Source organism: Pteronotus mesoamericanus, unplaced genomic scaffold, assembly GCF_021234165.1.
Source record: "Pteronotus mesoamericanus isolate MK-2021 breed Mesoamerican mustached bat unplaced genomic scaffold, CSHL_Meso_final contig_163, whole genome shotgun sequence".
Classification (NCBI taxonomy): domain Eukaryota; kingdom Metazoa; phylum Chordata; class Mammalia; order Chiroptera; family Mormoopidae; genus Pteronotus; species Pteronotus mesoamericanus.
In genome coordinates this window covers 9069156-9319938 of record NW_026555064.1, presented here as the reverse complement: position 1 = coordinate 9319938, position 250783 = coordinate 9069156, and the positions used below count along the sequence as shown (strand labels likewise).

The window sequence follows — 250783 nt, the reverse complement described above, 5'->3', positions numbered from 1 at the left end:
GACCAAAGCTCTGGGCCGCCTTGGTGCCAGGCAGCACAGAGCCCTCGAGCCCACTGCGCGTTAACACTCCGTGTCGGGGCCACTGGCACCCACGGCGAAGCCCAGCTCCTCGCTGGAAGGACGCTCCGGACACTGCGAATGAATGGCGACAACGGGGTTCACTTGGAGCGAGCCCGCGTGGCACCAGTTTCCTCGGGCGCAGGTCCTCCGTGGGCTCTGCGCGCCGCGACTTACCGCTGCAGCTGGCTTTGGAGGAGCCTCCTGGGCACCGTGCGGCAAGCCCTCGGCCCCCACGCCCATCCCAGCTGGGAGGACGCTGCCCGCCTCTGAAGGGGGTGGTGTGCCGTGCGTGTTTATGGTGGACGCTCGGTAGGCTAGCGCCACCCCTCTTCCCAGGAAATAAGTGTTTCACGGTTCCAGACTTGGAGCTAGATACCCGGGTCGGAAGCGTACGCAGCCAATGGCTGTCGATGTTTTTGTTTCCTGCATCCCTAGGGCAAGTCATGTGCTAAACTTGTCACCGCCTGTAACCCCTCCCCCTCTCCATTCCTTTGTAATTAAAGTGGCCCAGCTAAGTGCATTACATCACTTCTTTGCTTGACCTGTAGTGCATGAGCAATAGCGAAGTTGGAAGCAGCCCAAAAGCTTAGACCAACTAATTCACACTACAGCTGTTCCTATATCAGACATTGGGAGCTTCGAGGACCAGGCATGGCAGAATTCGGGGGTTTATCCACATTTTAATAGATGGATTAAAAAAAAATTTTTTTAAACCATTGAAATCAGAGACACACAAACCAGGCCAGCTATCCCTAGACAGTTTTTTGCTTTCTCCCCGTACTTCGATTCTCTTGTGGTGATCACAGCTCATCTACCTAAGTATCTGATGACCTTTTCAGCTCTTTTTACACCCAGGAGACCTGCAGATGGCTCGGCACAAAGGGGCTCCTCTTCCGAGGTGATGGGAATGCACCAAGCTCAGCTTTGTCGTGGAAGTTGAGCAATCCTAGGAACTTCTCCCTTTCCCAGTGAATAGAGCACTCAAACGACGCTTTCTTGGATGGACTTCAAACTGTTTTACTTACATAGCTCTCACTTGGATTGCCGAATCCCTTCCAATGGCTGAGTGCGCATCCAGCCATTTCCGTGAGGCTGGCTCTGCAACTGTGGGGGTCCTGTACAGGGGGCTCTCAATGAATGAAAGTTTCCCGTTATCACATGGACAGATCTGCCGCCTCTTTAGCAAACATGTGAGACTTCGAAACATTTACGGAAATTCCACATACTTAACACAGACTCCAAAATGTTACGTGTTACCTTCATTCACAGTATAGAGCTTCGGTCACAAAATCAATTGCGAACAATAAACAATATGATTGCAAAAGTACATGTGTAAAAATTGTATTAATAATATATTATATACCTTAATATTTTTGAAGCGCTTCTATCGATGTTCTTTTATTTTATGTGATTCGTGTTTTTTAAGAAACTACAGAGTGCTTTCATACTATCTTTTGGAGTGTCCTTATAATATCAATGTTGTGGCTTGAGATTTCTACTCTAGCCCTAAAGGGTAAAATTAGATTAGCATTTTTATCCCTTAGTGCCAAAACGCTGCTTACTTACATAATTCGTTCATGAATGCATTCAACATGTAATTATTGAATGCCTGCTATACGCTGGGAATAACAAGTGAACAAAACATACAAAACCTCTCCCTGCATGAAGATTTAAATGTAAAATTAATAATAAAAGCCAAAACAAATGTACAAAAACTTGCTTTGAAAACAAGATTGGACACCAAGAGGAAAGATTGAAGAATTTTTTTTTTAATGCTTCGCTACTTCCTACTTCATTGAAAGAATGAGAGAGCATTCCCTGCAGAAAAGCAGGCCTTCCGCTATAGTGATGAATTGTAATAACCTGTAGTAGAAGGATGTTGCAAAGGGTCAGAGAAATTACAAGGAGGCTATGACTGCTTGCTAGTCCCATACTACTAACTGCTCATTCATTAAAATGTGGCTTTGTCAAAAAAAAAAAAAAAAAAAAAGGGAAGAAAGAAAGAAATCAAATATACCTGAACTAGAACTAAGACAGAGAGAAACTCATTAATCCAACCAGTTTCTCAATAAAATAAGTATTCATTACCTTTGCAATCATTCTTGCTGGTAATAAACCCAAGGATTGTCTCAAACCAGTTAAAGAGGATAAGCCCTCAACAGATGTCTGGGCAAGACAAGGGTAAATGCTCTCCCCAGCCTTTGTGTCTTGCTGAGATCTCCCACTTTCTCCTATCCCCAAATGGAAAGTGTCAGCTCCCACAGAATTCTAATGGATCCACCTTAAAGCAGCCCATGGGTTTACTACTTAATGGACAGATTTGCCTAAAATATTGTGAGGGTAGAAAATTTGTCGTTGGTACTTCTCACCACCATGCCTATCATATTCTTATCTTTTCTGCTTCATCCCCACCCTCCCTACCCTCAGCCTTCTCCTGGGATGTCCTCTACTTTACCCTCTAGGGACACGCCCACCCCTGGAAATGCCATGGATTTGGGGGAACTTTATTTCTGCTCACACCCCTCCCCTCCCACTACTGTGTTCAACTTCATGGCCAGGTCTCTCTGAAGTAAGGGCTAAAAGCTGCAAAACATTGATCTTCCCAAGCATTCTATTGTCCAGTACTCCCAGGAGTGGTCAGACCAGTAGAAAATTCAGTTCTAGTGTCCACAGTGAGAAGTCACCCAGCAGAATAATAAAACGCTAATGCTTCCTTGGGAGATGGCAAAATCTCCCCTAGCCGTCTAGCTGAAGGTAACATTTTAACATGGTCCATTTTTAAAAAATGCCCAGACCTTCCCTGTCTCGCCTGGAAGGGCAGTAGCTCCAGCAGGGTATTTGGAATGTCTAGTGTCCAGTGAGGCAGAAGGAGAAGGGTGGCCTAAGGGGGTAGGCAAGAGTGGTGTTGTTTCCAAGATCCAAGACTTTGCAGGAGCTTTGATATCTGATATAGAGACCTTCACAGTTGGTCTGAGCTACTTGCTAACCCAGCTGGAAAAACTAGATCAACCAGTCATTACAATGGCTACTCTGCAAGTAATAGAGCTAATTGATGATCCAGAATCTGTAGTTTGATTCTTTCAGCTTTAAGAGGCTGAATAGGCCTACAGGCAGGACCATCCTTCAGACAGTATGATTTGAGGGAAAGATCCTTCAACATAGCTGTGACCCGTACAGTATTGCCTTGCCTCCGTTCAGTGGATCACTCTACCTTTTGAATTCTGAGATGCTCTGGAAACTAAAAATGAATAAAAACATTATTTCTGTCCATGTTGGAGATACGGTGGCCAGATGACCTGTGTTGAATGCATCTGTGTTCCTGAAAGGAAGGAAAGAAGACAGCAACCTCTCCAGGAGGGAGAAAAATGAAGCAAAGTATTAGCGAAGATTCACTTTCTGATTAACTGTTGCAAAAGAGGCCAAGTGTTCTTGGGTTGCAAAGAATGATAAGGTAAAGAGCTTAAGCCACAAGGAAGGGTGGGGAGACACTTATCTATTTCAAAATCATCCATTGCAAATTCCCTGGGAGCCAGGACTGTGAGAAGAGCAGGTTAAAACCCCAGACTCAGCACAGGGCCTCTGAACATGCCCAACAAGGAGCAGCTTTTGTGAATATTTAGAAATTCTCCCAAACTTAAGAAAGGCTTAGAGTTGGAAGCTGGTCTTATATTGTTTAGGAGGCTGTTATGGCCCCAAGTCTTCACTGCAACTTTTCCTTCTTTCTCCACAGGTTATTGTTCACATTTTTTCCCCCAAGAAGTAGGAGTCCACAGTGACATAATGCTTCCATGGCCACTTTTATCACTGTGGTCTGGGTGCTGGGATCCACTGACTGGCTAGGCCTGAGTCCTGGGCCCATCCTGGAGAGGTGCTGACAGGGGGTCAGTGGGTGCGGGATAGTCCCCAAAGAAAAATCAAGGAACCATTATCAGAACAAAGTGCAGGCTTGTGGGCAAGCCTGCATAGTGGACTGGACAACCGTTTGTTTTTTAATGGCTGTAGTTCTCTTGGATGCAACTTTATGTTACACAAATATAACATATTTTTTTAAAGTTCATGCTAAAAAATCTAGTGGATTGACCCTATGGATTGTTAGGGTTAGAGGTTATTTAAGTTACCTAAAAAATAAACAAACAAACAAACACACAAAGGAGGTTATTACAAGGTTCCCATAGACTAAACTAGGGCAGGGGCCTTCAGGAAGCTCTGGGACCAGTCTGTCTGTCTCTTGCTCTCTCTCTCCAGATCTCTGCTTCTCCCTAAAAATTTCTTCTAGTGACTTTTCTCTACCAGGCAGCTTCCTTCTTTACGCATAGTTTCTGTTCCTCATAGCCTAAGCATGCACATGACTCATGGGAGCCCCTCTGGTTCCATCTTTCTACGGTGGTTTTCAAGCTATAGCTCCCACCATTAACAAAATACTTTATCTGTATATTACTAAGCTGTAATTCATGAGAGGGAAATTGCCATGACAGGGAATTGGTTGCCTTTTTTTATCTTTTTGTCCAAGAACCAGGGTGTTGCTGGGCCTATCACTGCATGCCATTTGGTCAGACCACCAACACATGACAGCTGTGTATGTTGGCATATTTTGTGCAACTGACACTTTGCCAATTCTCACTTACAACTCATTTTTATTACAAAATTAGTCATTTTGAAAGTTGGCCCATTACTTGGACTTCAAATACCCTACTAGTTGGGAAATATCTGATGTCTCTCTCTTTCTCTCTCTCTCTTTCTCTCCTTTTTAAATTATTTTTTACACAAGCTAATCAGACAGATCGATAAAGGCAAAAGCTCTTCCCTGAGGCACGTAGCTGCGGGCCCTGACAGTGGCGTAAGGACCTCCTCATGCCTCTTAGGGATGAACTTTTCTTCCACACTCATGTTGCTTTTTTGCCAGTGACTCATTTGTCCGTTTTCTCTCTCATTGAAATTACAAACAAACAAACAAAAGCCATCAGAAGAATTTCTTCAATAACCACAAGTACCAAACATGTAAATACAGCTAAAAAGCAGACTGGGACGTGGATATCACAGTCAGAGCGGTGTTTTCTCTGAAATGAGAGTATGTGCCTCTAAGCTAAATAAATAGCTTGTTTCTTTGAAATAGAAGAATACAGTCTCTTCCCTCTGAGGATAAGAACTAACATGTGTCTTGATTTTTTTAAAAAATACTTTTATTTGCATGTGTATGTTTTTTGTGAAAGAGGATTAATTTTACACAGATTCTCTAATTCTAGACTTTAAAGGGAAATTGCATAGTTTTCTTTTTTGGAATAAGAAAAGTTGGCTCTCTTTTTATTATACTGACAACACTTATTATTAGAAAAATACTATATTCTATCTTAAATCTCAGGTCTTTAAAACATTTGTATACTGTGTTTGACTAAATGGTTTAAAAGAAAGAGGAAGATGTAGACATTACCACTAACGCAAAATAACTTACCACCCAAGCACTCTACTTTATCAGCTATATTTAAATTCTTTACCCTTTAATGTACAGCTTCCCAGAGCTTCCAAACAAGATTACAGATCATAAAACAGAACATGATCTGAAGATCTCAAATCTTTGGAAAATCTTTAGACAGGGAACATTAAGTGAGAAAATAAACTTACTCATTTCACCAAAGGAGGGATATCACTTTGGGTCACTTAACTCCCCACGGATAGACAGGAGAGATGGCTGTTTGGGCTATCTTTATCATAAGGCAAAAAAAAAAAAAAAAAAAAGAAAGAAAGAAAAAAGCCTCAATCTTTACTTGTTCCCAATGCTTTAGCATTCTCTCTTTAAGTGTTTGTCACAGAGGTTTCTTTTATGGAATGTTTTACCCTTCAATGACATTTTTTATATCTCATAAAATACAGACCTCAATGGGCATTTTCATTATAAAATTGTATTAGTGAGAATGAGAATGTTTTATTTTTTTTTTTTTGCCACTTTGATCCTCTTATAGGCTGTGAAATACAATCTTCCATAAAAAGGAATGTGTTAAGTCACACTGATTTCTGTTCTAATGAAAATTACAGTTTGCTTTTGATGAGAATGACTCAGCCAATCAAATTGGAAGTTTAGACATGTTGTCTCTGAATGAAACTCTTTAAAACAGAGAGCCAGTCCTCATTTACCTAAAGAACACTGAGGTGGAAGGCACATATTGAAATAAAAAATAAACACCTCTTGAATGTACTTCTCTTTATAAACCTTGGATTTGAACATGAGATCTCAGTTAAGAAGCCTTTTGAAAGAAATGAGAATATTATCTCAGATATGCCCATCGAAGATGACTGAATTCTAGATAAATATAGCTGATTGATGGTTAAAAGAACAGTGCTGTGTTCAAGATTATAATTGATTAAATCAATTCCATGTAACTATTTTTATGACTGTATTGAGACCCCTTGAGGCTGATGCCAGATCATATATAAACTTTACCAGAACCTGGAGAAAGTAACCACCAAAACAAGATAAGGTGGGTGGGTGTGTAAAGGGGTCACATGAGCTATTTTACAAATTTAATCTCCAATTAACATTCCTCCTGACATTTAACTTTTAATCACATAAGGAAATCATGTTTATTGTAGAAAAATTAGATAAACAGAAAGGAATGAGTCTGAATCTACGAGTGTATAGTGTGTTTTCATTTTCAAAGAGAAATGAGTTCACACTACATATAGGTTTTTGTAACTTATTTTGTTGCATAATAATATTGTGAACACATCCCCAGAGTTTTTCAATGTACATTTATATCATTGTTTGTACTGAGTGCATATTATTTAATTACATAATGTATCTTAATTTATTTAACTCACCTGCCATCATTACTTGCATCTTAAAAATATTGTAAACATATCTTTGATGAACATGTTTCACTATATATTTTTGCACAGTTATCTAATTATTTTCTTCATATAGACTCTTAAAAGTAAGATTTCAGGTCCATGAAGAATGCCCGTTTTTAATGCTCTTGGTGTTCATCGACAAATTTCTCCTGAGAAAGGTCATGTCCAATACTTTTCTGAGATGCATGGAACAACACCTATTTTTCCACAACCTCATCTCATCTGTTTGTATGAAAGCATCTTCCACTGGTTTTTATTTTGGGTGGAACATAGTTATGTGGCTACATTTCACTGCAATGTTCACTACATTTTAGGGCTTTCAACAAACACATTAATACTTTTGAAAATTATTAGAGATTTTACAAGACAAGAGAAAATAACTCAATCGAGATAAGATAGAGTTATCAAAGCAAAGACATCAACATTTGGGGCAAGAGTCATTACATCTGGGAAACCTAGGACAAATTAGGGTGAGAGGCTAAGTACCTGTCTTCTCTGCTTCCTTACCTCTGGCCCCCCTCTCTCTCTCCCCCACCTCTTTAATTTACTTTTATATCCTAAAAACCTGCATAGTGCCTGGTACACAGTAGACATTTTTAAAGGTATTTTAAATTGAACAGTTCAAATTTAGTAAGTTGAAAGCGATCAGAACCTTCCCTTAGTCAAACTGGTGAGCGGGGAACTAGACTTGGGACTGGCAGTAAAATTCCTGCATATGCTGTTGTTACTCACAAGGAGTTTGGTGTACAAAGGTACCTGCCTGCCTACATTCCTGCCTGGTTGCTTGCTTTCTGGAGGTCAGACTAAAGAAATGCCTCTTTATAACGTGAGAAGTAGGAGAGCATTTGGAAAGCCAAGAACTCTTTACCCTGAAATCTGGGTAAATGCTGACTCATTCATTCATTTATTGCAGCCTTACTTCAAGGCAGTCCTGATACTATATGCAGGAAATAAGACACAGCTTCTGCCCTCCTGGAATTCACAATCTTGTTTGGTTGACAGATGTGTAAATAGACCTAGCTGATCCTTTCCCTCAAGCATTTTAAGATGTACTGTTTTGACCCAGAGGCACGTGATAAGCAGTGATTTGTCTTTCTGCTGAGGGCCCAGTGTTAGAGAAAATTAACTCTTCACAAGTGAGTGAGCTGAACCAACAACCCAACATGTAAGCCTATATTGGCTGTACTTTTCTTTATTATTCTCTTCTCAAAATTGAGATTGCAATAGTTTAATATGTTCCTGAGGTTAGCAAATTGAAATTTTCACTATACTGCTTTTCATAAGAAAAATGAGTTCTATCATAATTTTTGAGAATTTGAACATTTTCAGAGCAGGTTTGGACCATCTCCTGTAATTACTATGCACTGTGAAAAGTTCATATTTAATATCTTAAGGCTGTTTTCCTAGGGAAGAAGTAGATGAATAGTATAAAACAAAGATCCCATTTTCAGCATAAAAACCATGTCCTCTTTCATCTAAAAAGGCCAGACTCCTAACAAGACTCAGTAATGTAAATATTGATTCCTAAAGAGGAGACTTTTTTGCTCCCCAGTGTGTGACTTAGGACTGGCCCCCAAATCTAGGGCACAGCTTCTTTCAAGAAACACATTCTTGACTTTAGAGAATAAAATATGTATCCGAACCAGACTATTATAGCAGGCTGTGGTGCTGGAAAGCTTCTGGTGCAACTGGGGAGAAAAAAACAGGATAGTTGGCAGCGAGGGACAAGGGTAGTGAGATTACAGAGGAGAAACTTAGACCAAGTTTCTAGATCCTTGTTTTGCTTAAAATGGTTCCCCATGACAAGGAGTTACTGCCTTCAGTGGTATATCTTACTTTAAGCCAAGTATATATGAAAATATTGTACTTACATAAAGAACAGATAGAAGTATTGCTTGCCCCCTGCAAATAATGCCATTTGACCTACTATACCATGGGAGCATAATGTAAATACTTTAAGGCAATTGTGAATAGATAGCAAATTGAATATTGAGTTTGAGTTGCACATTTGGAAAATCTTACATAAATTGTGGCAGTTAGAGTTCCCTCCCTTGATAAGTGTGAGTGTGTACAGCAGGAAATTCTCAGCACATGTTACATTTTTAGTGCTTGAAGGACTTGCACACTTCCATACTTGGTTAAAGAATAAGAAAAAGCAGAACCAACTTTGGTAAATTCTGCTCTTTATAATTCAGAGTCATAGCTGCCTTCCCTCTAAAACATCCCATGAACTTGAACAGTACTGAGTTCAGTCTAATATCGTCTCCTGGTTTAAAACAAAAATTTATTTGTCAATGGTCACAGCATTCAATAAAATCTTAAGATTAGACTAATCAAATGAAATGTGATCTGGGTAATCAGATTCCATGAATAAATCAAATGGTAATTCTAGTTTTCTTTTTAAAAATTAATACTTCAAGGAGAAATCAAGATGGTGGAGGAGTGAATGGAAGTCACACTGACTGTCTCCCAGGACCAATCTGGAATTACAACTAAATTGTGGTGAAATCACCTGGAACAAACAACAGAATAATAGTGAGAGAGAAGCCTTATAACCTTGGACACACAGAAAAATCAGCTTTAGCACAACCTAACTTTTAAGGAATGTGGTAGAGACTCAAGAATGCAGGCGGGGCACCCCCAGGTGGCTGCACCAGAAGGATATTGAAATGGTCAGTGGGATACCCCTGAGAAGAACAGGGTCTAAACCATAAGTGGAGATCTCCAACCTACAGCACCAGAGCCGAAAAAGTACACAGATAACAACCAGCTGTGAAAAGCGGCAGGGTTGCTCTCTGCCAGCAATGGGCAACTGGAGACGCAAAGAGCCTTTTAAAGGGCCAATGCATAAATTTTCATTTGTAACCACTTACCCTGGTCTCTGGCAAAGGCAGGGGCAGAGTGGGCTAGGGATGCCTGAGGAGAGACTGGGGAAGGAAGCTTTGGGAAGAGAACTTAGAGAGTAGCTTGCGGGATCTTGGTGCTGACTCATCCCCCATGCGGCAGCAGCCATCTTGCTCAGACAGATCACTCCCCTGAGCGGCAACAGCATGAGAGGACACAATAGCCCAACCCCCAAGGAGGGACTCTGCCCTAGCCCAGTAGTGCTAAAGCCTGACTGTTGAGTACAGAGTGGCAGCCACAGATATTAGATCCCTGGCTAAAGGGGTGCAGAGTGGTCTAGAGATGCTTGGGGAGAGTCTGGAGATGGAGGCTATGGGGAGAGAACTGAGGGAGTAGCTGGCAGGATCCCAGTGCTGACTCATCCCCCATGTGGCAACAACCAACTTGCTCAGGCAGACCACTCCTCCTCTTGGCAGCAGCATGAAAGGATACAATAACCTCGCCCATAGACGGGACTCTGCCCTGCCCTGTGGTGCCAGAGCCTGACTGCTGGGTGTACAGTGACTAGATTAACAACTGAAGGAGGCAGCCACAGAGAGTAGATTCCTGGAAGTCTCGAACAGACTGTGTAGGTCAGACAGGGTCAACATCTGACATCATCAGAGGCAGAGGCAGAAAGAAAAAACAGCAGTCTCCTACCATAGAATTTCACACCACAAAGTCAGGAAATTAAGACAGATCAATTTAAGAAGCAGAAGTAAAAAAAGAAGAGTCTCACAAATAATGGGAAGACAAAGAAACATCCCCAAATTGAAGGGAAAGGAGGAATCACCAGAAAGAGAAAGAAAAGAAATAGAGGCAAGTAAACTATAAGATATTGAGTTTAAAACAATGGTTCTAAGGAATCTCAATGAGCTCAGTGAGCTCAGAAAGAATTACAAAAAACTGCAGGGAAACTACGAGGAACTTACTGCAAACTATATCAGCATGAAAAAGGACATAGAAACTATCAATAAGAGACAAGAGAAAATGAAGAATACAGTTTCTGAATCGAAGAACACAGTAGAAGGAAACAAAATCAGGCTAGATGAAGCCAAGGATCAAATCAGTGAACTGGAGGACAAGATAGAAAAAAGCTCCCAGAAAGAGCAAGAAAATGAAAAAAGGCTCAAAAAGAATGAAGAAGCATTTAGGGAAATGCAGTACAACCTGAGACATAATACTATCCATATAATAGGGATACCAGAAGGAGAAGAAGAGGAGCAAAGCATAGAGAACCTATTTGAAAAAGTCATGATGGAAAACTTCCCTAATTTGAGGAGAGAAAAATCACACAAGTCCAGGAAGCACAGAGGGTCCCATTCAAGAGGAATCCAATGAAGCCCACTCCAAGACACATCATAATTAATATCACAGATATCAAAGACAAAGAGAGAATCCTAAAAGCAGTAATGGAGAAACAGGTAGTAACATACAAGGGAGCCCCGATACAGCTAGCAGCTGACTTCTCAACAAAAACACTACAAGCCTCAAGAGAGTGGCAAGAAATATTCCAAGTCATGAAAAGCAAAGAGGCCTGCAACCAAGACTGCTCTACCCAGCAAGGCTCTCAATTAAAATGAAAGGTGAAATAAGGACTTTCCCAGAAAAAAGAAAGCTAAAAGAATACACCTCCACCAAACCAGCAATTGCAAAATATGAGGCTGCTTCAAGAAGATAAAGAAAAAGAGTCTATGAATACCCAGTTCCTCTCACAGTCACCAAAACTTGATATTACCAATATTTTTAATACTTATTAATCTGATTGTGACAATGATGTTATTTTAATTGTTCCTTTATTATTTGTTGAAACTAAACCTGTTTTTGCATATTTCTTGCTTATTTCTATTATTTTTAAAAAGCTTTAAATGACTTTTTGGTATCCTTTATCCATTTTTTTACTAAATGTTTGTAGAATTTTTTTCCTTAAAAAACCCAAAAAACTATTAACCCTTTTCTGATGTGTTGCAAATACTTTCCTATTCACTTACTTGTCCTTTAACTTCTATATATATATATATTTCTATATAGTCTTAAATGTTTAATATAGCCATATTGTCAATATTTTACTTTATAGCTTCTGGGTTTGAATATTTTACTTCAGGGTACAAAAAATATTATTTTCTATTTTCTCCTAAAACTCCTTAGATTTTACATATTGATTTTTAAGTCACCTGAATATTTTTTGTATAATGTGTGAAATAGAGCTTCATATTTGTTTTATTTCAAGTCATAGTGGTCCATGCACTTTCTTGAATAAGACTTATTTTCCCCATTGATTTGAAATATCAATTTAATCATATATGACATTGTTGGACAGATATATACATTTCTTTTAGAATGCTCATTTTATTTCATTAATCTACTCGATTATTTCTGGGCTGGTGTCATGTTGTTTTAATCTCTGAGAATTTATAATGGATTTAAAATTTTAAATATTTTATAATGGATTTTGACATTTAAAAAAATAAATAAAATCAATCTGCATTTAAAGAAAAAGTAAGAAAGAACCTTTTGCGACAACATGGATAGAACTAGAGAATATTATGCTAAGTTAAATAAGCCAGTCATTGAAAGACAAATACCATATGATCTTACCTATAAGAGGAACCTATTCAACAAAATAAACTAACAAACAAAATAAACCACAGGCATGGAAACATGGAGCAGACTGAAAGTGACCAGAAGGGATGGGGAAGAAGGACAATGGTGGAAAGAAGGGGAAGGGACTAGACAAAGAACAGGTATGAATGACCCATGGGCATGGACAACAGCGTGGGAATTGACTGTGGGAGCTGGGGGAGGAGGTGGGATGGGTGGAGGAGGGCAAAGGGGGAAAAACTTAGACAACTGTAATAGGATAAACATGATTTTAAATACATACATACATAAATACATAAATAAATATTAATACTTCAAAAAATAAAATTTTATTCCTAAAACTGGAGTGGTGTCAATTTCATTCCTTTTAATGAAGCTTAAAGTGTTTGTGTTATCAAACCCTATATATACCCTGAAAATATGCCAGCAGTTTAGGGAAGGGTATTTGCTGTGAGTGAGATTATCTTTTTTAAACAACTTTTGGGTTTTCATGTGAATCAGCTGTTTTAACTGATAAACATTTTTGTTAATCTAACAATAAACTGAGTGAAACAAATGACTGACTTGACTGATGTTTGTCATTATGTTGATTGCTTAACACATCTGGCCAAAAAGACTTCTTGTTTTGTTATTTAGTAGTGACAATGAAAGAAGTCCATTAATTAAACCAACGTTAACAAAAGGGATTATTAAATATTGGTTCGATATTAGTCCCTTTCTAGCCATGATGGTGTACTGCTCACCAACCAGGAAACTGGTCACCTTGACCAACAATTTCAGAGCATTTCAGTGGTTTATTCAGCTAGCATACCATGACTAATTTTCCTATTTCTCTCATTGGTACAGAGAGAACAAATAGCTCCTGAGTGAGATGACCTCATCTATCTCTAGCACTCTGCATTCTATTTCTGAAGAGATGTTAATCCATGTTAAAGTGAGTTAACAAGGTAAAAGGAACACTCACTATTCAAGTGAGCAGGTACATTGTAGAGTAGCACACAAAGTCCTGGAGGATCAATTATAATTAAGAACTCAAGAAATATTTACTGAGTATTGAGTACGATAGCCGGTGTAAGAGGTTAAGACACAGTCTGTAATTTCAGTTTCAGTTTAGTAAAGAGCGCTAAAATAAGCATACCAATGGGATGGAGACCAGGAGGGCCAAATGGCGAGGAAAGGACATTTGATTGAAAAGTACAACTTTGGGCATGTTAACTTCAACACTATGATTTTGTTCTCTTATACCTAAAATTGGCTAGTAATACCAAATTTATATCCTTATAAGATTCAAAGAAAAAGGATACAGGGAAGAAATTTGTATGTAGTTGAGACCTCCTAAAACTTGCTATCATATATGCTACATGCACATGTGTAGGCATCATACTATATATACATTACATGTATGCATATACATAATGTATGTAATTAAAGGGAAACAGAATAAGGTGGGATTCGAAGAGAGAAAGACTACCCGATTCATGGGAGGAGGGAGATGGCAAATTCTCAGAAGGAGGAAGGATATGAATTGGGACTCAGAAAATTAGGATTCTAAAGATGGAGGATAGTGGAAGGAAGATGCGTGCGGCAGGAGGAAAAACACCTGCAGGTAGAAAGTTTGTGCAATGGTCCCAGAAGGGCATTTGCTTGGTTTTTCCAGGCTCAGAAACACTGTGTGTTGGTGCAGAAATCAAGTGGCTAGAATTCTTATTTCATGTATCACCGTCTTCTTGGAAAATGGTCAAGTGGGAGTCACAGAAAGTACTAGAACATCAAAGAGTTAAAGAAAGTGTGATAAGCAGAATATTGAGTCCCCAAATAGAACTTTGTCCCTAATTCCCAGGATCTGAGTATATTACCTTGCACGATAAAAGGAACTTTATTATTTTAAAGTCATTAATTTAAAAATCTTGGGATGAGGAAACTGTCCTGGATTACATGGTCCTTACAAAAATCCAAGAAGGAGGCAGGAATGTCAGGGTCAGCGAGAGGTGAAGATGCTACCTGCTGGCTTTGACGATGGAAGAAAAGGTCATGAGGCAAGGAATGCAGGCAGCCTCCAGGAACTTCAAGAAACAGGGAAACAAATCCTCCGAGAGCTTCCTAAAGGAATATGGTCATTTTGATGGCTTGATTTTAGTCCAATAAGAGCCATGGAAATTAGACCTCCAGTATTAATTGGATGATTATTTTTTTGTTGTTGTTTTGAGCCAGTAAGTTTGTGGTAATTTGTTAAATAGTGATAGGAAACTAATAAAGAGAACGAGGGAAGTAGTATTGATTTGAGGTTTATGGAGATGAACAAAGCTGGAAATGAGAAAAGCTGATCTCTCATTAGAAAAATTCTCGTGAGAGATGACGTTTGAACATTTTTTTCTTTAATTTTTATATTCTCTCATTTTGTCTCTTTAACACACACACACACACATTTTTTAAATTCTAAAATTCCCTCACTATTAACTCCAGACCTAAACCTCTCAAGTTCCCTTTTCAAATGTAAATTTACTAAAATCAAAGAGGATCCAAAAAAAAAAAATGTCACTCCGTGCAAATACTTGAAAAAGTGGGGAGGCTTAAACTGCACAGTCATTAGACTCTGTGTCTCCTACTACACAGCCAAATCTGAATCCCAAGACGGGGACCTACCACAACCTGTTCCTCACCTACTGCCAGGGACAAAAAAGTGTTTCTAGATTCCTAGGTTGCCCTCATTCCCTCATTCCATTCCAGTTTGAAGACACATCTCACTTGACATTGTGGTAATGATTCTAGATCAATAAATATTCCTAGTGAAGACAGCAAGTGGGAGCCGACAGGAGAGGGTGGCCCTTACCTGAGGAACAAAGGAAGCTTCTTTTTCTTGGTAATGCTTATGTAGAACCAGTGGCTCAGAACCAACGTACACTTCCCTGCCTTCAGAAAAGTCTTCTTTGGGGAGGATTTAAGAATAACTATTTTTCCTCAAGGAAATATAACAGAGATACCCATTGATACAAGTTTAGAAGAGTCATTTATTTGAAGCTATTGAACACAGTCACGGCCCAGCACACAAGGTCTGCTTGTTGATTGCAGGGACTGCCAACTCACCTTCTTTACCCTTCCCCTCCTCCTCATTGAATTGATGGCCAAATTCTTTTAATATTATATCTGTAATGGGATAAAATTATGAATTAGGGAGTGTTTTTATATTCCTCCTCTTCTCTAGTTCCTTTGTAAGAATCCTATCATATACAACCCAGTTTCTCTGTCCCGGGAAGGACTTCTTTCTGTCCAAGAAAGGATTTCTTCAGGCTAATCCAGATCTGGATCCTATACATGATACATCATTGAGGAAGAAAGGAAGAGAGAAGGAGAAAAGGGAGAAGTTGATACTTTGAGGGTGGAGAGAGTGTTTTTCTTCTAGAGAGAGGCTTTCCGAGGGTTAAGCTGGAGCACCGATGGGTATGAAAGGAGTGACTGCGAGAAGGCTGGGGGTTTGAGCAAGTTTTGCTGTGGATCATGTGTTTGGATATCTTTTTGTAAAGAAAGCAATTTATTTTTCATTACTTCTGCCAATTGAACTGTGTTCTGTAAGCACAGCACGGAGACTGAGTCACATGGGTTCTGGACATATAATTCATTACTCAACAGTGTTTCACATGTGTTTCCCACTTGATAAGTTAGTATAGTGCCTGCGTATGTAAAGATGAATACGATGGCCTCACCTACAAGGAGGTCGAAGGGTCTGCAGGAGAGATGGATATAGTATATGCAGTGAGTGAAGCAAAGTGTTTTGGCACTAACATGTGCCAGATAAGAGGTTTGACTCTAGATCCGTGTTTTTAAAATACACCTGCAAGGGGTGTTCAGGGTTGCTGGGGATGGTGGACACCAGAAAGATCATTACAACTCCAGGGGTGTCCCCAGGTTCCCAGCTGACCCAGGGAGGTAGCAATGGAAAAGGGAAGAGAAACAGTCATGAAGAATGGAACCATGTGCTGATTTCCTCCTGGAAAGACTCAGCTGCTCAATTTTTTCCTGTGAGTATATTTCAGGTGTGATTTGCAGTTTAGGTAAACCCAAGAGGGCCAGAGTAAAATCATCCTCATGATTTTAAAGAGGATGGAGAAAATCAGAGGACAAAGACAGGTAACTGCCTCCCGTGATGTGTAAAATACAAGATTTCTGAACGAGAAAAAACCCAGAAGTGCACCATCATATTACTAAAGACAGGTCAGGTGACTGTCAGCTTCCCTCCAAACTGAAACTGGAATGTTCATGCTTACGACAGAGACTGTCCTTGCACAGTTCAATGCGCAGTGTGGTTGGCACGGAGCCGGGAGGGTGTGAGTAATCCAGGCATTCTCTCTGCCATGAGGCCCATGACACAGCATGACTACCTAGGCATGTGCTTCAAACTGCTGCTTTTCAGGCAGTGGAGCAAGATGACAGTAGGGAAGGAAGAGGGAGCCAAAGACGTGGTACGTTTTTAAAACATCCGGTCTTCTACTCATGTACTTTACTTCTCATCTTGTGTGTAAGTGTGAGAAAGGAAGGATGAGATGAAATTTGAATCAGGCTTCTCTTTTCAAAGTTGCTCATTACCTTATTAAATAAGAGTTTCTCTGATTTGGTTCAACCCTCGGCGAGGAGGAAGAGGGCAAGTTACCTAGCAACGAACACTCCCAGAGCTTTTATTCTGTACTGGGCAACATGTCAGGGGTTTCATGTTTTTTCTTAACCTCATAACTTCCTATACTAAGGTACTATTATTATTATTTGAAGACATCAAGGTAGAGAGAAGTTAAGGGAGAATGACATAAAGGTTAAAAGTATCTGGTTTTGGAGTAATACTGCTCGTGTTTATGCCCCAGCTAGACCATTCATTAACTGTGCCAGTTCAGGCAAATTATTTATCCTCTCCTGAGACATGGATGGCATACTTTGAACAGTGCCTGGCACACAGGAAAAGCTTAGCAAATGCTATAGCTATTGTTGATATTCAGTGAAATGTCAGGTAGTGCATTCATTGCCTGGTCTTGAGTAACCAAGAGAGGAGACGGATATGTTGTGTTTAGGACTCTGACGAGGCCAGTCCCTGTATGGCTCACTCAGGTATTTGTACGTGGGGACTGAGGGCTATGCACACGCTCTCTGGCCTGGCTCCACCCCTTCGGGTCTGTGTCTTTGTTTCAGTTCCCCTTTGAGGTTGAGGAAGGGGGATGGGAAAGGGAAGGGTGCCAAGCCCACGTAATGTCTCTGAAGAGCAAATCAAGGCTGCAGTGATGGGTGCTAGAGAGTGCTGTGACTTCCCCAAATCCAAGGCCACCAGCATCCTGACAAGGGTGGTATCGGTGACATGCGGCACACCCGACAGAAATAAACCTCATTCATTCCGAGTTCTTTTTGGGGGCTCTTGACTCGTGCTCTGGAACCTTATTTCATCATACTTAGAGGACTTTTTAACTCAAGATTTGTGAACACAGACAGCAAAGAGACTAGTTGAAAGAAGATGACTCTCTTGCAATAAAAAATTCATGATCTATTGATCCCAGTAGAGTGATGAATTGGATTTGTGCTTAGCTCATTTTCCAAACTAGATCCTAGATGTTAAAAATTACCTTTAACTATTAAACCACTGAAGACTCATAAGACAAGACAGTCACTCTTAGGGCAATGATCTATTTTTAAAAAATAGAACATAAAGAAATTCACTAGTGCTCCTCCTTCATGAATGTCTTGGGAAACGCCCTGTCTGGTTTCAGAAACTGTAACCCTGCAGACAGGCTGGAGGGCCCCAAGGCTGGAAATAATCAAGGAGGCCTTGGAGAAAAGAGGCTCCTGAGGAGACATAACTTGTACCTCCTGGCAGGGGCGTAGTTCCTGCTTCTGCTTTGCCAGGTGATGATCGGTAATCTATGACAGGTAAATTATCTCGAGCTGAGATACCAACCTAAGACAGATATCGATCGAGTATTGGCAGCAGACAAGAAATTAGGGGACACGGAGAAAGGACAAAAAGGCCTGCACCCCTCAGCTCGGCTTGGACATGGCCGGAGTCCGCCTTCTATTCGAAAGAAGTCTCATTGTCTCTTGGCGGTTCCCTCCCCCGGCCTGGCTCCGGCTCAAAACAGTACCAGAGACAGTCCTAAACCAGATCTGGCAGTTCCCAGAGAAGTCAGGCCTAAAAGTAAATTCTTTAAAGTGTGCTCTGTTCTTCCCTCAGAAGCTACAGCCAGCTCATGCTGGGAAGGAAATTTACATTATTCGCAGACCCTAACCCTGTACCCTTAGGTACTCTTACGTGTACTATGCTCTCATGTTAGTCACCTCTCTGGTTCACTAGGACTCCTGTAAACCTGTGTGTTCCTGCCATTTGTTTTCTTCAAAACATCACCCATTCTCTGTGAACATTAACATACTGATGTAATGAGATAACCTGTGCATTCCTGTTACCTAGCCCCACTGATAACCTTTTCAATGAAAGCCTTTGAACCAAAGGACTCTGGGCCTTCCCTACTAGGGGGATGTGCCACGTCCTCTCTCCTGGCAAGCAGAGAAGTGTTTGTGATGACTTGTGTTTATTCCCCCGACCCGTGACAGCCCCGGGACGGGCTCTGCGGGATTCAGAGCCCCGCTCCCATCTCGGCTGGCCCGGACGGTAACCCTCAGATCCCAGAGTACACGCGCCCTGTCTCTCCACACTGCAATTGCTACTCTTTCTAAGCCTCTGGTTTTGAAGGCGCTGCCAGCCATGGATGCCTGAGACCCCTCCCAGGACCAGCCCTGCTTGTCTGCTGCTTTGACCAGCTGAAGGTTGAGGGCTTGGCAGCCCCAGAAGCAAAGAAGCCACTCAAGCGCTATCGCCAGGGGTGAGCTTCCCTGTCCCTGCTTGCCTGCTGCCCGCTCCTGTCTTGTCGTCAGCCCACCCTCTTCTCCAGGTCTGACCTCTAGCCTGTGACGATAGAGGCTTGGCCTGGCGACCTCGAACAACCTCCGGGCAGAGGCCGAGGGAGCTTGGGAACGAAACGGCCCCATCACTTGAGTGGTTTATATACGTCATCTGTGGGGTTGTTTGATGGAATGTCTCTTAAGCAACCTGGACAGTTCAAAAGGCAGCATTTAGTGTTTCCCTTCTGCCTATAGTTAGGTCTTCTTTGGGATCACCATGGTAATCTACTTAGAAGTATAAAAGTGCCCATTCAAGTCCAGCTAGTATAGAGAAGACATATATATATTCCCAGGTGTGGAGGGTAGGCTGGCATCTGCTCCTTTCTAAAGACAACATAGTCTGTTTCCCATGTGAAAATAGATAAATAAAAACTTGAAGTGAGCTGAAACAAATAATGTATGCAGAAGTTAAAGAAGGACAATTATCTGATAAGTGAAACCATAAATAATAGTTAAGATTACCTTAAGAGTGTTTTTGGACATAAAAAGGTAGCTTTATAAATATAATAAAATAAAATTATGTAAAATAGGGTGAGATTGCACCCTAAAATTCAGGAAAAAAATGTAAATAAAAGATTGAACTAAATGGCTCCTGGATGCCGCTGGCGGTGGCCAGCTGGTCCTGGGAAGCTGGGGAGGGAGCGTGCGGGAGGCTCCAGGGCTGGCTCTTCTCTCGGCCTCGGCTGCCCACCCTGCCTCCGCACTTGCCCTCTGCCACAGAAGGGCGGAACCTGAGGAGCATTGGGTTGGCTCCAGTTGACACTGTGAGCATTTTAGTGAAGATGAAAACCAGAATCTATACTCAGAGCAAAACAACAAAAAATTCCATTCAGCACTAACTATTGTCACTCAAACGGTTTATTGGGCAATACTCTGCTTTGCCTTGTAATAGCCCTGTGAGTTTTCATCTTCCCACTGGGACGACTCGAAGGCAGACCAGGCACCTGGAAAGGCTTTCTTCCCAGCCTCGCGGCTCTATTGCGGGTCAGACGCCTCCTCCTCCAACACAGCAGTCCCAGGGGGATCGTCCCCAATCTCCCAGTTGCCTTGTCCTTCTTCCTGGCTTCTTCTACCCAGGAAGTTTGTTTTGAATGGGTGTGTTGCTCACACGTAGTCTTGGCTCAGGCCACACGGGCACCTTGGTGCACCCTGCTGGGTGTCATGCACCTTGGCCTGGGCAGAGCCTTTGCCTTCTTCCAGTTTATGGAGAGTGTTTGATATTCAGCCCATTCTCTTCGCTGTGAGAGGAAAGGGCAACAGAAGAACTCAGCTTTCCAGGAGAAACACTACAAAACCCTTGTCCAGGCGTGCAGCTCTGGCTGAGGGCCCTGGAACCATCCTATGTGTCTGACCTACACGTGCTCCCTTGTAGAATGAAGGATTGAAGTAACTTTCTACCTGACACTACCAGGGAGTCTCGGACCTGGGAGGTCTGCAAGGAAGAGTCACATGAGCACAGCTTAGTCAGTGCTGACTTCACACCACAGGGCCAGCCAGTCGTTGGAGGGGCCTCTGGCCAGTTCCTCGTATTCCCACTTCTCATGTTCCCTGTTGGATTAATACCTTCCTTCTGCTCCATATCTGTTTATGTCTTCCTCACAAAACCACTGAATAAAACTATAGGTCTAAGGAGATGAACTTGGCCTCCACACCTGCAGACCCCTCCCCTAGGCGCATACACACAAAGCAACTTGAGCAAACACTGGCGCGGTTTCTGCCAGCCCAAGGCCACAATCCCTAGGATGACTCCTAATGAGCCAGCGTGAGACAGCTCAGCTCTGCCAGGAGCATTTACTGTTTGTTGCAGCCAAAGCTGGGAAGAGGCAGGCTGCTGAACCCCGTCCGAGGGCAGGGACTTTGGAAAGCTCGCAGTTGTAAACCAGGCCTCTGCCCTTTGGGACATGAATCTTCTATGACCCAGAACTGTCTTTGCAAGGACCTGAGAACCGTTTCTTCGAAATGCAAACAGGCACGAAGAGAACGTCACTCCCCGCTCCACTGGATGCCTTGCTCTAACCTGTATCACTGCTTCCTGTCGTGAACATATGAGAAGTTGGTTTCTCCTCTGGGTAAACACCAATGAGCACACACAGATGGCCCAGTGCCCCGGACCAGCCTTGGTGTGTCGCCTCAGCACGCCCCAGCGCTCGCCTTCAGGTCCCTTGCCTTCGTTTCAGCCAAGATGCGCTCAGTCCACGCCGGACTTCTCCCCACTGCAGTGGTTGTTACTGGATCAAATCCACCCTCACTGCTGTTGCTGGGGCCCAGCTTTGTGTGCCCTTGGCCGTCAGTGTTGCTTTTGTTCGGCTTTTCCTGATCTCACACGCCCTTGACGTGTTTTCATTCCTCCCACGTCCTCGTCTGTCTCTTTCACTGAATATTGGAAGTGCCACGGCCATGCTTTCCTGATGGAGGACAAACGCAGTCACACACCGAAGCACAGGAGCAGGGGTGGTGGCCCCTGGGCCGGGAGGGTCATTGGCTTACTATTATTAGCACATTTTTTTCTGAATGACTGACTCCAATGTTTTGTAAGGCTTAATGAAAATTCACTTCCTCTGGGCTCTTCTTTCTCCTCTTCTCCACCTTTCCTATCCTTCCTGCCCATGCTTTTTGCATCAGGGCGTTCTCAAACTATGACCTTGGGGGTCTGAACTTATAATTGACATATGAAATGAAATGCATTTTCCCGACACAGCTCTGCTCGAATAGAGCCGAGCTGCTGGGCACTTGCCACCCCTTCCCACGCCCGTTCGGGAGGTGGGAGGGAGGGCCAGGTAGGGACGTCCAGGAACCCCGCTCCGCGTGGGCTCAGGCTGATGTTGGAGTGGAGGCCGGGGTGGCTGGCTTTCTTGCTGATGCTTTGTGAGACCCAGGCCGGGGGGGGCATGACTTCGCTGAGTGCCCTGCCAGCCCTGGTGTGGCCTTGAGGAAGGGAAACCCAGCGTTACTGCTGAGAAGCTGGAGGGTTTGTGGGAGTGTCCAGTGACCCATCTGCAATTCAAGTCAGTTACTGTGACTCTCCCTGATGTCCCCGTTCATACCAATGTGCCCAAGGGCGGCTGCAGTTGTCAAGGACAAGCTACCAGACAGGTATCTCCTCCACTCAGACCAGCAAAAGGGAGACAGGAGTGTAAGTAACACTCATGACAAAATCCTAGCTTCCAGGTGGGACAAACTTCTTCATCCAGAAAACATAGGTACCTCCAGCAAACACCACAGGCCATTTAAAAAGGTACATAGTAAACACCCAGGGAGTGTAACTATGTTACAGACAACATGTTAAGACTTTAAAAACATGATCTTTTTTAACCCCCTCAAGATCCTACGTGGGTAGGTTCTTTTACTGCCTGTCTGTATAAAGAAAGTGGAGCCCAGAGAAGGTAAGGTATTTGCCTAAGGGCAAATCCTAGCCAGTGGCAGAGGAAGGACTTGAATTCATGATTCGATTCCTCCCCACCTCTGATTTTATGTCTTTACCACGTGGTGTCTTGGTCACTCACCGAGCTTCTGGTTCTTGCTGCAAAAGCCAGGCACAGTCTCCATTATCCCTGAGCACGAGCCGGTCCTCTGCCTGGACCACCCCCCGCCATGTAGTGTGTGGGGTTCTCCCTCCTTCACCCCAGCCTCAGCCCACATGTCGCCTGCTCAGCGAGCTCTTCTTCAGGGATCCTGTCTGGACCGGCACTGCCCGCCCGTGTCAGTCTCTATCGCCAATGTCCCGCCTTATTTTTCCTTTCAGCTATTATTTTTCCAGCCTGGATTTCAGCCCCGAACTCCAGGCTGCAACAACCGATTGCCAGCTTGACAGCTCACCTGGCTGCCCCTCAGGTTCTTCAAAGTCTGTGGAGCTGCCGCCCAAAAGGAGCTCAGCTCCCTTTCCGGCCTCCCTCCCTGCAACCGGCTATTCCTTCCGCATTTCGGTGAATGGTAACTCTATTCTTCCCATCTTCCCAGCCGCCTTTCGTGTCTTTCCTTTTCTCAGACCTCATGCCCAATCTGTCAGCAGACCCCGCTCTTGACCTTCAACAACAGTCCTGGATCCAAGTGGACTCACCGCCTTTCCACGGCCTCCTGGCCCATCACCGCCGGGTCTCCCCCAAATCACTCTCCGAACGGCCTCCCTGCCTCTGCCCTAGGTCTCTTCAGTTCGTTCCTCACACAGAAGCCTGTGGCCCTGTTAGGGTGTTAGTCGGATCACACCACAGCTCCGCTCCCACCCCACCGAGAGGTTCCTGTGGCCCTCGGAGCGGGAGCCGGGCCCTCACGATGGGCTCCGGGCTCCATGGCCTTTCTCACCCCGTCTCCCGGATACTGGGCTTGACAACTGAGACACCGATGGGAAGCAGCGCTCGTTCCGCACCTGCTTGTTCACCTCGTTGTTGTCTGCCTTTCCCCACCGCGAACGCAGAGACTGGCGCCCGTGAGTGGTACCCGATCCGCACCGACAGAGGTGGGTGACTGTCCGGGGGGACCCAGACCATCTGACTCCGCACCCTGAAACAGGGCCCTCTGTTCCTGAGGTGCTTCAAGCCCCTGACCTTTCCCAATCACCATCGTTCACTTCTCTGCAGCGGTTGGATACTGTGTTCACCCGCTTTTCTCTCTTCGGAAAAACATGTTAACGTTTTATGTTTCTCTTCTTCGCTAATGGTGACCGAACCCAGTGTTTCAAGTTCCAGACCCGGATTTCACAGGGCTGCTGTGAGGAGGCCTGGTTGTGGAGAACACAGTGGAAAAGCTCCCGCCGCGGGCCGGCTCGGAAGGCGCAGCGAGTACAGGTCCGTCCCCTTTCCTCCCCGCGGGCCTCGGGAAAGGCACGCGCTGGGCGGGCGAGCTGGGAGCAGGGCTGCGAGGGCGGCGGGCGGGGGCTGGCGGCTCCTCGGCCCGCTCCCCGCCGCCGTCTCCTCTGCGTGTGCTGCGGGCCTGGCCTGCAGGCTTCCCTCCTTTGCATTGACCTTCGGAACATGGAAGTGAAAACCCGGTCCTGCCCGCCTCTGCCTCTCAGGCCCTTCTACTTCCTTCCTCTTCACTGTAGGAACGGGTGCTGTTCTCTCTGGAAAGATTCTCAGCTGGGAGGGCCACGCAGGCGTTTGGGGGGCATGTCCTCTTGAGTATTTCAGCGGAAGGAGACTTCCAGCCATGCTCCCCACCAGCCCGGTGGTGCCAGGCACACCTCCTCTGTCCTTTTGGTAAAGACGGGCTCCTCGTCAGGGGAATAGGAATATTATTTGCTCTGCCTAGTGCTGCAGGCCCAGGGCCTGTCCTGGGCCTGCTGACTCACGCGTCAAAGGCGCTTTTGATAACTAGATTGTGTCTGGGACAGGCACGCCCGAGCACCTCAGTGGGGCTGTTCAGAGACCACTGACGTGGGAGTTAGGGAGGAGGTCTAATTTCCAGGCCTGGGCAACCAAAGCACGTGACACGAAAAGAAGGGAGAGGTTTCACAGATAAAGGTGCCATCCTCCACGACTTTTGCCATCTGGGCCGTGCTTCCCCCAGAACTGGATCCAGTCACCCCTCTGGACACAGGCTGGACTTCAGCCCCGGGTTCTCCCGTCCAGGTGTCAGGCATCAGTTCTCAGTCATAGGGTCAGCCCTGGCGTCCCACCTGGAAACTGCGGGCCGAGGCAGCGTAGAAAGGCGGCTGCTTGGCAAAGACACTGGTGGGTCTCCTTAGAGTTGTGGTGCGTTTGCTACGTAGTCGAATATCCACCTATGTGCAGATATTAGAGCAGCTGAGTAGAAATGGGAGGTGGGGGCAGGGGTGGCTTCTGCTTGTTTAAGACCAAAGGTGAAGCTGAGAGCCGTCTGCACAGTGGCGAAGGCCACGGGCCGGACCTTGTCTGATGTATTGAAGGGAAGACTGGTAATAGAAAACAGAAGCCTCTGTTTCTCAAGCATAACTGGTGGCAGCTAAATTAAACTCAGTAGCAATAAATAATCACTGAGATAATCACTAATAGTAGGACAGAATTCCCTCCCCCAAACTTAAAGCTTCTCCCCGCCTCCTGAAACTTAGCTTAAAAATAGTAAGAAAGTCTATGGTTGACTAACTGAAGGCCTTAGGAAAAAATAGGGCAGAGAAACGGACCTTGTGGAAATACACGAATATTATCACATTTTCTAAACTCAAACAGTGGAGGGCACGCTAGCTAAATGGTCTCAGGTCTATCGATGACATCAAACATGGCTTCATTTCAAGGGCACTGGGCAATGCACCGCTATGGACCACCCCTTGCTTGCTAGACACTGCTCAGGATTTCTCTCCCATTTAATTGAGACGGCTACACAGTCATTTTGCATTATTGCCGATAACGTTTCTTTGCACTTTAAGACTTGTTTCCTTTTCCCTGGGTCGGGTTTCCTGTGCAAGTGTCCAGTCCTTTCTGATGTGGAGATGTTTTCTTCTGCTTCCTAGAATAACTCGGATGTTTGTGGAGGAACATTTGCATAAGTAGGGAGGTTGTTTCTCAACTCCTTTACATATGTGCAAGGTCACAGATACTTGATTAGAAGAAAGCTGAGCATTGCAACCTGGCGCCATGGGTTCCTCATCGAGATTTCAGTTCCCTTCTTCAGGCAAATAATGTTAATAATATAATCAACATTCACTGCACATTTCTACACACCAAGGGTTGGGCCCAAAGTGTTCTTTGCTCAAAAAATGGAGAGTTTTGGGAAGATGGAATTATGAAGTTGCCCGAAAGATGGTAGAAGGTAGTGGAACAAAATGTTGAATACGTTGTTCAATAAAGTTATTGGAGAAAATGGAAAATGTGTCTTTCAGTTTTACTTTAAAACCAAACAAACTTTTTGGCCAACCCAATATTTCTATGTCTACATGTATGTCTATGTTTATTGAGACATTTATTTTTAGGAATTGGCTCACGTGATTCTGGGGCCTTGGAAAGGTCAAAATCTACAGGTTGGAGACTCAGGGAAGAGCTGCCATCCAAATTCAAGGAGTCTACTAGCAGAATTCCTTCTGGCTTGGGGGAGGTCAGCCTGTGTTCTGTGAAGGCCTTCAGCTGACCCAGTGAGGCCCACGCCCATCATGGAGGCTCATCTGCTTTACTCGAAGTCCACAGATTTAAATTTTAATCTCCAAAGAAATACCCTCATAGAAACATCTAGAATGATGCTTGACCAACTCTCTGAGCATCATGGTCCAGCGAAGTTAACACATAAAATTAATCACCACTGTGGGGCAGAGAGGGGAGAGGTAGGACAGTTCCTTCCACATGCGGAGCTTCACCACCTGCTGGACTGACTGACACATGCAGGGGCGTCAGGGGGCGAGCCTCCTGGAAACACTTCCTAGTGAGATCAGAAAACAAATAAAGCGCGTTCTTTAAATGGGATAAAGTCCAAAGGGAGAGGCGCCACGCAGGTCCAGAATGCAGATCTTCACAGGAGGATGAACAGATGGGAAAGCCTCCTGGTGAGACATAAGGCACCTCTCCCAGAGACAGCTGTCAGGGGAGCCTGCGGGCCCTTGTGCTCCCCCAGACCCAGCTGGCGGAGCCTCTGCTGGCCTGCTGCTGTCCCCTCAGGTCCCCTGCAGGGCCTCTGGCCCCTGGGCATCCAGCCAGAGAAGCCAGCTGGGACAGAGAGCTCCTGGCACCCTGCAGAGCCTCAGCTGTCCCCACAGCTGAGGGACAGAGAGTCCTCCCAGCTTTCCTCCTCTACCCGGCAGATCCCTGTTTTTCTTTCTCATTCTGAGAGCACTTCTTTACGTCCTCAAGGCACGGCTCCGAAGGCTGATGCTAAATGGGACACAACACAACACAAAAACCAAACCAAGCCCACGTCCCAGCCACTGAAGAGCTCTCAGTTACCCTGGAAGCAGAAGGGGCCGGTGCTGAGCTCTCGGAGGGCCACAGGCAACGAGTCGGAGGAGAACGTGGAAACCATGTGGGGCCTGTGTGTGAGGCTTCTTCCTGGCGGGTGGATACCTCCTGGCTTGTTGACAGTGACAATTTCTTCTGCAAGGCCGCGGAGTCAGCGTTTCCCGGGCAGCAGATGGCTCCCACAGAATCCTCCTGGTGGAGATGAGCAGCTTGGGGACCTGATGATGGAGCACTTGGCATGCAGCCAGACAGTGAGGACAGCAGCTCCTGTTCCACACACTGCAGTGTCCTTCAGCTATCTGGGTACGACAGAATGGACGAAGGGCCAGCGAGATGCTTTTCCACAGGAGCGCTCCTCCTTAACGCTTTCTTTGTCTTTTGGTCGTAATGAAATACATGCTTTAAGTTGTCCTCATGAAAGAATTTGTTCACATCATTCAGAACATTATTCCAATGCCAGGGGTATTGGATAAGTCTGGGCATTTTGCTTTGCAGAACTTAGTATTTTGATTAGTGGAAAAGGTGGAAGTGGAATTTGCTCTGGCTAAGTGCAAGCCAAGGACGGTTTTCAGGACATCAGGAAACTGGCTCCCGGACATCGCTCACGTTTTCGCATTAGAAGAAAATCCTGCAAATGATGGAAATCTTACACCAAACTGGAATTGTTCCAGTCTTGCTAGAAGCTAGACTAGCACTTCCTCTCCCGCTCATCACTCCCTTGGGTCACCGAGCCTCTGCCAACAAGCTTCTACCTGAATGTCCCAGATGTAGGATATGAGTGACAGGCAAATGACGAAACAGTTACAACTATCACTTAGTGAAATCTTCACGGTGAATTCGGAACTTCACGAATGACCTAATGATGGAGTAACGGGGGAAACAAGACCTTAACAGAGCTGGTGAGAAGCTGTGAGCAAGCAACAGGCACAGACACAAGGGAATGAGAATCTGGGCTCCCTCTGAGAGTTTCCTCTCCTGCTAATCCCATGGACTCGTGCCTGAGTCTCGGGTGGAAGGAATGATGAGCAGCAACACAAAGGCGGGTTTGCACACACAGATCGCTGTAGGGCGTTGGGAAAGCAGGGCATGTCCCTGGGATCATGGTGACAGAGCGTGGCAGAGGAACGCATGTTCCCCACCGTGGTAGGGCTGTTTTAAAGCAGATCTGAGCAGGCTCAGTGTGACTTTGATGGCCAGCCCTGGTGGCAGAGGAGAGGCATCCTCATTGGACTTGGCCAGGAAAGTTGTGGAACAAAGCAGAGCAGTGGAAAGGACAGAACAGATGTCTGAGAGCTGCATCACGTGTTCATCTGGAGGTTTCTGCCCCCACCCCAGGGAGGCTCCAGGGAACAGAGCAGGAGGCCCCCCCCCACATGGATGGGATGAACCAGGCAGATGTGTCCCATCAAATCTCCAGAACAAGGTGTCCCAAATACCCATCAACTTATGCCAGATCTTAAGCCATGGCATCACTGAAGGGGCTGCTTGTTGTTCTTTTCCCAATTTGATTTGAAGGCTTGGAGATTTCATTTGCTACAATCCAGTTAGGCATCAATAACGCTGGCACATGCCGCTGTAAATTTGCTCTCCCCAGAGAAACCTGCAAAGATACATCATGTTTTTCTCCCAGATGTTCCTCCAAAGATAAAGCTGTTGAAAGATGAACTTCGTATTTTTAAGATTCTACTTTATAGATGGTTTTATTAAGAAGGATGTCTCTACACCTTGAGGTCAGCTACATGTATTTAATGTGTGTATTTGCTGTCACTGGATTTCTCAGGGATCATTGTCAGCAATTTCTAAGTATCCTTTCTTGCTATGACAGATAATTGTACACTTCTGTAATGTTTTTAAACTCACAGAGCACATTGACCTAACCCCTTAGTGTATTTTAATCTTACAGAAAGGTACAGACCACGTTTTAGGGATGAGGAAACTAAGACTTGAGTATCTTCTTCAAGGACTAGCTGCTCAAGGGGCAGGTGCTGCCGAAGCCCAGTCCTCACATTAAACCTGTATTTCCTCCTGTACGCAGGGGAATATTGAGCTACCAGTGTTATTCATGCATCATTTCCAAAATGTAACTTTATCCAGATGTTATCAACCAAAGTGTGGAGTTTGAAAAACGATGGGGTTTCTTCTCTTTGATATACATCAGAAAATAGACTGAAACGCAGCCAGTGGCATGATAAACCATTGTGAGAAATCTTAGGCTGTGATTTTGGTGGACGTTTCTCAGAAGTTGCCAATCCCCTCTATAATGTCAGCTGGGTGCAGTAGCTTTCTAATCACTTGTCTTATATTAATAACTGCTTTGCACTTGCTCTTGCTCTTTCTTAGTGCACTGGCGGCCCTGTGCCCAGAGCAAGGCCAGCCGTCCTGTCCATGAACTAGTTTCCTTCTCTGCGTCTGTCCTCCCCCCTGAAAGAGGGGCACGGTGCAAGGAAGTCCAGCTCCCCTGTTGCTAGAACAATAGGACATCTGAAGCTGTTAAATCTACTGTAAAACACTGTACAACACCACAAGGCCAAGTGGGCGTGGCCTGGCCCTCTCTCTGGGTCACCCCCCAACACTGCCTTTTCTGATTTCTTTCCACTTCGACGCCGTTTGTGGTAATCACTTTAACTAAATGGCTCTCCTTTGACAATGTCATTGGTAGCCCCATTATTTCATTTGCCCTCTTCAGGGACAAAACAACTACCTCTTCTTTTGTTGAATGACAGATTTTGCTTGTTCTTCCTAGAACTGTTTTCCAAAAACCACTTGACTTCCATATTGTCTTATGGTGAAAGCTCACACAATTGATGTGGGTGCAAGTCTGGAATCACGGCGCCTGCTCACGGGTGGCGCCGGGGCCTCGGCAGCGAACGCCGCCTCACTGCTGTGGGAGCGACGGCTGGCCCCCAGTTCAGCAATCCAGGGGACTCCCCAGCGGCGAGGCCCAGGCTGAGCAGGAGCATTTTCTACTGGTTGGATGGCTTCCAAGGACAATTCAAGACATTCGTTAAGCAAGGCCAAGGGCAATCTTCCTGGCCACATTGTTTCAGTATCAACTGTGCTGTTTCTGTTTCTAATGTATAAAAACAGGGACAATGTTTGAAAAATGCACTCTTGTTTGTGAGTTAGAACACCTTTCGTTTTTCTGACTGTGGGTGGCTCGGTTCCCTAATTGGGTTCCAGTTTGTGCACAACATGCCTCGCAGTGAGCTGGAGGCCTGGACCTTGCAGGGAGCCCCATGGCTTTGACCTCATGGAAAGGACCTGGGGGTGTTTCACACTGAAATGACTGCTCACTTACTTGAGAGGGGCTGGTCCTTCACGTAAAGTTGGAGCTATGGAGAGCCATCTTTAGATGTAGGAAACGGGGGTCCCGGGAGCTTTCTAATCACTGCTCTAACTAATAACATCTTTACGTTTGTACCTGAAATGTATGTTACAAAGCAGGTTCAGGTTTCTTATGAAGACTGTGAGAAAAGAAGGGTCTGTTCCAGGCTCTGCTCCATGCAAGGGGACCGCGTGGGGCGGTTGAGAAGTAGGCGGCAGTCCAGTGCAGTTGGAACAGAGAGCATGTTGACAAACGTCTCCTTCTCCGGGACTTTGTGGTTGCTCAGGAGGACAGCTACAGTTTTGTTTGTGCTGGATCTGGATCTACAGTTCATTAGTTCACTCTCTATAATTCTCTGTTTTCTGTTTAATATAGTTATTGGTCCTCACATATAATAAGTAGCTCTCATTATTAGTGGTTCTAGGTAGAAGAAGAGAATTAAAAAAGAGAAACAGAGAAAGTGTGTTTTGATCTAATTCCCTCTGAAGTCTAAGTTTGAATGTCATAGGGTCACCTTGAAATTTTGTTGTGTAAAATTAAGCTAATTAACACGATTGCCTTGACTGAGTATAGAGACAATATCTTTATTCTGAAATAAATCAACACTGTTGAATATTTTAATTTTGATCATTCCTCTCCAAATTTACATGATTTTGCTCTCTTTATAATTGCACAAGGATTCGTAGTTGGTAACTGCTCTCACTATATATTTATATATTTATTTGGAAAATGTCTTTATTTCATTCATAGACTGGGGACCAGGAGAAGATGCTTGCATGTGAGTTCTGGCTCCTGATTGGTTCTCCAGTGAACTGTAATGACCATCAAATCTCATGGTGGAGGAAGAGAAACCAGGAAAGGAGGTTGGGAAGGATTAGAAAGGACAGTATGACATCATGGAAAAGCATCAACAGCACTTTGTCCGGAAGAGCGGACTCTGAAAGCCAGCCTCCACCCCTGCTGCACGGGAGTTCTCTGCCGCCGACTGCGCTGTTTGCAGCTCTGGGACATCGCATGGGTTTGTCTGAGATGCTCTTCTTCCCTCTGCCCCTTCTGTGGTCCAATAGTCCAGTCAACTCAAACGCATCCTCCCAGAGGTCTAATGCCTAGGGTGCTGACAAAGTTAACAATCCTGCATTGTAAATGTTGAATTTGCTAAGAGAATTGATTTTGTGTTCTCACCACATACAAAAACAAGGTGACTGTGTGAGAGGAGAGCCATGTTAATGAGCTCGATTCCACAACGTACATAGGCAGGGTGGGACCAAAGTAGGTTTACAGTTGTTCATCTGGAAAATAACGCAATGATTAATGAATAACAATTCAAGAATAAACTCACAGCTGTAAGCCTGTTTTTGCCCATTTTGTATATCAAAACATCATATCGTATACCTTTAAGATACATAATTTTTATTTGTCGATTATACTACAATAAAACTGGAAAAAAGGAATCAATGTGTATGTCTTAGATCCTTTGGAAGCGTTCATCATCCCCACCTCTGAGTTAGGGGCCTCTATGATGGCATCCAATACATTGTACTGCGAGCTCCAGTCATTTATTTACCTACTTATTGTGTATTTAATATACTTATGCTATTTTGCATGCTCTGAGGGAAGTCACCATGGCTTATACAGGTGTCTTTTGTGCTCAACCCAGGCACATATTTGACACTTAAAATTTTTGCTGAATTACTGGATCAATTACTATCTAATATTCAGTCAAATAATATCATCCTTAGATAAGTTTGTTATAAAGCTCAAATGAGAACGTTGTGTTGGGAGCACCCAACACATTGTAAAGAGGTGTGTAAATTTGAGTTCTATAAAACTCTCAGCCCCCTATTTCTTACTCCTGTGAGCCCCATTCCCCAAAAACTTTGTATTTATCACTCATATGCCTCTTACCTTACTGTACTTTGTTCTGAGAGCAGAGCATATGTATTAGTCATCTAGTGCCCCATAACAACTTATCCCTAGTGGCTGCGAGCAACAAACATTTATTCTCTCAGTTTCCAAGCATCAAGGATTCAGCTTAGACACAGCTTACCTGGGTCCTCTGTCTCAGGGTCCCCAGAGGCTGCGATCAGGTCTTGAGAGCTGTGACCTTCTTAAGACTCAACTATGGGAGGGACCGCTGCTTCCAAGCTCACTCAGCTGGCTGGTGGCAGCGCAGGTCTTTGCAGACAACTGACCGGAGACACAGGTTCTTTGCCATATAGATCTCTCCGTAGGGCCACGCATAGAAGCGAACTTGCTTCCCCTAGATTGAGGGGGGAGAGGAGTGGAGGTGGGGGGGAAGTGAGAGAGAGAGAGACTGACTCAAGGGCAGAGGCTCAGACAGAGCCTGACTATCAGATAGCAGGAGGTGGGGGTCAGTGGGGCGTCCTAAGGCTGTCTCCCGCCACACACAATGACTGCGATGCCTCTCAGGACGTGGCCCTGGCGAACAGAAAGCAGGTGCTGTATAATAAGGTTAATACACTGATTTAAATAGAACAGACCTGCTGATACCCCTGACCCAGGACAGGCACTACCACCTGGAGAAGTTTTCCCAAATGCTTCCCTGTCTCCCATTGCCAGAAACTTGCACTTTTATGCTGTGCACCCCCCAACCTCCTGGTGAGCAAAGCAGGTAGATGGGGACAACTGAGGAAGTCTGCACAGCCTCCTGGGGGCTTTGCTCCGGTGGCTTTCTGGCATTGTCTGTCCTGAATGACGCATTATTTATAGACAGCAGGCGATCATTTAGTCATTCACTCAGCAATGACTGATGGGACACTTTGCATGTGCCTGGCCCCAGGGACCCAGTGGTGAAGAAAAAGATGTCCCTGCTCTTGTGGAGCTTGCATTGCAGGAATTATTTTCCTCTTAAGATTGAAATGGCTTCTCTATTCATCTTGGGAAAAGAAGCCAGACTCTATGACGCCTTCCTTGCTATATCGTGAAGGTCTCAGGGACATACCTGAAGAGATATTCGCTCACAGTAGGAGGGCCACTACTTTCCTAACTCAGCTTCTTCAAGTGCTGGCTTACCTGTTCAACAAGGCTGACCCTGAGCACCCTGCTGAACCATGCAACGCTTCCTCAGCACCCCCTGCACTTCCCCGTACCTTCTCCTACGCTTTTCATTCCCCGTATCACTTATTACCTCCCAACATCCCTGTAACTCACCTTTAGTCTCTAGGGTCGACCTGCCCTCTGCTTGAATATGAGTTCTGCAAGGGTGCGGACCTTCACCTATTTTTCCTCTTTGGTCTACCCACAGCCTAGAACAGCGCTTGGCACACAGTTGGTGTTCCATAAGTTGTGTCGAATGAATGACTGGAGTCCACCCAGGCCAGGCTTCCTCTTCAGGCTGCACGTTGCTGTCTGGGGACATTGTCATGAAGGATTAGAGATGCAGGGAAAACCAGTGATGCTCTTAGCTGTGGCTATCGGCTCCTAAAAAGGGAATTAGATTTAATTTGTCCATCGGGTCAAGAATGAGATGCGATTAGTAAATGCCAGATTGGTCAGCGATGGATGTTTGGGCTCCATTTTCTCCTGCTCACTGGGTCTGCCATGAGGTCATGCCCACAGGCATCTGGTTTTCACCCCATCTCCCTGTCTCTGCGCTCCCGCATGGAGGCTGGGGGAGGGGGGCTGGGGGGAGCTGGGGACTGGGGGGCGGGGAGGGGCGTGGCGAGCCCGGAGCTGCCTGTGGCCGCAGAAGGGCTTGTGTCCTGTTGGAACCGAACCTGCAGCCCTTGCCTTTTATTGCTCAAGGAATGAGGAAATGCTGGGAAGCCACAGTTGCGTCCCCCTCGCAGTTCAGAAAGTTTATTGCCACCGATTTGCTAGGCCCCACAGAGATGAGAAGTGAATAGGGGAAGTGAGCTTAACTCTGGCTGACCTGCCCTTTTTGGTTTAGCTTTGTTCTCACTTGTGCGTGACTCTGCATGCTCTTCATGCTTGAGGGTTTTGAATGATGCGGAATCCTTTAGCTAAGCCCCTAATGTTTTGATGGGTGGGGGGTCGTTACAAAGTTTTACAAAGTTCACACATCCAGAGGATGATTTAAAACAGAAGTAAGCTTTGCTCCTGTGGCCTCTTCAATCCACACAGACGTCACTTCCGAGAGAAAGGTCTCCACTTCTGTTTCCTGATCTTCTCCCTTCTTTCTCTGCCCCTGAAGTCTCACTTCTGCTTCTTCTCTGGCCTAGGTTGTCCATCACGTGTTTTAATTTACCTGGTCTTCCCTTGGAAGTGGCCCCAAGTCACATGCAGATAATAAAGGAACTGAGGAAACAGGACCTGTCAGGTCCTTTGTTACCAGGATTAATCACATCTGAGGAAAACCATAGATGTTGTCTCTCTCGGATGTACAAATCTGAATGGAAATAAAATTGCCAACTCAGCCGACACCGGCTCTGTGTAAGTAGACAGCCCGCTCAGAGAAGACCCCATGTAATGACTGGGGACCACACCCTCGATCTAAGAGTCTGTGAAACCCTAGTGCACTGGAGGCCCCTTCTTATTATTTTTGGTTTCCATTTTTTTTCATTTGGTTTTCATTTCAAAAATGAAAAATTGATAATCATTTTTATACTTTAAAGTGAAATATGTTCCTTAATATACATGGAAGGAAAACAGAGAAGTAGAGAGAGAACATAAAAATTACACATATGGGGATCACTCCAAGATAACACATGTTAACATGTTATTATACTCCCTTCCTCTCCCTTTAAAACGTTGCATGCCCCTTGTTTGAGGCAGGAGATGTGTCAGATAACTTTGGAACGTTTGTTAGACTTGATAGCGAGGAAGCTCTCAAAGACGAGTAGTACCCTGAGTAATATCAGGAAAGACGGACCTAGGAGCCAACTCAAAGAGACTCTCAGTGGCCAAAGGCGGGACACGATTTGAGCTCACAGCAAAGCCTAAGTGAAGAGCATTCTAACTGGCCTAACCTGGCACAATATAATCCTGTGTTGAACACGGCTTCCCCTGGCATCCGTTATAGAGGCCTTCCTCTCTAGGGCCTCGCTCTGCTAAGCAGAGGCTGAGCTGAGTTTCCCAGGTCCCCTGGTTGAATACCAGGCCCCAGCCTCACCCAAATGCATATGCAAAGCTGCTAACCCGCCCCTACCAACACAGGCATCCTGCAGATGCTCCTCTAGAACGTAGGCCCTTCTGGTGACCAGTGCCAAATATGGCAACATTTTTGTTTTATGTTGTCTTATCTTTAATGTTTCCTCTATATTTTGCAGCTACCAGTTAAGTGCTTTGCTTACATTATTTTCCCCAACTCTCCCAAACAGTCTGGTATTTCAAACACAAATATTACTAGTTCTAATTTCTGGGTGAGAAAATATTTTCCTTCTTAGATGAAAGAAGTAACCCAGGTAAGTGAGAGCCTGACAGTTGGCAGGTGCCCAGTTTCTCTTCAACCATTTATTCTACAAATACATACGGAGAACTTGCTCTACTCTGGGCCCTGTGCTGGGCACTGGGACATATGGAGAAAAAAAACAGGAGTCCTAACCACAAGGAGCGTGTGATCTAGAGAGGAGACTTGACAGCAATCTGACAGTGGCATACATGAATTATTAATGCTAAACGTTGTTTAGTGCTGTGTTTAGCACATGGAGTGGACCGATCGGTAGAGCTGGGAAGGCAAAGCGCAAGGTGCACTGTAAGCATTTAAGGGGCTACCTAACTGGGGGGGTGAAGGCGTCTCTGAGGGAAAGCTGTTGAGCTGAGATCTGCAGGATGAATGGGCAGCAGCCAGAAGAGTGGGTGGGGCCGATACTCAGGGACTGAATTGGGGTGTGGTATGAGATCATTCTGCAGATGGTGTCGGTGGCCAGACCATTTGGGAATGAGGTCATGTTCAGCCTTCTGTACTGTACCTGGGCTTAATAGAAACGGGAGGGCATTGAAAGATTTTAATGGAGTCCGTGTGTGTGTGTATGTAGGCTGCTCATTCTGCTACATTTAGGTGAAGAATCAAATGCATGGGCTACTGTGTGAAATGCTATGTGGAACAAAACATTTGGGGTCAATCAATGAGTAGATAATACTCTAAGAATATGCCTCCCATTTTTTTTCCAGGAACACGAATCTAGCATAGGATCGGGCATTTCTAGGCTTGCCATTTCTAACCTGCTTTTCACTGAGTGATAGATACAAGGCTTCATAGTACATGGGCCTGAAGGCTGTCATCTGACACAGTCCAATATGCTTTCTTGTCTATGAAACACATCCTTCTCTAGTCATGTTGGTTGGTATTGTCTAACTCCTCCTTTTTTACCGTGCAAGTATTAGTGGAAAAGGTTTCTGAATAGTTTTTCCTCCTCAAAGTTACCCTGTCAACTTCAATGAAGGTAGAACCCACACTTCTGCAAGAGCATCTTTCTCATTTGATGGTCAACGGAGCCCCCTACTGGGAGCCATGGCTCAGCTACAATAAATATAAACACAAAGGGCAAGTGCTCTAATGTTCGGTGTATTGGTGTTAAATGTAATTGCTGTGCACCAGCTGAGAAACTTCCTTATTACTTTTGCAATAACTCTGACTCAATTACACATGATTAGCTTCTCATTTGGTACATTTTCCAATTACTCTGGGTTAGAGAGTCATTGCAATAATTAATTCAAGCCGCAAATGTATAGACCTGCTGAGGGTAAAGGGGTTTAAATATATGGTGATGGAAAGAGACTAGACTTTAGAAGGTGAGTGAACAATAGAGTATATAGTTGTATTATAAAGTTGCACACATGTTATTTATATGATATTATTAACCAACACTATCCCAATATATTTACTTAAAAAATAAAATCACTAAAAATAATTGGAATTGATGTTGAGAAACAATTCAGCCCAAATCTCCTACTTTAAGAAGAAAATATAACTTCTGCAAGATACTGAGTTCTCTGCCCTATTCCTATGAATCCACAGATTCATCAAAAGCCAATTTCTATGTTTCTAGTAATCCAGTGGGTTCTTCTATTTGATGAATATACCTCTTTTGAAATAAACTTATTTTAGAGTAGCTGTAGTTTTACAGAAAAGTTGAAAAGATGACATACAGGGCTGTGGTGTGCCCCTACCTGGTTTTCCCTGGTAACATCTGACATCCCCCTGGCACATTTGTCACAGCTAAGGAACCAACACTGGTACATTACTGTTGACCAAACTTCGGACTTTATTTGCATTGCTGTAGTTTCTCCCAATATTCTTTCTCTGGTCCGTCATCTCATCCCAGACGCCATGTTACATTTCATCATCATATCTTCCTCTGGCTACTCTGGTCTCGGACAGTTTCTGTGACTTTGTTTTTGATGATCTTGACAGTTTGAGGCTGCCGATCGTTTGGTAGAATTCCCCTGCCCATGTGGATTTATCTGATGTTTTTGGGAGGAAGAACACATTCACCCATCATGTTTAGAAGCATATTATTGACATGCTTCAAGGACTTAAGGGTTAGCTTGAATCCCCTGGCTGAGGTGGTGTTTGTTAGATTTCTCCACTGCAAGTTTACTTTGTTGTTGTTCTTCCTTCTTTTAATATAAACCTCTTTCCTCTCACATTATAGAGATGGAGAAACTTGGCAGCCTATTTTCAGAAGAGGAAGGCGGTACGATATGGTGATGAAGGGTAGCTTTTAGGAGACAAGAAGACTTGGCTTTGTGAGAAGTTTTGCTACTTACTAGCTGTGCGATCTTGGGCAAGTTACTTCCTAACCATTGCTATCCGAATTATAAAATGGGGATCATAACAGTCCTTTTCTCAGCTGGAATGGTGAGGATCAAAAGACATGATGCACAGAAGCACTTACCACATGCCTGGTGCACTAGCATGCTTAAACTAACGCCAACACTCAACTGTTTGCCGTCATTACTAACATCAATATGATAGCAGTGCTCATGAGCCCTATGTACTTAAAGTCACTGTTGAGTTTCTTCAGGGCCAACAGCAGCAATTCCTCGATATGTAATTCTTTCCATTAATATGCCAGCCTGGGCTTGGGGTCTTTGTGCTAAAAGGCTGCGCTCCAAGGGAGTGGCGCCCCCCTGGAGTTTTTCAATGGGGTACTCCTGCCTTGGGCCTTTCCCTAGGGAGGGGTTATTACAGATCAGCCATTGGTCAGTCTTCACTGAGCTCCTCCTGGGTCCTGGGGAGACAGTGGTAAACCCGCAGGTACAGGGTGAGGGCAACCTTGACCGTCAGGGGAGAACGTTCAGACAGAGGGCAAAGGGAGAGGAGGGCAGGTGAGATGATATGGGCTCCCGCAGGGTGACCTAGACTATTTCTTCCCTATATGACAGGTGAATCGTCCTGAGCAATACAACATTTTCTGGATGAAATTCTCCCCCAAGTCCACCGTCATAAGAGCAAGCCAAGGAGATGACGTCACCTGAACCCCAGTCCCACTTTGCTCTTGGGGCCCTTCTGTTGGCTTTGCACAGGATTCGGGTGGTGATTTGTAAACGTTACAGTCCATCAGAGCCACTGGGAGGGCTCCTTTTACCATGAATTTTCTATCTTGTACCTGATGTTTCCTATGTTGTCAAACTTTCTGAGTTTCACCCCAGACTTTGTTCTTCTCAGTGGCTCATTCCTTCTCTGTGTTATGCTGAGATTTTTCATTGTGAGGGTTTTTTGTGTTTGTTTGTTTTTAGATTTTCTTTCTTTCTTTTTTAGAGAGAAGGGCAGGGATGGAGAAAGAGAGGGAGAGGAACGCACCTATGCGAAGCATTGATCGGTTGCCTCTCACACACTCCCAACGAGGAACCTGGCTCACAACCCAGGCATGTGCACTGACCAGGAATCAAACCAGCAGCCTTTTGATTTGTGGGACAATGCTCAGCCCACGGAGCCACATGAGCCAGGGCTGGCTCCAAGTTTCATATTCCTGAAACTTGGTCTGTGAGGATTTCTTTGAGGCCTGGGTCTAATGAGCATACCTTCAGTGAGAGAGAGGTTTGAGTCCACCAAACACTTAGAGGAACTATCAATCCGGCCCTTCCTTAAATTAAGCCTGCACCTACCTTATCTGCCTCTGTGGGTGCTGATTTCATGCCAAGGTCTCTGACTCTGATCCTGGACTGTCTTCCTGTCTGCCAAAAACCCTTCCTGTGGCCTGTTTTTGTATGGCCTTTGAGCTAAGGACAGTTTGTATATTTTAAAAGGATTGTTAAAAACAACAACAATGCAAGACAGATATAGAAATCTTACATGATCCACAAGGCCTAAAATATTTATGATCTGGCTCTTTACAGAAAAAAAACAAACCACACTTTGGATCCTGGACCTTTGGGGATCAGCTCACACACCAAAGGTTAACTCCCTTCCTTGTGGTCCTCTTCTCTGCTGGGTGGTCCTTTCTTAGAGTTTCTGCCTCCCAAGAATTTCTCTTACTTTCCCACCAGCCAAGCTACTTCTCTGGGGAGAATGGTGGTATTCAAGCCCCGTGTTTTCTGTAGTTGGGGGTCTCTCTGACATCCAAGCCCTCCCTAACGGAGGACAAAGGCGTTCTCCCTCTGTACTTCCTGCCAAGCCAGCCTCTGAGCCAGAGCCGGGGCCAGAAGAAGGATGGGCTGCGGCCCAGGAGTCAGGTTTGGATAGCGCAAAATAATAGCTCATTTTTTTTTTTGAAGGAGGGAGTCTAGCAAGTAATAACTCCCACTGGGATCTTAGTGCCATGAACTCTCTTGCACAGTTACAACGAGACCGCTTTTCCTGGGGACTCACCGTGTGGGTAGTGGTGGTGGTTGTATGTGGGGGTGTGTGCTTGTGGTTGTATGTGTGGTTGTGGTAGGGATGGCATGTGTGAGAGGGAACGAGTGTGGGTGTATGCAGATGTGTATGTTTGTACCTTCTTAACATGCAGTGCTTGCCTCCATCCTAATCTGCAGGTTAGAATGGTTTGTGTTCAGGGAATATTTCCTGACTGTACAATAACCTTCCCATCACTACAATAAAGTCTAACTTTCAGTTTTTCTTGCTTTCTATTCCTGAAGGTTTGGAGCAGGCTGGCGCTGCCTCCACGTGTGCAAGGATTACGGCGCAGCCCAAAGGCCTCTGGCAGTGGGTCCGGAAACCCAAGTTCCAGCCCTAAGCCTGGCCCTAATCAACACTCTCCCTTTCCTCTTCCTCTGCATTTCAAACAAAGGAATAAAATAGAGGGAAAAGGAAAGTGATAAGAGGCAAACAGACCACTTTATAATTTTCTATCCTGTAAACGAAAGTCTGTGCGTTATTAGATTTACTGAGAATTTTGCTGGTTTAACCTCAGACCTGGAGCCATAGCGATGGGATCTTATTCTCAGGCCTAACTCCATTGTATTCTTACATTCTCCGATTGACTTCTCTGCTCTCACATTTATTTATAGATGCTGATGCCATTTCCAAAGCTCTGAATTATGTTGTTTTTTTTTTTTTCCCTTAGAGATCTGAGAGCCTTGGCTCCCATTAGATCTATAATATCAGCGGCAGCTGTGTTGTGTATACAGCTCGCATGGCAACCAAAGGCAGTTGCTGGTGGTGAGAGCTGGTTCTGCTTTCTGCCCTGCTGAGTAAAGTACCAGGAGAAAAAAGGAGGCAGGAATGTTAGATAAGGGGGGCATGGAGGGGGTGCCGAGGCTGGGGGTGTCGCCACCATGGCCAGGCCTTCTGGGTGTTCCCATGGGGTCAGGGCGGGAATGTCTTCCCAAACAGAAGGGTCAGAGGGACTTGGACGTTGAGTTTCTACCTCCGAGTGCGCCGGCCAGGACAGGTTCCGCTGGCTGGGACCTGGCGCCCTCCTGCCCTGCCCAGGGTGCTATGACAGCGGCCCAGCGAGGGGAGGCGCACTCACGGGGAGCAGAGGGCTCCCCTGGCCTTGGAAGGAAAGGTCGCTGTCCCTTACTCTTCTCACAGCTAAGAACAATCACAGTGAGACTTGAGGGAGACTCGGTACCAACGGGCGTGATGAAATAAGAGGTAAACTAATTTTCTGTGCTTGGATCACTAAGGGTGATGGAACAATTGCTCTAGACAATCTCATAAATTGTCACCTGAATTTTTCCTGAGTTGGTACTCTCACTCTTCTATGTATGGTCATCATCATGGAGTGAAAATAACCCACATCCCCCCTCACCGGCACCATTCCCCAATCTGGGCAAGGAGAGGGGTCAGGATGCTAACACAGGCTTAGAAGGAATTGTGAGATTTGGAAAAGACCAAACACATTTTTGCGCATTCTGAATAGTGGCTTAGCTCCTAGTACGCCAAAGAGAGGTGTAAACAGACTAAGAACTGGCTGCAAAGCTGGCCTAGTGGCTTGTTACAAAGCTGTGTGGAGTTTCCCATTTTCGCCCTTAAAAGGATAAACGGCGCTGCATGACTTTTCAAGACAAAAGCCCAGAGTGGACTGTCCAGGAGGCCAGGGCCTCTCCTTCCTGGAGAAAGTGTGACAGTAAGCCACGTGGCCGCCTGGTGCTCTCTGGCACACGTGTGTCTCTGAGCAGTGCCCCGGGGCTTGTTGCCTGGGGCACCTCCATGCCAGGAGCAGCGGGCATCGGGCTGACCCCTCCCTGACAGCGGTGGCACAGGGACCAGAGAGGGACAAGCCGGCCTGGGGGGTATGTGAGATGGGGAGGGGGGACGCCAGGTGTAGCAGCTTCTTTCTATTTGGACCACCAACACGTTGCACGCACGTGGTCCTGCCCAATGCAGTGCTGAAAAATATGACCCTTAAAAAATGACCTTCCATCATCAACCCGCTTCAGAAAAGCTGAGTAATGCAAAGTTGTATCCGTGACTTCACAAAAGCCTTTTCAAAAGTTTTTAATAGCTGCTGTTTATTGTCTGGAGCCTTATTCCAGCCGAGTTGACCTTGGGACTCTGTGCTGTATCTAGGGGCCCCGCCTCAGATGTCAGCTGCATTGCAGACAACAGGCGTCTGGGCAGAGAGAAATCACGGTGTTGGAAACAGACGAGTTCAAAGTGCCTTCTAATGTGGCACAACCATTCTCATTACAAACAATCCCTGCAGAGTAGCTTCCTACCTGCACACTAAGCGCAGACTGGGCCTGAGAGCAAAGCCTCTGGGCACTCCTGTTTCCTTCCTGTCGTCACAGCAGTTCCCCGTTTGGGTAGCAAAGGGCTCAGGGGGCCACTGCACTCAATACAGTTTGAGTGCCTGCAGCAGGTTGCGTGGCCCGCGCCGCCCTGCCAGGGCGCCTGGCCAGGTGGAAGGCAGGCTTCAGGCTTCATCGGGCTGAGCTGCACTTGGAGTGTCCAGCCCCCGCTCCTAAGGGGCTTGTGTTGCAACCTTGGAAGGGCCACAGCGTGGGGCCTGGCAGTTTCAAGGGCGTGATAATAAATAGGAGGCCTCTCCTTTCCTTCCTTCCCACATGGGCAGCTCCTACCTTTCCCATTTCCTTTCCTTGTTGACTTAAAAGAACTGCTGTTTAAAACCTTCAGAGACGCACAAGTGAATATTAAAAAGGACCGGGCCACCCCCGCCCTTTTGGGGGCCCCACGGTGGAAGCCTGCCTACGGCCACCTGCCCTAGGCGGCTCAGACAATGGTGCCCAGTCCCCGCTGGACGGCACCTCAAGCTAACTCAGCTCCCATTCCTCTTCTGCATTGTTCAGAAGCTTTCAATCATCACTGAGAGGAACAGAACTACAAGGAAGACAGGCGCTCAGTACTTGACTTACCTGAGAGAAATAATGAAGTTGTTCAAATCTCTCTCTCTCTCTCTTTTTTTTTTAACCATAATCAGGATGTCATGTTAAATATCAAGGTTTTAAAATCCATGGGGCCCTCTCTGGAAGTGACGAGGAGGCAACACAGTGAGAAAATATGGACAACTCAAACACAAGCGTCTGGTTCCATTTTATTAAAAAACAAAACCCAACAAAATTTTGCAGTGAAATATCCTGGAATTCACAATCCTTTTCAAATCATTAGAGTTGCATTTTTTTTTTTTAAACCAGTACGTAAGAACACGATGGCACTTATTTACATGATAGTCTTCTATATAACAAAAATAGCCATGTGGTATATGTTTGAATGTTGCCGACTCTCATCCTTAACATTTCGTCACTCCCAGTATGAGACAAACTGTTCAGACTCTCCAAGCACACAGAGAATAGGATCAAGCGAAAGAAAGTCCATGTCTCCTAACAGAAGACAAATCCCTTTAAAGATCGCTTCTTAAAAACTTCTTTGTATTTCAAGATATAAAGTGCTTTGGAAGGAATAAGGTAGGTACTTGAGGTGGGGAAGAAGAAAAGAGATTTATACAGAAAAACAAAAACTACACTGCCTTCGCGAATCATTTAACTGTACCTGTGACTTTGTACAGAAGATGATCATTGGGTAAAATGGCTACAACATCCATTACTAAGTTTTTCAGCAATTAAGAGCTAAACCAAAGTCCAAATTAAAATTTACCCATGCAAATGCCACCAGGAATAACTTTGTTGATTTTGAGTCATGTGGCAAATACATTAGGGACGCACAGCCTCACGATGTGAATGTGCAGTGGGTGGGGAAGGCTGTCCCCGTGGGCCACACGGTCACGATCTGCAGCCAGGCCAGAGGACCTCACCGGGAAGCCATGTCAAATTTCACCTGTGACAGCGTTCGTTTTACAACAAAAGCACACAAGTCATGTTGAGAAAGGGACAATAAATCCATTGGATTTTTTTTCCTTGCTAGTAGGGCGCTACTAGAGACTGATTTATGATGTCACGTCCGACTATTTCATAATGGTTCATAATGCTCAATTCTTTCTTGGTCGCAGATGTCTTTTTCAGTGGAAGTCATGTGTTATGTACAGAGGGATTAAAATACATCGGGTCCTTCCTCTTCACATTATTGAACTGGCAATTGCTGGTCATGGTCTGCAGTCGACAGAACGGGCTGTCACACACACAGGGTCCAGCACAAATAACGCCCCTTTTTTATTATGAAATCTTTTATTACAAAATCATAAGCATGTACTTCTGTAACATAACAACATCACGCTCAAGCACACCATATGACATTTTAGGTGACATGTTCAAATTAAAACTATAAATTATTACACCCATATTATTACCCTACCAACCACACTCAAGCAGGCGTTACTTCCACCGGAACCAGTGTTCTGGGAAGGCTGCCCTGGGAAGGAGAATGAGCATTCTCCCAGCTCATTATGACTTTAAAGAACAAGACCCATTACTTTTTCAGGAAATGACTGGAATGTAACTTTTCACAAATACAAAGTTACTTCAAGTTTTCTAGATTATACTGACCACCCCGCTATAAAAATAACAGCCTGCCCGCCCCTCCCCCACCCCATACCTCTCTTTCTAATTACAAAATGGTACAACCATTCCAGATTACTAATATGAAAGCAAGAAGTAAATATATTATTACAGACATGTACAAAACACGTCAGTATTTCACACCATCTACATTCATAGGAAAGAAGTCTGTTTATTGATTTCCTTTGTTTGACAAGAATCAAGTTGAGAGAAGTGATAAAACAGTCAGGTCTTTGCCTTATGACTCTGCACAAACATTCCAGCCAAAGGCATCTTTTTACAAAGACAACAATACGGGTCAGCGTTTGCAGAAGAAAGGGCTGCTGGCAGTGACATGGGGTTCTCTTTCAACTTCTCAGGCTTTGTGCCATTCTTTCCTCTTTTGATAAACCAAATTCTCAGCTACTGAGGGAACCAGGTAGTGACAGGCAAATACCTAGCTGATGAAATTGTGACTCTAGTCAAATTAACTGGCGGAAAGAATAATGATTCTGCAGCAGAGGGCGCCCTGCCGCCTTGCAATAATACCCTACGGACCAGTCAGTCTCCTGGATGCCGACACTCGCAGGCTCCAAAGTTCCTATGTTAGTTAGTAGTCCTTCTTCAGCCACTCTACCTATTATTAGCACAGGCAAAGGTTTGGTATTTTCTTCAAAAGAGTGGGATATTCATTAACTAGCTCTGATACATGAAAACTCTTTGGCTATTGAAAACCATCTCATTCTCCAAGAGAATAATATTCTGAGTTGAATAAAGCGCTAGATTTGCCTAAAATTTTTGAAGGAGAAGGAGAGTAACCACTTGACTTTAAAGATGCTGAGGTACTAAGGCCACGAGACTTTTTTGTTTGTTTGTTTGTTTGTTTTTTAAATTTCTGGGTTTAGTAAGGTCAAACACCAGCCTGTAAGAGAAACCCCCTGAAAATGTCAGTTCCCTTCGACTGGGCAAGCACCTTCACTTTTATTTACAAGAGCATCAGGAGAAAATTTAGCTGGTCCATGGAAGAAACATGTCCATTGGATGGCGATCTGTCTTTGGTTTCTAGAGCATACATGGTCCCCACGTTTTCCCTGCTTCTCCAAGCCCTCTGCTTCAGTAAGGATGGTAAGACCACAGACTTACCGCCCAGCAAGGACTATGGGTAATTCAGGTTAAGCTGATTTCTCCACAGATTTTTCTCCTGTGCTCCATTCAGACCTGCAGGCCTTTTAAGATTATATGTTCTTGCCTTATCATCTCATCAACAAATATTAATGGGGGGGGGTGCACAGAGCTAATGGCCCCATAGTACGTGCTAACATCAACAGTAACAAAGATGAGATGGTCTTGCATTACTGAGATTCCTGACAAAAGTCACCTGATGAAGCACTTGAGGCAGGCGTAGTTCTGAGAGATATGAACGACCTTGGCAGGTTGCAGAACAAGCAGGTTTTGGAATTAAAGGGTTTGATAATTAAGGGTCCACATCTAGGATCTGGAATCTCTTCTTTAGTTTTGGGATGCTAACCTAGTGCTGTCAAAGACTCAGCATGGAAGAGTGTGGCTACCAACCCCAGGATCTTTACAAACAATTTTCCCTATTACAAAAGGCCTGGAGTTGTGCAATGGGGAAGAAAGTGGGAAGAGAGAAGAGGTAAGTGATGAGAACTCTTTGCTGCTTCTCAAAATGAATGTAGTTTCTAGGCAATCCAAACCTTCTCTGCAATCATGAGTGTTTAACTCCTTCACACACACACACGCACGCACAACCAGGTCAGCTGTAAACCCGGGGCATGAGCATTTACTCGGGAAGAACATCCATGTTCCCATCCTGCCATCTTCTCTTCTGGACCCCTGCAGGGCAATATTCATACCGCCCTTCAATGGCCTTCACCGCATGCACTCCTCAGTCCTGGCCTTGCAACACCTTGGATGAAGGACTTCTGGGACACAGAGCAGTGACCGAGGAACCAGCTGTCCCTCACCTTAGAAGGGTGGTTTCTTTGTATCTCTTTTTCAGTCTTAAGGAAGAAGTGGCCTCTCAGATCACTTATCGAAGAGCCAGCCCTCGTGCTACAATGTTAAGAAGCATGAGTGGCCGTCGCATATGGTACAGCCCACACATTTTTCTAAGAACTCCTGCCTTTGGGGCCTGTAGTGAGCTAGGAAGGTCACAGATGCAGGAGGAGGAAGATAATAAATCTAGACAGCATTCTGGAGTTGTTTCCTTGCTATGATTTCCCTAGGAGACTTTTCTGGCAAGGACGCCTTGGGAGCGGGGGTGGGGAGGGGCGGGGAAGAAATAGCTATAGATGATCTGCAATACAATCAGATACGAGAAGTGAAAACGGGGCTAGTTCCTTTACAGAGGAGCCTGCCATTAGCGTAAACTGGGTATTATCATCTGAAGTGCAAATACAGAGGTTGCCATGAAATAAGAAGACACCAACACTAACAACAGCGGTCACATGGATAACTCTATAGATCCACCAAGGCTTTGCCCTGAAAGATGGGAGAAGAATGTGTGTGGGTGCGTGCACAAAGGAAGAGATGGGTGACTGGAGAAAGCCAGACTTGGAGACAGAAAAGGGAAGAAATCTAAGTGAGAACATACAAAAATGCTACTGGAAATCGCCCTGGCTCCTCGCTCCACAAAGGGTGTGTGACTCTATAGGCCAGATTTGTTGAAAGAATTCTGATTTAATGGGATTTCTTTGTGTTCGGTCAAGGTGAGGCCACTTACTTTGTATGCTCTGCAAGAATTTTCATCCGATCAAAACTCATACATAAGAAAGAATCCTATGTTAGTTTATCTGTCAGCATTTTTGACTCTAAAAGCATGGTGGTCATGGGGAGGTCAGGACACTAACCGAAATAGCCACCGAGCACCACGGTTTTTCATATGCCTGAACCCAGAACCATGAATGTCCTGAGACATTTCCACTGGAATGAGGGAAATGCCGGAAACAAGACAAAACAAACCTCTTTGGACAGAGACTTGCCTCTGAGGTTACCATGCTTACTCGGGGACATCAGGACAGGTTGGTGCCTTTGCCACTCTTAACTTTCTACCTTCTCAAACTGTCCACTCTTCCTGCCTAGATGGTGCAGTGGACATCGCAGGGGTGACAAACTCTGGACACTCCATCAAGATTCAGGGGCTGTATTCATGATCAGGGCTCAGTTCCTCCCAAAGGGACCAGCCACACAGGAGGTAGCGATTCCTAGAGGCGACTCTACATTATTTTGAGGGAATGAAAATGCTCCTTTTCTAGCCCAGGCCTCAGGGTGGGAGAAGGAATTCTGATTTCAATTAAGAGTTGGGCTGTTGCCAGGCAGTTATAATTCACCAAGGGATGGCTGGAGGGTCACAAGCCCCAAAGGCTTTTTCTCAGCCAGGCCATACAAAGTCTGGTATTTGGCGTCATAATGAAACTTCCTACTTTTCCCTTCCAAGGCCCCAGGGGGCACCAGGCCTGGGAAAAGACCTCCTGCCAAGCAGGAAGGAGGACAGCTGCGGGTTGAGGTCAAGTTGGATGACTACCGTCTGGAATTCTCTTTGGCTCTTGAGTGCCATGGATCAGCCTAAGGATTTGCCATAGAAGTGAGGGATAGACTCTGGTTTGAGCACCACATCAACACGGTTTGCATGACCTTCTAAAAAACAACTGATCAGAGAAATAACAGTAAATGTTATTGGCCCTCAGTGGTGTGGTTAGGGAGTTTAAGCAGAAATTTCAGCAGGGGTGGCCTGAACATTTATCCAATACAACACAAATGGACCTCTGAGCCTCTAATTAGGCAACTTGGGTGGAGCCTAGTTCTCTGGGGGAGGTAATTAGGTTTTAACCTTTTTTCTTTATAAGGGTCAGGGAACCTTGCGAGGGTATTGGAGAAGCTAGAGACCTGTACTGTCCAATTGTTAGTGCCCAAATCGAGATGTTCTGTGAGTGTAAAATACGCAATGGCTTTAGAGAGCTAAGTACCAAAAAGAATGCAAAGTATTTCATTCACACTCTTCACATGACTCACATGTTGAAATGATAATATTGGATCAAATAAAGATATTATTACATTATTTTCACGTGTTGACTTGTTGACTTTTTTTACGGTGGCCGGTAGGAAACTTAAAGCTACACATGTGACTGGCATTACATTTCTATTGGGCAGTGCTGGTCTACATGCATGACAGAGAAATGCACATCAGTAAATATACGTCAAGTTTGCATACTCTTCTAGAGGGTTCCCCAATCTTCAGACACCCTCCCTGAATCAGGGGGTCCCCAGGGCTTTGGTGAGAGGTGGAGAGGAACGCTGTGGGGGGAGGAGGGGCTGTTTCAATTTCTTTTGCACTCTTTCATGCCGGTTAAAATTTTTTTTTCTACCAAAGTCCCAGGAGAGTCTTCCAGAAACAGACCTTTGGTGAGTAGAGAACCTCACAGACTCAGGGGTTCAGGTCCACGGCCTCGACTGAGCTTCCTGGGTCCCTCAACATCTCCGCAGCATCGTCTAGAGACTGCAGCGGCCACATGCAATCCACTCCTGCTGCCCCAGCCACCGGCTCGGAGGGAGAATGCTCATCAGGCAGAGGACTCTGCACTCCCGCAGGCCTGTTCTCTCTGGGCATGGAATACAATGCCAATTGCTTTTGCTGTTGAATTATCCTTCTAATTCCATTTGACTTAATACCAAAATCTGTTTTGGGCTGAGCTGACTGAAGGAGGGGTAGGTGTTGCAGGTCTAAGCTGACTGAGAAAAGAAACAGCTTGAGCTTTAGAACTGCCCACTAGACACCAGGAGTGGAGGGTGTCCAGAGATGGCAAACTTAGTCACTAACAGCGGATTGAAAACAAGGTAAAGCCAAACAACTCCTACTCCTACTTGGGCTTAAAACTTCAGTCCCTGAGATACTCATTCTCAGCAACACAGGAGCGCCCGATCTCAACAGCTGCTACTGCGTGTTACACGTCCAGCAATTCTGCCTCCCCAAGGTGGAAAGTCGGCTACGTGCCGTCCTGCAAAACGCAGATCTCCCTGCAAAGGGCTCCCTGGTGGTGCTGGGCCAGAAGGGGCCGTGGGTACTGTCTTGATAAATGCCTCCGCTTTACAGACGGACAAGCAGAGGCCCAGCAAGCACGTGCCTCCTCTGGGCATCCTGACTCTTGGGCCAGCGCTGTTCTTCATTGCTCCCTGGCGGGGACATTTTTGAAGGTGGCGATCATTTTCCTTGCCTTGCTGCCTACTTAGAAAGCATCAGAGGGGAAATGGTCAAAGGTGGTGACAAGGGCACACCGAGCAGTGTCCCTTGGCAGGTACTCCGCGCTTCGGCCGGCAGCGAGGTTTTATGGCGGAACCAAACTCTGTTTTGGGGTGAGTATTAGTGTAAGGAGGTGGGGGGCAAAGCCTCATGAAACGGGCAGAGAACTCAGGGAGGGAAGCATCCTCTCCTATCAACCCCCAGGGCAGCCTCCTCCAGGGGGCGAAGTGATCCTTGGTTGTCCAGAGAAACGGTTCACTTCCTTAGTCATCTCTGTCTGGGAGAGTCTAAATACACGTATTACAAAATTGCCCACTGAAAAAATAGCACATCTCTGTCATGGTTACAAAAAAAGAATACAAACATAAACAGTTTCAAAACAGTGGTGGCGCGTAGTATTCATTGGATACCTCTTCCTTTCTCTGTTTCTCTCTCAGTCAGGAGAAACTGGCCTTAGCCACTTCCCCTCCTGCACCGTTTAGACCAAATCCTTCATCAAGTCACGCCGCCCTTCTCACCTGGTATCCGGACCCACTCAGGGAGCCTTGGGAAGCAACCTGCAAAGGATTCACCTAAGTCCTTCCTCGAGGTCTGGTGAGGGGAGACAGGAGTGTGTTGGAATTAAGGTAGAGCCTGCATTGGGGTGGGGGCGGCGGAGACCCAAAGCTGACTTTTCTGAGGCCTCCGTCTCCTGCAGAAGCTGTGTGAGGTAACAAATCCTGTTCCAGTCTTGGGGAAGCTAAGTACAACCGATGTTTTGCTTTCAGGAACAATCCATCATATCTGGTCTTAAAGCTAAGCTTGTAATTCCAGCTACAAGCCCTACAGCCACAGAGAATGACCTTTATGCCCTGGAGGGGACCTCTGAGTTCAGAATTTCAGCCAAAGACGGTAAGACCCAGACAAACTAAAGTGCCTCCGAGAGCTTCCTTCTCACGTCACGCGGGCCCTCCACAGCGCCAGGCAAGAGGCCACCGCGGTGATGCTGCGGACACTAAGGAGCAGTGGCCTCAGCGGATTCACAGCTTAGTGTTGGGGTCTCTGGCAGCTGGGATTCTAAAGATCCATTGAAAAGAATTGAGATTCTTAGTGAAAGCGGGCCTTCGGCTGTGTTGGGGTGCGAGGCACTTCCCAAAGCCATGCACACTTCATGCTGAGAGGTCCAGGTCTCAGAGACGGAACGCACACAGCGGTCACAGCAGGAACGCGCGCTTCTAAACACAGCTCTCGGAAAAAGCTGGAGTGAATCAAAGGAAAAACAGAGGAGTGAACCTAAAGGAAACTAGACATGGTCTTTAAAAAGAAACCGCCAAAGACATCAAACAATAATTCCAAAACAAGGAAACAAGACCGGGAAAAAACTTGAAATGAAAACTAAGAAGCCCTAAACGTGTCCTTCCAGTCTGTTTTAGGAGCTTCTCAAGTGTGTGTCTACAAGGACATGGGAGGGAAAATCAGCTTTTGACTTTCAACCTGCCAAGGCCGTGGACTGTTGTAGAGAGACGGAGAACTGCATCCTGATCAGCTTGACTTTGGATATTGCTTTTCATGACCGTTTGTGAGTGGAGCGCCCTGCAGACGCCGAGGTGTTCTGGAGGCCTGGGTGCCTGGTCCAAGCCACGGGGCGCTCCTCCCTTCCTTCCCCTTGGGTCCAACCATCTCTATTTTCTATGGTCGCCATTTCACGACTTCACCTCTTCGCAGTCTTGGTCAGTGGAAAGTTCTACATCAGAGAGTCCAACCTCCATCGCCATAATGAGCGAGATGTCCGAATCACTGCTTACAGCTGGCTCCGGTTCACCTGTGAGGGAGAGCAGAGTTCAGGGGTCAAGGAAACTGCCAAACCTCCTGTAAGTGATGCCGCTTTCCCTGGCTGTCCAATAAAGGGGATGGGGAACCGAGGCCAGAGCTCCACGCACCCCTCCCACCTGCCCGGGGTGCACCCCTCTCCTTCCCACCTGTCGGTCTGGGGAAGGCAGACTGTCCTGGGAAACAGCCCTTCTCTTTCCTACACACTTGGCCCCAAAGCCTCCCCAGCCCCGACCCTTTGTAAATATGTAAAAAGAACAAAACTGCAATCCTGGCTGGAACCCACTCCAGCTGTGACTTCTGATCGTGATAATGTGCAGAGAAAGTTGCTGGTGTTCTAAAGCTGTGTGGCTGTGCAATTTTTGTACATTTGGAATTAGAAATATTAAAGATTTATTTAGCTACTTAAAAAAAAAACAAAAGTTTATGGAGAACACTGAACTGTGTCTTTGGATGCTGGTTATTTCAGTACAATTGTCTTAAATAGCATTTCTTTGAAGGTCAAAAGAAGATATAAGAAAAATTGACTATTTTGAAAAAAAAAGTATAGTTAGAGCCTCTTCTCATACTATTGCCCTAAATAAATTCTAAATGGGTCAAAAGTTAAATGTGAACAGAAGAAACTAATAAAGCTAGAAGAAAATACATCTAAGTGTGTGTGTGTGTGTGTATACATATAATAAGTAATTCTATATGAAAAAGCAATTGAGCAATTCACAGAAGATTGATAAATGTGAATAAAATTTTGAAAACTTGAAAACACACACACGAAAAAATAAGATCAAAGGCCTATCTTACACTGGGAATATTTGTAAAAATTTCACAAAGGATTCTATTTTTAACAGATTGAGAGCTTTTAAGTCAATAAGAAAAATAACAGACCAATAGAAAAATGGGTAGGTTACTATTGTGCAAATCACAGAGGAGTATAACAAAAATGACTAATTAATATGAGGTCAAAATGAGCTGCTCATTTTGTTCATGAAATCTTTGCTCTTTAAAAAACGGAGCCTTATTGTGAAGAGTACACTGAGGTAGATACTTTATATTACAGATTACATGTAGAACTGTTAAATTTTCACCCCATAATTTCATTTTAAAAAATGTATTATAAAGAAATAATCAGAGATGCAAAATACTCATTTAGTCATTATTTATAGCAGCAAAACATTCCGTGTAACAAAGTCCAACAATAAAGAATATCTGCTTAAACTATGTTACTTTTAAAGGACATCTTCTTGTTAGAACCATTAAAATGACATTTCCAGAGAATTTGTAGTTAAGTAAGACAATGTTCACAATATACTGTGAAGAGAAGACAGAAGTAGTCAAAGTTTTTTATGTGGTGAGGTTGACAGAGAAAGTTAGCTAGAAGCAAGGAAACCAAAAGATGCTAATAAGTGTTGTCTCCACAATTTTATGATTTATATTCATTTTCTTTCAAATTTGTTTTCAGCTGTACTTCCAAACACTCTGCAGTGCACAAACATTATTTGTTCACTCAAAGCATAATGAGCTCCCGCTCTGTGTGAAGGATGCTACCAGATGATAGGGATGCAGTGAGAGTGGGCGGTTCCTGTCCAGTAGGCAGACCGACAGTTACAAGGCAATGGGATAAGCACTAGGCTGGAAGAGGTAGATGGTGCTATAAGAGCAGAGAGGAGGGCTACGTATGTAACCATTGGCTGAGTCAAAGGCTTCCCGTAGGGTGAGATGTCTAAGCAGAGTCCTGCAAGATGACTCTTATTTTAGCCAGAGGAATGAGAAGGAAGAATCTTTTAAGCATATCAATAGCACATACAGATGTCTAGAGGTGATAATCAGCCTTTAGATGGATATCACATCATATTGAAATATGCCTGGAATGCACAGTCAAGCTAGGGGGTAAGAAGAGGGGAGCAGGAGAGCTCAGCTACATAAAAGGCAGCTTTAAAATCAAAAGATCTCGTATGTTCAATTGCCCTGCAAGAGAAACACGCAATTAAAAGACGAGACACAATGTCTAAGTACTGAGGAAGGCTGCTGGTTATAAAACTTTTGCTCTGATCATCACTGATATAACTTGCTTCATGGTGAGGTACAGTTAAGAGTTCATCATAGTAATATTGTGACTTTCATATAGATCTAGTAAAAAAAAAAAAAGAAGGTGGCACAGATAAAGCGCTGACTTAAGAGTTGTATGGAGCTTGCTCACTGTACCTGCTCAGGTGGCTTTTCCGTCACTCCTAGCTCTTCAGCCACCAGCCTCAGCAGATTTCATGGGTTCATTCTCACTGCAGTGTTTTTTAAATTGGAATGTGTGAATTAAAAGCAAAAGGGGCCACGGGGCTGCTAAAATGAGAGATTGCACAGGTTATGATGCTGTTTTGGAAACCAACTGTCCTGCAGCGCTCAAGGCAAGAGTGAATTCAAATCAATAAAAATAGAGATTTGCAAATAAATAAATAAATAAATAAAGTTTCAGTTTTGGGGATGTGACATTTGCATCAATCACATTATCTAATCATTTACCATTTCAAAACTTTAAAAAAATGATCTGAAGACATTTGAAATTGTTCCTTACAGTGCCCTATGTTTTTAATTGAACTTGGACTATTCTACAATTTTTAAAAGTAGGGTTTTATCTTTTAATCAAGGCAGATGTTTTACCTTGAGGTATGATTACTATATAAAGAAAAATGTTGTCACTAAGACATTCAGAATGTTCTCCATGTGTGAGTGTAAAGTAGCTATTAATATGAATTTTACCTTCTTTCCTGCGATGGATAATATAAAACAAGTGCAAAAATAAAAGTGGCCTTTATTGAATTCTTACAACAACTCTTTGATGTGGTGTTATTATTACAGCTTTAAAGATTTAAAAAACCCCTCTTAGTCCATTTGACACAGAGGTATAATACCTTCCTTCTCTTGGGTTTCATGCATTGTAAAGACACTGAGAGAATTTAAACGGAGTGATGTGATCCACTTAATATTTTAAAAGATCACTCTGGCTGTTAAGTGAAGAATAGACTAGTAGGACAAAGGGAGGAGGTGGTCCAGAGGAAACTATTGTGGAAAACAGATGAAACATGATGGTTTGCTGTGGCAGTAGGAATGGAGATAAGGGGACAAGTGGGAGGACTATTTTAGAAGAAGGAAATACAGAAAAGCGATGGGCTGGACAAGGGCAGCAAGAGATGAGAAAGTGGAGTAACTCCCGCAGTTCTTGAGCCACGCAGGTACTTTTTAGTGGGGAAACCGGAGGCCGAATGGGTGCAGATAGATCAGGAGTTGAGTTTTGAAACAACTATGGTAAATGTACACGATGGAATAGTGCTTGGCCATAAAAGAGGAGAAAATGTACCCTTTGCAACAGCATTGATGGACCTAGACAGCATTATGCTGAGTGAAATAAGCCCGCCAGAGAAAGACAAATATCATGTGATTTTACTCATATGTAGAATCTAGTGAACGAACTCAACTAACAAGCAAAATAGAGACAGACTCACAGACAGGAGGCTCACAGCTCTGGGGGGAGGTGCGGGGGTGGAAAGGCGAAGCGGGTGGAGGGGTCGACCAAAAAGGAAAAAGGACTCATGGGCATGGACAACGGTGTGGTGATCGCGGAGGGAGGAGGCTATAAAGGGGATAAATGGTAATGGAAAAAATACAATAACAAAAATAAAAGAGTTTGCATATGTGATGTTTGAGGTGCTTGTAAGAAATCCAATGTAGCTGTGGAGTTGGCAGCTAGATATCGTGTCTGGAGTTTAGCGGTGACCGTCAGCAAAGCTGGGAGGCTTCAGTGCAGAGAAGGTATTTTAAACCGTGGGAGCAGATGAGGTTTTCTAGGAAGAGACCGGAGACTGGAAAGATAACTCAGGGGAAGAGCGCCCAGGGTCACCAAAACCTACAGCCAAACACTCAGACCAGTGCCTTGACAAGATCTCGTTGGCCTGCGCAATGGTTTTTTAAAAAAATGTGAATCAGTTACCATTATTTTATAAAGTCAGGTTCTTTCACATATAAATTTATATTCGAAATTTATCTTGGAAAAACATCTGTCGCAACATGTGCCCAGTGCCCAGACGGAAAGCACTGGGGTGAGGCTCGAGGGCGCCACCGCCGGCGGAGCCTGCTGCACAGAGTCGGGTGAGCTGCTCGGCTGGCGGAGACATTTGAGTTTCAGATCTCACACTGCGGGGCAGGGAAGAGCACAGCCTGAAGACGGCCCAAGAACATTGTGTCACGGATTCGTTTCCTTTTCCCCCTTTTTTAAATTTATTTTGTTTCTAAAAATTATTTTATTTTTTATATCCTCACCTGAGGATATGTTTACTGCTTTGATAGAGGAAAGCGGGGGTGGGGGGAGAGAACACATCCATGCGAGGGGAAAACATCATTCAATTGCCTTCCGTACGCACGAGCTCCAACCTGGGATCGAACCCACAACCTTTTGGTGTATGGGACGACATTCCAACCAAGTAACCCAACCAGTGTTCCATTTTTTCCCTTTTAAATATATTACATTTCTTTACCTCCTTTATAGGCACTGACTCACAATTAACAGTCCATACCCAAGGGAATGGGATACTGTGGGTATCACTGAGTGGCTTAGGGTGGATTTAAAGACTGATCCCAAGTCATCTAATTCTCAGCCTCGATCCTCCTTCTCACAGCATTAAAGAGAATCTGATTAGCTGGTCAGCAGAAAATATTGTTTTAAATGGAGCCTTGTAACCTCCTTTGTTAACCTATCACTACTGCTTTCATATATTATTTCCACATGTAATTCTAAGTAAATTCTATCGGTAGCTTAACTGTGGTTAACCAAAAATTCTGAGTGGCGGAATGTGTCTTAGTAATTTCATAAATTATTATTATTTATAGCTTTTTCATTGAACTTATTGGTGTGACAATGGGTAATAAACTTATATAGATTTCAGGTGTACAATTCTAGAACAGATCATCTGTATATTGTATTGTGTGTTCACCACCCCAAATCAAGTCCCCTTCTGTCACCATTTATCCCCCCTTTACCCTCTCCTACCTCTTCCCACCCCCCTTTTAATTTTACAAATCACTGATGACGTCTTTGGTTTATCTCTCTCCTTAATACATCTAATGTTACCTGAGGAGTCCGAGGTTTCCCTTCATGAAACGGGCCTGCCGCTGTAGTTCTGCTGTGGGTTTGATTTAACTGCCTCTACGCGCGGGCCCGGTTGAAGTTTCCTCCAGCCTGAGAATGTAGGGCCGTGAGGCCCGCCCTGCCTGGTCTCGGGCACACCGGGCCCGTCTGTACGGTGCCCCGGCTCGGGCCCACGTCACTGTCAACATTCCCAACACCGGGAAACGTCTGTCGCGGTGGAATTGAATCGAAGTTCCTCTCTGGCTTTGCGGGGCTCAATTTTTGTATTTTATTAGCTAATAAACAATATTAATGCCTACTGAGTACTCAGTACGTGCCAGGGAGTATGCTAAGTTCTTTAAATAGATTGTCTATTTTAATATTCACTATTAGCCTATGACATGGCAAGAGTTATCATTTCCATTTTGAGGTGATAAAATTAAGACTCAGAAAGGTTAAAAATTTCCTGAGCTCACAGGGCAGTAGCCTACATCTGCCTAATTCCAGAGTCCATGAACTTGACAGTTCAGAGCTGAGATTCTTCACCAAAGGATTAGTGGGCTTTCAGGAGAGTCCAGGTACCTGGAATTACAATCACACTTCTGTGGTTACGTGCATACATGCATTTTTCTGGTGAGTAGGTTGCTTTCACCAGATTCTCACAGAAACCAGAAAAGGCTAAGAGGCATTCACTTAAGAGCTTTGCATCCTGGGTGAGCCGGAGAACACATTTTTGTATGCAACAGGAGTGGCTTGGCTTTTTTATTAAAGCATATTTTGGTTTCCATTTCACTGACTATGTGTCCTATTAGCTTGACATGACACTTTTCACATGAAGTCAGTGCCTTCCTACTTAATTGTTTCTTTATGATGGTTATTCAAAGCTAAAGCAGAAAATTATCCTTCCCAGAATGAGGTTTGACATTTACTCTGCTGCCTGTCTCATGAAAGAAGGCATAGAGCGGGCGCAGGCTGGAATAAGCCTTGCTCTGTTAGGAATGAACAAACATCGCCCTCAGAATAAAGTGTTCTCTGTGTGGAGAGAAAATAACGTGGGGATGAATGTAATCCCCCAGGTGCCCTGATTCTCCAGCAGGTTCGGCGCTCACCCGCTGGGCCCTGCTCTGCATCACAGGAAAGCTTATTTTTTTCCCCCCGATGTACTTGAAAAATACAGTTGCAAAGAAAAGCAGCATCTTTCTGCCCACTGCTACGGATGCTTATCTCCTTGAAAACAGAACATCATTGCCAGTCGCCCCTGTGTTGTACGGGAACGCCGCGGGGGAGACGCGCAGGCAGACCGGCCGACGTGCAAGGCTGCTGTCCTCTCCTCTCTTCTCAGAGCTGAGGTGTCTCAGGGCAGGGGCGCTGCCTCTGTGTCCCCTGTCATAAACCTAGGGAGAGAGTGCGCTAGACTTCAAATGCAGAGGGTTTTCAGTAAGGAAGTGTATTCCTTTGAAATCTCTTGTTAACAAGAATTTCTGAGGAGATAAACTTCCGATCTGGGCTGAATTCTTCCTCTTGTGAGTGGCTTCTGCTGTGAGAATGGCAGGCCGCTGGGTCACTGTGTGACTATAACGATAACAGCTGGAATGCACTGACTCCATCCAACCTGTCAGGCATGGTGCTAAGCAATTACGCAGATCACGTATGTCACCCTACGATGACACTCTGAAGTAGGAGTGCGATTACTCCAATGACTGCTTCACATTTTACAGGGGAAGTCAACTTGTCCAAGGTCAAGTACATAGAAGGGGTAGAAATGGAATCCTACCTACCCAGGAGAGTGCTGTTGATGGCTGTGCTATTCCGGGAGGGCAGGCTGCTAAGTGGTTCTCACAGACAACGCTTGGTCACTTGTGGGAACCGGGCATCCTAGACTTCCAATATAAATACATCTGTTCGCCGAGGGACTCCTAAAATCATTTGGGTGTAAGTGGGGTTTTTTTTGCCTTTTTAAATTCTTGCCTTATAATTATAAACATAAACATCATGAGCTCAAATGATGAAAATTCTCATCTTTTACACAGGGAGGTCTAAAACATTGTTTTTATTCTGACTCGGTAGAGAAGAATTACCTGGAAGTCTATACATTAAATTAGGTCACATAGTTTTGAATTCACTTCGCTTTTCTCTCGTCATTGTTGATTTTCTTTCCCTGTGACACTTCATCCAGCGAGAGAAATATTTCCTTCAATGGCTCAGACTTCTTTCCGATTCCTTAACAGCTCATTCACTGAGTAAGCCCTTACTGAGTGCGAAGAGAAGGGACACTGTGCTATTTGCCTGAGCTTTACAGTCATTTTTGGAGCAAAGGAGGCAAAATCTAGTGAACATTTATGCAGTCAATAGGTACTTTCCAACTCCCAATTAGAATAACCTACAGAAAACCTTCAGCATTAAGCCTAGTGTTTAGTATATGGAAGGTTCTTATAAATGTGAATATGACTGAAATGAAAATAAGAGAAAAGAAACCTGCCAGATAGATGTAGAGAGAAAGGCAGAGATTATGCAGGCTCATCCATTTTTGCAATTGTATGAAATTATCCCTAGACTTCATTTATTTATTCATCAATGTATTCATTCACTCACTTATGCAACGGGTATTTACTGAACACACATGAGGTACATAGCATGCTGACGACGAGCTTTGGAGGAGGTACGATGAACTAAACACCGGCTCTGTCTCTAAGTTGAATATGATCAAGTAAAAGTGATCAGATTTGTATCTACACATTTAATACAAGGTGACGTGTGCTAAAAAATAGGAATAAATAAAATGGTAAGAAAATAAAGGGGTGGGGACCTCTAACTGGATAACCAAAAGGGTTCATAAAGTAGGTGACATGTAAACCAGTGGAGTGTAAAGATTTAAGTATAAAGAGCAAGAGAAATGGCATTCCTTTCAGGAGAACCAGTATGACTAGGTATCAACAGAGCAAATGTCAGGCATGTGGATGGCTTGGTTTGGCCGTAGCTGAGGTTATAGAGAACAACAGGCTCTGTGCCAGATGCAGCTGGTACATACTCCGCCCTCTTCCTGTTTCACAGGGAGCTAGAAGGCTGGGAACTACATTTCCCAGAATCCCTCACCAGCTAGCTTTCTCTGAGGTCCTGCCAAAGCCATTGGGAGGCAGCAGGAGGAGGGGAGCTATTGTGCTGCTGGTTCAGGCAGGTCAGTGTGGGCTCCAGAAGTGCTGGCCTTGCTTTCAACAGCAGGAGCATGGCGGCCCCAGCAACAGAATAGTGGGTGTGTGCTCAGCTGCTCCGGGTCACCCCCTCTTGCTTTTCCAGTTTTCCAAACTGTTTCTTTCCCTCCCTCCCTCCCTCCCTCCCTCCCTTTCTTTCTTGTAAAGTTGATTGAAGCATATGCCGTACCTATAATACATCACATCTGTTTGAAGTGTTTGGTTTGATGAGCTTCGATGGATGTATATTAAGTTCCCTTATTTTCAAATACCTAGAGTGGTTTCCATTTTTCCTGACTTGTCTCACTGAATACAGGCAATGGGTTTGGAAAGATAGGCTGTACTAAAACCGAAGAGGGATTTAAATGCAGGGCTAAAGTGTCATTACTTTATTCAACACACATGGATTATGTATAAGGAGTATATAAGAAGTACTTGCTCAGATAAATTATAAGAAGCACTTGCTTAGATAAACTGCTGAAAAATAAACAATGTCAGTTTCCTTGTCAGGAAAATAGTGATAATAAGAATACATAGCTTCGCTTCACAGCGTGTCTGGCATAGGCTATATACCAGATAATACACAACTATCATTGTAGTTAATATATTTACCAAGGACTTGCTTTATTTATTCCTTTCCCTTTAAACTTCTTGGCTTCCTTCTTTGTTCATTCATGTGCTGGGGATCAGGGATGTCCTTTCTTTCCCTGGCCTCCACCCCACTGTTTCTGTAATGTTCTATTTCTTCAGTGTTATTGGAGGTAGGCTGGTGCAATCAACATTTCATAAGAAGCTCATTTGCCATGTGACAGCCTCATCCCTACTGCTAGTACGAGTGTCACCGTTACAAGATAGTTCTATGCGAGAGCCAGAAGAAACCAGAGAACAGGGCTCTGATGGAAACTGAGCCCAGTGAAAAGGTCAAGCAGCAGGACACAGCACCGTGGGAGTCCGTCCCCTCTCCCTGGCGGGGGCTGGTGCGGGAGGACAGAGGCAGGAACGTGCTTTCTCACATACACAGTGTCAAAGGGAAAGAAGCACTTAAAATATAAACCTGCTAGCGCACCAGTCCTTAAGAAGAGCAGCAGCTAATTATAAGGTGGTCAATAGCTCAGTACCACCCTGCAGGGGCAGAACGCTGCCACGGGCACCGCTGGGTCTCCGCTGGCAGGCTCCGTGTTACATTACCCTGTGCTGTGACCGCAGCTGATTGAAGGTCTTTCATAGAGTTGTCATGTATGACCGTTCTGACCATCGGCTTCCCCAGGAAGCGGGCGAGGAGCCTGTGTATAAAGCTTTAAGGCAGCAAGTCATTTATTTAGAAGATCTGTGGTTGCCTGCACCTTTTTCAATAAAGGCGGCATCATTCACATTTGCCAGGTTTGAGAACCTGTCAATACTTGGTATTTTGGAGGATGGTCAAAGAAGGGAGGGCTCGAAGCGGGGGCATGAATAAGCCCTCAAAAGGGGATCGACTCACTGTTAGCTACAGAAAAGAGACCTGCTGCTGGGACCCAGCGTATGGGTTCATATCCCACCATATATTTCTGTAGTTCCCCTGATGGATGTGTTTACAATGCCTTCCTGAAAAAAACTTAATGGGTTCTTTCTAAAGCATATAATAGCAAGAGCACTGGTTTAGGCACACGTGTTATAAAATCATAAGCACTCCCATTCATCTGGATCCCGGAATACAATTTCCAGCTCTTAGTGTTTAGAACTAAAACAAACAAACAACAACAACAAAACAACAGAATTTGTAATGAATATTTGAGCATGCAATAGGAATTCTCTGCTGTGAGTTTAGGGTGAGAATAAAGGAGTTACCAAGGAGGTAAGCTGTTCTCCAAGGTAAGGGGTTGTGAAAGGGCAAAGGGAATACGGGTGACATTAAGCTCGGCCACACATTTGTCTCCCATGCTGCCCCTTGAAGACGGAAACCCTTGCCCTTCTAGTCTCTCGTATCTTCTTTCGCTTTGTTTCATAAGCCAGCGGATAAAGCTAGAGGAGCCTTCAAGTTTACTTACTCCATCCCTCACTCGGTCAGTCAAGTAAGGCAACGGTGTAAAGCACTGAGCCCAGTTTCCGGTTCAGAGAAACACCTACTAAAGCAGAGCCTGTAGTGGTGACCACGACAGAGCTGCTGTTTCTCCTGGCGTCCACAGCTGGATGAACCCAGTCCCCCGACTTTACAGGTGAGGAGGCAGATACAATAGTGTGTCTGCAAAATCATCCCATAAAGTAATGGCTTAACTTTATAACTGACAATGCCAAAATATAAGTCATTAGGGAAAAAATACTGACTCTGAAGTTCAATGAAATCTTCCGGGCAGGTAGGAACCTGGGAAAGAGGTCAGTGGTTCTCGAGGGCAAGGTTGGAGGGGGAGGGGTGGGAGTGGGGTGGATATGCACTCCAGACCTGCATGGAAGGATAGATTTTTATGTGCATCACGAGAGTATGGAGTTTTAAAAAAAGTTTGAGAAAGCACTCTTGAAGGGGTAATAAAGAGTTGGAAAGAGCTGTTTTAAGGCTTACAAGACCTCATCTCAACACTGACATGATGGCCTTGCTCAATGTCTCCAGCAGGTGACGTGGGTTCCCTGTCTGCTGGGAGGGGGGATTTATTTTGCATGGACTGTACCAAAGCTCCTTCCCCAACGCTATATGAGTAAAACAAAGGTAGCAGTGATCACTCAAATGAATACATGTATGGGAAGGTCTGCAGAATCACGTTGGTATTTTAAAGGCTAAACACGCTGGGGAGAGGGGTCCCTTTTCTGATTACATTACACTAAGCAGCAGACAAGCCCACAGAACAGGCGAAGGAAAACCAGGTCTAGACCACACACAAGGAAACTGTTCCATTTCTTTACAGGGGTCCACAACCTTCTTCCGGCCTCCCAATCCCTTGTACCTTAGCGGGTTCTTCTAAGACCAGTTATGGTTTCTGGTTGCCCTCTTGCGGTTTCAGGGTTGGGCTCAGCGCCTCCCTGCGTGACCTCTCCCTGAGGCTGGTGTAGGTGGGGTGTGGCTGAGCGGACTGGTCAGCCAGCAGCTTGTTAAACTTAAAAATGGAGTGGTGAGAATTGAAAAGGTACCATTTATAGTTGGACCATCATGAATGGGTGAGCAAATCTAAGATAAACACAGAATTGGGAAAAGGACTTGAACCCAGCAATTTTCCAGTAGTAAGGACGGAAGTCTAAGACAGAGGCATTTCATCCTAATAGCCTTGAATCTGTGTTCCAAAGGCCAAATTCCTTGAACAAACCCCAGTGGGAGTTTCTGGAATTTAATGTTTGGGGGGTGGGCAGGTTGAGGTCTTACTATTTCCTGCATCAGCCCCAGGGCGATATTCTGTCTCTCATAAAATAATAAAAACTCTACAAATCCCTCATGTAGACAGACCCTTTAGCAGATACCGTGAATGAGGCCTACTTTTAAAAAACAGCACTTGGCAAAATGACTCCGGCTTCGTACACATCTGTTCTACATCTGTTAGAATCTAACTTTCTTCAAAGACAGTTTCATCCTAGCTCAAAATAGGCATTCATAAACATTAGACCATCTCCCTGACGTTTTTGGTAAAATGGCTTTGTTTCATTAATGAAACAGACTTCTAGATTAACTTCTGGTGAGGTCTTACAGATCTTTTCAGAGCAGTTTACAATGTCTTTTCCCCCTACGCTTACTATCTTTTTGAGCTCTGCACAACACAGAGTCATTTCAGCACGTGGCCCATGGAGAGTCTGGATTTTGATTTATGTTTTTTAAAGATGATGCTCCTGCTCTCTGAAATGACGACTGATGTTTACCATGAGCCCCTCCCGCCTTAACTCCATGGCTGGCCTAAATATTTGCCCAAGACAGAGCCTCTGTCTCACCTCCTTTTATGGCGGTGGGCTGTATTGTCACTTTGCCAGTATTTCTCGGTAGCACACCACCGACAAACAACTGGAACTCGTATTTTTGAAGCCTCTGCAGCCACGAGCACAGCCCGTGCCCCAAGCAAGAGGTGCTCCGTCACTGGACCGGTCTTACCATGTAGTCGTCAACGTTGGTTTCTTCCCTGCTTGCAAATAGTTATCATTATTTTGTCACAGGACAAGAGCTGCTCATACTATTTCTAAAGCCTCTTGTAATGTGGGATGCTTTGTCAATGATGAGAAATATGGTGCTGAGTGGTTTAAAATCCACAAATCCCCACATTAATATAACCTGCTGCTCATCTGGTGCTGAGCTGAGTCTCCATGGATACCAAGGGAGTGCCTTCTATTCCCGAGAACCCCTGGGCGAGCAGACATCCTCACCCTGGGGACCTGCAAGCCCGGCAAAACACAGCAAGGGTCCTAAGGAAATGGAGGCTCAGAGAGTTTGAGCAATCTGCCCAGGGTTGCACAGGTAGCAGGCGGCAGGGCTGGCTGTGATGTGACTCTGCTGCTGAGAACTGAAATGATTTTGGGGGGTATAAAGCAGGACAGGGATTTTAAGATCTCTCTCTGCTGTCCAATAACGCCCCACCCTTCACTTCCCAGCACCCTTGCCACTTGGTCATGTCTCACTCTGACGCCTCACCAGCCAATGACAATCCTCATGGTGTGTGGACACGGACACATACAAGTGTGATCTGGCTGTAGAGGGTCCCATTCTACTGCAGGGCACCGGTGCTGGGAATACATATACCTAAAATTAAGGACTGCCTTACTTGGAGGGGCACATTTCCTCTTTCCAGATATGAGAGAGCCTTGAAATCCATTAATGAAATAATCTACAAATCTCTTTTGGGAGCTGTTCCCTCTCTGATGTGCTAAGTGATGAGCACAGTTTCATTTGCAGGAGTAATCAGTGGAGAGTCATGACCAGCAACTCCAAGTATCCCTGGTGAAACATGTAAACTCCTGTGACACAGAGTGGATGATATTGAGTCACATGCCTGTGTGCAGGCATGTGTGTAGACCTTGTGTACAAACGTGCAGATGTGTGTGTGAAAGTACTGCCGGAGGCACCTACACATGCTTCACCTGATATGCAGACAGGAATGTGCATATGTGCATGGGGGTAGGTGTACATGTGTTCTTGGTGCACACATGCACACACTTGTATGCTTCTATATAGGCATGTGTGCGTGTCGGTGGGTGCCCATGTACACAAGTGTTTATTTATTCCATTGCATGAATTTCTCTCAACTTCATAACAGGGAAGACAGGCTTTTTAATCCATTGTGCTCCTGCTCAAACTTCGATTTCCAACTTTCTAATCACATTTAAACAACAGTTGCAGTATTATTATAATATTTTTTTCCTTAAAAAAATTTCATCCTACTCTTCTTGTGGCTCAGCGGGAGTTTAAGTGCAGTCAACCCTTTCTTGAACTGACAGCTCTGATTGAGGCATAAGTCTTTATATAAATGAATGATTTGTTTGACAAAAAATTTCGATGGAGCTTTAGTCTACAAATCTACTAATCGTTCCTCCCTGCTGTGAACCTTCGTTGCTGGCGAGCTTATTAGCTCTATGTGCCGCTGCTTGATAGGCACACATACAGTTGCACTGCATGATTTTACTAATAGGTATCATTTTAAAGAGACCTAATAGGACAATTCACAACAGCGATTGTTCCTTAGACATCAGTGCATATGAGAGAATTACTGCTGCCCTGAAACAGTCCCTACCTTTGGGGCCGAAAGCTGTGGAGAACTGCAGAGGACATGCCTGGCTCCATGGGGCTGCTTGACTCGGGAGCAGCCAGTGGTCACCGTAAGAGAACGAGGCCCATGACTGCTGCTGCTTCGAGCTGGTGGTGTATGCACAGACATGTGGATGTGCGCATGCGTGTGCACGCATGTGGGGAGGTACTTGGCTCGGTCCTCATGCTGGTGTCTGGCTATGTGCTCCACAGGAAGCCTCCGGAGGGAGGAGGCGGGACAGTCTCCCCCCCCCGTCCTGGGGCTCTCCGACTTGCCCAGACCGAGTGTGCCCTCACCGATCACCGCCCCAGCTGTGTCCTGTCTGGAGCTGGGGAGGAGAGTTCGGCTAAATCACTTAACCACAATGTATTTTCTTTTCTCCAGAAATTTCCCTGCAAATTTTTTCCCTAAAGGGAGGAAGGAAGTGCAGTGAAGACCACCCTATATGAAGCTGGTGAGTTAGATACTTCATATTTTAAAACATTTCCCAGTGGATTTTCCAGGTGGGGGTATGGGACTCCATTGCTGCAAACTTGGAGGTTTCTATCAATGGGTATTTCCAAAACTGTTGCTCCAAACTGTCCCCTAAGGTTTAAAAAAGAACACCCACACTTAGCAAATCTGAAATCATTAGTTTCTCAACAGATCATTTGTTTGGAAGCCTATAGGCTCAAAACACTAAGGTTATTGGTGGGGCGGCTGTCTCTGGAAAATAACCAACAGAGAGCCACATGGAGGGAGACATAACCATGGCCTTCTAGGCACGGACACTAATGGGCTGTGGGCTGACGGCTGGGCTGCCTTGTGCTGATGCTCATAACCTGGGAGGTTCCTCTGTAAATGGTGAGGACGGGCATTATTTTCTATGAGATCATGGCAGTAAAGGCTACAGTTTACAACTCAGTAGTACTCAAATGATCAATGAATGAAAAGATAAATAATGACAAGTGGGCCTGTAGTTTTGGCCCAGGAAGTAAAGTCACTGTGGTAATCGAAGAGGTGCAAGGGAATGTCAGTTTTCATCCCCACAGGCAAATGATTTAGGATCCAACCTGGAGCTCCCAGGCTCTGGAACCTATTTGTCTCAAGTAGGTAGATATTTTTACAGCAAGACTTTTCAGTTGCACCAGTAGGTACCTGGGATGTGTCTAGCCAGCGTGTGTTCCCGTGGGGGGGATGCGCACAGTGGGAACATAGGTAACATGGGACTTCCGGGTGCCAGACACTGAGCCAGCAGCTGCATCGGCACTGACACATCTCACCTGCGAGGTGGATTGTATTTGGAGAATCTAGAGATGAGGAAATTGAGGCCCACACAGGTTGCCTTGGCGACAGATTCAGTGGCCAGCCAGGATCTGAGCCATCCAATGTCTAAGTCTTCCGGTTTCCCCAAGCCCATACAATCTCTCAGTAGGGTCATCTCAATTCATCATGGGCTAATGCTAAGAATAGCACCCAGGGTATAAAACAAAAATGAAGAGCTTCATTTAAGCTGCACTGGTCTCTGGGCACTTGGTTTTATGCTAATTCAGGGCATTTGCAGAAATGGATGCACAGTCAGGCGGGAGAGCCTCTCTCCTTCACATCTCGCTTGGCTGTTGTTCCCGCCACTTTGTCCTTCTCCGCTGCTTCTAATCCCCTGTTTCTGCTGTGTAGTCCAATATCAGGGGTGATAAATAATAAATCATCGGTCCATTTCTACAAGGCACCAGTCCCCTGCCTTCCTCATGACAGGAACAGTTTAGCATCTGTGTTCCTGTCACATGGGGGAAGAAGGGTCATGGTGTCATCCCATAGGCTCTCAGGAGGCTTGTCCTCTGGGGCCTCGAAAGAATGATTTGTGATACAGTGTTTTCCACTTCTAACTGTTGCTGTTGTTGGTTTCCTTTAAAATTCAGCACACTCATCCATTCAGCTAATGTTTGTTGAGTCTGATTGGATGCCATACACTCTGTTGAGTTTTGGAGCATAGAGGTGAAAAGCTGGAGTCCAAGTTCTATCAGGACCTGTATGTTTAGTGGGGTGACAGATGCTTTCTCCAGGAATTGTAACAGCAATGACTGTTTGAAAGGAGACAATGTGGGAGGAGCACCGGGTCCTGCCTGGAGCAGCAGGGAAGACAGCTCAGAGGACCGGCGACGGGCATGTGCAGCTTGGCGGGGGAGGGAGAAGGGGCAGGGACAGTGTACCTGGAGCCACTCATGGCTTAGAGATGCTTCTGTGTGAAGTGCCCGGTGGGCGTGAAGGAAAGTCAGAGAGAGATGCAGAGGCCAATGCTTCCTGATTTGTTCAGATTAGCCAGTTTGAGACAGGTGATGGTGATAATGTTTTGAGCAAAACAGTGAACTCAGATACGATTTCTACAGGCGATAATTGAGGAAGCAGGATCAGGACAGACTGGGAATGGCAAGACTAGAAATGAGGGGCGTGAAATGTCAGCCATGGCAAAAATCCAGGTAGAGGTGATAAGGTTTGAAGCATGACAGTGGCAAAAGGAAATGGCACAGGAAGAGAGATTTAAAGGAAGAACGATCATGGCTTGGAGATTGTTTTACTATGGAGAGCAACAGAGTGGAAACAACATAGAGTGACCACATGTTATTGGCTTAAACACTGGGAAGTAATTTCACCATAAAAACTGAAGTCACTAACTTATAACTCTATACATCAGTGTATTGCAAATATAACACATGGAGCAAGCAATAAGGAATACTCTTAAAAGTCTGGTACCATACAGAGTTTCTGAAGCCAAGTATGCCTGTACAAGGCCATAGACTTCACTGTAAGAAAAAGTGCATTTTGAGGGTGGTGTGAGAGATGCTAACACAAAATGTATGTTGAATTAGTGGCTTAATTCTTCAATGGCAAGTCAACGGACTCTTTCTGTTTTTTCTTATTTTTAAATTTAATTTTTCAATCAAATTAATTTAAAACATTTTTATTTCACACTAAGAATATAGTTTAACAAGACAAATAGTATTTTATCTTTGACTTTACCTTTTAATCATTCTATGGGAATTTTCTCTCTGCTATATTCTTTAATCTCCAAGAATCCTTCCCCATTCCCTGAAAATTCCTATCATCTATTTCTTTCCCATGGATGCAATATTAATCTCATGTCTCTAAGAATACAAATGATGGCTTATAGAATTCTGTGCTCTGAATTATCTTGGTTTCCTTGCAGTTTCTTTTTATTGCTTGTGTCCTCTCTTAGGTGCAGTGGTTTCTTGCAGCCGGCTGCCCATCCTTGCTTTCCATTCGTATTTACAAATGAGGTGCCGTGATTAAGTGGGCACGGATGGGGTTTGCTCACTGAAGAAGGGATGCCCTCCCAGGGGCGTGGCGCGCCATATCCAAAGCTCAGGGGGCAAAACGCTTGTTTCTTAGTGGCTTCCCTCTCAGGAGGCCATTAGGTTTCAGCTTTCTCTTCTTCACTAGGAGAATCTCCCCTCACTGGTCGTCCAAAATGTGTTGACATATTGTCTCTTGTAATCTTTTCTTTGTCCTTAGTGTCCTTGCAGGTTTACACCTTTTAGAAAGTTGGTGGGACTTGGTTAGGTAGCAGAGATAAACCTGTGGGTTCAATTTGCCATGTGTAGTCAGAAATCTTTAGTGATTCTAGATGGTTCCCTTACCAAGACCACTAATCCTGATGCCCTTGAGTCTTCAATCACTGCAAAGGGGCATGCTGTAATTCCATTTTTAACTCTTAGCTTGGAGTAATTGAGCTTCTCAGGCCTTTTTTTTTTTGTAGGGACCCCATTTAAGGATGTGGTCCAGTACTGGAGAGACAACTGAGCCAGGGCAGACACTCGATGTACAAGGTCTGTCCAGAAGGTATCCAGCTTCTGGATACCTCTATGGTACCCAGAAGCTGCACTATGAAAAATAGAGACATTTATTGAAAAAGATACAAGATATGAGAAACATTGTACATGGGACAATGATGCCTCAGACCCCTTCAAAGTAGGCACCTTGGTACCTCACACAAATGTCCCGATCACCATCAGCTGTCCTGTCATATTTTCCTGAATCTCATAGACGGTCTGAAATCTCTTCCTTTTCAAAGGTGATTTTAGTTTGGGGAAGCCAGAAGTCTCAGGGCACCAAATCTGGGCTGCAGGGGAGCTGAGTCACCTGGGTGATTTGATGTTTCACCAAAAACTCTGCACAAGATGGGATGCATGAGCAGGCACGTTGTAGTGAGGAAGTTGACAGTCACCAGTCATCCACAGCTGCAGCCTTCTGAGTCATCCAAATAGTTCCATGGAGGAGTGTTCAAGCTGAATGCAAAATCTGATGCAGAGTGATTGCTCTACTTGCTCAGTCATTTTGAATGCAATGGCCACACAGTGTACATGCTTATTCAATGGCATCTACTTCCCCCACTGACTAGTACAGTCAAGTCATCCTTGTTCACTCATGTGCTTTCCAGTCCGCTCTCCTTGGCTGCCAGGTTACATGGATGTCACACAAACCATTCTCCTTATATTAACAATGGTTGGACTCTTTATGGACAGGCCTCATACATCCTCTGCTTCAGTTTTTCCTTTTGGAATAAATAGTACTGTTTGTTTATATTGTATAAGAAAGCTATGCAGACAGAAAGTGGTACTGTGGGTGAATTATGCTTTGAGATTTTAGGAAGAACAATCAGTCAGTGAATTCAAGGTTCTTTCTTTCTGCTGGTATAAGTGCCTTATTTGACAACTGAAGAAACGAATGTGAAGAGTGGGTAAGTGACTTGCTCAAGGGAGCACAGCTAATTGGAGGCCGAATCAGGACAAAGGGCCAAATTTCCTGTCTCTGGCTTGTGGTGTTTCCATTACATCATCTTACCTCAGAGGCCCCAGGAATGTTCTGGTAGTTATGCATTTTTCCCCCCCTGGACACTGAATGTGATTTCTGAAATACTTTGACTTACAGAACCCTGTGTGACTCTGAATTTTAAGAGCTAATTCTTATGCCCTCCAAAAGGCATTTCCAGCTCTTTCTGTTTTCTTGATCCCTGAATGATGGAACTCCTCATGGTTTGCTTTAGAATTGAAATGCAAAGAGGAACTTTATCTCATTTACACTTCACGCTGCTCATTCACTGAAAAAAGTGCTGACCTGCCAACTGTGATTCCTACCCTTAGTGGCCACCTCCCTGCTGAGATCTGTGCTCAGTGTGACAGTATCTGGTAAAATGCAGGTCTGCTCAACAGCCCTTTCCCCAGCTCACTCTTGGAACAGCTGCGCCGCCAGGACACCGAAAGCAAGACAGCTTTGGGAGGAAGTCATCCAACTGGAGGTGGTGCTATCAATGAGTAACTCAGGACTTGAGATAATCTCCCAGAAATGGATGAATTGAGTCTGCTGGCTGAGTCACTGCATTTCAGGAAGACAAGTTTCTTCCAGGAGGTTCGTGTGTGTCCTGTCCAAGCTGTGTGTTGCAAGTGGCAATATATCTTCAGTCTACATTGATTAACTCTCTCTCGGGCTGTTCGTGAGTCTGTAGATCCTCAACACTCCCTGTCAGAGGCACCAGACACATGAGACAGGAAAAGCCTGGGAGTCTGGCCCCATGTGGGCTTTCTTGGACGGACAAGTGTTTTCTATCCAGGAGGAATGTTATCATGGAAAACCCGGTGGCTTGTCGATTGGATAGTTGCCATCTGGGTCACTTGATGATCAAGGCATGTGCTTATTGCAGAGATCTTTGCTCTTCAGAACAGCTCTCCTTCTGTTGAAGCTGTCATTTGAGCTGGTAAGCTGCAGGACTCAGAAACAAGGAGGTGACATTGCTTCAGGGACCTGGCATGTTATGAGACATGGAGCTGACTGGCGGGAGCAGTGTCACAATCTGCGAATGCATGGTTTTGCATAGGAAGTCGTCCACCGTGGCTTAGCTCTTTCCTGAAGGAGGGATGTCAGTGGGGTCTACAGTCCTAAAGGGTTGGCTGATTCTGCGTCTGACACAGTGGAATATGCTCACAAATCAAAGCCATCATCTCGCCAGGGCCAATGCGAGTGTTAAGGGCACCAAGGGAGACCATTCTCATTGCTGGGTCCAGCCAGCATATCATTCGCAGTCAGGAGGAGCTACTTTGATGCAAGTCAAAAAAGCAGACAGGGCTACTCACTCTTGTCCTCCCTCGTAAACAGTGGAATGCTTTTTCTGGATGCGTTTATCTCTGGATGCACCGATGTATTTTACAGTCGCATAAAACCTGGAAGTTGCTGCTTTGTAAATGTAGCAAAGTGTAGATTGCGCATTTGAAACAGAAATGTGATGTTCATGCCAACCTTTCCCTTTTCTCTCAGTTGCCTCGACTCAGAGGTTCAAAATCGAGTTTCCTGGAAAAGTCGTGATGACACAGTGTTCTGTTTGCACGTTCAGGCCGTGGTCAGAGCAAGACTAAAGCATTTCTGAATACAGATGTTCTGAATGCTTCACGAATTGCTCCCTAAATCATAAACACAAGAACTTAAAACATGTAAGAGCGAATGTCGCTTCTGGCCTAATTTTAAGAGGCTGTGTCTTTAGCCATGAAAAATCCCCAGAGAGCTTTATACTGAGTTCCCCCCGCAGGGGAAGGTGGCTCATTCCAGAGATTCCGCACAGCCTCTGAATGAACCCTGGCAGTCTCTTCCAGAACCCGTGTGGAGTCCGTCCCTGGAGTGCGCCTGGTGACTGCAGTGACGGCTGTTAATGACTTTTTTTTTTTCTCTGAGAATGATTTTTTTCTGGGCTGCAGTTTCAGCTGTGCTGAGACGATTATTTTTGTCTCATGAGTGCATTTTGAAGAGGATGAGCAATTTTTTTTTTTTTCCAAAAGGCTGACCTATCTCTGGGTTCTCTGCCAAGGGACCCATAGTTCAGTAGCCGTATCAGCGGAGAATGTGTCCTCTGGTGAAGATCTTTAGGACATCCGGGAACTCATTCTTTTGCACACTCACAGGATGTTTCCTGCCTCTGAGTCTACTGAGGAGGTGTGGACAGTGAAGGAGAAGGGGGCAGCCTCTCCGACCTCTCCTTTTTTGCTCCCTGCCCCCTGCCCAACGGACAGTGGATGGGAAGGGGTACCAGTTCTGTGATTCTTGACCCCATTACCCATTTGGTGACCATAAAAAGGAGAGAGAGGGAGAGGAAACTGGGGAAATTGGCCAAGAGATTATTTGTGGATGGGGGAAAAATGGGGACAACTGTAACTGAAAAACAATATAAAAAATTTTTAAAAAGGAGATTATCTGTGGAGAAAGTACTGTCATGCTGAATCCACCCCCCGTATCCAAAGGGGTGGGGAAGGACGCCCCAGGCCCACAGCCAGTGTGGGAACCACCCCCCCGCTGGGTGAACTATGTTCCCTATAGGTGGGACTCAGGGAGAGATGACTCCGGCCTTAGAAAAGCTAAAGCAGACAGACTGCAGACTCAGGAGTCCTTCCAGCCTGGTGTCTGGAGGGAGGAGGTGATGGCCTCGGAAGGGCGGGGCGAAGGTCAGGGGCCAGAGAATGGCTGCCTAATTGGAGAGGACTGTTGGGGCAGGTGACGGGTGAGTGCCTGGAGCTGGCCACGTGGGGCAGCGAGCAGGACTGCGCTCCACTCGGGCCCTCTCCAAAGGCCCTCCTGGGGGGCGAGGCACTTCATTGGGCAGAGGCTGCAGACAGACTGCAGGGCGCCTCGGGGCTGCAAGGAGCTTTCTGAGTAAGGATAGAGACCCGACTGTCCCCAGTCACGGGAACTGCCGCAAGGGACAGGGTTCTGCGGGAAATAAATTCTATAGTCTGTGTTTGGAACCTAAAGGGACTCTTGGAACTGTCAGCTACCTCAGAGTGAGCAGAAAATTCTTCCTGGAATTTTCATTCAGAGTATGGGGGATATTACAGCCGTTCAACACGGGCATGGCAGTGCAGCAAGCATGGAGAGGCGTTTGAATACGTAGCAAAGGGTATTTGCTCAACATGCGAGATGTGCCCTGTGCCCCCAAGGATTAGCATTGATAGGCAGTTAGCAAAGGGAGTTTCTCAGAGGAATCCCATACCACATTTCATTTCAACTGGCCAAGTTTTAGCAATAATTCATGTGCACCGCTTCCTTCTATAAAACCTGAAGACCAGGCCTTCTTCTGGCCAAACCCTTTATGCCATGTGCTCCTCACAGTGCACAGTGTATTTGGACATATTTGAGGCATCTTGATTCTGTCCCATCTTCAGGTCTCCTTCCAGCTCCTAGCTCCCTCTGCCCTCCACTTCTTCCCTTTGTGTTTCCTTAGCATCTTTCTCTAGCTCCTTTCTGGAGTCTCCAAATACCCAGGGCAGTTTGGTTAGCTGTGTGTTCCTTTGATCGTAAGGACCTTTTTCCGCTGCTGAAGCAAATCCAACACCCGCAGCCCGGGGTAGGGAATCAGAAAGCAAAGTGGGCATTTGGTGCAATTAGCCAGGTAGATAAGGACAGGTGAGTGACACCTGGACATTCGTACAAACGACTTCTTGCACTGTGTAATTTGGGACTGCCATGTGAGGTTATAGAAGGTGAAATGTCAGAAACATTACAGATAGGCATATAGAATGTCTTTTTCTCAAATGTCAGACTTCACAACATGTTTGGAGTTCCTTTGCTATGTAAATGCCTTTCCTTTTTGCTTTTCCTGGGAGCTGAAGATGATGCTAATTTAATGCCAGATTTTCCCATCTTCACTCTAAAGACAATCTGTTCCACACTCTCTGCCTACCCCCTCGAGTGCTGAGATGACTTTTACATGCATTTGACCGATGCACGCCCATAGTCTTTGCCAGGAAAGAAAGAACAGAAGTAGGGATGAAGGAGAATTCAAGTAGGGACTACACACAGATTTCATCGTTCAGAGGTTTAGAGAAATGGAGGGAAAGAAGACACAAATGAAATGAGAGGGGAGGGAGCCACTGCCCATTTTCTCCCCAAGTTCCCCTTTGGGCACAGAGCACTTACGCATGGGGCTCTGGGGCCAACGACTCCTCGGAATCCAGCTCTACCTGCCACTAGCTGATGACTTTGGACCAGAATAGAGCTCTCTGTGCCTTTGTTCCTGCATCAGTTAAGGCGAGGATAAAAATAATATTTACCAAAGAGTTGTTGTGAGCTAACATAGTAAGAGGGTTTAAAGGGTGCCTGGTGCATAGTTCATATTATATATTCTTTAGCTACTCTTATTTCCTCATTTTATAGTAATTTTGGGGGTCTGTAGAAATGTGAGGTGGGAAAAGATAATGTGAAAAGAAAAGTCAGGTCCAGCCTCCAATGGGTTATTTATTTGTGATTTGTAGAAATATGTTATCCCAACTACACTTATTTCTCCATGCACATTTTTTTAAGGTAGCATTAGAGAGTTGGTTACAATAATGTTGATGAGAACTTGAATTTCTCCATCCATTTATTGATGTGCCTGTGATTGTTCACTTATTGATTATTTATTGGAGTTAGGGCACAAGGCAATTTACAAACCTGTAGAGAGCAGAGAATTTTTCCCTTAAAGGATCTACAGTCATTTGGTTAATGGTATGAACCACTGACACCCAATCAGAATGATTATGTTGGGACTATTCTGTTAAATCCCCAGAAATAAAACCAATCACAGATATATGGTCTAGAAAAAAAATACGTCGTGAAAAATTCAGTTGCTATACTATAAGACTGATCTCTCTGGCCAAATGCGTATGTGCCATCAGTCTTCAGACTGCAGATGCGATCACATTCCTCTTGTCTCTTGGTCTCTACCAGTACCTTCCTTTGGAATTACCTGGCATTTTCCCTTTTGTTGTGAACAGGACTCCTTGCTTCAAGTTTATGACACTGACGTGCTGCCTACTGGGCTATGGAGGCGCCTATTACTTCCAGTTTAGATCGAACTCTCACCTCGGGTCATGCCATCAACATCCGCTGGACGCCTGCTATGAACGAAACGCTTGGAGACCATCTCAGGTAAAATCAATTTACGGATTATGACTTATATGGATACTGACCATACTTTTCCATTTTGTCTTTGGGTGTCTTTTAATCCACATGTTGTGCCTTTTCATTTGTTGTCTTGGCTTTACGGAGATGTCTGAAGTATGTAGTCACTTTTCAAAATAAGGAATCTAACAGAAGATATATTTTCTTGTGAATATTAAAAAATCAGTTTATCTCAAGGAAAATAATGCATTTTTTGACTTGGTTCTTCTCATGGGCTCAGAAAAGGCTCGTGCCTTCAAGGGTTTGGAGCTGCTAGGAAATTTTATCAGGCCTTCCAATGGCCTTTGCACAGGCCACTAATGGTGATATATCTGGTGGCAGTGGAAGATGTCCAATAGCTGGAAACACGGGACAGTCTTGTGCTTTGAAAAGAGAAGTTATTCTTTGACCTGACTCAGCCACTTACTCTTCTGGGCCATAGTTTCCTGTGGTAAAATCGAGATGTTTATCATGGTAAAAACTAAACAGCCTTCACAGTTCTTCCATCCATATATGACTAGGATTCTAAACATGTGTCCTCTGATGTGGAGCTATGAGCCATGTGTGGCTCCCGGCACTCAAAACGTGGCTAGAGCAACTGAGATGTGCTGTGAGTGTGAGACATTCACCACAGTTTGAGGTAGTGCAAAAAAAAATGTAGACTATTTTGGATATATTAGGTTAAAATATTATTAGAATGAACTTCACCCATTTTTTAATGTGGCCATAGAAAACTCAGAGCTGCTTTTATGGCTTGCATTATTAATATTGGACAGCCCTGCTCCAACCCTTCAAGACAAAGGGATCAACACCTACCTTTAAGGGCTTTTAATGCCACATAGTTAGCGTTTCAATATTGTGGTCCTTGTGCCTCTAAAAGTCAAGTTAAAATACATAGCTACCTCAAACTAATAAACCTTGCAGGGGCAGATATTTGTCACCAAGTTTTTCTTGAAGTGGCTTTCTGTCTAGGTCCTGTTAAAGTTCTGTGGTTACAATAACTCAACGGTCAGCCACTATGGTATTCATATCGTAACTGATGATCAGGAAATACACCAAAATGTTAAGAGTGATTATTACTGGGAAATGGGGTACTGAGTGCTTTTTGAATTTTTAAAATTCTTTCCTTCAGCTCTCACTCTTTGAACAATGAGAACCGTATGTTTCTTCATTAGAAAAATGTATCTGTTTACATTTCAGCTTGAATGATTTTCTAAATTATCTAAACATCACAAATATGTTTTTTAAAAGGTCAACTTAGAAGGAAATATCCCAAAATGCTTTAATCTGCTTTTCTGTATTTCTAAATTTCTCTAGTGAACCAGTTATTTCTATCACGGGACAAAATACTCCTTATTTAAAAATTGCAACACCCACCCACACTTTTAACCTTCAACCTACGTTAATTTGCAGGCTGATTTTCTTAGAACTCCTGAAGCCCTTTTCTCTACTGCATTAGACTTAGGCATAAATGCTTCAGATTTTTGCTTCAATCTTGATGCTGATAACGGCTACTTTACTATTTTTATAACTAACGTCAAACAGGACAGTACTGAATTAGAGCCGATACAGGAGATGGGGAGAAGCCGCAAAGGTATTTTGCTATGACATGTATGCAGGGGTTGAGGTTGTCCTGGGAAAATGCCCATCGAAAGGGGTGCCATTTCCATTGGAGTCCTGCGGCCATGGCTGGGGGAGCCCCCTCCGGCAGGCACTCCGGACTAGCACGCTCAGGAATGCACACGCACGTGCACACACCCACAGGGGTGGGGGGGCTGCGCCCGGCCCCAGTCCCAGGGAGCATCCCCTGCGGCTGCTTTTCTCACCTGCCCTCCGTTCTCGAGGTCGCCCGCCGCCCTCCCTGCTTCAGGTAGCACGGGGTGTGTGCAGAGCTGTGCCTGCCCTTGGGCAAGCAAGGCAGGGCCAGGCGTGCCTTCCGCCCCGCGGGCTCTGGAAACAGCTGGGCCTCTAAAGACCTAACAGGTGTAACCGTTTAACCTGGCAATTTTTTTTTGTCCTCTTGAGGTAAAGGAGCTTTTTCCAACTCCCATAGGGCCACAGCCCTTTTGAAGGCCACACGATTGAGCACCGAACTTACTGTTGGTAGAAAAGATGACTTCTCCCTCCTGCGGGGCGGGATCTGAATCCTGGACCACCTGCAAGGCTCCCACAGTCCGGACAGCAGGGTCCAAAGTGACTGAACTTTCGTTCACGGTTGTGTCGCTTGCGCCTGTGATCTGGTTGGTGGGGGGGCCTCCCAGAGATCCCTCGAAGTCGGTGGGCAAGTCGTCCATGCAGTCGGCATTGGGCTGACAGGGGCAGAAAAAGGTCTATTCTTAGTGTGTGTCATCAAGTTAGAGGCGAAATGTCTACAGCCTACAGACTTTGTCTTGCTGGAAAACTAAGTTCTTTACAGCTTTCTTCCTGAACCATTTTATTTAAAAAAAAAAATCCCACATAAACTTCTGTAATGAATGTAAAAACATCTTCCAAGATTTCCTTTCCAAAGGTTCCATTTAGATATAGATCGAAGTTTTAATTCTAGGAGTAGCTATATCCATACATTCATATAATTACTAGGAGTGGTAACATGATACTTATTTATAGTTGCAGCCCTTCCTCACACAGAGGGTTTATTTCTCATCGAGGAACTAGCTGACAGTGTGATAATGACCCCCAGTGACCCACGAATTATTTCAAATACACTGATGACATGAGAGAGGGACAGAACCTGACTCACGGTGAATTGTTTACCAGGTACACACACAAACACATGAAGCACAGGGCGAGGTGATTGTTTTGTTGTTGTTGTGGTTAAATGTAAGCCAAAAACTAGCTATAGAAACAAACCCCTATTTTCTTAACATGCACATGATGAGACATTTGTCAAGTCCTCTACATGAAGGTCTTAGAATCATAACGCTGGGGTGAGACCATCGCGTGTAACTGCCCACTTGCTGCAGGACCCTTCCCCCAAGCGTCCACGTGAATATAGAAATGGGAGATCCCTGCTCTGCAAGGCAGCCTGTGCCACTCAGTTTCTTTAGATAATTCCATTATTGGGCAACGTGGCGAGTTTTATTCTTTGGTCTTAGTTCTGCTGTTTGAAGTGATGTTGACCATACCTATATCTCTTGTATAAGCAGCTTTTAAAATGGCTTTCAGTTATATCTCTACCCAAACTCATAAAAGAGGTGCTGTGGGAGAGAGATGGGCTTGGGAAATACTACAAGTAGCTATTACGTATTATTATTACTATTATCATTATGTTTGTTCTGGTCTGAACATCAGCATTGCCTCGAGGGACGATAACGAAGTGGCTTTGCCCTCCCAACGGACAAAGACCAGGGTGGGCAGGACTGGGTTGGCACTGACTGTGTTGCATTAAAAGTGCATGGAAAGGGAAGGTCTACAGCTCACGGACTCACTGGGAGCACAAAGCAAGACATTCACGCTGCTGGACTCTTGTCCTTGTTTTCTGTTCTTAAACCAGCCTCCCGAGCCCCGCACCTGCGTTTCCCACTGTCAGCTGGAAAACACCATCACCCCCCGAAAAGCTCAAACTCAGCTCATTCCCCCTTTTTTCTGTATTCTCCTTTCTTTTTGCTTCTTCGTCCCTCTTGGAAGTGAGTCAATTCATTTAAACTCAGGTTGTTGAAAGTCAATCCAGGGAATGACCGACCCACCAAGTTCACTGATTGCGGCGTTAGGCGAGAGCAGTTGTTAGGAGCGTTGCTCCCCGCTCACTGGTCTCCTAATCCGCCTATCATTTCCTCCCCAGTATATCCCATTCTCCACTCTCTCACTAGAGCACTCTTTTTCAAAAACACAGTGATGCTCATCTCTTCTTTTCTCCTGAAGAGTGAATTACAATCTTAGAATGGCAACAAGGCGCTCTGCAGCCTCGCCCCAGCCTCTGTTTCTGGCCTCACCTTCAGCCTTTGGGAACACACCTGACACCATCTATTCCCTATTTTAGAACTTTAGCTCCTGCTGTTCCTCTACTAAGGGTGGCATTTGCCCCAATCACCCTGCTCCCCTTCCCCATCGCAAGGTCTCCCACGAACCCTCCTGGTGAGCTCCTAATCACCCCTCAAGTGTCACCTTTTCTAAGTAGCGTTGTCTGCCAGGGAGTCACCTTCAGTACTCTAACACCCTATTTATACTTCTCCCATGCTGTTATGGTCATTGGTCACTGTGTTTGTCTCACTCTACTAGTCTCCATTTAAAAAAAAATTTCCAGTTCTATTAAGGTGTGATTAACATGTAATATTATATTAGCTTAAGATGCACAACATGATGATTTGATATATGCATATATTGCCAAATGATTACCATAATCTGGTTAGTTAACACCCATCACCTCACATAGTTACATTTTTTTCTTGTGATGAGAACTTTTTCATATATACAAAGCAGTATTATTAACTAGAGTCACTATGCTGCACACTGTATTCCCAGAAACTTATTTATCTTATAATTGGATGTTTGTACCTTTCGACCACCTTCATACATTTTGTCCCCGCCCCCCACCGCCTCTAGCAACCATCTACATTTCCTCTGTTTCTATGAGTGCATTTTTCTAAGATTCCACATGCATGTGAGACACAAGCTTTTTAAAGTGACTCAACTATACAATACATTACATTGCCCTTGAATTCCAAGACTCCACATACTGCCTGACAATTATTAACTGGTCAGTAAACACTGATTTGAACATTTTATTGGAGTCTCAGTTTACTGCTCTGAAGACTAAGGAACATTAGAATCTGCTCTAGATTAGGGGAGGATTTGGAGAAAATACTTTAAAAACTGAAAAATTCTGTGCAAAGGTAAGGCATGCTATTGAAGGGTAGCAGGAGAAGCCACCACACAATCTGCTACATTGGCATAAGGATTATTTTGAGCTGTACCAACTGAGAAGCAGACAAAGAAATGCTCTCTGTTCTCCCCCCATGTGCCTAAAAGCAGGACATAAATGTGCAAAAGTACATCCCTCTTTGTACCAGGAAGAGAAGAACATTATCATCATCATTAGTGACTGGGAATCCACTCTGAAATGGATCTGTACAAACAAACCTTACTAACACAACCTGACCTGACGTTAGTTTCTCCCATCTATTTACCTCCTCAGGATGTGCTGTTCTAGAAACGCAAAGTCTTTTTCTTTTGTCTTATTACTTCTCTAAAACTTTATTGTTCATTTTTGAAGATGCTATATAAGCTCAAGCTCTAACTACTCCTTTGAGTTACTCATCACTAAGTGTTCCCATGTGTATGTACAATGCATGTGATAATAAACTTTGGTTTGATTTTCTCTTGTTAATCTTTTATGAGTCTAATTTATAGGGCCGTGGCTGGAGAACCTAGGAGGATAGGAGGAAAAGTAATTCCCTCCCCCTTTACACTATGTAAGGATGCTTCTAAGCCAAACCCATCGTGTGGGCTTGCAGCAAGGGACAGGGTTCTCAGTGAGGATTGTGTGTGGTTGTTCTTTCAGGCACACACATCTGAATGCCATTGTGTATGTCGTAACAACTGATGCACATTTCAACTGTTGTTTGCTTGTTGATATTGTTCTTTTATTTAAAAACATTGTTATTAATTCTGATGCAGGATGTTTGCCTTTACTTTGTGGCCTAGCAGGCACGGTATTATATTTTTAACAGCAGGAAAAGGAATTAGCTCAATGAGACTGAGTGTTAGCAGACATAAATAATTCGGGTTAAATATATGGTAATATTTAATACACCAACCTTACTGCACCTCACGGTTTATATCTCCTCTAAATAGTTCATCAAATAGCATATTTTGAAAAGAAACCCAATTTATAGCCCTCTAAGGGAAATTACAGTTATAATGTCTTTTGGTAAAAGATGTTAAATACTATTTGTATATGAACAAGGTATAGCTATTCAAATTCAGGGTAGCATGTGGAAATTCCTCACGTAAACCAACTGCCAAGTAGTTAGGGGTTTGTGAATACACCAGCTACACAGGCTTTTCTATTCAGTCACACTATTTGTACTGGATAACAGTGATGGGAGGTGTTTGCTGCGATATAAAAACCCAGTTTATTTGGTACCTCATAGGCGTATTCACCAAAACCTGTGTTCTGTCACCTTACAAAGACACACCTAGACCTGACTGGAAAGAAAGGAGGAGAAGCAATATAATGTAGGCAGAGACGAAAACACTTCTGATGATAAAGGACCCCTCTCCCCCTTCCCTTTCGATTCAGTATCTTATTTCTTCTGGCAAAATAGCATGAAAATATACGAAAGAAGTTACCTCTTGTAATGGGAGTTTCCTGAGCCCTGGGTTGTGCTCTCATTCTCTCGTTCATTTTAGAGACACCCCCTTACACAATGAAAATGTTTCCAGCTCTTAGCTTTCAACTTAAATTTATTTGCCTTATAGCACAGGCTGCCACAGGGTCATTCAGTTTAACACAACGAAAACAAAACAAACAAAAAATCCTTGCCGTCTGTGTTTGCACTATTCGGCAGATCAGAATTACAACCAAGTCGCTGGTGAGTGGACCTTGTTCAGAGGAAGACCAGGGTGGATTTCATAAATCCGGTTCTGTGACCAGCAGCTTCTGACAGCGACGGGCTGCAATGTCACGCACGTTCACAGAGCACCGAGCACATGCAAGGCAACTGAGAGGAAGGACCAGCAGGCACCACTTATCAGAGAAAGAGACAGGCTCTTTTCAATGTTCCTTGATGAAGAACTGGCGCGCAGGGGTTTACGAAGGTGGTAAAAGAATTCTCTAAGCTTCATAAAAAAGGCTTCGGTTAGCTCTAGGAAGTGCTTTCTAGTTGAGAGGGCTGTGAGCCTGTGACATGGACACATGACACGGTCTCATGCCAGTGGCATGGAAAGTTCTCAGCATGGAGTGAAAAAAACATCACCTCTTTGGTATAATTTGAGCCTGGTGCTACCCAAAGACGGAGGATGGAGTGGAAACAACATCCAAAATTCCTCCCAGATGCAGCCTTCAGTATCATCCTCCCAGACAAAACCAGAGAAACCTTGGGCAGGTGCGGAAGGCCACGGGACTGGGTGCTCCTGACCACTGGCTGTGCCCACATGCCGCCTCAGGAGGGTGCTCTGTCCTCTGGGGTGAGCTCAGAGGCATGTCATGCTCCTGATTGGCTGGCCTTTGAGACTACTTGGCAAAATCCAAAAGACACTACTGATGTTTATTTTTCTGGAACTCAAATGTGCTAAGTACACTTCTACCCAGACTTGATGGGTTTAAACCCTGGCTAGAAGGCACAGCTGCTAGAAGTTACAATGTTATAGTTTTGGACATAAGCCAAATGGCCATCCATTAATTCAAAATAATTGATAGCTGTATTTTCAACTCATTTACAGGGTAGCTTCTGGAGAAGTTATTTCTTCCCATGAAAAGACTGGAGTTATATGCTATTTAGTACAAAATCTGGTTTCACTGTCCTGACCAAGGAGCCTTGGAATCGATACTGAGGAGCTTTGAAAATATCCTGAGCAATAGGAACTAGGTCAAGTGATGTGCCCATTTACCTCTAATTGTGAGTGTGTATTCTAAAGACTTTGGACACCAAAGATACACATACACACACAAACACGTGCAAGCACACACAATTTCCTCCTTCCTTGTAAGAACCAGAGACAGCCAGTGAAAAGTGCAAACATCGAGTCCATTTTCTAAGTCACTAGCATCTGGTAGAAATGTTGGGTTTTTACTAATGCAGTATGTTCACAGTAATTGATTTTCACCTTGAATGCGTGATGCATTTACAACTCTGGTCTGAAATGTAACGCATTGCCTTTCAAAATCTAGCGCAAAGCTAAAGTCTCACAAGTGGATCTGAGTCTGGTGTATCAACCTTGAAAATCGGTATACAGTTGGCACACAGGCAGCTGGTCCAGGGGAGAAAACTGAGCCGGTGCACGACCTCATAATGCTTCAGGTGCGCCCTCTGCGACAGAGTCACTCCGACAGTCCTCGAATGATTCGCCCTTTGGCGTGAGAGAAAACCTTTGATATCTGATCTGATCCTTCCTGCTTCAGTGACATCTTGGGACTATTCTCATTCCCTTTATTCTCTGCCATTAGTGCAGTGAGGAGTGGCCCGGGGGACGGGGCAGCACACTGGAGGGGGCGGGGCGAGGCCGCTTTCTGCATCCTGTTTGGCCGGGTTCTCTTAGCCAGTGCCTGGGCTGTGCTGACATCTCTCTGTGCGGCCCTGGGATTGGGTGGCCTGGCTGGCTTCCCGCCCTCCCACAGCAGGCGGTGTCTTGCCAGCCAAGTGGGCTTCTCTTGCTGGGGACCTGGGGCTTCTCTTGCTGGGACCACTAGCCAGCTGGTGGGATTCTCTTTGCCCTGGTGGACGGATTCAGTTTGATAAAACATACAAGGGAGGCACCAGCTGGATGGTCACACTAGAATTAAGTGGCTCTGGCTCTGGTTTCCAGCTCACTCAAGGGTCTCTGCAGAGACCTGAGGTCAGCAGAGGCTCTGAGCCAGGTCCCCAGCAGCTGTCCTCCCCTCCCAGGGTTGGGAAGAGCGTGTTTCCAGGGGACACCAGGGGACCGGGGCACAATCAGACAGCGTGGCCTGCAGAACTCGGTGATGACAGCGCAGGGGCAATGACACAAGAGGACACCAATGCACGGCCGGTCCTCGAGCCTCTGCTGGTGTCCCGCCTGCCCCCGCACACTGCGTCCTGGATGGGAAGCCCGTGGGCTGCACAGGCAGTGCTGGGGCTCACAGACAAACACAGTGGGCCTGGGGAGGAGGGCATGATGTTCTCCGACTGGGAAAATGGGAGAGGGGAACTGTTTTCAGACCTGGGAGTTCTCTACACCTCATCGGGTGACACCACTGCTATGGGATCAAGGGGACAGAGAAAAGCCAGGTGTGAGGTTTTCTCCCGTCTTTGGGGGTAACGTAGAAAGACAGACATTACGATGCTGTAGGCTGTGCTGTGCTTACCGGGATCCCTAGGGCTTTAAGAATGTTCATCTTGCACATGGGGCAGGTGCGGTGGTCTAGGAGCCAGGGGTCAACACAGGACTTGTGGAAAAGATGCCTGCAATGAGAACCATACATCTTAGAGCGGCGGCAACTGCAAGACTCCCTAGTCCACTACCGCCCAGACACTTGTCCAAGGTCACGGTGCTGCTCGCTTGGCGGCAGAGACGAGAATCGAACCTCCGTCTCCTGACACCTGCGCCAATGTGCTTCCTGTTATCCCTTGTGGCAATGCAGCCGAAACTTGTCTGGATCCCAGGAGGGTCCTTACATGAGTCCAAGTTTCAGAAAATGTAGAGCATGTAGAAGGAGAGAGATTTTCCTCTTTCTCACTAGGAAGAATGTTTACTGGAAAGAATACAAGGAGAGAAACTTGCACAGGCCTTTCAGGATAACTTGATAGATGTTACATTTACATAATGCCAGCATTTCTTTTCTCACAGTTGGAAAACAGCTGCAAAAGAAAGGCTCATTTCCATTAATATTCGGGGTCTAACAGAAAGGGCAGAAGAGCTCCCGGAAGCATCGAACAATGCAAGTGACCTTTTAAGTTGTTACGGCTGCTGGTTGTCAAACCAGAAGCCAGAGTGAAAGGTGCTGTAACCTTTACTGTTTGTACAGCTGACGTGCTGAATGCGCTGCCATCTCCCCACCCCCCCAGGCCAGTCCTTGAGCCTTCATCTGAGTGGCTGGATAAGGGGGGCGTCTGGTAGACGTGGGAGGGCTCCTGAGGGAACTTCTCTCAACTTGGCTCTCGGGAGCGCACCCAGACATATCAGAGACCGCTGGAGTCAGAAGCTTGTCTCCTCGCCCACAAGACTCCAGTGCAGGGGCAGGAGCAGTCGGAAGTTCCTGCCTGGGGCAAGAAGAGAGGCAACCGCCTGTCTTAAGTGCTCCGGCTTCCTTGGGAGAGTCCGTCCACTCCTGATCCTCTCCTTGGGGGTGCCCAGCCCTCGGAGTGCTCCTGCTTTCTCCTCACACCCTCCTCTTCTCCTTCCTAGCAGTTCTCACAATGTTCTTTGTGTCAGAGGGCTTTAGGCCAAATGCTTAAAAAGGACTTCCCCAATTAGAGAAGCGTGCCGGAAGGGACCACCTTTTACATTGAACTGGGAAGTCCCCATGTGCCAAGGATGGGATTAGCTATATACGGGATATGATCAGACTGGCAATTAGAAAAAAGGAGAGTTGGCAACCTGGATGTGTCATTGTGTTTGCAAATTATTGTTTAGGATGCGCTGCAGATGTGCTGCTTGGAAGGTACGTATTGCCTCCATTTATTCCCTCATCCATACGTTCATCCAAGAGGGAGTGTCTGCCAAGAGCTGTGCTCATCGCTGGGAGTCGGCAGGATAGAGATCTGGCTCCTTTCTTTAGCAAGTATGATAGCAGAGGCAGACATTAATAAAATAATAATATATATATAAACTGCTTAATGACAACGGTGCTAAGTACCACATTAGAAGAGCAGGGAGTTGGGAGGATTATAAGGAGGAGAGTTTGCCTGATGAAATGCCAAAGCTAAGCCCTGAGGGCTGCCCAGACTTGTCCACATGAAGGGCGAGGGAGAGGAAGGAGGGCATCCGAGGTGGAACCCCCGGCTGAACAGAAGTCCAGAGCTGGGGCCAGGCGGCGTCCCAGCGCAGTGAGGGCGGGGCTGAGACTGCATATGGATGGAGTCACGGCCTCCTGCACCGTCGTCCCGGGCAATTCCTCCCTCCCTATGTTCAGGCTCTACATTCGGGAAACAAGTTCCTAATCTGAAGTTGCTCACCACCTGGTGTTCATCCTGGAAACAAAGTCAGCCGTTTGGGTCCCTTTGACTGTCCCTGGAAGGCAGGCTCTACTGTGTCTGCTGAGCACATGCTGAGTCAGAATGAAGGCAGGGCCCACCACTAGCCATTTGGGCTTAAATAAGTCATTTCATATCTCCAAGGATCATTTGCCTCTCCTGTAAGCTGCACAGCATCTACCCGCATGGAGAAGACTTCCCCGAGTCCTCACAGTAGTCAGTCCTCATTCCCTAACATTCCCTCAGTGATTTCCCTCCACGCACAGGTCTTTCTTACAGCCTCTGTGAAGGGTAGGGTTAGCTTTGTGTGTCAACTGGGCCAGGAGATTCAATTAAGTGCTAATCTAGGGCATTCTGTCAATGTGATTAATACCTACCATCAGTTCACTTAAAATCAAGGAGATTATACCAAATAATCTAGGTGGGTCTATTTTAACCTGTTAAAAGTTTTTAAGAGCAAAAGCTTTATAAGAGGAGACACTCTGCCTCAAGGAGGCAGCATCAGCTCCTGCTTGGAGCTCCCGGCTTGTAGACCTGCCCTGCAGACTTCAGACTTGCCAGCCCCTACAATGATGTAAGGCACTTCCTTGAAAATACGCAGTGTTACGTTCTAGTTCTCTGGAGAACCCTGACTGATACATCCTCCGACAAGAATATAAGCTCCATGAGAGCACACCCCTTATTTGCCTCATTCACTGTTGTAGTCCAGCCTCCAGCATAGTTCTTGGCACACAGAGGGTGCTCAGGAAATACCTGCTCCATAGACAGATATTCATCCGAGGCCCTGGCACCCCTCGCTGCCTGCACGTGGCCCTCGAGGCCCAGAGACTCGCTCTTCCTCCCTTGCTTTCGCATTCATCGCTTTCCCTTCCCCAGGGCTGCTCCCTCATTCATAATCTTACTGCCTTTTTTTGGTATTATTCCAATGACAGCCACACTGGTCTCCATGCCAGCAGTCTTTCCCTGTTCTTGTCATCCCACTCTTCCTTGCCAGATTTATCTTCTTAAAATAAAGGATGAGTTACGTCACCCCCTTGTTCCATTCTGTTCTGTGCTAGGAGCTGGGGACAGAGATGAATAAGACGCGCTCCCTCCTCTCCAGGCAGTGCCACAGCCCTTCAGTGGCTACCTGGGAACTAAAAGGGAAAGGCCACCGAAAGGCCACACTCCTGGATCCATTTTCTAGAGTTGATAGCAAGTCACTGGAAAGTTTAAAAAATCAAAGGGAGAACTAAGGACAAAAAAAAAAAAAAAAAAAAAAAAAAAGGCCAAAATGACACACAGGGTGATCATGATGATTATTAACTCACATTTCTAGCACCACATTTTTTGTAACCATCAAATACAGAGACTATATCCTTACAATTGGATTGTAAACCAATTTCCCCCTCCCAAATAGAAAGAAAAATAAAAGTCACTGGACTAAATAAACAAAGGAATAAGGGAAGAATCTGGACTTTAGTGAAATGCACCCACAGCTTAGTAAACATCTCTAAGGCAAAGTCCGCCTCAACTCATCCAATCTGTAGGATTCTCAGTAGAGCACTATCTTGTCCCCTGTTTTAACAAAAGCTGGGCGGGGAAGTATGTCCAGAGGAGCAAAAGGAGAAGATATTCTATCTCTTAACAATCCTGACAAGCTGTAGGGGTTGACCAAACTCTTCTCATTCCTTATTCACCAAAGGGAAACAAACATTTAGAAAGCAAACATTATTCTTCAAAACCTGACGAAACATGTCAACAGCTGCATAATAATGCGAAGATTATGAAGGGTAAAATAAGCTCTCGTGTTTTTAGCAGGACTGAAAACTGAGCTCCACCCATTTCCCATCTACTTATTCTTGACTTCTGTTGTCCTTTCCCCTGTGTGTGTGAACCCCACCCTGCTTAAATGATATTGTTTTGTGCCCACCTGCAGGAGGAAGGGCTATTTTGGCCTGTGCATCTCTTCCCTTTTGCAGGTTATCAGGCCCTGCCACCTGCCTTTGAGATTTGGGTCCCCCAGCTTTCCTTTTGGCACCAGTGCAAGCTGTTTCATACCACTCCGTGACATGGCCACTCAAGAATGTGAGTTACGGGGACTTAAGCACCCCATTATCCCAGACAACACGAGCAATTTAAATAGCCATATCCAGTGCGTCTGTGGGGTGTTCCTTCAGAGCCTCAGACTATTATTTGCAAAGCTGCCGATGAAATAAGAGTGAGTTTTTAATTAATAAAACTAATTTAATTTAACGAATAAACAATACCTACTGGTTACCAAATGCCTACTATCTTCCAGGCATGTAACATATGTTATTAATTCACAATGACCCTCTAAGGTAAAAATTACCCTTCCCATTTTATGGAGCAGGAAGCTGAAGCCCGTTAAAATGAATTAAATTATCCCAAGCACTTGTAAGCTCCAGAGCTAGGACTCAAACCTAGCCACAGCCCGGCACAGCAGCCCGGGTTTTTGGCCACTCTACACTCCACTGCCCACTCCCCCCTCCCAAATAAACTGGTGGGGGCGGCTGTGGGGGAGTTGGAGAAACTCAAAGTTTTATCCTTTGCAAATGTGTTTTTGTGTTTCAGCTTCAAGGAGGCAGTATCTTACAGAGGCTGGGGATCCGGCAGAACCAAAGGGGAAGCGACAGGCCTCATCAGGCCTGTCCTTAGGTCACAGCCTGCCTGGCTGATGGGGAGCAGGGCAACACCGGCCTGTGAGGCTCCGTCCTCCCCACTGTCCGTGCCCTATGACCCTGGGAAACAACGAGGTGGCAGCTCCAGCACCTTTCCACCGAGTTTTCACACGTGGATCGTGAGGTGCCCCAGAAAACAATACCACTGTTTTGCCTGTGCTCTTCCTGACCTCGCCTGGCTCCTCTCTCTTGCCTTCGCTCTCCAAAGTACAGTCGGAGAGCACCCCCCAGGCGCACCGCGCTTCAGCTGCGCCCACTGCCTAGCGCACAAAGTCCAAAGGCCTGAGCACAGCCCTCAGAGACGCTCCCCCAGCCCGACCATGCACCCCTGCCGGCCCCCCGTCACCCTGCACTGGCATCAGAATGCTGGGATGCCCTCCTCACTTTTTGTTTGTTGTTTTTTAGGGTGGCAAACCTCGCTCATAGGTCCAGTCACAGCTCAGGTGTCCCTTCTCTCCCCTGATGACCCCGCCTCTTTTCTCCGAACTCTACCAAGGGGAATCCATTTCTTCTCCTTTCCTCCCTATCGTTCCCCAACATTTGTCACAGCAGCTGCAAATGGGCTCTGGTTTTCAGGGACTGAAGACCAGGCCTTAGCTTTGTGACCTTGGATGTTCTAGGACAATGTTCTTTACTTGTCACAACACCTCTTTGAAGTATTATTATTGTCAGGGATAACCTTTCAGAGGATTGTTATGACAATTAAAGGACAAAGAACATAGACATTTTGAATACTACCTGGCACTTAAGAAGTCAGAGTATCATGCTGTTTTGTGTTTTTTGTTTGTTCGAATCACTTCTTTATATATGGGTGAAATTAAAAATATTTAAACTACTGGTGCAGCTTGGGCACTGACCAATCAGAATGGATGCTGGCTGTGGTCACCCTGGCTTACCATTCTATGTCCTGAGCGAGCTGTGACACCCGTGACAGCAGAGAGGAAGTGTTTCTATTTTTTAAACCTAGTAGTGTCCCTGGAATAGGGTGCGCTCTCCATATTGTGTGCTGAAAAAAATAATTTCTTAAGTTCCAATTCCCCAAATCGTTATTCAATGACTGTAACGCAGTTCCTTGCGGGTGAGCTTTCTGCGGCAGAGCTTAGTCTGGGAGCGGTCCCCCTCCTTTTCACGGACTCCAACACATGAAAGACTTCTGCCTTCCTCTGGGAGCCAGTGGCTCCTCATGTGGACGTGAAGGGTGCTGAGGGGCCCGCGTCCTGCCTCGACTGCCTGGCAGATATCTCACAGGGCCACCCCTTCCAGGCAAGTCTCATTCTGGGAACATCGGCGAATGGCTCCGGGCACAGGCATCCCTGGGTTAGAATGGCTGGCGATGCACCTACCCAGGGCTGACGGCGCCCAGGGCGTGTTCACGGATGCTGCGGAGCAGAAACAGACCCCGTTCGTATCCAGAGGACAAAAGAAACCTAACTTGCTCTCACCGACTTTCTGATTTGTCTAACTGCTCCTAAAATCAAGTGAATTCAATGAGGACCTCACCAGCACTTTGACTGCCATGACTTTGGAAACCACGTGGAAAACACTGGCTTTTCCTGTGCATCCCCCCTGCCTGACCCACGTGCCCTGCCTGTGGTCCAGTCACTGGCAACCCAGGCGCTCAATGACCGTGGAACCGCTCCGTGTTTTCTGCTGTGCCATGTTGTGCAGACCAGCCGGTTCCGCCCCTGTAAGGCAGGCGGCCACACCGGCACGCATTCTGACCGGTCAGTGCCCAGGGGACGCAGACACGCATCCTGCTGATGAGGCGTTTTTTTAACGCAGAATTGATAGGTTCGAAGGAAGATGCACAGTCCACTTAACTGTTTTAAGTGATGTGAGGTACAACATGTAAAGAAGGTGACAGGTCACAAATAGATACGAGTAGAAGTGCCACAGAATTCAAGGAAGGGGGCAGTTCCTTGGCGAGGAGATGAGGAAACGGAAGGCGGGAAGGGCTGTGCCGCGCGGAGACGCGGGGGAGGAAATCCGGGGGGAAGCCGCTGCCGGGGCGAAAGGCACAGCTGCGTACTGGGATGTGGAGGAGAAACTCCGCTGGGTGGAAAGCTGGACGAGTTTAGAATATGAAATGTAGTGGGAAAGAATGGTCCAAACTGGCAATCTGGACCAATGTAGACGGAGGGAGTGGAGAAGAGAGAGGCATGAACAGCGAGGAGAATGATCCCAGACCTGAGCCAGGTTTTCCCACACTTCCCTTGTGATGATGGACTGCTTGTCATTAAGCTGTTTCCTTCCATACTGTTGCATGCTTCTACGTCTCCTGCACAGCAAGTCCTTAGAGTGGTTGCCAGGCGGTGTTTGGGGGCTCGGTGTGGATCAGGACAGTTGAGCAGACACAGCCCCTCCTGCCATAAGCTCCGTCCAACTGGACCAGAGCCTCGCTGCGGGGGAGACTCTGCCACTGGGCTTGGTCTGGAAGGTTTGGACCAGTCATGAGAAACTGCATTTATCTGATGCCTTCTATTTAGGTCATGTAAACATTGTTTAAAATTAAAAGGAAAAGAAGAAAAGGAAGGGGTAAAAAAGCTGTCCCACAGAACCAGAAGTGACCATATCCTGGCTGTTGCTGGAAACATAATGACCTTGTTCAGGCAAGCTAAGGCGCCGTGCTAGCAGGTTTACCTGACGGCGACTAAAAGGGACGTGATGATAAATCGCTACTCACCTCCCGGCGCAGGCACTGACCTCAGTGCAGATGGAGGGTCTGTTTTCAGGCCCATGACAACAAGCTTGAGAACATGGCAGACACAGTAAAATCCTTATAGCTGGGCCAGGTTTGATCTGGCGTGCTTGGGGTTCTCAGGCATTTGGCTTAGAGGGAGATGGGGATTGCTGAGGAAGACTGTTAGCCAAAACCATATTCTCAGGGAGCTGTGAGCACAGCAGAGCCCTCTCACGGGGCAGGGAGACGGTGGGGCCAAGGGGTCAAATCCACAGCCTGTGATACAATGGGAAGACTGGCTCAGAAGTCACAAAACCTGGCTTTGCTTGGGGCCCTGTGACCAGCCTCTCCGAGGTAAAGGTTTGTTTTTGTTTTTCATTGTTATTACAATAAGGAGGCATTAATGGTACCTGCTCTATATTAGAGGCCATTGTGATGCCAATTAGCTAGTACATGTAAAAGAGCTTTGCAAACAGTAGAGCGCTTTTCAAAATTAAAGTATTGTAATAAACAGCCACTTATTTCACCCAGTTGTCCATGGCGTTGGATTTAAACAGCAGTAAAGAAAAACCAACAAAACTTGAAAACTAAGACACTGCATCAGATCATCTTGCTCCTAAACTCAACTTCTTTTTTTAGCTGCAGTGGAAGAAATTGATCCTTGGGGAAAGCACGTTACGAGGGGATTGCCAAACCCTCCTTCGCAGTCAGTCTCACTCCCTCCTTTGGCTTCTGGGGGAGGGAGGCTTTGCGCCGCAAACTTGACCCTGGTCTAATTATATCGTTTGGCTGGGGCGGCAAAGCTGGTTGGCATTCGTCCCGTCTGTCTAGTTGATTAATATAACTGGGGATCAGGACATTTGAAGTCAGAATGCCATATTTAACAAGGTTATTACAGTTGCAGACTTCTTTCCCAAGGTGGCATTTGCTCTGTAGAAAATACGACAGAAAGTGACGCATCAGACATTATTTTCCAGAACTGCCACTTCCTTTCATGTTTCCTTCCTTTAATCCCTTGGATTAAGTGATGCACTTAATTTTTGGCTGGGTACACAGGCAAATCCAAAGTAATCAAAGAAAAATTATTAGAAAACACCATCTGCACACTTTGAACTTAAATTTTATGTAATTTTGACTCAGGCACAAAGTGAATTATTATTTTTTTTTAAAGTCCACAGCATAGCTTCTTTGGTACTTACAATTTTTTCCCATTATTTTAAATGTAGGTATAAAAATTGCTTAGGTCTTCAGAAAGCTCAGTGATTGAAGTATGTATACAGTTACGCACACAGTACACAGATGAAGACAGACAGCTTCCACTGCCCCGGAGAGAGCTCCCCGGCCCCTCCCCCGCCACCACTCACTCCCTGCCATGAACCTGCCAGAGTGACTTCTGGCAGCAGAGATGAGCTTTGCTTGTGATTGAATTTAATATAAATGGAATCATAACGTATGTATTCTTGTTTTGCTTGGGTTTCTTTTGCTCAACATAATGTCCTCAGGTTCATGTGTGTGTTGATGTATACTTATTAGTATATTGTTCTTTAATGCTGAGTAATATTTCATTGCATGTATGTCCTCCAATCTGTCTATAAATTTTTCTGCAGTTAAGACATTTGGGTTGTTTTCATTTTGTGGCTATTATGCATAAATGTGCTATGACCTCCCCTGCCCAGGTCTTTCTGGGAACATCTGCATTCAGCTTTCCTGGCTATATATTCAAGAACAAAATTGCTAGCTTAGAGGGTAGTATGTGTTTGATTTGAGTAGCAACTGTCAAATTTCCCAAGCAGCTGTGTCATTTTAAACTCCCACATGCTCTATAACTTTTAATTTGGCAGTATATATGAAGTTATGTTCTTGAAAGTATGAGTTTTTTAAATAATGGTTATCATAAACAATAACTATTGAGTGGAATGCTCTACCACATAAGTTTCAAATAGAGTTTTTAAACTGTAGTTAATTGCTGTTATTTTATTTCTTGGTAGGGAAGTATAAAGGGGAAGAGATAAAACTGAATGAAGTAAAAAATCATAAATTTTATAACCTTTTTAACTGTTAATCAAAAAGCATTATCAAAACGAAGTAAAATATTTAAATGAGAAAAAGCATTATTTACTAAAAATGAAAAAAAAATTTAAAAATAGCTAATGTCACATTTTATCAATTCTAGGCCATACCACCCCCGGTCCCAACATTTTAACATCTTTAAAAATGAATAAGCATCTTACAGCCAATGACAACTTAGATTAGATATGATATAGTAAGGGCTTGTGTTAGTCAACAGTTGTATCCCAGAGAAATCAAAGACATGGGAATTAAAACTAGTGCTACCTTTAGCGTTGCCCTTGGGTGAGGACGGTGTCTAACATGGTACTACTTCATGGTTCTAAGGTGATGCTAACACAAGCATCCCCTCTTCCTGCTAGTGGGGTGTAAGTAATTACCACCTTTTCAGAAAGCAATTGGACAAAGCTTATCAAGGTCCTTTAAAATCTTTTTGACCCAGTAAGTTCACTTTTAGGAATGTATCCTAAGGAATATATATAGAAAAAAACATATAAACAAAGTAACGATTCTATAATGATGAAAACTGGAAGCGATTTAAAAGCTGAACAATAGGAGGGCCGTTAACTAAACTCCAATAATGGGCTACTCTGAAACCACTTAGATATTTTAAAATAATTTCTAGTTGTGAAAAAATGCTTACTTTTTAATATTCAATAAGGAAGTAGTATAAAAACTGTATTAATGGCTGGACTCTACATTGTTTAACATATACATGGTATATATTGAGCAACATACAGTGTATAACAATATATATGGTGTCTCTATACACACATTATAAAAATTAAATATACCAATATTAATAATGATTACTTCCAGTGTTAAGATTATTTTTGTTTACTTCTTTATACTTTTCTCTATTTTCAAAATGTAGTAATTAGCAAGGAAATCTTGACAGTTGTTTTCAAAATCACATTTATATACAAATAGCATGCCCAATAATCTAACTTGCATAACATGAGCTTGAAAGAGTAAGTCAAACCTTATGAAAACCAACCATCATTTATCAGTCTTTTCAAAAAAGGGAACTTGGAAAGAAATCTGTTCCTCATCAAGCCTATGTCACAGGCATGCAGGGTAAAGTCAGGACAGGCCATTTCTGCCCAGCTAGAAAGCACCCCTTTGTTTTCGACTTCACGAGTTACAGGGCTCCTAGTCAGGGTCCTGATCACATTTCAGCATTTTGTAATTTTTTTGTGCTCATAAATAGGTTGGAATTTTCTGTCCACACAGACATTCAGTTCATTTGACTCATCTAAAAATCAGACTGGTCCCTGGAGAAAACATCTTAAGGGGCCAGTGTTTCATTTTAGTGCTTTCAGTAAAAGTCGATTGTGATGCTTTGAATTTTTAAATATTAAAATCATGTCCACATTTATATCAGATCATAAGTCTCCTTTATGTCATGTTGTTTGTAATGATCATGTCATGTCTGGCAAGGAGAGTGAATGAGAGTCCTCCCCACCCACTCAAAGGGAAGTTCCCAAATGACTATCAGCATCCAACGGCGATGTCACTTTGGGTCATCATTAAAGGGTCCAAGGCATGGATCCCACGGCAGAGCTTCAGGAGAGGCAGGGGAGGCCGTGGGCTTCCCGGGTGGGCTTGGTTGGAAGCACCCAATGAAAACAAGGAAACCCCCTGGGACACAATGAGCAAACAGCCTTCCAGGGAGGCCCACGGGACGCCAGCCACTCGCTGGGCAGGCCACTGTGCTCTCATCTACATTAGCTCAGTGAATCTCATGAATTCGATTGTGACGAGACGGGGCCTTGGCGGGTAAATTGCTCTGGAAGTCTCATGATACGTGTTTGTTCAGAAAGTTCTACAAATGGATCCCTTTAACTGTTTGCTAAGTACTTCACGCTCGATGTTGCCCAGAGCTCCTACTCTGGTAGAAGAAAATGTCACCTGTCTTTGGGTCACATCAACTGAGAAAGAAAAATAGCTGGCTGCCTGACTGGTTAGATGGGTGAGGATGATTTATGAGTGTGTTTGTCAAATGTAGACACATGGTACACAACAGACCTTCAAAGAATCTATCAAAACCAGTAGACCAAAATTGGGCTTTGCTTCAACAGCCCTCAAAAAGTCTTTTTCCAAATCTTCAGGCCAATTGCTTTTAGGTTCCATCTGACTCAGACATTGAAATGCCATTAGAAATTCCTTTGTCACTTAGGGTATCCGTGACCCCCATCTGTGACCTACAAGCTTCATCTGTCCTTTCATTATTAATGTGTACTGCACTTTAATGATAGCCACTCATTCTATTTTTGGCATATTCCTGTATTTAAATCTCTGTTTCATCTCTTTCAACAGGAATACTATTAGTCAGGTTTGATCTTTGTAAAAATGTAGGTTTAAGTTTCAAACAAACAAACAAAACCCCAGCATTACATATTGTATGTCCTGAATTACTAAAGAGAGCTCCTAAAGCGATTACAAGTGAAATGTAGCCTCATTCCTAAAACAGAGAAGAGAAAGATGAAGGGCAGCACAGCATTTACACAAAGAATCAAATGATTATCTATCCAGAATAGAATTGTGCCTTAATGACCCAGTTATGGGAGTGTTCTGGGGCTGGGTAAGTAAGAAGAAAGTCTCCAAAAGGTAAGACAAACTTGGTCTTCCAAGTGCTTTCCGAGTGTTAAAAGAAAATCAGTGCTTGAAATCTGTTTCTTATGTTACGGTTTTCGAGCACTAGTGTGCTAGCTGCAGGACTTTTTCCACTGTTTAGAATCCGAATGAAAAGATATGAGCATGTTTTAATTATGAACAAATACAGATGTATCTACCAGTCACTGACTGATGCAGGCAGCCGTTCCCAACTCTCCCCAGTGCTGACTCATGCTGGGTTTTCCTCCCGACCTTCTCCCGACTGGGCCCTTCTCTCCCCCTCTCCGGGGCGAACACTCCCACTCAGGCCTCCAGCACTTCCTACCTGGGCTTTGCAAGTCTGGAGGAGAGCGTGAAGATAGGGGGTATATAAATTGGAGTCACTCTAACTGAGCTGCTGAAAGCATTAACATTATGGAAGTTGTTGCACGAACAGAGACTCTATTCTTGTTCTCGCTAGCCTGGGAACTTAAACTTTTTTGAACTTTCCAGTCCTGCGTTAATGCCTAGATATACATCCGGGCCTGCAGATAACTTAACACTCTTAATTACCCCCGGCAGGAGCCCCATATCCAGGCCATCCAATTACACCCTGGAGAACTCACAAATATGTCCACCTGACATCCATTACCCAGACCCCCGGACGTGACCAGACCTCCTGGTATCCACCTTCTGGGCCATTTGGGATCCATCATCCAGACCATCCGACATGTGACCGAGAACCATCCTGGACGAATCCTATAAGGCTAAGAATGCAGGGCTGATAATTCTTAATAATGCACTCCTTACTAGAAGAGCTTCTAACTTTTCTTTCTTCTTTGGAACACTATTTGGGTTTCTGCTTGAATCAGTGTTTCCAGAATAACTATTCTTTTTGATCTCAAATAAATGCTTGTTGCCTTTCACTTTGGCCTTTTATTTTTAGGTTAACAGTCTCTTAACTGGCCTCCCCAACTCCAGTCAGATCCCTGCAAGCCACGTTCCGCACGGTGCCAGCGTGCCGTGCACAGCACACACGCTGAGCCCCTCAGAGGGTCCCCAGCACCTGGCCACCAGCCGGGCTCCTCAGCTGGGCATCCGGGTCCTAAACGGCCCATGCCAGCCTACTCTGCCCCACCCTGACATGTACGTGACAAGCTAACAATTCCTGCTGACCGCTAGTTGTCTTTGCTTGGAACATTCTCAGCTCTGACTGACTGGAAAACTCCTTCAGTATGACTTGATGAAAAACAATTAGGTAACTTGAATATCTAATTTTAGAAAAAAGGGAATCCTCCAAAATATGAAGTAAGGTCTACACACAAAGCTATTTATCACAGCCTTACAAATAACAGCAAAAAAAGGGGTATGTGTGTGTATAGGGGGGCAACTTAAGGGTCCAAAAATAATAAAGTAAACTATGGTACATGGGATATTATATAACAATTAAACATGGTGTTGACCAAGTTTTAAAGACACGGAAATGTTTATTCTGGAAAGGACTTAGAAGATGTATGCAGATATCTAAAAAGATGCCATAGGAGCAAATGAAGAAAGGAAAATAGGGATAAAGACATAAACCAGGGTCAGAGATGGGGCTATAGAAACACCTTTCGGCCGTGTGTGGGCCGCCACTCCGGCCCTTAGCTCGTCGTCAGCAAGCAGAGAAAAAACCCGCCGGCATCACCATCCGGTCTCCACAGTATAAAAACATCCCCCTGTGGGGAGAAATGCAGTTATTCCATCGGCGAATCGCTGTGGGGAGCCCCCTGGAGGAGAGTACGAAATACTAAGATACAGGGCAGGTTTCCTAAGGGTGATACATACTGACATACTGGATTAAAGCAGTGGCCATTGCACCAGCCAACTCAATCCCCCCGTAAGGGGCCAAGAGGCATAATGCACGTTTTTAGTTTTCTGTGAGTCTACCTTGTTGCAGAAATAGAATTCAGAGAAATAGAAGGACTGAAGTACGTTTCAATTAATCGTCCTCTAAATAACTTTTTCGTCATACTTCTGATACATTTAAGGAATTTAAAGTTGTATTCATTGAAACATACCTGGAGTTAAGCTAGTCTAGTGTAATTAAAAATAGACTCATTCAGAATGAATAATTAAGGGGCAGGAGTGGAAGCAGAGAGCTTAGTGAGAAAGCTCCTGCAGAAAAACAGGAAAGAACTGAAGGTTGTAATGTCATAGTGATAGTACTAGGAACAGTAGTAGTTCTAATAATAGGAGTAATGTCACATTATAGTGTAATAATAGCAATAATAACAACAGTATAAATATGTATAATTATCATTACTTGTTGGGTTTTGAATTGAGTATGTAAAAATCAATTTCTAGTTCGATAAATTAGATTGTTTAATCAAAATCTAAGATCCTTCATTGGCATTTTCTTTTGTTAATAAATGTGAAGCCTATATTAGAAACACAATGCACGCAAAGCTGGCACCCTCTCCTAGATCCTAAAAGTTTTGGTGGCACTGTCCTACTCTGTTCCTGTTACCATGGAGATCCAGGGAAATGGAATCTGCCTTTGACTTCCTACTCACTCCTGATCATATTCTGGCTACCAATCCCTTCACGGTCATTTTAAAATATTTTAAAGAGTTTATTAATTTAGTTAAACTAGAACTTGTAAAAGCAAGAATAGATTCTGAATATCATAGGTCTGTTGTTAAAGAAAACTTGTACTCGGAGCCGGTAGGGATGCATGTGCACGACTTCACTCTAATTATCACCATGACTACAGATAGGAGGGGAAATCATTGATTAGTTCCTTTTGTGCAAGGTCCTCTGAAAGAAACAAAAAAGAGAATGACTTTGCAAATATGGTGGTACCAGAGCATCCATCCCTCAGTGATATGGAAAGACACCCTACATGTCAACAACAGAGCAGAGATGTACCCAGTGTGTCAGGAGTAAGGAGGACACAGGAAAGAGTGTCAGAGAAGGAAGACAATACACTGGAACATTTTTTGAAACAGTTTTGACTCCAAGGAGATGCAAAGAATTCTGTGGGTGAGTCAGCCTAGAAATAATGGGAAACAGAGTCTATGAATTTCATAGGAGCAAAGGCTTCCTAATACCCCAGAGCAAATTATCTGGCAAAAAAGCCAATGCCAGTGCATTTGTTTGGTAACATCCATTAGTGCAAACTGGAAGATAGGAGCAACAGGCATAAAAAAAAATCTTGATTTTAAAGTCAGCATGGAAAAAAAAGTATGTGCTCTTCAAAGAGTGAATATGTGTGGCGAGTCTAAGATTAAACAGTCATTAAGCATAACCTGTGTTTGGGAATGTGCAATGCATTTTGCTATTTAAAGTAATGCCCACAATAAGAAAATAAAAGCATATGGACAGGAAGGAGCTTGAAGCAAAAAGAATCAAGGAATGAGTGGAGAACCAAATAATGATGTAAAAAGGAAAAGCTTGAGGCCAAACTGAACCGGCTGTAAAGTTTTGTGTGTGTGTGTGTGTGTGTGTGTGTGTGTAAGCACATGCAATAAATATTAAAATGCTATTTTTTCTTGCATAATATTTCTAAAATATTTTACTGTAAAAGGAGATCTGGACTGATCCATCATGACAACCAAAATACTGCTAAAGCCATGTAATTTGTCATAATTAAGAATTACAATCAGCCAGATGTTACACAACAGGCCACAGCGAACGGAACTGAGATACGTCTGTGGCTGGGATGCTATGCAGCCTCCAGCAACTGGGGGCAGTGGCATGGAGCTCTGAAGGAACTAGCTCTTTCATCCTGCATGGATTCCAGGGCTAAGGGAATGCTGTGTCTAGTTTTTAAAACATTTTCTTAATTACATTTGTGTAAGTTCATACATATATTTAAAGTAGGAGCAGCCTCACAGGGCTCTGAACAATCTCCAAGAAATAGCATGAAGGATAGCACTTTTCCCGCTTCTAACTACCAGGTTTGGGAACCCCGAGTAAAATCTGCAGAGATGAAGGAGGCTATGCTGAGAGGCTGTCTGTGGCTCACTTACTGCCATTCGCTGCTGGTATTTCTGGAAGTCACCAAGTAAACACTAAGTATAATGTCGATAATGTATTGTACCCTCTTTTGGCAGAAACTACAAGTCTTTTTGTGGCCAGTCTACGATTTTGTCTGAGGGATAGCCAACCATCTATAAATGAAGGGAAGGAATCCCACTCGGAGGCCTTGGCTAGGCAGCCCGCCTGCACTTTCTTCTCACCGGGTTTCCTAATGATCAATTTGCCTAAAAGCATTTCAAGTGTGATCCATTCCCCTTGAGAGTTTCTGCATTTATTTGAGTATCCTGGGTTTTGTTTTTTGTTTTGTCACTTCTTGGTCGTTGTGAGATTATTAAACCGATTCCTCTAATGACATACTTTCTTTCTTTCATATTTCTAATAAATAGTTCTTAATGATGCACTGTTTTATGAATAAATGGATTGTTTTACACCTTTGTGTGTTTTTCTACTTTATTTACTTAAGTACTCTAAGACTTTTTAAAGCCAATCTGTTTTTGAGTGAGGACCATTTCGTCAAGGCGGAATTTAATTTTTGATTTTAAAACACTTGCACAAATGCAGAAACACTAAAAAGGGGTTTTTAATTATAGGGGGACGACTTTTAAGGCAGCTTGGAAATAATGTAATTACAATTTAAATTTATTTAATTTTAACTGTAGAAAAAGAATTCAGACACTGTAAATTTCCACAGGGAGAGGGGACGGGAATTATATGAGAATTATCGGGGTAGTTTTGCCACCTCTGTGTGCCGGTGCTCTTTCCCATCGACTCTAGACATGTGGGTGGGGGTGGGGGGGTGGGAGGGACTATCACATTCTGTTCCTGTTAGTAAAAACAAACAGACAAAAAAACTAGGGAAATGGAATCTGCCTCTGGATTTCCTATACATTCTTGACTATATTCTGGCTGCTGATCCTTTCATGATCATTCATAAAACATTTTAAAGGTTTTCCTCATTTAATTAAAATAGCACTGCAAAATCGAGAATTGATTCTGAATATCACAGATCTGCTGTAAGAACAACTTGTACTGGGAACCCCATTATCAAACTGTATCATGAGGTCCTGGTTCACAGCAGTATACTTCCTTTGGTGCAAAGAGGATCAGAAAAATATTCCAAGGAGAAAGGTTACACAAAAAGAACAAGTTTTCGGTTGTTTGATCCTGAACCACAGAAGCGGCAGTGTTTGGGCAGCTGAACCTGACAGGTCTGAGCCAGAGGGCGGCGGGCACTCACCGCACCGGCCCAGTCAAAGTAGGCAGCCCCCGGGACTCACCGGCAGGGCAAGATCCGCACCACATCGCTGGGCTTGTAGCCTTCAATACACACGGCACAGTTGTCAAAGTCGGGCTCTGTTTCCTGCAACAGAGAAAGTGTGCATGAGCCTACTTTTGTACCTGTGACTTGTGAAAATGCCCAGCAACATGCCAAAGGATGGCATCCCTTTCAAGAACCAGGCAAGCTTCAGCAGCCCTGGGGCTGGGAGGGTTTCTTATCAATCACTGGCTGAACATTGGCTGAATGTCCATTCCTTCTGTCCTCTACTTTTTTGTTTCTGGGTTCCCCTGCTGGCACTTTTGTGAGGCCACAGTGCTTTATGGTGACATATCAAAAACTCGAAGATGAGAAGCACTGTTTATGGAAAAATATCTGAATGATATTTTATCTATCCATTCCTCAGGAATCTAATGTATAATCTCTAAAATAGGGCTTCTACGTTTTCTTCCCAAGTATATACGTCCCTTTCAGTACTCCATTAAATATTACTTATATAATAGTCCTTATTCTTTTATTGTTTTATGTCTCAGGGGAAAAAGTTGTGAAAAAATACTTTATACTCAGTAGTGATTTTACATGAATGTCCTTATATTAATAAGTTCAATTGCATTTTTACATAGGTGAAAAACAGCAGCACGTAACTAGGGAGACAAATCAATCTTTTAGACTAGAGACAACACGAGGGACACACGTGCGTCATGAATCCCTAACAAGCCCTCAGGAGCCCCCAATCCACGTCTGCAATCCACTGCTCCAAACTTTCTGGGGTGAAGAGAGGCCTTCAGAGGCTGCAGGCAGGGACAGTGCCACTTTGCTGTCCTCAAGATGTGCTTCCGCTTTTGGCTTTAGGCCATCATTCTACAGTGAGGGAGCCTGCCGCGACGCCTGTGGGGTTCTAGACACTACACTTCTCGGGCACTAAACACGCTCCCGGCATGTACTGTAGATGTAAGTAGAGGGCATCACTCAGCACATAACATGGTCTTCCCTGCAAAGATTGATGGGAAAATTTTTTCAAGTCCTAATACAGGGACAGTCATTAAAACAAAACAAAACAAAACACCACGTGGGGCACAGGAATAAGGTAATTAGGTACCACTTGAAAATTGAATATTATTTCCTTCTTTGCATTGGCTATTAGAAAGCCCCAACCTACATTCAGTTATATATTTTAGGTAGTGCATTTGTATACTAATTTCATCCCAACTTTATATTTTTCCAAACTACTGTGTTGTCCTACTGTGTGCACTTTATAAAGTGCTTTAAATTATATTTAATAAAGGCAGGTATAATGCCAGATACTTAGGGGAGAGCTATCAGCATCCTTCTCTCTCTTCTTTCCCATCCTTCTCTCTCTTCTACCCTGGTGGCAAGCGAAGCCTGGAGCTTGTTTGAATAGCTCCTCACCCGAAAGAAAAGAGGCTATTACCTTGTCACCCTTCTTGATGGTCCTGACCTGGAGTTTGCTGATCGCCTTCTTTGCAGCATCTCCTAGTCGGCGCTGAAACATCAAAAGCTGCTTGTTAGTAATAAAGGCCTGGAATTCTTGACTTAGTTTCTGATAACACTTAATAAACCAGGGCAGCTGTCTCTGGAATCGTGCTCAAGTGGCATGCCTGCTCCTGAAGAGGTCGGGAAGAGGTGCGCTGGTGACGTGGGTGCAAAGCGGCCCCAGGACCCGAGGGTCTGTGAGGGAGGAGCTCCTCACGGCCACTGTTAGGCAAGGGGCACATGGCGTGGAAAGACCCTGCCCCACAGTGACTTTGGTGCAGGTTCCATCTGTGCAGACTGGCAAAAAATAAGTACAAAGTTTAGTAATTTGCCACTCTAGCCACTTCATTTGTGACACAGAGGGAGTTAATCTGGAGTAGTTAGAATAAACTTCATCTCCTCTTTTTTCACAATCAGGGTTTATTGTTGGTATACTCCTTTCAATTGGAAATTTTAAGAGATTTCTTTTGCTTATGTAGACCCAAACTCGGTTTATATTTTGTCTGCACTATCTGATTACATCACATTCTTATATGCCAATTTTGCCTTCTTTGTGTATGTTTAAGTTTGAATATGGTATAGGGAAATATGTATACATGTTTAGCTTAACAAATAATTATAAACTGAATCTCTACTTAACCACTGTAACTCACATCAAGAAATCCTATATTATGCACTATTTTTTAAAAATAAACTTACTTTCTAATGAGCGCTGTGATAATGCAATGAGAGACAAATGTGAGAGACAAAGAGTGTGGGAAAAGAATTAAGTATTAATCTGTCAAGGAAAAATATGATTCGCTTCTGTGCTTGTGAGTTTTTAACGTTATATTACCTTCCTGGGTACATGTGCTATTTGTTAGAGACATGTATTTGCAGCACTAAAACATATTTGAAGGACTGAGATAAATGGGACAAACATTTCAACAGAATATGCATTTGCTTTCACTCATTTTGTTCTTCTTCAAAATAACACCAAGCTTCTTTCTTGTCTTTAAAACAGTGAACATATACTAGTAAATAGTTAATTTATCCTAGGTACCATGCTAAAGCTGTATGTGCAGTATCCTTTATCTTTACCCTAACCCCATGAGAAAAATATTATTTCATAGACTGAATTGAGACTTAGAGTTTATGTAAATTGTTTTTAATATTATAGTGTTAGTAAAAGGTGAGTTGGAATCTGAATAAAATTAGGTCTGACTTCAAAGCCAAAGCTAAGCTACCATTCGTATTATTCACCATCCACCCAATTGACCAACCATCCAGTCAGCCAACCAATCAACTTCTGCCCACACAGCCAAATAACCAATCAGCCAGCCAGTCAATCAACTCACATTTGGCCAACCAGCCAGCCAACCAACCAACATTTGGCCAGCCAGCTAACCAGTTAACCAACCATTCAGCCAACCAGCTAACCAACCTGCTGGCCAGCCAATCAAAACCTCTTATATACCTATCATGAGATACTTCTTTTGACACACAGTAGTTACAGTAAATAAGTAGAAAAGGGGATGTTCTCCTTGTTAATTTACTTTTTTCTTTGATATTAAATTTTTAGCTTTTAAAATAGTCACTGGCATTTTTAACAGGAGAGTAAGTTTTGTCTGTTTCCTAAAAGGAGACCTATATACACTTGTGCGGAAGTCCACGAGTAGCTAGCAAACTAAGGTGGCAGGAAAAATAGGAAGAATCTATAATAATAAATACCAATGGGGGACACAGAGTGAGAGGGAGAAAAAAGAATTGAGGTAAAACTAAATAGGCTGCAATCCTCTTTCCTCTCCTCTTCCTCTAGTTATTGACTAATCATCCTTTTGACTCAACCCAAGCCATTTTGCGGGGAGCACTTCCTACATGTCTTTCAGGAGAGCAGATTCCTCTGGTTTAAACCTTCACAGCACTTTGTCCCTCTTCTCTATGGCACTGTGACAATATCTGCTATTTTTAAGATCAATCCCAGTTGCTTTTCTTTAATGTAAGCTCCCTGAGGACAGGCCTGTGTACATGTTTACTTCCCACTGATATGAATAAAGCTGCCTTCGGTAATTGACACTGGATTATTCAACACATATTTCAGATCACTTACTTTGTCCCAGGCACAGCTCTGGGTTTTGAAAAAAAAAGTGGTTGTGAAAATTCCTGCTCTCTGTAGTTTACTATCTAGTGGAAACTTCATTAATGGTTGATGAGTGAATACAATCTTCAACCAAGAGATTTTTCTTTTCAGCATGGAAAACAACCTGAGAAATTTTTAAGAAGAAAATACATGAACAAACCACAAGTAATACATGTGGTTAGGCAAGCAAAGCTATAGTCCTGACTTTGGCAAAACCAGCCTGTCTCAACTAAGAGCTGGTTTTTATTGAAGAAGCTGGGAGCAAGAATTGAAAGGCACAGGAAAGGGGCGACTAGTTATGGGGAATAAATCCAGCAAACCTGCAGAATACTATATTTATAATAAGAGATCTGGACCTAAAGAAAACAAGTATTGATTGTTTTAATTTTAAGTTATGAACTCAGATATTTCTGTAATGTAATCGTGTTTACTTGGTATTGTATAATATCTGGCCCCTATTCAATCACTTAAATTGCTTTTTGTTTTCAAAAGCTAAGCAACACAATTAGGCAGCAAAAATTATTTTCAGACAATGGTCATATATTATACTCAAAGAAAGACCAACTTTTTAAAAGGAGGTGAACTAGAAATAATGTTTTCAAAATTTAATTTATTTAAAATAATTATTTTAGCAAATGAAATATGCCCTTCTTCAAAGACAACGGGGTAGGGGAGAGGACTGAATGTGGGAGGTTGGGGGTGGGTAGGGCAGGGGAGAGCAATGGGGGAAAAATAGGGACAACTGTAATCGAACAACAATAAAAAAAAGGAAAAACATGAAATATGCCCTTCTTAAATGTGAACATGTAAGGTCAATTCAAAGACTACTTTCTACCTGGTCCATGTATTTAACTTTACTTTTGGCTATATATGAATAAAAATGGGGTATTTAAAGTATTTTTTAAAATTTTTATTTATTTGAGAGAGAGAGGAGAAAGGGGGAAGAGAGGAGAAAAAGACAGAGAGAGAGAGAGCACGCACAAGCCTGACTGGGGGTCAAACCTGCAACCTTGGCACCTTGGAAAGATGTTCTAACCACTGTGCTACCTGGCCAGGACTAAGAATGGGGTATTTAAAATGTATATGTGTCCCTTTCCCTCCTCAGGGGGGAAAAAAAAAGCCTTTTCCACACCGTTTTAAAGGAAAATGCAAGCTGCCTTAAAAAAAAAAAAGAAAGAAAAGAAAATGGTGTGTCTCTTCAGGAAACGTTAGGGGATTATGGCCCGCAGCAGAGTTCCTGGCTAGGGGATTGACGGTTAGCAACCCCACGGCAGGCATTCCGGGGACTGAGGGCTGGGAGGGTAAAGGAGTTCAGCGGAGGATAAACCCGTTAGGGAGGTGGGCTTCTCAAATGAGCAGAACTAACAGAAGGAGAACTTAGGCTAAAAAAGAAAATTGATCAAGTCCTCTCCACCTCAAGTCTATAAAGTCTTCCTCCCTGGAAGTCCTGAGAAATCAGATGATTCACCAAGGGAGGGAGTCATGTTTTCTTTGATCATTCTGAAAAAATGACATAATGCTATCCCTTTCTCTTGAAAGGCTTTGAGTCCAACCTCATTTCAGATGGTAACGCACAGACACCTCTTTGCAGGAGGAGCAGGGTAATGTTTTGTGAGTGGCTGATGATGGATAAGATAGTCTGACCTGCTAGGGGTACAACAGATGTTCTAGATAGCCCAGAGAAACAGAAAAATCTGCTTCCGAGATACATATGATAGTGATAAACCTGTGGCACGCTAGATTTTTCAGTAGGAGTCTAGATTAACAAAATAAGGGGGAAAGCACCATAAAGTTTTTTAAAAATGCTATTTGCATGAAGTCACATTTTGTCAGTAAATGCACATCTCTATTTCTTTTTGACATGAAAATGACACACAGAAATACTGACTCATGAATAAAAAAGCAGACTTACTTTCTAACTAGTATTATTGGATTTCCAAAATGCAAACTAAAGAGATAATGCGTATAAATGTAAATGGTCTCAATGAAATGGGCCAAGTAAAGCAGTTGTGGCTTTTGTAGTTGGTGTCTCCTGCCTCTGGGTTTTTAACTGCACCAAGTGTAAAGGAGAGGAAGACCGAGGCCTGCTCAAATGGCCCTGTATGGAGCCTGAATAGAGGACCAGAAATCTATCACAAAACACATCCTTGCCTTTGTGGTCCTCAGAAATGCAGACAAACAAGATACCCATGCAAGGCGAAGGGACCCCGTCAGGTAGATTTAGGGATCGCATTGGGTTCTAGAGGCCTCTTGTTTCAGGGGGCTTTCCCTTGTCCAGGAGGCCTCTACAGATTTTCTCCAACCCAACCAGATTCAAATCATGCTTTTCACTAAAGATTATCAGGAGTTGGGCCATTTTAGTAATTAGATTTATCCATCAATTTAATCTAAATGAGTATAGGAAAGTATTTACCAAGGTTGTTGGTTCCTTGGCAACAATGAAGATAAATGGCTTTATGGAAAATAAAAGCAGAACCATTTATTAAAAGAGTAAAGTCCTATATACATGCCAGCAAGGAGGGTACACAATGACATACTCCAGTCCAACCCAAGACGCAGAAACTAGTGACCTTCTAAATATTTACGAAATGGAGAAAAATAAGACACTTTCCTCTGCTCCCCTTCTGTATTATAAACAAACATGCAGTGAAGATGATACAAAAAAAAAAAAAAAAAAGCAACCAACTAGGAACAGAAGGAATCCAAAACAGCATCAAAGTCGAGTTTATGTTCTATCTCATTTGACTGAATAATTCTGTAATTCCTGATAGTGGTATTATATAATCATGGTTATCATCACCACCATCAAGGAGAAAGAGAACAAAGTGTTCTCATATTCTAGGTGACGAGAGGACACTGGAGACACACACAGGGCTGGTCCCAGTCACCTGGAGCCTCATGTGGCCTCCCCCCGATACATAGTAAGGACCCTCCTGGGCTTGGCTGATGCGGCAGAAATCATGGCACAGCCTGTCCAGCCCATCCAGTCCATTTCTGTGCTGTAGATCACCGCTCCGTAAAGTTAGGAAAATGGGTAAGAGGCTTAGGCTGACTGTTCCGACAGCCGCGGTGACCCTGTCCGTGCACCCATGGCACGAGGTAAAAACATCAGGGTTACTTTTCGTGGGAGGTGTTGTAGAGTAGGCAATGGCTCGGAAGTTAGAAGATCCAGTTTTTAATCCTATTTCTGCTCCTAACTGTGAGACTTTGGCCAAGTCCCTGAAACATTCTGGACCCCAGATCCCCTTACGAGTAAAATTAGGTTAGTGGAGTCACGTCATTTCCAGTTTCGTCAGCTCGGGATTCCCTTCCACACAGAACAGAGTTGGGAGGCAAAGATCTTTTCAGACCTGAATTATCTAAACACGGCACATGGACGGCTGACTGCCTCACTGCACTCTTCACGGATACAACACACACCTGGCCTCTCGGTCTCCCGAGGGCTCTGCGTTGTCCGCAGGGAACATCAGAGGCCATTTTGGTTCTGGCTCTTTAGGAGACGGAAGCCTCTCTCTCTGCCTGTAGATCTGACCCTGGGACACTTTGCATACTCCTTTCCCTGCTCTGCCTCTCTTCCTGTGATGTTCAAGTTTGTCTTACAGATCAGACAAACTAGCTCCAACATAACTCAGGCCCCATATGTGCAAATGAAATCAAAGGGCCATGGGCCATGAACATGCAAATACTAGGAAAAGATATTCTCAGAGAGAGGCAACTCTTTCAAGAAAACTTGGCTGAATGTCATTACCAGGCCTCACATAAAACAACACAAAACAGGCGGGTTTCCTGGGATTAGCCTCAAAGGCAATACTGTTTACCAAAAACAAACAAAGAGCCTTACACAGTTCATCTGATCTGCCCACCTTTGAAAGAGCCGCCATCTATTGAGAGTCCTGCAGTTTTCAGGACACACACCCAGCCCTTGTGCCTGAGATGGGATGTCCCAGGAGACCGTGAGACGGTGTCCCAGAGCATCACCAGAAGGCAGGCTCACCTGCCACAGCCATGGCAGGAATGCTGCGTGCTGGCTTTGCTCCGCCACCTGCAGGGTTTCTACAAACAGGAGATGGATTAGCAAACAGCAGCCAAAGTGGCACATCTGGGGAATGAGGGGAACCTGGCTTCTTAACCTCCTGGTGGGCAGGGGAAGGCTGCCCACAGAGTCCATCAGTGCTCAGGCCAGGCGTCTGTCCCGTACCCGGCTCTCCATCACGGAGTTCCAGAGGGTGTCACTGGAAGGAGGTGGTCAGTTGGGCAGAATGAAGAATCCTGAGCCTTGTCCATGGAGCCCCCAGAGACGGGGAACCTTAGGCCAGAGACCAGAAAGGCCTAAACAACCAATCCTTACTTCTAAAGCCAAGAAGGGCCAAATTCAAATAGAAGAAGGTTTTCAGTGTTACTTGTACATTTTTTTTGTAGGAGAAAACATTCGTTAATGGCAGCTAGTTCAATAAATGTAATGTATGCAGAAATTGAACTGTTATACAGTCATTAGAAATGAGAAGGCCCTTTGGCCTGAGTGTTGATATATATTAATCTCCAAGATACAGTGAAAATTAAGGGTACAGAGTTGAGTGTTTGCTACTATGTGTTCATACACACACACACACACACACACACACACACCTCAGCACCCACATGTGTTGACAAGCACATAAAATATCTCCAGAAGAGAAGAAATTCCAGGCAGAGAACCAGGTAACAAGAGGCACACATGAGAAGGAGATTACCTTTCATGTATATCATTTTATACATTTTGCAATGTATACCATGTATATGTGTCATCTATTCCAAAATTAATTGCTTTTTAACATAGCTTTTATTTCTTTATCTCCTTTTCTTCCCTCAAAAGAAGGAAATTCTGGCTCTTCCCAAATTATGCTGCTGCTATTAGCACAATCTCAGCTCACACTCCCTCTCTCCCTTCATCATGTGCCTGAATAAATAATTGCCCGAAAAATGAGCAATAGGAAAGTGGGACGGAGCACCTGCATCTCACAGGACGGTACCAGTAAAACAGCCACGTATGTATTTAGAAAAGATCTGAAAAACTACACAGCAAATAGTAAGTGCTTATCTTGAGTCCGGGTATAATAGATGATTCTGATTTTGTCTTGGTATTTTCTGTGATTTCCAAAGTTTGCACAATAACCTGTCTTTCTTTTGTAATAATTTCAAAGTTTAAAAAAAACCCCACTTTTTGCTCCTCACCTGGTTCCTGTCCCTGGCATTTGCGTACCGAAACCTCTGGATGTAGTAAAAGACCAGCCATGCGAGGGAAATGATCATCAGGACGATGAAGGAGATGGAGACAAACACCACCGAAGTGCGGCTCACGTATTTCTGCAAGTTGCGCGTTCCGATCGTGATGTACATCGTCACGGTGATGTTTCTTTCCAGCAGGCTGACGATCTCCTTCCCTTTTATCTCAGGGATCATTATTGCCACGATGTCTTCTACGCCTGTTGTAAGAGGGGCAAGGAGGGGGCCATCGGGGGAGGGGGTGAGACGGGGGGGGGGGAAATAGCAGTGAAATGTCTGGATCAAGTAACATGCAGCCAAATAATGACATTATTTTTGACGGTTCTTTGCCAGATTGAATATCCAGGTCTAATTCTAAGATTTAACAGCCAGAAACGGAGTCAAATTCTCTCTTTCCTCAGCGACCTTGGGATGCTGCTCTCGTACGCGAGAAAAGAACCTAAAATGAACTCATAATTTGGGTATCAGTGAAGTCATCATCAAGCTGCCCTTGCAGTGCCCAAGGTGCTGTTGACCCTGGTGAAGGTGGACCCTTCCCAACTAGCCCAAGTTTGCAGTACCATGTTGCTGACAATGACCCCCCCACCCAGCACTCTGTATCCTGTATCACAAGGATAAAATGCAGTTTTATGCCATCTGTCGGCACGCTTTCTCTCCCTCTGCCACTCAATACACTATGAATACTTGAGCACAGATTTTTATTTATCATTTTCAAGGCAACTTTCTCCTACAGTAAGTACCCACGCCATCTCAAATAAGGTTTCTTAATGAGCTCTAATATGATGTGTCAGCATAAAACAACGGTCTCAGCACTACGTTCTGCTCATTTTACCTAATTCAATGGAAACAGCTTGGGTATCCCCATACCAAGCAAGGGAAGATGGAGGCTGAACAGATAACCCTAGGGCGGTTTTGTCTCCACTCCTTGGTGCTCCCATCACAATACCCCTGTTATTGGACAGCTGGCCACCAGAGTGGCAACTTTCTTGGGGCTGAGTTACCTGGGTCATTGTCCCTATTCTTCATGACACTATGTGAGGCATAGCCCCTCGAGGAGGAGTTCTGGGCCTCGACATGGGTCTTTAGTAAGGATGTGATTCCAACTCCAAATGGACCAACTTGACATGTTGCTGTGACTGGGCCATGGACTAGTTTATCAGTTTCACTGGGATAGGTTCTCAGGGATCACTCGATTCCAATTTATGTCCACACATAGAATGAATTACGGCTGAATAAATACTTTAGAAGCTAACTACATACAAAGGTGTCTGTGTATGATATATCAACTACGTATTTTTTAAAGTTCCAAAAAGCTTTCTACTGGCCCAACTGTAAAATCACAAAGCCACATAATGTTTAGACTTAGCTGTTAACTTCTGGGAATCACTAGAACTGATGGTTTGAATTTCAACTCTGCAGAATTTACTGACAATTCCAATGCTTCTCTTTTCATGTTTACTTTGGCTAATGGCTGCCTGTGGTTTGAGGTTTTGCAAGGCATTAAAGCTGCTGGCAGGTTTTGTCTCTACAGAAATAACTTCGTCGTATACTGGACTAATCTGGCCTGGTGGGGCTCACCCTGGTGCTATAGCCAGTTTAGAGATGTTTAAGTAATGGTAGAATCATAACTTTTCACTTCATTTATACCCTTATTTATATATTTTTAAGTATGTCTATTCAAGGCTCTAGAATAAGATATTTTTTCTGACAAGGGGATTTTGGGGTTATTTATGAGATTTGTATGCTCAGACTTGGTACAAGTTTTATAGTTTTTAGTAGCCAAGTATTATTATTATATTCATTTATGGCTTCTAGTTTCGACACTCTGCTTAGAAAGCTTCTCCACCAAAGATGACAGAAATACTCATTTAAAATTGCCTTTCAAAATCTTTTCATTTTACTTTTCACATTTAAATCTTGATCAACCTCTATGTGATTTAATAACAACACAACAGGTATTGAGCTCTTATAATGTGAAGGGCAGAGAGACAGATAGAATGCAATTTCTTTTACCCCTAAATTCTTAGACATACTGTGATCTACTGTTGGATTTTATTTTACTGTTGGGTTGACCTATCTTTTGCTGAACCTACACCAGGCTATTTGTGTTGTCTACTTTTAACATACTTACTATCTGGTAGCCTAACTCTTCCTTCACTGATTTTCTCCTTACATTTTTCCTATTATCTCCTAATATTAAGAGCCCATAGGGTCTAACTGTAAAGAGTTGGGCTCTGAAACTAAACAGCTTGTTTCAAACCCCAGCTCAGCATTTTAAAAATAGGCAACTGAAGTTTGGATATCCACAAAGTTCTAAATTACTCATCATCCATTTCCAGGAACCGGAGAAAACATTTTCTCTTCCTGTAGGGTAAAGTATAATTAACTATTTTAAACACACTATCTGTGTTGCTTATAACCACTATTGTGTCTTCATGATATATGACATCCGCTTGGAAAGACCGAAAATGACAATGAGGACATTCCATCCACCTGGACTTTAACCTTATTCATTGCCAGTATTCATCATGAATTTCTAGGGCTGATGATAGTAAAAAAATAGATGGGATTCTAGGACTTTTCTCCATGTGTTTTAGGCTACGTATTGTGCATTTATCCCAGTAGAAATAGTCACTAAGAACTTAGGTGCATAGGGTATCCCTTAACAGTACAAAGTAAAGTGGATTTGGATGAATTATCTGACCAGTCTGATCAATGTACAAAGTCCAGGGCAAAACGCTACTGTAGGATTGAATCTGTTTCAATGAGACATGTGCACCAATGTGAGTTATCAGACAATTCCCTGATCTTTGCTTCATTTTGGAATGTACAGCTAGCGTTAGAAGCCAGCAGGTTGGCCCTGGGTTCACTGTGGTGTCCTTGCCTCTGTGGGCATTGCACACGGGGGTGGGGGCGCGGGGGAGGAGAGCAGGGCTGAGGAGGGCAGAGAGTGCTGAGAGCCCAGATGAGCCATCTCCTTCTGGGGAGTTAGTGCTGCCCGAAGTACCAAGGAGGCTCTGAGACACATGGAAGAGCAGTAAACAAGAAGCCTATTTTGTACGTGTAAGTGCTACAAACAGGTCTTGCTCCTCAGGCAATTCTGTGTTTACTGTGATGCCTGGTCTACTATCAATTGTCTCTTTTTGCAAAATTATGTCAGCGACCATCTATTTTCCTCCCAGAGGCAATTTACACTTCTGAGTGATCACTGTTATGCAATCACTGTGTCATCTGGAAAAGCTCGGGAGCCCTGCGAGGGAGTGTGCGACCAGGACGCCTATGAACGGGCTGCCAGACGAGCAGCAGGAGCACCCTGTGTATTTAGTGCCTCCTTTTCCCAGGAGAGCGCTCGATTGCCGTTACCTAATTTGATCTATGCAGATAAGTAAGGAATTAGAACAAAAGTTCAGAAAGAAATGTTTACTAACCAGGAAATCCTTTACTGATAAATTCAAAACGAGGTTCTTTAAACACTGCATTGATAGGCTATCTCGAGCAGCAGCATGGTGCTAGACATTTAAAGGGCCAGCAGCCCCAGTCCATCCTGTGCATCCTGCAGGGTGGTAACTCCCTCCTATAGGTTCATGGGAGCAAAACCCCTTTTTCAGCTCTCTGCATCCTCTCTCTCCCCTAATCTTTACTCAATCACTGGTGGTCCTTTAGAATCTAGGCAATATAAGAGAAGGTAGTTTCCATTTATAGATGTTTTCTATTTATACTTTTTTAAAAAAATAGTTAGCTCCTAATAACTTTTTAAAAAATAGTCAGCTCCTAATAATCATCTATTCTTAAGATGATAATGTTATATGAAATAATTTCAAAAACTGCCAAGTACCATATAAATGTAAAGTATTACCATTTTCTGCGTTCGTTTATAAATATTTTTAATAAACATAAATGCCAAAACCCTACATAAAGCATTCATAAATAGACTCCAACAATATAGTACAAAAAAAAAAACCCCACTTCATGACCAAGGTGAGACTTAGAAAGGGGAGGGTGATTTAACATTAGAAAATATACTAATGCTTTCTAGTGCATTAACAAATTAAAGGGATAAAGCATAAGATGATCTTGTGTAGCTAGCTTTCCTCCAATATTTGGTCTCTTACGTCTACAGTATTTGTGTTTTATCTGGGCACACACTGTCCAGCCAAGTGATAATCATCAGCCTCCCTTGCAGCTAGCTGTGGCTCTGTGATTGATACTTGGCTCTGAGATATGAGTGGAGATGACGTTAACTACCCCAGGGTCTTATCCATAAAGGGCTGACTATGTGCACTCTATGCCCTTGATATTGATCACTAATCATCTATATTTTAGGGGGATATATGTTCCACTGGTAGTCAGAAACACTGTCCACAAAAACGTCCTTTGTTGGTGAAGTGCATTTCAATTATGCCAGGATCGCTTAAGTGGAGATGTGTCCATACAGTCAGAGGCAGACACTCAATAACAACTAACTTTTATGAGATAAGAAAAATTGTTAAAGGAGATGCTAACCATAGCCAGTTTTACTTTCCTTGAATGGCTCTAGTAACTTAACTCTCCAAGTGTTGGTTCCTTAGCCACATTTGAGATGATTAAGGATTTACACTTAAAAAAAATCATATTTTTCCTGATTTATACATGTGCAGAATTTTCTGTAAATTTGTGATAACTGTAGGAGAGGTAATAAATATAAAAGAGATATTTTATTTATAGCTCTCACTGGTGGCATTTTCTTAGAACACAGTAAATCAGACTAAAAAGAAAACCTTATTTTTGTAGTTTTTGTGAGACAGTTAAGTGATTAAAAATGATATCATAGAGTTTAAGCTGAAATAAAGCAAATCATTGAATGCTATATTGCTTTTTTAAGACAATTCAGTTTTCATTAAGGCAAACAATCATGTTTAAAAAACTTCCATTTACATATAAAATTCCAATTTTATTTTGGACAAAAACCAATACACAGGTAAGTCTCATGAAGAAGTGAACTAGTGGAATCACAGGATAGGATACTATGAGACACCAAAATTCCTCATCATTTGTCTCTTCCTAATAATCTGATAAATGAAATTAAATAGCAGAATCATTTACCATAACTTCTAGCTGGGTGACCTTGGAAAATTTCCTAAACCTGTAAAATTCAGATTCCTTTAAAATTCTTTAAAAACTCTAATAGTAAATGTACCTGTTCCAAAGGGTTGAGTGAGGATTAAATGAGATAATGCATATAAAGAACCCAGAACATAGTAAGTGCTCAATAAATATTATGTTATTTTTATCAACATCATCTATCAAACAATGATTTAAAATATTCCAGGCAGTAGAAAACTTGCATCTTGACCAAAAAAGCTAGTGTAAGGGCGAGAAGGAGCATATCAACCTTGGTTGCCCCAACGACCCAGAACCAAAGATGATGCTTCTGGACAACCGAGAGCCCCTGAATGCTACACAGATTACTCCGACAACTGATGACTGTGAGGCCCAGGCTGAGCAACTTGCTATTTCTGCCACATGAAAGGGTTAACTGTCCACTGTTTGTTGGTCGATGAAAGGAAACTCTGAGGCAGATAAATAGAAAATTCATCTTCAGGGGAAAAAATGAACCTAACTAGGTTAACAATTAATGGTTCAACTCATATTTTTCTCTTACGGAGACAAAGAATAAAAATAGTTTAATTTTTCATTTGAAATAGTCATATAATCTAAGCAAACCTAGATTTGTGTTTTGTTTTGCTTTGAACTACTGGGAAATATTACATCAATTATTCCCCACTAGACTGTTTTAATAATGCATGACAAAAACTTAAAATTACACTTAAAACACAATCACAATATCTTAGATCTAATGAACTCACAGACATTTATGACACACCGTTATGTACCACTGCACAGAATAAGGAAGTATACATGAAGCACCTCTTCTCATAGTTTTTGCACATTTGTGTGGCAGAAGTGACCTGGTGTTCCCAATTCGCTGTGTCAAAATTTATGACAGAGACCTTAAACTAAACAGGAATCAGGAGTGCTTGTCGGGGCAGCTCTCAGACACTGTCACTGCCAGGGCACTACAGGAAGAACTATGTTTACAATACAGCTCTATGGTTGCAGTTGCCCTGCCCCTTGACTTCCTCTTTCCCTCTACAAGGTACTTCCTCTCGTTCCAGGCGGAATTTGCACGTGGCTCACCAGGTCTGCACTTTCCAGATTGCAATCCTCTCTTCTTCCCAAATAAATCTTTTTTTGGTGATGGAGTATGTAGTTGACCTTTGTTTTATGGTCAACAACTGCCTGATTATTAGATGCCATGTTGCTTGATTCATCTCTACGTTTCTTTTTAGTATTCTCTGAAGCTGTCTTCGGTAGTCTTTGAAAACTAGAAGTGAGATCTCCCTCTATTTAAGATCCACATTGGACCCTTTCTTAAATGCAATTAAACTTTGCTATTTTGGTTTCTAGAAGCTGGAAAACCCCACATAGCTTTCCCTATGGTGAGATGATATGGACTATGGATTCAACAAGTAATATTTAGGTCAGTTAAAAGACCAACTATCAATATATAAGAAAACAGCAAAAGTGGGACCGAACTTGATGTAACTTGGTGGCTGTATATGGGTTTCTCAAGAATCAGAGTTCAAACTCCAAAGAAGTGGAAACCACAGCATATCCTTTGGCCAGACTCATAAGTTCCAGCAACTAGTTGTGATGATCATCGGTACAAAATGCTGTTAGACTAATGTGTAAGGGAATGAAATCTATAAAGCTCCTTGGTTTTTTTTTATCTCCATCAGTAGACCACAGGGCTGGAGGAAATGGGTCCATTTTATCAGGATCTCAGGTCTAGGAAGGGGAGGAGTTGGGCAACTGAATATGTGTTTTGAAAAAGTTCTACAGATCTGAAATCCCCATATACCTTCCTGTCCTTTGTTCCATACAGTCCACACTGTAAGTCAGAGTGCCCATAGCAGACACTGTCCATCACGAACCATACCCAATAGTCCACGCCATTTTGGTGAACCTTGCCCTGACTTTCAAGGGCCAGCATTTCTTTGCCTAAATGGCTTTGAATGGCCGTATGACTCTGTTGGTGTGCGGGCCAGGAGAAAGGAGGGATGGCCACTGCCTGGGAGTGGCCCTGAACTGATGAGGAAGTTGGTGTATAAATAGCTCAGCTTCCCCCCGCCCCGTGCCAGTGGAACTCTGTGGCATATTTCCACATCACTTCCCAGAGCTCCCCAGTGGGATCAAGCGTCAGTGACTCACGGGGGTAACTTGCTTAATTACACACCCTTTGTTGGCTCCTTTGCTCTCTTGTTGCATATTTCCACTCCCAAACTGGTGTTTCCTGGAATCACCTCTAAGACGTCTTATACTTGAACCCTTGTCTTAGCTCTGCTTTGGGGGAAACCCCAACTAAGTCTGTGCCAGAAATTATTTCTCTTCTTCTTTTCTTTCTTTATAGTTCCAATGCCCTAAATAATAGCTATATTGGCTTGTGTACTGCTTCATAAATATCATCAAAAGCAAAAGCATGAACTCCCCCCCAGCTATTTTTTAACTTAAAAGAAGAAGCAGAATCGTTCAGCAGAAGGAGCTTTTTCAGACCTTCTATGCCCGCTTGCCATGAAGGCAGCTGCAGTCACACATGGCTATGAAAACTGGCGCTCACGCCATGCCCCCGAAGGGAGAGTCAAGCATCCTTTAGGGGAGAAGGACAGTCTTTGGCTACTGGGCATTCAGTGAAATGATCGAACACCAGTCATTCCATAAGGCTTTTTGTGTAATAAGGGAGCCACTCGCCATGTGCGGCTATTGTGTACTTGAAACTAGAATAATCGAGGCATTGAATTTTTAATTTTAGTCAATTTGAATTTTAATTTAAAATCGTTACTCAGTTCAATTATTGGAAAACTTTTAAATATGTTTGAAACAACTTGGATATGAGACTACTTTTTTCTAGTGTAAGTTTTATAAAAGCTAAATACAGATCAAGTGTGTCTGATGAAAATTTAGCATCTAGATGGAGATGTGCTGAAATATAAAATACATACTGGAAATTGAATAACTAGTATAAAAATGCCATTAGTTGTTATTAATATTTGGTATTAATAATGAGATACCCTTATACTCACTAGATGTTGAAATGATAATATTTTGGATATATTGGGTTGTATAAAATATATTACATGTAATTTTTCCCATTTCTCCTTCCTTTTTACAAAATATGTGGCTGCTGGAAAATTAAATTACATATGTGGCTCACATTACATTTTTTATTGGACAGCACTGTTTGATCACCCTATCCATAACTTTATTTGCTAGCCTCGTAGGTAAAATCACTGCTGCATAAAAAGATTAAGACAAAGACATAACACTCCCTGTTCTTAAGGAGTTGACATTTTAAAATGAATGTCACAGGTTCAGTAATATTATTGAAGCCAACCTTAGAAGCAAAATAAAAAGTAAAGGCATGTCAAACTTTTTTATGAAAAGTAGCTCTTCTCTTACATGAATCGATTATGCTATTAAAGTAAATTATAGGAAGTGATTTAAGGAATGAGGTTATCTTCTTTAAGAGTCTACAAGGCTTGCTGTGGCTGAACAATGAAGCGAATGCTCTGCCATGTCAGCTTTTTAGGCTTGAATGGAATAAGAGAACCTGGCAATTGGATCATAGAAGAGGTCTCATCACCTACTCTAATGGCATTTTCGACTTCATTTCACAAATGAGGATAATATGATCTAGCCAGGTTAGGTGACTTGTTTAAGGGTAGGAATTATTTTGTTCTTTCTAAAAAAATACAAAAAATTAATTCTCAAATATGATTTATGCTCCCACTTAAAACTACCTCTATTATTGCAAAGTGTCCATATTCAAACAAGTGATTCTCAAGAGGTACTGATGCTTCTTGATATTTCCCTTCATAATTCCTTCCATATTTCTAAATAATATGACTATACTAATATTTGTTGGATTATCAACTTCGGACATTTTCTATTGACATCTTGCCATGGTAGATGAGGGCTTAACTCATGCTCACTCCACCTGTGCTTCCACCTCATTCCTCACTGGATGAATCAACAATATTCAATGCAAATACTGTTCATTGTACAGCCAGGTAGTACATTACAATGATATTCATTTTCTTTGTTTTTCTTGAAGTGAATAAATAATTTCATCATTCTTTCGTTTGCCTGGTTTTACATATTCCCACTGTTATTTTTCCCACAAATACTACTACCTCTGCCCTACACTTACCAACAACATTTTCGATGTTCCTCAAACACACTAGTTTCATTTGTCTGTTTCACCGGGACACTTCCCTCCTGGACCCCACTGTTTTGCTCCAACATGGGCTGGTTGCCTGGAAGCCTGAGAGGCAGCTGTCACCAGGCGGCTTGGCCTGCCCAGCAATCTACTGGTGGAAAAACCTGACTTCCCAAGTCAACTTTAAAACTCTCTTATTTGTATTCTGCAGACATACCGTGTACTAAGTAACAGCCAAGCTGTACGACCAGCGCCACAAACAACCAGCACTCAGCACACGTAAAATATTAATTGGTAGTTTTTATGAATATTTACAATAGATAAAGAGTGTCCTTATTTGAAGCATTTTGACTGCCCCCTCAGCAAATGCTACTGCAAGCCACAGGGGTTTAAGTACTCCAAGGTCTGGAGTACACAGGTGCTGGTGTCAGCGATTTTCCCAGATTACTTAACTGTTGGATTGTTTAACCCTCAACTTCCGAGCTCATCGCTGTTGGAAAATGGGATCGAGAGGGCTGATGCTCAGTGCTGGTGGTCGCGGCGTTCTGGATCCTGCTTATCTGACCCGTTCGTCCACAGGAAGCGGCAGTTTTCAGCTGACCACTGAAAGAGGTTCCAGATATGGACAGGACTATGGAAGCTGTTGCAGAACCAGCGTTCTACTACTGGGAGCCACCCAGAAACCATCTGTCAAGTCCAACCTCCATATCTTGCAAAAGGGAAAACTGAGACCTAGAGACTTAGCCAAGACAAAAAGGGGCAGCTTGTAAGCAGGCGTTTAAACACATTCAGAAAGAGGAAACTGATTTGCTAACAGATCAATTATGATTTTACAGATGGGTGTTGTTATTTTGCATCAGCTAAGCTTCCTGGAAGAAGTAAAATCATTTAAATATTCATATTAACAAGAAGAAAATTCTGAAATGTCCTAAATTAAATTACAGCAGACTAAGGGGTGGAAGGAAGACAAAAGAGGTTAATCAGTTAGCTGCAGGCTGAAACCAACAAAAGACCGATAACATTCCTGAATGCACCTCCAAGCTTTGAATCCACCTCCTTCCAGGTGGGTATTTCTGCAATTGCCTAGACAGGATAGACAAAGAGCTGAACACCACGTGTCCCCGCACCTTGCTTGTGCATTATATTTCTCTCTGTTTGCCCAAACCAATCCAAAAAGAGGAAAAGTGGCTTCCTTATGGACTCTGCCCCACCCCAGAACAGGTGCCTTCCCCTTCTCCCACCCCCTTCCTCTAGAGCCAGTGTAAATGCTTTCGAAACAGCTTACATCTTTCTTCCCCAGCCTGTTTGTATAAGAAAGAGACCCGTCAATCCCAGAATGTTGGACATGTCTTCTCCAGCCAGGTCTGCGGCTGGGGCTCAGACTGTGCACCCCAGACCCTGGTCGTTTTTCTGGCAAGTACATCACTCAATAAACTCTTTCAGAAAAGTTTTCAGCTGTGGAAGCTTTCATTTAATAATACAGATAACTCTAACTCTCGGGCATTGATCCTGTAATACTATAACAATATATTATATATAATGTATAAATTGAAGCATCAAATCATCATCTTGCTACCTTGTTTTTTATCTTTGTTTTTGTTTTTTTACTGCACGAAACACAAATCTTGAGGGCTTGAGATGGTAAATTAATTATTTACCATCTGGCTTTGGAGATGATGTTCCCTGAAGCAAATTATAGGTAAATACTGACAGTTAAGCTGGTTCTAGAAAGACCCAGCTGGTTACAAGTTGCTGCTGAACAGAGAATTTATGACCATTTTTACTTCTTGTTCAGGGAGAGAGTCCTTAGACATGGGATGATATCACTGACTTATTCCTATAAAGAGACCGTGGCCACTAACCCTCCCCCCGCCACAAAAAATCAAGAACTAATGAAAAAACAAAAATGAATTATCGTTGCCTTCTTTTGGACTTGGTTTTCAGCATTTGTTTGAATTCCCAAATTATAGGTAGGTTATTGTACGAAAGCCTGCTAATGCGCAGTCATTTTATAATCTCTATCCATTGCGTAACACACACGCACAGTCTGCATCCTAATCACCAAGGAGCTAAGGCCTTTCCTGACACCCGCCGTGGGTTTTCCATATGCTGCCCTCACAGCCATGCAGAGTGTTCATTATCTGGTGCTAATTGTTTCCTTTTGCTTACTCTAGAAATTACTACTTGTTCTCTCTTTTGTAAACAACTCTGAAGTAAAACAAAGTGAGAGCTTTCTTCATCAGATTAACAACTTTTATTTGGAAAATCATCTGCAAATATTAGTTCTGGAGCCTCAAAACCATTCCAACAGATTACAACCATAAAACTTCATTTCCTCACTAGAAACATTCCACTCTGAATGTCAAGGCTCCAGCCTTAAATAAGATTCTAATGAAGGCAAAAGACAGTCACATAGTTGTGTTGCTGAGCAACCGATAAAACAGCTTTCCAAATCTGAAGCAAATAAATGCATTCTAACTGAAACTTAAGAAAAATAATTTATATGAGAATAATATTAAGTAAAGGATTAATTTAGAGAGTGAAGAATAGCATGGTTGATTGTTTTCAGCATAGTGATGGAATAAATATTTCCAAGTGTAGAAAGACTGGAATCATGTTAGTGCTCTTATCTTCAGAGAGTGCAAATCCTAATGGGGTCATTCAAGAACTAAAATTCTTAAAATAATGCAAACTGTCACCTGAAAATACATACAATAGAGTAAGTAAACCTGTCTCATTTCTAGGATGAAGGGATTTTATGGATAACATGAAAAACTCTCCAAGTTCTCAAAGATTCCTTGTCACAGAAGAATGTGCAGTAATAATCCCAACTTCCGTTCCACTTATTTAAAATTTTAATACCCTTGGTTATATTTTTATGGGCCTTATTCTTAGCCTTCAGCATTTTCATCTGAGTACATAGGCATTTTCAGACGAATTCACCAGGGGTAGGAGACAAAGAGTTAACCAGGGCCTGGGAAGGAAAAAGGAAGATAAAGCAGAGGGTTCACAGTTAAGCTGAGCAGGCCAGAGAGACATTAAAGGGGTTGCAGCACCATCAGATAAAGGTTGGCCTTGGCCTTGCCCCCCTGTCTGGTAGCAGGAGAGAGCTTGGACCGTTCCAAAGCCGCTGAGAGAAGAGCCGCCGTGTGCTCCGCCTTTAGTACGGCAAGGGATGCTTTTCTTGGCGTGACAAGGCTCTCCAATCCTGGCCCTTCCTGGTGGGGAAGAGGCACGCAGAGCTGTTTCACAGGGTGATCTAGGCGCAGGAATGAGAAACCCTCCTCCCAGTCCCCCCCTTCATGGACAACTATGGAAGCTGGTGTCAGTCCTGCATGGTGAGGGGGTCTTCTTGTTGGGGGAAAGAGCTGGGATTTGGAGGAGAGTCACCTCTGGCACAGGAATTGAAGGATGCCCCTCGATTCAGGGGGTCAGGTGGAGAGGAGTAGAGAGGATGCTCCCACTAGTGACACATCTTCCCTCGGGGTGTCAGAATCAGTCTTGGTGGGTGTATGAGTTTCCACTGCTGTGACAAATTACCACAAACTTAGTGGCTTACCACCATATCAATTTATTATAATATTTTATAGTTTTAGGGATCAGAAGTCTGAAATGGGTGTCCCTGGTGAACATCAAGGTGTCAGCAGGGCTGCGCTCCTTCTGGGGGTGCCAGGGCAGAAACTCTCTCCTTGGCTCTTCCACCTTCTAGAGGCGGCTCACATTCCTTGGCTTGCGGCCACATCACTCCAATCTCTGTTTCCTTTGCCACATGTCTACCTCCCTCTCTCTCACCCTCATGCCTTCCTTCTATCAGGATCCTTATAATTACACTGGGTAATCCAGGATAATTTCCTTGTCTCAAGATCCTTAACTTAATCATACCTGCAAAGTCTTTTATGCCATATAGGGCAGCATAATCACAGGTTCTGGAGAGGGAGTGCAGGGGCATCATCCTGACTACCAGAATGAAGCTGGAAATGAGACATGTTTCTGGAGTAGGCCCCCAAGGGACATGCAACGGGAGCCGTATGATTAGAGTGAAGGCCCTTGTTTTCCCCAAGTGTTGACATGGCTGGAGAAGTAGGATTATTTATGATTTCCCCAAAGCCTTCATTCTGCTCGAACAGAATGACTTCAGCTAGGGGCCTATTTCAATATATGTTAAAGCCGTTATTTCTCAAAGTTGAGAAGGACAGTTAACCCCTGTCTCCCCTCTCCTCCTTCACCCAACTAGTTGCTATTCCACATTCCACACCCTAAACCCAAATCCTAGTGCAGTGGCAGGCGTTCAGCCATGAGCAAGACCCTGGGGAGAGAATTCTAAGGAAGGCAGTGATACTCACTATAAAACCCTGGCCAGGAAGGTAGACAGGCCTGGTCTATTCTGGCATGAAAAAAGTTGCCTGCGTCGGGGGTGTGTGGGTGTTTGGTGGCATAACAGTGATTATTTGCCTCCTGGGCCCTAAGAATATTTGCCACCAGCATCTGAGAATGTAAGAGCTTTCCAAATAATTATTTGCTCCATCTCAGCTCCCTCTAGACCTTTGCAAGCTGGACGGAGGTACACACGTATGTTTTTAGTCTCTCCAAGAGAACTGCTCGTGGAAAGGATAAAAATAAAAGCCAGCAGATAAACCATAGTTGACATGGAAATCCAAGGTTATGCCCACTCCAAAACAGCCCAGCCAAATCCTGAAAGATCTGAAAGAGGGTCAAGTATTGCAAGCTGAAGCCAGATTGACATCTCCCCACTCTGGGAGTTACCAGGTCATCCGAAAGGCACAGGCCCAAAGCAAGCCTAGGACCCAGCTGACCTGCGTGCGTATCAGACCAAGGGTGCAAGCTGAGGGCAAGAATAAAACTCATCAGAAGGCTGATTTGTGATAAATGTCTGTATTGGTGGTGGAGCTGCTGCTCCAACACACACACACACACACACACACATAGTCACACAGACACACTCACACATACACACACATTCACACAGACACTCACCCACACACTCCACCCCCTCTTTAGTCAGCCCTAAAGAACTGAAGCTGGAGGCTGATATTGGACAGTGCGAGACCTTATTGTGGTGGCCGGCCACACGACAAAAACCACAGTTAGAAGGAATTATGACCAAAAAAGGTAAAGCCTGAGAGTGAGGAAATCAAGGCTACAAAAAAATGAAAAAGGTTTTAAGTATTTACTGAAGACCGTGGCCCTGAAGGGCAAAATGACTCACTGCCAGGCTCCCCAGAGTAGAGAGCAGGGCAGAGTTTTCACCTGAGGTGTCACCCACCTGGCTTTCACCTGGATGAGTGGGAGGGCAGTGCTGGTTAATCTGTCCACAGCTCTTCACCGAATGCTCAGCACTACCAGCTGTTCAGAGAGCATGAGACAGTGGCAAGGTAACTTGCTCTGGAACAGTTAGAACTGAAGTCCTGCCTTTACCATTTCAGAGCTTGGGACCTGGGCATTTAATTTCATTATGTCTCAGTTCTTTTATCTCTAAGATGAAATAATAATAGTATTGTAAATTAATTAGGCATTGATTACATATTACAATTCTATATTACTGATAATAATTTACATAAACGAGAATTTATTATTATCACCATTGTTATTGTTATGCTCTGGCTACTTCAAAAGGCCGATGCAAGAATAAACTATGAATGTAAAAGTTCTTTCTTATCCTATTAAATGTTATAAAAATATACATTGCTATTATAGAAGGAAGGTCAACTTTGGTTTCTACTTAGGAGATTTAGTTAGGGAAATACTATATGCACAAGATATATTTAAAGAGAAAAACTGTATTTGGCCAAGTGTTGGAGGGTCTTGAGGTCAATTAGATTTCCTGACGCCACGCACCGAAGGTCCATTGTGCGGTCCAGACCAAGAATAACTGTGAGAAGAGTGCAGTCAGGAAAAACTTCATGGGAGAGGAGAGTGTGAGCTGGGTACAATGAGGCAGAACACAAGTTGAACATTCCAGAATGCGAGAGTTTCATGAGCCAATACACAGAGATAGTGAAAAGCAAAGCTGCATAATTTCCTTATTTCTAGGAAACTGTCACATTTCAGGCCCACTCAATACCCTCTTCTACAAACTGTGACGGGAACAACATGGTCCTATCGATCAAAATGTGAACTGTACAGGCCTCTGACCCGGCACTTCCACTTTCAGAAATCGATCCTACGGGTGCGGATGTGTGTACATATGGGAGTAATATTTATAAAGGTATTCTGCAGCCCACTTTGTATATTCGATAGAAATAGAATTTAAAATCTAGAAATACAACCTCAGAGGCCATCAATAGGAAACTGGTTAGAAAGCTGTGGTATATCCACAATGAAATATTTCATAGATTTTATAAAATGTAAAGTATACAGTAGGCTCCAGGTACACTGATTTTAACTAATTGTCAAGATTTATCAAGTAAAATAAGTAAAGTATCAAACTGTGCATACAATGCTATTATTTGTGTAAAAACAGAAAGAAAGACCATGGCAGCGTGCTCGTCAACACGCAGACCACCTGCGTCAAAGTGAAGAAGTCACTAGCAACAGACTGGGATAGAGGAGTGAGAGGGAGCTGTGCTTTTTACCACCTGCCCTTTGGGTCCTGTGTCCTACTCAGGTATTACCTATTCAAAATTACTTTAAAAGTACCATCTGGCGGCCCAGGGCTTTGAAAGGCTCCAAGTAATTTCGCACAGTCTGACTTCAATTTGAAGCCGTGATAAACAATGTTCCCTGAAGAGACTCTAATTGAAATTGCTTTCCATGCAAAATAAAGTTGTCCAACATAGAGTCTAGTCCAGCTCCCTGGGGACTTTATTTAATGGTTAGGTACTATTAGGGACAGAATTGTGTCCCTCCCTTTCCCCCTGCAAAATCATACGCTGAAGCCTTTATCCCAATGAGACTGTATGTTAAAATAGAGTCTTTAAGGAGGTAATTAAGGTTAAATGAGGTCATAAGGGTGAGGCCCTGATCTGATAGGACTGATGTCCTTATAAGAAGAGAAAGAGACACCAGAGCACGTTCTCATTCTCTCTCTCCTCCCCCTTCCCCCATCCCCGCTTCTGCCCTCCCTCCCTACCTCCCTCCACCATGGGAGACCTGGTGAAAAGGTAGCGATCTACAAGCCAGGGAGAGAGCCCTCACCAGAAGCCAACTCTATTGGCAACTTGATCTTGGATTCTCAGCCTCCAGAACTATGGGAAAAAAATCCCGTTGTTCCAGACACCCAGTCTGTGGTATTCTGTTGTGGCAGCCCCAGCAAAGTCAGACAGGCACCATCATGGACTCTGGCCAGCGTAAGCTGAGCTCAGGTGGTAGCTGCAATGCCCAGCCCACGGGGGAAAATGCTGAAACACAATAACACACCCCTGGGTAAAACTGAAAGAATGCGTGTGAGTAGCCCTGGGTCCTAGTTCCTGGGCTGCCCCCCGAGACTGCGACCTTGAACTATCAACCTCTGTCGGATTTGTCTGAAGAATCTCGAAGTTCCTTCCAGCTCGTGGGCACCAGGATACTATGACACACAAACAGAAAAATATGCCACTGCCAAGAGTCAAGTTCACATCCAAAAATAGTGCAGGTTCGTATTTGTGGAAGATAAATAGCAGACTGTAACCCAGGAGTTCGCAATCCGTGTGAGCGGATCTACTTAGATCTTAAAGCCTCACAAGGGCGCCCGCGGCCTCTGCTGCTGCAGACACAGAGGCTTCCTCGTCCCGAGTTCGGGTAGCCTTCCCCAGATAGGGCAGGCAGGACACGCTCACGCTGAGAATTTACTGCTCCGAAAATCCACCCCTCACAAGCCCTGACACTCCCACACAGGGCGGGAAAGAGGCACTCCATCTCACAAACAGACGAACAATGACCATTCCCGTTGCTATCAAAGCAAGAGAGGTGGTGTTAGGCCAATAACAAAACACACATTGCACAGGGGTCATTGATACCAAAGAGGAAAGTGTCTGCTGACGGGCTGATCTGACACTTGACAGAGAAAGACCTAGGAACACTCTTAGGGTGAAAAATATGGAAAAGCCTGCCTGAAGCCCTGGTGCTTTTTTGCAGCCTAAGATTTGAATTCTTATCAAGGGTATAGTTGACAAAGCCACGCCTAGGAATGGATATCCTTATGGTCTGGCCATGGAATAATTCCTTTGATGACACTGAGGCCAAAAGAGTTGCAATGTTGTTTGTTATCGAGATTTGGGGGACATGGTTTCAGGAGAAAATATGACCCAGGAATGTGGGTGACAATTTCATGTTGCTGAACTCATCCTGAAATTTGGACAGAACATACTTCCATCATTTTCATTCCTAGCAAAGCTGAAGAAAGAGCTTTAAAAGAGTAGGAGTTGAAATGAACTCGAAAACCAGTTTTTGAAGAAAAGCAAGCCTCTTCAAGGAATCAGCTTAGATAAATTCTGCCACCAAATCTCTCCTAGTAGATAGTGCTGAACATACGGCAAAATTTTATCTATTTAAGTAGTTCAAAAACGAGGAAGAGAAAATATTTAAGCCCACATTTGAGAAATATATTCTAGATTCATTGGGTCAATATAGGTAAGGAAGATTCCTGGTTACAGCTTTAATCCTGAGAAGTCTCCAGAACTCTGGATGCAAGAGCGGTTTACCCTTTGAATCCTTATTAATTCTGTAAGTCCACAAGACATATTGGTTTGCTAACAAATATATTCAATTTTGAGCAACACCAAATTGCCATGCAGGTGGCAGACTAATTTAATTATTTCAGAATATTAAAATAAATGCGATAAAATTTTCATGCACATATCAGAGATTCTTGAAAAGTACATCAATTTCAAGATAAACATAATTGACTACATTGATTTAAAACTTTTGACTTTGTTTTTGCCACACACTTAGGTCAAGGCAGAGGTAACGGAATTTTTAAAAAATTTGCCTCCTGACACCTTGAATGAGGAAACATTTTTACAAATATCTAAAAGAATGAACCAAGCATCCAAATAAGTTGTTGCTTAAAATGTTATATTTCAAGATGGATTTTGTTTGGAAGGTTTCATAAATATTAATTCCTGGCGATAGGCATCCTTATTCAGAAGATATTTCAGCTTGCTGCAATTACAAATGGCACCAAATATGAATAAGTGTAACAATATAAAACCTTTTCAGCTGTTCTATAAGTCATGCTATAACAACTACCAGAATGACTCATTCAGCACTAATTTCTCTGTGACCTTTTGAAAATTGGTATGCAGAAAAGGAATTAAATAAATTAGCTTGATTTAACTTATAATTGAATAATTGTTGGAAAAATGTTTGAGGTGCACAGACTTAACCCATTAAGACACACGCCAGGTATTTCCCATAGCTACATTTGATCAGCTTTATGAAAAACTTTCAAGAGCTCGTATTCTCTTTATGTCTAAGTTGTAAATGCAACGCATCTTTAAAAACCTAACTGGAAATCCCTCAGGATGTACTGAATTCTGTGTTACTCCATCAAAGCCTATCTCTCTTGGTAGCTCTCTCTCTTTTCTTTAGATAGTGTTTTATATATACGTCTCCCTATGACCATTTTCTATCTTCTTTTCCCCAGTTCTTGCTCATCCTTGTCATCCGCCCTCCTCATTTATCTCCTCTACTCCTTTCTCTCTTGTCTTTTCAGTTTCAGTAATTATGCAATAGAGATTTGTTTCCCATTCTTAATAGTAAAATGTGATGAAGGGAGCAGGTTATATAATCTCCTAGGAGAATTAAAAATACAACCAAATTTAATGAAACTTTCATAGTAATAGCATTTGAGAAATAAATTAGATGTGAATGGTATATGTGGGTTTATATCTACATGTGCATATGCTTCTATCTATAATATTCATCCAGACATCACCTAAAATCATTTTGTGATATGTGTTCTCACTTTAGTTTGAGAAAATACAATATCTCAATTCCACTTAGAGAAAGCGAATACTTTTATTGCAGATTATGATACAGTGAAAACAGCCTTAATTGAGAAGGTACAATGTCGAGTGTTAGAAATGCTTTTTACCAGGGTGTTCCTTGAATTTGTTTACTGTCAAAGCCACTTGCACAACACAGTCTTCACTGTATTTGATTAAGCTCACACCAGGACAGGTTATCTGACTGCAATCACAGTTCTATCAACAGCCTCTCATTCTAAGAACAGACCTATGATGTCAGCCCCTAATCCAGCTCCCTCCCCCACCTCCTTCCTCTCCTCACTATCTTAAACTATGCCACACTGAATGATTAAGAGCTTGGGTCAAAATGAAGTGGTTACATAAGCACCCACTATTTCTGTCTCATGGAAGTGCTTCCCTTGTGAGTTACTCAATGCGTCTCAGCTCAGAGAATGCGTCTCTCTCCGGGCTTGCATTGAAAATAATACCGTTTGGCCTAATCCCACCAACAAATTGCTAAACTTTTAAAGCAGGGCTGCTGCATGCACCCAGTGGCATAGCTGGGAACAGGGCTGGCAGCTTACAAGCAAGTCAGATGTAGTGCAGAGGGGAAGAGCCACCAAGAGGGCGTGGGGCCCGCCCCTCCCTGAGCCGCCATGTCTCAGTCAGGAACTCCATCAGCGGCGATGGTCTCCCGGGGCTCTTCCGATGATGTTCTTTAAGCTCTTCAAGGAGCGCTCTTGACATTCCAGAAGGAGAGGACATCACCTGTAGTAACCACCACTGTGTACCCCGTGCCTACAGCACTGCCTGGCGCAGAGTAAGAGGTGCCGAAGAGAGTTGTTGAAAGAATGAACCAAGTGGCAGCCTTCCCACTACCACCCTACATGACTCTCATTCATGCCGGAGACTCCGACTCTCTCTGCCCTGACAGAGATCTATTTTTTGAGTACACAAATAATTACCTATTACTTACTGGGCCAAGTATGAGAGGTAAAAAGAAAAAATTACGAACGAACTGAATTTTGAGAAGCAAAGAGAGAAAGGACCATGGGAATAATTTTAGGGTGTTAATACAACATATGAAGCCAGGCTACAATGGGTGCCAGCTTTCAGGATGAATTCACATCACAGAAAAGAACATGCACCATATGACATAACTCTCTCAGGAGAGTTTGGAGAGGGACCGAGCAGGGTCCGCCACTCCCAACACACATACTGATACTGGATTGAACTACAATCTTTGCAAACCACAAGGATGACCTGTTCACTAAAGTCCACTGAGGAGACTGATGGCCCCGGAGAGAAAGATGGTAAACAGCTTGTCCTCTCTCGTTCTCTCACCTTTCCCACTGCCTTTTCCTACTTCAGTAACACCGGCCACATTCCAAAGCCCAACAGCTCTGCACGCCCGGTCTGTTCTCGCTACAACACCCAAACCCCCAGTGTGGCGGGAGGGAAGCCCATGGCGCCTCTGCCAACCGAACGTGGGACAAAGAAAGATGCTGCAAGCTTGACTCATCTTTCATTCAACAGACAAGGGAGGCCTGGCTGGGACTGCGGGTGATGGAAGGAAAGGGTTGGTTCGACCACGAGACCCTTTGGGAAGAAGGGGTGCCATCCAGAAGGTTCTCTGTGAAATGATGCAGGCTCTGCTGCTAAGGATTTTAACCCTACTCTTGGCCAGTCTTCTATTTCCATTCTGTTGCCCTTCTGGGTCTTCCCTCACTCTCAACTCTCTGCTTCCCCAGCCCGAGCTCTGGTGAGCCTTGACTCGGGCCATCAGAATTCCACCGGCTGCTTAGCTCTCGGAAGGGCCTGCAGGGAGGGGAGCCCCACCAAGGTTAGGGCAGACGGGTGGCTCTTCAAGCGAGTGGAAGGAGAGGGGCGGTACACCAGGCACCAAATAGGGTTCTGAATTCAGTCTCCCAAAGACAATTTAGAAACTGCCATGGTGCTGCTGTACTGTGTTCTGTTCATTCACTCAGCAGCACGCGACAGACACCTACCGAGCATGTACACAGTGCCACGCAGGGCCCTGGGGCTGCAAAGACCGTGAGCACAAGAAAAGCACGTTCCCTGCTTTCCTGGGGCTTCGAGTTTAGTGGAAGAGACTTGTATTAATTAAAAAATTTCCACCAACAAAATACACTTACAGACTGAGATAACTATCAAGGAAAAAAACTTGAGATTCTCTGGGGATGTTCTACAAAGGAGTCCGGTGTAGGGCTAGGAGTCAGGAGAGGCTTCCTGAGGACTGACACTAACGCTGAACTCTGGAGAATGACCGTGCGATGTCTGAGCAGGGGGGTGGGGGGGCGCAGAGGAAAAATAAGGGGGCAGGAAATTCTAACCCCTTGAACTTAAAGGAATGTCTACGCTTTTCTACATTATATTATTCAGATGTGGCTAATAGAATTATGTTGGAAAACTTGCTAAAACGTAGTTACTACTGAGAATAATCTAATAAGGTAACACATTACAGACCAGGTGAGTATGGAGACAGGATTCTGAGACCTTGTGCTATTGATTTTATAAAACTTATAAGAGAATCTTTTTTAAAATTATATTTTATTAATTATGCTATACACTCACACCTGGCTAATTCCTAACACCATATTCTTACCAATATACCATTTTGCCTCTAAGAGACACAGTTAAATACTGGTAATTCCTTGAATTATTAAAGGGGGAGAAAAAGCATTCCATTACCCATGTGTCCTCATTTTGTAACACAAAGCCTTACTTGCAAAAGTAGGTGCTCAATGAATAATTTGGGAAGACTTGCGGGGGAGGTGAAATATTTCCATTGCCAAAATCTTAAGCTAGGTCATGTAAATTGCGGACTGTATACTGCATCAATTACAACTCTTCTTTTAACTCACAGAGGTCTTTGTACATGTGGACCAAAATGGCTACATCTTCATTTTGGTATTTAGGATGTTTGATGTCCTGATTTTTGGTATTTCAGCAGCAGAGCCTTCAGGATTTTTATAGAGGGTGTGTGTTTGTGTGTGTGTATGTGTGTGTATGTATGCACATGTGTGTATATATGCATCTGGCTGACCTCAGCCAGATCTATAATCACCTTCTCTATTCCTACATCCAAACAGGAGACGTCCCTGCAAGAAAGAGCCTTCAAATTTTTGTGAACATACAAAAAATACTCATTTGCCCAAGGAAAGTGAGTGAGGGCTCTAAGTGGAAACCCAGAGCAGTGAAGCCAGCGAGCGAGAACTGGGAGACGATGCCGCTCCAGTCCTCCAACACAAATCCCAGCGCGTTCAGCAATCATGGCTGAGTTCAGGGTGTCCTGGAGGACCCGCGTGCACTAGGTAGGCGCTCCTGTGACAAGGGCATATACTCTCCCTATAGCCATCTGACTTGGGATTTCAGATCCTTGGATTAGTACATAATTAAAGAAGGGAGTTCCTTTTTTATTTTATTTTTATTTTTTTATTAAAGAAGTGAATTTCAGTATATATATTTGAAAATTCTATTAGTATCATTTGAAATGTTTTTTGATAACTTGTTATCCTCTTTCATACATGCTAATTTTTAATTGTCTTGGTTATCTTTTCCTTATTGATTGGTAGGAGTTCTTTATTCTAAATATGTCTTTTTCATTGGATACATGTATTGCAAATATCTTCTACTCTCTTAAAATTAATGGAGTCTTTTAATGGACACACATTATTAATATAATATAATGAAGTCCAGTTTAATTTCCTACTTAGGAAATTTTTGCTTATCCCAAAGTCATAAAGATATTTCCCACCAGAAACTCTCTTCCCCAGCAACAGAACCGAGTGACTGGCTGGTCCACCCTACTCCAGATTCTGCTCTTCCCTTAGAAACATGGGTGCTAGACCACCCGACTTATTTCCTTACTCATTCTGAGGAAAACGAACTCTATATTATATTCCCTGTTTATACAACATGTCTCCATAACTCAGATATAAGCTTTGAGTCACATAGATTTGACTTCCATTTTAGTTCTGTCATCTGGTGATTGTGTGGCATGGGTTTGGTTAATGCCACAAAGTCCCTAAGTTGTAAGGGTTAAATAGAGTCATTTCTATAAAAGGGCTTGGCATAGTGCCGAGACACCCAATAAACGTGCATTATCTTCTCCTTTCCTCTACATCTCTCTTCACTGCATTCAACTCACAATCTTCAATCACCACAAAAGTAACTCAATAATGATAAATTAGAATATAAGTGACTTTCATTCATTCAGTTATTATAAATTCTGTATCAGGACGTGAAAAATCAAATTGCAGATTCATATGCACAAAAATCTTCTGAGAGCAAAAGGAATTTTTGTAAGCTTATCAAGGGAGGTACTGGTGGTTCTGAAGAACAAAGAACATTCTTGGTGTTCAACAGAGCTCCGTGGCTTTCTAATCGACAGTTACAACTGCATCCTGGTTAACCTCATTCTTTTCTGAGCACATCTACTCTTTTTAGACGTTATTTTTCCACTAATCACTGACAATCACACTGAAGTTATTGTGAAAGAAAGGATCTTTTCTTTCAAAAGCCACAATTCAAGTCATAACAACGAGCCCCAACAAAGAGCTATAAAAGCCCCCGAAGGGACTGCTTCTCCTGGAGAAATGCTGGGAAGCCATCTGCAAACACGCCCAGAGGCCGGCTGGCCCTGGGCGGCCCGAGGGGCTGCCGAACGGCCCTGGCTGTGACGCAGCGGGAATCCAATTTCCCTGTCCCTGCCACGCAACAGCTGGGTATTGAGGAGCAAATAAATTGGCTTTCCCCCTTCTCTCCTCTTGCATTATAATATTACAATAGTTGGAGTTTGTGTGTGTGTGTGTGATGTCAGCAAATGCAAAGATTCATAGGAAAAATGGGGAATATGTGTACATTTATTCAAAAAAGTGTTCTAGCGTTTTCTTTTTATACATAAAAGATGCACTAACCTCTTTACTCAAGAATACAACTCAAAGCTGCTTGCCACAGACACATCAACGTTCCATTCAAACGGAACTGTGTAGAGACAGGTAAACTTCTGTTGTTTTTGTCTGCAAACAATTCACAGCAACATCTCATTGAGACACTACTTCCTGCTAAGCCCTGGGGTAGAACCGCCCGGGGGAAAATAGTGATTAAAAAGAAGGAGAAGTTCTTGCTATAAGGAGCATACTACAGTTAGGTTTAAAACAGTTCTAAGAACATGTGAAGTACCTCACAGTGCAGTCAGAGCTCCTGGGTTTCTTTTCATTCAAAGTGAGTCCTGGGCGGTCTGGGCTACTGCCGAGCCGCGACAGTCACTGGGCTGTGAATCCCCTGAGCTGTCCTTTACACGGGTGCACGCATCACACAGAAGCAAGGAAGCAGGACAGTCATGAACCCAGGTGGGCCTCCTAATTAGGAGAAACGTTTATTGTTTCTCAATAAATTTAAGGATGTTAAGAAGTGAGAGGCTCTGATAGTGTAAGTGCTTTGGTAGGTAAACCCCAAAAATGCATATTTAAAAAAGATATAATTTCAGAAGGAGAATATTTGAATCTTCAAAGACAAACCTAGTGAAAATGATTATTAGAAGCAAGAATGATGTGGTAGAGAGAAGAGGAAGCAACCACCATTGCTCAGTCTCTGCTTTTCTTCCTCCTAAGGACGCCCTTTGTAAACGCCCCCTGTCCTACCCCTTATTGCTCTGTTGGACCAGTTCTTCCCCTACCTAATGAGACCGCCTGCTCACTCCAGGGACACTGTCGGGTCTGTCCTCCTCAGAGTGTCCCTTTAAATGCCGTTGGCCGCACCCATGGGTCCCAGGGCTGCCCTTCCACTCCCTGTACATTTTCTGAGTCAGGGTTAGTCAAAACGACAGCCCTGCCTGACCTCTCTTCCCGAGTCTTCACTTCCTCCTCTAAGCTTCCTGCTATGCAGGGCCCTCCTATCACCTTCACCGAGGGTTCCAGAGACAGGGAACACAGAGAGGGGATGCTCAGAAAGGGTCCTCAGCTGTCCACTGCCTGCCAGTGCAACCACAAATGGATTTGGAGGAAGAAAAGGTGCCACAAGCCACCCTTGAAGCATTGTACACTTGTACTCACACACACACACACACATTTTTTATTTTTTAAAGAAGGGAACATGAAATTGCCCCTGAAACTATTAACCTCTCACTTTCTGACTCAAAGAAATAAAGTGGGGTGGGTAACCCATTCACTGAAGAGCTTTTTTCTTAGGCGCGGTCCCAGTTATACAACATTGCTGGGGTTGCCTTCTATATACAGGGTGGGGCAAAAGTAGGTTTATAGTTGTTTAAGTGGAAAATACTACAATAATCAATAAATCATAATGCAAGGAAAAAACACTCTGTGTTTCACATACACACAACTATAAAGCTACTTTTGCCCTACTCTGTATGGGTTGAATTACAAAAACATCCTTAGAAGGCAACCTTGCAAAAAAGAAAAACAAAAAAAAAAAAAGGAACTTTACCCAGAGTTAGAAGAAATACACTGCAGGGAAAAAAATGAATTTAGGATTTTCTGAAATATAATTTCTGGTTTTGTGTAGATCACATTAACATTTTAATCTAGTTTACAAAAAGATACAAACTGATAGATCTCAAAATGTAAGTAAAATCAATGGTCTAGAATGAAGAGATGCATGTCAAGTGTGAAATACGTCAAAGTCATCAAGAAAATAATCTTAGGTATTGGTGTCTAATTCTATGTAATTGATTTAAAACAATTTCTCTCAAGGAGAAAAACAAGATTATTTGAAGTATCACTGTCATGCTTTGTAAGAGTCTGAACGAAAGGCTCTGTTTAGTTCTTAATAGATGAAGAAAATCAACAATTAATCACTTTCATTTTAGGGGACAGTTTTCTGTAAGAAAATCTGAGAAAAAGATATATATATATATATAGTGTTTTAAAGTGGCTTCTCAAGTGAGCTGTGCTCAGGATTAGAAGTATGTGCTACCTTTTCATAATCATTACCATTTCCTCTTCAGCCCCTCTGCCAAACCCCCAGCATGTGTTTCAGAACGAAACTGAGATTCAGATATCTGCCATCTGGAAATGCATATGAAAACCTTTCCACATTTCCAAGTCTGGGAAGAGCAAATGTCTCTTTCATGTGTCTTTAATGCTAACCAAGTCAAACCGTTTTCTGAACAAAAGATAAGCCTAGCAAGCTCCTTGCATCACCCATAAGATGCAATACAAGCGGCTGGTTGGTGTAGCCCGGACCTCCTGCTTGGCAACTTGATCACCCCCTTGAACTCCTGGACACTCAGCCCTCTAACGACTCTTCATACTTTGGTTTATTCATTCACAAAGCACACTCTTCTCACTGGAGAATTTTAGGGGGGGCACGGGCTGGTTGGTTTGTTCTTATTTTATTTTGTTTTATTAGTCAATAGTAAGAAAAATCTTTCACATCTTCCATACATACAGTCTGTAGGTTTCTCTGAGTTCGGCTTGACCACTTTATTGCCCACGGCATAGCTTCACTGACTCTCTGGTCTGTGGGAATATTTAAAGAGCTTTTTTTCTTCTTCCCCCTTCTCTTCTCCCCCATAAGGAAGAGTTTCACTTGGATAATTGACATGCACATGTGACACAACTCTGCATTCTAAGGTAAGGCCGAGGTTGAGGGCTTCTTCACTCTAAGCCTTTTAAACAGGACAAAATGGCAAATGCTGTGAGCCGCGGCCAACCACACATTCATTCCTACTTACTCAGCTCAGCCGGCCAATCACACTCAGGCTAAAGCTAGAACACAGCATTTCAAGATTCTGTTTTTTTTCTGAAGCTCTTTAGGATCTAAGATGTTACATTTAATTAGATTATTGAGTAAGAACCATGGAGTACTGAGGGTGAGATCCCAGCCAGGCTAGACCCTTTGTGCTCCCCATGAAAATAAACACACACTGTGGTTAAGGTGCATTAAACAGGTAAAGCACTTATTCATCCTCTCTTTTGGCCACTTCTCTCCAGCAAAGCATAGCTACCTTACACACAGACCGTGCTGAGTGGCATCAGAAATCTAGGGGTCAAGAGGTAATGGAAGAAAAGAGGCATAATCACTGAAGCTGGCTGTCCACTGGGCTTGTGGAAGCCTTTGTTCCTCTGGCCAAGAACGGAGGCAGTAAATGGATAATTTCTTGCTTGCGAACTGGATCACTAAACATACGGATGGAATCAGGACAACATCTGATAAAAGTTACAGATCATTCCACTTCAAAGATAGCTGTGCTTTCCATTCCCAAATGCTTTAATCATGTGGTCCGCATGCCTGTCTCCCCGACAGAGGCCCTGGGGGAACAGATGTGTCCACTGTTACAGGTAAAAGCCCCCCGGGCAGGAATCGTGTTGTCAGTAACACTGCAGGACGAAGCCCGTCTGCCCCAGGGGGGGACCAATATCCCACATGGGGAGACACTGTCCATGGAATGAACTTTTGCGGCACTGGGACTCAAAGGGAAGACAGGCGACCTACGCTGGGCCACACAGCTTGCTGACCCCCTCTGCAGCCAGGGAGCAGAGGAGAATTTGCGTTGCCACTCATGCCCCGTTCCTCGCCTGAGCAGGGTCCTGGATGGCAGTTGTGGTGACTACAACCAGAGGCACAGCCCGTGCACTAAGGCTTGGGTTCCAGCTGAAGAGGCTACGGGGCCCTGAGAAAGGAAGGCCTCCTTACACAGGTGCCGTGGGTCCCCGGAGACAGCCCGCTGAAACGCAACTCGGAACCAAGGCTTACGCCCCTTTTGCACTGGGGTTCGATCTGCAGGCTGGCGTTATGCGAGCTCTCTGGAAGCCTCGGCTCTTTCAGCTCATGATCCTCTTTCATAATTTTACTTCCCCTCCCCCACCACTTAGAAAAAAACACAGGGACTTTGTAAGAAGGTCTATTGCGAAATGTATAGAGTGACGAAGACAAAACACCCTTAAAATGTCACATCACAGGCTTAATGACTATTTACAGATGGGAGTGTGATGCTGCCTTTGCAAACTTTTTGTTTGCTTGGCTGACTTTACAGCCCCAGCTCATTTCTCAGCTGAAAGGCAGAACACCATTCAGTGCCCACGCAAGTTTACTCATCCCAGGATGGAGCGTACACTTTGAGTGTCCAGTGTTTCCCACATTCCAGCACCCTCTTTTCATTCTCTATATCCAACAGATAAATGAATGAAAACTGATTTAGGGAAGCCGACGGGAGAAAATGTTAAAGAAAAAAAAAATCAGCATCAAATTCAGAAATTTAATTTTATTTTTGAGATCTCTTTCTTAAGTGCTTTTCATTCATTATATATTGTGTCAAAACTTCTTTACATCACCCAAACAAAGTGGGGCAAAAACATGAACAACTATTACTAAAGATAGGTGTGTTGCCCTACTCAAGTGATTGTCAAAAGCATTTATCTAAACTCATTTCACCAAACCACACTCTGACTAAATTTGCTACACTGCAGCGAACTAAACTCTATTCTCTCATCTCCCGCTCCCTTAGGTGTGAGAATTAGGTCTATAGTAGATCCAAGATGGGAATTATGTTCAGGTATTGTGAGCCTCATCATATATCACATTTAGGAATAATGAGAGACAATCTGAGTGTACTAAGTGCCTTCCTTTATTCAACCAGTACTTACTGTGTGCCTACAATGTACTCTAATGCTGGCCAATAGAAATAGGAAAGGCATAAATTTAAAATTTTCTAGTAGCCACATTAAAAAATGGTGAAATTAATTTAAGTGTTCTATTTTACCCAATATATCAAAATGTCATTTCAATATATTATCAACATAAAAATTGAGATTTTTGCATCCTTTTTATACTAAGTCTTCAAAATCTAGTTTGTATTTTATACCTTCAGCATGTCTTAATTCACCATCTACATTTCAAGTGCTCAACAGCCAGAGGGAACTAGTGGTTAGCAAGTTGGACGGCATCTGTCTAGACAAACTGAGTGATAACAAACCACCTCTGTACTTTCCCACCCCTCTTTCCTGTTTGCTGTTCTCTCTTACAGATTGTTCTTATAGTTCATCCACAGAGCCACTTTCTTACTTAACATGTATTAGAAGTTTATGGAGATATGGCAGAATAATCATCCTGTAAACCCCTCTCTCGTAAAAGCCTAAGAAATGCTTGCTAAACCATAAATATTCTCTGAAATGCATAGCTACAATTGTAGGAACATAAGGAAATTTCCAGAACCAAAACCAGACAGGGGCGGAGGTGGTGGGACTTGAGCTGACAGCAGGCTGATCCTAGGCACCTGAGAAGTTTGGCTTCCACATAACAAAAAAGACGAGGCTTGGCAGGTTCTCAAGACAGGAGTTGAAATCCATCTCTAGCAATGGGACCACGGAATGCTTTTCCCACAGTAAAACACTGGATCAGGGAAAACAACCTCCCTCAATCATAGGGGAAGACAATAAGGATAAATGGGGGGAAATGTCTCTTAAAATTCATACTTACGGATCTCTCCCCAATTAGGCTTGGGGCTCAAATTTAAACTAACACATATGCTGCAGTAACTTCCAGAAATACTACCAGATGCTTGGCAGAAGCAAACACAAAACATCTCATGGGGGACAGGCCCTCATTCCAGGGCACATAAGATTGTAACTGGTTAAACTCCACCAAACATGAGCTTACTACTCCAAATTAGAAACCGAATGAGAAAACTGTGCATCCTGGGCAAGAGTGAGCGGACAGAAACAAGGGCGGGAGTAGGCCTCTTCAAGACATTCTGATCATAGAAACATCCAGGAGAGCTTATAAAATAAATACATCCCACATGTTAAAGTCCTTAGAGGGGTCAGCTAAAACATTAAAACAAATACATGTCATAAAAAAAGACCAAACGGAAGAAAACAAATAACCAAACTGTACTTGAAATCAATGAATATAGTCATTTAATATAAGACTTCTTAAATAGTTACCTAAATGCAGTTTGAAGAGAGGGTTGGTGAACTGAAAGAGGATGATTTATAATTCCATAACTAGATAAAGTATCATTTAAGAATTATATTGAAATAAGGGCATTTTTAGGCAAAGATTTAGAGTTCACCACTAAAAGACCCTTGCTAAAAATAAGTTCTAAATTATATCGGTAGCAATGGGTTTACATATAAACAGGTGCCAATTGTTTAAAACTGGTATAATTATAACAGAATTCAGGGAAGAACTAATAAGAAATCCTGGAGTGGTGCTGTCCAGTAAAAATAAAATATGAGGCCCAGGTCAAGTGCTCAATAGTTCCTTGTGGCTCGTGGTGATCACATTGGACTACACACACTAGAGCAACAGCATCCGACTTGATGTTCTGTGTGTCAGTGTGCCCAAGAACACTGAGGTAGGGTGTGTTTTCTGCGATCAATTGAGTTTGGCAAAGTCCAGGATGAACAAAATTAAACAAGCGTCCAAGCTGCATACCTTCTCGGAACGTTCAGTGCATGTGTAGCCCCGAGAGGGAACGTGGTCTGCGGCATAATGTTTCACAAATGCATTAGTACTTTTTGTACTAATGTAAGTACATTTTGTCTACAGCACACCTGATAATGCTTCCCAGAAAAAAAATCTGCTGTGGAATATCAGTGTGAGGAACTCTGGTTTCAGTCACAGAGAAAACTTAACAACTACAACGAAAAAAGGCGGGTGGAGAGGGGACGTTGGAAAGTTGGAAATAGGCAAATGTCAGACTGAAATCTTATCTGATAGTCTAAGAAGTGGGGATCTTGCAGTGAGGAGCAAGATGAAGCTCTGAAGACCTTTGAGAAGCGGGAGTGCGGAGCTTCTGGGTCTCAAATGTGGCCGGTGAGCACCACCTGCTATGGCTGTCTCTCCCTGCCCAGGTCTGGGAGGGGGTCCTCTCAGTGACTGCTCTAGAGGTGTGGGAGGATGCTTTCCCCAGTAAAACGCAGGCGAGGCGACCTTCTTGTCAGGCAATCACACAGTCGTTCCTTTTCAGTTGGAATGAGAGGGGGGGAAAAATCCTCAAACTGTAGTGAACCAGGTCACGGAGAGGTTCACCTGGACTCTGGAGCCAGCTTGGTTCAAAAGGAATTAGAGCATGCTCGTAAGCCACGGTAAATACCAAAATTCTCTGCAGGTTGTGATTTATAATTAGGAGAGGAGCTCTAAGTGTTATCTTGATCATGCCTTTTTTTTTTCTGAAAAATGTATTTTATTTTTTAATAGGTCATAATATACATTGTTTAAATCCCTCTCTCTCTCTCTCTCTCTCTCTCTCACACACACACACACACACACACACACACACACTCATATAAAGAAATGCCTTAATTCTGCTCTTCTGTTGCCTAGCTCCCATCACTCTGTAGCAAGGTTGGGTAGCTGGTGTTTAAACCTGCTTCTTCTTTTTCTTGGCACACAGACTGCAATCCCCAGCCTCCCTTGCGATGAGATGTGGCGCCCTGAGCACGTCTTGGTCAGGGGAAGATGTGTCGCTTACCTGCTGGGCCCACAGCAGCCTTCCACATTCATCCTCCCTCTCCTTCCCCAACTGCTCGCTCAGTGTCTACACAGACAGCAACCCAGGAGGCTGACGATGAGGAAGAGGAGCCTCCATCAGCCTGGGTCCCTGAATGACTGGATGGAGCAGAGCGCTCCTCCCCGCCCCCATTGTAGAGACTGTATGGCTATATTCCAATTGCTCTAATCAGTCTCTCATGGACATTTGGATTGGAAATTGATTTTTAATCTCCCCTCTGCCAGCATTTTCAAAGAACCTTAGTTAATGAGCTCAGAATTTTTTTTTTTTTGTCCAAGCCTGTTTCATCAAGATTTATATATTCACTGCAGAGTAATTCTGACAGGAATTTAAAGCTAGACTATAACAGAAGATGGATTGCAAAAGACTGAGAATACTCTGCTACTGATGGATACACTGTTGAAATCGCACTTCGCATACTGAGCACACAGCGGTTGGGACAAGCTGGAACCCCCAACCCCTCTTCAGAATTAATCATATCGCTCTGTAGAGCACCAGACAACTGCTCCATTCGAACGTTCCTGATGTCATATGAAAAAAGACTGATGGGTTCACATCTGGCATTCATTAAGAGGCAGTGGCTGGAATTAGTCCGAATCCTTGATGATTAATCTTTGATATGCATGACCACAAATGGAGTTTAGTCACTTAGCCAGATGTTTGTTATGGATCCTTCTGAAGGACTGGGGCCTGTCTCAGAAACCATTTGCTTAGTCATTTAACTAGAGTGCTTGCTTTTGCCAACAGCTTGACAGTTTAAAAAAAAAAAAGTCTGTTTCCCTATTGGAAAATTTTGGAATTTTGCCATAATCATTATATACAGCGCTCTTAGGAAATTCCAGCTTTATGGATCTTTAGACAAATGGAGTATGAATTTTACTGTCAGTAGAGAACACTAAAAACAAAGCAATAAAAGAAATCAACAACACAGCACATGCTCCTTAATATCGTCCTTTAAAAGTAAATATTGATTATGATTTTGCAATTTATTTTCAAGCAAGAACTCTTGAGTATTTGAGGCTCTGGACTTTAGTGTTACTGTTGGGATTACAATGAAAGTGAAGTGCTTTTTATATTTAAAACACTATAAAATTTCCAAAGATAATCTTGACACACTTTATTTCCAAAATGTTTTCCGAAAGTAAAAATAGCATTTCAAAATAAAAATAAACCTTGTCAGTAAAGCTTATATCCTAAAAAATAATCAATTATTTATTGGGCTTTGTCTCATACAATGACATTAATTTAAGAAGGACTCAGAAATTAGCAAACAAAAATAACATTAATATTCACCCAAACCCACATCACTTAAAATATGCCATAATCACGAACGACTACTTGTTTTCTCTGTGAGTGCTTAGGACGCATTTGATTCTGAGAATGGGTGGCCTAGATATTGCCACAGCTATTCTTGCAGTCACCCAATAGCTGGCTGCATTTTAATGGAGAAGTTGACTATATATAACTTGTGAACACACTGATATTCCCTGAGATGAAAATAAAAGGTTCTGCAGAAACCACAGATTGTACACATTTCTTAAAAAAAAAAAAAAAAAAAAAAAAAAAGGCAAACATTTTCCCTGGATTCTATCCTAGTTACTTAGTATATCATTTCCTCGATGATTTCTAGAAACAGGCTGTGTATCCCCATGCAACTTCAAATAACTTCCAGATCGTTCCTACTGGTGCAGCTCATGTTTTCTCAAGCTCACGAACGTAGCTACGCAATACGAACCAGACATCCTCCTTCAACACAGTGCGAACCAGACACCCTCCTTCACAAACTCGGGATCAGACACAGCCTGCCTGTACCTCCCATGCCAACCCTGGTTCAGTTTAGGGAGAACTTAAATCAGAGGACCCTCAATCTTTTACACACTAGCACAGTTATAGCAAGGACAATGCTCAGTTTCTATCAAAGCTTTAGTGCACAGAAAACTTTTAAAATACTGCCCTTCCTAGTGTTATTAGTTTTATGGAAGTTGGGTAACAACACAGAACTGGACCTCGTGGTCAGACGTACTTATTTGGGCAGGAGAGGTTATTGGTTATATGTCAGCAGATCAGCCAAAGATAATTTCTGTTCAGATTATGGAATCAAATATTAAAGTCCGTTCCATCAATCAAGAGAGCGAAAAGGCAAACTACAGAATGGGAGTAGATACTTGCAAATCATGTCTGATAAAGAAAGAATATCCAGAATATATAAAGAACTACATGCCAATAACAAAAAACCAAAAAACAAAAAACAAATAACCCAATTAAAGATGGGCCTAGAACTTGAATTGACATTTGCTCAAAGATGACATAGAAATGGTCAACAAGCATAATGAAAAGATGCTTAACATCACTAATGATTAGAGAAGTGCAAATCAAAACCACAAGATAACACCTCACATCCGCTAAGATGGCTATTATTAAAATAAAACAAAACAAAACAGAAAATAAGTGTTGGCAAGTATGTGGAGAAATTAGGACACTTGAGTACTGTTGTAGGAATGTAAAATAGTGCAGCCTCTATGGAAAACAGTATGGCAGATTCTCAAAAAGTTAAAAAACAGAATTACCATCTGATCCAACGATCCCACTTCGGGCATATACCTCCCAGAATGAAGACAGGATCTCCAAGAGATATTCGCACACTTGTGTTCACCGTAGCATTATTCATAGTAGCCAAGAGGTGGAAGCAACCCACGAATCCATCCACAGAGGAGCAGATGAATATAATGTGGCACAGACACACAATGGAATCTTGTCGCAGACTACGGCATGGATGGACCTTGGGCACATTGTACGAAGTGAAATAAGTCTGCCTCAAAACACAAGTACTATATAATTCCGCTCCTGTGATGTATTTAAAGTAGTCAAGATTTTAGAAACAGAAACTAGAATGAGGGTGGCTAAGGGCTGGTGAAAGGGGAGAATGGGAGTTATTGTTTAATGGGTGTTGTGCAAGACAAAAACTTTTAGAGATCTGTTGCACAACAATGTAAATATACTTAATACTACTCAACTGTACACTTAAAAATGGTAAACTTTAAGCTGTTTACCATCATTAAACCTTTAAAAAGTTACAAAATGAAACAAAACAAAACAATCCTCAAAGAAACTAGGGCCGACCTTCTGGCTCCCAAGGGCAGCGATGGTTACTTTTCAACTGATCAAAGCAGCCTGTAAGGCAATGACAGCATCTTTCATTTTAACCAACTCCCCACAGTTCAGGTCAGAGAGCCACACTCCTGCACCGTTAAACAGCTCCTCCTCCCGGAGCTGACTGAACAATGAAGGGACAGAACTGAAATTTGCTGAGAGAGTAGAACTTTTGGTTTTTTTCTCATGGGAAAAAAAAAAAGAACATAAATATACTCGTCTGTGGCGACAGATGTGGAACTCCTTTCACAATGTGTGTATATGCATCTCAGGTCATGATGTACATTTTAAATACCTTACGATTTTTTATGTCAGTTACACCCGAATAAAGCTGAAATTAAAAAAGGAATAATTGACAATATTTACTTAAAATTAGACTTTCACTCGGGCCCTGGGGAACACAGGAAGTGGCACATGCTCCTATGTTATGAGTCTCCTTAGTGGGAGCCAGAATCTGAGCCTCCTCCGCTGCTGTTCACGAGGTGACCTTCCCAGCCTTCAATGTCATGAACAGGGGAGACCGCCTGCCAGTGTAAGAAGAATGCCACAGACCGCTTAGTGGATAAATGAAGAAGAGGACATGGGAGAAGTTAATTATACATTTAATAATAATGGGGGGAGGTGCATGTTTTCCTAAGCCCCAAGTGGTACAATCAATCTAAATCCCATAAAATGGCACTAATGCTTCGGAAGACAATACTGGTTAGAGCCCGGCATTGCAAGATAGTGACCCTCATTCGTTACCCTACTCAAGGCTATGTCCCTGCACGGATCCAGCTCCTTCCTGAGAGGGTAAGTCTAAGCACACACGATAATCATAATAAAGCATCTATGGCATTTGGCGGCATGCAACCGAACCTTTGGATCCAAAAACAGAAAGATGATAGTATAAATAAATAAATGTTAACTGTAAAAGTAAGTTCATATGTTAATATATTTAGTTACAAATTAAATATAAACATACATATTCAAGCAATTAAAACAATACATTTGGTATGCATTACGAAAAGAATTTGATATTTTAATTAGATCTTTTAATGTATCATTTCATTTGACAAATCTTCTGTGTCTGTTATACACAAACCACTGTACTAACCTCTGGGCCACGCTTGAGGGACCAGAAAAGCTAAATAACACAGTCCGATATGGCAGCTGAAGGAAGAGCTTTATCTTTGGGTCATTTTTAATGGTTTCTTAAAAGACAAAAGAGCTGTCAAAAAGAATTGAGGCTAATGGAAAGCTGGGAGGACGACCAGGACTAAGACGGTATGATAAACGAAGCCATAAAGGTGCACAAATGTGAAGTGTAGATGTAGAATATTAGAGAACTGTGGCAAAAGCATAAGGAACAAGAATATGGCAGCCCTTTCCACTCGAGCATGATTTTATTTTAAACTTTGCATGTGGGTCTGTGCCTTCTCCGCTGCTGAGCTTTGTAGGTTTCTGACACATGCTGGGTGCTTGAAAAGATCTGTTGACTGAATGAATAGGAGATGATGCAAGAAAGACAGTTGAGATGTCAGATTATGACTGTCCTTAATATTTAAATTTTTTTATTGTGGTAAAAAACACATAACATATAATTTACTATCTTCATCATGTTACGTATAGAGTTCAGTGCTAAGCATATTCATGTTGTTAACATCTCTAGAACTTTTTCATTTTGCAAAACTAAAACTCCGTACCCGCTGAAGACCTCATTTAGTATTTTGTTCTGTGGACAATGATATGCCAAAGTTTTTGAGAAAGACTCCTGTCTTCTGGGAAGTGCCGTGCAAGTAATGCTGAGGGTGTGTTAGAGCGTCAGGGGGTCAGTCCAGGGGAACGCCACTCGCTGGCTACTGGGCCTCCACAGCGAGAGGGCCACATCTTCTATTCTTGGTTTGTTAAGAAAAACCCCAACTGAAACATATTTGTGAGAATTGTTGATATGTAAATTCATCTGAAAAATGGTGACAATGCTTGCTCGGAAGTCACATTTCATTTTCTAAAAAAGAAATTATTCAAGTAATACCCTGTCATCAAACCGCACAGCATAGCTTAAGATAAGCATATTCTTTTTTTCTCCCATCCGCAATCCCATTTTTTTTTCTACAAAGCCCCCACCTTTTCTTTCTCTAGGCTGTGAATTCCTTAAGAGAGGGAAGGCACTCCTCTGATACAAAACATCCTCGGGTTAATGAGGATTCGGCTGGAGTATCTCAAGATAATCCTATCCTTAATTTTAATCCATTTATTTTACCTAAAAGGTAAGTTGTTTTGGTTTTGGTTTTAGTAAGTAAGGTCACTTTTGCTCATCATCTGTCTACCCCTTGGCTTTTTAGAAAGAATAAAATGTATCACCTATGAGGTTATTGCATATGACTCAAACAGCCAGTGTAAATTAAACCACCCTGCTTTAAGTCAAAATATTATCATTTATTAAGACTTTAAGAAGCCAATGAACAATGTTTAAGGGAACACTTTAATGTGAGAATAAGATGATGACAAGAGAAATCAATTTCATTATGAGAATTTGGGAGACGACATAAAACATAATTTGAGGAGAACATTAGATCTGCATTTTCTTCTGAAGGAAATGAAGTAGTTCAACAAGATTTGGAATTTCCAAATTCCTTTGAAGGCATTTTAATCCCAGTTTCCCAATAAAATAATGTAATTTATTTTCTTTTTTCATCATGTAAACAGAAGTCAGAACCCTACTTTTGCAATAAACTGTTAGATCAAAAAAGCATTTTTTCCCCAGAGAGAAAGTTTGGGAGCCCAATGCCAAATGATTTCCAGCTGTAAAAGTTGATTTCATTTTTCCTGGGAAAGTGGGTAGTAGCTGAATTTGATGTCATTTGTATAATATTTAAGAAAAGACATTCAATGGAAGATTAACCATGCATGTCAGTTAGTGGGCACTATGTACACACACTACTTTAACCATAGTTACAAAAAAATTTTAAGTTCCCATCTAGATATATCCCCACTAGAGAAATTTATATTTTAAAGTAACCAACAGGGAAACAATCATATATACTAACATGTTGAAATAGAATTAATTTACTAAGTTCAAGTATTTATAGTTTACAGAATTTAAATCAAGGGTAAAATAATCTAACACATGCAGAGAAAGGAGACTTTATTTAGTACCCCCATCCTGAGAAATTTGGGACATTGGGTTAGTCACAGCTGATTCTATTGACATGTGTACCCATGGTGCTCCAAGTGTAGAGGATGCTTGACGCATTTTCAGGTTCCAGAAAACAGAACTCCTGACCAAAGAAGGAAGACAAAGACCCCCTCAGTGTCTGGGAAACAGGTGGAGACAGCTGGTGTGCAGGCTGCACCTTGAGACAACACCTTAGAACATGACCTTCGCTGGTGCCATTTAAACATCTTTCGCCTGTCCAGAGGACTCAGTCCGAGAAATCAAGGAAGAAAGCCGAAGAGTTGATGGAGCTGGCGACCTTTTTTGGCGCTATGGTCTGAATGTTCGTGTCCCTCCCCAAATCCACACATTGGAAGTTGGAATCTTAACACCCAGTAGGATGGTGTTGGAAGGGGGGGCCTTTGGGAGGTGATCAGGTCGCGAGGGTGGAGCCCTCATGAATGGAATTAGTTCTTTATCGAAGAGATCCCACAGAACTCTCTAGCTCCTTCCACCAAGTGAGGATACAAAAAGTCTGCCGACCTGGAGGAGGGCCCACACCCAGACACGCTGGCACCCTGACCTCAGACTTCCGGGCTCCAGAATGGCGGGAGTTAAACCTCTGTTGTTTTTAAGTTACTCAGTCTATAGTATGTTGCTATAGCAGCCTGAACACACTGACATTTGGCAACCAAATAATAGCTTTTAAAAATAATTTCTTTCCCATTTGGATGGCAAGAGCGGAGAAATGTCTTGGAATAGCAGGAGACAGAGACACCTGGAGGAGCAGTGACATTGGTCATAGAGAAGAAAGAGTTCATTGGAGTGGAGATCACTTTCACCCACTACAGGCTGAGGGATTCAAGGGAGCCACCCCCCAACCCAACCCCAAACAACAGAGGACAAAGAACATGACCAGAAGCAAGATGGAAGCAACAGCCTCATTGGGGACAGCCAGGTCCTTGGAGAAGAGAGGCGACTCCAGGGAGTGGCTTGAAGTTCCAATGTGGGTGACAGATTCAGAGTTCAGGAGCTTGAGGCCCTCGTCAGTGGTACTGAAACACACCCAAGACACTGTCTGCCCTTAGAAAGGACGCAAATACCCGAGTCATTGTCTATGTGTGTATTATAAAGTGAAAGTATTTTGTGCATATTTTGTAATACTTACTAAAATTTGCAGACATACACACCCCAACACACACATGTGAGCTGCGTAGAGCAAAATTAGGCAACTACTGAGATTTGTTGACTATCAGGCCACTCCAAAAAATGAGAAAGGGTTAACTAAAGGTGACCTCAGAATAGTTATTTTCTAACTTAGTGTAATAATGCAGCACACACAGATGCACACACACATTTGATCAAGGCTAACATTTAATGCCTAGAGATGATAAGCAAAATATACGCCCCTTTGAGCTTACCCAGGAAGAAAATGGAACTGAAACTAATAATTTTAGTGGGGAAAATGCTCTTAGAGATGGAAATAAACTTTTAACTTTCTCTTTTGGGCCCATTTTTTCTGGGTCAAGATAAAACAAGTGCAATACAAATATCTGCCCACAGGTAGAATGGCTACATAATTTAATGTCCAAATCAAGACACTTCTGAGAGTAAAAGGGGAAGCTACTAAGAAAGACGCCAGAGCAGCAGGCACAAACTGGGACAGTCCTAGGCAAACTGGGGAGTCTGTCCTTCCCGGACGGACGTTAAGTAACTCATACCAATGGCTTTCTGCCTCGGAACAGTGAATGCTGGGGTGGGGGTGGGGAGGCACAAAGGTACTAGAAGAAGGTCACAAATCTAAATGCCCAACAAGGACTGTCAGTAGATGGGCTCACAATATCCACATTTCTATATGGAGCATTGATTTCAAATGTCTACACTGTATTTTTAAAAAATTATATATTCTTGATTATGCTATTACAGTTGTCCCAGTTTTTCCCCATTTGTTCCCCTCTACTCAGCACGCCCACTCCCTCAAGCAGTCCCCACGCCTTCGTCCATGTCCGCTGATCTCTGGCGGCTCCATTTCCTATACTGGACTTTACATCCCCATGGCTCTTCTGTAACTGCCTATTTGTGCTTCTTAACCCCCTCGCCTCTTCACCCATCCCCTAAATCCACCTCCCATCTGGCAACCATCAAAATGCTCTCCGTATCCATGATTCTGTCTCTGTTTTTCTCATTTGCTTAGTTTGTTTTTTAGATTCAATTGTTGATATGTATTTATTGCCATACGCAGTTTGTATTATGGTCTACAAAATTTAAGTACACTTCAATATTACAAAATGTACGGTAGATTTTGATCATTACGTATTTTCTGAACCAGCGGCTCCTAAAAACACCATCAGCCTCATGTCCCTGGCTGCGAACTCTTGACTTTTGAAAGTGTTGGCACTCATTTTTTGGGTCACTATTATCCAAAGTACTTACCCAACTGTTTAGTAAATATTGCCTATTACTGTAACTCATTATTTAAAAAAACAACTAATTGAGCACCATCTAAATAGAATAAGCCTAGCAGCTGAATGTGGTTTCTGTCTTTGAGAAGCTCAGAGCCGGGTTAGGGAGATAGAGAAATAACTACCTACAGCCTCTAGAGGTAAGTGCTGAAGTGGAAATACAAGCCAGTCCTATGAGTGACTGATCTAAAGAGCTAAATCACAGCATCCCATGGCAAGAGCCGTCACGGGCACAAGCAAAGTGCTCTGAGGTCAGGGAGAGTGAAGCGATCAACGAGGGAGTGGGAAGGAAAGGCACGAGGGTGGAGAGGAGGGGGTCCGGCGAGGGAGAAGGAAAGTGCATCAGGAAAATAAAGACGGTGGGAGAGCACAAAGGAACAGTATGCAGAAACGATATCCTCACTTAAACCCAAATTATAAAATTATACTTCTTACACAATACAGAACTGCACCTGGCCAAAAGTTCCCTTGTGCCAAGACTGTAAAATACAATGTGAAAACCTTTGACCAGGAGCAGAATTTTTCGAATGTATTTCTTCTGTGGGTTGTCTTGGCTAAAAAAAACAGTTTCATGGATTACTTCTGCTTGCTCCTTGGAAGGAAATTAATAAAGAAAAAGGAAACCACTCTAGAATGAATGGATAGTATAGTGCTACTTTGGATGAGATGCCAGTAACATGATACTTGTTTTGCGCTGAACATAATATATGACCATACAGAAGAAGTGAATAAAGTTTCCACATGTACCTTATATTACATAAATGAGTACTGTAAGTAATATAAGAGATTAAGCTTTGAACCATCTGCAGAGCCTCAATGAACTATATATAAAGAACCATTTACTGGGTGAATGCATCTTATTCTTAGGAAACGACACACCTAGGGAAAATGTAAGAGCTAACTTATTTTTCATGAGGCTGTATCTTGATAAGTAAAGAATCATAGGATTGTAGGTCCCAAGTGGCCAGCACTAGAAAGGTAGCTACCTTCTCTAGGGAAAGTTAGTGATTCAAGAATACGGAATACCAGTAAAAATTAAACATGTATTTATTGGACACGTTCTAACAGTTGACATTTGCAGCTCACCTGCCTAGAATAAAGTGAGAAAAAATCAATACAACCCAATAACTTCTAGTGAATCAGAGAATCAATTTACTTAACAGTGTTGAAGGAAATATTTTGCATCTGGAGATCGTCAGTCTTCCTGCATAAAATGCAAGCCTCATTTTATCTGAAGAGTCGGCTTGCTCAAGACAAATTTTAAAATAAAAAAGATTAAGTAAAGGGCAAGTCAACACCTCAGCTCTCTCTACTTGGCTATCAAATACCTCTGACAGTATTATGGAGGAATAAACTACTGCAAAGTTCCAAGGCATGTCAAACACAAGGTACTTTTTAAATTTTCCATTAGATTAATTCAAGTTGGGTTTCCTTCCTTGAGGCTCTTTCTATGTAAGGTGAGACGGATCTGAAAACGTGCAATTTGGCTCCATTACTGTATGTATAATTTTTCACTATGTACTAAAGGTAACGAGTCCTAAAAATACCTAGTAAAACAAAAGACACTAGCAATTGCCATCAGTACCAAACAGAAAAATAAATACCAGAATATACAATCGGACACCAAGAATGAGTGGTGACTAGCAATTTCCACTGAAGGTAGTGATTCTTATCTCCAGCATAAGGGATCACCTTTGTCTTCTGAGGTCCACATGTTCATTCTCATTCCCGCCCTCCCTCCCTCTGTGTGTGCTGAAGATGGTGGGGGTGATGTAAAGCACCCTCAAGTGAACCTTCTCAAGTCCTTCACCTTGTTCTCAGCATACTTTTCCAGGTGACCTGGAGGAAGGATTAAATACATCAGGGAGAACTTGGTAGAGTCATGGGACAGCCTTTTTCCTCAGATTCAAAATGAGTTTCAGTGATCAAGTCATTTGGGGGAAATGCTTTGATTTTTTTATTGGAAAATATAATCTGAGTATCACTATGTAGAAAAACATCAAACATAATTTCTCTGTGGGTCATAAGGCTGCAAAGAACACAGGCCTATTTGGAAAGGAAAACTGGAAATCTTTCCAAGAGATAGGTTCTTAGCGAAGGGGAGAGTGCAGGTTTTACAACTTAAGCACGATATGTTTGCAAAGGAAGGGGCAGACCCTGCAGAGAGTGACTTGTGAGTCTTGGCTGCAGGGCAACGTGCCAGTCTACACATGGATGACAGCAAAGGAAAGTTTCTGGAAGGAGTTTACCTATGAATATGGCAATGGGCCCCTGTTTCATTATGCAAGAATTCATAAAACATCACTCCTACACAATGGCTGAGCAAAAACATTTGTTTCAAAATGCTCAGTAATATTAGAAGGAAGAGGCCCAGTTATAAGCATAGCCTGTCAAGCTCACATGATACATGAGTTTTAACTTCTTGTTTAAAGAAGTCCTATGCAGGGAGACTAAAAACAGAGAAATGCTTTCTTTTTATTGATATGTTCTTGGAGCCAGAGTCCAGGTTTGGGTTTCTAGTCTCTGGCGTTATTGGCCAGACTAGCCATGGCTGTACCTGCAGAATGAAGTCATTTTGGGAAGGAGGAAAACTGGAGCTGGGTATAAGGGGAAGAGGAGCTACTTTGCCAGAGAAGGCTGAGCAGGTCAGTGGTTGGGTGACTTAATTACCAGCCAGTTTCTGAATTCAGGGAACACAATGGCTTGATTGGTAATCCCTCCTTTCTGTCTTAGGCAGAGAGTAAAAGAGGTCATCCTACAAGTGAAAGGATATGCAGATGTAAAAATAATACTCAGGATTCATGGACCACAACCTCGATTTCAGACCCCGTAACAGATATTCTCCCCACTCCCAATACACATGAAACGGTGGTAAGTTTATCTGGAAGGATCTTAGAGAATCCAAAGCAAGTAATGCTTATGAAGTATTGTACTTAGGTTCTTTATATTACCCTTTTTAACCCTCCTAGCATCCTCATAGAGTATGTAGTAGGGTTGAAGTGAATTTATCCTATTGGTATCTATTAAGATTCTTGCTCTTCACTATGTAAATTAAATCATATGTGCAAAGTAAGTCTACATGCATATTTAAGGTGATATATCAACACATTAGATAGAATGCCTTTTGGAAGGGGAAAGGAATATACATAAACAGTGTTACCAAAATGTCTGATTAATTTTAAATTGAAATATTTTAATAAAATAATATCCTTCAAGCAACATGTATAACGCATATCTCGACCACTTAATAGCCCATCAGCAGATCAGTTTAGTGATACCTCATAGCAGCAAATTCTATACATGAGCACTAACCAAAGGTTCAAAATATTGATCTCCTTAAAGGAACCTTGGGTTTACATACAAATCCTGGCAATGGAAAAGAAATGACCAAGTTCATATAATTTCACCAGGAGTATATGAAAAGTGGATACATAAAATTTCAACGGCCATTCTCATTCTCTTAATCTCCTTTGCTAACTATTTATATAATATGATCATTCATATTGGAAAAAAAAGAAAAAATCCTGTTTTGGACTGAAAAACATTTTTTTGCATCTAGATATAATCAAAGAACATTAAAACCATTTAGACACAGCTAAGAAGCCTCCTTCAACTAGTTCAAATTTAGCATATCCAAAAACTAGCATTTAAAGCTAATCCCTCACATGTTCTGGGGTGATTTTTTCTTCTTCTTCTTCATCTTCTTCTTTTTCCTTCTTCTTCTTCTTCTCCTTCTCCTTCTTCTCATTCTTCTTCTTTTACAGAGGCAAGTTTTAAAATGTTGAAGCAAGAAAACACACACACATACACACACACACACACACACACAGTGTGTTCACATGAGCCTGGGAAGGTCTAGACTGGATTTCAAGTTTCTGAAAACCATCAGTTAATGTCAACTTAGTTTTGGTTTGAGAACATGAGTAATGTATTTATGGTTATTGTTTAGAAAGCATTTACTATGTGCCAGGACACCAAGCTAAGTATTTTACAAGTATTACCTCTTTTAATTCTCACAATGACTCCTAATGAATATATCTCAATAGAATTCCCATTGTATAGATAAGAAAACTGGCAGCTTTGAGAGGTTAAGGAATTTGTGCAAAAGCATTTGGCTAAAAAGTGTCGGTTCCAGGAATGCAAGCCATGTTCTGGATCATTAAACTCCACCCACTTCTCAACATTGTTGAACTGGTTAGAATGCAACAATTTTAAACCAAAATAAGAATTCACAGAGACCTCTTTCTAAATAGAGGGACACACCAGCCCTTTCAATCTGTAATGTGTACAGGTGCATGTCAAAGAAGTTTGATGAGCTTTGCTAAAATCATATTTTTAAATTCAACAAACCTGAAATTAAACTCAGTAAACACTTAGTAGGGTTCTACTCCATTTAAAGCACTCTTCTTCGGATTCTGGGTTATAAGCAGTTATAAGTCAGGCCCCTCGTTTCAAGTATGTTGCCATGGTAACCTAAAGGATATTGGCCCTTTTTTTATTTATGAAAATACCCTTACCCATTATTATAATCACTTGCAGATAAATCATCCCTCCAAAGAGTTACTCTCATCTTTAAATAGAAATATTTTTGTAATATATTTCATATGAAATTGAAATTCAGATGTAGTCAAGGTCTGCACATGAAAGATCAAATTGAAATAAATTATAAATGTAAAGGAAAAATTACTTAATAGGAAAGCCAAAGAGAAGGGTCTAATTATATAGGGGAAATATAAGGAGATGGATAGAAATGGGAAATTTTTAAAGTTATGAAAATATTGGAATTAATTATGATCCTAAGATGGGATTTAGTACAACAGGTAAAAGGCTGTCAAATATCAGCTTGGTTTGAGTGATTGCTGATAAAGTTTTGTCTCTTGTTCTTAAAACCTTAGATAGGGCCTGGAAGAACTATGTTTCTATAAAGCTTTCAAATTTTTGTCTCCTACCTAAATAGATACGAACACTCCTCTTTAAATAGAATGCATTCTCTCCTGTTAGTCACATTCATGACTGGATTGGAGTACACTCTTTGGTTGCCAAAGCTTGGGACATATATAAACTTGTTATTGGAGCATTCTAGGAAATACACAACCACAAGTACGGGAGGAAGTTACAGAGCAGACTCTGCTTTCACACAACTAGTACTTACTGACACCCACCGGGGCCAGAGCTGAAGATTACACTTCAGTGAGTCATTGGTTCCATGTCTTTGGAAGCATGGCGTATGAAGAGCTCTTTTCAAACTGCTGACTCCTTCTTCAGCTTCTGAACATCTGTGTTGCTCTCTTCCCATGATCATTATTATTATTATTATTATTTTGTCAGCTGAAGATCAGTTCAGATCAAAAGGCAACTCCTCATGCTCACTTTTCTCCACATTTACGCCGTTGGTGAAGGAATTACTGCCAGGTAGGCCTCATGATTACTGGGCCCAGGTACGAAGCAGTATGTTTGTCATTCTTTAGAAACACGTGTGACAATAAAAGAAGGCTATCTTTCTTGTTTCATCTCGTTTGCAATACATTTTTGGATCATTTTCTTTGCCTTTTAAGTCTTAATATTTGCCCAAGACAACAACAAAATAACCTGATCCCCTCCCCCGCCAAAGGTACTCAAACTCAGCTTTAAAGCCCAGCCCTGACCTTCGCAGGCTCATGGGAGCAGTGTGTGTGTGTGTGTGTGTGTGTGTGTGTGTGTGTCTAAGTGTGTGTATTTCCCAGCTTTAATATTTCACTGCTTGTCTACATCTCAAGAAGTTCAAAAGACACATGTGAGAGATTGGCTTCTTAAGGCTGCTCGTTTCTACCAATGCGAAAGCGCTGCATGACAGTGCTCCTCTGCCTATATCAAATGTCTTCAGTCTCCACCGTCAACAGGATTTCCACGTGCAGCGGCGAACGGCAGAGGCTGGGCCAGATCAAGGGCTGTGGCCAGTGTGACTTCACACATTCTCAGAACTGATCAAAGATAGATGCACACACAGGCACACAGGCAGTGACTCACAGGGTAAACTTTTCATCAAAAATAGATAGACTCAAGCAATATATCAGTAGATATTGGTTAGAAGTCATTTAACCTTGAAAAACAGAAAACAGGGGCCAAAGATTTTTTTTGTAATGCCCAAATGCCCCCCTCCCCAAACACACAAGAAATTCTGTCAAATTAAGTGAAAACGGACACCACTTCCTATAGGGTCTTTTAAGACCAAGATCTATCTACTCGGCACCCTATCTTCACTTTCATGGGCATTTTCTTCCATGTCATATAAAGCCCCAGTTTAGATTCCCTGAAAAACCAAGTGGTGAATGGAGCCCATGGAATGCTGCTCGCTGCAACACACGACCACGTGGCCGAGGATGTGTGGGGAAGGGGCGCCACGGTAGTGCACGGCGCCTGTGCCACAGTAAGCCGGAAGAAGCCGCTCCAAGTGCAATGAACTGCAAGGTCTCCATTTAGCTATGTTCTAAGGGAATGTTACAAATACAAAGTTACCCTGCAGGGGACATCTGGGCAGCAAAGCCCACAAGAAGACCCACGTCGGCCTGCAGCCCTCAGGGTGCAGCAGAACCGCATGTGTGTGAGGAACAGTGGGCGGCTGTGAGTATGTGATGACGAAGGGCCCATCTTTCCGAGTAGCTTCTCTGCTACATGGAGCTTTGCAGAAGCTACCTCAATAAACCACGCTGCCTGTAATCAACGTGATGCTTCTGGCATTCTCACCCGCTCTCCTGCGAAAATCTAAGAACAGTTGCAGACTTTCAAAGCAAGAGCAGCCGTCGTGCCTGCTATTTAGCCCTGGCGTTCAGGGATTCCACGGTTGTTTTAAATTTATCAACATTCAGAATCATGCTGCAATTAAAGAGATAAGCCTAATAAATAACTAAGAAAAACATTTATAAAAATACTAAATGAAAAGTAGAAAGATACATACACAAGTATACACATATGCCTACATATATTGCAATTAGGAAAGAGCTACATATTACATGTTTGACACAAAAATCAAAAGGGAGCACAAAGGAATGAAACAGGTTGTGGAATACAGGATTTTTATTACGGGTAAATATTTTTTGGATTATAATTTAATTTTTTTCTTTTTTATTATATAACTAGATGTAAAAGAAAGAGGTCTTTAAAACTGGAGAAAAGTATTTTCCAGCCAATGTAGTCTAAATAATAAGAACCGCCTCCCCCCCCGAAAAATTATGAGTTTATAGACCTCTACCTTTCAGAAAGGATGAGTTTACAACTTGTTTCAAGGTCACTGATACTTGGTTCGCATATAATCCCTCTCCATGAGAACATAATTCAAGAACAGCCTCCATGTTTATAATTTTCCTTTTCCTTCAGAAATATGGGACTCTACCATTGATGGGTACAGAACTTAACGGTGGCAGGTAAGTAAGTAATGTCAGTGCAGAGAAATGGTTCTTGACTGGCAGTGACCAAAATTATGTGCGTGCAACACATGATCACATAGCTACACATACTACGCACACACATATCCTATACATATACACAGGTCCAGAGAGTGACAGTCATTCAGTTAAATACGCCTTGTTGGATGCGAGAGCTTTCCTGAAAGCCACAGAGCTCTGAGCGCATTCCTGTCCCTGCCCAGCCACGCTGGCCTGGGCTTGATTCCCTGAACGAGGAGCAGGCCCAGCTGCGGGGGCTTTGCCCCTGCTGTTCTCTCCACCTGGAACACCATGTCCCCCGCATATTCATGTAGCTCAGCCAGAGGCTACGTGCAAAATATTCAACAACGGGATGGCTTTTAGGAAACAACAAGTCCAAACATCTGGGCAACTGGAAGGATGGCAGATAAAAATCCCTAAGGCTGCCCAGGAGCCTCCTCGCTGAATGCTAGCCTCGGTGCCCAAGCTTCCTTCAGAGCTGGGCTCAAACATGCCCCGCCGAGGAGGTACTCCCTGCCGGCCCCATCTGAAACAACACCCCCGTCACCACCTGAAGACCCTACCTTCTTTTTTGCACTCTGTAGCATTGATCGTTACCTGACCGTATGTTGCCTATTTATCTGTCAAACTTTCCATTGCCCACATTCCTCACTCGCATGTAAGGTGCGAGGGGGCAGGGGCCTTCCTGCCCCTCTCCTCCAGGTTGCCTGCGGAAGCGGGGTTCTTACATCCTGTCTTTGATTTATCGTTAGCAGATGATTACTCTTTCTTCTTTGAATGCTTTCCCTGCTAAGGTCTAGGACATGAAAGGAGAGCCCAATGTGCCTTCGGTTTTTCTGGCTGCCCCCCTCAGTCGCCCTCTCACCTCCCTGACCTCTCAGGAGAGGTCGGAACACTCCTGGGCTCATTGCTTTAAGTAACGCCCATGTGCCGAGGCCTCCCAAATTCCTACCTTCCACCTAACCTCTCTCCTGAACTCCAGACACTTTTACCCAACTGCCTGCTTCCCGCCTCCCTTGGATCCCTGACACGCATATCAAGGGTAAGTTGTCTCCAACAGAACTCCTTGCTCACGCCCCAAACAAGCTCCTCCGATATCCTCCCTAGCTCAGTTAATATTAATTTTTTCAGGTGCTCAGACCAAAAACCTTGATTCATCGCTGATGGTCCTCTTTCCCTCATGCCTCACTTCTGGTTTGTCAACCAAATGTGTTGCTTCATCCTTCCAAAGATACCCAGAATCTTCCCGCTTCTCACCATCTCCATTTCTCTTTAACCACTGTCTCTTGTACAGATTCTTGCAAAAGGCTCTTCACTGATCTCCTTGCTTCTTTCCTCGCTCTTTTCAATTTGTAACAGCACCAGAACCAGGATGATCTCGTGAAAACATGTTACACCATGTCGCTCCCTTACCTAGAACCCTCCAACAGCTTCTGTATCACCTAGATGTCCTTATTGTGACCTAAGGGCTCCTGACTCCCGGCCCGTGTTATCTCTCCGACCTCATCTGTCACCACTGTCTCCTTCAGGCCACGCGCACACTGGGCTCTCCTCCACGCCTCACTCACTCACTGACCGCTGCCGCCTGGGGGCCCTTGCGCCTGAAGTTTCTTCTGCTGGGAATGCTGTTTTCCCGCTCTGCGCCTTGATGGCGCCTTTATACCACTCAAAGTCGTTTCTTTGGTGGAAGTCTTACCTTAGATGGAAGATTACCATCTAAAATTAAATCCTGTCTAGAGTATTTCACCTGTGTAATAATTACTTGATCGCATTTCCAGTGCCCCTAGTTTAAAACGGCATCTCCGTGGGAGGCGATGAGGCCTGAGGAGGAAGCACAGACCAGCCCAGGAGAGCCCTGGTGAGCCACGCAGGGCTTGTGACCGGTCCCCGGTGGGGAGGAGCCATAGGAAGGCTCGTGTTTTCAAATGATTACTTTGGTTGTGCTGATCTTTTAAAAACAAAGTATAGGGAATATCAAACTATGGCATGATAAGGAAACCAACAGAATTTTCTTGGAGATTTCAAGCAAGCCTTAAAATTTCCTTGGTCATATGGCTCCCCATTTCTAGTTTTTCACTGTGACACAACCTTATACTTTGGTGGTTACGTTCACTGAGTCCATTTCACAGCAACCGTCACATGAACTTCAAATGCTGGAACTCTTGGGATTCCAAACTGATTTTCCCCATACTGCTCAAAATTACTAGTATAAATTTAAATACTCAGAACCCCCCTGCACAAAAACCAAGATTTCACATTAACAGGAAAATCTTTAAATATTAAACAACAAAATTATAAAGGACCTGAGCCCAGCTGGGAGGGAGACTATTTCCCCTTTAAAGGAGCAGATTCTACTCAACGCTAGCAAATGGTTGCCAGACTTTCCTATTTTTCAAGAAAAGCCAAAACTCAGATGTTTATATGAAATCTCTCAAATTTTGAAAAATTGAAATGAAAGCAAATCTTTCCACAATCACATTCAGCTCCAGTTACAGCCGCTTTTGCCAGCAGATGGGTGGTTTGGGAGCCTGGGATACTCTCTCAGCCATTTCCTTACCTATTTGCTTAGCCTCTCATTGCCTCAGCTTCCTTAACTGTAAAAAATCAGATAATAACAACCCCTCCCTAAAAAGGCTGCAGTTAGGAATAAGTGAAATAATCAATGGAAGGTATTTAACTTAGCGCCTGTCATCTAGTAAGTGCTCAACAAAAGCAACTATTCTCATGCTTCGTTTTCCACTGAAAATAAGCATTTGGAGTCTGTCCACTTAAAAGTACTGACGCTTCTGAGCCCGTTGACAGTGTTTCCTGGTACATGTTTAATGCAGGTCACTGTTCTGAGGCTGCACAAATCGGCAAGGAAAAGAAAGCAGTTGCCTGTTCTTGTCAACAGAACTGGAAGGAGGGATCAGGGTGAATGTGCCTTAAGTCGGCTTGAGGACACACAGGAAAATTCATAAAATGAACAAATGGTCATTAGCAAAGCCATGAGAAAAAGTGGGAACCTCAAGACAAGGGAGCAATGAGTTGGTGGATTGTAAGGCAGGGCGGGGTATGAGATGTGGCCACACCCAGTGAGTGGTTTCCTCCAGAAAATGAGTATTTAGGCAGGTTCCAAAACAGGACAAGAGGTGATATTTCAATTGGTGAGTATAATGGGAAAGAAAATGAATTTGGAAGTTAAAGAAACCACCACCATCTACAGAGTGTGCGCATTAATTAGAAAGGGTTCCCTAAATAGAGCGAGGCTCTGGAAAAGAAATAGGGCTTGGGGCATTTGGCCGTGAGGGGTTGTGATGAGAAAAGATTAAAACTGTCAAGAATGATAAAAATGAAAAATAAAATGAGATAAATGTTCTAACCTTGCTTCCTCTGTTAAAGCTGCCTCTTTAAAATGTCCTCTCCCCGCAAAGGGTGATCTGTTTAAAATGTTTACCCTGACCAGCATGGCTCAGTTGGGTGACGTCCCACAAAGCAAAAGGTCGCTCACTCCTCGGTCAGGGTAAATGACTGGGTTGCAGGTTCAGTCCCTGGTCGGAATGTGTACAAGAAGCAACCGATCCATGTTTCTCTCCCTCTCTTCCATCCTCCCTTCCCTTCTCTTTAAAAATATAAATAAAAATCTTTTAAAATTGTCCCTTTAACATCACATTGAAGGCATCTTCTCACCATGGAGTATAAAAACTCTGCAAGCGCTTGGTCTGGGAGACAATGGAGATGTTCTATATTTATCTACTTTTTTCCTCCACTCCTCTAAAAACTGCACATTTGCTGTAAAAACAACATAATGACATTTGAAGGAAATATTTCCAATAAATAAAAATACTTTTAATCCCCCAAACTAACACAATTTTTTTCATTTTTGTACTTTCCTGTCTAATTCATGTCTATATGTGTGCAGATTTGTCAAGTTACAATCACTGTGCATATTCAATACCATTATTTTTTTGCAGAAACCCTACGTCTCTGTGGTCATCATTATGACTTAAATGTCTACAGCAGTTTGCCAAGTGGATGCCCCCTCATTGAATAAATAGCAGGCATTTAAATAATGCCTGTTCGGTTCTATTTATGAACTGGTACAGAAAATGCTATGACGTGCGTTGTTTTGCACAAAGTTATTTTTTTAAAATGCTGTTGTACGGTTTCCTCAAGATAAATTCAAAAGCGTGAGATGACTGCACCAAAAGCTGTGAACATGTGCATTTCTCTCTAATCTACATATATTAAGATGAGCATGAATGACTTATAATGCTGTGTGAAGAGGACTGGAGACTTCAGATGCGTAACCAAAGACACTGAGCCTGGAACGAGATATAGATCAATGCACACTTCAGTTCTAAAAATGCCCCATGACCTCATAAGGGTCTGAACACATGAAAAATTGCCCACTTGATAGAGTACAACTGAATGTCAAGACATCTCTTTTCTCCCCACTAATTTCCCCTCCAAAGTTAATGTGCTGATAGTAAAGACATAAGAAGCAACTTTTTGTCTTTGGGTAAATTGCCCAGCAGAGATGTGATAGTAAATCTGCAGGCCTCAAAAACTAATACACTAGGATTATCCAATACTGAGAAATATGAGTAAGTCATATCTCTGAACTCTATTAAGCACTAATACAATAAAAGGACAAGGTAAGTGCACATATCCAATTGAAACTATAAATCAGAGAGTACCAGAAAAATTCTTAAAGCAAATGTGATAGAGAATAAAATCAAGATTTAAAAATCTGTGACATTTTATAAAACACCGTTAGTTAAGAATACATGGGAAAAAGGAATGTCAGTGTTATTACTGAAGAGCACAATTAAAGTGAAACAACTTTGGCCACAGTTCTTAGTTGAATATCTGGTGATAAAGAATGGTTTGAAGGAGCATAGGTAAGCTTCGGTAAAGATGGAGGGCATGGGGAAAGGTATACAATCTACCATCATGTAGGCAACGTGAAATGAGATGGGTTAGGTTTTTGGTTAATCTATCGGGATGAAAGAACCAATTCTGGGAGCTCTGTAATTGCTTTTGACCCTCTGGGGTAATAAAATACTATTTATTGCCAGGTGCCCAGCTCCGTTGGTTCTGGACACACTGAGATCATGCCTCTATAGTGAGAAAGAGCAGACTACAGATCAAGAGCAAGGTCTGCTCTGCTCCCCTTGGCCATCCCTCTTTAGCTGGTTCGATGGTCACCTCTTTAGCTATGCAGCTCACCCCAAGGATATGCAGTGCAATGTAATGGTTGCGTGTGTTTGTTGGTTGATAGGCCGGGCTGCAGACTGTATCTCCATATGGTTCTTGGGTGACATGTCAGCTGTGGTTCAGGACACTGGTTTCCTGGCTTTAACTCAAACAACTTTCAAGGGAAGTTGTATGTCAAAGGTACATAATGCTATGTAACCCACTCTCAGGAGAGCGGTTGTTTAGATGCTCTTATGGGTCTTCTCAAATATAAAACAACAGTAGTAAAAAGTTTCATTGCATCTCTGAGCGCACAGGTTGTAAGGGAAATTTCAAAAATAAAACAAAAGTTACCCAGGGGGTTGAAAAAGTGCTGTTTTCTTAAGAGCAGATGCTATTGTCAGTGCTCCAATGGGAGACAGGGATGTGAGGCGGTGCCAGGCGGGTGGGGGTGAGCCACAGTCCTCAGTGAAGCCCGAGGTGCTCTCAGGGCCTAAAGTGGCCCTAAGTCAGCAGGTCCTGATGACAAACATGAAGAATTTCTGGAGAAAAGTATCATCAATTTAGATGTTCTAATTGTTCATTGTTTAAAATCAACTAAATCTGAACTTCATCAGCTGTGAGAGCCAGCAGAAAAAACAACAGAGTTAGACAACAGGACTTATTTTATGAAATAAAAAATAGTTATGAAATGCTTAAATTTTTAAAAACAATATAAATCACAAAAATAAGCAAGCGACAGGAAATACAAATGATTAGGAGATTATATATTATATATATAATTAATAACAGTTGAAATAGAGATACTCTATTGATGGTTTAATTCAGAGTTTACCAGGAAAAGTACTCTTCACCTATTACCTTCTCTGGATCCAATGCATCCTTTCATGGGTTATATTTTTAAGTCATCTTAGTAAATAATCTATAGAAAAATAAAGTGATAAAAGGATTCAGTACACCCATATGATAGTTTCAAGAAGGAATGAGTTTTATCCTATTAAAAATTAGTAAATTTCCTCTTTGTTTTTTCAAAAGACCTTTAAAAAATAATGTCATGAGGCATCAATTCTTAAAAATAATTAAAACTGTTCATAAAAGAAACCAAATGTTAAAATTGGGTACTATGGGCCCTGAGGATTAATTACCATTTAAACGCAGCTGAAGACAGAATCGGTAAGCAGAAAGATGGATCAGGAGAAACTACCCAGAATACAGTACAGGGACCCAGAGATAGAAAATACACAAAAGAGGCTAAGAGATATGATGGAGGACCGAGAATGAGAAGGTCTAATATATACCCCCTGTGAGTCTCAAAAGAAGAAACTAGATAGAAGAGAGGCAATATTTAAAGATATGATGTCTGAAAAGTTTCCGTAACTGATTAAAATAATATCCACAGGTACAGGAAGCACACTTTTTTCAATGACTCAAGGATTTACACTTCAAAAAATGTTTTACTCATATACCCTATGCATAGATGAACATTTTGAAGAAAAAACAGAGGCATCTTATGTCAGTATTTGCTATATGCCTATGCGTCAGGAACTGGTCTAGGCAATAATTTGCCAGAGCATTTCCTTATAACAAAGGTGCTCTTCCCTCTATGTGATGTGGTTATGGACCTAAAACTTTGTGTAAGTTTAAAGGTAGTATGGTATATTGCTTTTTTTTTTAAAAAATCCTTATTATAGAGCCTTATGTAAAGAGAGGGATCTTTCTAAGAAAAAAAGCAAATATTAAGAAATTGTGATTTTTCACACACTACATTTTGTAGAAACAAGGTGTAACTATTTTTACAGTTGTTGTTAACATAAAGTTCAAAATTATACCTACACACCTGTCCAGGCCCTTAAAATAGGGGAGTGTGGGCTGGTGAGCAGATATGGCAGAATAGTCAGCATCGACAATCTCTGCTAGATCTCCCGGGGTCTTCTGGTATTTTAGAGAGTCTTGGGTTGCTCATCCTCTCTTTCCTCCTCTGCTTGAGATCTTTGTAGAACATTTTAAAAATATGCAACAGAAGGAGGAACAAATTATCTGTGCATTTCTTTTCTCCCCTACACCTAATATTCAACTCCATCCTCAGTAGCCAAGATAGGAGGGAGGGGAAAAAGCCTCTTGCTCTCCTGAGCTCCCCCGCTTCCCATCAGAGTGCCAGGTGTCAGGACAAGAGTGGGCAACCAGGGCGAATTAAGGCTTCTTGGCCTTCCTTTCTTTCCCTTAATCTTCATGTGCCTTTGCATTATTTTGAGGGTCACAGTACACAGGACCCAAGGTTTGGAAAAAGAGGAAAATGCATCACTGCGTCTTTAAAAATTATGTATGATTCACAATAGTGTAATTGAGCTTAATCTTGACTGTCAAATACTAGCTGTGTGCTCTTGGGCAAGTTATTTAATCTTTGCTTCATTACCCTCATCTAGAAAATGAGAATAAAATAGTACCTATCTCATAGGGAGTTTGTGAAGGGTAAATTTGTACACTATTAGGGCCCAATTTTAGCTTTCAAGATTTATTTTGGAACAGCAAGTACTTCAAACAGTGCCTGGCACATGTCAGGCATTCAATAAATGTTAGTTATTATTATTTTCTAAAAAAATACCTTTATAGAATTATAAATTAGATCAAAATTATACTGTATATAATTAGAATATATATAATTATATATTATACATAAATATACAGCTGACCCTAGAACAACACAGATTTGAACAGTGTAGGCCTACTTATATGGGGTTTTTTTCCCCCAATAAATATACTCTGTACAATTGCCCCTTTATATCCTCTGGTTTTGTATCCACAGATTCAACCAATTTTGTATTGAAACAGTATTTTCTGTAAAATGTTCTGTGTCATTTTATATAGGGCACTTCGGAATCAGCAGATTTCAGCTTCCAAGAGGGGTGGTCCGGGAACCAACTCCCTGTGGCTTGGCAGACATGACTGTATTATCAGTATACTTATAAAAAGAATAAATACATTAAAAACCATGAGTAATTAAAACAACTAGTATTTTAGTCTGGTTTCCCCAAATATAAAGGTGTTTAAAAATATATCTTGTTATGCAACTGCTACCTTAGCTTTTGTAAAAACACTCAGTGTTCTTAAATTGTCTTTTTAAAATTACTTTTTGGAAAAACATTATTTTTACAAAAAGACAACATATTTTCTTTGGCCAACATGTGTTTGCTCATAACAACACAAGCTTTACCAAAATCCTAACGGCCCTAGAGAAGATGTAATTGGACTATATTCCTTAAGTTTCCATACGTTTGATGCTGTTGCTGTTATGCTCTTTAACAGAAAACCATCAACCAAAAAGTATTTTGTTTCCTAATGTGAAAATTTGTAGTTAAATTCTTACATGAAATAAACCAGCATATCACAACCACTGATGTAGTTGTCAAAATTAAGCAGGGATGAAGGGAATATACACGTCATACAATTGGAGGCTCTGAGAGCCAAATCACATTATTTAATTTGAAATTAATATGGGATTAGCTACCTCAACCATTCAGATTCCCCAGTTGTGTGTTTTTAGCCACTCAGACATGACGATGGTGGCACAAGCAACTAATTTTAGTTACTAATCAAGAATAACAAGGGGACAGATAGAAAACAGATCACTGAAAAATCATTCTATTTGGTCTTACAATGAAACTGTGATCCATTTGGCAAATCCATTTCATAATCCTGGGAGTAAGAGGTTCAGTAACATGCAGAGAAATCAAAAGAAGTTGGTCGTTATTCCATTTCTTTTTTTTTAAATCCCCAAAGTAAATAATTCACATTAAGGTAATTAAGAGCATGATGCTTTATTTGCTTTCTATGAATGGGCTTTACTGTGAAAGAAAAAAAAGAACCTGGAGAAACAGTCTGCTTGGTGAACATGTCTCTAGTCCTTTAAGACATAGCAAGTGTTCACAAAGGCCCTGCTGGATAGTCACTGAGGGCCGCCTCGGCCAGCCCTCCACCTCCACTCTTCCCCACTGACCTGCTGCACGGCCTGGACTTTCCCGGGTCCTGACAACCTCTCTCCTCCATGACACGCATCGGCGGTCCCTTTGACAGAGCCTCCGTTCTAGTATCTGCCCTTTCAGCCTCACACACGGCAAACCTGGGCAAGACCCCAACACCCCAACATTCTGCCCCACTAACAGGACCAAAACCCTCTGCTCAGAAAGTGGTGGGCAAGAACACTAAACTTCACTATGCAGGACATAGCTCCAAGGGATCTGCTTCTAATTAAACACGACCTCACTTACCCTTTAATAAAATCAAAATGATTAACTTTAAGCAACAACAGGAAGCCACTGGGGCTGTGATCCCATGAGCTGCCTGATGAAACAAATCTGGGCGCCAAATAAAAAGTACGTGTTATCAGTTAAACGTGTACATACAATTTATATTCTGATCTTGATATACTGAACAGATGCATTCCTATTAAAATGACTGGACATCTATGTTATTTTGTGCATATAGAGGAGGTGTGTTCTTACTGGAAACCTTTAAAACAGGTTTCTTGTAAAATTACTACATTCATTGTAAATGTTGGGAAAATAGACAGGGGAAGAAGGAAGGGAGAAAAGGGAGAAGCAGAGTGAAGAGGAGGAGGAAGAGGAGGAAAATCCTCTTCCTTAATCTCACCATCCAGAGGCAATACCGTGAATATTCTGGTGGCTTTTTGAAACTGAGTTTGCGACATACCCTCTGCCTTTTAGTCTGCCTTTTCCCACAAAATGCAATGCGAACATATTTTGGTCACTATGTAATCATTAGCCTCGTGTTTAACAGCTGCACAGGATACTGTCCTGCCAGGTCCATGGCGTGGTGAGAAGGGTCCGAGTCGGGAGCCAGAACTTCCTCTGTCACAATCCAGCATCCAGTGGTTCCTAGCAATGTCACTGAACTGCCCTGTGCCTAAATTTCCTCATCTTTGAAGTGGGGGAAGAACCAATAACTACTTCAAAGGCTTGTTGTGAAGATTCAATAAAGTGCTGTAGATACAGTATTTTAACACAGTGGCTGGCGTCCAGTTACACACTTAATAAACATTAACCATTAGGATAACCCGTCTGCCATCTGCCCCACTGATAGACTGTTTGAAGGCAGCAACTGCGTCCTTATGGGCTTTGAGATCCCAGTGCTTGTGACAGAGTTGACACATGATAAAAGTATGCTGGATGACTGAATGCATTGCTGGCTGGCGGGCTGGCTGGCTGGCTGGCTGTGTTACTTGGCAGGAGCCCAGGTAAGTTTTAGAAAAGAGAAGAATGGCATGAAACATTTGGAGAGAACTGTAATCTCATCCCCTTCAGAACGTGGTGAGTTCAGTTGCGTTAGATTTCTTTGCAAAGCTCTGAGAGCAATAGGGAGCAACACTTTGCTCCTATGCTCGATTACCTGGTTTGTTCTTCCACTTTAAACCTGTGGCCTTCCTTTGGCTCCAAAGTCTTCCCCACAGTCCGCAGCCCTTCTTAGCCGTCCCCTTTCTCCCTGGGACTTTCTTGGCCATCAACAATTCAATCGGGGGAAATGTGTCTTAGCCAAATCACTTATTCCTTTGACTCCTCACCTTTATTCTATGATCCTTCGATCATTTCTAGATACAAATGTCAACAACTTGGGTTTTGCACCATTTTCAAAAAGTCTAAATATACTAGGGTTAAAAAAATATTGTTGACTGTTTGATTAACTATCAAACAGAAAGTTCTCTCGCTGATTTGTTTTCAACCATAGAGTTCTATATATTTTTTTTATCTAACAAAATGCTTTCATCAGAAGTTTAACTGTTCTCCCCCAGGGCTCAATTTTCTGCATTTCTCTGCTTTCATCCCAGTTGCAGTTCCACATTTTTAGCAATAACTTTTCCCCAACATTGTAAAAGTTTCTGTTGAATACCGTCAATTATTCATTAAGAATTCTGCTTGCAATTTTAGCGTTAGCTGTATAGGCAAAGTAAGGTAGAGAGCTGAGATAATTTACCTAAAAATCTAAGGTATAAAAGACTCTGGCTATTTTGGAGAACTTCCCAAGATAGTTAAAAAAAATCTTTTTTATTATATTTACACTCTAGAATAAAATAGACAGCTTTAACAGTCTTTAGTGTTCATATTTGTGGCTCCTAATAGTTTCAGCTAATTCCTTTAGTTTTTAGAAAAAGAAAGTATTTGGTTAAAATTCATAACAAAACAAATTTTATTTAATAGTATAAAACTCTGGATATGTATTTTGCTATATGAAGAGACAGCTTTATCTCCAAATGAGTTATTTGACCTAAGATAAAGAAATGATGTGGACTTCAAAAAATTGTTTTTGAAGCTTTTATAGCCATTCTATATTATTTCTAAATAGCTTAAATTTCAGTTCAAATAATTTCATGTTTTATTGCAAACACATTCATCTTCAAGACTGAGAATGCTGGCATAAAACACTATTAAATGAAATCTATTTTAGCTTAGGAGAGTCTATGCAATTGTCAAATATGTGATAAATAGCAACCAAATCTAAAATTAAACATAGGTGTTGAGAGTAAACTATAACTAGGAAGGATGTAGGGTTTTTTGGCCTTGCAAGTGTTAATGTAAATTATGTCAAGAAATGAGAAATATAAAGAAAAGAAAAAGGTGCTCACATCACATCTTGTGTGCTGTGTGGAGGCACATCCACGTAAGATCCATGAATACTGAAGTAAACTTCCACTTTTTACGACCGCATGGAGGTTTAATTATTCTTTCCATACTAATTCAGAAGATAGATTTTGGGCTATGGACCTATCTGCACACACCCTGGGGATAAATAAAATACACTCTTAAAGAAAAGGATTCTTGGAAAAAAGAACTCAATAACTAACAGTAAATATTACCAAATATTTATATGGCAACAAGAGAAAGGACTATTGAAAATAGTCAGATTAGTGGTATGCACTATTTGAACCCAGTATGGCCACAATAAAAAGAATACAATACGGCATTCCTAAAAGATGAAAGAAATGAACACAATACACATTAGTAAAAAAAAAAAAAAAAAAAAAAAAAAAGCCACTGGCCTCACTGTAAAGGAAATCTGATTTGTCTTAGAGAAAATAAGTTACAGCATAGCAAAGAACAATGTGAATAAATTTCTTATCACTGCTTCAAAGGAACCCCAGCAAATTTAAGATCACTCTTCTTACAGAGTACAGTGACAACTATATGTGAAAAAATTTAAGAAATAATATAGCCATAAACATACAGCAAAGTATTTTATGTTACTTTAAGAGTCATTAGCAAATTTATTATAGCATGATCTATCTATTCACAAAATAATCTGAATTAAATAGGCTCTACCTCAATTAATATAAATAAACCAAAGTTCAAAAATAGAGAAAATACCTCCCCCAAAGTATATAGGTTTAAAAATCTACTGAAGCATTTAAGATAAGGGACTCAATCCTACAATTATGAGTACAGAATTTTGATAAGTGCAAAATACTTTTCTCATATAACTTGTAACATATAATTAGCTGAATTATCCACTAATTTTTTAAGATTTCAAGATTAAGGAGACTTATTTGTATTAAAATAGGAAAAAAAACCTTTTTAAAATTGGAAAAAGGAAATGAAATATATTGTGCTCAAAGTGAAGTAAACAATGAAAGTTAAGTAAAAAAAAATATAGTAAAATCTATTTCGTAAGTACATGAAATGATGAGTTTTCCTTTTGGGTCTTTAAAGTTGTTATTGTTTTAAGTTTCTTCACATTATAAAAGAAATAGACATAAACACACACACATGAAATAAGAACTTTGGAAGGTACACATACATATAAAGCACCTGGAGCAAAAAATCTCTCATAATATTACTGAGCAGCACCTTTGAACAATGTGGTATCCTGCCAGCTGCCTTTGTTCCTATGCATTCTTTAGATAGCAGAGATTCCACTGTGTAGGCAAGTTTGTATTCTGGGTTTTATTCCAGATAACATTGTAATTGTTGTTTAAAAAGTCTTTGTAAAGATAATTTTAATGACTTATAAATATTTTTGTTTATATATGAATATTTCATTAAATGAGTCATCAGCAATTTACGTATAGCATATTCCACTTAGTCACAAAAGGACCCAAATTACATAAATACTACTGCCTCAATTGATATAAACCAAGTTTCAAAACTGAAGAAATTGCCTCCCAAAAGAATAGGATTTTGAATTCCACTGAAGCAAACAAGGGTTACTTAATCATCTTCCTTCTTCATCTGTCTTTACAGCTACCTAAGCTGTGTTAAAGTTTTCATCTTTTACTAAGGAAATGCAGACAAATATCTTTGGGACTAAAGCTATTTCCTTATGATAGAGTCTCAAAAGTTAAATTAGTAGGGCAAATAATATGAATCATTGTTAACACTGTTAATAAAAATAGCCAAGTGTTTTTCTGAAGGTCCGTGCCGCCTTACATTCGCGAGTTTGGGGCTGGTGCTGCTTTCAGTTCTTCAGGAAGGGCCTGCTAAACCTGAGGCTATGAGTAAGAATGACCTGATTAATTCAAACGTACAAGCTTTCATGCTAGACTCAAGAATACAAAATAAACACAAGATTCTCTCCTTTGCAGGTTTTACAGACTCCCAGTTTAGAATGCGAACACCTACGTGTGCATGTATCCGTGTGTGCACGTGTGTGTCCACCTGCGATGGCTGGGGGTTTGCAAGCACAAAAACCGAGTAACCAACAGTCATGCCCCTTATTCTAGCTGAAGGCTTTGGCCTTAACCTTTTCTGCTCGTTAAACTGTAAGAGCTATTTTATAACGAATCAATGACAAAAAGTCCTAAATAACTGTCCGGTGGCTCCATAGCCAGATTTAATCAAAGTTAAAAAAAAGACTCCCCTCATTAAACCAGACAAGTTCAACATTTTTTTTTACTTTAAAAATTCTACTTACCATACAACATATTGAATATTTGCTGTGTATCAGATGCTGTTCTAAGCACTTAGCACATCTTAACTAATTTAATGCTGCTAACAACCCTCTGAGTTAAGAAATACTAATTTCCTCATTTTACCTCTGAGAAAACCAAGGCCAGTAGCTAGTAAGTGGCACAGGAGGGATTTGAACTTTTGTGGATTAAACAAGAAGATGCACACTATTCTCTATCCTGCCTACTGTACAGCAAGCACTTGGAGAATCTTACCCATTATTGACTATGTGTGTTTCTATTTTGGCTCACAAGCTGTGAATACTATAAGGTCCAGGGTTATGACTCTAGAATGTCTTATACATGGTTTTCCTCCATTGAAAAAGCTAATCAGTTGTATTTTCATTGAACTCATATTAACAAACTAGTAACACATAATAAAAGACAAAAACATGGTGGTGGTATAGTGGGCAAGTAAAGTGAGCATCAATGAAATGAGAAGTAGTGTCCCTCAGGCATTATTTGCTAAGTCAAAAGCCAGGTGGAAGATCAGGCACTGATGTGGCTTTATACGCTACAAGTATAATAGCATGGCAATTCTTAAATATGTTCCACATATGTAAGAGGCTCAATGTCTTCAGGTTCACCTGCTTCTCCGGTTTCAGCAATGAACCCTTGCGTTCTGGGTTGCAGCTATCCAAGGTGTCAGATAACCACACACTTGGGATCCGTGTGTGACAGGTAGAGGCAGGGAAGGAGAGTGACAGAGAGAAATCTAGAACATAAAAGAAACTCCCTGAGATTATTGCTATCTGACTGTTTCTGACTCTGTTCATAATATGAAAAAAGCTATTTAAAAATATTAGACACAGAAATAGCTCTGAGGATTACATATAGGAAAAAAAAACCCTTGTTTGGAATATATTTCAAGTTTTCTATACCAGCTGCTAACGGCTTAAATAACACTTAGGAGATGTCTCCTAACAAAAGGCAAATTGTAAAAGGCAACGAATTTTGGTGTATATGCTCTAGGAGAAATTCATTATAACTCATCCTTCAAAAGTAGGCAGAACTCAGCAATTTAACAATAATATTTCCACTCACGAGATCAAACCTCAAAAAAAAACCAAAAAACAAAACCATCAGAAAAACATCCTCAAGGCCCCTGGGGAAGGAGATCAATGTTCACCTTTCTTTGTCTATCACACTCCATCCCTTCAACTTGCAGGTCCTCCATCTAACCACACAAAGTCACACAACTTGCAGATGATCCCCCAAACAGAGATGATACACAACTAGCGTACCCAGCCCTATTTTCATGTTGAAATCGGCTAGAACCCTATACCTACCCACAGTAACTGCAGAAAAAGCTTTCTTTCCCCAGAGCTGCTCCCTGCAGCATCTTCTCCACCCGGGTGGTCCCAGCTTCCCGACCTTTCTATTGTGATTACCATCTAGCCCTTCTCAGCATCACTGGATTCATCCCACCTCGGTGTGTTTGATTTGGAAAGAGGTGAATCAGTGTGAACCTCCCCTTCCTACTGTTAAATTGTTTCTCCTTACAGCCCTTTTCCTCTGGATGCAGGAACAGTAAAGGGCAATTGTTAAAAGCTATTGCTTGTTCTGTACACGTGTAAAAAAATCAATCGATTCCTCTCGATTCCTCAGTGATTTTAGCACCTCCAAACTATTTCAGAAGCTTTAAATTTCAGAAGCTTGTATCTCCAAAATCTACGGGCCATTTACCCTCTGCGGCAATATCAGCGTTTCCTTCCCATGGAGATGGTGTCATTAAACTGTGAAAAAATGAGCAAACAGCAATTCCCACTCTGAAGTCTAACATAAAAAAAAAAGTAATAATTCCACCTTTATGTATTTTTTTAGTTACATGTCCAAAATATTTTAGACACAAATACAATTGTCTTGATACTAGAGATCTATGTCACAAATTCACAATATTAAGCAGAATTTTTATTTTAAATCAAGTATTTGTGTTCTAAATTTTTCTAAGCAAGGAGTTACCATACTTTATAAGCACTTTGCTCTGACAATTATGAAACCAAAAGGTCTTTGTAAAATTAATTCTGTCTGATAATAGTTTCACAATTTTTTTTTTTTTGCAAAGTAGATTTTCCCCCAAACACCAAACACATACCTAACCACAAAGTATAAATAACATAGACTACTTGGTTTCCTACTAACTTGAATGAGTGTAAAGTCTGAATTATTAATACTGAGTACCCACAATATACCACATATGTTTTTAAGTAACTTCAGATTAATTACTTGCAAATAGATCAAGTCTTGCCTATTCAGTTTTTATGTGGTGCTGCCTTCATAATAGATAAAAATAATCTGTTGTTAGAATATTAATTGCTAATTATTTATAAAAGAATCTATATAGACTGACTGAGGCTGTTTAAAAAAAATGACCCTCTTGCAAAAATTTGAAATCATCCTTAAGCTATTAGCATTCTAAGTCAAAGCTATTTTCAGAGAGAAAACAGGTCAGCCCCATCTAAAGCACCACGGATAGATCAGTTTTATTGTAGCCTGGCACCTCCTTGGACTCATCAAGGCAAAGTCTGTGTCTGAGTATGTCTATACGGTAGGAACAATCTGACCAATAAGCAAAAACCAGAAACTTCGGGACTAAGCATTTACAGCCTGTCTTGACATGGACAAAACCAGACAGGAGATACTTTGATTCAAGTCAGGACATACTATCCCCTTGCTACTGAGGAAAAAAATTCCTTGGTCCTAGTAATCCAGATTGGCTTTATTGATCTGTCAGTATCATCACGTAATTAGACAGTTACTTGTCAAGTCACTTGACTATAAATTACTAAACGGTGGTCTTTTAGAGGTTTTAGCTCTGATTCCAGTTATCAAGTTCAGAGAGGATAATTTCTCAGAAAGATTTTTTATGGTAAGATGGAAAATATATCAAAAAGCTCAAAGAAAAAGCTAAATAAAAAAGTTTTGCAATCATCTAAGGATACAGGTAAAAATTAAGGATCTCTATAGAGAAATTCACATATAAAGTACTTTTCCTACCACTGGGATAGAGTTAAGATACAATCCCCTCAGTGAACTAACCTAACTCTAATTATATGGCAAGTTTTAGCACTGAGACTGAGCAAACAAAAAAATATTCCCCAAGTCATGACTGGTGAATTCTGTCTTTAAATAAAACGGAGTAAGAAAATTGGGGAGCATTTCTGGTTTAATTCTTGAGAGAGACCTCAAATACTTTTGCATTATCAACAACAAAAAGGAGAAATAAAAAGGAAGAAAGAAAATAAAGGAAGGCAGTAAAAGAGGGAGGAGGAGGAAATTTATTGCTGGACAAAGCATGAAACATTTTGGCCTAGAATTTAATTAATGTAAAACATGGTACCAATCTAAATATGGAGTTTCTGAGGGTCATAACATTCTCTTGCACAAATAAAACATCCCGTGGCTCTTGAAAGGTCGTGTGTTAGGATAATGTAAAGGGTAGTAGAGCCACTTACACACTTTTAGGAAGCACAGACATTTCAGGATCCGGCCATCTAGCACTTCTGAAATCTCGACAGCACTGCATTTGCACAATCCCAGAGAGAGGAAGCTACAATGTCAGGGCTGGCTCTTGGCAACCCTTATTTTTTCTTTATGGGAGAAAAAAAATAAAAAAACCAGTGAGAGATTCTGCCAGCATTTCAAGCAACATGTAAGGCGGTGGCATTCAAACCACCGTGCGTATGAACCGCCTGGGGACTTGTGAGAACGCAGGTGCTGAGCCAGGAGGGCTGAGGCCTGCGACTCTGTCACACAGGGCAGCTTCTGCCGCATGGACACACTGCGCAGAGGTACTCTGGGCCTTAGCACGAGTGCCTGTCCACCCACAGCCGCGGGACAGAGTCACGAGGACTGCTGCAACAGGTATAGTGCTTTGTATTTGGAAAAAGACAGTATTTGTGTCTTATATTATGAAAGGATGAATTTTTTTGCTACGCACTGACCACTTCTGAAAAATAAAAACAGCATGATAGCAAACTTCAGCAGCGACTGAAGGCCTCTGCAGAGTCACTACAGGTGGCCACGTGTTCATAGAGACGGACTGAGGGCCGAACGATGATGGCTGTAACTATTTCTGTCATGTTCTTTGGTGGGGCGTGCGTGTCTTCAGTGGGACAGAAAGGAAAAGAAGATTCACACATGCATGTAAAACTTATCTCAACCTTACTAGGTTGCCCTTATGGGACATTCTAACTGTATCACAGCAAGTGGATATAATATACTGACACCCCCAAGTAGTGTAATAAAAGGCATTCAAAACACAATTATATTTTACAATGGTTTTTGGATAAACATTTGAGAATGCATGGTAGTACAGACAGATGTGAAAAGCGTACATTTCACGGACCACCTGTGCCAAAGCTAAGGCAGCTCTTGGTCTCGCTCCCGCTCGGAGCACCGCCACGTCCTTCGGGCAGGACAGAGCCACATCCCGCCCTGCTCCTCCTGCATTAGCTGCAGTGCCTCCAGCACTCACAGCCCAAGGCAAAGGGCGCTTCAATATTTAAAAGGCAATTATTTTATATCATTTTGAACCCCTATCCTTCCCAGGTAAGAAACTTCTTCCTTATGCTTTACATGTGTCAACGTTACCCACTTTGCTCGGTAGGCGAGCCATTGCAGAGACGACCGACCTGATTCCACTGGCTGCGACTGGATGCCTTGAGCATCAGGACACTGGGTTGGTCCCGGGGCTGCACCTGTGTGGCCACGATGTCAATCACAGCTCCTGGGGCAGAGAGCTGGGCACGTGGTCCCCAGCAGAAGAGAGCCGGGAGGAACAGCGGCCACTGCCGTGCGATCAGGCTTACGGTGAATTCATGAGGGCTCTTCTATATCATTTGAGTTGCAGATTATTAAAATAGGACTTTAAAGACTTTTCCACTGGGCCTTTCAAAAATATTTCCATTCCTAGTACTTAAAAAAATCTTGTGTTTTTCCTTCCTACTTTTTCTTATGTGAAGTTTGGTGGAGAAATTTCTAGCATAAGAACATTTCTTTTTAAAAAACATTGTTCTAGATCTGATAGAAAAATGATGACAGTATCCAGTGAGTTGTTTTCATAAAAATGTTTGAGGACATGCAATCCATTAAAAGACTGCGTATCTTTCAGAAAATTATAAGTTGGAACTATTAAGATTTCTTGGGCGTTTTCTAAAATTGCACAAAATTAGCTGCCATGCACAGGTTCACCCGTTTCCAGTGTTCCGCAGGCCTCTCCAATTTTGCTCTGACGCCTTTGCTCTTTGCTTTTTGTTCCAAATTCGTTTCTCCTCTTCCCTAACGAAAGGAAGTAGCCTTTCGTTAGGCCTACTTCCCATTTCTAATAGTAAAACTATTTTTTAAAAAATAGCACACAATTGTATGGTCATATTCAGTTTTTCTTTTATTTTCTCTAGAAACAGATGCATAGGATCAGGCCACGGATTCCAAAAGCAAAAGCAAATCTGATTGGCCGAACAGTCACTTGGGGTTGGGTTCCTCACCTTCACGGCATGTGCTTCTCTTTCAAGGCTTCAAGCCGCGCATTTCATTCTTCATTTATTCTTCCTCCTGCAAAATTTAGCTTCTTCCTGAGGGTGGACCCTGCCTCTCCCTTCCTGACCCCCCTGCACCATCAGCTTGGGCACGTTTACCCAATTGCCCTGGCTGGCCCTCCTGAGATTTCCTTGTAAGTCAGTCTCCGATCAAAAAGAAAAACACACTGCTAATAAAACGCAAGTATAACTCACAAAAATATTTCATGTAATAAGCACCAAATAAAATTTTTATTTTTTGCTTTAAATTTTACTTACATTTAAATATTTAATACATTCTTGTGCCAGTGAACGGCAATTCCCTCCCATGGACAAAGTGGTCCTGTTTGGAAAAGGACAGCGTCGTCTCATTCTCCCCCTCTGTCATCTGCTGTCAATGTGATTACCCTTCTTGCCTCTCAGACCCCCAAATGTTGGTCCAATGGGCACAGCTTGAGAAGCAGCAGCCCGGAACCCTGGAGAAGATGCCCGGACGAGAGCTGAGAGGTTCTTGAACTGTATGCGCTGCATTTCCCTCCGCCCGCATTGAGAGAGAAGAGGCAAATGAGCGAACAAGACAAACAAATAAAAACTCATAGACACAGACAAAGGTATAGTGGTTACCAGAGGGCAAGGTGGATGGGGGAGGCAGTAAAAAGTAAAAGGGGTCAAACTATACAGTGACAAAAGGAGATCTGACTGTGGGTGGTGAATACACAATGCAGTATATGGAGGCTGTATCATGGAACTGTACACTTGAAACCTGTATAATTTTATTAACCAATGTCACCCCAATAAATTTAATTTAAAAAAGGGGAGATAAAAGTTAATGAGTTAAGCCCATTCAAAAGCGAGAGGAGACCCAAGAGATGTGAAAACAGATGTCCACACAAAAACCTGCACGTGAAAGTTCATAGCAGCCTATTTAGAATCACCCAGACCCAAATGTCCTCCATGGGCGAATGAACCCCCAAACTCTGGGCCGTCACACACAGAGGAGCACTGCCCAGGAGCAAACCGCGGATCTGCGTGACAGCAGGGATGAATCTCCAGTGTCCTGTGCTCGGCAGAAGAGGCCGGATGCAAAAGGTTGGCTACTGTGCAACCCCCTTAGTATAACATCCCGGAAAAGGCAAAACAATAGTGACAAAGAGCAGAGCTGTGGCTGCTGGGGGAAGGGGTGCGGGTTTGACCACAGAGAGGCGGACAAGAGGGTTTGGGCGGGGGGTGGCATTGCTCTGGGTCTTGGCTGCGGTGGTGCCACCTGACTCTTGTCAAAACTCTCAGGATTGTGAAGAAAAAAGTAAATTTCATTGCATGTGTATTACAAATGTTTTACAATGCCACCATTATTTAGTTAGCAACCAGGGGAGGATTCTAGGCTTCTTAGCCTGTGTCCCCCGCTCCGGGTAAGCAGGGCCAGGCGGGCTGCTGTCTGACCAGCACTGGGGTTCAGCGCCCGCAGAGGTGCTGCTTATCCTGGCCTCGCACCCTGACGGGGACTAGCAGGCCGCCCCCCAGGCCGCAGACCTGGCCAGGGACGGCGCCACCGGGGGCTTTGTCCTGCCTCTCTCACCTCCCAGGTGAAGCTGTTTGTCTAACCTAAATTACAGAGGCTTTGATTTTTCTTGCAGCAGCTTTATAACAGTACAAACAAAACCCAGCAGCTGTTGCCTGCATCGATCTTTGAGGTTTTGGTCAGGAAAAAAAATGAATCTTTTTTTTTTTTCCTTGAAACCAAAGCATCCAAGGGAAGTACAACAGTCTACTCTCAATTTTTTATAAAATGTGATCATGCTTGGAAACTGTGAAGGCCACACAAAGACCATACATAAATCTATTCTTTGAGAATTTATCCTGTTGCAAAACAAGACCCAATGTGACTGTACGATGCCTGTACGTGACCGTGGCCGGGGCCAGGGCACAAGGCCACAGGCGACAGTGTTGCTTGAGGCCAACATGGACTTTCAGTGACTACAGGGAAAAGACTCCCGCTCTCTCCTCTCCAAGACATCAGAAGACCTGGTGGGATTTTTTTTAAAGATATTTTGGAGGAGAGGGCCCACATTTTATACACTTTGCTGTTTTGCAAGGAAAATGATTTCACTCTATCCCGTATTAAACGATTACCAGGCTTGCTTTCAAAATCAGAGCAGATTATGTCTATAAATAGTTTTCAAAGGAGTTTAAGATTAAAGATAGGTTCATAGAAAGTCTCTTCCATTTCAAATGCAAAATATCTCAGCACACTTCCTGGGGAGGGCAGAGGGTTAGACGGTGCCATTGAACGAAGAGTGGTTTCATCATCGATATCAGTCCTGTCAGCCTCCAAGGGAGGCAATTTGCTGATAGACTTGCCTAATCCGTTGCACAAAGAGATGAGTATTTAGCTGCTGTGGTGCATTCTTTGCATGGAGGCTGCTTGGGGAGGTCAGCTCCGCTGAGAATGTTGACTCTCTGCTTTCCCCAACTGCAGCTACTCGCTTGCGTTCAACACATCCCACCCTGTTTTCCATGACCGAACGAAGCCTTGCTTTGTTCTGAAAAAACATTAGGCCACTAACACGCCTAAGAAAGCCAAAAGGCGGCTTTGATTTTTTTTCTTTTCTTATTTTCATTTTCATCCTTTGAGGAGGGCGTATAAAAGTGTCAATTGCTGGGCTAGACCGCCCAGGCCCACATTCCAGTTCTGTCTCTTAATAGTTTCATGACTTTGGGCAAGTCAGCTTCAACTTCCTCATTAGAAAAAAGGGATGGTAAGTGAGAGTACCATCCCTTTTCACACAGGATCCTTTTTTAAAGGAGTCTATATTTGTAAAGTGCTTAGAGCAGAGCCTGGCACCTAGTAGGTCCTATAAAAGTATGGGCATACCTCCATTTAGTGTGTTTTGCGTTACTGCCCTTAGCAGATACTGCATTTTTACCAACATGGAGGTAAGACACTCTGCCAGCAAAAAGACTATGAGTCATTAAAAACTTGGATGATGGTTAGCATTTTTCAGCAATGAAGTTGTTTTTTTTTAAATTAAGGCATGTACATTGTTTCTTTGAGACATAATGCTACTGTACACTTAATAGACTACAGTATAGTATAAACATAACTTTTATATGCACTGGAAAACCAAAAAAATGCACACGACTTGCTTGATGGAATCCACTTTATTGCCGTGGTCTGGAACGGGACTCACAGCATCTCTGAGGCCTGCCTGAAGACATAGCCATTGTTACGGCAGCAACATCCACTGGACACCACAAAGGGCAGTAGAAAGAGAATGATTGGGAGGGTCGGACAGATGCGATTTTTAAATTCTACTTTGTATTAGCTTCCTGTCTTCAGAGGCTTGATTTCCTCATCTGTAATATGGGGCCAACGGTGCCTCCTGACAAGTCTGTCACAGACAGACTTGATGCCTGGCCCCTTGCTGTCATCGTCGCCCTGAATGGGGGTGGTCAGGCTGTAGGTTCTGGGCCTGAACGCCTGTGAGACTTCGAGCACATTGCTACCCACCCCCGAGCTTAGTCTCTTAGAAGGAAATGGCAATGGCAGCAGTCCTGAGTTCGGAGCATTGCTGCGGAGATCATGTGAAACAAGGCATATAAAGCACACTCAGGGCTCAAGACACATCGTTTCAGATTAGAGGACAGATGCAGAAAAGTGGAAAAAAGTATTCCTAGTCTGCAAAACACATATCTGAGTAACATTTTAAACAAACAAAAACTGAAAAAGTACTTCTCCCTTGAAAAACACCTCTTCCCAGGCGGGCCAGGTGAGTGGGTGGCGGCAGGAAGATTAATCCCCAGCAGCACTTTAAATCCCTCCATAATCTGTCAGGGGATCCCCTGCCTCGTCTTCCGGTGACCTCTGCAATCTGTCCTTACCCCTCCCCCTCTGCCACTCGTTCTCGGCCAGGCTATTGCTATTTGGTTTGCTTTTGCTGCAAAAGACAAATACAAAACAAAACCTTGGGGTCACCATCAAATTAGAAACCACCTGTCTACATTCTGGCCACTTTGCTCTCTTCATCTAATCTGGTACTAGCTGCTACTATCCATTTGAATTTTCTTTTCTCCTTGTCACGGCATGGCACTGCGACTGCTTAAAATGTGTCCAATTTCTTCATTAGCTTCATTTTATATTCCGTACTCATCTCAAATATGTCCTCTTCTCTCAACCCCAAAGAAAAGTTCGATCCTGGGAAATATCAACTGCTTATCTAAAATTGCATTTTTTCCTGCCTCTCTAGGAAAACTACATTTGTGTGAGAAAGGGCAGGGAAATGTGTCAGCTTGGCAACCCCAGCTCCGCTCGGTGAGGGCTTTGGAACCAGACCTCCAGACGGGCGGGCCGTGGTGGGCGAGGCCAGGGCACGGGAGCGGCACACCCAGCTGGGGACGTCAGAGTGAAGGGAAGGCTATGACAGGAAACCAGTGAGAATGTCTCCAAAGTCAGGGCTACGTCCGCAAAGATGGCAAGGTCTCAGGACGCAGGTGAGACGTCTGACTACCGAACATGCTCTGCTCGACCGGCTCTGGGTGGAGGGGCCTACTCGCTGGGATGTGAATCGATGTGGCTGTCATCACTAAGGGGGGACAGGACTTCCCAATATTACCCTTGGGCAGGTGGCCTCCTGCGGCACAGCACCTCTAACACAACAAGTCCCAGCTCTCAGAGAGTCTGCTGCTCTGTCCACAGCGGTCAGCGTCAGCTGTAAGCACGCAGCCATGACTACTCTAATCCTGGAAGGGAAGCCCAGGGCCAAGGGTGGATCAGCATTCGGGGAATTCTATTAATAATTTTACAAACAGCCCTATCAGTCATTAAGATAAATGCTATTTAGGCATTAGCCGAGCTGTTATTTCAAGCCAGGTGAATGTCCTCTGCCTTCTGTCTGTGTCTTCTCTGAGCTCCCCCTTTAACTCTGCCTGCCAGGCAGCTCACCCTCAGCGGAGGGAGTGGCAGGAGAGGCCTTCTCTGTCCTCAGCTAGAAAGAGGAAGCAAAAGGGACAAAAAGAACCCACACCGCCCCAAATGGAAGCACCTAGGGACCAATGCTTTGACTGTGTAGAGGACAGCCAACGCCAGTCAACCGGATCTTAGTAATTTTACACAGATGGAACTTAGGAACACACAAATGGGGAGAACTTTGTGTGTTCTGTATTTAGCAACTTTAGGTTTATGAACCTTCCCTACTAAAGAAGCGAAATTTTGATCCTCCAAAATGTATTGCAAATAAAAAGCCTGAATACCATTTAAGGGCATAATGTAGAAATATAAGCAAAGACAAGATACAGCCTGAGAGAGAGGGAGAGACAGAGAGAGAGAGAGAGAGCGCACGCATATCTATCTATCTATATTTAGGGCAATAAAATAGATTCAGAGACTTTTCCAAAACCAATTATTCCTTTACAGACAAGCAATTTTCATGTGGGTTCAAAAACACAAAACAAAACCCTCTTAAACTGATTCCTTCAACAGTGTTTGCATATGCTCCCATTTAATATCAACAGAATAGAAGAGCTTTTAGTTTTCTTTCCAATTTCTACTCCCTGTGGAGAATTCTGTTTAATTCTCAAAACCATAAACTGTTCCACTTGTGCCCGAAGGTGCTCAGAACTTTATGGTCATTCTGCATTCACTGTTGTCTCACTGTCAAAGTATAATTATGTGTTTGCACCAAAGGAACCAAAGGCCGTTTGCTCCCAAACCACGTGTCAGCTTAGGTCACGTGCTCAGTCCCTTCATGTGGCCTGGGGGCACCACACCATCTCTGAGCTGCAAACCCCTCCTGTTCAAACTCTTCTGAGAAAAGGGGCTAAAATAACCCAAAGTCATTTTCCATATTACTGACCACAGTTCCTGAAGCTTCTTTAAAAAGCCTAAAAGCCATGTGCATAATAATTGAGGGGTTAGACAGTGATTCCCATGGCCCAGCTGCGCTGTGTGTACAGCGGGGGCCACGCTTCCGGGAAACCGTGGAACCTTGAAGCCAATGCAAGGGTAACTGAGGGATCCAGTTCAGCTCTTGCTCAGTAGTCACAGGTGCCATGAATGGTTTTTCTAGCAGTTTCTGGTTGTTCTGTCTTCCTGTCTTGAGATGAATGACTTGGGAGCTGCTTGCCTCCAGTTCCTGATCCTGCCTTCCTACCTCCGTGCGAGAGGGGAATACGTGCCTCATGGAGCAGGCTGTCTGCAGAGTCGGGACACATCGGATATACTTACTTTTAAGTAGTATGTTAGCTACTGCTACCTGTACAGCTGCAAATATTAGGATCAGTGAAGGGTCTCTACATTCAGGTGAAGGATCTCTACATTAAAGCAATGGGTATGACAATCGCTCTGAAAAAAAGATAGTAATATGCCATTTTTCTTGTGTTTCCAACCCTTTTTAGGCCCTCTGTAGATACTTACCATAGAGACTAACAATAAGCTTATCCTATGTTTTCTGACTCATGAAAGAAGGCGAATCCATTAACAGTTCTATAAAACACTCCCTCATACCATAGGAAGATTTATCAAGAATCCCAAAAAAGCACAGAGAAATAGCCAATTCTTTTGAATTTGTATAATTAGGAAATGAGATCCTTAGATACTGACTTTTTACCATAAACAAGAAAAACATCAATAACTATACTCAACCAACGAGTCAAACGTTTCTCTGAAAATGCTTTGTGCTCAGGCCACTCTCTGGGCCCTGCATTAAGCCTTCTTTCTTGCCCTCCGCCTCTTCCTTTTCTATTCCACTTCGAAAGAACTGTCAACAGATTTGATTTGCATGTTGGTGCCACTGGTTTTAGTGACGAATCCTGGCTCTGCCTTTCTGGAAGTTCCAAAGCTGAAGTTAGGGGAGGTGATGCCCAACCTGAGACAGACTCAGAACAGACACGCGAGGGAGGCAGGGCACGTGGAAAGGACCCTGGGAACCCGTGTCACAAGAGGAGAGCCCTGTTATACACCTCCATGTGTTCCTCCTTTTTTGCCCAAAGGCATAGCGTCACAGAGCGTGGGCACCGTTGGTTGTGGAGTCCTTTCTGCCACAGTGATGGAATGTGGCCACACAATTTACATGTATGTGCACCAAGGGGCATAGTACAAATCCCTCACAGGACTCTGATATCTTTCTGGACATTTATGAAAGCTACAAAGGCAACAGACTAAGAGATGCATAAGCGAAGACCAAGCAAAACTTAAAAATAGGCTCTTTGGAAGCAAACCAATTCTAAAAGTGCCCCCTTCCCTCCTCTGCATAGAGGTTCCTAATTCCTGCCTCTTAATGGGTAGTGTATCGTGGTATGCCTAAGCCTGCACCTGATTTGAATCATATTTAAAGTTGGGTTGAAGGTGTATGCAAATTGAATGTACCTATTGGATTCCCAGGCACGAACCAGGAACATGACAAAAAATGACAGCTCAGCAGTCCTGCATGTTACCATTTTAATGACTTCGGCTTGGCAAACAACTCTTTCCATGACCTGAACTAATATACTGTCTCCTAAATAATTGAAAAGAATATTATCTTATCGTTCCTCTGGGTTTGTAGTAGTTGCTATAAATGCTGAAAAATTCGTTCAAGCTGTGTATCTAGAAGACAATATCTAGGTTGGAATTTTTCTCCAGGAACCACGACCAAATACAGAGTTTTACTCTTTAAAAGAGGGAACCTGCAGAGCAAAGAGAGTAATTCAACAGAGACAAAAGGATTCCATGTGACTGGTTTTATGAAGTTGCATAAAATTTGTATATAAGGGGTATATATCTCTCAAGTTGATAGATACACACACACACACTTCTATAGTATCCGAAACAAGTGAAACAAAAATATGTGTGTGTGTTTCTTTTCTTTTAAGGCTGCATATGTGAGGATTAGACAACAAAGCGCGGGCACCACTGAAGAGCCTCAGCCAGCCTGTGGGGAGGAGAGAGGCCTGGGTCCCAGAGAGACCCCTGGGGCTTCAAAAGTGGTGGGAACCGATTTTATTTGCAGTTATTTATTATTATCCTTTAACTTTACACGTATGTTACATGCACTCATGCATACATGATAAATTTTATAATTAAAAAAGAGTTCTCTGATGGGGATAGGGGGGAGAGGGTTACTAGCCACATTTACTTTTTGCTCAATGTGCTTCTATTTCTAGGTTCGGGTTTTTTGTGGTTTGGTTTGGTTTTTTTTTTTTTTTTTTTGGTAACACAAGGAATAGTGTGCATTCATACTTTTTTTTTTTAGAACACTTAAGATAATTTTTAGCTTGTAAAACAATGAATTATACTCATTTTAGGGATTTTTTTTCTGCTACAAAGTACCTTGGGGGATGAGTGTGAAGTTTATACAGCTTTTATTTTTCTAAGCTGCAAAAGTGTCATATAATAAGTTTAAAAATAAAGGTACCATATTTAATGATACTTCAGAGTCTTCTTGGCTATATTTGTTCATTTCAGAAAAGATGGCATTTAAGTGTGTGGTGTCAAGGAATCCTTTCATCTTTATTGTGGGCAAGGTGGCATGGTGATTCACAAGGCTGCATATCCCTTTACACAGGCAAGAGATCTTGAAGTCCCAATTAGCCTGAAATTAGGCTGAAATTCCAAGAATCATCAGCATTGTATTTCTTTTATCCCTAAGTGACTTCGAAATTCCTTTGTTGGTTTAACAATGGCCGACAACCACAGTGAGAAGTTCTTTATGTGGGACTTAATGCTTGCTCTCTAATGCTCTTCCCAGGTCTAAAAATCTTCTAGGCTGCATTTAAATGCAACCATATCCTTAGCCACTGGAAAATGTGGTGCAATTAGATACTTTTCATGTCTGTATCAGAGACAGAAGCCTGAATATAAACACTACCAAAGCTGACTGCGATATGCAAGACTGTGTTGTCTGGGAATCTTTTCCTTCTCCCCCAATCAAATGTGAGTTCCATAGAACAAGGGGCCTTGCGTGAGCATCTAGTTCTGTGCCAGGAACACCCCAGGTTCTGATAGCTGTTTGCTGAATGCATTTGCTTGCTTTGCAGCTCAGAAAATTAATTTGTTCCAGGCAGCCACCCATATATTTCACAAGGCTTTACTTAGTGCCAACTCTAGCAAATATGATAGTAGATATTGAGATTACAAATATGATTCATGCACTTTCATGCCTTCAAGAGATTAAGCCCACACCAAAATACAGTTTGCTATTGTATCTCCCAGCAACAACGTGGATTAAAACTCACCAACGCAATGTTGAGTGACAGATGCTAGACACAAAGGAGTACATTCTGTATGATTCTGTTTATACAAGTTCAAAAACAGGCAAAACTAATCTATGGAATTTGAAGCAGGGACAGTGGTTACTGACTGGAGGGGCAGGAGGGAGCTCATGGAATTAGTTTGTGTTTTGTTTCTTAATCCGGGCTTGATCACTTTCTGAAAGTCCACTAAGCAGCATGTTTACGATTTGAGCACTTTTAATATGCATGTTATACTTTGACAAGAAGTTCACTTTGAAAGAAAATAACACTTTTAAAAAGCATACGCCTTGTATAAGTGGACTTCCATTATTGTTAATACAGCCCAACATATTCTCAGCACTTCTTCAATCTTGTCCTAACTCAAATGCCACTTCCTGCAGAAAGTCACCAATGAGTTCCCAACTCAGATGAGTGGTTCCCTCCTTGGAAATGCATAACACATTGTTTATGTACCTCTCCTACTTCAAACATTGTGTGGAAATGTGAAACAACCTTTAACTCAGACCTCCTACCACAAGGCTTTGGCTCTATTAGGCACCAAAAATCCTTACGCAAATAAACATTAGACATTCTATTACCTGCCCTGCTCCGCATGGCCCCTTCCTGGGCTTCCGGCCATTCTTTCCTCTGTCCCTTTATTCAGCACCATGTATACTACACAATCTGTGGGAACCTACTCTAAATGTGATGTTAATGAACTAAAACACTCTCTACTAATGGCTGAGACACATTAAAAAGAAAATAATGTTCTCTTGTTCTAATGATAAATGTTGCATAAAAAATTCAAACCAAGAAAAATAAAAGCCACCTGTAATTTACTATGCACATTGTCTCATAACTTGATCTTTCCTCTCATAATGCCATAAACATCTTTTCATGTCCACACATGCAGCTCTGACTAAGGTTCGTCACATCGTATAACGCATGTAGCTTACTTTGCTTAGCCAACTCCCCACCTATGGACGTCTGTGTTAAGAGTATAAACATTACAAAAAAACTTTTTAGGGCACCCTATCAAATGTATGTTTCTACAACCACAAACTCCAGATTCCATGGATCCATTGTCTTTACTTTGAAACACCTATGAAATCAAAATGCTCCTTAGGTGGATGGCGAGCTGAGCCGGTTTCAGTCTGTTGGGACAGGGCTCGCACCGCTCGCTCCGCCCTGCAGCACCCCAGCCAGAAACCCTCTTAAAGGCCACCTCGGGAAGGGATGCAAGTGCTGAATATCATCCGAAGACATTTTGATACCTTCTTCAAGATGAAGAAAGTGCCAGCACAGAATCCCACAGAAAAGGTGTCAGTGGCTCGGGAAAGAAAAGCTCCCCCAGGAATAAGCAGAGCGCTCTTTTACGAAATGCTGCGCCCTCAAAGGCCCCGGCGGCACAGACGCTAACACCATGCGAACACGCAGGGGCGCTGACGTTCTCAATCGAAAAGCGGTTCAGCGGCGCTGCGCCCACTGTGGAAACTACCGAAAATACCCAGCTCAGCTCATTTATTTTGCTTATGTTTTCGCCTTACACATGCATAGGAGTGATCTATGGTTAAAATCTGTATCCAAATAAGTACAGAAATATCTTACAGAATTATAAAATTCTAAAGAAGTTAGCACTATATCATTGTTGACTTGATGGCTTTTTTGTTTGTTTGTTTGTTTGTTTCTTAATAACACATGAGGTGATGTTGGGCCTTACCACTGATGGAAACTTAAATTCCATGAAAGGGAATTCAGTGTCCTAAGTCCCATTTAACACTCGGTGCTGTGCTGTTTTCCAATTTTATATGTAAATGACATAACGATTTAACTCATACAGCTTTGATTACCAATGAGGACGAGCTTCTCCTCCCCCATTTTCTTGACCACTTGTAGTCCCCTTTGTAAATGGCCTCTTTTTGTATTTTTTGGTGCATTTTCTATTGAGGTGTTTATTATTGTTTACTATTTTTATTTGGTGGCAGTATTTATGAATTAAAATATTAAACCTCCCTGCTATATCTCATGCAAACATTTTTTTTCAGTTTATCCATCATTATAACTTAGTTGACGGTTGCAATTCAGGGACCCATTCAACTAGTAAGAGACGCCACCCATTTGAGATTTGATCCCATTTTCCCAATTTCTTTCAGATAACCTTTTTCACAGACAGGAGAAAAATCACAGACATAAAAATGCCACACTGTCAGAGAGAACTCCCATGAGCTTCTGTGTCCATTCGAAAGTATGATACCGGAAACCTGCAGCTGGTTTCCTGTCTTTGATCACATTTTCCCTCGAAGAATGACATTCTAGGACTTTTCCAGACCAGCATTTGCTTTGGGTTACTTCACAGCTGCTTAGCGGTTACAATGTGATCAACAGAGGCAATAAAGAGCTGCTCTGATGGGAAAGAGCTTCTGACGGCCACCGTGGGAAGCCTGAGGTCCGGCCTGGTCGCCACAGGGGCCTTGGAGTGCCACGGCAGGCCAGTCACCCCTGTGCCGCTCCGGCGCATGACTACCGCGGGCCTCTGCCTGTCCCAGGAGTCATGGGCCCTGACCTTGGCTTTGCCTCTCCCTTGCAGAAATAATGGTATTTGGCTGGGTCACAGTTTGCTCATCTTTAGTCCAAGAGCATTTGCAATCCCATATCTCAAGGGCCTTTTCCAATGCCCATGCTCTGGTTCTGTGATACCTACTTAACTCAACCCTCCTCATTTACTACCGGATATAAAAACCTCAACAATAAACTCAAGCGTGTCTTTCTCCAAAGGCGCTCTTCTTACACATTTCACTGTACAGTAGCCCGCCCTTATCGAGGGGGATATGTTCTAAGGTCCCTAGTGGATGCTTGAAACCGTGGATAGCGTTGAACCCTGTATATGCTATGATTTTTCCTACACATACATACCCGTGATGAAGTTTAATTTATAAATTAGGTACAGTAAGAAATTAACAACCCTAACTAATAACAGAACAAACATACTGTAATAAAAGTTATATGAATGCGGTCTCTCTCTCAAAAATATCTTATTGGGTTGTACTCACCTTTTCACTTAAAGGAAGCACTTTACGGTTTCTCTTTGGCATATCCCGGTTGCAAGAATCACTACACTTGTGCTTTGGGGCCGTTACTTGAAAACAAGCACTGAGATACCACGTCAGCTACTGAGCCAGCTACTGAGTGAGTAAGGGGCAGGAGCACACACAGCGTGGGACGCTGGACAAAGGGAGGAGTCACGTCCTAAGCAGGATGGAGCGGGATGGTGCGAGATTTCATTATGCGACTCAGAAAGCACACAGTCTAAAACATATGAATGGTTTATTTCTGGAATTTTCCTTTTAATATTTTCAGACCAAGGTTGGCTGCAGGTAACCGCAACTGCAGGAAGCAAAACCGTGGCTAAGGGGGTACGGCCGCACTGTCCCCCTAGATTAGCGGGGGACTCTTGGGTCTGCGCTTTCCCTCCTCATTTCACAAGGACTGTATTGAGCTGAAAGTCAACGATAGAAACCTAAAAAATTTTATTCAACTTCAGACCCGCTCACCTCAGCCAACACAGATTGGCCCAAAAGCACGCTGAGTTATTTTTCCAGGTGTTTTTAACGATCACAAGGATGGAGTTCTTTAGCACTTCCTTAAAAAATCTATTCTGTACCTACCTAACTCAGATAGGAGGTTTTTTTCCCCCAAAATGTAGCCTTTTTGGGATCCCTCCCTTTCCTCTTGTCCCCATTCTCATTATTTTTGCCCCTCCCTACATAATTAGACTAAAAATTAATCCTAAGATTTATTTTTTATAGTTTTAATATATAATTTTATATAATGACCCCACTTCCCACTATTGCTGGTAAAAAGGTGAAAGAAATACTACTTTCCAGAAAGCTGGCACCAGAATTACTCTAAAGACGGGAAACACCTTAGATTGGGGCAGGAGGTGACAGAACTCACAAGCAGAGCGCCCACGGCTTCCAAAGCTTCAGGGAAGAGGCTGAAAGTGCTTGGCCCCAAAGCCGGAGAGAGAGGCGTTGCTCCGGAGACTGCTGCTGCAGAAAGAGGAAGAGAGGGCGTCGAGCGGAGCGGGGGAGGGAGTCTGCACGAGAAAATGACCGACAGCAACTTCTGCGTGGTGGTCAACTTCTTGCACAGGGACCATGGGAAGCGTGCTCCACCCTTGGCTCTCACACCCACAGTGAAGGGAATGGGGCTCCCGCGAAGCCTGCTGAGGGACTACAGGAGAAAGTGGGACTTCTGAGGCAGTGCCGATTTCAGGAGAGCAGATGGAAAAATCAGGGACCAGGGAGGCCAGCGTGAACACGGGTTATACCAGGGAGTGACTCGACATAATAGCGAAGACCCGGATGAGTCACTCACCCACATCACCAAAGTTAAAAAAAAAAAAAGTCAAGAACATGAATATCTAAAATGCAATGGTGAACTACTATACAGTATGCAATGTGACCACTGAGATTTCCAGTAAAATCTTATGTACTAAAACAAGATGGTAATTTTTGTATTATTTTTTAGGAAGGTCTTTGGGGAGGGAGGCGGGTGGGGAGAGAGAGAGAACCTGAAACCTCATTAGGTTTGGGCGAATGTGATGTGAATTAATGTGGTGTGAAACAAAGCCATCAGCAGAGGGCTATGATAACCACGGAAGTATAAGCTTCTTGGAAAGCTCGAAAACATATGAGGACTTAAACTTTTCTAGGGCACAGACGGAAAAGCCAATTGAATATAATGTAGAACACAGGGGACTAGGGATCCCCAACTGATAATCTGGATTTTACTTCTTTACCCAAATACTGTTTGCATAACTCTACCTGTGTTAATTACATTCTTTCTTTATATATTTATGAACCTATATGAGTTCTTTCCAAATCTCTCCTAAGGAAAGAAGTAATTTCCATAAAGAATTAAATATATAACTCTCTTCTGGAAGAACAGGGTGAGAGATTTTCATCGCCCAAAGGGAGATGAAATTCTGGAGTGGATTCTGGAATGTTTTGCACTAACAGGAAGGAGTAATATTTTCCTTTCATCGTGTCCAAAGTGACAATCACAAACACTGGCTATTGGCTATTAAATAAGTCATGGCATCAAGGATGTTCACCCCTCCACAGTGCAAACCGATCCAACACATTGCAACACTGACACAGGGCATGGTTTTGCTGCCCCTTGCCTTTTGCTGACACGTAGCGGCCTCGGTGACATCTACCCTGGGGGTCACAAGCATGTGCTCCAGAAGCAGGTGTATGTACGATAAGCTTCACGTATATCCACAGAAGGTGTAGAAACAGAACCACATTTTAGTCTTTTCAAACTAATATTTCTTTTCAAACCATTTCTCTACTAACACTAGAGCAATACTATCAACAAGTAGAGAAAAAAATATATCCGTCCAGATTTCAGCGCGCAGATAACCCATCCAAGAGAGTCAGCGCGTCCAAAAGACACAGCATGCAAGAGCTGAGAAGGAAGAGCAACAGCACGTACATCAGGTGACCGCACCCTAAGCCCTTCCTTTCCCAAAGGCCATGAACACTGGAGCCTGTCACCACACGCACTCTGTTATTTAGTGACCTTTTCCCCTCCCCAAGGACACTTGGGAGCAGCTGGAGGTCTGCTGCTTTCCCAAGAAGCGCAGATCATGTCCCATGCGCCCCATAGTTGGGAAGTCCCTGCCCAGGTGGTAGTGTTCACAAATGAAAACAGCCCCGATCAGAAACCACTCTGCGGGGGGCCTGCTGCCCCGGCTCCGTGGGCATCGACATGGGGATGGCATGACAGGGGCCCTGCCCTGGCTTCTGAGCTGGTGATGCAGCAGGAAGGGCCTCGAACTTCCCAACGTGTAATGCCGCACCTCCTATGATGGAATGAACTGTGTAGCATTTACGAAACAGGGTCTGGAAGCAAAATAAGTCACTGGATAGTAAAAGTAAACAAAAAATGTAGCTAATGAGAGTGTGGTTCTGGTATTACTACGGTGCTTCCTCACGAGGTAGTTACTGACTCGCAGCCTGAGAGACGAGGGTGGGTGTGGCTTCCAGGCCACGAGCTCTTTCTTCTTGTGCCCCGATTCTCTGTCCTGCGCTCACTCACTTCTATTTCTCAAAGCTTGGAAAATGACGGGACCAGCTGCAGGGTCTTCACCTCGCTGCGCTCTGTGGTTTGGATAGGAAAGCACAGAGCCTTTCTCCTGGACCGCGCAGCCTCCGCCGACTGCACTCACTCTGTTTTGGAGAACCTGGATCCTATTTGCTGGGTCAGGAGAGATGAGGCTGCTGCAGGCTCTCGGCCTCCGATGAAGGCAATCGAGGGAGAGAGTCAGGCGACCCTCCTGGCTTTGGCTCGGGGAAGTCTGGCCTGGAAGCTGTGAAGACTCCTTCACAGGGACACCTTGGCGTAGCAACTCCCATTAGCAACAGAGGGGCTCTGCCCGCTCCCTGGCCCCTGGGCACAGGAGAGGTGACACAGGATCATCATGCTGGATGCTGTGGGCATTCTTTTGTTTTAGGATAGAATAAAAACCATGGTGAATCACTGGGATGTTATCTAAGACCTTAGCTTAAAAACCCACTGTGGCCTCTCACACACATGCGTGGGTATGTAATAAAAGTTTTGCAAAACAATAACTATCCCTATTATGTGCTGTGAATTATAGTATTTTGTTTCATTTGTAAGAGTGTTGCCTAACCGTCTAAATTTATTTTTTGAATTGCAGTTAGAAAAACAACTAATGTAAAAGGTTAACGAGACAGGTGGAAATGTAATTAAATTGATCTATTTATAGGAAGTCTTAGGAACACCAGGATGGAAGTTTTAGGTGCCAAGTTCTGTCCCCTTAGGCACTAGGATGATTCCATTTACACAAAATTACAAACACAAAGGTCTCAGACTTCCATTTCGTTTTTACTAAAAGGCACACGTAAGTAAGACTACAGGGGAAAGTAGGGTTTTATTTCAATTCTGAATAAGCCCATAAAGTTTAACAAGGTTACACTTCCATAAGGAAATACTTAATGGAGACAGTGTGTCCTGATCAGTATTTGTAAAGAGAAGCAAGAGTCGATGAGGTTTGGGCATAAGAGGAAACAGTGAAAGTCAAGTTCTCTTGGTTTGTGCATACCACTTCGCGCCCTGAACCCGGTAAAGAAGGTTTGGTGGCTGTTGTTCACGGTACAAAGAGCACAGTGAGTCCTGTAATTCAGAACAGAGGTCACCAGTAAAGATCCAACAAGGTGTCTGTGCATCCTTGTTCCATGGATTCCAAGCATAACCACAAGAACCATCTTCCCAACTGCTTACAACGTCGTTGTCACTGGGCAAAACTCTCCATGCAAAAGCCTCTGTCTTCTATCTGTTTTGAATCACCTCCAATGAAGCTAATGGCAGCTGGGGCTGAGTAGCGGTTTGGCAGCCGGAGAGCTATGAAACATTTATATTCTTTAAGGGGGAAAGACTTAATTATAAAAGATTGCAAGGTTCCAATGACTAGATGCTACCTTTAGGTCTCTTTATACACTAAGAATGGTACATTCAAGCTTATACAAAATATTGCTTTCCCCTCTCTGAAGACTTCAACAAATGATATTCTGTATAGTAACAACGACAGTAATAATTTGATGATTCCATTTAATGTTCCAAATCCAAATTGGTTGCAGACATAAGAGGAACCCAAATTGTCAACCTTTTTTTACAAATAAAAGGTAATGTTACAGAAATGCCAGAATTTGCCATGGCACAATGATCATTCAACTACAGCACCATCATAGTGCCTTCTTTCTCTCTCTTCCCTAACCCCGTCTCTCTGTCTCTCTGTCTCTCTGTCTCTCTCTCTCTCTCTCTCTCTCTCTCACACACACACACACACACACGGCTACCTCTATACATCAATTGCAGTCTCCAGACATTATCTTCATCATGACTTGGCATCCAAATATTAATATGATTATGCTTTGCCCTCATTTTAATAATCTCAGCTGTGTGTGTGTATGTTTAGAAGGTTAAATTAAATTTAGAGAGTTTTCTGAATTCTATACAACCCAACCATTAACAAATTTCTTTCTGGAGATTTAAATGCCAGGATTAGCAATGGTAGTACCAAATTCATACCCATAGATAAACAAGACTAAGCCTCTGGTAGTAGTTTTGTAAAGAAAAAGATTTCTCCAGATTGGCCTGTTTGTCTAATACTATTATTTGCTTTTGTGAGAATTTAGAGAAAGTTCAGAGTAAGAGCCAACGTGTTAGCTGAATAGGACTTTTGATATCATCTAGTTCAAGTACATCATTACATGTCAAATCCAGTACCCTCAGTCTCTTCACCTCTTAGAAGCATCTGGCATCGTTATGTACCTCTGTACTGAAATTCTCTCATTCGTCGGTTTTCATAATTATAGTCATTTTGGCTTTCCTCTAAACAAAGCGTTGCTTTCTACTCCCAGCCCCACCCCGAGTGTCTGTCCTCACCTACACGCCCCCCCCCCCCCCCCCAGGGCTGGTCCCATCCACTCTCACAGATTCAACTCTCTGGGCTACACCAGAGGCGCCAACATCTGTGTCTCTCCTCAGCACTCTGAAATGCAACACGCCCAACCCTGGATCCACATTTTCCTTCCAAACCTCTTCTTTCTCTTGTATTCTATTTTTGTAATGTCATTCATCATTCGCCCAGACAAATATGTCATTTTTAATCCACCCTCACAGTCACACACCAGTTTTTGGAAATTATTTCTGAACTCTCTGGAGTCCAGACTATTGTTACCACCCCCGTGATTAACATTCTCTAAGACCAACGTCTGTTATACAAGCACTTCAGAACAGCTACCACCGTTACTTTCTAAAATTGAGTTCTGACAACATTTGCTGCAACACTTTTAATGATTTCCTATCACCTACAAAAAACGTCCATCTTCCTCAGCCCCCTTCCCATCTTGGACTGTTTTATAGTCTCACCTCACCACACGGCCCATTGCCTGTCCCTGGTCCACTCGCCTTCCCTCAACAATCAAATAGGTGGTTTCCTTTGCTTAATGTGCTCTCATTTTCTACTTTCCACACAGCTCTGCTTATTTTAAAAGGACGCCACCTCTGTATAGCCTCCCTCAAATCTCGAGGCCATTTAATCATTCCTGGGTGTTCCTATAGGGCTCTGTTCACACTAATAATACCACACACCCACTCTACCCTTCTTGCCTGATGGAGGGTACCCTGCTTTCAAAAAGGTGGTATCTTGCTCTTGTTCTCTGGGTTTATGTGTAAGTGCTCAATTCACAACCGCTAAGAAAGGATGTGAACACAGGGACAAACACATCTGAATCAAGAGTGAGAAGATGTGGATTTGAGTCCTGTGTTGGCAAGGACTCAAACTCTGTGAGCTTCAGCTCTTTCGTCTGTAGGCTGAGATGCTAGTATCTGTTATACCTGTGAAGGGCTGTTGTAAGAATAAATGAAATCAAGTAGAGAAGAGTACTATATCAAACAGAGACAAATGTATTAAGTATAATCCAAGAGTATAATCTTGTAATGTCTAGTGTTTCACCTAAAATATATCAAAGGTTAAAAGATGCTACAAACAATGCCCAAATGGGGGATGGATAGAAATGCAATACAAATAGATATTTTCTCTACCTCAACAGTCACTCTTCCTGAAATTGAAGGTGGCATCAATTTAGTGTGATCTGTACAGCATAATGATACTAAGTATTAGTTAGCGTGTAGAGGCACTATATTATAGAGAAAAAGTACAGGCTTTTCATTAAAATAGGTGTGAATCCTACCACCATGTGTTGCTTTGCTTTCTTATTAGCAAGTGCTTTTACAGTACTTATTAGATAAATGCTTTATATATATCAACCCATTTAATTCTCCCAAGAACCCCATGAAGTAGATCCGGTTATTATTATTATTATTATTATTATTATTATTCCCATCTTACATACAAGGACACAGAAGCAGGGAGGCTCTTGTGAGGCAGAGCTGGAGTGTGTGCCTGCTAAGTCTGGTCCCAGTCTGGCTCTGGTTACTAAACAATGCAGCCTCTCCAAGTAATGACGGGACAGCCAGCACAATGCCTGACCCACAGGAAATTCTTGACAAATGTTAGTTTCCTTTTGAACATAATGGTGCTCAGGTGACAAGGACATGCGCCAGTGGGCATGAGGTCTGCTATATCACCTGACAATAATCCCGTGCCATTTGGATTCCATGAAAGTGGCATTTTATCTGTTTCATGCACTTCCGTCCTTTCCATATATGTGAGATTTCCAAGAAAACCACAGAAGATCAAACCATTTTAACATCCATTCAAATGTCACACACACATACACATGCACATTTTCCTTTTGTTGAATCATTAAAATGCCCTTCCACTGGGCTGACACAGAGGTAGACAGTGGCCAGCCAGTTCCATTCATTCAGGTCTTCTGGCTGTTCTTTGACAAATTCCAGCACATCAATTACATTTCCTATTACGGCCAATGGGGTTCACATTGTATTAACTTGTCCAGTGCTCCCGCTCCCTGATAACCTGGGAGGCACTGCTCTCTCACAAAGTTGTTGCACTTCCCTCTTTAGCCTATCATTTGGGGAGGAATGGCGTGAAACACTCTCCAAATAGAGCCACATCTCTGTGGGGCTCCTGGCTGGCACCTGCTGAGACCTGGAGCGCACGCCTGGTTACAGCTACTGGGGTAGAGGAGACATCTTCCTAGTTTTCCCAGCTGGGTTCATCCCTACACACTCTAGTTGGTACTAGCATGATTTTAATTGTTTTCTTTAAACTCTTAATAAAAAATCATTTACTGGAACATAAGAATGCAAGAAAAACTTTTGATTCATCCACTGTGGTGGTTGTCAACCCTGGCTGGACATTAGCGTCCTCTGAAGTGCCCCCTCCCAAAACCTGACCCGTCACATCAGAATCTCAGCGCGTCTGTGATTTTTAAACTCCTTGATTCGAACATGAAGCAAGAGTGGAGAGTCACAGATCTAAACCAAGACCCCCCCACCCCCCCACCTTCATGGAGACTCCTGTTGTCACATTAGAGAAAATGAGAACCTTGGGGGGAAGTGACTTGTCCATTGTAAAGCCTATCTGTGGTAGGACCACAACTGAAAACCAGGTTTCCGAACTCCCTGTTCAGTTTGCATTTAACATCCCCACAGGCAGGAGAATGGGTTCAAGGGAAAGGCAGGGTCTCACCCACTGTAATTCCAATGATTCTATCACTGAGGCTTCACTTCTTCATCACCTTCTGTGTCTGGCCCCAGCTGCCAGACTAGTTTATCTTCAGCAAAGGGATGCAGAAGTGTTGTTGGGAGTGTAGAGCACTATCAGCAATACCCTAAGCTGCCAGCATCTCTCCTTTCTCCTTCAAAGGAGGGCCATCCTAGTGAGTGAGCAGAGAGCTGAAGACCTCACTAAATCAGCCGTACAAAAACCAGGCTTTCCAGCAGCACCTGAATAGCCTTTGACTAACTAGGGCCACAGTCAGGAACTTAAGAAAGTAATCGTGCAAGGGCATGCGCCCATTTTTAGGTACCTGAGGTTGTAGGTACAGCAGCAGTGTTTATGCAGAGGAGGAGCAGAAACATCATAAAGATGTCATGGAGACATCAAGGAAATTTCAAAATATAACCTTAAATTTTAAAAAGCTACTAAAACATATGGTAACATATTCCCACTTTGGTAGAAGTAAATATGCATCCACAGAATGAAAAATACTATAGTTGTGTTACTGATGGTTCTTATCTTCCTCTTTCTTTTTAAGTATTTCCATATTTTCAAAATTTTCTATGAGGCATATTTCTTCCATTTAAAAAGATACACATATATAGACACATCTATCTGTCTTTCAATATCTATGCTTCAGGACAATAAACATATGCATGGAATTGTATTCGGTTACAACTTACGATACCCTGTATCCTGCTTGTTACTTAGTATGTCTTTTTCCTCTTAGACCATGAACATGACCCAGGCACCCACTTCAAGCCAGGTCATTCTACAAGATAACGAAACATTTCATTGGAAGACTCAAATTGAAATCTCCCTGTCAAAAGCTAAGAAAAATTTTTTGTGTCATAGAATATTTTTTTCATGAAGTTAGAGACTAATACATTAATAGAGTTCATCTTTCTAGTCTTCAGATTATTTAACAATAAATATTTACTAAGCACATTCTGTGCACCAGGGACTTGTCTGGGCTTTAGGAACTCTACCACGAACAACAACAAAACAATGTCTAAAATCTTGGGTCCTGGTGGAGCTTACACTCTGGTGGGAGGAGACGTGGTGAACAGGTTAAATATGAAGCAAGGAGAGGGGCAGGGTGTGCTGGGGATGGGACACGGGGAAGCATGCTGCTGTTTGCAACACCGTAGCCAGGGAGCGCCCTAGTGACGAGGTCATGCCAGAGAAGGGGCCTGAGAGAGGCAGAGGCAGCCAGTCCTGCGGGAGTCTGGGAGGAAGAACATCCCAAGCATCTTATTAATGAATAAAGGGGAAACATCTTTTCCATTATTCTTCAGATAATTTGAATTACATTCCTGATGTGGGTGCAGTCAGTTCATGGCTACAAAAGAGCCAGAAAATATCTTCCGTAGAAAATGACGGCCACAGAGAAGACGTGAGTAAAGGTGGGGGTGGGGGGTGGGAGGGTCTGTGTATGCACGATGACAACGCTTCTGAAAAACCTCCGATCTTTGCTTTCTCAACAGCGTTTAGGTGGACTCTCTGTATAAAAAACCATCTATGATGGAGAGATACCAGGCTGAATTGGTTAAGAAACAAAACATTTCCCGCATCTTACCTAACGTATGTACTCATTATATATCTTTTCCTGGAAAGGACATGAATAAGCCACACGTTTAATACAAAAAATACATCTGTTTTTTAAAAAAATCCCTATTATGAAATATATGTTTGTGCACTGAATATGAAAAAGCCTAATAATCCAATATGTAAGCTGCAATTTTATGATAAAGGCTGCTTCTTTCTACTGGAAAAAAATTTCTAAAGACCACCATATTATAGAATAGACAAGATTTTTTAAAAAAAATAATAGCTATAGGAATAAATTTATAGCCAATGCTTTTGAAGTAGTAAAACTTTATTTTCCTCTCTTACATGGAAAAAAATAAGAACTAGGTCTAACCCGAACCATTAATATTTTGACTTCAATCTATAAAGCACACTTAGTCTATCATATGTTGAAATGCCAAGTGATTAATCCTTGAAAGCTTAAAATAAAAAAAAAATTATATTATACCTATAGACAAGGTTTCCATTTAATAGAACCACCATAATTGCAGGTTTAGTAGAAGAACAATCACAGAGCGCAAGGTTGCCTTATTTCTCTGGGTTTTATGTTACCAATAAAATCCTCAAGAACTGCGATACCCTGAATAGGATTTGAATTTCATTTAATTCAAATTTAGCATCTCAATTCACATTATCCTACACACAGAATTCTAGCATCACTTCAGTCAGTAGTAAGTGAAGACCTTCCTTAGAATGTATACAAGACCAAGTATCTTTTCTGGGGATAAACTGTAGACTTTCAGGGGCTAGCAAAATACCAAATTCTTTATACACTAAGTTTCATGTCCAGAAATGTAACAATAATGGTTAAGCTTCTTCTTTTCAAAAGTTGAGAGTGGTTTCTAAACAAATTAACTTTGCACCAGAAACATAATCATTCTTTGTAGAAAAAAAACTAGAAGAATGAATTGTCAAGCTTCAGGCTCTCTCATCCTCGCCCGATTTCATGATCATCTAGTTCTTCCTTTCTGAGAAGTCAGGGGGCTCTTAGAAATCGAGGCATCAGGAGACACAAAACATTAGAAAGAAGAAGATGAATGGTAGAAGAGTACCCCTTTGAAGTCCCCCAGATATGTGTTTCTATGACCCACGATAAGTAAACAAGGCACACAGTTTCTTGAAGTGCCCAGGGCATATTAAGTTACACTGCCAAAAACGCTGTTTAACGCTGACGCTGAATCATGGCTTTTAATAACAGAGTCTGAAATTCCTGGCTGTTGGCCGTCTGCCTGCCAGCAGACAGACAGGTGAAGGGGTGCAGTTTAGCGCCAAATAAATAAATAAAAACAAAGCGGGCGGTGAGCTTGTTTCGGCCTGGGAGATTAAGACCAAATAGAAATGATCGCTTTCTGTGTGCATCTGAAGAGACAAACGAAGTGGAAGTTGAGCCTCCTAAGAAATGTTTCTTAACTGCCTAAACAGCAGAGCATTACGGGGTCCTGGGCTTGGGGAAGCCTTTCAGAGCCGACCCATCGGAACCTCGTGAGTGAACCGTGCAGTCAGCAAACGTACGACGCAAGAGGAGGCTCCCGAGGAAACCTCTTCTGTCTCCCAACAATTCCAGCCTTGGGGTCCCCCCTGCACTAGACCATGTCTGCTCTCTGTCGCCTCTCCCCGCTGGCCCTGGGTGGACCCGGGCCTGCTCACGGGTGCACCGGCCATCGGGAAGGCCGCCCAGCGTCCCGCTCCGGCCGTTCGCCGCCACCCAGGAACAGAGGCCCCTGTCACCAGACTTTCTCATGGGCTGCCAGAAATTTGAATTTTAGTAAAAAATCCTAATTTTTTAATATACAAGGAATAAATCGTCAAGTTCAAAGGGCTCTTAGAGAGCAACTAACCAAACCAAAGACCCAGAAGAGAAAAAGTAACACCGACCCAAAGCCAAGTGGTTCATCGGAGGCGGGTCCCATCCCCCCATCACAGGAACGCTGCCTCCAAGTCAGGCATCTGGCCTGTTCAAGGATCCTGAAATAGGAATCGGCTTAGCCTTTTCTGTATCCACTACTGAGCTCCCACGGTCCGCCTCTGGCTTTTAGAACCTCCTTTCAAGGGGAGGGGCTGTGTGGAGCGCGGATGACGGAGGCAGCGTGCTGGGGTCTGCCAGGCCGCCTCCGCCGCTTACCGCCTGCGCCGCCCCATCACCGCCCCTGTCTGGGCCTCGGGTTCCTTGTCCGTGAAACGGGGATGATAACAGCACCCCTCTTAGCATCCTGTGGGGGTAAAGTGCACGTATCATGCCTGACAGAGAATAGGTGGTACGTGAGTGGTAGTCTTACTACCCAAAGGGAGGGAGGGCTATGGAATACTGGAAAATAGAGTGAAGGCAAACATATTATTTAAAGAAAAATGTAAAACAAAACTTCAAATATTCTAGAAAAATGAGTCCTGCAAAAAAAATCAGTGATAGCAGCTATATAGTTCATTTACAGAAGTTAGGCAAAGACAGACTTTAGCCATTAATGGCCATAAATGTAGCATGAACCAGGCAATTAAACTGTTAGCACCCACCTAAGCAGGAAAGAGTCTCAGTAAATATCTTACATTTTCTCCTCGAACCTTGGAGAATGTCCTAGAATCTACGGGATATACTCCATCCTGGGTGCTTCTTCGCCAAGGGCTGAGCTTATTTATTCTCTAGATAGTTAAGGCGACCATCTCCTCCCTTTATCTCTAAATTACTGTTAGGGACCCAGAGTCCCCAAAGTTCTTCCTCGATGGTGAGATGTTTCGTTCCCTCCTTTCCTATTAAACTACATACAAGCAATAGACAAAAATAGGAAAAACAGATAAGGTACCATTTCCTCAACATCGCAACTCACTCAAAACCACATCCACACACTTACAGATCTGCCATGTTTATTATATAGATTCTTGCCATGATGAGATTTCAATTTAAGCCAAGAGAAAGCGCAAATGCAAAAGGCGAATCCTAAAATGTTCACCAACCACGGGAGGGAGCTGGAACACCCCATCTCAAACCACAGGAACAAGAGACTGGCACAGCTGTTCGGGCCTCTAAAGCCCGAGAGGGTCAATAGAGAGCTCTTTCCTGAGGCTTCCAGGGCCCGAGTGAGCCCTGTGGTAGGAAGATCCAGCTCGCGGCTCCTGTGTGTCACCGTGTACAACGCTCCTCAGGGTGGATATTTATTGACAGCTACATCCCAGCTACAGGCGGAAGCACTCTACTAACTCATTTAATTCACACAACAACCAACTGAGGTAGCTACTATGATTCTCCCATTTCACTGACGAGGAAACTGAAGTCCCAAGAGGTGGAGTAACTTGGTCAAAGACCCGCATTGAGAAAGCAGCAGAGCCAGGGCACCAACTCAGGTAGTTGGCTCCAGAGGCTACACTCCTCAACTCAGGTCTCATGGCCTTTCCCGGCACCTGCAAGCTCACGTGTGGGGCTCTCACTAGGTGGAGACTATTCCTCTGTCACTTTGTACTCTGCTCCGCTGTCCCTTTCACAGGGCAAACCGGGCCAGCAGCTCCTGAAAGCACTGAGCATGAAGTTCCTCACATCCTTTTACAGGAGACATATAAAATCTCTGGTCCGTTGGCTTTTTTTTTTTTTTTTTTAAATGGAAAGAGGCGTATCTCTTTTCTCTATTCATCTCTTTCTCTCTTTCTGTTCCCCAAGACGAAAAGCATATGAGCTGAAAGAACAAATAAATGAGTAACAAAGGGAAACTGAAAGGCAGAGGAAGAATTAAGATTTAAGTTAAAAAGTAACCATAGTCATCAGGGAGTTGCAAATTAAAATCACAATGGAGATACCACTTCCCAACCCTGGGGATGGTACAAACAAGAAGGATAAATAACGAGCATCGATGAGGATGCAGAAAAACTGTAATCCTCATACACTGCTGCTGGCGATGCGAAACGGTCCAGCTGCTTTGGGAAACGACCTGGCAGTTCCTCAAAAGGTTAAACCACAGAGTTGCCATGTGACCCAGATGTTTCACTCCTAGGGATGGACCCACGAGAAACATCCACACAAAATTTGTACATGGATGTTCATAGAAGCACTATTATTAATAACCCAACACTGAAAGAACTCAAATGCCCATTAATTGATGAATAAATAAAAGGTGGTATGTACTTCGCAAACAAAAATTATTTGGCAAAGTGGAACGCAGTACTGATACATTCTACAGGACTGGTAGACCTTGAAAATAGTGACAGAAGGCAGTCACCAAAAAAAAAAAAAAAAAAAATACTGCAGTATTCCATTTATATGAAATGTCCAGAACCGGCAAACTATATTTAAAGACAGAAAGGGCATCGGTGATTGACTGGAACTAGGAGACGGGGGAGCAACGATGAGCAGCTGCTAATGGGCACAGGGTTTCTTTGGGGAACTGGCGGGAGGGTTGTACAACTCTGTCGGTATTGTGAAAGCCATGGGACGGTATGCTTCGAGTGAGTGAACTGTGTGGTATGTGAACTGGGTATCAATAAAGCTGTCTTATAATAAGATTTATAAACTGGTTACAAAGTATGAGAAACCATAATTGCAGAAGTGGCAGAAACCCAAATCATTTAAGCAGGAAAGAGAAAACCAGTATCAGAAAGAAAAGCTCCGTGGAAAGGAGAGGGGGAAATGACATCCACGTAACGGAATTCCAAGACAGTGGGCGTGCGGGGTCCGGTCACCCACCGAAATGCACAGGCATTACGGGATGGACCAGAGAACACCAGATCCAGACCTTTCCTCACCCGAAAGCTGTCTGTTCCAAATAATAAAATATCTAGAGGAGAAGTGTATATATTTTTTAACGCAAAGGCTGATGTTCACTTTTTAGAGACTGAATTTAGAAGTTCACAAATATAAGGGTTCTCTGGTGTACTGCATCCCATGTTCACAAAACAAGAATATTTGATTAGCATCTAAAATATATTTCTATTCCTTGGCTGGTGTGGCTCAGTGGATTGAGCACCGGCCTGCGAACAAAAAGGTTCTCTGGTTCAACTCTCAGTTGGGGCACATGCCTGGGTTGTGGGCCAGGCCTCCAACAGGGGGCATGCAAGACGCAACCACACATTGACCTTTCTTTCTATCTCTTTCTCCTTCCCTTCCCCCTCTCTAAAAATAAAATAAATAAAATCTTTTAAAAAATGTATTTCCTAAACTGAATTCAGAAACCTGACTCAAATTTAACTAGAAAAGATAAAGCCTTCTGGAGCTAAGTGTAAGACACTCACAGCCAGACCAGTGTGGACCCTGTTTGAGATTCAGGAAAAGAATTTAAGAGTAAAATGAAGGGTTTGCCAAGCTACCGGGTCATGTATCTACTTATAATGAGACTTTGGCAAAAATCAATGCAATCTCTGGGTAAAGTGAATACGGACTCCTAATGTGGCAATATGTCAAATGATACTATGGAAGTTTCATGGCTATTAGCAGATACACCATTAACACATTTTTTGAAGTAGAATAGTTAGATAGTAGAGAATTTTCTTTACACTTTTTAGTCTTTAACTATCAAACTATTACTAAGTCCTTTACTCTCACTAGGTCTTAAGCATCAAGCATCATTTCTGTAGAAAATTAGCTTACTGCTTTCTTTAAAAACAGGCAAGTCGTTAATTGCTCCAATGTGTTGGCAGTTCTGGAGAACGTTTTTAGACAGGGACAAATGATGTCTCTTAGTTTGTGTTCAAAGAAGCCAAGTTTGAGATTTCATGCATATGCACAAAGAAACATTTAAAGAATCCTACAAAGTCAGCCAACAATCCTTCACACCACTCTGCCAGTTGAAGTTAAGATATTAAATATGTTTATTTAAAGATACTTTACATGACTTAAAGTGCTCTTCCAAAGTCCTCCAAATCCTTGAGTATCATAGTTTAAGTTATGCTTCTAGGTCTCAAGGTCAGAATACAGTCTTTTCCCCTAAAGACTGTTGAGTTCAGGAAAGTACATTCTATGTTCCTAAAGGCACTCCTGCAACTTTTCTAAGTTTACTGCCTCTCCACCTCGTCATAAATCGCCACACTGAATTTTCCTGGCCTATGTGTTAGAAGCACTGACCTGTCCCCATCCCACCTGTTTGTGTGAAGGTTGACAATGTCCTCTTCTAACACAGCCAGTGATGATTACCAGAGGCAAACGAACTGTGTACTTCGCTAACGGATGATGTGAGCGCTTAGAATGAAAACTTGCCCCCAAAGAAGGCACCCCCCCACCCGCCACACACACACAATGTAGCCAAAGCTGGGTGTTCTATTTCCAAAACTGTTTATTAAAATCTGGCTTTTAAGGAAAATGATGTTTTCGTTTAAGAGGACGCCAGTGAGAAAACGCATCTGTCATTTCCATTCCCATCTTCTTCCTCTGGGAGTCACAGCCTCTCCCAGGAGCCCCTCTGTGGAAGAAGGGAGCAGCCCTGGACTCGGGGCGCCCGCTAAATCGAGCTGCTATGCTGACAAGCCTGGATAGGACTTCTTGTTCTTCCAAGCACGGGGCATTGCTCTGTCAGTCATGGGGTAAACCGCCGGGAGTAACCTATTTCTAGCCCTGGCACCTTGGGATCACTGAGAAAAGCTTCGTTTTTCTACCCTGAAACTCTCGATCCGCACAAAGCATATCTAACCTCCCGATCAAGCAAAGGCCAATGCAATCCTGCCAACGCAGACATAACTTTATGGCCACCACCATCCTCCTCCTTGGCTTGGTGAGGATTGCTGTTATTTACGATCTCACCCGCCGGTCAGCTTCTCCGGATGACAGCTTGGCAGAGCACAGGACTTTTCATATTATTTATGATGTGCGTCAAACCAGCCGGGGGGGGCGGGGCGGAGGACTCATTCTCCCCCGAAGGACTGAAACCTGACTTAAGAAGCAAGTTCTCGGGGCTGAACTAGCATGGTAGCACCCGTAACTCTACCCGCCTCCTGACACATGACCGCCGGCATCGGGAGTCTACCTGATGCACACGGCCAGGGAAGAGCTGAGTTATCAGATCTACCTGTTCCAAACAGGTGCGGGGCCGGTCCCTCGCCGACAAGGAGACCCAAACCGCACCCCCCCACCCCGGTCCTCCCGGGAGAAGTGAGGCCGCCTCGGCGAACCCCCGTCCGAGCGGCACTAACCGGAACCGAACACACTCGCTATTCCCCCAATACAGTTAGTCCTTTCTTCTTTGTAAACCCCACAAAGTGACGCGCGGCAAAACTTAGTAGGTCCAGGGAACAGAGACGCGTCTTTCGCAAGGCACACGCTTCCCAGAAAGGAGCCCGGAGGCAGGCGCTGGCTCCGGCTCCGCGCCTCCGCCCCCTCGGGCTCCCCTCCCCCGCGTCCGCCGGGCCGCTCACCTGCGTGGGACATGGTGATGGTCTCGTTGGTGTTGGAGCCCACGTTGAAGATGACCACGGCGGTGGCGTTCTGCAGGAACGCGTTCCGGATCTTGTCCCTGTACGTGCAGTTGCCCTTGGGGATGAGGGCGATCCAGTTCTTGCCGTGGGCCGGGGAGGCGAACTTGGTGTTGGGGTCGCAGGCCAGGCGGTCGTGGGCCGAGCTGGCCATGACCACCTCCCCGCGGGCGTCCTGCTTGGGCGAGTGCTCCCCGTAGCGCCCGCACTCGGTCTTCTCGGTGTGCAGCTCCGTGCCGCCGCCCGTCGCCCCGGGGTCAGGCGCGGGCTCGGCGTAGGTGATGTTCACGAAGGCGGTGTACCATTCCTCCTTCTCGGCCACGGTGAAGTCCAGGCAGAGCAGATGCACGAAACAAAAGGAAAGCAGCCATGTTGAGAGAGCCAGACTGCGGCACGCTTGGATGAGAGACATTGCCATCTTTATCCGCCGGGGCCCCCTCCCCGCCCCCCGCGCCCTCCTCCCCCGCCCCGGCCAACCCCGGGCCGGCCTCCTCTCCTCCTGCTCCTGCTCACGCCCGGGCCCGGGGGGCCGTGGCCGGGACGCGCAGCCGCCGCGGGGACCGGATTCCGAGCGGGCGGATGGCGCCTGCCCCTTCCCCTTTCAGCGAAAGCGCGGCGGTTGCATGTCGCTTCCCGGGCGCCGGCGGGGGGCAGGAGAAGGGGGCGCTCGGGGCTTGCGGAGGAGTCCAGCTGCCGAGCGTCCTGCTCCTTCGCCCGGCTGCTCCTTCTCTCATAGGGGTGGCAGGGGGCCCGGGAGCGAGCGGGATGGCAGCCCTGCGCCCTTCAGCCCCGGCGCGCGGGCGGACGCGGCTGCTGGAAGCACGGGGTGCAGCCGGGGTGTCCCGGCCGCCGCTCCTGCTGCACGCCGGTTCCCTCGCGCTGCGGCCGCTTCGCTCCTCGCTTCTCCGGTGGCCACGCCGGACGCACTTGCCGAGGGCGAGGTCGGCTCCGGGGAGGTGGGTGCGAGCGGTCGGAGAGGAGTACGCGGTCCCCGTGTGTGTCTGTATATGGTTGTGTGTGCGCGTGTGTATGCCTGTGTGTGTAATGTGTGCGTGCAAGGAGGAGCTTAGTGTGATGTCAAAGGATCGGGCTTCGCTTGCCACGCTCCCTGGGTCTCTCTTTATGGACAGCAGCGACCCCTGCTGGGATTCAAATTCAATGCCATCTGCGATTTGGATTAGGTGGAGGCAAAAGGGGAAGCTACCCCTTGACCTATGCGCACAGGAACAACTTCCTGCATCTTAAGTGCCTCGTACTGTGTGCGCCTGTCGTAAACAACCTTCCCATTTGCTGGAGCAACTTCAGTGAGCTCCCTTATTACCCCTCCAAAGACCAAAGGTAAGGCCAGTTGGTAGAGAGCTCCTTCCCACGCCGCTCCTGGAATATCAGTGACCATCCAATTTAAATGTGCATCAGTGTCACCTAGAGATTGTAAAAACTCAGGCTGATGGGTCCTGCCGCGGAGTTTCTGACTGAGCACATCTAGGGTAGAACTCCAGAAGAGTGCATGCCTTTCTAGCAAGTTCCCAGGTGAGGCTGGATGCTCCTGGCCTGGGGACCACTCCATTCAGGTGACTTCAGGAATCGGCTTCTTTCTTCCCACCTGGAAAAAAACGTGGGACATTTATTTTCTTGTAGAATGAGTGTTCCCTCCTCATTCTAACAGGGGTGCCCAACTCGCCGTGTGGCTTATGATGGCTATGAATGTGGCCCAACACAAAATTTTAAATTTACCTAAAATTTTTTTTTTTTTTTTTTTTTGCTCATCAGTTTTCGTTAGTGTTTGTATATTTAATGTGTGGCCCAAGACACCTCTTCTTCCAGCGTGGCCCAGAGACACCAAAAGGTTGGACAGCCCTGCAAGAAACCAGATGAGATGGTTCTTCACTGTGTTTGTTCTGGTTGCCAGGGCTGGTGACAGAGGGCTCCCAGCGTCAATTGGCAAGGGATGTTTGTTTGGGTTATTATTGTCTATGGTTGTGCGGAGAGGTCACAACCACTCAACGGAGATACATCCCCTCTAGAGAAGTGTTCTTAAAACTGTGATGCAGCGCAATCCCTTCCAATGAATGTTCGTTATTACCCATCCACACCAGCAGTCTCCTTGGCTTGAGATATGTGCCGCATAAAGTCTCTAAAACAATTCGCACAATGGTTCTCATTCACTCACATTGTCCTTCCTACCTGGCACTTTTTCCGACTACCCAGGACCCGATTCATGATAATGGCAAAAGTGCACCCTTCCCCCAGGGCCTTAGTAGGTAATAGGTTTCTGTTAATGGCTGCTCACCTGCATGACTTCTCTTTTTCAAGCAGCAATGCAAACACCTGGTGGCTATACCCAAATTAGAAGCAGGCACAAGAAGAACTACCACGAAGAGTGTGTCTCTATGGTATTTGATGTGCTGGATTTGCGTGTTTTCATTTTAGAAAATAAGCTTCCAGGCAACCGAGACAATACGTCTTATAGTACCCAATGCCACGAAGGCAAAGGTGGAGACTGCCGGGGTCCTGAACCACCAGAGACCTGAGTGACGAGCCCATTGGCTACCCCTGCTGCCCCCGTCCAGCTAGGTTCTGTGCTGATACCTTAGCAAACCAAAGTGGTTTTCCAGAACGTCTCTGCATCTTAGCAGTTCTTCTCCAGCCACAATACACTTGGGGAATCTGTGTCATCAACAGTGCATGTCTGCCTCTTGCCCTTGCTCTTCCCTGGAAGTTAGAGGCTGAGGAGGGGGCAGCATCAAGAAGGAAGCATTCTGACGGGGAGATGGATTACGTATTGGAGGCATGGAGCAGAGACGTAAAACATTGCGTATAATGAGAACCGGGTTTCTTAGTGGTGAAGAAGGAATTTACGAATATGGAAAGAAAGAAAATTATAAAGAACCCTGAAGTGTTGGATTGGATTCAAAATGAGTGCGTAGTCATCATATATAGATGTATACATCTACATAAATACACCTACGTACACCGTAACTATCTTCACTCAGAAGCTAGAAGCAATGGACGCATCAAGTGGCCAGGGGATCCCGGTTTCTAAATGCCATCCTCTATTTTGAGGGGCCAAGGCTGATTCCAGGGCTTGGTCTGAGAATGTGCAAAGTAAGCTTGGGAGCTCTCGTAGGGAAGTGCTCAAGGCCCGATGAGGACATGCCAGCAGGACTCACCGGTCAGCTGGATGGGGCACCTGCTGGCCGAATCTGGGACAAAATAAATAACGGTAGTAACTGATTATAAACCAGTGGCTAAAACAGGAACCCTTGCTAATATAAGTGGATAAATAAATAATGCTAGAATAAATAAATACATGGGGAAGAAAGGATAGCTCGTCCTTGTGGAAGAATGGCAACCATAACTGATGGAAATAGAAAGTCACCATGTGGCAACTTGATTCAGGCAGGAGTCCTCGGTGTGTGCTAAGGCTGGTGGGTGCTTGCTGCGAAGAGGACATCAGCTTAGTCTTAAAGCATCTTCTGAAAAGCACTCATTGATGGCAAGGGAGGAAATGGTTAACTTACTGGAGAGTCCCCTGGAGGACACCAAACTGACCAAGCGATCAAGTAGAGCATCACTAGGCACAGCACATGCCTCCCGTGGTGATGTGTGTGGAGCGCAGCGTCTTTCTGTTGTGTTCCTGCTGAGAATGTGTGGCCTGCGATATGGGAAAACTTCTGATGGATTCAGAATGAGAGCCATCCCACAGAGGGAGAGTCTGTGTTCTTTAAAACTCCTAAGCTTATGAGAGACAGAGGGAGATGGAAGAACTAATTGATCCAAGTGGAAAGAGCCTTAAGAGATATGACAACTAAGTGCAACAAGCGATGCTGGATTGGCTTCCAGACCAGGCAGGAAAAAAAGTGTTGACAAAAATTGAATGAGGTCTGTGAGTTTAGTGATAGTGCCTTATCGATGCTGAATGCCTGATCCAGATGTTCATATTGTAGCTATGTATAAGAATGTCCCTGTGTGGCGGAAAGGTGCCCTGAACTATTTAGTAATGATGGAGCATTCTGTCTGCACCTTGCTCTTAACATTCAGGGGGGGGGAAAAAAAAAAGATCATTTATAAGATCCTTGCTTCTACTGGCCACTATTTCAAGAAGCTGAAATCCTAGTTATGATAAAAATTCAGAAGGCCACTATTTTGGGCATGAGGTGGGGGATATTAATCTGTGTCCAGCTTTGTGCTAATGATTCTCTTCTAGCACAACTGCTAGTTCATTCCAGGAGCTTTACTTGAACCACAGATCAGGGTGTATAAGACGGAATAAAACAGATAAGGCTCTTCTCTTCATGGAGTTTACACTCTGAGGTGGGAGAAACGGAAACATTTTAAGTTTTAGATTAAGTCAGTGCCATTTAAAGAAAAGTATCAGAATAGGGGAGGTGACCTATTTCACATAAAGCGTTATTTCACGTCAGGATCAGCTGCTCTGATGAGGTAACTTTGGAACAGAATCTAGAAAGAGGGAGAAGACCGATGTGTATATTTGGGGGACCGATTATACCAGGAAGAGGAAGCCATCAATGCAGCGGCCCTGAGACAAGATTGTGTGTAACTTGCCTGAAGACCAGCCAAGAAACCATCGAGGATGGAGCGGCGATAAAGGCAGAGTGAGGAAGACGAGATTAGAGAGATGAGAGGCAGGTCCCCTGCGGCCTTGGAGTCCAGGACAAGGACACTCTGGTTTTCATTCTGAGTGAGAGGAAAAACTTTTAGAGGGTTTTAAGGAGGGAAAAGACAGCATCTGACACGTTTTGAAAGTCTATTCTGATGGTATTTGAGGAAGCGTGGAAGCCAGGGGAGCAATCGGGGGCTGTAACCGTAATTTGGGAAACAGAGGAGAGTGCTGCATCAGGGCAGCGGCAATGAACGTGGTGAGAAGTGATTCGATCCTCAGTATAGTTGGAAGATGGAACAAACAGAATTCTCCGGGGCAGCTGAAATGGGGTATGAAAGAGAAGATTCCAGAAGGACTCTACAGTGTGGAGCCTAAGCTACCGGTAGATTGGAGTTGTTATTGGCTGGGAAGCGGAAGATGGCAGGAGGAGTTGGTTGGCATAAGAATCAAGAGTAATAAATACATTAGGTTCAAGATACCCAAATGGCAATTTCATGTAATTTGCCTCAGCATAGTGTCCCAGATGGAAGATTACTGGATCAAAGCACATGAACAGTTTTCAAGTTATTGAAACATCCAGGATGGCCAAATTGCTTTTTCCAAAGATTGGCCTCACTTAATCTGTCATGCCCCAAAGTAAAGGGAGCTTCCTAAAATAGGTTTTGAAACTATTTTTGAAGATAACTTAGTGGTGAGTCCTGGCCTAAGGGGCGGAGCGGGGGCGGGGCGGGGAAGGGGGTACTTTCTTCATCAGGCAAACAGCACAGGCCAAATAGAATTAGTAGATGTCCCCAGGGCTCTTTGGTGTAGTTAAAAGAATATAAACAGAGCCACTTCAAAATGGATTCAGAGCTGCCATCTCAGACTAACTGCCTTGCAGGTCTCCCTCCTCAAGCCTTTGGAATGTTAAAACTGGGCGGAATAATCTTTGGACTGGGCCTGAAGAAGCGCTGTAAGCCACAACACTGGAAATGGAACAAGAGAGCAGATATTATGACCACAGGGTTAGGAACTGAAGACAGTCTTTAGAATTTGCATTATTCTGTTAGCTTACCTGCCTCTACAGAAATTCCTTCCTTGTATCGCTGTCATTGTTCCCCTACTCCTTCTCCGAGATACCTTTGCTTTCGCCTCCTAATCAGAGTGCGATTTGGGTTTCTGCCTGAATCAGGGCTCCTCAAATAGCTGTTCTTTTGGATTTCAAATAAATGCTGTTGCCTCTCACTTTGGCTTTTATTTTCAGGCTAACAGGTGGAGGGAGGTGTTGTTGTTTTCATAAAGGGCAGAGGCAGATTTGACTTGAATATGTGTAATTTGTAAGCGCCTGAGTCAGAAAAGAAGCACAGCCCCAGCGGAGAACGGCAGTGCCCCACTGCTCCGCGTGCCAGCAAACTGGACTTCCCGATGAAGCTCTCATCCCCGACGCCGCTTTGTCGCCTTGCCCTTCATGGGCACTGCGTGTTCAAAGGGAACCCTACGGTAGACCTCTAGGAAAGGAATTGAAACCCTTGAAACTACAATTCTGCCTCTGTGTACATATTTTAATAGCTTAATAAAAGTTTAATGTGAAAAAGTTTTAATATGCAGGGTTTGATCCATATTGTCTTTTTCAACTTTGACATTAATTAATTGATCGCAAGTTTTACAAATTGAAGCTCGTTTAGTTCTTCACAATAAGCTCCTCCATAACTATCCTCGTGACTGAAAATGGGGAAACTCTTCAAAAATATATTCCATAGGTCTGTGAAAGGGGAAGAATCCTCGAACTGTAACAGGGGAGTCCCGTTACCTTCATGGAAGGCCTGGCATCACGATTTTAACACCAGCTTCTTGCGGAGCACTGGCCTGCGGCATTTAGTCACACCTGGCCCGGCCTACAGGCCCCATCCTCATCCCCACCTTCCGAACTTGTGGGAGGGCACAGTGCTGGGTTGGAGGGGTGGGAACCTTGGCAGCAGAGGAGCCAGGATTAGAATCTCAGTGCGCCACATGGGCAGTTTTAACAGGGCTGAGACACAATTTTCTCTTTAAAACAGGAGTGATTACACCTCCTCCCAGACACACTGGAAGATTCTAAAGGGCGACATACGTCGCGCACGTAGAAGAGTGAGAGAGACTCCAAGGAGAGGTCAGGACACGTGGATAGAGGGGAATAGAGCCTACAAATTGTAATGTCCAAAAAGTTTAAAGAAAGCCAGTGTTATCATCGATGTATATGCAGTTGTCTAATTTGCGTCAGGCCCTGTGCCGGATGCTGAGGAAAGACGGGCCCTCCATTTAAGGAGTTAGAGTCTGGTTTCAGAGACAGACAACCATCCAAGGGAGCTGGGGAGGTCAAGGGTGGTCATTTTTTAAAACACCTATAAGAAGAACGTGGAGAGAGCAAGTACCACACAGAAAGGACACAATGCGGGGATGCTGGTACCAGGTTATCCTGCATCACATTTAGCACAGGTCACCGGAGGAGGACCAGGCCCGCAGAGCTCCCTGCGCAGGACGTCCCCTTCCTGCGTGCGGTCCAAGCACCCGCCGCAATGTCTGATCCATAGTGAGTGTTAATAAACGCGCTGAATAATAAACGGTCGTGAAGAGCTGCAGTGTTTGAGCACTTAATATACATGCAGGCACTGTTCTAAGCACTTTATACGTACTGTATTATTTAATTCTCAGGATGGCTTTATGGGATAGGTATTCTCCATCCCGTTACGCAAATGAGGAATCAGAAGCTTGAAGAAGTGCCTGAGGTCGTGCCCCAGCGGGGCTTCTTTGCAGGCAGCCTGACTCCAGCCCACGGCCTTAAGGGCTCTGTTGTTCAGTTGGTGTTCTCTCCGTCTTGGATATTTACCATCTTGTTCACTAACTTGACTCAGATTTGCAACTTCACTTCTTTTGCCTTTGGCTAATTCCCCTGCTCGCTTCACCCTGCGCTGTCCCTTTGGCCTTGTTCGTGTAGGACTGCTTCTCTGAGACCATGAGCTTTCAGAGTCCGACCACTCCTGTAGCTTCTGCTGCAAGTATTGTAGGTGGAAATGGAAGGTTGTGGAAATGCTGGGGGTTTTTTTGGAGAGTGTACATGAAACCAATAGTATTCATTTCTTTGCTCTTTGTTCCCCTATTAGTTCTTGAATTTCAGAACAATACGTTGCTAAAAAGAACCTTTTTTCTTTTTTGCTCCTTCAAATTGTCAAATGAGTTCTTACTTATTTCAGTCTTCGATACAATTTTGACATTTAATTTAGGCTTCTTTGACCTCATTAACTAGAACCCTGCCAAACAAGTTTGTCATAAAATTCTGTGAGAGACTAGATATGGAAAGTCAGCACATAAAACCTCACTTGGGACATAAGCCAAAACCAACAGAAAACTTTTCAACACAACGCCACAGCTTCTTACTGTCTCACTATTTTTTCAAATGGTTGTTCAACTTTTGTTCTAAATTATTACTTTAACTGGGTATGTTTTTAAAAACTAGCTTCTTTTCTTCTTCTGTCCTTTTTAAGATCCTCTTGTCCTCTTTCACCAGAAAGTTGGGGCAGGGGAGGATGTATCTATGAACCAAAACATTCGGAGAACTGCATGCCAAGCGACCACGGCAGCTGTTAGACCCGAGCAGCTCTGAACTAGGCTTTGTCAAGATTACCAGCGGGGAGAGGATCCACGCCGCCTTCCTGCCCTTGATAGCTGGCTGTTTAAAGGGATGCTTTCATAAATATTTCCCCCTTGGCCAAGTGCATTCCCACAGGCCTGGTAAACAGCCCTCAGCACAACTGAGGGAGACAGACAGACAGACAGTCTGAGGATGGAAAGGCACCGGTGTCAGGTTTTCAGTTCCAGCTTTGCGCCTAATTTGCTAAACAGGTCAAGGCTGCGGGATGACTAATCTCTCATTTTGCCATACTTTGGCTACTAATCCCTAAGCGTCCACTGAGCTGCAGTCCCCCAGACCTGTCACAAGATGACGGCATTCCTGGATTTCCGCTGACTGATTCTCTCTCACCATGTAGTAAGGTGGTCACTGAGAAGGAACAAGGGAGAGAAAATAACAGCTTATTTTCCTCATAAGCCACGTGTTAGTTTCCGTGTGAGATGTCTGAATTCTTGCCACAGTGTTACAGGTACTTAATGTGACAGCTCAGGCCCGGCCCTTCTGAGTTTATTTTCTCTTCTGTAAAGGGAGCGTGTCGGAATCGATGGTTTCCACAGATCTCCCCAGCTCCAATGTGCTGTGGATCGAATGGGTCTCTTTGTCAGGTCACGTACAATTGTGCAGTTCCTTTTCTGTGTTGTTGCTCTTAGGCTGGACGCTGCTAGGGTCTCCAGATGGATCTGTAGAACTTACTTGGAATTTCCAGCTGGAGAAACTAGCCACTCAATTCTCTCTCTCTTTTTAAAAAAAAATTATTGAATTTATTGGGGTGACATTGGTTAATAAAATTATATAGGTTTCAAGCGTCCAGTTGTGCAATACATCACCTGTATATTGTACTGTGTACCACTCAGTTGTCTTGACAGAAGAGCAGACCGCATCTCTCTGGAGATGCTTCCCTCTTTGACTGAGTGTGGTAAGAATGAAGCTTCGCGTAAGGTCACGCCAGCGCGGCCCACCAGTTCTTCCAGTTACACCATGGAGAGCCCTGAGTGCCCAGTCAGGGAGAGTTCCCACTCACATCTATCACGATTATGGTTATTGTTATTAATAAAGATTGCACTACGGAGCTGATCAATCTTACTTTAAATTTTCAATGTAGACCTTGCACTGGCACCTCCTGGCAATGCTGCTGTTTCTCTCGCAGGTTCACTTTCCCTCTCCCCTTTGAATATTTCATCTTTTCTCTTGTCGCGCCTTCTACATGATCTTTAGTTTCTTCCTGTTAGCTCGTAAACTCGCCTCAGATTTGATGGAGGAAAAGGAAGCCCTCAAAGTCAAAGCCCTTGCCTTCCCAACATCTGATTGAGAAGCTGTCTACTTTTACCCCATTTTATCCTCCTGATGGTTTCAATGAAGAAAACATGCTCCCGCTGATGAAGGCCCGCCTGCTCAGAGCCTTGCCCCTCCTTGCCTGCTGAAGGACTGGGCATGTAAAATGACCCTTTCCTCTCCCACACCATTAATCACTGCCTTCTAGCTGGAGTATCTAATCAGCATGCAAATATGCTCCAGCATCACCTAAAACCTTGCCTACTTCTCCAGCTATGACCTCATTTCCTCTCTTTCTGGAGAGTGGGCTGTAGTACCTGCCACCCCATTCTACCTCCACCCACTATATTCTGTCTCCTGCCCAGACCACTCACTGAAGTGGCTCTGGTCTCCAGGGACCACCGCTTTGCCAAATCCAATGGCAACGTTCCATCTTCACCTTATGGAACATTGATGTGGTTGGCCACAGCCTTCTTCTTGAGACACTGTCCTCTCTGCTTCCCTCAGAACTGTTCTTTTAGCTCCTCTGTCCAACATGCAAATGTTGGGCTTCCCAGGGCTCAGTCCCTAGATGTTCCTAAAAAACCCCAAGGGAGGCTGTGGCCTCTTTTCTTCATCTTAGACTCTATTGAGGTGGTCTATTTCCAGTGTTAGGTATCTCAGTTTTGAACTGATGATCCCTGAATATATTTTCCTGGAGCTCCTCACTCACTTATTCTGTTACCTAATTTTCATGTCCCTATTGATGTCTTATGGATATCACAAAATTAATATATCAAACCCTGAGCTCCATTCTTCCCATTCTTTAAGTTCATCATACAGTAAATGGGCACCATCACCTACTCACAGACTCAAGCCAGGAGCCTTTCTTGATTCTTCCCTTTTTCCCACCACGACTCCCACCCACCCACACATATATCTAATCAATCAGCTGCGCTGTCAATTCAACCTCCAGAATAAATCTCACACCGACTCCCTCCTCTCCATCTCTCTGTAACCAGCTGAGTGAGGTCTGCTTGCTCCCCTCGCCGCCATCAAGACAAACATAACACATACACAATCTCTTAACTGGACGAAGCACTTCTCTCTTCTATGGGCCTTAACACAACAAAAAAGTGAGTTTAAAGTGGAGACCTGCCTCCCCACCTCACTGAATGCGTCTGCCACTTTCCTGGGCACCACTGCCTTGCCTTCAGGCTCTCAGCTGCCTCCCAGCGCCTCAGCCGCACTGGTCTCCTGTTAGATCCTCAGATGTGGTCAGCTCTAGGCTCAGTCTCCGCAGGGCTTTGCACATGCTATTCCCTGTGACTAGAAGGTTCTTCCCCTCACTCTTGCAGGGCTATATTGTTCCCTTTACTTCTGAATGCCATGTTCTCCAAGATAGTTTTCCTGACCACACTTCTTAGAAAAACATCCCTCTTTAATTATTATCTTCCTTCCCACTTGGGGGAAGAATCAAATGTGTAGGAAGGAAACCAAAAATCCTCACGATATTGGATATATGTAGGGATAATCCTGTCATTAACAACTATAACCACTATTTGACTAGATAAGACTTGTGATCTCTAAGTTGACATGCAGTTGCTCAGAAAACATTCCAAAAACGTAATTCTGACCATCACGGCACCTATCTGACCAGCCTTTCCGATCTTCTTGCCAGCAGCTGCGCCACATTGCTGAAGACTGGGTTTTGTTAAAGTATTCTACAGTTGGCCGTTGTCATACTCTATACAATTGCTTCAAAGTCTGGTTTTCAGTGTTTCTTTGCTTTTGAGGAGCCCAGGCCAGTTGTTTGGGGATGAGCATGAATTCTCTGCAGATGTGGTAGCTGATAAGCTCTATTTTCAATTGTGATGCCCCTCAATGCTGTTAGGAGCATGGATATGCTTAGACAACAGAGAAATGAAGACAGAGCTGATTCCTTATTCAATGAAAAAAGATACGGATGGAATCATTATATATATATACAGTTTTTTTCATCGGAGAAAATGTATAAAAGAAATACTTATTTGCTTTGGATGATATTTTCCACGGGGCTAATTGGTTCTTTCCTAAATCCTGGAAATAAATGTTATGAAAGCAGGAACCCAACCTATATTCCTGAGGTTTATAAAGGGCTGGCATATAGTAGATTCTCAGTAAAAAAAAAAATATGGAAGGAAAGAAAAGAGGAAGGAAGAAAGGACAGGCAAAGTAATTAATCAAGGCAATTCCAGTACCAAGAAATGTTACTTCATCTACGCATTTTTTAATTTTTTTTTATTGTTCAAATACATTTGTCTCCACCTTCCTACCACCACTTTCCCTGCCCCTCTCCCCCCCACTTCCCTCCTTCTAAATTTGATAATAGAGAGAGACAGAAGAATCAGCATTAGTACAACCTAACTGCCACTTACACTGGCCTCTGGCATAGGCAGGGGCAGAGTGGCTAAAGACACCAGAAGAGAGATGGGGGAAATAGGCCTTGGGGAGAGAACTGAGAGAGTAGCCTGCAGGATCCTGGTGCTGACTCATCCCCCATGGAGGCAGCAGCCATCTTTCTCAGGCAGACCACTCCCCCTGCTCAGCAGCAACGTGAAAGGATACAATAACCTCATCCACCGAAGGCACTCTGCCCCACCCTGTGATGCCTAAGCCTGAGTGCAGAGTGACTAGATTAACAACTGAAGGAGGCAGCCACAGAGAGTAGATTCCTGAAAGTCTCGAACAGACTGCCTAAGGTCAGACAGGAACAACACCTGACATCATCAGAGGCAGATCCAGAAAGAAAAAACAGTGGTCTCCTACCATAGATGTTCACACCACAGAATGAGGAAATCAAGACAAATCAACTTAAGAAGCAGAAGCAAAAGGAAGAGTCTCACAAATAGTGGGAAGCTAAAGAAACATCCCCAAATCAAAGGGAAAGGAGGAATCCCCAGAAAGAGAAATAAATGGAATAGAGGCAAGTAAACTATAAGATATTGAGTTCCACGCAACAGATCTAAGGAAGCCCAATGAGCTCAGTGAGCTCAGAGAGAATTACAAAAAACTACAGGGAAACTATGAGGAACTTACTGAAAACTATATCTGCATGAAAAAGGACATAGAAACTATCCATAACACACAAGAGGAAATGAAGAAAACAGTTTTTGAATTGAAGAACACAGTAGAAGGAATCAAAAGCTAGATGAAGCCAAGGATCGAATCAGTGAGCTGGAGGACAAGGTAGAAAAAAGCTCCCAGAAAGAGCAAGAAAATGAAAAAAGACTCAGAAAGAATGAAGAGGTGTTTAGGGAAATGCAGGACAACCTGAGACATAATACTATCCATATAATAGGGAAATCAGAAGGAGAAGAAGAGGAGCAAGGCATAGAGAACTTGTTAGAAAAAGTAATGATGGAAAAAGTCCTAAATTTAAGGAGAGAAAAAGTCACACATCTCCAGAAAGCACAGAAGGTCTCATTCAAGAGCAACTCAATGAGGCCCACTCTAAGACACATCATAATTAAAATGGCAAATATCAAAGGCAAATCCTAAAGGCAGCAAGGGAGAAACAGGTAGAAACAGTCTGGCTAGTAGCTGACTTCTCAGCAGAAACAGTACAAGCCAAAACGGAATAGCAAGAAATATTCCAAGGAATGAAAAGCAAAGGCCTACAACCAAGACTGCTCTACCCAGCAAGGCTCTCAATTAAAATGGAAGGCAAAATAAGGAGTTTCCTAGACAAAAGAAGGCTAGAAGAATACACCTCCACCAAATCAGCATTGCAAAATATGCTAAAGGGACTGCTTCAAGAAGATGAAGAAAAAGAGTCTGTGAATACCCACTTCCTTTCACAGTCACCAATACTTGATATTACCAATATTTTTAATGCTTATTAATCTGATTGTGACAATGATGTGTTATTTTAATTTTTCCTTTATTATTTGTTGAAACTAAACCTGTTTTTTCTATTTCTTGCCTATTTCTATTATTTTTTAAAAAACTTTAAATGACTTTTTAGTATTCTTTATCCATTTCTTGACTAAATGTTTGTAGAATTTCTTCCCTAAAAAACCCCCTACTAACCCTTTTAAAGATGTGTTGCAAATACTTTCTTTGTATATTACTTGTCATTTAACTTTTTTTATATGTATATTACTATATAGTCTTAAATGTTTAATATAGTCATATTGTCAATATTTTACTTTATAGCTTCTGGGTTTGAATATTTACTTCAGGGTAAGAAAAATATTATTTTGTATTTTCTTCTAAAACTCCTTAGATTTTACATATTGATTTTTAACTCACCTGAATGTTCTTTTTTATAATGTGTGAAATAGGGCTCTATATTTGTTTTATTTCAAGTAATAGTGGTCTATGCACCTTGTTTGTTGAATAAGCCTTATTTTCCCCAGTGATTTGAAAAAGCAATTTAATCATATATCACATTGTTAGGCAGATACATAGGTTTGTTTCTAGAATGCTCATTTTATTTCATTGATCTACTTGATTATTTCTGTGCTGGTACCATGTTGTTTTAATTTCTGAGAATTTATAATGGATTTAAATTTTTTAATATTTAATAATGGATTTTGACATTAAAGAATAAATAAATAAAATCAATCTGCATTTTAAAAAAAAAAAGAAAGAAAGAAGGAAGTCCTACCTTTTGCTACAACATGGATGGAACTGGAGAATTTTATGCTAAGTGAAATAAGCCAGTTAGTGAAAGACAAATACTATATGATCTCACCTATAAGTGGTATCTATTCAACAAAATAAACTAACAAACAAAATAAACCACAGGCATGGAAACATAGAGCAGACTGAAAATGACCAGAGGGCTGGGGAAGGAGGACAGTGGTGGAAAGAAGGGGAAGGGACTAGACAAAGAACAGGTATGAATGGCCCATGGGCATGGACAGCAGTGGGAATTGACTGTGGGAACAGGGGGCAGCATGGGATGGGTGGAGGGGGGCAAAGGGGGAAAAATTGAGACAGCTGTAGTAGAATAAACATGACTAAAATATAATAAAATCAAGAGACAATTTAAAAAATAAATTTGATAATAGAATATTTGTATCTGCAGGATGAAGCAGCACATCCTCTGGCCTGAACTTTAGGTATGGAAATCGCCCTGAGGTCTGGATTGGCATACAGTCCTGGTCACTTAAGACATTTATTTCACATTCATATTGCACTTATTCCAGGAAAACAATTGGTATAGACTTATAAAATCAAATATAATAAAAATGAGGCCAATTAAAAATAAAAAAGAAATCTAAATCAACTAAAAAGAGTATTAAAAAATGTGATCAGCACAAGAATATATTAATTACTGCTCTTCAGTACTGAATTTAGTTGATATTTCCTAATAGGACATAAAAGAAAACATGTTGGGCCAAGTAGGTTTTGTTTGTTTAACAAGAGAATGAAGAAAATGCCTTTAGAGAGATATTTTTTCTTATAACTAAATTCAAAATATTCATATTTATAGAGATTATTATTGTAGCATCATAATCAATGTCTCTAACTATATTTTTTACCAAAAACACAGTCATGTTTAAATGGACATATCTACACTGATCTTTTATGTAATTTGAAGGAAAGCATTAAAACAAAATGCAATAAAGATATTTCTGTGAAGCATATAAAATGGATATAATAAGGATACCTACAAAACAGAAAGGTTAAAACTCTCTAATGTAAAATGCATTGAGAAAAAAAAAAAGAAAAAAAAAGAAAAGAAAAAAAGAAAAGAAGAAAAGAAAAAAGAAAAAAGAAAAAAACAAAAAACAAAAAAAGAAAAAAAAATAAATAAAATGCAAAGCACAGTGACTTCCTTATAGCAAGCACTAACTATTAACAGTTACTGCTGTAACTTACTACCTCTTCTGCTATTACAACTCCTTATCAGGCATTAAATGAGGGCCCTAAACATGTAATGATATATACTGGAAACTAGTCTTGTGGTATTAAAGCAAATAGTTGGCAAGGAGGCACTACTAGATAGAAAAAAATATATATATATAATCATATCTACATATACCTATATGTGTATGAGTTTGTGTATCTACCTTTTTTAGTTATCTCAAGGAGTCATTTTGGAGTTTTTTTTTTTAAATGTGAATTCAGAGATAGGTATTTGCTCGTACTTAATGACTGTAAAATTTGGGTAGTTTTAAAGTTTTGAGTCACTTTACCTTTAATTCTTAATTCTCAGGTCACATCTTCAGGTTTATTTGTGATAACAACTGTGGGAGACAGGACAGTCGAATTACTCCATTAGGTCCAGACCTCAAATTTGGGAATAAACCAAAACCCTGGCTATATGTTAGAATCACCTAAAAAGGTTTTATTTTTGTCTTGTTTTTATTTTTGTTTTTGCATGACGTCTGCACACGTTGAATTTGGTGACCTAGGGTGGGGCTCTGGCCATGGTCTTTTAAAAGCAACTCTGATACAACTAAACGAATGAGTGGCCAGTATGAAAACCACAGATAATTTAGATAATTGGTGGTGGCGAGGGAGGGTTAGGACTAAAAAAATTAATTAATTCATTAATCTGGTATTGCACTTATGCTGGAATAACAATTGGTAAAAATAATTCCCACGCTAGTCAGTGTTCATAATTAGCTAAATAATCTGAACTTTACCCAAATTAGGTGTATAATACAGATTTTCAATGGTAAATAAAACTGCATAGAATTAAATAGTTTGTTAAATATTATTAAGTTGGCAGAAAGAAAATAAACACTGGCCTATGAAGAAATAAATATAATTTGAGATAGAAATATTTTCATTTAACAGGGATAAGATGAAACTAATAAAAATATGGAAAATACAGAATACTATGAGCTCTAGCTTAATACGAGGCAGGCCAGAAAGAAATATAAAGCTATTGAGAATTTTTTTTAAAAAGGAATACAAAAAACTGTATATATGAATCATTTCCAGTGAACAGGAGAGAGAGATAGGTAGGTAGGTAGGTAGGTAGGTAGAGAACAAACACACATACACGTGTATATCCTTGTGAATTGTCTAGTTCACCATTTATCACAGCACAACTTCTGTGGGCTAGCCAATGATTTATAGCTAATTTCAACTATTGCTCTATCTGTCATGGCTGTGCTACATTAAATATTCTTTAAAACCAGATATTAAAAAAGGGAAATAAAAATCTCATTTTCTGGTATATAGACAAAAAAGAAAAAAGAGAAATCATACCAACTGGGCAGCCCACTTATCTGCCCCAGGTAGAAGTCTCTCGCGGGCCAGGACCTCCAGGGATAGCTGTCTCTTCTGGAAGAGCCAATGCTTGGTTCTACTATGGTTCAGGTTCCCAACTTTTATACCTTGGGGAGATTTTGAAGAGCCAAGGGGTGTGTCAGGGTGTCACCACATCAGGGTGGATGTACCATCAACCATAGCTGCCTCGGTGAGTGCCTACAGTTCAGCCATTTTCAGTGTCTTCCTGCGCATCGGGACATACCCAGTTTTTCATTGGTCCCTATTCCTGGTGCAATGAAAGGGAGAACTTCACTGGTCACATCTTTATAGGACTCAGGAAGAGGAGATGTGATCTAACCCACAATGGGATTTACTCCCTTATAGTACCTAGGGATAAATATCTAATGAATCAAAACCAGGGTTGGTCCTGTTGGCTAAGTTGTGGTAATTTTTAAATTCACCTCACAGTGTGGGTCCAAATAATAGAGCTTTTGCCCTGCTTCCCTGGGAGGAAAAACATCAGCAGGCGAAATAGTCCTTATGCCAACCGAAACCTTTAACTTTTTTTATACCAACCTCCAATACCATATGGCTGCAAAAGAATAATTGCTTGCTACATTTAGGTAATGTTCACTACCTTATTCACAGAATTTTAATTTCATTCTTTAGGAAAAAGGGCAGCATGTGAGTTGATTACATACTATGAATCAACTATCCTTAAAGCGTGAGTTAGGCCATCTTCTCCTTATTTGTGAAACGGGGCTGCCCCTTGGGAGGACTTAGGAATGAGGTGCAACAGATGCAATATTTACCAGCAATATGGCTCAATATGGTGGAAAAAAAAAAGTTAACCTTTGGGATAAAACCGTACACTGCTCCTTATACAATGTTGCCATTGAATATTAGCCAACAAATGGAATATGCTTAGATATGCATATTCCTAAGGGTAGAAGAAAGGAGCGTATTTCCAAGAGGATGCTCTTTCTACGTTAGCGCCCCTGGAGCCTCTCTTCCCCCTTTCTCTGATTGATGATGTTCAGAGAATCAGCAGCTTTCCATCCGTCATTCCTCTCTTCCCCTCGCTCTGTAATCCCCTTGCCCACAGACAGGGTGCGCTCTGAGCCTCTCTCACAGCCGTGCTGTAAACTCAGTGAGGTGGGGGCTACCCTGCAAGAAACATTCTCTTGTTTTTCAGGAATAAATCTGCTTAATCCAGGGAGGAAATACTAGCATGCTGAGAAGGCTGTTTTCACCAAAATCCCTTTCCTTTAACTTGTGGTCCTGGAGCTTGACTCAGTTTCCCACCTTTCCCAGTCTGCCTAAGTGCCAGCTGAGGGCCACGGGACTGAGTTTTAGGAGACAGAATGTGAGTCCAGTATTGACACATAAAAACCTCTGTTAAAAATGAACCCTCCTTCTCTTATAGCACCTACTTCCTCTCCTACCTTTTATCCCCAACCCATCTCCATTTAATATAGTATGTAATTGATATTTTTAAAAAATTGTCTTTTTCTCTCCCCAACTAGAATATAAATTCCTAGAGGGAAGGAATTTTCATCCTCGTTCTTTACTGCTACGGCTCCAACAGCTGGGTTAGTGCCTGGAATGTAGTGCATACTCAATAAACAATTCTGGAATGGATGAATGGATCGGGCATATTCAATTAATGCTGTACTGTTTGATTTATAAATGTTTTCTTTCTTTTACAGCTGCATATGTATTATAAGCATTAACTTAGTTTTATGTTTGAACCTACTTAAGTAATATTATTATAAAAGTAATTTAAGTCAACATTAGGAGCTAAAGGCATGTTTTTCTTTAAAAGAGGTTTACATAACTTTTTTTTTGCACTTTACTCTGAAAAAAAAAAACCCTATTTTAGCTTGGTTGATAGTTATCTGGAAGAATCAGAAAACTGCAAAAATTATAAATAAGAGAAAACTTAAATCTTATCCAATCTAACATTTTACCTTGAAATGGAAAAATTCTAAGATTATCAGAGGTTTTTTTATTTTTCTGTTTGCAAAGTTTTCTGGATTTTACGAGTAAAAAAATTATGTTCTTAGTCTTCATAATATTTGTATTTAGAAATAATTTGAAATTCCTCAAGGAAGGCAATGTGCTCCATGATAAAATAAAATTCTTCACAAAAAATATTCTTTAGTACATCAGCTTCAAATTTCGTTCAGAAACGAAGAGCTGTCCTGATGGATTGAACAGATAGATCTGTTGGGAAATATTTTGTTCTTGGAAAAATTCATGAGTAAGCCTGCCTTGTGACCTTTTACAAACCTTTCTTTTATGTCCAAAGAAAATACATAGTTTAGTAACAGTGATAAAATCATCATTTACCCAATTTTAACACTGGCGTTTTACACAATCTATTAATCCCTTCCCAGCAATCTGGGGACTGTTGTTATGAATCATTAGAAGTAAATGAAGGTTTGAGCTGTGACATTTTTATCTTAAAATTATATTGTACCACAGGGGTCCTTCGGTGGGTAAGACGGTGCCAGGGTGAGATTCAGGGAGGACTCAGCTGCATTGCCTGTGTTCCCGGAGGGCTGACTGAATACCCACACTGTGGAAGTCAGCCCAGTCATACAAAAGTGTGAGGACGGATTCCTTTTCCAAGCTATTAGATTTTGAGATGAACATAGCTACGTGATTAGCTCTGGGAAGAACAGTCTACCCTTTGAACATGGGATGTCTGAACACCGCTTCAGCCTGCGGCATGGCCTTGTTACTTTAACACAACACACTGCAAACCACAAAGTGCCATCCGCTTTTTAACTTCTGTTTTTTTTATTATTTATTTGTACGAAAAGGTAATTTTTTGAGTTTTTTATTTGTCCGTTACAGTTGACATTCAATATTATTTATATAACTTATGAAGCAACCCCCTGATGAGTCTAATACCAGCCTGGTACCATGCATACTTACTACAATATTATTGACTATATTCCCTATGCTGTGCTTTATATCCCTGCGACTATTAAAAAGGTAAAATTTATTCACAGGAAACACTGCCTTCAGTTTCACTGGAGTGAATAATGGGCCTCAATATAAATTATGTAAGAAGGTCTTCCCAACCCTTCTATTTACTCTATCCTCATTCCTAGGACCAACTTCATTTCATCTTGCCCCAGAAGATGTTTGAGATGTACTGACCACTTTAGGGGATAAAAAAGGGGAGTTTGACCTACCTTTTTTTGTTATCAGGATAAACTTCACTTCGTGCTACACACAGGTCATGTCTTACAATGAAGAGGATATTGAATCAGTCCCTGAAAAAATTCTAGACAGTGTTTTTAAATAACCAAGAGCATGTCCCCAGGAATCGTGTACGGCTTCTTAATTATACACTTTGCTTGCAAAATTCATAATTATGTTCTTCTTTGCCAGCCTTAAGCTGAGGAATGTTTAAATTTTTCCGAGTGCTGAGGGCTTACAGTCAATAAAGATGTCAAAGTACTTTTGGGGGGAGTTGGTAAGGAAGGGGAGTTAATACAGTTTAATGGGCTGATTTGCGTGCACCCCCATTCCTATATTGGAGTCCTAACCCCAAGCAGCTAAGAATGTGACTGTCTTTGGAGAAAGGGCCTCTGAAGAGGTGAGTTAAAATGAGTTCATTAGGAGGGGTCCTAGGCCAATCTGACTTGTGTCCTTATAAGAGGAAATTTGGACACAGGCAGGTATAGAGGGAATGCCTTTGAAAACACAGGGAGAAGATGATCACCTCTAAGCCAAGGAGAGAGGCCTCAGATGCAACCAACCTTGCTGACATCTTGATCTTGGACTTCTAGCCCCTAGAACTGTGAGAAAAGAAACTTTGATTGTTTAAAGCCACCCAGTCTTGTCATTGTAGCCCTAGTAAATTAATATACACAAAAAAGCAATAATGATTTTAAAAAATCAGTTTAGCATTAATCTATTAATGTAGAAAGAAGGCAGGGAGTGGGGTGCATGACATAATAGGATAAGTCTAAAGGGATGTTGGATCCCTGTTACCTATTTTTCTGTTTCCCAGGTGGATCATGGTGTTGCTTAGAGCAGAGAGGATGTCTAACTTGTCTCTGAACTCCCTGCTTCTACATGTCTCAGGAACATGTCAAAAATTAGGGGAGGTGGGCAGGTCGAGTGCACACTGGGGTGTAGAACTAGGATGTGTAATGTAGGTTAGCAGAGCGGGCTTTCAAGTGAGACTGGCCAAGGCTGAGTCTCAGGTCTGCCACTGGCTTGTTCTCTGCTCTTGGGCAAGTTTCTGCACCTCGCTATGGCTCTGCTTCCTTACGAGTAAAACAGAGATCACCATTATGCGGACCCCATCACTTTGCTGTGAGTGTTAAATGAGTGCACACAGGTAAAAGCACTTAGAATGATCCCAGGCACATAATAGGCAGCTATTAAGTCCTTGCCATTAGTCATTTCAAGAATGCCCAGGGAGTTAAAAGGAAGCTCCGCCTTAATAGTTGATGTAAAGCAGGACTCTGGTGCTGTTAGTTCTTTGGCCAAATTCCAACTTATTTCCTTCCCACATAACTAACCAAATTCTTGCCACTCAGGGAGAGGAACTAGCTTTTATAAAGTTTAAAGGGAACTTTGCAGGCTGCATAATGAAGAGCAAGGTCATTCTGACCATTCGCCCACCTATCTGTGCAGCGCGACACCATTTTGTCAGCGGGGCTGCTGGCGCAGGAAGTTCCCGCCACTTCTTGGTGATGGCTATGTTTAGATCCAGCGGCTGAGTACTGGGGGATTAGGGGAGAATCAAGAAGAGTCCAAGAACATACATGCTCACAGGTAAGCGGAGGACAGAATCTCTCCTTGCCTGATCTCTTTGCAACCCTGGTGTGTCCTGAGAAGCTAGAACACGCTTGCAGGTAGTAGTGAACTTAAGCAGTTGTATCAAAAGGCAGACCATAATCTTGAGTGCAAAGGGGACATACATTAACTGACTAATTTAATTGGGGGAAAGTTTATGTGAGGTGAACTCTCAGTAGGTATTTGGTGGATGAAAGGGTATACATTGATGGAGACAAGGAAGAGAGGAAAACTGTTACTCGACAAGAACCTATGTTTTGGACGGAGAGTCTTACTTAATCCTCTCTGTAAGCCTAAAAGTGGGTAGAGGTAAGAACCTCCATGCCTGGCACATAGTGAAAGGAGGTAAGAACTGTGTGCCCGTCCGTTGACAAATACAAAGGCTGGGCGATGCCATTCTTCATCAAACATTTTATCAATATCTTGTCCGTCATAAAGATTCTTTTTTTTCTGACCTCCTGTTTCACTAACATAAAAATTATGGTACACATTATATTGAATTATAACTCTAACTATATGTTATAGATGATTAAAAGAAAGAAGGCATTTCCAAGCCTACAGGCCTCAGAGAGCGGCAGCACCTTGTAGACTATGTAAGGATGCCTTCAGCTGCAAGTAACAGCATTTCCAATGAAAGACGCTTAAAAGACCATGGGCTCAGTATCTCACAAGAAGTCCAGAGGTGGGCAGTTCTAAGGCTGGCTAAGCCCACAGTGCAACCCTGCCATCAAAGGCTCAGGTAGACATTGTCGTCACCTTCTCTGCTCTGTCACCCTAAGAGTGTCATCCGTGTCTCCTCTCACAGTCAGAGATAGTTGCAGAAGTTTCCAGTGATACATGCAAACATGGCAACATCTCCTGCAAAATGGGGAGGGGGCTTACGTCTTATAAAACCTTTTTAAATAGCAAGAAAAAGTCTTTCCTAGCATGGCCATGCTGCTGCCCCGGGAAGAGTTCAGGTCCCATGGACCTGGGAGGAGTCATACAAACATGGTCAAATCCACTCACTGAGAAGGAGAAGGGACTCATAGTGCATAAGACGGTGAACCCCCAAATGAAACCGGGGTGCTGCCAGTAAGGGAGAACAGGGAAGGAAGTGGCAACCGATGATGTCCATCTCAGTGAACTCACAATAATCTGGGGGGGGAAGGAGTTTCATGCTTCTTTTTTCCTGTCCATCTGGAGTTGATGTCATATTTTAGCATTCATAAGACAATATATTTTCTTCTCCGGCCTGAACTGCCCTCTTGCCCATACTACACAGATCCCAGATATCTCAAATTGATTGGCATTCTAAGAAACTATACGTGGTAATATATTACCATCTCTTACTTGCAATATGCATTATAGTACAAAGAGTGTTTCTACATATAGTTTCACTGTTACTCAGAAAAGTGATGTGAGAAGACCAAGGCTCAGGAATGATAAAACCTAGGTGCCTTGTCCAGAATCAGAGCTTTTGTTTGTCTTGCAGCTGGGACCTTCCAGCTCTGCCCTTCCAGCTCTGCCTGGGGCTCTTTCTGCTAGCCCCTCCTAGCTCTCAGAACAGTGCCAACAGCATCAGAATCACTCAACACATATTTTCTAAATAAATGTATTCACATTTAAAATCCGGAAAAATGTGTGATTTTATTTCTACAATTTTTTTAGGCAAGTTTGAAGAAATACAAAGCACTCTATAGAACAAGATGGCCACTGGAGGTCGCCATGATTCCACAAAAGGAGAACATGGTTTCTTCATTTTGGTTTTTTTTCCCCCCAGAAAGAACAGCCTGATCCTGTCATAAAACCCCAGTTAACTGGTGGTAGCTGTTGTTGCGTAATATTTACTGACTCCCCAAGGTTTTAGGGATTACAACTACAGAAAGCTCATGCTTTTTGTATTTAGAGTTAATATTTTTACCAAACATCTTGCTGAACTGGCAAACTGACATAGCCTATTTTTTTTCTGTGACTTTTCCCCTTATTTAGAATTACCATTTCTTTTTTTTTCTTTTGTACCAATGTAAAGAGGGTGGGATTATTTTGTTAATAGAAAAGGTTGTCTCCTCAAATATGTCCTCCCTCCTCCGGTGTTCTATCCCCAAGGAGGAGCCATCTGTGACTTCCTGTGGGTATAATTGGAGAGGCATTTAGAACTCAAATCCTCTTTTTACCTGGGCCATCCTTGCAAATTCCTTCCCAGGTGTGTCATCATTTGCTCTTCATTCCTTTTTGTTGAGTTTGCGCCCCCACTTTGAGGGCCAGTGCTCCAGAATGGCGTTTCCCAAGCTGGTGTTCCTCAAAATATGTGCGGCGTGAAACATGCCACAGGAGGAGGGGCTCTCCCGCCAGCTGGCTCAGGAAATGCTGCTGTAGACCAGAGCTCCCACTCGGGGGTACAAAACCGCATAGCACTTTAAAAGGGGAGACGCTCAAGAGCGAAGAAATAGTTGGTGTTGCTTCATTTAACAGGCTGTTCCCAAATCTTTTGGCCAGAGATCAGGAAACTTCTGCAAAGGCCCAGCTAAGGCAATCTTTTAGGCTTTGTGGGTCATCCTGGGCCTCCGCTGGGATTTCTCACATCTGCCGCTGTGACACGAAAGAGGTCGTGGACAACATGTAGATGACTGACCGTGGCTGTGTTCCCATGAAACCTTGTTTACAGACCCCGAAATGGGAATTTCAGATACTGGTCACATGCCATAAAATATTCCCAACATATTACCCCCCAACCTTTACCAATCTACAATCTAAAAACACTCATCTGGATGAGTTCTGTGCAGAGCCTGAACTGTGCACCAAAAGAGACCGGGGGTCAGGTCTGGCCAATGGGCCCCAGTTCGCCCACCCCTGCAGTGGACCATAAGCCCTTGCTCGTTATTTGGTTTGTTTGTTTGTTTGTTTGTTTGTTTTTCAGGCGACGTCTATGAAGTTTGAGGGAATTATAAGAATACAATTTGGAAAAGGGTGGTATCTAATTTTTTTGAATTGGTTTCTCACCTAAGAGCTTGCTTGCTGATTTCCGATGTTAATAGGAGGACAGAGAGACATGAGAGATCAAGGTTTCTTTGGGCGGGCATCCTAAGAGAGAACCAGTGACAGTGCCCTTTCTGATTGTCCATTTCCCTTAGTGCAGTGGCATGTAGGGAAGCTTCACCAAGCCAGGTCACTTCTCAGCTGAGGCTCGAGAGCTGGTGTGTCTCCTCCATCCTTCTCTTCCCTTGCAAGGCCGCATGACACAGCGCTGTGAGACAGTGGAGCCTCCAGAGATAGAAGACACTTGGATAAACATTTTTCTTGCTTTCAGTTTTTAATATTGTAAACCATGCCGTAACCCATTGGTTATATTCCTAGATCTCTTTTTAGGTAGGTTGCTTCCTTAAATAAATGACCCAGGACATATATGAGGGTAATTCAGGTACCAGTGCCTCATTAGAGAAAACCTATGAGTTTGCCTCTATTTCTGGGCAGATGATTTTCTACCCTCTATTTGCTAAGATAATATTTAATAGTGATCTGGACACTGCCACTAAAGATGAGTAGGGAAGGTAAAATTATCCAGACTTCACCTTTCTGTTCATTTATCTATTTGCAAAGCTTCCAGTAGAGAAGAAGAATGTAAGGACAAAAAACTCAAAGGATTCGATCACAGTAAAGCTGTACCACATTGGGGAAAACAACATTAATGCCAGGAACAGATTTTTAATTTTTTGAAGTGCAACTTGGAAATTTAAAGATAAAAAAACAGGTCTAGTAAAAGAACATGACCTTCTAGAATGACATTCTAGAAAGGTCAGGTCAAAGCAGATCAGGATAATTTTTAAAAGTGAGTAGGAGAAGGTAGGTATCTTATAATTGAGCGCCAGGGTGGCAGACACTGTGCGGGTAGCTCTGAGAGCAGCTTCAGGAACCCTAAAGCCTCTCAATGTTTGTGAGTCTTCAGCTTTTGAAAACCATTCCAGCTCCCTCTTTCTTATTTCTGATTCATTTACCTGGCATTTCAGACATCTGCCAAACAACCGTTGTTTTTTAACTCCTAAACTACTCTATCTGTTACAGTCTGCAAAAACTGTGAACATTTTGCAACAATCCTTTGCTGGATGGCTTGGAACCCGGGTTCCAGGTCCACAGCAGCAGCAGCATCTTGCCAGAAATGCAGACTCTCAGGCTCCCGCCCTAGGATTTATGAGCTGGCCCAGCAATCTGTTTTCATAAGCCCTTTAGATTACCCTGATGCGTGCTAAAATTTGCACAAACACTGCTTATGGCCACTAGGCAGAACTCACTATAAAGTAAGGAAAGAGAGTGTCTGGGAGCTATCATGGATTATTTGGCTAAGGTGTAGCAACTGTTACAAGGATAAATATGGAAAGGAAGCCTACTGGAAGAAAATAACTGGAGAAACTAGAAATCTGCATTACTGGAAAAATGCTGGTTGGTAGCCTGATGTATCATAGCTCAAGAGTCATATAACTGTATGAATCTAAAAGTATGTAACTTTGTATAAGATGTCTTTGCTACAAAGAATAAGAAGGAAAATTGTAAAAACTTTATAAATAATATAAAAATATATCACCTCATAGAAAAACCTAAGGTAAAATTAATTTCTCAATAATTGTTTCTTAAGTTGTTTCTCAATGGCTATAATTTGGTGTTAAGAATCAAGTAACTCAAGAGGGAGGAGAAACCAAATATTCTCATGTTGAGAAGTAGGGAAATGTCCAAGAGTCACAATAAAAACATTCGTGTTTAATTTTAAAGAAGGAAGTTTCACGTGAGATTCATGACAGGACTGGGGTGGGCACGCATGCAGTTTGAAGTGAATTTCTTCCTATTCTCTGCAGTATCTTCAGCTTCCTTCGCTGTGTCTGTTCAGGTTTGAATCTAATTTCTCTAAGCTATTAAATTTCAGCCTCTAATTGTTTATTTACTTATTTCACCTTTGAGGTCTAATCTTTTTGTTGTAATATTTGCCATTTACTTCTTTGCTGAACTTTAAATGTAATTACAATTCTGGTACCTTTACAAGAACTATTTAATTTATCATAGTCATGAGTCATTTAATACATTCTTCTAATCTTTGCATTAGAAGATCTTCACCTCCTAAAATTCCACGATTCTACAATTTCTAATTTGTGCTGTAGTCTAGAAATCCCAAGAAGAAAACTAAAGGAGATAAATGAATTTGTTCAGAAGAGCATTTCAGAAATAAGAATCCCAACATTAATATTTATTTTGCAGTAAACTAAACATGCATCTAGATTTAGGGATGGTTCGCTGCTCATGTAATTAAGCTAACGTTACAGAACAACAGAATCATGATTCTGCAAATGAAAAGAAATGGAGACACTGAATCAAATTTAGAGTTAATGAGCCTTTTCATGCTTCATCTTGTTGAACAATATATTCCATTATTATAAACGTTTGTAAGAGATATAAGTCAGATAATATACAAAACATTGATGAACACACTTGGATCAAGTAGCCTGTACTTTCTCAGTTATTTCGAGGAACTTTATCATACAGATGACATCTACTCCGTATCTTGGGCACGTGTAGATGATTTTTAATTGTGACATGAGTCACCATATAATGGTTGAATGGCTGAAGTTTGCCTCTAGTGTCGGAGCTGTCAAAATCCATTTTTATACAACAGATTGAAAAAGAAGAAATAGGCAACTCCCTTAGTTCAAGCTTGTTATGCGGAGGTTCAAGGGAGCCTGTTATAATGCAACTCTGCTTCCCACTTGAACTCAGAACCAACTGAGAGAGGAAGCAAAGGGGTCCAGTCCTAGCCTACTCAGCTGGCCATCCAGCTGCTTGAGCACATGGCTTGGCCTCTCGCGAAGACGGACTTTGCTACCCTGAGTCTCAGAGGGAGCCTGACTCCCCACCCAGTCGCTGGCTGTGCTGCTTTGTTTACTTAGAAACAATCTATAATTTAAACACTCCAGAGCAAAGCATAAAACATTCAAAAATGTGATGAAAAGAACTTTCACCGCACAAGATATGAGTGATATTTTTAGTTATCACCCAGGAATCTAATTTATAAATATGTCCTCATCTTTTATCTTAGTAACAAGCAAAATAGCTCATTCAGTGCCTTTCATGCTCAACATTTGATGACACTAGCGCAAAGCTTTTAAACCTTTTAAGTGTTCTCTACTAAACATGCTCCTGCCAACTGGTTTTATTTTAACTCAAGGATTAGTAAAAAATTCAAGCTATACAAAGTTTGATTTTATAATATCAACAGTAGTGATCTATAGTTGCATTTTGAACTAGGGACATCACAAAAAGGGTAATGAGATATTTTGGACTCAACATTGTACACAATCCTATTAAAAGGAAGTTTCCAAAGTTCATTTTAAAGTGCCTGTCTAATTTCCTCCAGGGAATCTACGAGGGAGATGGGAAAATCCAGACTTGGCCCTTCGCTGCTGCATTCCGATACATCCTCAGCCCTAGCATGCCTTCTACTGGGGATAGCAGGGTCTGGCAGCAAGCCAGAGTGACAGAGGAGGTACACCGGTGTGGGCTGTAACCTTGATTTCCCCCCACTTCCTTTCTCTCTCATGATTCTCTCTCATTAATATCGGGGCAGACACTATGGCTCAGGGTGTCTCATTGCCCTGGAACGTCAAACTTTCCTGGGAAGCCAATTTTTCTTTAAGAGCACTTCCGCAATCTAGATGCATGCACTAACGTTCTTTTTTCCTGGGTATGTTATTTCTCACACTAAGTTCGTGTTCTATTTTCTCTGACATTATAGAAGAAAACTAACGGAACAAAATAAAGAGCCCTGGTACTTTATCATCTTAACTGTTCAGCAAATCTAATTGATACCTTCAGGAGACCAGGAGGTGCTTGCTGATAACTCCTTTAGAGCAAAGGGCTCATTGTTTCTTATGTTTGTTTGTTTGTTTTTTTATGTTCTATTCACCATAAAGAACCTTATACTGTCATGGTTCAGTGTAAATAATAAATACAATAGCAAATATGTTAATTAAATGTTTGGAGAAAATGGGAAATGACTTTACACTTTCCAAACTAAACAGCAATATTTTGTCCCCAGACATGTATAGAACTGATAAATTTGGTCATTCGACTAAAAGGAAGTAAACTAAGAATCTCGAGGTTTTGTTAAAAATGCTGGAATATTTATAACATTGAAAAGAAATACTTAGGGATGTTGTAGAAATTCTCTTTATCGAGGTATCTAAAATAGGATTTCTTTATTTGGGGAGGATTAGCTGAGCTTTAGAATATTTTCTCAATGTATATTACAACCTCTGTGTGTTGTGAGCATGTGTGTGTGTGTGTGTGTGAGAGAGAGAGAGAGAGAAAGGGGGGGGAGAGGGAGAGAGCACGTCACATGCTATTTTCTTTGTAGATGAATTCAGAATGATAACGTATTGTAGGCTTTCCATCTAATTTGACATTATAGAAGAAAATGGCAAAGCTATATCAAGATTAAAAATGGTAATTTTCCAAAAGGGTAGTCTTTGTGTTTCAGATTCAAAGAAGTTATCTTTCTCTTACATTATTGTTTTGCCACATGGAAGATGTACCAGAAAGAACAACTGCCAGTGCCACTGCTCAGTTGCTCAAAATGATCAGTGGGGAGGCCTGCCTGTCACTGAGGTACTGTCCTCAGCTCACAGGAGATGCCTTCCTTGGGGTTAACGGTGGCGGGGGGGCGCCCCTGGCCAGGGACTGGTGGCACAGCCGAAGCTTTGAACGTGCACTGACGAGGGCCAGGGCCTATCAAATTCATGTGGATGCTAGTTTAGGTTCTGCAACTGCTTCCTGATGTCAAGTTTAATTAACATACTTCAGGTTCAATCACGCTTTTGCGGTCTAAGTGCTCCTGCGAGTGGGGTGTTCCCGCCTGGAACGCGGGCCCTGCTCCTCCTCTGACCGACACCCAGTCATTTCTCAGGTCTGCGTTCAATGCCAGGAGCCTTATTTGACCTTGAAATTAGGATCCTCTTTTATTTTTCTCTCTTAGAACTTTGTTCCTCTCTTTCAGGGGAATATATATGTAACATAATATATATTTTGTATATATGTATGTATATGATCTCTCACTTGTTCAAAGTTTCCCTGCCACATTGGACTGTCTGCGCTAGCAGGGCAAGCGCCACATCCGGACGGTTCCGCCCCAGGTGGTAGACAGTATTTCCTGAGTGAGTAAATCCATCAGTAATGCCTCCCTTTTCATACTGGAGTTTACGCACTTCTTTGTCTTTATTTCCAATTAACCTTCGATTGGCATTATCCCTTACCAGTTCAGGTTAAGAATTTCAAAGTTCTTTCTTTGTTGTTAAGGGGATTTATATTTAAAGGAGTTCAATAGTAATTTTTTTTTTTTTTGCAAAGAAAAGTCATTTGATTGTATAAATATTCCATATTCTTGTAAAGGTTACATTTGTTTTTTTACAATGACTCCCTTGTTTCTAGGGCTTCCACAGCCGGGGCTGTGTCCTTGCACAGCCGCTTCAACCCACTCATCTGTCAGCAAAGGAAAATTTCACCCTCATAACCGCGCCCTCCCAGCTCAGCTTAATGGGATTTGGGGAAGATTCGTTTCTGTTTTGCTTGTGGATGGCCACGGGCAGTAACTCTATCCTCAGAAGCCCTAGATGCACAATACCTGTCAGGACAAAGCCCTCGCTGCTGCTCTGTCCTTATGCCATGTGACGCCCAGGTGAAAGATGAAGCAGATTCATTAGTGCTAATTTCTCTTCAGCTGAAAGGTCTCCTCCTAGCAGGGCAAAGCACAATGAAGTCCACATCGCAGTTTGCTCCACTGCTCAGAAGGTGGGGTTCCACTGCCCAGATGCAGGCACCGACACTCTCCCTTAGGACACAAAACACAACCGAGTCAACAACAAAGCAGGAACCTTGGCTCTGCTGTCACCTCTGGTGACCATCCAATTTGTCTTTTTCCTCTTATTCATGAGTATCTCAAACAATTTAGCATTCAATTAGAATGTACTGCATTCTGAATAACAGCTGTCTGACTGGTACTTGTTTCAACGGAGGATGATTTTTCTCACCTAACAAGAGACTTGCGTGTTGGTGGGTGGTGATGTTCATTCCGCGGCTCATGAAGTCAGGACTTGGGCTGGGCATCTCTGTGATTCTCGCGGCTGTTGGCAGACTGAGCAGCTCCCAGCAGCCTCTGCTCACACATTCAGGTTCATTGGCAGGCGGCAGGGGCAGCTGGCAGCAAAGTTTCACTCCATCCTCATAAGCTTCCCAGCCTCATTTCTTCCCCTTACATTTCACTGGCCTGGACTAGGTTACATGGCTGCTCCAGCTCGGGGGGGGGGGGTGGAGAACAATAGCTTTTCCAAACTGTACAGGAAGTAACAGAAAATGGAGAAGGGGATTGGAAATGGTTTTTGACGTTAGTCACATGAGAGTCAGCCACAGACCCCAACTTGGGACTCTGCTCAACCCATTGCAAGGTGCCTTTTACGAGGCCAGGACCACATTTCTGGGGGTGACGGCCTCCTTTTCTTTTTAGGGTTATACCTCCCATCTGCATTTTTCCTGAAAAAAATATTTGGCACAGGACCAGCAAATCCACATTCATGTGGTATGGTAAGCGTATCAGCAGAACATGTATTATTTTTATAAGATTACGTTTCTCTTTTTCTTCTCAAAAGTGCCTCCTTCCACCAACCAGGGTGTTGTTTTTCTTTTTGTATGGACTTTTCTCAGATACTGCAATTCTCAGAGTTATAAGTGTAGAAGTTTACACCAGGTTGGTGTAAATTTCTTATTTATATAAATGAAGTAAGGTCGGTCACATCATGATTTGGGATAGTCAAGAGAAGCATTGTGGTGAACTTCTCTATATTTATTACTTCTTAAAGAGGTAATAAGAGCTAGAAGCTCCCTTCACCCCCAGCCTGTCTACATTACACAGTGTAATAAAAATCTGCTCATGCCAGAGATGGTATCATGTACTAATAATGCGCCCCTCAAACACAGTGTCTTGGGTTTAGCCACCAACTCTTACCTTACCTGCCCCTGAATTCCTTCCTACCTGCCGCATCTAGTCACTGTGTGCTCCTGAAGGGCAAGTGGGTTCGTATTTTTTTCCACCAAGAATGAAAAGAAAACACAGACAAATGGTACTTGCGGGTAATTCAGTGTCAAGTTACCCAATGTGCTAACCTTCACATGAAAGAAAGAAGACACAATCTATATCATCTGCCTATAATTGTGATTAGGTGCAGAAATTGATTGACCTGAACTATTTACAGGTTTTTCCATCTGTGTATAATTAATAATAAAGGAATCCGGCAGCCAAGCAGTTTTCTGAAGTTCATTCATTTGAGAGTCTTGACTTGGCCTCTTGGAAAATACCCTGCAGCCCTGCTTTTTGTTTGCTTCCATGCTTCGGTGTGGGCAATCACGTGCACGTGGGGATTCTTACTGACTCACGCAGCGACACTTTCTCTTTTGCATACAAATGTTTTGGGGTTTTTTTTGCAGTCATCCAATGTCCATGTGACATGATCTACAAATACGAAGACTGTGCTCATCCAGAGTTCGGTGCTTAAATAAAATATATAGTGAAGTTAACCTGACATGTACAATGATGTGTATAATGTTACTGTGCTGTATAGTAATTGGGCAGAAATGGTAAGCTTTTCACATCACAGTGATGGAGGATATATCTATACAGCCACACCCAGCGGAAAGAAGTTGGAAGTGGGCTGAGGAGTGAACATGGAGAAGTAGTTTGGGGAAAGCCTCTCCCGTGTCATATGAAGACTGACTGTGCACTGTTTTCTCCTAGCTCTACTGGATCTGACCTTGAGGAAAGGTGCCTAACATCTCAGTGGCTTTTTTGTAGTAATTTCCTCGGGAGTTACATAGACTAGCATGTCAGCGTGCCCTGGACCTTCTTAAGAACTTAGATGTGCGTCCCGCACGTTGATTGTTTTAGGAAGAAAAGAAACTGATTAAAGGACTAAAATGTCCAACAGCTGTCCATAGAAGAAGTGTGAAAGGAAACATTTTCTATATATAATGACCTTAGGCTAGAACTTCAAAAATCCGCGCCCTTGTGTCATGTGCAAATAAGACAGAGTTTGTGTCCTCACCTTGGGAAGGCTGAGTATGACCAGCCCCTGTGACCATGTTAACCGTTCCTGTAGCAGGTCTGCCAGGCAGAATTCTAAGCTTGTCCCCCAATGCCCGCCCCCTGGTCTACATGCCTTGTGTCATTCCCCTATGAGCGAAGGCACAACCTGTGAAGTAGGTGACGTTCTAAGGCAAAGGTGGATAAATTTTGCAGAGGTAGTGAAGTGGCAGGAAGCATAGGTTAGACAGGGCATCTAGAAAGGCCCTTGTGAGAAAGCAGCAGAGGCCTGAGGATGAAGACACATTGGTCAAGAAAAGCCCAGTGGGAGAGCATCGCAGGACGAGGGAACAGCGTGGGCGCGGTTCTCAGTGAGAGGGGCGGCAAAGGGCCGGCAGTGGCTCCTTCCTGCCGGTCTCACTCAGGGCGGAGGCCAAGCCCTATAGCTCTCAACACACCACTCACAAACTCACAACACCCTGCCGTGGATGAGCCCCCACTGCCTTTCTGACCGAATGCTGCGATGCCCTTTTACCTGTCCGACCACATGCCCTACTTCTTTCCTTTCACTTCCTCTGGAATGGCCACACTTGCCCCCTTGCGGTTCCTGAAGTGCACCAGGCAAGTTTCACTCCACCTCTGGACCTTTGCACTTGGCTTTTTTTTTTTTTTTTTTCCTGGCTGAAGGTTCTTCTGCCAGAAGGCTGTAGAATCATGTCTTACTTCCAGTTTTACTCAGAACGCTACCTGTCTCCATAACACCTGCCTGGGCTACCTTATCTAAAGCTTCAGTCTCTTCTATCCTGACATTTTATGTCACTCCTCCCTGACTTTAGTTATATTCTCAGCACGTATCGTTGTCGAATGAGCCAAATATTTTATTCCTGTATCTGATTTATTGGTGTCCCCCCCGCCCAATAATGCAATAAGCTGTAAGGGCAGGGATTTTGGTCAGTTTTATCTGCTACTGCATTTTAGCAATGGGAATAGTGCATGGAACATACTAGGCGTTCAACAAATGGTTGTTAAATGAATTAATGAATGGCTGACGATCTGTTTGTTTCTTTTGGCATACTTGGTTTGTTTTCTTGCCGCCTTTGTGATGTTCGCTGCCCTTCTGTCCCCCTGGGTCCTCAAGGGGCTTAACTCGCTCTGCGTCATCCCAGTCCCTCCGCTTCATAGCCCCTGACCCTCTGACCCATCTCCTGGGACTTCAGCCAGTGATTCAAATTTTGTTCCTTCCTTCAGGCCTTGAAGTCTAATTTGTGGGGCTCCTTCTCCCTGGGTACTGTCCTGGGCCCCAGTGTTACGGCGTCAAGGAAGATAGTATCCCTGTCTTAGGGAGCTTAGATATAAAGCCATTTTTTTTTTTCTTCAGAGATTCTGTTTTGTGAACGAATACATCCCCTCTGCCTCTCCTATCTGCCACAGGGCAGCGGCAGCTGTGGCAGCCAGCCTGTCAGGCGTCCCCCGGGGGAAATCCCCGAATGTGGCGCCTCGGAGCAGGACTTGGAGGAGCGCGGCAGGAGAGCAGGGCCCGCGCGCTGCAAACCTTCCAGCGCCGCTGCGGGGACCCCTGGCGGCGCCCGCGGAAGGAGGGAGCCAGCCGGGGTGGGGGGTGAGGTCCGCGCCTCGGCTGCGGGCGCCTGCGAGCTGGCCATGCGATTTCCCACTACTGTCTCACTTTCTCGTCCTGTGAAAAAGAGGGTCATTGCATTCCGCAGTTGTCCTTGGGTGAATTGGAACGGCCACTGAGGAAGCATGGCTACCTCTGCGTAGGCCATGAAAAGCAACGAAGCGGCATCTTCCCGACGGTCGGGAGCACAGGGTTTTACCGACCTGCATCGCTCGCCTGAGGACATGCCACCAGGAACCCACACGTTGTGCACTCTCAGCTGCACACTTCCAAGGCGGTCCATGCCTCCACAGGGCCGTTGGCTGCAGATTCGGACAGGCCCTAGCGTCTTTCTACAGGGCGTCTGAGACACGGCAGCAATGCCTTTGAGTGAAATCGGAGACACCATATTATAAAGAGTCGCCCTATTGAAAGACAGCTGAAAGTTTTCTGGAGAGAATAAAATTTATATTGTAGTTGGTGAAAAAGCATTGGAAAATGTATATGTTGCTATATGGTATTTAGTTATTTAGACATCACATTTTAATGAACGCACAGTATTTTCAAACATAACCATGTCTTAATAGTTAATGTCATTTTCATATTTTAGTTTGGACCACATAGAATTCTTATTCATGAAGGCCAGGGGTTTTCGATGGTAATGTCAATTTTTAGTATAATTATACATGGAAATCAAACCTTTTTTTATATACACTTGACAAAAATGGCTGCTTTCCTGACACCTATTACAATATAATGGTGAGCTCCTTCAGGGCAGGGACAGGGCCTTATTGCAGCTTGCTCCTCCTCGCACAGTGCCAGAGCATCACACCCACACACGACATTCGGTATGAGTAGAATCCATCAAAGAGCTGGCATGTGAATTGGTTGGCTCAAAAAAACTCAATTCACATGAAAGGCAGTGACAAGCGTTGCCTCTGGAACCAGACTGCCTGGGTTCAAATCCCAGCTCCGCCACTTACTTCACCCTACACTTTAGTTCCCTGCTGTGTAAGAGGAGGTTGATAGTAACGCCTACTTCGTAGGGCGGTGGTGCTGATTAAATGAGTTAATTAAATCACCCAAAGCATTTGGAGTGGTATCTGGCTCATAGGAAGGGCACAACAGTACTAGCTACTGTTATATAAGATAAGCACACATGCTTCAAAAGAAAATATAAAATACAGGCCTACTACCCACTCTTCTGCTCCTTTCTCCTTTCACATTCCCTTTCCAGACACATGCGTGTGCACGAGGGCATACACACTCACACATTTGCACACACATCTGCCTGCCCGCAGCATGAACCCCTCATCAAAATGAAAACAAAAGAGGTTGCCTCACAGGCTATCAGGAAAAATACTTAACTCGTCCCTGGGGATCCTGCTCCTTTAAATGAACTCAGCCTGCCCTTGTAAATCTGCGCTGAGATTATGTAAAAGTCCCCCCAAAGGCCTGCAAACTCTGTCCCTGGAATAATTCCAGGTCATTTTCCATCTGCCGGGAGTGTTAATCCTTCATCTTGGCTTGACTAGATAATCTTTTCAGATATTAATTTAGGTGGCTTTCTCCCTGCATCTTCTCTTTTTCAATGCCCTGGCAGCGTGTCTGTTTCTCTCTCTCTCCTGCCCCCATTCATACTGACCCCAGCCTATCAGCCTTCTGACTTGGAGATCAGGGATGGGTTGGGGGAATGTGGTTAGGATGGAAAGTACTAGAGTAACTTACAAGAAGTCCTGTAGTTCTTTGCTCAAATTCTAAGTTGATAGGATAATTAGAAGCTTTGTAATGCTGGTAGAAAGACATATTCCAATTACATAAATTGGTGAGGGTAAAATGATTTAGATGAAGGAACATAAAGGAAAAAATATTCCCTGTAATTTTTATGATGGTTTCATTGGATTGTGACTGGATTTGCAACCTGTGGCTTTTACCAGAAAAGGGACCTGGACATTGTTCCCTAACAAAGTCCCAAACATGCGATGTGACTCCAGAGATGACTGGCTGCACAGTATGTTGGGAAGCGGGGATCATAGGCACCTCGTTAAAGACTCCTACATGCCAAGCTCAGGCTGAACACAAAAAAGAGCTGGCAACAAGCAGACACGTGGACGGAGATTATGGGATTCTCCAAGTAATCTATGGGGACAGTAGACCAAACTTCAGAATGCCCCTATCCTATGCCTTGGCAGTACAGAAAGCTCTGAAAGAGTAGTCAAATGGCTCTGTGTAGAGAAACCCTTAGAAATGACAGGCACACTTTCCCCCGCGTCTAGTGGAATGGGGTTCAAAATAGAAGTTAATTTGTTGTAAACAGAATAAAGAAGTGTAATAGTTCTGACAGGTGTTTTGACCTCCCAGCAGGCCTTACCCTTTTTACTGCTAACAAAACCCTGATAGCCTTAGGGAATTTCTATCTTCTCCATTTAATGGAACCGTTGATCAAATCTTCCTATGGCAAAGGGGAGAAGGCAGAAGTGCCAAATTGGCTTCCTGTGGTTGTCAGACAAAAAGACAAAATTTACCTATTCATTTTTGCATCTGTAGTAGATACTTAATATGTACAAATACCCTCCATCCCATCTCTTTCTCTGTCTGTTATGAATTTGCGCCACTGGTCTATTTCCCCTCTGGGGGTGGAGAAAGATTTTAAAGGACAGAGACCGAGGTTTCTGTCAGTGGCAGAGTACAAACAGCTTCCAGGGTCACAGTGACAACCTCAACACACATCTTGTCTAAAGGACATGGAGTAAAATTCTCAATAAACATAAACTGTAATACAAATGTAAAGATCATGATTATGCTTCTTTGCACATTTCACACTTGCTGAGTTGGTCCTCAGTCTTTGGTAGAGTATTAATAAATGTTTTCAGGGTCAGAGATATTAATGTTCTAATCTCAGCATGACTGCAAGCTAAGACTATTTATTATTTTAAAAAATGATTCTCACATAAGCAAAACCCAGGGGTATTTTAAAGTGTAACATTTTGGCAAGGCCATCTGATATATTTCTATAAGTGCAGGCCCCGAGGTCTGTTTCTGAACAGAGTTAACCTGTTTGGGAATAAACATTCTTAAAATAAAATGACCTTACATCAAATAAATATTGACATGCTTTTTAAGGTCATTTGACACCAGACTAGAATATTAACAGGGGACTAGATTTGATTTATTTTTTTTCCTATCAATAACTGGAATAAAATTCACTGCATTTATTTTATAATATAAATTTCAAGTATTAACAAATCATTTTGAGTTTCTGTAACCCCTGCTATACCCTGCGTGGCTAGTGCAGTTATCCGGGCTGTTCACATACTATGCTGGTGACATATTTGTTATGTTCTATTTTTTCCTATAATGTTCATAAACCAAAGGACCTGAGATGATAAAACAAGATTTTTTCAAGCTATTATTTATCTCTGCATATTTCATTTTTTCATTTCTAGACTATGCTTCATAGGTAATAAAGGAAACAATAAGGATGGGAATTGGGTCTGGGAGGACAATATTAGAGAGAAAAAATAGCTTCTATTATTGAGATAGATGATGGATTTATAGAGGCAGGACAAAAGTTTCAGCCACTCTTCTAATGAATATTTTTGTTCCACATCAAAGCACAAATATGGTTTGTATGCTAGGGAGTATCTATTATGATGAGAAATATTTCTTCTTGGGAGCCAAATAGCAGGGAATATACCTCATCTCACTGTAAAGCTAGACCCATACATTGTTAATTTGACAAGAGAATTGTTGATGTCATCATATCCCACAGAGAAACCTCTTAACTTCTAGGTCCCAAGAAGCAATCCCCAATTCCACATCCACGTGAGAGCAGGCTTTTGGTGAAAACTGATTTTAAGAAATTACTGTCTCCCAATTTTGGTCATGTGTATGAGTGTGTGCTGGAAGAGAGGATGCTCAGTTAAAAAGAATTAGTATGTGTGATTGCTAGAGAAAGGAAGAAGTGTGTCTTGCATCTCAATTTTTAAAAATGAAATCATTAGGGAGATAGCTTTACAAGATGATGCAGTCTATACTTCCAGGTCCACCCACGAGCCCTGCTGGAGCTCTCTTTCTGAAATCACCTTGGGGTCCACTTTGTTACGTTGCTTTCCATGCATTGGCTGTTCCTTTCCATCTTTCCCTTTTTCCTTCCTATGTAAAGGAGTGTCTAAAACCCCACACCAAGTTCAAGAGGATGGTCATAGTCAAGGCAGGTCATCAGCTCTCAAGTGAGGATGTCACATAAAGGAGATATAACAAATATTCCAATTTTTAGATGGTATGGTAGGCAGAATGGCCCTCCAGAGGTGACCATGCCCTAATCCTGGAAACCTGAGATACCTTATAAGACTTGACCAAAGGGATTTTTGTTGGCATAGTTAATGACAAATTGGGCTTTGGAGTTTCATCTTGGACTATCTGGGTGGGCACAGCAGAGAACCTTCTCTGGCTGGAGTCACAGAGATGCAACAGAAGTCAGAGAGATGAGAAATGGGAGGGACTCCGCGCCATGAGCCAGTTGCTGGAGGGGCCACAGAAGGCAGGAGAACGAACCTAGGCAGCCCCCCGAGAGCGAATGCCAGCCCCTGGACAATGGCTCTCGCAGACGTGAGGACCTCTGCCCGACCACCCTAGGAAACTGAAGTGAACCAACAAGCTGCAGAAGGTTGAGGAAAGATTCTTCCTCACAGCCCCCACCAAGGCATGCAGCTCCGCAGACACCCAATTTAGGCCTTGTGAATCCCTAAGCTGAGTACCATGTAAACCTACCCAGACTTCTGACTTACTGAAGCTGTGAGGTAAAAAACAAGCAGACAGGCAGACAAATGGAAAAACTGTGTTGTTTTAAGTTGCTACGGTTGTGCTAATCTGTTATGGCGGCAATACAAAACTAACCCATATTGACATAGATTCTAATAGAAGCTTTTGTTCTATCTTTACTCTTAAAGTTTTGACAATATAAAAATTTGAAGAGTTTAGAGTTTCTCTTAACATTTATCTTCTTTTATCAAGCAGGGCTCAGTGAGGACAAGAGAAAGCATTGCAGGTATTTCAAGCTGGGAGGATCTAACACAAGGTTTTAAGCACTTTAAAACCAAACAAAAAGAAAGCAAAGCAAGAGTTGAGGAGGCCAAAAGTGAGGAAAATCACCTCTCATGAAATGTGGAAACTGAAGGAACCACAGGAAACCACCAATGATCTTAGCAACCTATGGAGCTGAAATGAGTTATTCTCTGAAAATGCCTGGAAGTGGTTGGCAAAACTCCATTTCTACTGTCAGCAAGAGCGAATGCCCACCTTGCACTGCAGGAGAAATAATAACAGCTTCTGCCTCTCCTCCGCTTTCCAAATCTCATGCTTCTCACGGGTGGAATCTAACCCAGACCCCAGGCGTCAGCCCTTGCACTACAGAGAAAAGCCCAGGAGCGAAACGGCCTGGAGGGACTGCACGGGTCTCCGCCTCACCGTTTCCATCGCATCAAAGCCCTCACGTAGAAAAATAAAGACAACAGAAGGCAGGAAGAAGAAAGGACCTCCACCCACCACAGCACGCAGGGACACAACATTCAGGCTCTCACAGAGTGAAATTAGAAAAGAGCTCTAATTCTATGTGCGAGTTCCATTTTTTCTGGGTGAGTGCTTTCACTCTCGATCTCAGGAAATGTTTCCATTGACATACAACATAGAATTATGAAGTATTAGAGACTATCTATTTGACATAATCATCTGCTTTTACATAAAGGGAACAAAAAAATCCGTAGAGGTTACTGAACAGTCCAAGTCAAGATAGCTAGTTAGTGATTAAACAGGGTCATGGTCTTTCGAAATCTTTCTAGTCTCCCAACTTCCTGTCAAGGTCTATGAAGTGTCTGGGATTTTACCTGACTTGCAGGCTAAGTTAGCCTCTTACTGTTTATGGACACTGGCAGGAGACACAAGACTCTTGGATCGGGGACAAAGGACTTCAGTGCTCATGGCACGGCAGTGACCGAGTGGCATGATCATATTGATTTCTCTTGATTCTCAAATCTCATAGAAGTAGTACAGAGGGGAAGGCAGATGCTATACACACAGTAGATTTGCATCATAGCCAAAGAACACTGAGCCTGCGGAATTTACTGCCTTTTTTTTTTTTTTTTTAGCAGGTAGAAGCAGGCCTGATTTTTGTCCAGTGAGTCACGCTACCTCCATCGTCAAGGCTACGCCCTGCACACATAACACGAGGGGCGGGCCTGTGACAGGGCCTTGCATTCTCCTTGGCACTCACAAGAGCGTGCAGCGGAGGGCCCCTGGCGCGTTGCCTCTCTCATCACCCACCAGCAGAGGGGGTACTGAGATGACACACAGGCAACTATTCACACTTATAATTTAAAATATTGAATGTTTGTTCCATGCAAAATAATGTGTAATATATATATATATAAACATTCTATTCTGAGTGTATCCACAATTCTGCACGTTGCTATAATTTGTTAATTTTCACTGCCATTTAACATTGCATTGGGTGAATATGTAACAATTGGTTAATCCATTCTCCTGTTGATGAACATTTTAGCTAGTTTGCAGAATTTCTCTATTAAGCTACTATTCTTGCACACAGTTCCTGACACATAAGTGCAGCTGTTTTCTTCATGGTATTTGACTAGGTGTGAAACTACCAGATAATTAATGAAGTTAAAAATAACTGCCCATATTTATTCACAATTTGTGTTTTTTTGTCTGTGTATTGCCTGTTCATATCTTTTACCCACATTACTATTGGGTTGTTTCCCTTTTAAAATTTATTTTTAAGAGTTTATGATTTTATCTCTGATTCATGATTGAAGTGAAATTTCTCAGTAATAGAAAGGAACATCTTTAATCCACCCCCCTGCTAAAAAAGGTATCTATTAAAGCCTACTATTTCACATATCATTTTAATGGCACTATGATAGAAGCATTTTCTTTAAAATGAGAAGCTCCCTAGCAGGTGTGGCTCAGTGGACTGAGCACTGGCCAGAGAGCCAAAGGGTCACTGGTTTGAGCCCCAGTCAGGGCACATGCCTGGGTTGCAGGCCACGTCCCCAGCTGGGGGCGTACAAGAGGCAACCAATTGTTTCTCTAGCAATTGTTTCTGGAGCTGCCTTTCAGGACCCAGGTTAGAACTGGAGCCTCCTGCTGAGCTCGTTGGCTGGTTGCTGGCTAGAGACGGCCCCTGTGCTGTGCTAATGCTGGTTTTGGCCCTCGAACAAACAGCCCTTACAGCTAGTTTACTTTTTAACACCCGGGGGATAGTTCTATTATTCTATTAGCTTTTATTCTATTTTATTTTATTTTTCCCCAGGGAAAGGGTGGTAGTGGTGGTAGAGATTTTCCTTACTTCCTGTGAACTCAGCAATGCATTAAAAATTAAGTTGTATGCAAGATCTTGGTGTTTTTTACATAAGATCTTGTTGTTTTGTATTGAAAGAATTTTTTAAAAAACCCAAAAAACATTGTTTTCATTTTGGCCCTCTTTGTTTGTTTTTATTTTTTTAATCCATCCTCACAGCTTTTAAACTTCTGTCTTGTAAAATACCAAAAATCGAGATGTGGCTGAAACTGCTAGTTTTCTATTTAATGTGCATTATCCATTTTTCCCTTCTTAACAGAACCTCAATTTTAATTGGGGTTGCAATGTGTCCCGCTGAAAAACCACCTTTGCCAGTCTTTCTGACAGCTGGACATGCTCAAGTGACTTACTTCTGGTTAATTATCGGAATCCAGTCATTTGGTTGGGCTTTCGAAAGCTTGCTGACAGAGGTTGACTCAGCTGAAGTGGGTCTTTTTGCCTTTTCCAGTTTCTGTTGCTTGATGTTAAATTCCCTTGAGACTTGCCCAAAAAATCCCCAACACTATGTCAGTGAGGTTCCTGAGCCCCTGTATCTCTCCTGGACTTCTTGTAACACAAGAGAAAAATAAGTTATCTTGTTGAATCCACCATTATTTGGGTTTTTGGTTACATGTAGCTGAATGCCAGTTCCAACTGATATATTTTGTATCTGATTTTGATGTCATTTTAAATTGTTGTCTTAACATCTTTAAGTAGCAGGCGTTAGGGAAAAAAATCAGAGTAACAATCACATTTATTTTATATGTTTGGAATTTAAAGGGTTTTGCTTTTATCATGGCTAAGAAAAACAGCTGGCGACTAGCTGTTTCGATGCTTGTTATTTCAAGAAATCCTTATGGAAGTTACAATTTGATCCTAATCTTTAAAAGAGTAAATTATAATTTAAGTCAGTACTTATTTATCTGATATCAAATATTTATCATGATTAACGTATTTTATACTCCTCCATGTACAGTGATTAAGGTATTTCATTTTTTATCATATTGAGTCTGTTCTAAAGGCACTAAAGGTTATGTATACATTATTCTTCTACTAGTTCCCAAGTAAGAAAGTAATAGAATTGACTACTCCTTTACCTCTTTTCATTTACTTTTTAACTTATCTCAATTATATATATATTTGGACATCTGTTAACTCTTGTCATCCAGATGGCTGTACTGGATAAAAATCTCATTCTGTGTTCAAAATGAACTGTAAATGACTTTTCAGGTTTGGAAGATAGAGCTGTTTGACTTTGCTGTATAATCTTTATTGTCAATATTTTAATCAAATTTAAAAAACTCATTCCACCTGAAGCTCCACACTCAGAATTGTAATAACGGTCATCCCTAAAGAGAAGGGAAGAAACTAACGGGAGAGGAAATGTGAAAAAAGTGGGTGCTTTGGCCACTCTGAGTTGAGCCGTCACGGTATAACCTCTAACACCCAGCCTGATTGAAATGTGTCACCTCGGGGCTCCTTGAGTCCCATGTGCTCAAAGACAATACATCG

The 250783-nt window shown here is 43.0% G+C and overlaps 1 protein-coding gene across 2 annotated transcripts; it reads right to left on the bottom strand.

The window, feature by feature from the left end:
* Positions 1-44867: 44867 nt before the first annotated feature.
* On the bottom strand, positions 44868-208096 carry RNF150 (ring finger protein 150). Of its 2 annotated transcripts, none has more exons than XM_054562929.1 (7): positions 207600-208096; positions 110723-110973; positions 103331-103402; positions 101900-101982; positions 84749-84845; positions 77861-78071; positions 44868-51815 (listed from the first exon to the last, which is right to left on the bottom strand). In XM_054562929.1, exons 1-7 carry the CDS (start codon positions 208072-208074, stop codon positions 51697-51699), a joined length of 1308 nt encoding a protein of 435 aa, XP_054418904.1. In that variant the 5' UTR covers positions 208075-208096; the 3' UTR covers positions 44868-51696. The 2 variants fall into 2 exon arrangements, with proteins under 2 accessions (XP_054418904.1, XP_054418911.1); XM_054562936.1 differs by lacking the exon at positions 44868-51815 and adding an exon at positions 75436-76208.
* Between the last annotated feature and the right edge of the window lie 42687 nt (positions 208097-250783).

Coding starts and splice junctions, on each gene's coding strand:
- RNF150 (XM_054562929.1), bottom strand. CDS start 208,074: ATGGCAATGTCTCTCATCCAAGCGTGCCGCAGTCTGGCTCTCTCAACA. Junction 110,974..207,599: donor CATCACCATGTCCCACGCAG/GTGAGCGGCCCG, acceptor CTCTTACAACAG/GCGTAGAAGACATCGTGGCA. Junction 101,983..103,330: donor CCATCAAGAAGGGTGACAAG/GTAATAGCCTCT, acceptor TCTCTGTTGCAG/GAAACAGAGCCCGACTTTGA.